The following is a 286,416-nucleotide window of genomic DNA, read 5'->3' on the forward strand; positions in this document are numbered from 1 at the left end:
GCAAGGAGAGGATGCACTCAGACATACCATTTGAAGCAGTCCCAAGACAATGCTGTTTTCTGCCACATAATTAAGATGCAACGGCAAAACTCTGCTGCCTTTCAGGTAAAACATGGCCCAAGATCAAAGCGTGGCCCATGGCCAGGGCGGATCTCCGTCTTGCGATGCCAGGGGCTATGCCACACCCTGCCAGGCAAAGCGAGAGAGCTTTCCCAGGGACCTGACACCCTGGCAAGCAATACCTGACATTTTTCTGTCCTAGAACAATCCCAGCATGGCGGTCTTTTCCAATGACCTGCAGAGTCAACCGTGTCTTGGGCTGCACAGATTAATCTGAACTATCCAGGGAAAATGTGCCAGTACAGACATTTATTGTGATAGTGTTTACACGCCTGAGTTAATTTTTCCTTTTTCTTTTTTTAAAATATATTTATTGATTTTAGAGAGGAAGGGAAGAGGAGAGAGAGAGAGAGAGAGAGAATAGAAACATCAGTGATGAGAATCATTGATCAGCTGCCTCCTGCACGTCGCTTACTGGGGATCGAGCCTGCAACCTGGGCATGTACCCTGACAGGCAATCAGACCTTGACCTCCTGGTTCATAGGTCAACAATCAACCACTGAGCCACACCTGCTGGGCATAGCAGTTAATTTTTTTGTCATTAGTTAGACTCACTGGTGCTCAGCTTCCAGCCCCTTTCCTGATTTTTATCAGCGGCACGTATAGTAAATTTGGGTCCATCACAAAAGATGGGTGAGGCCCCAGCAGAGTGATGACTCACAAACACATGAAGCATTCCATATGTTTAAGATATTTTGTAAACTCTAGGCAAGCACCAAAACATTTTTAAAAGAGGCATCACTCATAAACCAATAATGGAGGTATAATTGAATCATACAAAAATATTCAATCCAGCCCTGGCCGGGTGACTCAGTTAGCTGGAGCGTCATCCCATACAAAAAAAGTTTGCAGGTTTGATCCCTAGTCAGGATGTGTATGGGAGGCAACCCATTGATATTTCTCTCACGCATTAATGTTTCTTTCTTTAAAAAAATAAAAATCAGCTCGTGTACAGGAGGCAGCCGATCAATGATTCTCTCTTATCATTAATGTTTCTATCTCTTCCTCTCTCTTCCTCCCTGAAACCAAGATCACTCTACCAACTCAAGGAGATATAGCAGTTCTAACCCAATACATAGAAACAAACACAGGGGAGCAACCAAAATGCAGAGATAAAGAAACATGTCACTAATCAAAGAAATGGAAGAAAGCAAACTACTGGATAGAGTTCAAAACCACGGTTATAAGGTTTTTCCAGGATCTTCTAGAAACCTCCAAAAACGAAAGGGGGTGGGGGGTTATTGAAAATTCCTCAGAAATAGAACACTTCTTAAACATATGCTTCTTTTAAAAAAATAAGAATCAGGCTTTAGGTCAAGACGATGGTGTAGATCAGGGGTAGGCAAACGGCGGCTCGCGAGCCGCATGCGGCTCTTTGGCCCCTTGAGTGTGGCTCTTCCACAAAATACCACGGCCTGGGCAAGTCTATTTTGAAGAAGTGGCAGTAGAAGTTTAAGTTTAAAAAGTTTGGCTCTCAAAAGAAATTTCAATCGTTGTACTGTTGATATTTGGCTCCGTTGACTAATGAGTTTGCCGACCACTGGTGTAGGTAAATGTGATACTCTGAACTTCTCACATCAAAAATTACAACTAAGCTACAGAGCAGTAATCATTCAAAACACCTGAAATCTAACTGAACCAAGTCCTACAACAAGGATATAAAGAAGCCACATCTAGACTGGTAGGAGAGACAAAGACGTGGAATGGCTGCTCCCACACCCACGAATGGTGGATAAAAATTGGGATATCTCTGTTGCAGAGATCCCCCCCCCCCCCAGGAGCAAGGTCCCCCAACCCAGGGTTCCAGCGGAGATGTGGCTGAGTGAGAGGGAGGGCTGCTGGGGTCCCAGGGCCCACACACAGACTTACTCGGACTCTCTGGCTCTGAGCTCCAGCGGTGAGGAAGCAGCTAGAAAGACACCAGGGATATATGGGGAGGGAGTGTCTGGCACCAGGATGAGAGCTAGAGGGGCAGCTTTCTCCCAGAAATGCTGCCGGAGGCCAGCGTTCCTTTTCCGGGACACCTCCCCCAGGCACGCACAGAGCCAGCAGGCAGGTGCCATAAATTAGTCGCCATCAACCCCGCCCTGGTGATTCCGAGACCCCGCCCCACCCAACTTTCAGGCTCATCCAAGCTATTTCCAGTGGCTTTTCCATACAAACAGTCTGTCTTGGCTCATACTTCAGACTTTCCTAAAATCTCTCGAACAAACTGCACCTGGCCTCAGCATGCCCCGTGCCTCTGGCTAAGTGGCCCTAGGCCCACACTGGCAGCAGCCAGCCTTGGTTCACAGCTTGGCCTCTCCTGGGCACCTCCAAGCCCAGCACAAGTAGGAGCATCTGCAGATCACTTTGTAGCTCATGCTGGGTGGCCCCAGGCAGGGCACAGTGGTGGCTGACCTTGGCACACCTCCCAGAAGGCCCCAGAGCCAGTGGATAAAATAAGCATGTGAAAATTTGCCTCTTGTAAAAGGCCAAATTTTGCCATCAGTAATTTAAACAAAAATTTACAATATAATCTAGCATTCAATTTAATCAATTGATTTCTAATAATTGATAGACTGAAAACAAACATGGGGAGCAAACATTTTTAGTCTGCTTTAAAAAATAAATTCAAGCAATTTGAATTAGCCTTGCCACGAGTCTGCAGAATCAGTCTTTTTAGTAAGTGGTGTATGACAACAAATAATAAGATGACATTACAATACAACTTGGTAAACAGGCAATACCTATTTAATAAGTACAATATATACATAGAATTCTCTTGAAAAGCTTAATTTTATACATATTTACAAAATGAACAGTGTAATCAAATTAGAGATTATCTGTACAATACACACACATATATATAGCTATATCTATATATATATATGAACTTTGGAAGATAAGCAAGTTTCATCATCGTAGTCTAAATGGACAGCCATATTGCATTTTAAAAAAGGATTCCATTCCAGAAGAAAAATACAACTTTAATATACAATTATATTTTTCATGTATTGTCCTGAAAATTCTTGATGTTTGAATACATTTTTTCAATTATTTTCTCTTCTTCAGCCTTGAAAAGTTTTTAGGTTTCTAGTGCCACCAACTGGTGTTAAAAATTAATAATCTTAGTGTCAAAAAAAGAATTGTTTTAAAATAAAAAAGTTATTGAAAAATAAGCTACTGGAGTCAACATTCATAAGGCAAATTAACCACACTGAATAACAACATGATTGATAAAAATATTTTCACCATGGTAGTATATATAACATTCACAACATTAATGGTTTCTAATTTTATTTTCCCCTACTGGTAAATATTAGTCTAAATTTACATGTAAAAATCTTTAGAAAATAATACAGTGCAAAACAAAGTTTGGAAACACACATGACTGCATGATTAGATAATCCTTATAAGCATCAAGTAGGCATTAAAAATTTACTAAAATGGCAAAAACCGAATGCCACTTTATGGTCTTTGGATTTTTTTTTTTCCTTTTTCTTACGGAATAATTAATCATCAAACTGTGATAAAAGTGTGGAAATGTATATAACTACCAAGGGAACAGCAACCTGCTGTCGCGTACCTCAGTAAGGATTCATTTCCCAAAGAGGAGCGTCAGAGTGAGATTTCTGGGTCACCTACTTACACAGTGGACTGACCCTCTTCCCACGGGGCTGGTGGGAGTGGCAGAGGCTCAGAGCTGCCGTTTCCTCCCGGGTGTGTTCTAGGACCATACCTCCGGGAGGAGGGGAACTACTTTCTCTGGCCTGTTCACCAATATCATCACGGTACCTAGTATGGTGCCAGGCAACAGGTTTTCAATAAACATGTTTATTAAATGAATAAATAACATGGTAGCTTGATAAAATTTAATTTCAAGATAAGTCTATTTAAATGGTGATGAAGAAAGTTAAAAAGGAAACAACAAAGTTCAAGCTCGTTATTCTGCTCAAACACACTATTTGCAATCCTTGAAACTTAACACACTGAAGTTTGGAGGGGTATGGGGAAAAGGGGAGTCACAGTAAACATTCACTTTAAAATTGAAACCTGGTGAAGTGTATACACACACACACACACACACACACACACAATCATTTCCTGCTTAAAGAAACCAAACAGCCTTGGATGTGTACAATTCATAATAAACATACAAAAAAAATTCCCCCCCAGATCTGAGGTTTATCCAGACTATTTCCTTGTCTGGGTACCCCATTCTTTTCTCCATATATTCAACACAATAAGGGAAGCACACCCTCTAAGTCAGAAGCTACGTGTGAATCCGTGTAGAGATAGAGATCTGACATATGCACATTTTTGTACATTTTGCTCAGTTCTGACCCATATAAAAAGGATGCAGTAAAAACTAAAGAACAAAAGGAAAGTATTTTCTTCAAAAGTTTTCCATAGTTTCTTATATTTTAGGGGGAAAAGTAACAATAAGTCAAAATATGGTTTACAATAGCTTTCTTCTATTATTGTTTCAAATTTAAATTTCTCCAAATGAATGGTGACATAAATGTCAATATTGGAATGTTTCAATTTTGTATGTAATAAATGTATATATATATGTATTTTTTATTTTTATTTTTTAAGAGTGTATAGACATAGGATCACTATTTGGTCTCCATTAATACATTTTGTGTCTTAGAAGAAAATAAACATTGTAGTGTTTGAATCTGTATCACATAAGAAGCCGTAAAAATTTAGTTACCTTGGCTACTCTAAGTAGTCTTTGGGAGTATCAACTATATATCTAGAAGCAAATGGGAAAATAATTCCGATTTGATTGCACTTACCCTCTTATTCTGATAAATTACTATTGGTAAAAAGAACAAGACACATTATTGTAAGACTAATACTTTTTAAGAGCTATTTTAAAAATAAAATGTTTTAAAACTTGTATTTCCATTTTGAAGTAAAAATATTTTGTTTTGGGATGACAATACATAACTCAATATACAGAAAAAATAATATAATGAATCATTTAACCCTTAGTAAATCATCTCTTTAAACAATGACTAAATGAATTTATAATGAATAAATTTATAATTTATTCATTATAAATAATATAATGAATCATTTAACCCTTAGTAAATCATCTCTTTAAACAATGACTAAAAAAATGTTAAAACCCATGGAAGGGATATTGCCACCACAAGCCCAACTTTGAGAGCAATACAGTTCTTGAAAGGCTTTTAATCTATCATCCCAAAGCTTACTTAAGGGGAGAAAAAAAGAATGCAAAAATCCAAAACAAAAATGAGGCTTTCTGCAAGACAAAAATATAAACCACACACAGAAATTATAACAGATGAGAAATTGTAAGAAGCAAGAAAAATTCAATGACATAGAAATACTGACACTACAACTGGCAACATTCAAGTTGCCACATTGCAAATAAATATTGTAAAAATCCAATAGGATACATAAATTTGGCTCTAAAATTCCTTTGGTTACAGAGAAGTAATTATTTTGTGTTTTAAATAAATACACTGAAACGCCTCATCAGTGGGGATTGTAGGATCACTCCACTATAACATGTAAGTATATCAATAGTGAAGAATGGGAGCTCAAACAGTATAGAATGGGTGCATTCCCTTGGGAACAGAATCTTCATAAATATTTTAAACGTTTATCTTTGCACTTGATATTAGTAAAACTCAAGTATTTCAGTTCCAAAGAATTCACTATTCATCTCTGTTTTAATAACTAGTCAATTTCACATTTTAAAATATAATTGAAGTCCACAGGAATTTTCTAAATGAGCATGTTATTTTAAATCATATTTTATGTAACTGAAGACTTAAAAACCTCAACTATGAATTCAAACAATTTGAATCTGAAAAAATGTACCTAGCCCAGATAAGGTACATGCCTGATCATGGGCCAATTACCACAAGCTAACTTTCCTATTAGCTTCCATTAAAATTAAAAGATTTAAGAATCACTGGTACCTAAAACACAACCAAATGTCATATTGGAATGTCAAGACAAAAATTTTTATTTTTTAGTTTTCTTTAAGTTAGGAAAATAGCATATTACTGGTCCTTTCATGCATAATTTTAAAAAGCTGGATCATTTTTGACATTGTGTGTTTTAAAGGGGAAAAAAAAGGAGAAGGGGTTTTCAAAAGCCCTTATAATGCTGATCATTTCAATGATTCTTAGCAAATTAAATTAGGTTGTTTTGGTTCTATGGCGGGCTATAACCATAAGAAAACAAATTTCATCAAGTCTACACTCTTACAGGATACACCGCAATGCATTCCTAAGGTAAAGGATACTGTTCTATACAGGTGAAACAATCATTCTTTACTGGTGGACACAGCAGGGGAAGGTTCCAACAAGACGGGGCAGTGACCCTGCTCCTCGTGTGATGGTTGTCTCTTCACTGAGCAGCAGCTTCGGGTTAGGTTTTCTTCGTCCTCTGTTCTAGTTCATGCTGGTGTTTAATAAGACGTTCTATTTCTGTTCCAAGTGTTTGTAGATTTTCCTTTAATCATTTGAAAAAAGAGCAAAATAAGAACAGAACTACTAAGTATAATAAGTAAAAAGGGTTCCACTTGAACTACCTTTGCCTAAATTTTGAAGAGTGATGATTAGTCTTATAGGTTATGTGATATAAACTAGACACAGCTATTTTCAGTAAAGTAGTCCTATATAGTACAAAGTCATACTTGTTTTTTTACTGAAGCTACAGCAAATTTTACTACATAAAATTATTACCAAAGTTAAAAAATAATTTTTAAAATCCACTACTAACTATCCAATAGTTAAACTGGCTCATCAATAGACAAGTGAATAAAAAAGCTGTGGTACATAAATACAATGGGATATTACTCAGCCATAAAAAAGAATGAAATCTTAGCATTGGGAACAGCATGGATGACCTAGAGCAGCAGTAGCCAACCGGCGGTCCGCGGACCACTGGTGGTCCGTGAAGTCCGAAAGGTTGGCGACCACTGACCTAGAGGGTATTATGCTAAGTGAAATAAGTCAGACAGAGAAAGACAAATACCATACGAATTCACTTATATGTGGACTCTCAAGAAAAAAATAAACCAACAAACAAAATTGAAGCAGACTCATAGATACAGAGAACAGACTGACTGATGGTTGCAGAAAGGTGGGGGTTTGGGGGGGGCTAGGTGAAAAAGGGAAAGGGATTAAGAGTCCAAGTTGGTAGTTTTAAAACAGTCATGGGGATGTAAAGTACAGTACAGGGAATATAGTCAATAATATTGCAATACCTATGTATGGTGCCAGGTGGGTGTTGGAAATATCGGGGGGAAGACTTTATAAAGTATATAACTGTCTAACCACTATGCTGTACACTGAAACTAATACAAAATAATACTGAATGTAAACTATAATTGAAAAATAAAAATATAGCTAAACTGATTTTTTAACTCTCTTTCATTGCTATGTTAAAAAATGCTACTTTTCAGAAAGAGAACAACACACTCATTTTATCTCTGGGTAAAATGCTATCTTGCATTACAGAAATAGTCCACTATGTACTGGATCAAACTATGAAACAGGCACCATTCCGCCATGTTTACTGATGGGTAAGTGAACGAGAAATGTAAATACCTTCAAAGTAATATTTTTTAGTAACGTATCTTCCAAAACAGCCTGCAATTTTCGGTTGATCTCCAGAGAGAGTTCCAATGTCAGTCCACTGTCAGCCGGATGGGATGTGTACAGAGACGCCATGATGCCACCCCGTCTACTTAAGTGGACTTTGTTAAAATCAGATGCCTCTGACGAAAGGGTGCCTGCCTCTTCCCGTAAAATGTAACTCTGAATGATTCTGCGAAATAAAACCACACTATCAGTTATGTACCTGCAGAATTAAAAACGCTGGAATTTGCAAGAGTCAACTAATCATAAGTATCAAGATGACTAGCATAAATACCTACAAGATTAATAACAGAACTTTATCAGGAAAGAAAGGAATTTTCCTTATTCAGATGCTTTCCTAAAGACATGTAAACAATGCTTTTCCATTTCTTTCCTAATTACTTAAATAAAAGTATTTGAGCAGTTTTTTGTTCCTATTTCAGTTCATATTTTCAACTTTCCTGTTAAGTTTAGAACTGTATTTTACTCTTTTTCTTTTCAAAGTTATGGGCAAGCTTTTCTCTAAGTCTAAAATTATTTCAAAATAAACATGAGAAAATCATGGGTAAAGACTGCACTATCAAAGCCCTTAAATGAGCATGGTATTTGTGAGGGGTCTGGCGCAGCACCGTCCTGGAGTGTCAGCACGGGATGTGGCTCTCCGCTCTTGGTCCGTCACTTACAGGATGAGTGCTGAATCTGGAACAGTTAGTAATTTGACCTGAGCCCCAGTGACTTATCTGCCAAATTAGAGAACTCGTTCTCTCCGAGTAGATGTAAGAAATCAATGAGCTATCAAGTCAACAGGCATCGTGCCTTGTACTTAGTAGTTGCCCAATAAATTACCCCACTATGTTCTACCCAGCAGGAAAGATAATTCACAACACTATAAAGCTCTTAGAATCAGTCATAAAAATAAAAACCTAAGTAGAGCATTTTAAGTCCAAAGTTATTTTAATATATCAAAAAAATTAATGTCAATTGGTCACCATCATGAACAACACAGTAATTATCCGGACCAGGAAGTTCATAACCAACAGATGACTTCAGTGGAAACAAATGGTCACTGACATCCTTCACGCTGGGAAGGCAACAGTACCTTAGGCAGAAATTCGGGAAAAACTAGCCAGATTGTATAAGACCACAGCGGATGTCACCTTTGTGTTGGGATTCAGAACCCTTTCTGGTGGTGCCAAGACAACTAGCGATGGCATAATTTATGATTCCTTGGATTACCCAAAGAAAAACGAACCCAAACACAGACTTTCAAGACATGGCCTATCTGAGAAGACCTTAAGAAAACAGAGGAAGACACAAGAACAGGCTGAAGAACATCCCGGGGACTCAAAGGCCAACAGTGGTGCTGCAGAAAGTGAGAGGAGGTGGGACAACAGGAGTGAAGATTCTTGAGTGACTTTATTTGTGGCGACTGCAGATTTTTCACGAGAGGGTTAATACACTAAGAACTTTAAAAAACATTTATGTCTACTGAAATCTATTATCCCCTTAAAGGAAAGTTCTGTGTTTTCCTTAATCTCTGTATTCCTAAACCTAGAACACAATAAGTGATTAACAAAAGATTGGAAAGTGAATGACGATAATTATTTTTTGAAAGATAGGATCTTGGTGTGATTAATTCAAAAACAGTAAGTTAATCATCTGAATAATGGTATTTTAAACACAAAATATGTGACCATAATAATACATACTTTGTTTTTTTCCTAATTTCTTCCACCAATTGCTTGATGTGATCCTCCATAAATTCTATCTTTTCATGCTTCCGGGCATGTGCTTTCTGCAGCCTTACTATCCTCTCAATCAACATGGCCTTGTCTACTTCTGGGAAGTTATCCACAGTTACCGACGACCCGGTATTTTCCGGAGATCGATCTTCTGCACTGCTTCGAGCATTAATGGACCCTGAAGAGAAAAATAGTTTAGGTATTGTACCTGGTTTAGAGTCATCTCTAATCTCATACTGTTTCTTCTAGTATGACTTTCAAATATCAAATCTAACAGAGTTGGGCACAGGACCCAACACAAGTCATACCTGGTTTGAGTTCTTATTTCTGAACATACTGATGATAGAAGTACAAAAAGATCTACTATGTCTTTCAGGAATCGGAAGAGGAAAAGTCAGAAATAACAAGTCTGAAGTAAGACCAAAACCAAACCAAGAAAAAGAGACAGACAGGTAGAGTAGAATTCAGCCACGTGGGCTAAGCTCAGTCAGCTCAGCTCAAGAGCCTGGCCTCCCTAGGTTCAATCCCACGCTCTAGCTGTGAGACTTCGGACGAGTCAATTCAACTTTCTGTGCCGTGGTCACTTCATCTTAAAATGAGAACAACACTATTCACCTCACAGGATTATTATCCTCATTTAAGTGAGTTAATACACGTGAAGTGCTTGCAACAACGCATATACGTAGTGAGCTCTAAGTGAATGCTAGGTATTATTTTTATCAACATCAGTTGTAAAGAATTTTTGACCCTTTTACCTACAAAGTTAAGCTTTTTTTTTTTTTTTTTTTACCCCATTCAATAGATTTTAGACAATGTATCTTATCCAACATCATACACTAACAAATGGCAGAGCTGGGACCTAAATACCTATGTGTAATTTCCAATCCACGTTTCTTCTGCTACACCGATTCCCACTATCGTACCTGTTGATGGCATTTTCTCCCCTAATATGCAACTCCTGGAGCAGTGCAGCCTAGTGGCATGCGAGGGCTTTAGAATCTGAGCGCTCAGTCACTGAGGATTTTGGGTGAGTCATGGAAACACGCTTTAAAGTGGGAATTGTAACATGACTTTTGCAGAGTAAATGATATACTTAAAGCACTGAGCATGGTTCCTGGCATTCCAAAATTGATAAACACACTGATATTTTGCTAATTACCATTTTCACAATGTTACCAATTATAATTTCATAGACTCTATTCATTTCTGCTGTACCATAAGCATATTTACCATAAGAAATGCTAATATTTTAAAAACACATGTGTGTAAATACATTTAAAAACCTGATATATAACAATGGTCACTTCAGTAGTTCTCAGGTGTTAAAAGTAATATAAAAGTAAAAAGAGAGACCACACTACAGCAAATCTCTCTGTAGGGATGGATACAAATTGAATTTAAGAATGGAAGAGGAAGTTGTTATACAGAATAGAGACAAAGCAGGTAAGAAAAAAGGAGGTAGAGGAATAGGTGATAGAGAACCACGTGACATATACCTGAAACTAATATAATATTGTATGTCATCTATACTTTTAACTAAAAAGAGCTTTACATTCCAGAACTGGGAGTAGGAGGTGGGGTGGGGGGGGGGGGTGGGGGGAAGAACCACATGGCAGACTTGAAACCCTGGATAATGAAAATATTTCTTATAATATGTACAACTACTACTTTTTAAAATTCAAAATGAAAGAAAAACGTTTCAATACCATTTAAAACAAAATATGCTATTCCTTTTTATAATAAATCACAAAATAACTAAAACCATTAGTTTTTTTTACCTGATGAACTAGAACGACTTCCCATGCTGCTGACTTCTTTATCATAGCCTCCATTCTCGACCTGATCTAATTTTCTTCGTGCTAGAGAAGAAAGAAATGGGTTACTTGTGACAATTATCATGATCATTTATTTGCTCCTACTACCTCTGATTTTTATTGCTAAAATCACTTAGGCCAGGAGGGCTATAGGTGTCATTTATACAAAATGACATCCAGAAATGCACAGGTCAAATACAACATATATAGAAACATTATGACAACAACTGATACTGGCTGGCATCACTTAGGTACACTGAGCATAACTTCTGGAGTCCTGAAAGATGTAGAAGGATACCAGAAATTTTCCCCAAATTTCACTTCAATTATATCTATAAAAACAAACTGACTTCTCATGGCAAATAGCTGAATACATTTATATTAAGTAAATGCTAAATCTCTTTTATTACTATGTTTAATCCTGTTTTGACACAAATAAAGCCGAGGGAAATAGAAGAGAATAGGAAGTCAGAATGCATATCTTATTCGTCTTTGTACCCAAGCACAGGGCACACACTCCCAATAATTGTATGAATTTTTAAATGAAAGAAATCTGGATTCCAGCTCTGGCTATCAATCACTGTGTTTGGTTAATCTATAATCTTTCTGGGTCTCAATTTCCTGTACAATGAAAGGTTAGGTCTCACCGATCTCTAAGTTAGAGGTCTACTATATAGGATGCAAGTTCGAAAGATGCTGCACAAAGCAATTCATACACAAGTGTAGGGAGAAAATTTTAGAACTACTATTAATACTTATATTTAATCTGACCGTTTAAAATTTCTATTTTTCTTGTTGTCTAATATGCATTGGTAACATTCCAATATACATCAAATAGAATATCACGTTTAAAATTTATAAATATATATAAATTAGAGAAAAAGTGCTGAAGTAATTTTAGGAGTATGTGATCAAAAATATTTCGACACTACTGCCTTAAGTTCCATGAACAAATGTCCTTTAGCATAGAAGATGCTACAGACTATTCATGTAACTGCAAGAAGTTTAGCAATTTGGTTTATGAACAATAGTCCATTGAAAAGAACACAAGGCTCTAATCAGTGTGGTAGACCCTGATGTGAGAAGTATTTTTTCTGTAAACCCTAAAGATTAGAAGAAACAGAACCATCCAGGTCTAAGTGTGGAAGCATTGCCCACCTTGCTGAAGTTGTTTGGTAAGGTCCTTGACACTAGAGGCATGCTTACGTCTTTGAGTTACTAAATCGTCTTTCAATTCTTCAACTTGGGTACTCAATGCTTTAACTTCTGTTTGTTTACAAGTGAGTTCAGCTTGCAGAGTCTGGACTTCCTCTTTTCGCAATTCTTCCTCTTTCAACAATCTACTTTCCTAAATATTAAATTAAGATAAAACAAAAAAACACCAATTTTAATAGGTGACTTGTATGTTTCCATTATTTCTCACAGTTTAAAACATTAAAAATACAAAGTCTTTGATAGTAGATTCTTCTATCATCACTCCTTACCAGGTTTTGTTTACTGAGCGCCTCAAATTCTTCACATAGCAACCCAGGGGGTACATTACTACATTTACTAGTTTACACATGCAAAAAAAACACAAGTAGTACAGGTCTCTGTATTTTTTTAACTGAAATCTCAAATTTTTATAAAAAACTTGAAGGCACTCTCATAACTCGGAAATATTAAACCATTTTTAAAGTACAAAAATGTAAAGTACTTTTAAAAAGATATAGTAATTCCAGCCCTAGCCGGTTTGGCTCAGTGGATAGAGTGGCCTGCGGACTGAAGGGTCCCAGGTTCAATATATCTCTCCCACATCGATGTCTATGTTTCTCTCTCTCTCTCTCTCTCTCTCTCTCTCTCTCTCTCTTCCTCTCTCTCCATTCCATTTTCTCTAAAAATCAATGGAAAAATATCCTTGGGTGAGGATTAAAATAAATAAATAAAAAGAGATAGTAATTCTAGTTAGAAATGTCAAAAACCCTGATTTTCTTATTTTCAAAAGTGAAATACTTCATAACGATTTTAGGGAAATTTTTTATTATAAGCTACCTAAGTTGAAAGGAAAACTGACATTCCTCACAGCATTTGAAAAATTTGTAAGAAAGTCAGTGCCAATAAAAAAGAGCTTAGATCAACTACACCAGGTTTATGCTACTAGGAAATCGACTGGTGCGTCTTGCTATGTTGCTTTAAATGGTGAATGTACAATTATACTTACCAAGTTGGTATTTGCCTGTTTCATTTGCTCACACTGGCTTTGTAACTGACTTTCACTACAGGAAAGCTTGTCACACTGGGACTGTAAAGAATTGCATTCAGACTGAAGTTGTGCGTTTTTACTAGTAAGCTTTTCTGTAAATAGCAGTAGCTCAGATTCTCTTTTCCTACTGCCTTCGATGTCTTTTTGTAGGTCATTAATCAAAGAATTAAGACTTTCCACTTCTTCTTTCAAATTCTCAATTTCTTGTTTACCTCTAAAAAACAAAGTTTATATTTAAGAAAAAAAATTAAACCATTGAAAAACATTAAACTAATGGTTTGGGAATTTTCATGGAAGAAAATGCTTTATAAAGGTACTTTTACTTGTGAATGACTAACATATACTATGAACTAAGAGCTAGGAATACAAGGGAGCATGACAGACATGACCCCTGCTTTCAAAGTTTTTGTCAGGTAGAAAAATTATCTAAGTGGGGTAAACATTTTTGATGATGAAAGCACCAAGCGGGTCACCCAACCTAGTGTTAAGTGATGCTTGAATTAATCCTTAAAGTAGGGGTTAGCAAACTTTTCTTGTAAAAGGCCCCAACAGTATCCAATTTCACTTCTGGGGCATTTGGCCTTTGTTGCAACTGTTAGATGCTGCCAATGTCGTGTCAAAGCAGCCACAGACTACACATAAAGGAATGAGCTCAGCTACGTTCCAAAATGTAATATAAAAGACAGTGCTGGGCTGGGTTTCGCTTGCCAGCCACAGTTTGCTAATTCCTGACCTAAAGGAAGAACAGGAATGAATGTGAGAACCAAATACTATGTTCCAGGAAGGGAAGCTGGGAGAGGAAGAAGAGAGTGAATTCTTGTGGGTCCTAACAAACAAATGTTCAACAATGATGAGGATAAGGACTGCACTATATCCCTGCCACTTAATACAGGGCTTGGCACATAGAAAATAATCAATCAACATTTGTTAACCAACTATTCCTGGGATGAAAGCGTGAAAGAGGAGAAGGCACAGAGGGAGAAGCAAGGAACAGGTCACTGATGACCCTCCAAGCCATGTTAAGGCATCTGAACTCATGAGGCAATCACTGGAATGTTTTGAGAAAATTTCCTTTTTAAAAAGATGTTAACTGCAGTGTGGGAAATGGATTAAAAGGAAGAAAAAATATTTAGAAACTGCGGCAGTTTTCCAGATGAGAGCTGAAAATGCCTTGGACAATGGTAGTAGCAACAGGAATATGAAAGTAAACAGACTGAAAGACATTAAAGAGACATCACTAATAATAGTTTTGTCTAGTTAGATATGTGAGGGGAAGGACAGAGGGCCAAGGTGTCCCATGTGGATACTATCATCACTTATCTCAGGAACATCATAGAAACATAGCTGTGGGTGGGAAAGATTAAGCTTTGGACATATTAAAGTCTGAGGTGTCTTTGATACTTTTGTGTTTAGAACTCAGCAAAATGGGCTGAAAATGACGTGACGGTCCTGCAGCATACTTTAAGAATAGTTAGGATCATCCAGGGTAATGCACTGAGAGATTGCTGGTTCGATTCCTAGTCAGGGCACATGCCTGGGTTGTAGGCTCGATCCCCAAGAGGGAGGGAGGGGGGGGGAGGGAGGGAGGGAGGGAAGGAAGGAAGGAAGGAAGGAAGGAAGGAAGGAAGGAAGGAAGGAAGGAAGGAAGGAAGTTAGTTAGTTTAGTGGTATTAATACTGAAAACTCAAGCCAGGCTTAGTCTGAGGAAATGTCTACTAGATTTAAGGAGGCATAGCAGTTTTTAATGGAATGTTGGGGTAGAAGCTTGGATGAGTGGAGAGGGTTAGAAGAACAAAGAAGTAAATGAAGGACAGGTGGAGATGACCCTATAAAGATGTGTGGCTGTGAAGGAAAGGAGAAAGGTAGGAGAAGGTCACTGGAGCTTGATGTTTGTAAGATATAATAATATTTACATGTAGAAAGAAAACACAGTCAGTAGAAAGAGAGTGGTAAGAGAAAAGGATAAAGAAAGAATAATCAATAAAGACCCTGAGAAGGCAGGAGCGCATGGGACCCACGGATGAAGTAGAGAACAATTCCATTCAGAGGAACAGGACAATTTCTTCCGTAACAGAAGGAAAAGAAGGAAGAATGGTTGTAGATGCAGGCAAGTTCAGAGGACGAATAGCAAGAGGTTTTGAACTTGTCAACTGATAGCTCCCATTTCTTCTGTGCAGTCAGAGTAAACAGTAAGGTGAGGAGGAGATGAGCATGTGAAGAAAGCCGTAAGGTTTAGAAGAGATGCTAAGAAGATGGGGAGAAGGCTCTAAGGACACATGATAGGATTTGAGGTGCATTAATATTCCCAGGTGAGGCTGCTAATCATGAGTTTATAGCAGTGTCACTCTGGAGGACGGTGAGGATTTCTTTAGCAACACTCAGCAGCCTGGGTATGAGAAGTATCTGGATTCAACCTGAATCCATGCTCTGCCAGGTAACTTCATGAGTAGTTTAGCTAAAGGGTTTTATAAGAACCCAAGGAATAACTTCAGATCCTGACCTCAAGCTACATGCATACAAAGATATAGATATAGATGTATATCTACCTTGTAGGAGAAAAAGTTAACTATTGTGTGTAAGTAACAGAATTTGAAAGCTAAGTAATGAATAAAGAAACCCAAACCCATTCTGTCTTATAAACTGCTACTGACAATGTTCAGGAAATATAAACTTTGATTTTTTAGAAGCCATGTTGGGAACTTCAAAGATAATCCAAAAAAATTCAAAGAAAGACCAAAATTTAAAAATTTTTTAGCCAGTAAAATTTTTAAATTATTCTTGTTTGATGCAATAATTGCATTTAAAACTAGAAACTTGGGATAGAATTTAAAAGCCTGTTGATTAGCACAAACAGAAATTGCTCATTTTATACCTTTGATGTTGCTCCTGTATCTGATCTGCAATTTTCATTTTGTCCAAGAAGTTCTGAATTTCAGCTTTTTGGCGATTAATAATTTCCTTGTATTTCGATAATTCATCTTCTGTTCTTAATCGTTCATCTTCTAGACATTTCACCTACCACAAATCATAACCAAGTTTAACTACTAATATTTTCTTGTTCCTTATTAGCTATTTCAGGTAGTGAGTAGATATGAACAATCTAAGCTGAATTCTGAAGCTGTGTTAATTAATGTGAAGAAAACATAATGGGAAGTTAACAGTCCTGGGTTTCATCTCAGATTTCCTCTGATTTAGCCATGGGAATTTCAGTATGTCACTTTATTTTTGCTGAATCGCCATTTATTCACCTGAAAAGAGGACATACCTTCCCTACTTACCTCAAGGAACTGGCGTGAGAACAAATAGAAGTGTACAGGGAAAACACTTTGAAAATTACTGTGCTTGCAAACTCAAAGTGGTTACTTAAAAGCCTATTTCTAAATAAATGAATGATATGCAATGGTACTGTTTCACAATTACATTAAAAGGGATACTAGTCTTACAATAAAGACAATAAACACCTGAAAAGAACTTAACAGATTGTTAGAAATTAAAACTGTAATAGTCTTGTAAGACTATTAAATATACCCAGGAGAAATATAAAGAAACTCTATTATTTTCTCATACTCACAGTTCTAAAATCCAATTATCTTTCCAATTAATTTGCTGATAAGACTGCCTTTGGATCAGAGGCCCAAGGAAAAGTTATAGATCTAGCAAATGTGTTAAAAAACAGGAATGTTGGGAACACTTGGAAGAAGCTGAAGTAGAAGACATTTTCATTTCAATAAGAGAGTCCATTTTATTGCTAGGGAATTGATATTCTACTCCTATGAGTTCTTTCATTTTGGAAAACTTCTAAATAAATACCCTTTCCCCAACAGTTTAAAAATCAGAATGAGTCCAAAATTAAAAATGTTTACCCTTTGTCTGAGTCACGACCAAAGATCTAATTACCTTTGTTCTCAGTGTTCGTAGCTCATCCATGCCCTCCTTAAATGTCCTCTTCAGATCCTCCAGTTCCTTGATTTTGGCATGATGCATCTTTCAGAAAGTTTAAAAGAAACCACAGATCATTATGTACTAAACTAGATCCTGCTCCTCCCAAAGGCTTTAGAAGTAGATGACAATAAGTACTCGTTATTCCTCTCCTGTATTTATTACACAATCTAGGGTATACAAAGAACTACTCACCTCTAGCTGGTCAGATTTTTCCTGCATTTGTTTTTCAAGCTCTCCTTTTGTGACTCTGAGCTTGGCATCAAGCTCATTTGATTTAATTTCTTCTGACTCCTAATGGAAAATAAATTTTAAAGGTATAACTTAATTTTTAAAGTTTTATACTTTGAAAAGTGAAGAAGGCTTTTGCAATTCAGTGTGTTAATTAAGAAATACATAGTATATGTATCTACAAATGATGACTTCATTGAAAGATTTTAAATATGTTGATTTTGCAAGAACAAGAATTGCATACCTAAGATATGTAACATAATACAGTGGGTTTTTTTTAACTTATACATTTACAAACATGTACTCTTTATTCTTCTGACGTTTTCTAGTGTTTTTATTTAATTAATGAGATCTCTATATAAGCTACAAGTACTTTGACATCAGAAATAACCTGTATTTTATTTAATTGACCTACCAATACACTCCACACTTCAAATATTACAGATACAAGCTTTAATGAAACAATATTAATATTGGCATAATTTGTTACTAATCTATTAGAAAAGTTAGCATACCTGGTATGTTTTTATCATATCCTGACAATTTTTTCGTATCTGATCTGCTTCTTCCTTTGCTTGGGTTAACTTTGTTGTTGTCTCTTTGAGTTTATCTTTGGTTTCCTGCATTGATAAAGGACAGTGACAAACGTGGGCACAATGATGTGATGAATGGTAGGAACAATGACCAGGGCAGAGAAAGTTTTTGTCTCAGCACTGCCACTGAGGGGCCGAATAATTAAAAGCCATTAAATAAAGTTAAATTTTATAAGGTTCTCAGCAAATCACTAGAATTTACTAACTAACCTGGTAAGACAACAAGAGCAAATATTAAACAGTTCTTTGCACACACACACAGAAGACAATTCTTTGGTTTATGGCCGTGGTATGTATTAAAAACTGCTTTTTTATAGATTCATGCTGCAGTTTGGTTTCTATTCCTAACCACTCTCCTGAAACCAGCAATTCTGAAGGTTTGCAGGGACTACTCTCTCGTTAAATTCAATTACTTCCTTTTTCTTGTTTCTTCTTCTTCTTGACTTTGCTCCAGTTCTGACCACTCCCTACTCTTTGAACATCCTTCCTGTTTCCATTACAAGACAGTATGCTGTTTTGTCCCTCTTCATTGTTGCCTTCTTTAGCTCCTCAACTGCCTTTCTATTTCCTGTGGCAATTTCCCAAGATATATCCCTGCCCTCAGCTCTTTCTCCATACTTTTGCAGAGTACCCATCCAGTCCCAGGGGTTTGGCTATCATGTGGATTTCAAATTAAAACATCTCCTCCTAGTAGCTTCCCTTCAGAAAGGGGCAAATGCTGCTATTCCGCCTTCCCATCGATAGAATCCAGGGCATCCCTAGATTCTAACAACTGATACAGTGGACCATAGCTTATGTGTTTTCCCCACTGGGAAGCAGCTTCTGGGCAGCACCTAGCTCAGAACTTGCCCCTTATTAATGGTGCAAGTAATATTTGTTGAATTAATAAGGGAAACATAATACATAAACCTTCTGTTCTAGTTAGGGTGGTCTTCCCAAATACCAATAGTTTTTTCCCTTTTTTCTTATTGTTCCTCCACTTGTAATACCTTTCCCTTAATCTCTTGAACCATCTCTACTTCATTTATCCTTCACATACTGCTTCTTATATGTCATTTGTTTTTGTGTAAGTCTATCATACAATTAAGTATTTACTTATATACTTTTAGTTGATGTTTATAATAATTTGAATTGTATTAAAATTCAGTATCACTTTTAAAATATAAATATTTGGAGACTTTTTCTAATATATATACTCTTTAAGTGCTAGAATATTATTTCAACAAGAGGACACAGAGAGAGAAACTTGACCTGGTTTCCCCACCCCCCAATTTCTATATGATCAATAACTAAAACAGAGTTTGACACACAGGAGGTACTCACTTCATTCACTCAAAAAATAGCAATTGAGAGATTTCTATATGCCAAATAAATACTTACTAAATAAATAAATGAATAAAAGAAAAGTGAGAATCACATTAAATGTATGTTTGTTAAGGTATTTAACTACGTTTCATTCGCTGATTCATTCATTCAGTATTCATTGAGCACCTACCATGTTCCAGACACTGTACTATGCTCTGGGGAAACAGTGGTGTTTAAAAAAAAAAGACAAAATCTCTACTCTCACAAGCTGATATTCTAGATGAAGGTACATAATAAATAAAATACAAAAGTGAAAATGTTGTATTAGATGGTGACAAGTGCTAAGGAGTAAAAATAAAGACATGAGAAAGTCTGGGGGCAGGGAAACTTTCACGGGGAACGTTGGGTCAAGACTTGAGAGCAGTCAGCAGGATTTGCTAAGGGGCTAGATATGGTGACTGAGAACTCAAGGCTAAATCTAAGGCTCACAATCACCAAATATGCAGGCCCGAGCTATCCTACAGGAGTCACTACATTAAACTTCATGCCTCATTAACTATTACTGCATTTGCTCTTAAAACAGTTCTAATGATTTTCCACTGCATCACAGTACTCACCTTGTGCGAATCCATTTCCACTTTTAATTTGTTTTGTGCCCATTTTACTTTAATGATGTGAGAGTTGATATCTTCTTTTAGTTTTTCTATTTCTCTGATGAGTCTAGTAGCTTCACCTTCCTAAAATAATATCACTAGGTCATATTTTTTATTTTACAATCAACCAATTATTTGTGTATGTTTATCCCGCCTCAAAATAATCAATACAATAACACAATAATTCAGAAGATGGCACATTATTATGGCCTATAAGCCATAAAACTGATTTAAAGCGCAAATCATAAGAGAGCAGTAAAATCCTAAATCCTATTAACAGACATAATTAACATATAATTTAACCAACTAGATATGTTGCAAGTACAAGCATACCTTTATTCTTCTCAACCACTTGGCTTTAAGGTAAAATAAGAATTAAATTGGTTTTGCCAAGATTTCTGAGACAATGACAACTTTCCTGAACTAAAAGTTAATAAAAAAATAACATTAGCCCTAACCGGTTTGGCTCAGTGGATAAAGTGTCGGCCTGCGGACTGAAGGGTCCCAGGTTTGATTGTGGTCAAGGGCATGTACCTTGGTTTCGGGCACATCCCCAGTAAGGAGTGTGCAGGAGGCAGCTGATCGATGTTTCTAACTCTCTATCCCTCTCCCTTCCTCTCTGTAAAAAAATCAATAAAATATATTTTAAAAATAAATAAATAACATTAGCTTGGCCAGCATGGCTCAGTGGTTGAGCATCAACCTATGACCCAGAAGATCACAATTCGATTCCCGGTCAGGGCACATGCCTAGATTGCGGGCTCGATCCCCAGTGTGGGCACGCAGAAAGCAGTGATCAATGAATCTCTCTCATCACTGATGTTTCTATCTCTCTCTCCCTCTCCCTTCCTCTCTGAGATCAATAAAAATATATTCTAAAAAAATAATAACATTCATCATCAAGAAGATCAAGAAGTGATAATCCACTGGAAATGAGATCATGCAATGAGGCTGCTAGTTAACACAAGGGCTCTGAATAGCTAAGTAATTAAATCTCCTTAGTCAGCATCTAAGAACAATGTTTGTTTGTTTATTTTGTTAATCCTCACCCAAGGACTTTTTTCCATTGATTTTTAGAGAGAGTGGAAGGGATGGGTAGAGACAGAGAGAAACATTGATTGGTTGCCTCCTGCACACACCCCAATAGGGGCGGGGGATCCTGCAACTGAGGTATGTGCCCTTGACAAGAATCCAACCCTCGACCCTCAGTCCATGGGCCAATGCTCTAACCACTGAGCAAAATTGGCTAGGGCTAAGAACCCCCAAAAATGCAAATTCTATTCTATAATGAATAAGTGTTACATTAGGATTCTGGTCAAATGATACTTATTAAACCATTCACACTTTGACACTACTATGTATATATCTTGCCAAAATCTTCCTTTGAGGCACAAACTAATTTCTTCAACATATAGATTTGATGAAAAAGTTGTTTAAAAGATCTTTCAAGAAAATTTTATCTAATAAACAACATATGTCAATTTCTCATCTTTTTCCAGTAACATTTTCTGCACACAGGTAACAACTGGAATTACTAAAGCATTCACATACTTAGAAGGTAAACAACTTGATGTTTAATAGTGGTTTAACCATGGTAAGTTATGATTATCTGATTAAGAAAAAGCAAACAGAATACATTTCAAATAAGGTACAATAGCGCAAGTTATACCTTTGTTTCATACAGCTGGTGCAAACGTCCTTTCTCTTGAGAAAGCAGCTTAATTTTGTTAGTGTTTTTCTCAGTTTCTTTATTTGCATCTCTAAGTTTTCTCTCAAGTATCTCTTTTTCCTTTCGGAGGTCTAAAGATTCTTTCTCACCTCTTACATACTTCATTATCATTGCTTCTTTTTCCTGGCGAGCCTCTTCACATTTCTTATTGGCCTTTGAAAAAAAGTATCTAGCATTAAATTTTTTAAATAAAAGTAAATTTTAAAATATTATTTTTCTATAATATTACCAATGTATTTTTTGGTTTTGGAACAACATTCCCAGGATCTGTGAAATTTTAAAAAGGAAAGGAAAAATTCAAAACTATAGATAAACAATAAACAGATTAATGTCACTAATATTTATTTTAGCCTTTCCTATTCCTTTTACTTTGGCTGATATGGCTGCTGTTTTCTGTTTACTCCTCTGGGTCCACTTTCCCTCTCTTTCCCATCCACCCTGTGCTTCAGCAAGATGACCTCAGACACTACAGCAACAAGTTTCCTTGCCTCATACTTCCAGTTGGTTCAGCCAACAGGAGTCACTAGACAGAAGATCAGGAGGGTAGGCAGAGCGGGAGATCTGGCTCCTCCAGGGTCACCTCAGGTTGGTCAAAGGAGACTGCTCTGGTCAGGTGCTCTCTCTATACCACCACTGTCTCTCTGAGTTGCATGATCTGTGCCCTCTCCTATTCCTTTAGCCCAGGGGTGGGGAATGTCCGGCTCTCAAGCCATATAAGGCCTGCAAAATCATTCAGTCTGGCCCTGCCCAGGCATGAGGGGTGAGTTAATTAAATATTTGATCAAATTTAGCAGGCTCTAATTTTCCAGTTGATAATTTTGTATGGCCTGTGAATGATGTTATAAATATCCAAACAGCCCTTGGCAGAAAAAAGGTTGCCCACCCCTGCTTCAGCCCAAAGAGCAATAATGGCTCCACCAGCAGCCCCAGAACCCTCCATTTCCCCTCGTTGGGCAACCTAAGTCCTGCCCATACCTTTGTAAAAGTCCTTTTATTAAATTCTCCTCAATCACTGATTTCTGTTTTCTGCCAGGATGCTTACTGCATGGCTAACAATTTTCTAAAAGCTATAAACTTAGCTCCCTCGCCAAAAAAAAAAAAAAAAAAGTAACAATATACTAATTAATGATCATCTGATTTCCTATATATGAAAGCTTTCTAAAGTATTTCACATTTAATAAGAAATACCCAATTGAATTGTTACATCTATATATGCATTTCAAATTCCCTATTATTGTAAGCTTTTACTCCAAATTCTAAAATTTTATACAAAAACTACAGATAGCCCTTCACTTAAGTAATTCATAGTTTGCAAATATGACGAAACACATATTTACCTAAGCTTTAGAGATTTTCAATGGCAGAGAGTGGTAAGCACCCACTGATACTGTAACTAAGTTGATGATGCTATAGTGTCAGGATATTGTAGGAAAAGCTCCTATGCTCTTATGAAACGTGTCTGAAAAACATGTTTCCTGAAGTTCTGGTACAGCAGATAATCACATCTAATAAATACTCAAAATATTATACAGACACATTTCCAGGTCCCACCCTAAATAATGGCAGCACCCACTTCACAGAGCTGTTGGGAGTATTATGTCAGTCCATTTATGGGCACAGATAAAGGAAGAGGAAGCAGTAAAAGTCTTTGGATTTGACCAGTTTAAGATGTTTACCACTGACTTCAATGAAGATAAAGCATAAACAAACAAGATAATCAATAGGATTCAATAGGCAACTAAAATTATTAGATATTTTAAACAGGGGAGAAAACAGTTATAAAAAAAAGATATACAATAAGATCTCCATCAAGTAGGGAAAAAAGTGTATAAATATGTGTAACTTCTACATACATACATAATGAAATATATAACAAAATATCAATTATTAGCTATGGACCAAGGACTGGGATTTAAAGGGATTGGAGCAGGAAGGGAGAAGTACAAATGAAGAAGGATTTTCATTTTTCATTCTACACTTTTCCTAATTTATTAAACTATTTGTTGTAAGTAGCACATTATTTTTATATTGCTTTAGCATTTTTAAAAAGTTAATTTTTATAGAGATAAAATTATCCATTCCTAAAATAACATTGATGTCCAAAATCAGCTAACAGGATTAGTTTACTTTCATAAACAAGAGAGAATCACCAGAAAGTTAATAATGATAATGACTTGAAAAATACCTGTTCCATCCGATGAGCCATCTCTTTGTGTAACTGCTGAACTGCATTTTTAGTTGCATTATCTTGAGCTATCAGTTTATCTTTGGAAGCTTTAACTTCTTTATTAAGTTCCTCTATTTTTGATTCTAACTGTAAAGAAAATTATTTCCATATTATTTTTATAGCTGTATCAAAACAGACCATCACTACCTCAAATAAATATAAACAATATAAATAAACACAAAGAAAGCAACAAATATATTTCAAAGAGTAAATGTTAGCAATGTTTCTGTATCTCATTAGAATTAAGTTAGTATAAATCTGGAGCAGATTCTGATAAGATGGACGGTAAGCTCTAGAGCAAGCATGTCAAACTGGCAGCCTATAACGAATATTTTGCGGCCCATCCAATATAACGGTATGTAAGAACCTTTTTTGTGACTTAATTTTTACAATATCCTACTATACATAATCTATAATAATAAAAGCATAATATGCTAACTAGACCAGACAGCCGGATGTCCTGCCAGATGACCTTCCGGACAAAGCCCCTTGCACGAATTTCATGCATCTGGCCTCTAGTTATTAATAACGAACAACAACGTTCGCTAATGACTGATTACTATAATCGTGTTGCATTCATTTCCCTTACGTGCCTTACGTGCAGGCACACCATTTCTCTCCACTAATACTAGCAGCAAATATTTTAGCAGCCGATTGCCACGTCATTAGTCTTGGACTGACTTGTTTTGTGTGTGCAATGGGAAATATTTCGTTTTCTGAGAACAACAAATATAGGTTTATTTGTGTTACACTTACTAATTTGTGCAGTTATTCAGTATCTGGTAAGTTAATGTTAAAGAAAAAAATATTAATTTTCATTAAAATGTTCTATTATTTTATGTTAACAGTTTCTCATTTATTTCAGCCCTTTGCATGTCTCTATCAAAATAAACCTATGTTTCTATGAAAATTGAAGCTTTTATTTTTTTGCAACCCACATAAACTTAAACCTTGTTTATTTGGCCCGTGTTAGCCTTTGAGTTCGACATGCTTGCTCTAGAGTAATTACTATGGAAATAACTAAAAAAACAGTGAAAATATCACAAAGGAAATTTAAATATTACATGCAAAAGAAAGTAGTAGTAAACAGGGAAACAAAAAGACATGAGACATAAAAAAGTAAAACTGGAAGATATAAATCCAACTGTTAATAATATTTAAAAAATAATAATAATAATAATATTAAGTGACAGCAAATTAAATAATAACATCAAAAGGCAGAGACTGTCAGATTGGAATAAAAAAACAAGATCCCAAATATGTTGTCTATAAGAGATGCTTCAGATTCGAAGATATAAATTCAAACTAAAAGGATAAAAAAAGTTGCTCTTTGCATATATCATGCAAACAGCAACTATAAGAAAGTAAAAGTACTACACTAAATATCAGACAGGCCGGCTGGGGGGAGGGGTCGTGAGCAGCTGGCAGGCCAGCCTCACCCCCAATCGAGGTGGGGGCAATCAGGGGTGAGGCCGGCCTGGGGAGGGGCCGCGGGCGTTGGGCCAGTTGGCCCTGCCCCCTGGTCAAACTCCTGATCAAACTCCCAGTCAAAGGGACAATTTGCATATTAGCCTTTTATTACATAGGATTATCTATTATCTACTGTTATTTTCATTATATAACTTTCTGTGAAAGATGACACAAAAGACTCTTTTTAAAAAAAATACATTTTATTGATTTTTTACAGAGAGGAAGAGAGAGGGATAGAGAGTTAGAAACATCGATGAGAGAGAAACACTGATCAGCTGCCTCTTGCACACCCCCTACTGGGGATGTACCCGCAACCAATGTACATGCCCTTGACCGGAATCAAACCTGGGACCCTTGAGTCCGAAGGCCGACGCTCTATCCACTGAGCCAAACCGGTTTCGGCGACACAAAAGACTCTTAAGGCTAGAATGCTTCTAATCCTGTCCCCAGAAGAAAAAGTAGCTCAGAAAAATAAAGAGCAGCTCAATTTTGCTACCAGTCTAAATATTCACTTTACTGATTCATGAAGAAAGGAAGGAAGGAAGAAGGGGAGGGAAGAAGAGGGGAGGGGTGGAGAGAGAAGTGAGGGGAGAGGAAGGAGGGATGGGAGAGGGGTGAAGGAAGGAGAAAGGGGGGAGGGGAAGGGGAGGAAGGAAAAGGAGAGGTGAGGAAGGATAAGGCTGGAGAAGCCAGCTAGCCAGATAAAATCTGAAGTAGGAGAGCCAAAGTTCACAGTATAGTTAATATTAAACTAGAAGCTTAAAAATATTCTAATGCCATATATGAATTTTTATATATTGTTTTTCCTTTAATTGGTAAAAAGTCTATCTGCCAAATCAAGTCGCCTTCTCAGATTTCTACCATATATAGAATACAATCACAAATATATAGAATATAATCACACATATCATATAAAAATATTGATTCCCAATTTATAAAAGAGAATGCTTTACACACCAAGCAACTCTCTAACTTAAAAGACAAAACTTTTGTTTATACACAAATTTCCAGAAATGCACTTATCTATATATATAAAAGCCTAACGAAATGGATGACCAAACAGGCTGCATGGGGTAACCAGGCCGGCAGGAGGGTTAGTGAGGGGTGACCAAACAACCGAGCAGCAGGCTGCGTGGGGCGACCAGGCCCACGGGGGGGAGGGGGAGCAATTGGGGGCAACCAGGCCGGCAGGGCGTGGGCAGTGAGGGGCGACCTGGCTGGCGGGAGGGGGAGCAGTTGGGGCTGACCAGGCCAGCAGGGGTGGCAGTTAGGGGCCATCAGGCAGGCAGGCAGGTGAACAGTTAGTAGCCAGTGGACCCGGATTGTGAGAGAGATATCCCTCAGGATTGGGCCTAAACCAGCAGTCAGACATCCCTCAAGGGGTCCTGGATTGGAGAGGGTGCAGGCTGGGCTGAGGGGACCCCTGCCTCCCCATGCACGAATTTCATGCACTGGGTGCACCGGGCCTCTAGTTTATTTTATAAATTGAAACGCAGTCTTTAAAGATTTGTCTTCTTACCTGTTTAATTGTGTTCATATGCTGCTTCTCTGTTTCTGTTCTTTTTTTTAGTTCGTCTCTTAAATTGTCTTTTTCTGAACATATATCTAAAATGAGCTCCTGATGCTTCTTATTTTCTTTAATTAACCTAAATGTGAAAAGGACAGTGTAAGTAAAACATAATTTAAAAAGGAGAGATGGAATATAATCTGTATGCAGATTAAGGTGTAGATTCTTATGACAAATAAATCAATATTCCTAAGAAATCCTTTTGTAATGACACATTACACTTTGGAAAAAAAATTCTCTGGCCAATCAGGCTATTAACATTTTTCTAGAAACCTGTATATTCCAAATCAAGTGAATATACTCAGAAAAAAACACCACACTCTTTTAAGTTTATGTCTTTGGGCATCACAATTATGAAATTCATCCCTTCAGATGAGCAATCCTCAAAGAGAGGTAATTTTGCCCCTCCATGCGTTTGTCTGGAGACATTTTGGTTGCCACAATAGGGATTGCAATTGCTACTGGCTTCTTGTGAGTGGAGGCCTGGGACACTAAACATCTTACAAACAAAGAATGACTTACCCCAAATATCAATGGTGCTGAGGTTGAGAAATCTTGCTTTAGATTTTAAAAATACTTTAATGCTATTTTAATAGTTATAGAAGAGTAGTCAATATAAAATAACAAAAGCTTAAGCAGACGTTTAATTTTGAATCCCCTAGAAAAGTATAAATAAAACCTTAAAAATTACCTGCAATAAGGTCAGTTATCTAAGAAGGTTAACAGCTAATATTTTAGGATTATTAATAGCAACAGCTAGTACTTAAAATTTATTGCACAATTACTACTTACTAAGTTTAGCTTTAATTGCATTTCATTTAACTCAAGCTTATGAAATTAAAGTTTATGAAATAATAATTATCTTTTTAATGAATTTTTTAAAAACCTGAAGCCTAGAACGTGTTCCAGTTCATTAGGCTAGTAAGTGGTTGAACTGAGATTTGAACCCAGCTGTAATTCTTTAGCCCAGGTCTTTACATCTACTTTGAAGATCTCTCATTTCACTCAACAAATGCTTATAGGGGCACTTACTATGTACCTATATTATTCTGCATGTTAGAAGTCCATTAGCAAACCATCCCTGCCCACAGGGAGCTTACATTCTAAGGGAGAATATTAAAATAAACAGCCAATAGATGTATAATAAAATCCCTGGTAGTGATTAAGTCCTATTAACAAAACTAAAGGAAGGCAGGCTCTAGGACAGACAGTCACTTGAGCTGTGATTTTCAGATAAGGTGGTCAGGGTAGGCCTTTCTAAGGACCACAGGACTATAGTGAGGAAGTAAATCATGCAAATATTCGGAAAAAAGAAAAATGTATCATTCATGAAAATTTAAGCCAAAGGAACTGAAAGGCAATTTTAGAACTAACCTGAGTCATGAAGCATTTAATTGAGTTAAAAACATTGTGTAACAAAAGGTTAATCTAGATTTAAAATGACAATATCTGACATTTTTATAATGCCTACTATACACAAAACAATCTCATCAGGTAAGTATCACCCCCCTCATACAGAAGAACAATCTTTGACTCAGAGGTTGATTTGGCTGGAAAAAGGGCTCTCAAATGGCGGTGGGCATCTTCCAACTCTGGGACTCTGACCAGAACTGTGCTTACTCGTCTATCACGCTGCCACTGTCCAGACAGGAGAGACTAATAGAGAGGAATTAAATTTATCTAGAAAATTAGGAATATAGTAGAAAATTAATAACCTTTAACTAATTCATTTCAGATACATTAAAAATCCTCTAAATCAGACTAACTAGGCTTATATTTTAACTTTGCTATTTACTAGCATGTGACCTTGAACAAATATTTAATCTATTTGTGCTTCAGTCACTTCATCTGGAAAATATAACAGTTCATACCAAATACGGTTGTTGTAAGGATTCTATGAGTTAAAATATGTAAAGTGCCAGGCATGATTAACAGCATGTTAAGTGTTTGCTGCTATTATTATTAAATGTATATCTTATAATTTACAAGAGAGGCATGAAAGTGATTAAGAGTCCAGATCTAAGGAAAGTGGAAGAGGCATCAGGGATAATTTCAAAGGGAAGGTCTAAAAAAATAAGTAGAGCTAGCAGGGAAATGAGGAAGTTGCCCTAAAAAGCAAGAATGGCAGCAACACTGATAGTTTCAAGTACAAAGTCATATAGTTTATTCAAAATAGCAGCATTCCAGAAGAATATGAGTGGGACTAGCAGCAATTAGTTTTGGGGTAGTATTAAAAAGGTCTTGGAGTCTCAAAACAGATTTGTGCACTCATATTCACAGCAGCATTATTCACAATAGCCAAAAGCTGGAAGCAACCCAAATGTTCCACTGATAGATGAGTGGATAAACGAAACGTGGTATATACATACAAAGGAATATTATTCAGCCTTAAAAAGGAAGAAAATTCTGATACATGCTACAGTATGGATAAACCCTGAAGACAGGTGCTAAGTGAAATAAGCTGGTCACTAATGGCAAATTACTACATACGATTTCATTTATATGAAACATCAAGAGTAGTCAAACTCTTAGAAACAAAGTTCAGTTGATCCTTGAAAAACATGGGGTTTGGGGCACAGACCCTTTGGCAATTAAAAATCCATGTATAACTTTTGATTCTCCCAAAAACTTAACTACTAGTAGCCTACTGTCAACCAGAAGCCTTACTGACAATATAAGCAGTCAATTAACAGATATTTTGTGTCATATGTATTATATACTGTATGCTTACAATAAAGCTAGCAGAAAGAAAATCATAGGAAAATACATTCACAGTACTATCCATATTTTTAAAAAATCCATGTAAAAATGGACCCACATAGTTCAAACTAGTGCTATTCAAAGGTCAACTGTAGAATGGTGGTTGCTAAGGACTGGAAGCAGGGGGGAATAAAAAGTTGTTTAATTCATATAGAGTTTCAGATTTGCAAGAATAAAAAGCTATGGAAATTTTTAACAATGTGAATATAATATAATTAACACTAGCCAACTGTATACACTTATAAAAATGTTTAAGATGGTAAATTTTATGTTGTCTATTTTATCATAGTTGAAAATAAAAATGAAAAAATAGAAAAAAAGCCCTGGCCAGTGTTGCCCAGTAGTTGGAGTGTCAGCCCTCACATTGAAGGATCAAAGAGCACATGTCTGGGTTGTAGGTTCACTCCCTGACCCCTTCTCGGGAGACAACCAGTCAAAGTGTTTCTCTCACATCGATGTTTCTCTCTCCTCTCCCCTCCCCGCTCCCTCCTTCCTTTCCACTCTGAAAAAGCAATGGAAAAAATATCCTCTGGTGAGGATTAACAAACAAAAGAAAAAAAAGAGGGGCTCTGGATGCTAGGAGGTTAAAGTTCAATGGATAAACCAATGAAGGATAAGCTAGTTTGGGGAATACTGATCCACTGAGCAAGATAATCTGAAATAGTAAAGACTGGAAGCAAGTTATCATTAAAGGGCAATTACATATCCTGCAATATTTGAATTATGCTTTATTCTGTCATCCTCCTCTGGTATGTAAACTTCCTCCTCCCCTTTACTACACACACACCTCCCATTCATGTATCATTTTTTTAAAGAGAATCAGTCTGTATTTCAGTGAAGGCTAGCATGTTTTATTTTCCTTTCTTAAAGGTTATAAATGAGTACCTAACCATAAGCACCACTTACATATGTAAATCTAGAATAAAAATACAAAAAAAAAAAAATACAGGGTGATATACTACTATTAGAAAAAGATAAAGTGAAATTAAAACTTGTTAAAATAGAAATTAACTCCACAAATACAAGAAGTCTAAAAATAACCATGTTCTTATTTACTGAATGATAACCAATTCTTCTGTTCTCTACATTTTAATCTTTTTAAATCAATAAGTTTACAATGAAGATTTTAAGAAAATTTTTAATTTTATGACTTCTCATTTCATTTTGAACTACTATTCATTTTGACATTATGCTTTACCTTCTTTCAAACCTGAAAAATTTTAGTTGTCTTTATAAATATTTCTAGATCTTTAATATACTTACACCTTTTAATAAAAAATTCCTTTAGACTTACATATTAAGACATGTAAAACAGAAATTTTAAATCATATTCAAAATATTGACTTTATACATATCTGTTTATATATGCTTATATCTGACAGATATATAGTACTAAAGGCACGGTGCACAAATTCGTGCACCAGTGAGGTCCCTCGGCCTGGCCTGTGGGATCGGGCCAAAACCAGCTCTCTGACATCCCCCGAGGGGTCCCAGATTGCGAGAAGGTGCAGGCCAGGCTGAGGGACCCCACCAGTGCACCATCGCTGCCACGGAGGAACGTGGGAGGTTGGCCAGCAGAGGAGGGACCTTGGGAGGGCTCCAGGGTATGTCCCATTCGTCTCTCTCAGTCCCGATCAGCCAGACCCCAGCAGCAAGCTAACCTACTGGTCAGAGTGTCTGCCCCCTGGTGGTCGGTGCACATCATAGTGAGCGGTTGAGCAGCATTAGCATATTACGCTTTGATTGCTTGAACTGCTGACTGGATGACCGGACACTTAGCATATTGGGCTTTTATTATATAGGATAGAGGTGGGCAAAAGTAGGTTTATAGTTGTAAATAAGCGAAACAGTCTATTCTTATATTATTATTAATTATCGTGTTATTTATAACTATAAACCTATTTTTGCCCACCCCATATAAAAACACTGATGCATACCTATTATTTCTAAAATAATACAAATAAAAATACCACATTCTAAAAAAATAGACAAATTGAATAACCAACATTTGCTTAATTATTCAGTAAATACATATTTGTGGATCAACTACAATGTGTGTGGCTCTATTGTGGAATTAAAAGTGGACAAGATAATGCCTTCCTTTAAAGAATGCCATCTTTAATTCCTGTGGAAAAAAATAACCTGAAAAAAATTAAAAACTTACTTCTTTATGGTGTGCTCCTGCTGCAAATACTTATCTTGCACACATTTTTCAGACATAATTAATGCATGTTCTCCCTTATTCATTCCATTTGGTACTCGGTGTTCTGAAAAATCCGTAGATAAGAGCTCAGATTCTATTTCTTCTAACAAATCCTCTGATGTTGAAACATTCTTTATCTTTGAAATAAGTTTCTTGGTGCAGTCTGTATCATAGGGACTTTCTGAGTAAGTCTTTTGACTAGCTGCTTCTGTAAATGTGGAGGACCTTAATTCTGCCAATATTTGACTTACTGTCTGTTCAGTTTCATTTGTTTTTGAAACTTGTTTTGTAAAATCTCCACCAGGAAAATTAGTTATTTGTTCAGAATTTTCTGGGCATACGTCTGTTTTAGAATCTTTACTTCCACCATGATCTGGAATACAGTTCTCCTGTGCTTCAATTTGATTACTGTTTTCATTAGGCTGACATGAAGTTTTATCAAAGTTTAATGACAATAGTTGGGACTCATTTTCTAAGCTGCTGCTTTCATCACCAGAAAACGAGTTGCTTGAGTCTTCCTTTAGTTCAGATGTTTTCCCAATATTTTTACCAGAGGAAATGGAGGCTGTGTGCTCTGTCTCTGACATGCTGACTGGCACCAACTCACTCTGCATTTCTTCAAATCTGTTCCTGATCTTCGTTTTACATCTAAGAAAATCAAAACATCAAAGTTTAAAAAAACCAAAACTTTTAAAAACCAAGACGCCCTATATACACAGAGTGGCCAGATTATTATGATCTCTGAACGCTGAACACATAATAATCTGGCCACTCAGAGTGTGTGTGTGTGTGTGTGTGTGTGTGTGTGTGTATGTGTGTATTAGAGGCCCGGTGCATGTCTTCGTGCATGGGTGGGGTCTGGCCAGTCTGGCCAGGGGGAAGGGACATGGGCAGTTGGCTGGCCTGCCTGCTGGTCGAACTCCTGGTTGAGGGGACAATTTGCATATTAGCCTTTTATTATATAGGATATACACTGAGTGGCCAGATTATTATGTGTTCAGAGATCATAATAATCTGGCCACTCAGTGTATTTGCACATATTCCATGATGTGGAATAACTAAGACCACAAATTTTTACTACTAAAAACTCTTTTAAAAGTCATTCCTGGAGAGAGAGAAAAAAAGAAAGACTAGGACAGCCTGTGCCACAACCAACAGGACAGTACAAAGTTTCATACTCTTTCCTCCTTCAATTCAGTCATACAACTCACTTCAGGTGCAGTTTGGCACTCCTCAATCACCCCCATAAGATGCTGGATATGGAATAAGACTAGTAACTGGGAGATTAGTGCCAAAGATGGTTTAAAATTCCTTCAGCTCCACAAGAGAAAAATGAGTACCTCAATAATCTATAGGAAAATAAGATAGCAATGACAACATCAGAAGAGAAATTACAAACCAAGATAATAAAACAAGACACATGAACAATGACAAAAACTCAGAAGGAAAACTAAACAATAACAAAACAGTTACTATAGCCCAAACACCTAGAGCTGAGTTGAAAAAAATTATGGTAAAGATCCCTGGCAGGGATTCCTTTTTCATCCAGGCTGGCATCCAGGAAGTACCATGGTGAATTCCAAACATGTTCATCAAGAATAAACCATACTTGGCTCTCCCTCCCGAGAGCATGCCCACGCCTTTCCTTCCCCCTCCTCTTACTCAACAGGTGTACATCTCCTTAACTCTAGGGACCCCATGAGACTTGCAACCAGGAGAGTAATGGGCAGAGGCAGCTCATCCCAGGCTCACCCCCAGAACCTGCCTGTCTCCAAGGCCCCCTTTTCTCTGACTTTCCAGCGAGGTGATAAAGAAATAAGCCTAGGCAGGGTACTTTGGCTCACTTCTTCCACTTAGCAGGAAAAAGTGACTTTTATTTCTCAGTGAGCCAAAGCAGCCCCGCCTAGGCTCACGCCTGCTGTTTCTCCTGTCCTAAGCCCTCCCTGTTTCACTTTCCCCAGCTTTAATAAGAAAAAGAAAAAGAAAGAGAAGAAACAATATTCAGTGTAACTCGAGTGGAGGCACTGAAAAGCCATATTTACAAAACTAACTCGATATTGTTAGAATCCATTTTTTTGTTATTTATGAGGGTTTACTATTCTAGCTATTTCCAGAAAATAATTCAACTTCAATCTTGGATGATTTTGTCAGATATCAACAAAGCATATACATGGTAGATGAATTACTGGAGTCATATAAAGTTGGGTAAAATGTGGGCAAGTCATAGTTTTGACAGCAACTAGGAAAGAAATAATTCCAGATGCAAGGTGAACTTCTAAAAAAGAAAAATTAAATTATTAAGTAACAGAAAGGTTATGTTCATTTTGGTCTATGATGGAGGTGGTGGTCAGAGGATGGTGAAAAAGGGTAAGAGAAGATAGCTAGGTACAATGCTCATCAGAATGATATACAGGAGTGAATTTTGTTAAGGACAATAAATCATGATCGACTTGGGACATACTTCATTAATCTATAGAGCTTTAGCATACAGTAGGTTCTCAAATATTTGTTGAATTAAAACACAGAAGTGACATTTGAGGAGCATTATTCTAGGAATGCAGAAAACAGGAAGAATAAGTCTAAGAAAGGAAGAGAAGACCAGCTTGTTTGTCAAATACCCTGCCTTTGAGTATAGACTGTCCTTTGGGGTATCAACTAATATTGACATTCGTCTTAATACTCTGAATTATAACATATTTCCAAACAGTCTAATAGAAATTACCATTATCTTGCTGCATATATGTTATAACTAAGACATAGCCTACACTAGTATTAAAGCTTGGTTTACTAGTAGACCATACAAATAAGTACAGTAAGTTGATAATTAAGACCTCACGAGTATGTTGTATTCCAAAAATCTAGGACAAAGTAAAATCATTCTCACACAGGGGCACTACGTTCCCCAAAGTAACTCACTTTAACTTGTGAATGTGTTGCTGCTGAATTTGAACTTTTAATTTAGAAATCAATCTAAAAGCTAAGGAAGGAAGTGGTTCTAAGCAACGTAACTAGTCCATGTTGTATCAACTGAAGTAGAACTCAGAGCTGACCAAAATGTAATGGACAGCAGATGAAGAATCTATTTAAAAGACAGTAAGTCTATAAAGACATTGCAACTCTCCAGAACAGAGAGAGCAAGTGAGAAGAAACTCAATCATTTGAGCACTTCATGAATTTTTACTGTCATGCTATGTCAAAAAAAAGCACTAAACAAATATTGGCTCTTATCCCCTCATCCAGCTTTCATATTCTCCAGGGTTTCAGTCCTCAACTTTATTTTCCCTCCCACAATTCACCCACTTCCATGTCTTGAGCCGACAACTCCTAGTTGATGCCCACATTATTTTCAGTCCTGTTCTTAAGTTACAGACAACAAATTATCTATACCTTCATTTTCACTCTATCTCTGTATCTATATTAAAATCTCCACCTGAATATAGGCAATTCCACTGAATGTTCCACCATAACCTCATACTCAAAATGGCTAAATCTAAAATCCAATGAATAGCTCCAATGATTGAGTACCCCTATTAATCTTTTTTGTCAATAGTATCATTTTTCTTAGTCATGACTCCTACTTTTCCTTTGCCTTCTTACTCTTTTACCAATTTCATGTCTCCTACAATTATACCCTCCTTTCTACTGTCACTGTTCCCACATGCAACCCAATCTAGGCCTGACCACTTCATATAAGGAACACTTGAATTGTTGGTTTCTCAATCTCAGTCCATTCGTCCCTCCTGTTTTCCTTCCTGCAACTCCAAGTAGAGAAGCAAGGATGATTAAAGGGCAAGTGACTTGAGACAACACTAGGACAAGTGTCACTCAATCCAGAGAAGGGGTGGAAATTTGTAATATTGGCTCTGCAAAAAAAAAAAGGGGAACAGAAGGGCCCTATGAATTGGGTCCTCAATGGCAGAAGGGGCCATGAAGCTACAACATCGCCCCTAAAAATCCCACACACATCACCTCCACAGAGCCCACCATCAAATGCAACCAGATGAATTACAGTAAGGTCAGGGCTATCTCTTCCCTCTTTAGAGGTTTGGGTAATGAAAACTCTGCCCCCACTGACTGGTCTTCTCTCTACTCCAAAAGGGCTAGGTAGAGAAAGGAAAGGGAACATATTTTAGAGCCAGATTATACCTCCTCCTCAATCCAAGCCGCTGGAAACCTTTCTTCAGGAAGAAAATGTGATTTTTTGAAAATTATTGAAACCTGTCTTGATTTCTGGAATGAGTTTTCTCTAGTAACCAAAAGTTGCAGAAAAGTTATGACATCAAACCAAGATATCATTAAGGAACAGCACTTCAGAGGGAAGTGAAGGGAGATGGGGGCATTTTACACAGTATGACTGGAGACCCATTGAGGAAAAAACACACAAAACCATTTCATGTTCATATTTCAGAGTTGTGATTCCTCCAGAAAACCAGTTGTACGACTTTTCCCATCTTATCTCTCAACACATTCCTAAAAGCCTAGTACTTCACTGTCCTCTACTAGTCCCTGACTAGTCTACTCACGATTCCAACTGCACACTAACCTTCCCCTGGCTGCTCCCATCCCGAATATCCTTTCCTTTCTTCTCTCCAGAGCCTAATTAGATTTAAAAAACTGATTCTAATGCCACATCTTCCTCCACAGTTTCCCTCATCACAAGTACAAAATTCTCTCTCAGGAAAATGAAAACATACTGCATTTATACTCATCAAGCAGAGTCACAGCCTTCCTTGTGACATTCCTGCACTTTCAAGGAGGAGGAACTGAATCACTCACTCTGAACTGAATGAATCTTAAATCTCAAACAACAGTAATAATAAGTAGGTAAATAAATCTAACAAATGTACTGTCTACTGCATTTACACTCATTCTTACAAATGCTATTCCGTGGTTCTCGATGAGAGTGGCACCCTCTGGGTTTACACAATAATCTGAGGAACTGAACAGCATTTAGTGGATGGGAACCAGGTTGTAAGGAAACTCATGATGTGCAAGATAGCACAGAACAACAAAAATTTGTCTCATTCTGCTGGATATTCATCTAGGTAAACAAACAAACAAAGTCCCTGATTTTATAATTTTCTCAGCTTAGACTGTTTTACTATTATACTCCTGTAAATTACAAACTGCTTAGTTTAACCTCAAAAGACAAGTACTTTCTATAGTGTTGCTCAGTGATATGCCCATGATCTTTGAAAAAGTCATCATATAACATGGCATCTGATAACCACTAAGCTTTCAAACTTAGTTTCCTGATGCTTAAATGGAGGCAAAAGGAAAAGGAGGTGTTAATGAAGATCCATGTGTGTATATATGTAACAACGCTATCACCAAGGATTAAATAACTATACAAGAATGGTGAGGGGAGTGGGACCACGATGAGTTTGATTATGTCCATGATTAACCAGGGGAAAAACATCTGAGTCTTCTTGTGGGCCTCCAGTTGGCAATGCTGATGTAGACCAATTGGGTTGCTGTCCAAGTTTCTTCGGGAGTTGGGGGAGGAAGTATGGCCATCAAAGCTACTGAGGATGGAATAATGTAGAAGTAGATTAAGGGGGAGGAGGGAATATAAAACTAGACACTTGTTTACAAGATTGGTTTAATAAGTGCTTGTATAAATTAACACTCATTTAGATATAGTGATTACAATTAAAGTTACAATATCTTTTGCTTTTTTGAAGTAAAAAGTAACAGTTATCTGACTTTTAGCAACTATAGCTCATTAGGGGAAAATACTGTAGTATTTAAATCTTAGCACAGTCAGAAAATCCTCTTAATTCAGCACTTTTTCCCCCCAGAGCTGTTTGTTTCCGACACAGTACTACAGGACCAATTCACACTTCTAAATTGTTCCAGTGAAGTGAGAACTGGTTTCGCTCTTACTGGAGCTCATCAGCTGTAGGCAACTGGTCAAGAAACATTTTTTATTTGCCTCAAGACAACCATTACCCACCTTGGATTTTATTTCTTCATGAAAGAACTCACATTTGTACAAAATTATTCCCATGTAAGAGCCATATAAATGAAAACACTGTCTCTAACAGGTTTGTTTTCCTGGTAAATTAGCAGTATAAACAACAAAAAACCTAAGCTTATTCAATAAATTGCAAATACAAATGAATCCAATCCACAGATTTTGGTAAAAGGCCTCATACAAAAGTATCATCAGAAATCCATTCCAAACTAGAAGGTAATTCATTCACCAAATATGAACTCAGTGTGTATTATGTGCAGGGACTGTTCTATATTTTAGGAGCATAGCAATAAATAAAAATCTCTTATAGAGATTACATTCTGATATAGTGGAGCAATATATAGAAGCGCTATGTTAAATTTTTTACTCTTTGTGTTTACAGTATTTTAATTTGAAGATCTATCAATGCTATCTATCTGCATAAGTGTTTTTTAACACATTGTGGACGGATCATGAGAACTCTCGCTTCATATTACAGTGCTTTACAAAGTATCATACTTTAAAAAGATATTAGCTTGTAAGAATCTGTAATAAATAACTTCAAAATGCAATGGGTATTTAATTTTAAAGCGTGCCGTCTTTAACATTTATGTAAACTTTTTTTGTCTTTAACATTTATGTAAATGTTTTTTGTACTCGTTCAATAGAAACTTATCTGGCCATGAGTAAAGCTAGCAATAAAACTACTGGTCCACAATGTGTTAAGTCCAACAGAAAAATCTGACTCAGTTCAGCATATTATTTACAACTAAATTTTTAAATTACAAACTATACCATTTGAGTCTCAAATAATACCAGCTGTATATTTTTCAAATAATGTCCATTAAGATAAGCAAGTAAAGCCTATGAGAGGATTCTGTTCTTCAATATAATGATTTACCATCATTTTACGGACAAGTAGATTAAAAAGGCTTTTACATAGTCCCCAAATAAACTTTGAAAGCAGCATAATCAAATAACTTATCTTTCTCACCAGTTCTAACAAGGTTCTGATATCACAATTAAAGTCAGAGGCAAAAATCACATTAAAAGACATCTGTAGCCCAACATAATCGGATCCCAACCGCTAAGTAAATGATTTTTAATAGTATTCACTTTAAAATACAAACACTTTCCTGGATAAAGTTTTTAAAAATAGAATAAAATAATAGGACCGAAAAGAACCTGTATAAGAAACATAAAGACCTTGCTTCACATGAAAATATTTGACAATGAAGTTCACAGAATGTGAATTTATGCAAATCAAATTCTACTTTTAAAAGAGCTGGCTACTACAAAGAATTCCAGATTAGTATGATCAAAAGGAAGAATTATTTTATAAAGTAGTCACATTCTAATTAAGCTTTTGGGTGAAATTTAATATATTGGATTTCCTTTACATGAAATATAATCACTAGATTTTTAAAGTTGCCTTTAGTCCACCAGTTTAAAATGTATGTTATATTGAGGCCAAGGTCAATTATCCCTGTAAGGGTTTGTTAATCTTTGCACCCAACACTCAGGGCAGGGTGCATTTTTTGATATATGCATTATATCATAAATAGATGTTAAAAAGACAGACTCAGGGCAATCGATGCAGCAGGATCCCTCACACCATACCTGTAGTACCAAATCCTTCGACAAAACAACTGGAGAAATTATGGTCCATCAAGATTCCAGGAAAAAGAGGGTAAGTGGCCACATCATATATTACATTATCAAGTTATATGTCATATTATCAGCTTGGTATCTTAGATTAATGCAATTTTATATACTTCTAATAACTTTTAAAGCAGAAAGTTATTAATATAGAAATCTTATTTTGAAGCTGCTTGTATAGAGCTCACAATCTGAATTTTAATAAGTCAAAGAAAACATTAAGTATTTTCCACTAATTATTTTCCCCAAAAATCTGAAAACTAAAAGGAGGAAAAAAATTGACGACAGTTCTTTTCAAAAAGAAAGGCTAATAACCTAAAAAAATAAAAAAAAAATAAGTGTGCCTTACATTATGGAGTTCTGATTGTTTAAATTTTGAAACCACCTTTGGCCTGGGCTTGGTTAATTTGATATGATGTAGTTTACCAAAAAATCAAATTATTCATTAGCACTTTCTACATAATCATCCCTATAGTAGACTATCAGTCCATGTCTCTTGATGTCAGACAAATCTATTCACAATCCAATCAATACTTCCCTTTTCTGGGTTTGATTTCCACTTCATATCTATTGCTCTTTCACCCCAATATTTTTCCTTTTGTTTTTTCTTAGCCCAAATATTTAAAATCTCAGTAACTGAGATATAAAGTTCAAAGGACAAATTTGAAATAATGATAAGATTAGAGGGTTATTTGTAAATTTCAATTATCTCTGTTCCCACTGTTGCCCTGAAACAAATATTAAATAAAACATTCACAACATTAGAAACTGTGTCTTATTTATGAAAAACTTGAGAATTGATTTTAGTTATTTAAAGCTAGAGATAAGAGATAAAAGGAAAATCTAAACTTTATTCAAATAAAAATAACAGAATTTAAGGATTCTTTTTTTGTTTTGTTAATCCTCACCTTAGTCTATTTTTTCCATCGAATTTTAAAGAGAGTGGGAGGGAGGGGAGAGGGAGAGAGACACATTGATTGGTTGCCTCCCCCCACACCAACCTGGACCAGCAGGGGCTGGAACCTGCAACTCAGGTACACACCCTTGACCTTGCCAGGAATTGAACCTATCACCCTTCCGTGGGCAGGCCACCACTAGAACCACTGAGAAACGCAGGCCAGATTAAGGATTCTTTAACATGCAACTGTTCCATGAATTAGTGCAGATTACTAGTCATTTTGCAAAGGCAAAGATGATTTTTCTAAGTCTGTAAATAAGGCTGCTTTGTCCTATCATTTCTCCCTAAAGAATGAGAATACTGCTACACTGTTCTACCTTCACTCCACGATGTCAGCATGTAGCTGTAAGATGTTTTTAAATTAAATATACTAAGCAATCATCATCAGCTGTGCTGTCATTGTATAGCATCAAAGAGCAACTCTTGAGTTTATGGGTAAAGGAATAAAAGGTTATAGTGTGGTTACTGTGCTATACCACCCCTTTTGCGTTAGCAATAAATAAGACTCTGAAATACCCATGACACTGCTTAAAGAAATCTTCAAGTTTACATGCAGGTATTCTGAATTAGACATGGTCCTATAAGTAAAATCAATCTAAAGACAATCCATGCATTTCTGGGGAATAAAAGCAATATGAACACACGTAGGGCATTTCCAGGTAGATTTCTCAGTAATTCTACATGCTTGCCTGTTATAATGTAAAAAGGGAGTTTTCATTCTTTAAATTCTGCAAGGCTTGTGAATTACTCAATACCATTACTGAGTTTTAAATAACATGAAAAGACCATAAAGGAAGGGATAAAAGAACCAGGCCAATCATCTCTGTTTCCTATTTGAGGTAACGATGAATAAAGAATTGAAAAGTAGCTGTACAGAGAGAGCAAACTTGATACACAAGCAGATAGTTCAGTTTCACTATCAATGTCTTCAGAACCTCAATCTTTCCCACAAGATCAACACTGCACATATCAAGGTGTAGTTAGTAGTTGGGAAGGCTACACCCACTAGCATACCTAAACATTTAATAGACCTTTTTTTTTTTTTTGAATGACTAACCAGCACACCTCTTGAAACCCTGTTCCAATGATTTACTGCACATTTCCCTTAGAAAAACTCCCAGCCTATCTATCATTTTGGAAGAAATAAAAAAAAAAAGCTGGGCATCAAGGGAACATGACACAGGTACCGAGAAAACGACCAAAACGCCTGGGGCGGGATGGCGTATTTTTACTATTCTGTCGGATTCCCATAGGTAGGAAGACTGTCAGCTGAAAGAGGCAGTTTCTAATACAAATGTTTTTTTGACTCCAAAAGGCAGGTCTCTTTCCTCTAAACAAAATAAAGACATGAAATTAGCTGCACTGCGTAAACTGTTAACAGCTGAGCCACCACCACACCTGCACGGTTCCCCGGGATCGCTACTCCGGGACCTGGAAGAAGGTGCTTTTTTCCCCCATTTTTTACACGTTAGGCAGAGACACAAATGTGAACTACCACCCTTACCAGCCAAGGTTCATCACATGCCGTGATGTCTTTGGAAGAAAGGCAACATAAAAACAAAAAGACCAGGTCTCTCATAGTCACAATCCCAAAGAATCGTCTCTTCGTTAAAAATCACAATAGTGGCAGTGTTTAGGATAAAAAGTAGCCACAACAGTCAACACAACACACACACACACACACTCCACTTGGACAGACAAAAAGAGAAAACAGGCGACTGAGTCTAAGAAAGATCGCAAGCAGGTGGGGCCGAGCCGCAGTTCGCATCGGGAGGCCGGGCCATCGGCCCAAATCCCGCCGCTCCCCAGGCACCGCTCGGGAGGCGCGGCGCCCCCGGCCCCCCGTCCACCCCCTCCGGCCGCGTCCTCCCCGGGGCAGCCCGGGACCGAGGGACGGAGGGAGGGCAAAGAGACCACGAACTCCGTCCCTAGCGCCTGCCTCCTCCGGTCCGACCGGAGCCACCCCAAGGGCTCGCGGGACAGCGAAAAGTGGGCGGCCTCGCCGCGCAGCCACCGCGACTCCCCGGTCCGCCCGGGGCGCCCGTCGGGCACTCACCCCACTTCTCCGAGCCTCAGTCTGCACCCCTAGCGAGGCCGCGGGAGCTCCGCCCTAGGGACCCACTCCTCCATGGCGGGGGGCGGCAGACCAGGAGATGCGAGGCGCAGCGGTGGAAGACGGGGCCGACACCGCGCTCTCTCGGCCGCGGCTTTTCCCTCCCCACAGACCCCCGCGGAGCTGACACATCAACAAAGATGGCGGCGGTGCCGGAGCCGGCTTGGATACAGCTGAGGGGGCGGGGCTCCCTGGGAGAGCCAATCAGCGCGGTGCGTCTGGTGTGACGCGCCTCGCCTTGGGCCAATGTAACCCGCCTGCAGTGGGCGGGGCCGGCGCCGCGCCGCGCTGCCTCCCGTCCCGGAGCAGCCAGCCCGGCTCTCCCGGCACCCACGCCCCTAGGTAGCTAGTCCTGTCCTACCTCCGACGCCTCTCCGGACCCCAGCGAGTGACTTCTTTCTGTGGGACGCGCTCATTGGATACCACCCTCCTCATCCTTTGGCCCTTCCTCTATTAGTCAGGAGGATCAAGCAATAAAAGAGCTTTCGAAATGAGGACTCCCCAGCTCGGAGGCGCTAACCTTGCACCTGACGTGGGCGGAGCCAGCAGGAGTAGCCTGCCTGCCCTTCAGACAATTCGTCCCTGGAAGACCATCTGGGGTTTCCATAACGCCGCGTTCCTGTCCGCGGCGTGGCACCCTCTGCCATTGTTGGATAATAGGCTGTCGGTGCGTTCGTGTCCAGCACCCGACCGTGAGCTGCTGGAGCGCGGGGCGTGCCCTCCTCCCCGGCCTCGGTGTCCCATGGGTTTTGAGACGCAGAAGCTGCTCAATCATTAGCAAGAGAACGTGTATGGGGGAGGTGGGGTTGGGATGGGAGGTAGGATTATTGAATGCAGCGGCCTAATGGGGTCTGAAGAAAGTCAAGTGAGCAGTTCCAGTCTGTGGAAAATTTTGCAAGCCTTATTCTGTCCAGGGAAGTAAGGTTATTTTTGGTTTGGAGCTTCTTAACACACAACTCGTGAAGGAGCAACCGTTCATTGTGACAGTGGTCAAGGCAAGGGTTTGTGAAGCAAAACTGTGAGATAGGACAAAGGTCTCAAGGTCTGGGCAGTTCTAGGTGTGATTTCTTACTACATGTTAAAACGTAGTACAGTATCTTGTAGTTGCTGCTGTAAACAGGATGAGCTGACAGGAGCTCAATTGGATGAAAGTAGCTAACTGCAAAGAAGTCAATATGTAGTTGCCGAAATCCTGTATATAAGCAATGGCTAAGCCTCCCTGTGGGGAGGCAGGGTTTTGGATGGGAATCCCCTGTCTCCTTACTTGCTGTAAGTAAATAAAACTGCCTTGTGACGGTTGTCTTATTTTTTTTAGATAGATTAGCCCACGAGGTGAACCCCTTGAGTTCAGTATCAAAAGTTGCTATTGTTCTATTAAGCTTTGTTACTAAATGCTGGGAGGGAGCTGGGGGGGTGAAAATAAAGAAAAAAAAAGTTGTGTAACTCTTTTTCATTTTAAAACAGGAAATGTTATCTCTACTTAAAGGAAGATACAGCATTAAAACACTTCTGTAGTTGTAGTGTCCGTGACAGTAAAGAAATGATTTGACTTTAAAACAATAAATTGGCCAAATATTCCTAGTGAGATATATTAGCCCAAGGGGAAGAAACTGAGGAAACTTTCATCTTTTTATGGTATTCATATTGTCAGTAATAACATTCACATTTTTATTTCTGAAGTATATCTATATATATAAAAGCCTAAGCAATCATTATGACGGAATGACTGGAACTACCATTCGACCAGTTGCTATGACACGCACTGACCACCAGGGGGGCAGATGCTCAATGCAGAAGCTGCCCCCTGGTGGTCAGTGTGCTCCCACAGCCAACCTCTCACGGCCCCTCCCCCATGTTGGCTGCCCCCTCCCCTCCATAGGCCTTGATCACCAGCCAGGCTGAGGGACCCCCACCCATGCATGAATTCATGCACCAGGCCTCTAGTATTTGTATAAAGCATGTAAGTAAGTATGTCTTCCAAAAACCAAGATTTTCAGCATTGGAGAAACAAAATACAAATATAAAATCAAATTAAATAAAAACTCCACAATTCTAAATTTGAATTTAGAAATATCCATATGAAGTCATGGGGCACTTTTTCTTTTTTTTTTGGTCATTAAAAAAAAAAGTCTGTACACTGAAAAGGCCAAGAACAATGGTCAATCCAATGCACATTCCTATTCTCCAGACTATGAAGTTTTCTATCAGCTTTTCTTCTAGTGATTCTAGACTTGCTGCTGATCATTACCTAGATCCATTATTTCATCAGGATTTGCAAAATGATAGTCTATTTTCTGCATTTATTACCTGAAAATCTATAAAGAAGAACGTTCTCACATCAACTATTTGATTAAGACTCAGTTTGTAACAGGGAAGGTAGGATGCTGGATTCTTTTGTTTTCAGAATGTGAGATTCCTTGGGGTCCTCCAAAAGTGACCAATGATTTTTGAAAATCAGCATACTCATTTAAAAAAAAATACATTTTATTGATTTTTTACAGAGAGGAAGGGAGAGAGATAGAGAGAAACATCAATGAGAGGGAAACATTGATCAGCTGCCTCCTGCACACCCCCCACTGGGGATGTGCCTGCAACCAAGGTACATGCCCTTGATCAGAATCGAACCTGGGACCCTTCAGTCCACAGGCCGACGCTCTATCCACTGAAGCAAACTGGTTAGGACTCATTTTTTTTTTAATTGATTGGAGAGAGAGAGAGAGAGAGAGAGAGAGAGAGAGAGAGAGATAGAGAGAGAGTTGTTGTTCCACACTTATTTATGCATTCCTTGGTTGATCGTGTATTTGCCCTGACCAGGATCCAAAACAAAACCTTGGTGTATCCAGATGATGCTCTAACAAACTGAGCTACCCAGATGTGTTTTAATCAATTGCGGTTATTACTTTAAGTGCTAAAAGTGTTCGATCTTTGACATGCAGAAAAACCTTTAAATCGCCTCAGGAGTGTTTTTGACTCAACTCCTATTACCTTTACTTTCTTTTTTGTTTTCTGGTGCAACCAACACAATCTAGGCTTTCTTGTAGATTTCCTGCCCTAGACTTAGAATCAGCCCTTGATCTCCAATTGGAGCCCAAGTGACTTTTCATGGGAAATTATATTCAGAGATGACAGTCTAGACCTGTTTTAATATCCCCCAAAGAGAACAACTAGATAGTGTGTCTTCTGATGTGAAGCAATAGAGCAGTGATTTTTCAATGGGTGTGCTGCAAGTATTTTTTTTAAAATATATTTTATTGATTTTTTTACAGAGAGGAAGAGAGAGGGATAGAGAGTTAGAAACATCCATCAGCTGCCTCTTGCACACCCCCCACTGGGGATGTGCCCGCAACCAAGGTACATGCCCTTGACCGGAATCGAACCTGGGACCTTTCAGTCCGCAGGCCGACGCTCTATCCACTGAGCCAAACTGGTTTTGGCTGCAAGTATTTTTAAAGCATGCAATACCTGACTATTTAGTCATGGCACTGACCTCTTTTCCTTTAGATTGTCAAATTTAAAAAAATGACAACAGCCCACACAATAGCCATCCAGTGTGAATGAATCAAAATTATACCTACTTTTCTGTTAGATCAGCAAAAATATTTTTTTTTGGTATGCTGCCAAATTTTAGTAATTGGTATGTGTACCATGAAATGGAAAAAGTTGAAAATCGCTGCATCAGAGTATCACAACACAACCTGTGAAGTATTCTTGTCAGAGGTGATGCAATCAACAAAATCTAATGTGAGAAAAACTGTAGTTACATATATACACAGGTAATTTGCAAGAAAATAAAAAGGTTAAAAGATAAATCTCTTTTTAAAATACATAACACAAATATAGGATCTTGTTTGGAGCCTGCTTTTAACATACCAACTATTAAAAATAATTTGAGACTATCTAAAAATTTTAAGTAACATTTAAGTATGATATTTAAGAAATTATTTTTAAAGGTGAGGTAAATTTTGGTGTTTTATAAAAGTCATAATCTTTTAAGTATACATATTTAAATACATATGCATGAGAACATACATATGTTTCATGTACTTTCTGTCTCAGAAAGTAAGAAAGTGCTCAAAAAATAAAATAAAATAAAATAGAATTAAACAACCCACATTGATGAGAGTATGTCAAAGGAGAGAAAGAGCCAACTGAAAGAGCTCCCAGGGGTGAAAGTTGGAAAAAAATTAAGCAAGGAAATAGCGTACTGTTGGATTATAACCCAAAGTGTAAAGTAAATGTCATACTAGTATATGGAGAGATTGATGATTTGAGTATGTTAATAAATACAGAAGAGACAAATCTCTGTGAAAAAGATTTCCAATAAATTTCTGTAGGAACTCTGCCCTTGAGAAGTGGAAATACAATTCCTCTCCCTTAGCTGTAGACTGCACATAATGACTTCCTCCTAAAGTGTGAGGTATGGAAAAAGAGGGGAAAGGAGAAACTGTATACCGTATTTTCTGGCGTATAAGATGACTTTTTAACCCAGGAAAATCTTCTATACGCCCAGTCGTCTTATACGCCGGAAAATACGGTACTAGAGAAACCTGACAAACTCTTGCTAGGTGTTTGTGGGAAACATCATTGCCATAAATCATGTTCATAGGACACACACTTGATATGATGCAATACAAATAACATGTTAGCCGAAACCGGTTTGGCTCAGTGGATAGAGCGTCGGCCTGCGGACTGAAAGGTCCCAGGTTCGATTCCGGCCAAGGGCATGTACATTGGTTGCGGGCACGACCCCGGTAGGGGGTGTGCAGGAGGCAGCTGATCAATGTTTCTCTCTCATCGATGTTTCTAGCTCTCTATCCCTCTCCCTTCCTCTCTGTAAAAAATCAATAAAATATATTTAAAAAAAACAAACAAACAAACAAACAAATAACATGTTACCTCTGTAGTCTTCCTTCCAATAGCCCATAACACCAGTCTTATGAGAAATACATCAGACAAATTCCAACAATACAGCATCCTACAAAGTGTCTGGCCAGTAATCCTGGAAGCTGTCAATGTCATCCAAACAGGGAAAGTCTGAATAACTGTCATAAGCAAGAGCCTAAGTTAAGTAGCCATGACAACTAAATGTAATGTGGTATCCTTGACTGGGACCCTGCTCAGAAAAAGGGAAATAGGTAAAAACAAAGGGAATTTACATAAACTATGGACTTTACTAATAATGTTCACTATTGGTTTCTTAATTGTAACAATGTATCCTATTTAAGTAACGATAGTAATATGGGAAACCTGGTGTGGCTTTTGTAGTAACTCTGTGCTATCCTCTCAATTTATTTTGTAAATTTAAAACTGTTCCAAAATTTAAATAAATTCAAAAGGAAAGAAGTAGTAAAAATTTGTTTCAAAACAAATTGGGAGGAGTGTTGGGGGTGGGGGTGGGGGCGGTTAGAAACCAACAAAATTGTGAATTTATAATGTTGAAACTGGTGATGGATAGCATGGGGGTACCACTTTTCTTCTGGACTTGTTTGAAAGGGCCGTAGTTGTTTTAAAAATATTTTATTTGGGCCCAGCTGGTGTGGCTCAGGGGTTGAGATGGACCTATGAACCTGGAGGTCAGGGTTGGATTGCCCACTGGATCCCCAGTGTGGAGCGCGCAGGAGGCAGCCGATTAATGATTCTCTCTCATCACTGATGTTTGTATCTCTCTCTTCCTCTCTCTCCCTCTGCCTTCCTCTCTGAAATCAATACAAATATATTTATACAAAATTAGTTGGGCAACACCAGCATATAATGACTTCTCCCAGTAAGGAGAAAAAAAAGTGACCACGTGTGTTTCCTTTCCAAGACCGGGCAGAGGCAGGGGTTAAATTTGAAAAATCTTGTAAGATTTCCAGTGGTCAATGTCCCCCAAGTGACTTTGGCGGAGACAAGGTCTGGGTCTTTGAGCTCCAAGTTTGCCCTCCACGTGCCCAGGGATGCCCTTCTAGAAAAAGCAAGAAGCGTAGTTGCATTACGTTCCCGCAGAGGAACTTTCTGGGGCCGCAGCTTCCGCCACCACCTGGAGCACAGCCGCACCAACCCAGGCCCCAAACGCGGCATCTACTTCCGCTTCCGTTTCCGGGGCAGCGGAGGGAGCGTGTGGGGGGCACGTGGGCGCAGACTGCGCAGGCGCGGCCCGCTGGGCATTGGAGGTGAGCTGAGGGCCAGGAGCACGGCCGGGCTGGGCCGTGGGACTCCGGGCACAGGCGGACGCCACCACGGCCAGACGTCAGAGAAGGGTCGGGGTCAGCGGCCCTTTTGCCTCTTTCCAGGTCAGGGTCCCCAGGCGCAGGGGGCCGTGCGAGGGGCTGCGTGTGGGCGGCGGGGTTTTGGTCCCTGGGGGGCCGGACGTTGGGCCCTGGACGTTGAGGTCGGGCGGGCGTTGAGCAGCTACAAGGGGCCGGGGCGTGGAGAGAGGAGGGAAGGGTGCCGGAGGCCTTCGTGCCTCGGCCGGGCAAAGGGCAGGCCTAGGGCTGGAGGTTTTAGTGTGGGTGGGATCCGTACTGAGGGGAGGAGCGAGAGATGGCTGGGATTGAAGCCCCGGGCAAGCGAGGGCCCTGCAGCCGATGTGGAAAAATAGCGCTTCCAGGCGTGACTCTCTCCAAAACAGGACTGTCTGCCTGCATTCCATCAGGGGACCTTTCCCCGTCTCTCTGAAAGGAACTGGTGTGTGGATTCATTGCCTTTGATGAACTCAAAGCCACAGTGCAAACAGTAAAAATACACCCCCACCTCCTTATAGGGAAGGAAGCTGCAGCGCAGCATTGAACTTCGGTATGGTGAGACTAGGCCTGGGTTAGCCAGCAGTGTTGATAGCACGTCTGGGCCTTATAGCATGATGTAATTCTCCATTTAAGACTGCTTTTCGGCAGTCGGCGCCTGCTGTACCTAGGCTTGCCCTGTTGGCCTCTGCAGCAAGGAAGAAGCTCTGGTTCCCGTATTGAGCCACCAGGGCACTGAGGGCGAAATGGCACGGCCTAGGGATCTGACCTGGATGTTTAAAACATCTCAGCTGCGCAAGGTGGGGGGCTAGGGCGGAGGGAGGACAAGCCGCTTCATGTTTTCACTTTCTCAGGCCTCCCTCGCCTGTAGGAATAAAGGAATAGGAATATTTTAATCTTCACATTATTTCCATCTGAAAACGAGCCAACTGGTGCCATGTGAGTGGAGGGGATTCTGTGTATGTGGGAGTGGCATACAAGTCAAGGCCTAGAAGTCATACCTGCCTTTAAAGGACTAAGTCAGCGCCAGCCACTGTGCTGAATCGGTTACATACAGTCTTGTGTTCAGTCCTGTGATTCAGCAGGTGAAGGTCGGGAAGGAAAGGGGACGTGAGGGCTCACACAGGAGGGGTGTGGTCCCAGGGCAGCAAGAGGAGCCAGTCAGTGGGAAAGAGCCATCTTTTAAAGAGGAATGCCATACAGTTGGGTGTCCTAGAAATGAAAGACCGTAAGAAGCTTCCAGTTCTAGAACAGGTCTAGGTGTCTGTGTGCCTTGGGCATGGTAACGAAAATTCCTGGATAGGGAGAGGCAAGTGAGGTGTCCTTCTACCTAAATTTTCCACAGCAAGTGGAGCTTTTAAGCCTAAGGCCTTATTTGCTGCTGAAACTCTTTTCAGTGGGTCGAACACCGATTCTGTTGTCGTTATTGTTCCTAAAGTCAAGTATATGAACTAATTTCTGGACTTTGAAGAATGAATGTAAAACATGAATGTTGGGGATCAATTCTGAAGAACTGACATGTAGCCTTACTCAGATCCAAAGAGCCTTTCGAGGAGAAACTTAACATACCCGGGCAAAGCAGCTGCTGCCAGTGCCGGCCGTGGGAAAAGAATCCACACCCCTCCCAGGCCAGGGTCTCTCTTCTGTAGGAGGTGACTAGTAAAAGCACAGGGTGGGTAGTCACGTAGATCACCAGAAAGAACAATGCATTCCTAAGTTAACAGATAAGGTCAGGCAGTTACCTCCTTGCTGGGGGCATGACAGTCCAGCTTTTCTGGGTAGTCAGCCACGCCTGAGGCTGTAGAGAATTAAACAGCCAGAGGGTTAAACAGATAGTCCAACATTTCCCAGCCACCTTTGCTGCTGGAGCCATATTGCATCTCTGTGAGTTCCCCTACAATGAAGTTTTGCTATTAAATTTCAGTGGACCTTATAGCATGATATAATTCTCCATTTAAGACTGCCAGATGTAGTTTAAAACAGTGAATTTCATTTCCCCCATTCAAGTTGGCATGGAAAGCAGTGCAATAGTGCATTTTAAATATATATTTTATTGATTTTTTTACAGAGAGGAAGGGAGAGGGATAGAGAGTTAGAAACATCGATGAGAGAGAAACATCGATCAGCTGCCTCCTGCACACCCCCTACTGGGGATGTGCCCGCAACCACGGTACATGCCCTTGACCGGAATCGAACCTGGGACCTTTCAGTCTGCAGGCCGACACTCTATCCACTGAGCCAAACCAGTTTCGGTGCAATAGTGCATTTTAAATGGTTGTGCCACACGAATATCTTTTGAATACCTCATTGTATTACAGCACCTACCAAGTACCATGGTAGGTGCTGTGAGTAATCAGAGGGTTTTTTGTTTGGTAATTAAAAAAAAAAAATAATAAGGCTTGGTTCCTGCACACAAGCTACTTGAATCTAGAAGACAGACTTAACTGTTTATAGGTAACTGTAATACAAAGTGGTAAGATGCTGATTGACTGTGGATTGACTGTCAGCCTCACCAAATAAAGGCAGTCTGGAGTTGTAGGCTGCATTTTGAGGGTCCTGCTTGAGAAGATGACTATTCTCTAGTTTTGTGGTTTAAATGTTACTGTGATCTTTACTTGGTTTAGAATTAAGTAACCACATGTTAGGAAAAAAGGTTTAATTAATATGCATTGATATTTTAATCTGTACAGTGTTTTTTTCTACAAAAGTAATTTAACCTTAAATATAGTCTATATATATATAAAAGGCTAATATGCTAAGTGTCCAACCTTTCGACCAGTACTTATGATGCGCACTGACCACCAGGGGGCAGACGCTCAACACACAGGCATGAAAACATGGAACAGACTGATGAATCTCAGAGGGAAGAGGGGAGGGGGGAGGGTGGGAAGAGATTAACCGAAGATCTTATATGCATACTAGAGGCTCAGTGCACAGATTCGTGCACCTGTGGGGTTCCTCAGCTGGCAGAAACCGGCTCTCTGACATCCCCTGAGGGGTCCCAGATTGCGAGAGGGTGCAGACCAGGCTGAGGGAACCCACCAGTGCACGAATCCATGCACCGGGCATATAGTTGGAATATAAAAAAGACAGTGAAAAGATTCCCTCATCAACCCAGGCCAGAATACACTATCATTTAAAATTTAATGTATCTCATTCATTTATTTTTAAATATTTTTGTAAATATATTTTTTATTCCAGAGAGGAAGGGAGAGAGAGAGGGAGAGAGACAGAAACATCAATGATTAGAGAGAATCATTGATCAGTCAGCTGCCTTCTGCACACTCCCTACTGGGGATCAAGCCCACAACTCAGGCTTGTGCCCTGACCAGGAATCGAATAGTGACCTCCTGGTTCATAGTTGATGCTCAACCACTGGACCACCCTAGCCAGGCTCATTCATCTTTTTAAATGGAGTTTTATTCTTTGCTTTGAAGTTATAATTATTGAATATACAGGTTTTTTTTCCTGATTTTTCATTTGCCATTCTAGCAGACATTTTATAATGTTTTAAAAACTAGTGTTTTAAATGGTAATGTAATATTCTATCTAGTAGAAGCATCACAGTTAACTTTTTTTTTCTGTATTTTTGGGCCATTTTAAATGGACATTTGTACATGCAGGATTTTTTTGATGTCTGGATTATTTTAATGGGATGATTTCTAAAACTAGAGTTACCAGGTGAGTGGCTAGGGGTGTTTTTTAAGACTCTTTAGGTATATTGCCAAATTGTTTCCCAGAAGGGGCATATTCTTAAAGACTCCTTAGATATATTGCCAAGTTGTTTTTCAGAAAGGGCTTATTAATTTTATATTCCCTTCAGTAGTGAGTGTTCTTTTTTATTGCATCCATGCTAGACAGAAAGTAATACATAGTTATTTCACTTTGACATTTTTTAAGTTACAAATGAGATTGAATGTTTTTCAAAACCCTTTTGTTTGTCAATCTTCATCCTCTATGCATTCTATTCATGCCTTTGCTTACTTATTTTATTGGTATCTTTATCTACTGGGCTGCAAATAACAAACTTGCCGTAGTAAGTTTATGCATACATACATAGACAGAGCTGTTGTGACCGCTCAAGGGTACCACCAGGGATATCAGATTCTTGGCGTTTTCTGCTCCACCACGGTGACCTCTTGGTTCATGGGTCGATGCTCAACCACTGAGCTGGCCGGGCTCCTCCTTCATTATTGTGAGTCCAAGGTTTCTTTGAACCCTTCAGTTCTGTTTCATTAATATTAGCATTCCACCTGTATTTTGGTTATTTGTGTAGCCCATGTTTTAGTCCTTTTATTTTCAACCTTACCTTGCAATTTTGTTTTCAACCTTAACATTATTAATTTTGTTTTATGTGTGCCTTTGATACATAACATCAAGTTGAATGTTTTTCTTCCTGGGCCTTCCCCCCCCCCCCCCCGCTATGTTAATTGATACTAAATCATTGATATTTAGATTACTTGGGCTGGGTTCTGTCATCTCATTTGATGTTTCGCTTTACCATGCTTGAATTTTTTTTCCTATTGGATTGAGAGTTTTCCCCTCTAGTTTTAAAGTTATGCATTCTATTTTTATTCTTCTGGTAGCTACCCTGGTATTTTAATGCACGTTCTTTATATTTCTTGTACAGAGTCTAGAGTTACCCAGCATTTGAGTCCCCACACAGTTTCCCCTGGAGGTTATTTTCCTTTTGTAATTTCACAATATTTCTCTCTTTTCTTACTGCATCCAACATTGAAGTTCTCAGTCTGATCCTCCAATGTAGATGTGCTTATTACTGCAGGTACATTCTCCTGGCAGCTGCAGGGTCTCTCACTGGAGCTGCCCATCTGCAGGCCTTCTATTAGGGATCCTCCCAGGGTCTGGTCCACTGAGAGTTCCCCACTGAGTGTGCCTGTGTATCTCTTTTATTATTATTATTATTATTATTATTATTATTTCATTATTTTCTGGATTGTTATTGGAATAAGCTACATCTGATTTCAAGCAAGAAAGAAGATGAAAGTTTTAGGACACCAAGAGGAAGGATTTTTCTGCTATTTCTTTTTTTTTATAATATATTTTTATTGATTTTTTTACAGAGAGGAAGGGAGAGGGATAAAGGGTTAGAAACATTGATGAGAGAGAAACATCGATCAGCTGCCTCATGCACACACCCACTGGGGTTGTGCCCGAAAACAAGGTACATGCCCTTGACTGGAATTGAACCTGGGACCCTTCGGTCCTCAGGCCGACGCTCTATCCACTGAGCCAAACCGGTTAGGGCTCTGCTATTTCTTTATATCTTCTATTCACAGCAATGTTAAACAACATTGAGGTGTTACTCATGCTAGTTTCACCTCTCTGTGTTTTTTGTTTGTTTGTTTTTTGTTTTCCTGAGCAGTTTGGGAAGATGGGCAAAAATTTTGCCTGTGCTCTTCAGACAAAGCTGTAGTTCACTATTTCAAAAAGAGTTGTTTGTCCACTTTTATTATGTCCCCTTGGCAGGACACTGAGTATTTTTAAGATTAAGAGAATAATAAAATACCAGCATAATTTCTGGATAGAGGTTTCTCAGCTGCACTTTGCAACAATATGTGTACCTTATATTCAGAGACAGGTGCACACAGATAAGTGCTTAAAAGCAGTAGATGGGAATTGAAATTTATGGAAGCTTAGTTGGAGATTATCAAACGAGAGGATTTGGGGAAAATGCAAAAAAATAGGGTCAACTGAGGAAAATTGTGAAGGATGGCTAGGAAGGACAGCATTTGCCAGGCAGATGAGAGCAAGGTATTCTGGATAGTAGGTTCAGCGTATTCAAGGACATAGCGTAGCATCAAGTATGCGAGGGTAGGGGGATTCTGAGAGGCTAGAAAGGTAGGTGATGACCTGATTTAAACAATAGCCTCTATTGTATTTCCCCATTAAGTCATAAGGTTTGTTTCCAATAGCGCTTTTTTTTTGCACTATGAGTTTTAATGAAAAATATTAAAACAGCTTAACTAATAATGTATTATAAAACTTTGATAGCTCGTTATACTACCATTTGTAAGGCATATATTTATTATTTTGATAGAGCTGAAAGAAACTTTATATACTTGTATTTGCTGTTCTCCATTTCAGAGAAAAATTATGCAGAGGTCTAAAATATGTATAAATCAAAGCCCAACTGAGAAGTGAAATACAGACAACAAAATCTATGCACAGATGTGCCCTAAGAGCATAGGTGGTTTTTAGCTCATGTTTTGGGTGAGAAAATTTAGCTTATTTCACACGGTACAAAAGCAGGTGCAGTAGTAAAGCTCAATCATGAAACCCCTCAATCAATTATTTTTAGCATGCCTCTCAATTTTTCTTTCCCCTCCTTTCCTGTCTTCCATGCCTGAGTCTTGAACTGGTAACCAGTTGAGAGGTTGGGGGGCATAAATGGGCCTTGGAGGAGGTGTCACCGAAGGCGAAAAAGTAGATCTGGCCATAACTATATAGACATTCCACCCATAGATAAGTCCAGTTATTGCTAAAAAAAAAAAAAAAAAGAATACTTCCCTGAAACGTCTGTTTGGTCTTTGGCCCTTACAATCCTGTGTTGTGGGCAGCAAGCTCAGATGCTCCAGCAGAACTGTGGGAGGAGGCAGGCAGCATAGGGCGGAGACTGGGGGACCAGAAGGGCCAGGGGTTGGGGATTGGGACTAGAGGCCCAGCGGAGGCTTTGCGCCCCTTGCAGGCTTCCTGTCCTGCTGTTGGGCGCTGGGAGCCTCCTGGCCCCCCACACTGTCATGGACCGCAAACCCCCCTGCCCCCCAAGGCTCAAGGCTGCATGGTTCCGAAGCTTTTTAAAGTAAGGGCTGTGTGGAACTCCGAGAGGACTCTTTCCATGTCTTGAGTTAGTCCTCGGTCCTCTTGCAGTTTGTCCTCACTGATGGAGCCGTTCTTTTCTTATACCTGTAACAAGCCAGGCCAATATCGTGGTGACGTCTGCTTTGGAATTATTCATGAGAATTGTCTGTTACATAAAAAATCACCCGAGGCTTTGTAATTAAAGTTGCCTTTTAACTACATTTCTTCCCTTAGACTTATGTGAATGTTAACTTACCGCTTAATGGGATGTCAAGAAATAATTTGGAGGCATCTACTTATAAAATGACAGAGCCGTTTAATTTTGAGAAAAATGAAAGCAAGCTTCCATCACATGGTGCTTTAAGAAGTCCTGGAGGACAGCCTAATCACCCAAATTTCAGGTTGAAAAGCCCAGAGAATAGAAATAAAAATAACAATTTTTTGCTTTGTGAGCAAACCAAACAGTATTTGGCTAGTCAGGAAGACAATTCAGCGTCTTCAAACCCTAATGGCGTCAATGGAGATGTGGTTGGATCCAAAGGAGGCAGGAAGACATTGCCAACGGGTGAGTGACAATTACAGGTTAATACTGCTTATTTTGATGGTTTCTTTGACTTTTCACAAGTGTGTGTCTGTTAACACAATAGCCAAATGGCTGCCATACAGTATTTGCATTTAAATATTAATTTAGAAGGGAAAACAAGATGAATCACACAAAGGATTCCTGGGGAGAGAATGAATACAGATGAGCTTTTCCCCCAAAGAGAGCTATACATACTAGGAATGTAGAAAGGAAGGAAACCCTATGACTTTTTATAGGAGTTCTAAAGATGGACCATATTTTACATGCATAAAGTACTGTGCCGACATTATGCATATAAGAGCTCACAAAGATATATTTAAGACATTAAATTGTTTCACTTAAAAAAAAAAATCATTCCTTTAGTCTTCATTCTAAAAATCGGCTGTTTAAGGAGGTTGGACCCTGCTGGAATTTAGCCTCTTTGAACCTGAGATGTGACCTTCTAACATTATGGTGATGTAATTCTCAGTGGCCCTTGGGCCGCTGGGGTTCCCCAACAGGTCAGAACTATTTCTCTAATAATGTTAAACATTATCTGCCTTTTTAGTTGTGCCAATTTTACACTGATGTACAAAAACAAGGTGGGTAAACTATTGGCATTTTATTAGCTCAATATTAGGCAGGGCACCAACCTGGGCTAGTGGTCATTGAGTTTTTCATTGCCATCCACTTTGGAGTTAAGGCCAAAAAAAGACATAAATGACATTTCTTAAGAAACAGGATGAATTATTAATAAATTTTAACCCTTGTTTACAGATGTTTTATTATTTTGTGTGTTGAAGTGGGAATTATCCCCCTAACTTCTATAGCATATTGAATATGAAATTTCAGAGAAGTAGGATGTTGCTTATTTATAGTGTAGCTTTAAGACTGTCATGGTATATCTTTATTATTTGAACATTACTTAATTAATTTTACATCCTCAGCAACAAATTAATATTTAGCTTTTATTAGGCTTTATGTTTTCCTCCCCAGGAAACTCAGTGTCTCCATTAAATGTTGGAAATAATTCACCACCCAAAGAAGCAAATAGTGTAAGTTCTGGATTGTTTTCCTTTTTGGTGTTTTTGTTTGGGTAAAAGATTCTAAACGTGTTTTTGTATTGCAATAATAAATAATTATTCAGTATTCGGGTATTTTTTAAGGTCAAGCTTCCTTTTCTTTAATGTAATGCTTTTTTTTAAAAAATGCAACTTTTTCTTTTTAGGTAATTGTAGATTGAATACAATTGTCAGAAACAATGGAAATCCTGTGTAGCCTTTACCCAGTTTCTCCCTATGGGGACAGGCTACAGAGCTGTAGTGTAATATCACAGCCAGGATATTGACCTTCATATTCAAGATACAGAATACTTCCGTCAGTACAGGAGCCCTTATGTGCTTTTTTATGGCCATACCCACTTCCCTCCTGCCCCTATCCCTTCCTTAACCCAGATAGCCAGTAATTTAACCATTCCTTTAGGATAGGTCTGCTGGTGACAAATTCTCTTAGTTTTATTTGAGATTTCCTCTTCATTTTTTGAAAGAAATTTTTCTTGAATAAGTTTCTTAGTTAACAGTTCTTTTCTTTCAGCACTTAAAAAATATCATGCCACTTCGTTCTGCCTCCATGAAAAATCTGTTCTCTTTTGAATTGTTTTTCTCCTCTGTATGAAATATCATTTCTCTTTCCCTGCTATTAAGTGTTTTTGTTATCTTTAGCTTTAAGAAATTTGACTAAAGTGTGTCTTGGTGTGTAGTTCTTTGAGTTTATTCTCTTTGAGGTTTGCTCAGCTTCTTAAATTTGTAGTCCTATCTCTTTTGACAAATTTTGGTCATTATTTACTTGAGTACTTCTTTAGCCCTGCCTTCTTTCTCCTTTCCTTCTGAGACTCTTCAAATACATGAGTGTTATATCTCTTGTTGTAGTCCCAGAGGTCCCTGAGGCTGTGCTTATTTATATTTTCTGCTCACTCTGTCTCTCTCTCTTGTTCAGATTAGGTAAGTTCTATAGTTTTGATCTTCATGTTCACTGTCTCTTTCCTCTGTCCCCTCCTTTCTGCTGTTGAGCCACCCATTGTGTTTTTAATTTTTGTTATTGTACTTTCCAGTTCCAAAACTTTCATTTGGTTCTTATTTCTTTTCTAAGACTCTCTTTTCCTTCATTTCAAGCATGTTCATAATTGCTTGTTGAAGTATTGATGGCTGCTTTAAATTCTTTGTCAGATAAACTTAACATCTGTCCTCTTGAGTTTACATCTTTTCATTTTTCCTTGTAATTTTCCTGGTTTTTAGTATGACAGTTTGCTTCTGTTGAAACAGACATTTTGGGTACTATGTTATGAAACTCTATGTTATTTAAATTTTCTGTTTTAGCCAACTTCCTCTGACACTGCTCCATCAGGAGAAGGGGGGTGTTGCCAGGTGGAAGTAGTTGTTCAGGCTCCCCGCTCAGTCTCTGTTGACACCAAGGGGGTGTTCTTCCTTGCTGCTGGGTGAGGGTGGGGTAAGGTGGGCAGAGAATGGACAAGCCAGAGGGAGATTTGGAGGTGGGAAGATTTGGAGACATTCATTATTGTTGAATGTTGGCAAAAAGGTCCTGACTGTCCACTAAGTCTCCTCTAACACCACCCCAATGGTGGTGAGTTGGGAGGTGAGGGGTTTGGGTGACACTTGTTTTTTTTAATTTAATTTTTTATTTTTATTGATTTTGGAGAGGAAGGGAGAGGGAGGGAGAGATAGAAACATCAATGATGAGAGAGAATCATTGACCGGCTGCCTCCTGCACGCCCCACACTGAGGATCAAGTCTGCAACCTGGGCATGTGCCCTTGATGGGAATCGAACCTGGGACCCTTCAGTCTGCAGGCCGATGCTCTATCCACTGAGCCAAACCAGCTATGGCTGGGGTGACATTTCTTACTGCCAGATGGAAGTCCAGGCTCCCATGTGGTCTCCACAGGGAACCCCTGCAGGGATGAAGTGTTGGCTTCCTACTTTGTTGGCCTCTGATGCCACTTGGTGGGAGGGCTGCTACCTCATTATAGCCTGGTGAAAGTGGAAGTCTCGGCTCCCCACTCTACTCTTGCTGGTGGAAGTGGGGGCCACAGTTTTACCTGCAGTGTTTGTCTAGAGGAGAGTAGTTATTGATAAAAGTTTTTTGTCTCGCTGGGCTGCCCCTTTCCTAGAGAGAGCAAGCTTTTGGTTGGGGCTTTTATTGTCTGCATCTTTTGATGTTTTTAGATTGCTGGCTTCTCCAGCACCCCATCTGGGATAGATAGATGAGGAAAAAGAGAACTCAGAGAACCCATCGCCATTCCTTCTGTGAGTCCCAGGGTTCCTAGTTTGCTGCCTTCTTTCAGAGTAGGCTTATGTTTGTTTTACATATAAGTCCAGGATTTTTAGTTTTACTTAGTGGGAAGAATAGGGAAATGTCAGTCTTTATCTTCCCAGAAGAGGGAATTCCAAAGCTAGTAGTTTTTAAATGTTATTACCAAGTTTTAATATTGCTATTCTCTTTTTTTAATAGAAGCCTAACAATAATGTGTCTCCTGCAAAGTCAAAAAATATACACAAGTTGGTTGAGAATTCCTTGTCCATAAATAATCCAGCACTCTTCAAATCCTTAGGACCTCCTCTTCGATCAACTACTTGCCATCGCTGTGGCCTCTTTGGTAAGCATGTTGCTCTCAGTTGTGTTAGATTATTCCTTTACATGTTTGAAAAATATCTTGATTACAGAAAATTTAAAATATATTAAATGTAAATGGAATAATATATGCAACATATACCCATCTTTCAGCTTCACCAGCCATCAACATACAATCATTTGTTCATCCATACTTTCCCACTCTTATTGCTTCTTGTTTTTTTTATAGTTGTTTTTTTTTAAAAAATAAAACTTTCATGCATTGAAACACACAAACTCGCACCCCATCAAGATAGAGAATATTTTCTTCTTCTCAGAAAGTTTTCTCATGCCACTTCTCAGGCACTGTACTTCCTAGAGGCAACCACTGTTTTTTTCAATAAATTAATTTTGCCAGAATTTCATATAAATGAAATCTACAGAATTTCATATAAATGGAACCATACAGTATGGGCTCTTTTGTATAAAACTTTTTTCACTTAGAATTATATTTTTGAGATTCATCCATGTTGTTGCATATACGTTAATTATTTTTGTTTGTTGCTGAGTAGTATTTCATTGTATGATTATACCAGTTTGTTTATCTGTTCTTTTGTTGAAACATTTTTCTTTGTCCAGTTTTTGTTATGTATAAAGCTCTCTGCATATTTTTGCACATGTCTTTGTGTGGACATATGTTTCATTTCTCTTGATTACATACCTAGGAGGAGAATTGCTTAGTCAAAAGGGTAGGCATATGTTTAACTTTATAGGAAACAGCCAAAGTAGCTGTCTCATTTTACATTTCCATTGGTAACAAGTTCTGATTCCTTTAGCTTTGTTTACATTAGGGATTTTCAATCTTTTTAATTTTAGCCTTTCTTGTGGGTGTGTAGTGATATCTCATTGTGGTTTTAATTTGCATTTCCCTCCTAATCAGTGGTCTTGAGCCGTTTTTCTTTTATTTTATTGATTTCAGTGGGAGAGAGATATAGAAACAGCAATGATGAAAGAGAATCATTGATTGGCTGCCTCCTACATGCCCCACACTGGGGATCGAGCCTACAACTCGGGCATGTTCCCTGACCAGGAATCAAACCGTGACCTCCTGGTTCATAGGTCGATGTTTCAACCACTGAACCATACCAATCAGGCCTCTCTTTCTTTTAGAGTGGAGGCATTTGAGACCAGCTTGGGTTTGTTGTTTTTCGGTAACATGTTTTTTTTTCTGCCTGGATACTGATAGGATTTCTTTTTTAATCCTCATCCAAGGACATGCTTTTTTATTTTAGAGAGAGGGGAAGAGGGAAGGAGGACAGGAGGGAGGGAGGAAATAACTTAATCAGTTGCCTCTTGTAAGACCCCTACTGGGGATTGAACCTGCAACCTTGGTGTATTGGGATGATGCTCTAACTGAGCTATCTAGCCAGGGCTGTTTTATATTTTTGTTGTTGTTAATCCTCACCAGAGGATATTTTTTTTCATTGATATTTAGAGAGAGTAGAAGGGAGAGAGAGAGGTGAGAGAGACACATCAATTGCCTCCTGCACATGCCCTGACCCGGCCCGGAGATTGAGCCTGCAGCTCAGGTACTTGCCCTTGACCAGGACCCTTCAGTGTGCGGCTGACATTCTAACCACTGAACAACACCATATTTTTAATGGCACAGAGTAAGCCATGTCAGAGTCTGCTTGCACAAGTTACTTTAATTGCCACAGTTTTTCTGTTTCCTTTGGTTTCTTTTATAATGTGTTCTGGGCTCTACTTTAGAGAAGTCAGTTATGTTTCCGGTCTGTCCTCTCCTTTCTCTGCATTTTGAGAGAGCTTGAAAAGTTTAATCTTGACACCGAATTATAAACATCATAAGCCTCTTCAAATAATCTTGATATGATTAATAGAATGGTGTTTGATTTGTCTGGTCTTTGAAATTGTCTTGCTCTGGACAACACGTATTTGGAATGAAATGTTGTGGCTGTTTTCTGTAGGGTCACAGAGGTGTTCACAGTGCAAGCAGACATACTATTGCTCCATAGCATGCCAGAGAAGAGACTGGTCAGCACACAGCATCGTGTGCAAGCCTGTGCAGCAAAAGTAAGTGTGTGTTTCTATTCATTAGAGAATATTTCACCATTTTTTCCTGATATAACAAGGATCAAATCAGGTAGGCAGCCCATAATTGTAGATGCTGTTACTTTATTCTTATTTATTGAGGTGTAACATAAAGTGTGCACATCTGAAGTGAACAACTTTACAAACTTACAAGTTTTCATGAATATATTTTTATTAGGTTGGACACATTAAGATTTAAAACCTTAAGTGGCTTTTTTTTTTTTTAATGATTAGAGCTTAGAAAGCTCTTTTAATTATGTGTCCTTTACTAAATTCTAATGAGGTGGAACTCTCACAGTGCTTCTTGGATTGCAGTTTTGAAATACACAAATGCTGTGTGCTATTTAATGAGTTTACAAAGCAGTTTCACATATATAACCTGATTTCATCCTCAGAACTGTTTGATGTAGGGATGCTCTCCACTTCACAGATAAGAAAACTGAGGTTTGTAGACTGTGGCTATCTTCCTTTAACCAGGCGGCCGTGGGAAGACGCACTCCTGTGCACAGAGCGGACCATTGCTTAGGCAGTTGTTACTGTACTGTGATTCTGTCTGGAAGAAACTGTTTGCTCTTTTTGGATTTTGTTGATTGAGAATTTAACATAATTGTGGTCCTTACTCTTAATTAGCTCTGTATTATAAGTATTAACATTAATTGTTTTATTTTAGTTTCCACAAACCTGAAGACAATAAATCATCTTATGAAATAAAGAACATGGAAGTGAAAAATGAGGTATGATGTAGACTCATTTCTGCATTTCACTAGTGTTTGTTTAAGAACAGAAGCCTCCTGCTGAATAAATCTGCACACCCTAGGGATTAATGTGGTGACTGTTGGGGCTCACTGATTATTGTTGATACCCAGCCTTTTCCAGAAAAGGGCTTTCAATGCCTGTGTCTGTGTCAAACCACTTGGACTAGTGAGGGAGTCCCTTCTTTGCAGTCCCTGCACTCAGACCTTCTCTAGCCTCGTCAGCTATTTTGACCTTGATTCCAGCAAATAATAGCCACACTATCATTGAAATATGTTCTTGTATGTAACCCACTTATGTGTTTTTTTTCAATCCAGAGTGACTGTCCATTTGGAGTTACTAAAGAAATACCCATTTGTGCTGATAAAATAATGTTTTCTGATTTGAGAAGTCTACAACTTAGGAAAACCATGGAAATTAAGGTATTTGTTGTTTAATCTTTGTGGACAGAAATCCAAAGAACTATGGATTTTATTTTCTTGTTTTCTATTTTGAATTCATGGTAGCTACAAAATTTAATCTGATGAAATTGATAGATTGAAAGAACTATCTGCGACGCTTATTGTATCTTAGTAAAAGCTTTAAGAAATGCACATTTGCTTGTGTTCCAGTGAATTTTTTCTATCTTTGGAAGGGTACAGTTACTGAATTCAAAGACCCAAGTGACTTTTATGTGCAGTTATATTCTGCAGAAGTTTTAGAATACATGAACCAACTTTCTGCGAGCCTAAAGGAAATATATGCAAATACAGTGCATGAGGAGGATTATATTCCTGTTAAAGGGGAAGTTTGTGTTGCCAAGTACACTGTTGACCAGGTAACCTCTCTTGAAATGAATTATTTAATAAAATGTTTTAATTTACTTTGGTTGTATCAACTTGACACCAGAGCTTTTAATGATGCATTAGGTGGCTTAAAAGCGAGACTGGTCCGACTTCTGTTTTTCTTCCTCCGTCAGTCTTCCAGGCTCTGTTCGGTTACTTGCTCCCTGCGCTAGGCCGGTTCAGCTCTGTTTATGGGCTCCTCGGGTGCTGCTTCCAGGCTGATTGCTAGTCTTAGAGCTGGTGTTTATTTGTGTAGCTGAGGCACCAGGGTGTCATAGAGTCGACTGGGCTAGAATAGCTTGACAATATTTGTACATAGCACAGTGGCCTAATTAAACAATTTTGGGCAAGATTACTAGAAAATTATGTTAACTTGTTAATTGAGTGCCTTGAAATAGAACGGTTAGCCTTTCCTTTGCATGTTCTATAGAGTGAGAATTTTTCAACCTAAGATTGTGAAATGCTACTAGACACTTTTCCAAAGAGGACATACAGATGGCCAGTAGACATATGGACATATGTTCAATGTCACTATTCATCAGAGAGATGCAAATTAAAACTATAATAAGGTGTTACCTCATACCTGCCATACTGTTACCATCAATATATTAACAAACAAATGCTGGTGAGGATGTGGAGAAAAGGGAACCCTGGTATACTGCTGATAGGAATGAAGACTGGTGCAGCCATTATGGAAAATTGTATGGAGTTTCCTCAAAAAGTTAAATATGGAACTGCCATATGACCCAGCAATCCCACTTCTGGAAATATATCCTAAGAACCCCAAAACACCATTCAGAAAGAGTATATGCACCCCTATTTCATAGCAGCATTATTTACAACTTGAGGCCCAGTGCACTTGTGCATGGGTAGGGTCCCTAGGCCTGGCCGGTGATCAGGGCCGATCTGTGGGGCGACTGGCGGGGCAATTGCGGAGCCCCCGCTGGCACCTGCCTTGGCTGGCCTGGGGCTGCCTGTTCACCAGCCCCGCTGCCAGGTCCTGCGAGCTGGGGGAAGCTCCTGCATTGAGTGTCTGTCCCCTTGTGATCAGTGTGCATCATAGTGACCAGTCTTTCCACTGGTCATTCTGCCGTTCAGTCGATTTGCATATTAGGCTTTTATTATATAGGATAGGATAGCTAAGATCTGGAAGTAGCCCAGGTGCCCATCAGTAGATGAGTGCATAAAAAGCCGTGGCACATTTACACCATGGAATACTATATGGCTGTAAAAAAAAAGTTTCTATTCTTTATGATAGCCTGGATGGACCTCGAGATTTTTTATGCCAAGTGAAATAAGCCAACTAGGGAAAGACAAAATATCACATGATCTCACTTATATGTAGAATCTAATGAACAAAATAAACTGATGAACAAAATAGGTCCAGAGACATTGATGCATGAAACAGACTGACAGATCTCATAGGGGAAGGAGATGGAGGAGACAGAAAGAGGTTAACCAAAGAACATCCTATCTAATAAAAGAGTAATATGCAAATTGACCACTACTCCAAGACACAAGATGGCCACCCCCATGTGGTCAAAGATGGCTGCCCCCATGTGGACATAAGATGGCCACCACAAGATGGCCTGCAGGGGAGGGCACTTGTGGGCAATTAGGGGTGACCAGGCCAGCAGAGGAGGGCAGTTGGGGGTGACCAGGCCGGCAGATGAGGGCAGTTGGAGGAGACCAGGCCAGCAGAGGAGGGCAGTTGGGGGTGACCAGGCTGGCAGATGAGGGCAGTTGGGGGTGACCAGGCCAGCAAGGGAGGACAGTTGGGGAGGGACCCAGGCCTGCAGGGGAGGGCTGTTGGAGAGGACCAGGCCTGCAGGGGAGGGCAGTTGGGGGGAACCAGGCCAGCAGGGGAGGGCAGTTGTGAGCGATCAGGCAAGCAGGGAGGCAGTTATGGGTGACTGGACCGGCAGAGGAGGGCAGTTGGGGGAGACCAGGTCAGCAGGGGAGGGCAGTTTGGGAGGGACTAGGACTGCAGGGAGGGCAGTTGGGGGGGACCAGGCCTGTAGTGGAGGGCAGTTGAGGGGGGACCAGGCCTGCAGTGGAGGGTAGTTGGGGGGGGAACAGGCCTGCAGTGGAGGACAGTTGGGCGGGACCCAGGCCTGCAAGGGAGGGCAGTTGGGGGCAATTGGGCTGGCCAGGGAGCAGTTAAGGTGTCGATCAGGCTGGCAGGGGAGTGGTTAGGGGGTGATCAGGCTGGCAGGCAGAAGCGGTTAGGGGCAATCAGGCAGAAGCAGGTAAGCGGTTGGGAGCCAGCAGTCCTGGATTGTGAGAGGGATGTCCAACCGCCCATTTAGGCCTGATCCCACCAGGGGGTCCCTCAAGGAGTCCCAGATTGGAGAGTGTGAAGGCTGGGCTGAGGGACACCCCACCACCCTGTGCACGAATTTCATGCACCGGGCCTCTAGTTTATATATATAAAAGGCTGATATGCAAAGTGTCCCCTCTGGAGTTCGACTGGGAGACCAGGAGTTCGATTGCTTGCTATAACATGCACTGACCACCAGGGGACAGTGCGGAACTAAGGAAGGTCCCGCCTGGCAGCTGGCAGCCTGGGAAGGAAGGCCCCAGCTGGCAGCCGGAAGGCCCTGATCGGCCCTGATTGCTGGCCGGCCTAGGGACCCTACCTGTGCACGAATTCCATGCACCGGGCCTCTAGTATATGTATATAGGAATAGCCCATGGACACAGACAATAGTATGGGGAAGATCTGGGTGGGACCTGGGTGGAGGAGGGGGAAAGGAGGGGGAAAAATGGAGGACTTCTGTAATACTGTCAACAATACATTAAAAAAAAAATCATGAAATGCTTTTTTGAAGTAGAGTACCATTTTATTTCATTTTAGACCTGGAATAGAGTAATAATACGAGACGTTGATATGCTACAGAAGAAGGCACAAGTCTTATATATTGATTATGGAAATGAAGAAATAATTCCAGTAAACAGAATTCAGCAACTAAACAGAAACATTGACTTGTTTCCTCCTTGTGTGAGTCTCTTTTGCTTTCTAAATTCCTAATAGTGGCCCAAAGGAGCTGTTTTTAATGTTTTGATAGACACACTATTTGCTTGTTCTGTTCTGCCGTGAGTACCTGCTGGCACATCTTTTTCTACCCAGGTAAACATTCATTGGTTTTCTTGGCTAAGTACTATCTTGGGTGAAAAACTGTTAGCATTTTTAAGCATTTCTTATCAATCTGCTCTTTAAAAATAATCATTTTTATATTTATTACACTATTTGAAAGTGACTTGAATTGATATGTAACTGAGGGATAATTATCTTTTCCTCAACTTCTCAAGCTTCAAGTCCCAAAAGTTAAAGCACTGTGAATAGGGTACTCAGAGAAAAATAATTACACATAAAATTGTTTATATGGTTAGTACTCAAAGATTTTTGAAAAATTTTATGCATGAAAGCACATCTTTTTAAACCTTCACATAATTAACTAGAGAAAGTCATTTTCAAATACTGATTTTTTTTTTAGTAACTTGCACAAAATCTTTCAGGCCATAAAGTGCTTTGTGGCTGATGTTATCCCAGCAGAGGGGAATTGGAGCAATGATTGTATCAAAACTATTAAATCACTGTTAATGGAGCAGTTCTGCTCTGTAAAGATTATCAACATCTTGGAAGAGGAAGTGGTTACCTTTGCTGTGGATGTTATGCTACTAAGTTCAGGTAAGACCCGAATCTTTCTTTGTAAATGAGGTGTTTAATACGTTGTTTAGTCTCCACCTAATACTCAGAGAAGAAAGAAACACGAAGTGAGGCCAAGTACGCTCTGCTCTGGGGGCATTCAGACTGTGAGTGAAGACGTGGCCTTGGCCCTGCTCTTGCAGTTGGCTGTGTGTCAGAGACATGGCACGAATCCGTAGAACTGAGTGGATTAAAGGCTAAAGGTAGACGGTCTGGGGGTGACGATATTGTCCTTTCAATATAGCCATGATAATACCTACTTCTGAGTTCTCCTTTATTGAGAAATTCAGAAATTTCTCTTACGAATGCATTCATTTTTATCATTGTTGCTTTTTCTTTGAACAACCTCCACAAAACTGTATTTTGTTAGTATTGAGACTGTAAGTACATACTGCTCAGGTTGTAGAAATGAAAAAATCACTTTGGAATCCTGTTCTTTTTTTAAAAATATATTTTATTTATTTTTTACAGAGAGGAAGGGAGAAAAATAGAGAGCTAGAAACATCGATCAGCTGCCTCCTGCACACCCCCCATGGGGATGTGCCTGCAACCAAGGCACATGCCCGCAACCAAGGCACATGCCCCCGACAACCAAGGCACATGCCCCCAACCGGAATCGAACCTGGGACCCTTCAGTCCGCAGGCCGATACTCTATCCACTGAGCCAAACCGGTTTTGGCGGAATCCTGTTCTTTTATGAACAGGCTTTCTATCTGTTTGAAAAGTGACTTCCTGCACTGTGCTTACAATTGCCTCTCAGTTTCCACGGTGTTACGCCTCTACTTATAGAGGCTCAGCATCCGTTGGTAACTTGGTAGAAAATGCAGTTAATCCTGTTGTGAAATTAACTATAAAATCTATGTTTTGTTTCATTGGTATGTATGTTTCATATTATGATTTCAGATTTTGGATATTATTTCAGAGAACTTGAAGTGCTGGCTAAGCCTTGTTTCAGTCATACTTTGTGTCTGAGAAGAAGTCTTGTGTCTTGAATTCATTTTCCCCCATAAAAAGTGGTCTTTCTAAGCATGCCAGTAAGGTGGTACTACAATGTTAATCAGAATTTTGAAGTGAAATTTTCATTAAATTTTCTGTCAAGTGATGAATGGAATTTTGCCTCAATTTTTAAAGCTGAGCATTACTAAAACATACTTTGCACAAAGGAACTGAACTAGTAAGGAATTTGCCAATGTGTATTAATAGCTATAATCTCTAAATCATGTAATTGTGACTCATTTGTTTTCTATTTATGCTTTGCCTTAATATTTAGTATATAGCTCACTGTAGATCTGTTTTCTTAATCACTTAGGAAAACTCTTAGACGATGTGCTTGTAGAAATGGGATATGGCTTGTTACCTAAGGGACAAAATTTTAAGAAGCAAAGTGCGGTTCAAAGTGAGTATACACATTAATAGTGAACAGTATAGTGACTTCTACTAAACATAAAAGCACAAATGTCACAGTGTCAGGTTCATGGAAATGCTAGCCCTTCTATAAACTTTATACATGAAAGATGATAGTTTTTATTTAGTGATACATTATTTCTCATCTCAGTGTCCCCTGCCTAGTTTTCTTCCCTGTCTTTCAGATTAATCCTTGACATGATAATTATCAGAGATTACAAAGTACTAAATATCATAACACTTTGGGTTGAGGTATTTTAGCTAACATTTCCTTAGTTCAGTTTGCTTTTCTTCCTTATTTGGGTATTCCAGCAATAATAAACAGTGCTAAAACATTCTGTTCTAGTAGGATGGTGTTTCTCTTTACATTTTTACTTTTTGTTTACGTGTGTGTAGTTTTCATGTAGTCTACAAGAAGTTTTGCTATGCGCATTTTATTTTCTCATTGCCTAGTCTTATGTATTTCTTGTATTGTGCTTTTTACTGTACTTTTTCTTTACCAGTTCAGCCATGTACCACATAACAACAGGGCTATGTTCTGAGAAATGTGTCATTAGGTGATTTGGTCATTGTGCAAACATCATGCAGTATACTTACACAAGCCTAGGTGGTGTAGCCTGCTGCTGTAATAACATGTGCTCTAATGCAACTCAATAGTTTGTTTCCAGTAGCAGCACCATAAACTCATGAGTAATGCATTACGCTAGGTTACAACATAGCTAGGTGATAGGAATTTTTCAACTTCCTATTGTAATCTTACGTCGGGACCTCTGTTATATATGCGGTCTGTAGTTGACTGAAGTGTCGGTAAGAAGTATATGACCGTACTGTAGATGAAGACACACTTCCTGTCTCTGCTCATTCATCTAGAGGCGATCTCCAGATTAATGGTGCCATGATTAGATGCATCTTGTCACATAAACAAATTTAACTCATCCTTAAGTCGACCTTCTCCTTCACCTCCCATCTTTTGCTCTGATTGGTTGCCGAGTCTTTATTGATTCTTCTTCCTAAGTGTTCTTTGTATGTTTTTTTTCTTCCTTTTTCTATTACCACTTTTTTTTTAGTTTAGGAATTCTTAACATTCAAGATGATTTCAAAAACTTTTTAATTTTATCTTTTTGTTTCTGGTCTGTATTCTTACACTACTGCCTGTATGATATCCCTAAAACACAAATCTTGGTGTGATAACTCTGCCGAAAAGCTTTCAGTATTTCTTTGCCATCTAGAGGAGAAAAACCAAACACTTCCTGGTCTAATAGTAGTCATGGTTGAAACCAGAAGGGTTGGTGGTGTCTTAGGGATAGTGTGGAGTGAGGAAAAATAGGGAAGGGCCTACAACATAAGTGAGCAGCTATGCTGGGACGGTGGGAAGAGCATGGGAAAATGTTGCCAGAGCAGCAGGGGGATAACGGTTTCTAGGAGGCAGTTATCAGTCATAGCAGATGCTGCAGAGGTGTCAGGTGGAAGGACCAGGGACCCTTGGAGCAATGTCAGCTTTACTCTGGCACTGTGGAGGTGTGCAGAAGAGACACAGGAGATTACACAACAGTGCGAATGTGGAAGTGCAGGTTGCAGAGGGAGCACCTGGGAGAGGCACCTGGTCCAGACTTGGCAGGAAATTATCGGGCTGCTGGGGGGTTGGGGGTACTTTGAGGGGTGGGTCTGTGAACAGCATGTATTAAGGTCTAGAGGTATGGAAAGCATGATTGGGCCTGAAAAACTGAAAATTTTGATTAGTGAAACCAGAAAGACTTACTTTTCTGTTTTCTGATCAGGTGAGCCTGAAGATGTTGGGAAAATGACAGCTGAAAACAAAATTGTTGTAGACAGAAGAGACTTAATCCCAAAAGTGTTAACTTTGAATGTAGGTGATGAGTTCTGTGGTGTGGTTTCCCACATTCAGACTCCAGAAGACTTTTTTTGTCAAAAACTACAAAGTGGACGTAAGTCACCTTTCTCAATCTGGCTCTCAAGATAACATACATCAAAAGATTCAGCAGGCAAAAAATGAAGATAATGTGTAGAGTTGTATTTCTTTTGCTTAAGATGTGATTTATATTTACAGATAAGCTCGCTGAACTGCAGGCATCCCTTAATGAGTACTGTGGTCAAGTGTCTCCACGCTCAGATTTTTATCCAACCATTGGTGACATCTGCTGTGCTCAGTTCTCGGGTAAGGAAAGAGAGTGTTGTTGAATTTTTTACTTATAGTTAAGTAAATGCAGGTGAGATAGAATCTTCAGTTTGCACTGGATGGCTCTCTTTGAAATTTGAGTATTAAAGTACACCAAATATGTCCAGTTAAACTAAATCAAAGTGCGTAAAGGAAGAGGGCCGGGAATGTGGGAGTGGGGTGGGTAAAGGAGGTTTTGATTGTTTTATCAGCTCTGCAGTTTTGGGAGACTGGTGCAGATCGTTCTGTTTACATCAGAATGCCAATGTGGAACCTCCCAGGGTCATGAATTCTCCAGTTTTCTTTGGAAAAGCAAGAGGGCCTGGGAGTGCAGAGCTATAGCACAGCCTCTCTAGCTACACAGGTCTGGTCTTTGATAAGTGCATCTCATTATTCTTGGGTGAAGGGAGAGCCAGTGACCTCACAGAGCAGGAGGTCCAAGTAGGCCTCCAGGAAAATGATTGCTCGGTTGGTGGAGTCGGGTTGACTCATACTGCCAGGTATTCTAAAATTAGCCCTGCTTGATGCCTTAGCCAATGGCCCATGTATTGGTCAAGACCTTGTGGATCCACATGACCAACATGTTCTTTGTCCTAATGAGCTAACTGTCTGCTGGGGAGACAAGGCATGGAAGGACATAAGTCATGACAGCAAACTGCATGAGTAGTCTAGTAAGGTAAGGAAAAAGGTGATATTGAGGAGTCGAAGGCTTCTGTTAAGCAAAGATAGCAATATTGAATAAGCATTCATTGTTCAATAAAGTTTGATGTTAAAATTTACAAATGACAGTTTATAAATTTGGGAGGAAAAGTTTTTCTTTACGTCTACGTTGGAAAATCACTTGAGACTGAGTCTCCTTTTTGCAGAGGATGATCAGTGGTACCGTGCCTCCGTCTTGGCTTACGCCTCTGAAGACTCTGTGCTGGTCGGATATGTAGATTACGGAAACTTTGAAATCCTGAGTTTGAAAAGACTGTGCCCCATAACTCTGAAGTTGTTGGAATTGCCAATGCAAGCAATAAAGTGTGTGCTGGCAGGTATGAAATTTTTATGTTCCCCATATTTTTAAAGATTGAAATTTCAAGTAGGAGTATTAGAATTGATAAGATAAAGGAACTACTTTATTTTACTACTGATAAGATAAAGGAACATGTTTAGACTTAACTTAGTGGGAAAATAATCCTTAATAGAACACTTAGAAACACTATCTGTAATAAAACAAAACTTAATGTACCTGTGGTTATGAAATTGAGTGTTCTTTGCTATTTATGGAGCCTGCATTATTAATATCATAGAAGTGTATTAACTACATGAAGTAGGGAGAAACCCACTTGTAAAAGCAATAAGAACATTACAGGTATGTGCTTAGAAATTGCTATATATGTAATCTGTCCCAGAGGGCTTCTTTTCATGTCAACAATTGGCTTTTACACCTTCATGTGTATGTACCCTAATTTAACTAGTAATCCATTATAAGAATGCTACTTAACTATATTTTACAACCTGTCCGAGATCATTTACTTAAGATGGGTTGCAAGGTGTAGGTATATTGCTAACAGGTCCTTAGGAGGTGTTGGTGGGTATGCTTCTTTTCCTGTTTGTGGTGGTTCTCCAGAAGGCGTTAAACTAGTGTACCCATCTGTCTGATATGCAGAGGTAGTCAGTGCCTTCATATATGGGTGCACCAAATAGCTATTTCTGTGTTAGTTCATCATGGCCAATTTTGGTGAGCTAAATTCATTACCAGTGAGGCTATTTTTTTGTATGTTACATGGCTCTTATATTTTATTAGAGGCCCGGTGCACAAATTTGTGCACAGGTGGGGTCCCTTGGGGTGGCCTGCGGGGATTAGGCCCAAACCAGCAGTCCAACACTGCCTGGTGCTCCTGCTCATCCCAGCCCCGTTGTGCCCAGTCAGTCCCCATTGGGAGAGGCTTGTGCTGCCGCAGCGATGCTCGCCAGCCGTGAGCCCTGTGTCTGGCTCCTGTCCCAAGGGGGGTCCAGGTGGGGGTCTGGGACAAGATTGGCCCTCCGAGCAGCTGGTGGGATGCCCTTGCTGGCCCGGGATCCGGATCCGTCCCGCTGACATTTGCGCTGGTTGTCAGGAGCCACCTGGTGGCCGCTTTTATATAGTTTCTTCCTTGCTGAGCATCTAGGGAGGGGAAGTGGCTGCAGTGCCCGAGGCCAACTTCCAGGACACCGGTGGTGGCACTGTCAGGAACGTGCTGGCAGCACAGGTCCATTGGTGCCTGGCCTGTTCCCTGGAGATTGGACCTGCAGGACTACTGAGGGAGGGAGTGGCTGACACCTGGCTGGTGGGCCACCGGGACCTGACAGTGAGCTGTGGGAGCGCACTGACCACCAGGAGTCAGCTCCTGCATTGAGCATCTGCCCCCTGGTGGTCAGTGCATGTCATAGCAACCGGTTGACTGGTCATTCGGTTGCTTAGGCTTTTATATATATAAATGAACTTAGCATTATCTTGGGGTTGCCACAAATGCTTCATATCATGTAAGGGACCAGTGTTTCTTCCTGGATTGCTTATACTTTTGTTTATGATTTCATAGCAACCTTATCAAGACATAATTTACATATACCACAAAATCCACTGTCTTAGGTATACAACTCAGTGATTTTTAGTAAATTTATCAAGTTGTATAATTGTCACTGTAACCCTGCTTCAAAACATTTCCATCACCCAAATAAGATCTCTTGTGCCTGTTTACAGATAGTCCTCGGGTTACGTCAGACTAGACATACGTCGTTTCGTGGTTATGTCGCCATCTCCCATTTATTTATTAAAAAAAAAAAAAGTTCTGTCATTTCGACATATGTACATATGTGCTTTATGTTTTTTATTATTTATTTACCACAAGTAAAGGTCAGGAATTGTTATCTTCCTTTTAAATTTTTTTACTGTTTCACTTCATTACTGCTGTGTATGTGCTCCATGTGAGTGACGTAGGTGCTTATGTGGGTGGATTCCGACTTACGGCGAAAATCGCGTTACGTGGTGCCGTAGGAACGGATCTCTGATGTAACCCGAGGACCTACTGTATAGTTAATCCTTGCTCCCCAGGCAACCAGGAATCTGCTTTCTGTCTTTACAGATTTGCTTTTCTGGACATTTCATATCAGTGGAATTATGTGGGGTTTTTTTTTTACATAGAACTGTAGAAGGTTTTTACAGGCTTTTTCTTTGTAATTTTGCCTTCGTTTTCATGTTTAGAGAATCTTTCTGCTTAGATGGAACTTTTTGGTTCCAGTGTTTGTCACCGATTACTTAAGTTTACCTTTGTGGAAATTTGAAGCTGAATTTCTAAGTGCTTGCTGTAAGAAATATTTTAACATCCTTTAAAAAAATTCTTTGTTAGGGGTAAAGCCATCATTAGGAATTTGGACTCCAGAAGCTATATGTCTAATGAAAAAAACTGTACAGAACACAATGATCACGGTGAAAGTGGTGGACAAGTTGGAGAACAGTTCCGTGGTGGAGCTTATAGATAAATCCATGACACCTCCTATCAGTGTTACTGAAGTTCTCACAGATGCAGGCTTTACTGTCCGGGAAAAGGGGATAGTGAAAGAGAAGCTCAGTGACATGAAAGAAGCCAGTGGTAAGTAAAATGTCAATCAGACAATGTTCAGGCTGGAGTTCAGAAGGTTTTGTGAATATGTAGGTTTTCATATGTTCAAAAAGAATTATGTTACCCGGCTGGTGTGGATCAGTGGTAGAGCGTGTAACCATGAACTAAGACGTCACCAGTTTGATTCCTGGTCAGGGCACATACCTGGGTTGTAGGCTCGATCCCCAGTAGGGGTTGTGCAGGGAGGCAGCCAATTGTTGTTTCTCATCGATGTTTCTATCTCTCTATCCCTCTTCCTTTCTCTCTAAAATCAATACAGTAAAATACTAAAGAATTATGTTGAGTACTTGTTGTCTTTTTAAATCAAGCATTGGTTTAAATACATGTAAGAGTTGTTTGGGAACTGAATATTTGTTGAAAGTTTTATGAGTCACTGGCCACTGAAGGTCAGTCAGAAATGTGAATGAATTTGAAATGTGAAATGTACTGAGGGTAGTAATGGTTGATTGTAATACTCAACTTTCCTATGAATTCACTAAGAGAATCATTGAAAATTCAGTTCTTCCAAAGTAGATTTCTCAGACCATTTGGTTTTACAAAATGTTCATTTATTTTCACAGCTCCCTTGGGTGTAGAAGCAAAACTAAATCCATTGGCATGGACATGGGTTGCCCTTACTGTTGACCAAACAGTAGATGTTGTGGTCTGTTTGATACATAGTCCTGGAGAATTTTATTGTCACATGCTTAAAGAGGATGGTAAGTTGACTCATATTTTTTCACAGATACATTGGTGTAGATAATAACTCAAGATGAGTTTACTGAGTGATAAAAATACTCTTTCCAAGAAGGGCCAAGTGGGCATTTGTACCTCCAAGAAAGATGTGGTTAAACTTAGTTGTTGCCTTTTTTTTTCCAGTTTAAGCCCTTGTTTCTATTTCCAACATCTCTCCTTATATTTAAACCAGTTTAGATTTCACAAAATGTCTCCTAGATTCAGTTTTGAAATTTAAATTTAATTGTTGGTTTCATTGAAAAACAATATATATATATATAAGTGCACAAATAAGAGTGTGACATAAATTACCCCAAAGTCAAAACACTTGTATAACCAACATCTAGGCCAAGTAATAAAGTATTGCCAGTGACCCAGAAGTTTCCTTCATGTCTTCCTATCACTATCCCTTCTCTCTTTCAACAGCAAATACTAGCCTGCCTTCTACTAGCATAGGTTGGTTTTTTTCTGGCTTTGAACTTCATATAAATGGAACAATACAATATGCACTCTTTAGTGCTGGTTTTCTTTACATTGTTTTTTAAAGCTGGCCATCATTTTTACATGTAACTGTGGCTTGTTGTTTTGTTGCTGCATAGTGTTCTGCTGTATGAATATACTGCAGTTTATTATTTCTACTGTTGGATGTTGGGCTGTTTCTAGTTTTGAGCTATAAATAATGTTGATATGAATATTCTCAAATTTAGTGCACATGTGCATGTGTTTCCATTGGTTATATTCCTAGGAATGAACTTACTAGCTACACTGAGTGGCCAGATTATTATGATCTCTAAACGCATAATAATCTGGCCACTCAGTGTATATCCTATATAATAAAAGGCTAATATGCAAATTGTCCTCTCGACCAGGAGTTCAATCAACAGGCAGGCTGGCCAGCCGCCCATGTCCCTACCCCTGGCCAGGCTGGCCGGACCCCACCCATGCACGAATTCATGCACCGGGCCTCTAACATATATATATATATGTGTACACACACACACACACACACACACACACACACACACTGAGTGGCCAGATTATTATGCGTTCAGAGATCATAATAATCTAGCCACTCAGTGTATATCTTAAAGCAGCAGTCGCCAACCTTTCGGACCTCACGGACCACCAGTGGTCCATGGACCACCGGTTGGTGACGCTGTCTTAAAGGGTATGTATATTTTCAGCTTGGGTCAATGAAGGCTGAAAGTGAACATGACAGTTGTCAATTTAAGTGTTCTAGCTCAGCAGTTGCCAAAAGTTACAAGAGTATTTAGCGGAGCCCTGGCCAGGTAGCTCAGTTGGTTAGAGCATTGAACCAATGAATGCATAAATAAGTGGAACAACAAAATCAGTGTTTTTCTCTCTCCCTCCCTCTCTCCCTTTCTCTCTCTAAAATCATTTTTTTAAAATATCTAGTGGAAAGTAAGTTTTCTGTTTCCTCTTCTGAATTTTTTGTTGTTGTTAATCCGGGCCCGAGGATATTTTTCCATTGATTTTTAGGGAGAGTGGAGAGAGAAGGAAAGACTGAGAGAAACATCGATGTGAGAGAAGCACACCTACCTATTGGTTGCCTCCTGCACGAGCTCCTGGGCCAGGAGGTGCCTGCCTTTGACCGGAATCAAACCCGGGACCCTTTGGTCCGGAGGCCGACACCCTGTCTACTGAGCCAAACTGGCTAGGGCTCAATTTTCTAAATACCTTTTCAGAAGTACATACTCTATACATTTGCTTATATAAGTGTACATATTTCTTTTATGTAGGCATAAATGATAAAGTACTGTCTGTATATTATTTTTGCAGTTTGCTTTCTTCTCTCATTCTATCTTGGATATCAGTTCACATAGTGTTTTCTCTCTTCTTTTTCTAATACACTTTCTATTGTGGAACAATTGAGATTTACAGAAAAGCTGCAAAGATGGTACAGAGAGTTCCCGAGCACCCCTCGCTGAGCTTCCTTTGTAGTGAACATCTTGCTGCTGTATACTGATGACAATGCCCTAGTCTTGTCACTGTGTTCAGTGAATCATTGGCGTAGGGTTTACTGGGAAGATTAACTAAATAATGACTTAAAATTTGCCCAGTTTTTATTTATTTATTTTTAAATATATATATATATATATATATATATATATATATATATATATACACATAATATATATATATATATATTTATTGATTTCAGAGAGGAAGAGAGAGGGAGAGAGAGATAGAAACATCAATGATGAGAGAGAATCATTGATAGGCAAATTTGCCCAGTTTTTAATGAAAAGGGAAAAGCATTTGGTGTACTTAATAGTTGTTTGGGGATATACCTGAGATTGTATGATTTAAACATTTTTTAGCTTTAAAGAAAAATCTATATTCTGCATTTTAAAAAAGTATTAAATGCTGCATGTGTATTATATTTTCAGCTTTAAAGAAACTCAATGATTTGAACAAATCACTAGCAGAACTTTGCCAGCAGAAGTTGTCTAATGACTTTAAGGCAGAAATAGGGCAACCTTGTTGTGCTTTTTTTTCAGGTAAGTTGCAGTTGGTGCAATCTTGACTTTACCAGAACCTTTTGTTTCTTGACATTCAATCCCTTTTTTTTTAATTTAAATTTTTATTGAATGTATTGGGGTGACATTGCTTAATAAAACTATATGGGTTTCATCAACCCTTATTTTTAATGTCTATTTTCTTTCTGATGTTTAAGCAAATATTTTTCACACTTGACATTAAGTGAATGCTTAAGATGTTTTTTCTTCTCTCTTTGATCAGGAACTTCCAAATGATAGTTTCATACTTAAACTTGGTTAAATGCTTTTCTTTCCAAAATTTCTGATAATACTAAAATAAATTAGATAATTGAAAACCTGTCCACTGTAGATTTATTGTTTTTTCTGGTCACCCTGTGCTTATTTATTTTGAAGATAAATTTAATGAGATGTCTTAATTTCATTGCAAGACTTTTTCTATTTACTTTTTATATTGCTTTACCAATAACAATTAAAATAATCTGTCAGTAGTAGTGAGAGTATTTTAAGTCTTCCAGATTGACAGACATGCTTACATTTACCTTTACATTCTGATAATTTAAGGATAGGTGATGAATGAAATCTTTATATCAGATGGAAAAGTGTGGTGCTGTAAAAATTTTGGAGGTATTCTAAAAATTGATTTTGGGTATTCTTGTAGAGATTTGTGAATGAAAGCTAAAGGCATCATCTGTGGAAGAGAGCAGGTTTATTAGCTGCTAGACAAATGATGTCTTTTTCAAGATACAACTTCCATGTTATAAACTTTGTGTTAAACCTAGGTGATGGCCGTTGGTATCGTGCTTTAGTCAAGGAAATTGTACCAAATGGAAACATTAAAGTACATTTTGTGGATTATGGAAACATTGAAGAAGTTACTGCAGATGAACTCCAAATGATCCCCTCTGAATTTTTAACGCTTCCATTTCAAGGGATACAGTGTTGGTTAGTAGGTATGATGTAGAATAAGAAATTTACTGTCTCCTAATACTTAGAGTGCATAAACATCTAAGTATTAATATCTATAATTTTAATATTTTGTGTAAGTTAGAAGATCTTTATAATATAAAATTTCAAAATGTATTTTTAAAGATACTGGCCAGACTGCCTATCGATGTCAGAGTAGGGAAGCAGCTGCTTTTCTGTACTGTGATGGGTGGGAAAATGGATAGCTTCTCATGAACGTATTTTAATTCTTGCTTCCAATAATTTATCCCAAAGAACTAATCCTGGAATTTTACAAAGTTCACCTACAAGGAAACCCATTCTACTGCTGTTAATAAAAGCAAATCAACCTAAATAATAAGAGAAGATGGGTTAAATGATGCTCCATACAATGGGTAATGGTAGTGTCTGGTTCATGGGGTTGTTGTGAGGATTAAATGAATGTTCAGAACAGGGTCTCGCACTCAGAAGGTCCTATTTTACTGTTTGTTATTACATAGTCATTAAAAGGAGGTTAAATGTGTGTCATTGATATAAGAATTGTTCATGATTTAAGTGAAGAAAGCAGTTATAAGGAGATGCAGCATAGCATTGTAACTAGGAGGACTCTGGGACCAGCTCTACTCCCTCCCAGTCATGAGACCTCAACCAAACTGTTTAAACTCTGTGCTCTCATTTCCTCCCCTGCACAGAAACAGTACCTTCCTCAAAGAGATTCTATATAATAAAGAGCTAATATGCAAATGGTCCTCCTGCCCTCGAGCTGGGGCTGGGGGACCTGAGGCTGCACCCCTCCCCCAGTCTTAGCAGGGCTTGACTGGGTACCTGAGGCTGCACCCCCAGCCCGGCACCGGGCCTGGGGACCTGAGGCTGTGCCTTCCCCTCACACCCCTTGCGGGGCTTGATGGGGGTGGGGCCAGCCGGGTCTGGGTCTCGTGCGATTTTGAGGCACGGGTGGGTGGGGCCTTGACCCTGGGTCCCGCGGTGTGCCCCAGACTCACAGGAGGGAGATTTTCATATACATTTTACTAATTTTCTCTCACCTCTGACACTTCTATTATAGAGAAAGGGCAAATAGCAATATTAAAATATTTATTCTAGTTAATTATCTTTTAATGTGCATGGATTTCATGCACCAGGCCACTAGTAAAAGTATAAAAAGCACTTTACAGTGCCTGGGCACTGTTATACCCATAGTAGTTATTATTGTTATAAATATTTATTTAAAAATAAATATGAGTATATATGTTCATGTGTGTATTTCCCTTAAAACTGTGGAAGGTTGGATACCAAAATGCTAACAGTGGTCTGTCTGGAAGCATAGATGCTTTTCATTTGTTCTTTTGCTTACCTGTTTTCTTTCTACTTATTCTACACTAAGTATGTTTCAGGTTATTATTTTTAATTACCACATTTTATGTTAGTGTTTCTTAATATGTGGCCCCTGAACCAGATGCAGCAACATGAGAACTTAAAAATGCAGATTCTCATTCCCCACTCAAGACCTGCAACTAAATTGGAAACTCTTGGGTGGGGTCCCTAAATCTGTCTTAACAAGCCCTCTAGGTTATCCAGATGCACATGGAAGTTTGAGAGTCACTGTTAAAAATAGGGTATAAGCCAAAATTAGCTAAGAAAAAGAATTTTTTGCTAAGTAGTTTAAAATGACATTTTGAAATTACTGGAAAACTGTTCACAAAGGTGAATTATGTGGTTGACATATTTTTTTTAACAGTATAATTGGTCACTCATCATTGTTTGTAACAGAACATAAAAATGGCTTCTAAAAGAAATAATAGCCCTAGCTGGTTTGGCTCAGTGGATAGAGCGTCGGCCTGAGGACTGAAGGGTCCCAGGTTCAATTCTGGTCAAGGGCATATGCCTGGGTTGTGGGCTTGATCCCCAGTGTGGGGTGTGCCAGAGGCAGCCGATCAATGATTCTCTCTCATCATGGATGTTTCTAGCTCTCTTTCCCTCTTCCTTCCTCTCTGAAATCAATAAAAAAAATTTTTTAAAAAGTTAATAAATAATAATTCTATTTTTGCCTATTGGGAAATGCCAGGTAAAGACACATTAGTAGGAAAGTAAGGAAAGATCCTGAGCGGTAAATTTGCAAATGCATTATTGGTAAGTCAGACATACAGGGTGTGTAGGGTGTGTAGATACAGAATTGAGTATTGGAAAAAGATATTCAACATTGCTGACCTGAAGCAAAAATACAGCATGGCATATACTAGTAAGCCTAACCAATGGACAAAGACACCAGGGCTGTGAGGGCATGAGTGGGGGCTGAGGGAGCAATGGGGGATAAGGACACATATGTAATACCTTAATCAATAAAGAAAAAAATACAGCGTGGGCACAGAATTCTTTTTAATGCTGTTGTGTATGTATTTGCCAGATATACAGCCTAGAAACAAACACTGGACTAAGGAAGCCATAGCAAAATTTCAGATGTGCGTTGCAGGGATAAAACTACAAGCCCGAGTGGTTGAAATCTCTGAAAATGGAGTGGGACTTGAGCTCACCGATCTCTCCACTTGTTATCCCAGAATAATTAGTGATATTCTCATTGAGGAACATCTGGTTGTAAAAGCCAGTTCACCACAAAAAGACTGTGCAACAAACAGACCTGTCAATAAACATGATCTTCAGATTGAAACCCCAGGGCATCAAGGTAACATTTTTAAGCCATTTATTTGTTATTTAAATTTGTGTTATCCTTTGTTTTCATAGGCTATGAAAATTTTTCTATTCTGAAGGATACAATTTTCCTGTAGAAATATGCTTTGTGGAGATAGATTAATATAGATTTATAATAGGCTATCTATAATAATAAAATAATAATATGCTAATAATAATATGCTAATCCTTCTGGACCAAGCCGGGGCTGCAAGGGAAGCTGTGCAGGCAGCCAGGGAAAGGAAGGCCTACTCTGATGAATTTCATGCATCGGGCCTCTAGTTGAAGTTATTTTAATATTAATTTATTGAAACATGATCGTTTTATTCAGCAAACACTGTATTCATTTTTAATGTAGTTACTTATTAGGTAAACTTGCATCATACAGTTGTGTATCCCTTAATGTTTGAAGACATTTTAAGAATGATACTAAATATACTACAGAAGTGGAAATATATTACAGAAACAAAATACTATAGGAGTGCAGTGGTTCAAGGGTTCTCATTACAGATTGGATTTTTTATTTTTTTTTGTAACACCCACAAAATCCCTCAAATTGAATAGATTGTTTTGTGAAAATACAGTTATTTATTTTGGGAATTTGAGAATGTTGATGAAAAAAACTGAGTGAATAAAGACATTACTGGGAAAGAATACTGAATTGGACCTGTTTCATGGAGACTTGTTTGGTATGTTTTCAGCTGTCTCTTTAGCTCAGCAGTGGAGGACAATAGAATTGCCAGTTGATAAAACTGTACAAGCCAGCATATTAGAAATCATAAACCCAAACCTATTTTATGCTCTGCCAAATGACATGCCAGGTAAGAAATTAAAATTTGAGACCCATTTATGCTAACCTTTTTAACTGTAACATGAAAGTGCTTATCTGAACTCATTAGGAAATGGGGAGAAGGAGGAGGGTAACGATTTTGTCTCACTCAAGGTTTTAAGGAAGAATTGATCTTATTAGCACTTCATGCAGATTTACGAATAAAAACACAAGTGTGAACATAAATAGAATGCCCTGCAGTCAGCACCTGTTCAACCTAGGCTTGATAATCTACAGTTTTTTTATAACGAAACAATGTCTTGATTACTGTATAACTTCTTGTTTAAATGCATTGTGTTTACCAAGTTAATGTTCAACAGCCATCTAAGAGAATTTTTTTTACTCCTCACCCGAGGATATTTTTTCCATTGATTGTTTTAGAGTGGAAGAGAGGGAGAGGTGAGGAGGTGGGGCTGGAGGGGAGGGGGGGAAGAGAGAGAGAGAGAGAGAGAGAGAGAGAGAGAGAGAGAGAGAGAGAGAGAGAGAGGAAGCTAGAGAGAGAGAGAGGAAGGAAGAGAGAGAAACAGAAACATGGATATGAGAGAGACAATCGATTGGTTGCCTCCTGCTTGTGTCCCAACTGGGGCCCAGGATTAAACCTGCAACCCAGGTAATCAAACCCGTGACCCTTTGGTCAGTAGGCTGACATTCTAACCAATGAACCACACCTGCCAGGGCCATTTAAGAATTTGAAACAAAATGTTTTTATATTCAAAGAGTACTTTGTATTCTGTCTGTAATCATAGTGTTACTATATCTTTAGAAACTTAGAGAGCGGTTTAAACTGGACCTAATTGTGAAGAAGAGTAGCGTATAAGTATTTTTAATTTTCCTTTTTTGTTTCATGGAAGTTTACAATTAAGGCTTCTTATCAGAGTTGTTTGATGTATCCTTGTAGTGTAGAAGGTGAGTTAGTGCAAGTTGGGTGGTGGCTATTCAAAATAGTTTGCAGGTATTTAAAGGCTGAAGAAAATAAACCTTTGTTTCAAATTGTCAGACCTAGAATTGTGATACCAATAACTACTTAAATTTATCTCTAATATTACAAATAATTATCTTTAATCTGTAGAGTAGAAAGCAAGGGTTTAAGATTATTCAATCCTGATAACATATATTAGTAGTATGACAAATTGGAAGTATTTCTTTTATTAACTGGAGGCATACCTCAGAGATAATGCAGTTCAACTCCAGACCACTGCAATAAAGCGAATAGAGCCCTAAAGCAAGTCGCACTAATTTTGCTTCCCAATGCACCTAAAAATATTGTTTATACTATACTGTAGTCTATTAAGTATTCAATAGCTTTATTTCTAAAAAGATAATGTATAGATCTTAATTGAAAAATACTTTATTGCTAAAAAAAATGCTGTCATCTGAGCCTTTAACAAGTTGTAAGCTTTTTGCTGGTGGAGGGTCTTACCTTCAGTTTGTAAGAAACACAATATCTGAAGCACTATAGAACCAGGTATGCCTGTATAACACACTCACTGCATAGCACACCAAACAATTGTAAAAACACAGCTGAATAGTTTTTCATAAGTGTGAACACCCTAGTATAGCAACCCCAAGCAAGACATTAGTCTCCACAGGCTTCCTTCTTGCCCGCTCCCAGTATTGCATCCCTTCGGCACAAGAAGACCAATAGGGTTTTATTTATTTTTAAAAAATAAGTGTATATTTTAATACACACAGAGGGGTTTTTTGTGATTAGATTTAACATTGTTTTGCATACTATAATAATAGTATTGAAAATTTTTTCACAAAATATTTTTTTAATGTATTTTAGAAGATCAGGAAAAACTGTACATATTGACAACTGAATTGTTAGTATATTGCAATGCTCAGACGAGGCGATCATCCTATAGACCAAGAGCTGGAGATGCGTGCTGCGCCCAATACACAAGTAAGATTCTTCTAGAGACAGTACTTTTCTGTTCTCTTTCACATGAGATGATATGGATCTTGTTATTTAAGATGCACATTCAATTTGGTTTGATAGAGAAATTAAAGAAAAGGTCATGGGTTCAATTCAAATATTGGGGTTGTTCAGCTTTTCTGTTCCATAACCACAGTTATACTTAGGCAAGGGTGTATCTGTCAGTACTTCTAGATAACCAGCTCTAGATAATAATACTCTGTATGGTGGATCAGTAGGTGTCTATCAGTTAAACAGTACATTAGACATGTATTGTATATCAGAAAAGTTAAAACAGGGAATCATTTGGGGGTCTGGAATAGATTAATTCAATTTACATTATTTCTAATGGGGGAAAAATGATTTGGTTTTCCAACAAATAGCTTCTCGAATAGCCTTCTGGAATGAATTAGGTTTGAGAAACTGTAAGTGATAATTTTTGGTTAGGTTAAGTATTCTTTTTTGTTTTTTAAATATATTTTATTGATTTTTTTTACAGAGAGGAAAGGAGAGGGATAGAGTGAGAAACATTGATCAGCTGCCTCCTGCACACCCCCTAATGGGGATGTGCCCGCAACCAAGGTACATGCCCTTGACCAGAATCGAACCTGGAACCCTTGAGTCCGCAGGCTGACGCTCTATCCACTGAGCCAAACCAGTTAGGGCTAGGTTAAGTATTCTTTATTACTCTAGTAGTGTTGTATAAACACTATTCATGACTAGCCATGTGGTGTACTCTAATCAGATTTCTATTTTGTAGTGTTGTTTGTTGTTACTAGTGTTCTGTATATTTTCACTAATTACCTCCAGTTCTCTGCATTAGTGTAAATTCAGTGAACACTTAATGTACTTTTATCAACTTTTATTGTATTCGAGGCGTCTTTAACCTTCTGAACTACTCCTTTCTAGACGGCTTTCCCTCCAGACCTGAGCCATCATCCTGGAATTTTCCCTTCACCATCATGCTGGGAGTTGTTTCAACACCACCCACCTTGGTTTCTTGGACTTCTCCCCCACCCCACCTTGTTGGCTAGATCTCCCCCTCGGTCATCGGGATCCCTTGTTTTTGGAATCTCTTACTTTTGATTTACTCTAATATTTGGGTATATTCCATCCTCCAGAAGCTGATAAAAGGTACATGTAAGATGAATTTTTGGTTATCTCTCATGTTTGAAAAATTCCATTATGTTTTCAGGTGATGATCTCTGGTACCGCGCTATTGTTCTGGGGGCGTCAGAGGCCGAGGTAAAAGTGATCTATGCGGACTATGGAAACGTGGAAACTCTGCCTCTTTGCAGAGTGCTGCCAATCTCTGCCAGCCACCTGGAACTTCCTTTCCAAATTATTAAATGTTCGTTCGAAGGTAGACAAGTCTCTTTCCAATTTGGGTGTCTCTGGGTTGTTGCTTTTTCCTATTAGTTCTATAGCTCTACTAGTAAGTCTGAATCAAATGGGTATTTCAAGTAACTGCCAAGATTTCTAAATATCAAGCAGAGTTTACAAAGAAATCTATCTTTTATTTTTTCTTTCATTCTCACAAAAACTATATTGAGTTGGTCCATCTTTGTTTTACAGATGGCTTCATAGTGTCCAGGTTCAGAGGTGGTTTTGCTCCAGGTTGCAAAACTAGGAAGTCGCAGGGCCAGGATGATTGGGGGTCGCCTGACCGCTCTTGTCGAAGGTCTTCCTGTTGTGTCACCGCTCTGTCTTTAGAGACATTCAGATGACACTACCCATAGTATTATCTGCATATTTTCAGCTCTTCTCTTGGACTTCGTATAAAGTGTGCTGAAGTGTTACAGTAGATTTTTACTTCCGATTTCTTTACCTGGAGGTCCCCACAGATAAGAACACACTGATTGCCTCAGAGTCTACTTTGGTTTTGACTCAGAGAGTTGGGAAACTATTCCTGTTTTCTTCTCCCACAATATATATATCCTCAGAGGCAACCATTTGCCGGTTTGGGCCCTCCAGACCTAGATTACTGCTTGACACAACAGGGATCAATGAGTACTTAAGTTTTATTTTTTTAATGCAGCAAATAGCAGTAGTACATCAAAGCATACATAAACCTAGCTAAAAATCAGTGAGCCTTTTTCTTATTATCCTTAGATAATTTATCTAAATACTACCTTTTTAAAGGGACTTGAAGATTAACTCCAATATGTAATTTTTTCCCAGGACTAATGGAATTGAATGGAAGCTGTTCTCAACTAGTAATAGAGCTACTAAAAAACTTCATGTTGAATCAGAATGTAATGCTGTCTGTCAAAGGAATCACTAAGAATGTTCATACCGTGTCGGTTGAGAAAAGCTCTGAGAACGGTGCTGTCAGTCTAACTGATAAGCTGGTGATGTATGGTCTGGCAAGAAACATCACATCTAAACAGCAAAATGCTCTAAATAAAGGTATTTTTTCCAAGTGTAATAACAAATGTAAGTGTAATTAAGAATTGCTGTCAATTTAGTTGAACTCATCTTTCCGTACTCCCCGTGGCCACATTCCCCTCCTCCTCTGTGAGCCTAGTGGTAGGGCTCCAGGTCGTGACGCCACCTCGAGGACCCCCCTGGATGGAAGCAGACCGCCCAGTCCAGACTGTCCTTAGATCAGGCTCAGCAGCATGGAATTGATGCCAAGAACGTTAGAAATGTCAAAACAATGCAAAACAATGTTTAATCACAGAAAAACAACAACAACAACAAAAACACACCCCTCTGTGTGTATTAAGATATATATTTATTTTTAAAAAATAAATAAAACCCTATTGGTCATCTTGTGCCTAAGGGCTGCAATACTGGGAGGGGGCATTCAAAGTTACTTCCAGTTTATTTTTGATCCTTGTGAAAGTGAAAAACACCCACGTTTTTTAGATTGGATCTTATGATATTTCATAAGATGATGATTTGGCAGGCCTGCCCTCAGCCAAAAAGAGATATCCCATATATGAGAGGCAGAAGACCTAAAACCTTGGAGACGTGGGCATTAATTTGGTAAAGTCCCTGGACACAATTGAGATAGCGTGGAAGCCCAAACAAAAAATTTATTGATCAGCCCTAGCCAGTTTGGCTCAGTGGATAGAGCATAGACCTGCGGACTGAAGGGTCCCAGGTTTGATTCTGACCAAGGGCGCATGCCCGGGTTTCGGGCTCGATCCCCAGTCAGGGGCATGCGGGAGACAGCCGATCAATGATTCTCTCTCATCATTGATGTTTCTCTCTCTACCTCTTCCTTCCTCTCTGAAATCAATAAAGAAATATTTTTTTTAAAAGTTAATTGATCAAGTCTTCTGTGGTTGGAACCCATGGCTGGGGAGGGGCAGATCTGCATATGTTCAGACTTGAGGATTTTTGTTATTTATATTGCATGTATGTGACCTAATGACTTTCTGCATTTGCTTTTAGAAAAGATGAACAGGATGAATTGCTGCTGCTCAGAATTACAGAAACAAGTGGGTAAAGTTTTCTTTAAGTGAAATTACCCTTTTAACATTTTGAGAAATTAAACGCTACTGTTTTTTTCACCCATAGGTTGAAAAACATGAACAGATTCTTCTCTTCCTCTTAAACAATCCAACCAATCAAAATAAATTTATTGAAATGAAAAAGTTGTTAAGAAGTTAAGTAAGTAAAATTTGCTGTTTTTGCCACCTCTGTAACCAGCAGTCGGACACCTGCAGTCCTGTTCTCAGGGCAGAGCTGCTGGAGTGAAAGCTCTCTGCGAGGCTGTACTTTATTTTGTGAGCTAATGATCCGAGGCCTGGTTGTAATGTTTTGGCTGTTTTCCTAAGTTTTATTGGGTAATCTTCCTTTGACACTGCCAGTGGAACTGAGCCCCAGGGGTATGTGTTCAGGTTGCAGCAAACTTTCCTACTGTTGTTTGATTTTTGGGAGTGCTCATGTTGATATGTGGAGGGACTTGTAATAATTGCTGTGATGTAAAGCATAGCCCGAAATGCTTTGTTTCTAGATGTGAGATAAGCTCTCACTTGTGTGCATTGCTATAACAGTGTTTAGCCTTTTTTTTTTTTTAAGTTTTTACTGATTTTTAGAGATAGAAAAAGGGAGAGGGATAGAGAGATGCAAACATTGATGAGAGAGAAATATCATTGATCTGCTGCCTCCTGTACATTCCCCACAGGGGATTGAGCCCTCACCCAGGCATATGTTTTGACCAGGAATCAAACCGGTGACTTCTTGGTTCCTAGGTCGATGCTCAACCACTGAGCTACACCGGCCGGGATGTTTAGCACTTTTTGTGAGGAGGTCCCAAGGGTTCAAGAATGGAAAATGGGCTGCACTGATGGTATATTGCATTTCAAAACAAAACATACTCTTTTCTTTTGGCTGTGGCGATTCTAGTGGTTAAAAGACAAAATTGGTGAGTTTTAAACGATAGTTCCCCTGCTGTTATCCCCTGTTACTATCTGGGATCCTTTGTTCTAAAATAGTCCTCAGAAATTATTTGTGATCAGTAAACAGCCAGTTGGAAGTTGTCCTTATCACTTAATTCAAAGAGATATAATTCCAGCCAAAAGCAAAGGATCTTTGAGTATTTTAATGTGTGCACTCTTGTTGGGTGAAGTGTAGTTTATATGAGACCTTTTGCAAACAGCTTGGTCTTTGTGGGTCTCTGTGGGGGTGACAGTCCTCAAGTAGGTAACTGCTGGGCTCAAACGTTCTGCATACTGTTGTTTTGTTTCTGTTTCTAAGAAAGTATAGCCAAGTTCTAGGGTAAATGTCATTAGTGCAAGATCAACAGTTTTGATTCTCATGATTTATTTCCTTTACAAGTTTTGGTTTGTTTTTAACAAATGCTGACTTACAATTGCAATGACAACTTTCAGTGCTTTTTCATGTATTGAGTTGTAATACTGACTGGTTTTTTTTTTGGTTGGGTTTAAAATCATTAATGATACTTTTAATTTCATAGATTAAGGGACGTGCAAAGACATGAACGTCTGGAATTTAGTGCTAGTGCCAGTCAAGTTGATGAACGTGCATGCTCTGTTACTTTTCACTTGTGTAATAGGCTTTTTTCTAAAGATTGCGGAGAGTGCTTACACACACAACTTCAGATGAAACCTGTATTTTCTGTTGTTTCTGAATAGGTTGAAGACATCACTTTAAGAAAAACCCACTTGATTTAAAGCACAGTAGTTGAATTGACTTTTCTTCTACTGTGGGAATAAATACACATTCTATCTACATTTGAATACACTGTAATACCATATATTTGGGCGGTGCTTTATTTAAAAGGGACTTTTACATCTAATCCCATAGTTCATCTTCACAGCACCCTTGAAAAGAAAGTATGACCCCATTTTATAGGTGAGGAGGCTGAGGCTCAGAGAGATTAAATGGTTGCCCAAAATCACACAGCCTGGAAAGTAGGTCTTCTGACTCAAAGCTGACTTCTCTCTACTGCCCCCTGCTTCTTACCTGTCTGCTGTGCTACAATATCTTTTTAGGTTCCATCAATCTGAAGTGCATGAAACTACGGTTATATTATTAGAAGAAATTACATACATGGTTACTTAAGTATATTTCCTGTGAAAATGTAGTTGAATATTTAGTACTTTAAGTCATTCCTCCTAGACAGTGGTCGGCAAACTCATTAGTCAACAGAGCCAAATATCAACAGTATGATTGAAATTTCTTTTGAGAGCCAAATTTTTTAAACTTAAACTTCTTCTAACGCCACTTCTTCAAAATAGACTCAGCCAGGCCGTGGTATTTTGTGGAAGAGCCACACTCAAGGGGCCAAAGAGCCGCATGTGGCTCGAGAGCCGCAGTTTGCTGACCACTGCTCCTAGAGATAATGTGTTTTAATTTTGTTTCATCATCTCTGGAGAAATTTGTTTTAATTTGTTAGTAATTGTAGAAGTGATGTGGTGCTGAGAACATAAAACTAACCTTTTGCTCAAAAGTGATAAATACGTACTTCAGCATACAAGTTAATATATTTTTATAGTTGAAGGAGAGTGTAAACAGCTATATTTTATGTTTGTGAAGCGGGAGTACAAACAGCTATAATTAACACATTACACTGTTATGGTACTGGTTAATTTTTTTAACTGGAAGTTCTGATTTAATATATAATTTCAGTTAAAAGTGAATATTTGTTTTGCTTATACTTAAGATAGAAATTAAGAACCACGGTGACCAAGTTTTTATATACGGCATAATGATAGTTGATTTTTCTCTTTCAGAAACAGTCTGTTGGAAATAAACACTTATGAGAGAGGAAACAGTGAAGGCTAGACTAGGAGAGAAAGGACAGCATCTTGTGTGTTTGTTTATCGGAACCTTTTCTCTTTGATGTTTTCTTTAATGAGCTTTGATGCCTCCACTTTTGTTTGCTTACTGCTCTTCTATTAGGTAGAGTAGTTTTATTTTCCCAAGTTCTTCCTTCCAGATATATAAGCCTGGCATAGAAGATCTGTACCAAATTCACAGAAATATCAGGAAGGGATACATGGGGGCTTCCTACTGTACATATAACTTTTTATTACATAAAGGTCCTGAAGAAAAGATGGCTCCCTATTAATACTGGATAAGTCTAGTTGGTGGATACATGAGCTTTATTACTTTTTGGGCTTATATGTATGTTTGAAGTATTTTATAATAAAATATCCCTGTCACCATCTGTCTCTTGCACATAATAAATGTTCTTTGGTTTGTTGTGCTCCATTCTCTGCTCCTCTTTTCTTGTGCTTGCTGAGGTCATCCGCTGCTCTCCATCGCGGCGTGGCTCACTCGTCCTGTGGCCTTTGGGCACAGTCTGTCCTCGGGCTCTGGACCACTCCAGCTGCGGAAGGAAGGTTCTCTTTCTGCTCTCGCCAGCCATTATGTAGCCACTTAGATTGTTATTACAGATAGAATTTGCTGTTCTATTTGCCATTTTCTGAAGCACAAATGCAGGTGACAATTTAAGCTAAATTAGAAGCACATGGTATTAAATTCTCCTAAATTCACATGTGCAGAATTATGGCCAACTGACTTTTCTGCCAGCCCTAAGTTTCTGTCAGAATTTTTGTGATTTTAAGTAGCAGCCTATGACAACCTCAGGAGATGTTTTCACCAACTCAAAGAGAAACTTACCAGACTTTTTTGTTGTTGTTTTTACTGATAATGTGTGTCAGCTAATCTGTTAGATTCAGTGGAATTTCCCTCATGTAAAGAGTTGTTCAAACATTGATGTGCTCCCATTATATAAAAATTTATGCTGCTTTGCCCAATAAAATCTTTTCATTTTGCCAGATTCCTCGTGTTCTTATTGCCAGCATTTTGCTAACTTTCTTTTCTTATTTGCACATAGTAGGCGCACTAGGCGCTTAGTTTGTTCAGTGTGCTCAGTTCCAGCCACAGTGAAAGTGCAAATGAAAATCATAGAATCACAGAATTTGCCTTTTTATTCTGGAAAGTCAGGGAAGCAAGTCAAAGACCACATGAAAACCTACCTCAGAATTCATCAGGTTCCAAGGTGTCATATGCTCCTGAAACTGCAATCCAAACAGTTTTAACTGAATGGAGCTCACTCTCATTCGGTGGTTCAGCTGTGTGCCTTGTTCCCCAGAAGGAACGGATGTAATCTGTAGCACTGGGCTCACAAAGAAACGTGTGCTAGTTTAATCCACACATTAACATACCAGACCACCAGGTCTTATTTCTGAGTCAGCTTAAGACTTTCCTATTTTAGTTAACATTAATTCAACAAGTATTTCCTGAGCCCTAGCTATGTGTCTGACAAGGTGGTCGGTGCTGTATTTATTGTTCATTAGGACCAGGTATGGCCCCTCACACCTGCCCGTCCCTCGTAATACCTACCTAGTTCAGTCAGAGAGAAGTAGACGAGAGCTGAGACCATGTAACTATTGAGACAACTCGGATTCGTTTTGCCAGGGGAGAGATTTCTACCAAGGATTAAACAGGGAACAGAATGGCTTTTCCCTGTTTAATCCTTGAGGAAAGCCTTCGCTGTGCCTTTTCTTTTGGTAGAATTCTTTTGCTGGGGCAGCAAGGAATGTAAAAGGCTCAACATTGTGAATGAGGGTGACTTACATTTGAAATCGAGCTCTCTTGCTACCTAATGCGAACTCCAGAAAACCAGTCACGTGAGGATCCTTACCAGCAGGGCCCTACGCTGCCAAAGTCCAGGAGAGGCCGAGTCCTGCTGAGGTTGGCAATGAACCATGAACCCTTCGTGCGACTAGTGCGCTCATCACCAACACAACTGCCTGGCCTTGGCAAATGGAGCTCTTCCGGGAGTAGCCAGAGCGTGACAGCTGGGCTGCTCTGTGCAGGTGCTTCTGCAGGCAGACTGGCCCCCAGCAGTGCTTGCTTGAGAAACAAAGGCTGCTTAAGGGTGGTTTTTGTTTTGTTTTTCCAGATAAAAGGAGTTGGAGGGTAGCCTGGGGTTCCAAACATGAGTTAAGAAGGAGCAGCAGGAGGACTTTGCTTCCGCTCCAGGCTGCCCATCTGCCCAGGTGGGGCTGTGGGAGGCTCACACAACAAACTCGCACTTTTTCCATTGCCCTGAACATGGTGCAAGTTCCGGTCTAACTTCCCTAGGAAGGTTCTTGAATCTAGCCATTAGCTTTCCGATAACCTACTAACCTAGGTTTCATCTAAGGCTTTAGCTGCCCAGCCTCATGCATTTTCCTGTGCTTTCCTTTTTCCTCGAGACCCTGAGCTGATAACCTTTTGAGGAGGAGGTGCCCACCTCTTGTGATGTGAGACTCCAGGAAGTGAGAGGGACTGGGAGTTGTATCACTGTAAGAAGCCTGCTCTGCCTCCAAGGGTGCAGCAGGATTCCTCTCAAAATACATTCAGCGAGGGCTTTTGCTCAGGCACACATCTGTGCATGGAAACTAGGTAACAAAACTTGGAAGCATGAGCAGTTTGAAGGAGAGTGCTTATGCAGTGTGGGGTGTTGACTGGATGACTGACTAACGTCACCCAAGCCTTTGCCTCCCTCGCAGACATTCCATGTGTACTTGATTCGGCCAGAAAGCATCACATTTCCCAAAAGCATATCCAGTAAGGTCTTGTGCACAGTTCTCACTGTAAAGGATTGGTATGTAGGCTTGAAGCCTTGGAACAATTGGTACCTACCCCAAACCTAAGGGGCTTCAACTCTGAGATGGCATGTTTCTGTGCCTTGGGCCTGTACCCCGCTCTGCCCCCAGGCGTTCCCCTTCAAGTCCCCTCTCCCCCCTTCCTAATTCTGGCTCTGGCTTAATTTGCTACCTTGTGGGGCACTTTGGAATAAGGCCCTTTGTGTTCTCCGGGATGGTTTCTTTGCCATTTAAGGCTCATTATTTCCTGTTCTTCCATTTCTCAAGAGGATTCTGGAAATTCACCATTTTTTGCCTCTGTGTTGTACCCCGCTTTGGGCCTTTTCATATATGCCCCTCCTTGCCTTCATCATGTGGAGGACTGGATGCAAACAGTTTGAATTGGGCTTTCCTAGATGGGAACCCATCGGTCTTTAATTTTAAAGGCCTGAGCAGTCGAAAAGTAAGCATCTTTTCTCTGCCACAAAGCCAGCAGCAACCCAGACCTCCTTGTCTCCTAAGCAGTGGCCCTTCCACTGCACTGCTGTCTCCACTGACCTCTGCATGGAATTCAGGGTCATCTGCACGCCTTGTGGTTTACTATGGAGACATGCCATACAGGACCAATTCATGAATGAATTAACTCTGTGTGTGTGTGTGTGTGTGTGTGTGTGTGTGTGTTTTGTTAATCCTCACCCGAGGATATTTTTTTCCATTGATTTTTAGGGAGTGGGAGAGAGAAGGAAATACAGAGAGAAACACATCAGTTGGTTGCCTCCTGCATGAGTCCTGACCAGGGCCCTGGCTGGGGAGGAGCCTGCAACCAAGATATGTGCCCTTGACCAGAATGGAACTGGGAACCCTTTGGTCCGCAGGCCGACGCTCTATCCACTGAGCCAAACCGGCTAGGACTGAATTCACATTTTAAAAGGGCACTTACTGACTTACTGTATAGAGTTACCGGACACTGGGACCATGAAGCTGAAGAAGGCAAGAACTTGGAAGCAAGGGGCTTACAACACACGCCTTTTGGAATGATGGTCCTTCGTGGTGACTTTATTTTTTTAAATTTCCACAAGTCTTCACAAAAGAGGGGTTGTGAAAGAGGACAATAGTAGCCACCCATCTTCTCTCTGTATTAAGAGCCTCCAGCCTTGCTAGTCTCCTCCCACTCATCTGCCTTTCCCTCGTCCCCACAGGCACCTGGGACAGAGGGATTCTTCTTGGATGTGAAGGAGTTTGAAGCAACTGGTATCTCCACCACTATTTATAGTTTAACCTGTTACTTCTTAACCATGGAATAAAAATTTAGTTTGCCACCAATTAAAGATGTTAAGCTCTCAGAAACGTCTAGAATTGAAATTTGACTTTTCTAAGGTAAACCTGATTAGGCAAAACTGTGCAGATAAACGTTAATAACCAATCACAAGGCGGGGGAGAAGGCTGTCAGCTGTGGCATTTCTGCTTTTACCCGTCTCGAACCCGCTCTGTCCAGAGCAGCAGAGGCCACTCACCACATGGGGCTACTGAGCACTTAAAATGTGGCGAATCTAAACTGAGATGTGCAGTAAATGTAAATGACTGAATTTTAAAGACTATAAAATCTATAAGGTGTCCCACAAATGTATACACACACTTTGAATAATTATAAAGGCAATGTTTATTAAAATACATTTCCTTTCCAAGACCGAGCCATCAGCTGTTAAAGTGTGTATACTTTTTTGGGCGGACACCCTGTATCTTGTTTACATGTCGGGATACTAGGGCTCAACTGGGTTAATATTATTAAAATTAAATCCACCTGTTTCTTTTCACTTCTTTTCAAATGTGGCTACTAGAACGTTTAAAACCACCCAGGTGGCTTGCATTACATTCCTATGGGACCTGTCCATCTGAGGCAGTGGCCTCCCCTCCCCCAGCACTGAGCCCTGCAGGCAGACTCCTCTGCACGGGTGCACATGCGCACGCATTACGCTGCTCTGGCAATGTTGGGAGGGTTGTACACCGAGAACCACAGAAACGAAACGTTTTTAGAAAAAAAAAATTTTTAAGTAAAGGTGTAAAACAAGACAAAGTACTAGTCTATCCGATTGGCATTTACAAGAATAATGGGAAGGGCATGGGAAAAAGGAAACAGGTCCATCTCCTTGGAGGGTATTTAACGATACACATCAAAAACCTTAAATTGCACATACCCAATAGCCTACAAATTTACCTTCTTGCCTTTTGAGTAACTGAGTAAGCACAAATATCCAGTTGCATGATTAAAATTAAAAGTTAATGTCCAACAATAGCAGATAGGTTAAGTACATTAGGACATTAAATAGTCTCTACAAAACAGAAAGTTGTTCAAGATGTTATATAAGAAGAAAGACACTGGAAGAATATACACCACAGTATTAACAGTGATCATCGCTGATGTGGAATAGGTGTGGTTTTTCAGCTTGCTTGCTCGCATTTTCTTCCGTGCAATGAACACACATTACGCAACGAGGCTTTTTGTGTGAGTATGAAATCTACAGACCACACAATGGTAGCCACCGTCTATGGAGTGAGCGCTTACTATTGAGCCATTGTGCCAGGCACCGTGCGATTTTGCTTTGTGGCGTTTAGACTTTAAAAATCAGGCACTTTCTAGACTTAAACAGGGATATTGACTAAAAGGTCCACTTATTACCGCGCACTGCCAATGATTGGACAGCCAGGTAAACAAACGGCCATCGCCATGGCAAACAGAAACGATGCCAAAGTCAACATTCTCGTCCGAGTCGGAGCAATAAATCCTGCAGAGACCGCAGCGCGCGCACGGCACAGGTCTTGCTGATGCCCGGCTCAGAGGCTGGGGCCCCGCACAGAGGCTGGGACCCCGCACAGAGGCTGGGGCCCCGCACAGAGGCTGGGGCCCCGCTCAGAGGCTGGGGCCCCGCGCAGAGGCTGGGGCCCCGCACAGAGGCTGGGGCCCCGCGCAGAGGCTGGGGCCCCGCACAGAGGCTGGGGCCCCGCTCAGAGGCTGGGACCCCGCACAGAGGCTGGGACCCCGCTCAGAATCTGGGGCCCCGCACAGGAGGAAGCACCTTCCTTGATTGCCCACCTGGGCCGACATCTCCTTGTTAAACCCGCGGGAGGCGATGCGGGCGGGGCTCCCAGAAGCGCCCGGTGCGCCGCCCGCGCCGTGTTCTCCGCCTTCCCTCGCTCGGAGCTACAGGTGCTCCACGTGGCTCCCACCGGGCGCTCTCCGCGGGCCTGCAGCGCCCCCTGGCCCACGCCGCACCGGCCCGGACCAGCAGGCCGCCTCGGCGTCCGGTCCCGCCGTGCGCTCCTCGCCGCGCTGGTCCTGGGGAGTCGGAGCCCAGAGCTGTCTCCGCGCCGCTGGAGCCCTGGTGGCCGGGCCCCGCTCGCGTCCCCCGAAAGGGCGCCGGTGACTTATTCGCGCTCCCCGGAGACGGGCCGGCTCGGCCTCCAGTCGCCCCACCTGGAGCGCGGAGACCGTGCGTGGCGGGCTTTGTTCGGCTTTGTCTGCGCTCACCCGGCGCGGCCGCGGGGCCCGCGCGCCTCTCCGGGCCGGCGGCGTCCCGGGAAGAGCGCACCTGGCGCCCGCTGCCCCGGGCGAACCGGCCGGGGTCTTGGGACCGTGCGCGCAGCGGGCCCCACAGCGACCCCTCCCTTGGTCCTGGGCACCGGAGCGTCGAGCCCAAGGGCGAGAACCGCAGGTAAGGGTCCAGGGCTTGGGTGGCTGCGGGTGGAGGAGGGAACCACGTACTAAACCCCAGCTGCTTGGCACAGTCACAGAAGGAGCTTGTCTTCTGAATCAAGGCTTTGGGGACATGCCTAAGCGCCTCCCGTTCCACCGCCACCCATTACAGGGCATCTGCACGTGTTCTGGTTACTCAGGTGCAGTTTTTCCAGACAGCTGAGTGCCCTCTCCGCGTCCCCCCTTCCCCCGCCCCCGCCCCCAGAAAAGGCTCTGCAAGCCGAGCCAGAGAGGGGCCCGCTGCCCCCAGAGACTCGCCCTTGGGCGATGGGAAGTCCAGGGGGGCTGTCCTCCATGGTGATTTCGCACCACCATCATCACCTGACCCAGGCTTGCTCACCTGCTGGGACCGTAGGGGGAGTATCAGAGTTGCATCTTTGAAACTTGCCGGAGAGCGTCGGTTTAAAAAGATGGTGGGCACCCAGAAGGGAGGAGGGCACCTTTCATTGTGAAGCCAGTAGCTGTCCCGCTGAGGGGCCTTGCAGCGCCGATACCAGGCGGTGTGTTTGCTGTCTTGGAACTGAACTGGAACTTTACAGTTTTCAGATTATGAGGTCTTTTAATTAAAAAACAACGAAAACCCTAGCACCTGTAAGTGTTTTATAAATTGAGGTCTAAAAATCTAAGCTCAGTGTGACATTGCATTAAGAAATGTGCATGTATCGAGAAAAGAGAAGGAGCAAGCCAGAGACGTGAGAGCGGTAGCACTGCAGTTGGCAATGGCCAGGGGAGCCTGCAGCCACTCTTACTGGCTGAGGGGGCACAAAGCCCACGGAGCCCTCTTCCAGGTGGGCTGTGGCCAGTTCTCTTCCTTTGTAGACATCCAGCCAGATCCAAACCCTTGACTGTGTAAGAATTTCCCGGACTAGGTCCCCAGGCAAATCCCAGGGAGAGGGGAGGGACTTCCTCCTGTCTGACTGAAGACCATCAATAACTTTTTTTCTTCAAATCTGGTTTTTGGTTTGCCATCCAGAGCTTGAAGTAGCTCCCCCGACTCTCCCCCCATAGACTCGGAAACTCGGGTCCCCTGGAATGAATTATAGTCAGATGCCCATGTGTTTACAGATGACGAAACAGAACCAGAGAGGATGAAGACTGCCCAAGGGCAAATGGGAAATCCTTGGAGGACCCAGACTCCTGGGTTTGTAATGAGCTTCATAAGTGGCGCAGTCATTAAGTGGCAAGTGATGCCATTGGGGATAAGCCTTTTTGTTAAGATTGTCCCCACCAGATTATATAAATGAAATTTCTTATAATTATACCAATGGAGGGGTCAGCAATACTGTGAGGTGTTTTAGAACAGTGGTCCTCAAACTTTTTTGTTGTTGTTAATCCTCCCAAGGATATTTTTCCATTGAATTTTAGAGAGAGTGGAAGGGAGAGGGAGAGAAGAGAGAGAAACATCGATGTGAGAGAGACACATCAATTGGTTGCCTCCCTCATGCACCCCGACCAGGGCCAGGGATTGAGCCTGCAACCGAGGTACATGCCTTTGACCGGAATTGAACCCGGGACCCTTTGGTCCACAGGCCAGCGCTTTATCCACTGAACAAAACTGGCTAGGGCAGTCGTCCAACTTTTGTACTTGACATATCAGTGAAAAAGTTGTTTTAATTGGGAGGACTATAACAGGTAGCTAATTTTTTTTTTCAATTAGTTTACATTCAGTATTATTCTGTGTTAGTTTCAAGTGGCTAACATTTTATTTTATCTCACAAGGGTATAAAAAAATTCCTTCCGTCATCTACAAGGCTGTGGGGGTCTCTTGGGGACCCTCACAAGGAAGAGTATCCAGGCAACACCCCCATTTCAGCATCATCCCCAGCCAGCCCCGTGGGACAGCTGAATACACTTGAAGTTCTCCCTTTAGTTTACCCTGTTATCTTCTGAACAGCTCTAGGTTGCTTGCTTTCCACCTGCAAAGTTACCTGCAGGGCTTCCCTGGTCTGATTCCTGTCTTGGAGCCCTCACTTCCTTTCCTGATCCCGAGCCCCTGATCTCCTTGAGGAAAATGCCCTGGCCCAGGGCACTTTTGCAATGTGGTCTCGTGTGATCCTGCCAGCAGCCTTCCCAGGCAAACAGGAAACTCGGAGACAGAAGTGAAGTAAGTGACCTGGGAGGCTCGCGCTCAGGGCTCCTGATGTCCTATTAGGGCTCCTTGGTTGTCAGCTCTGCACTTGCACGCTTCTTGTCAGGAGACCGCAGTCAGGAGACCTGGACTTGACGTCAAGCTTGCGGTTCACTAGCTCTGGGACCTCGGGCCACAACTTCTCCCAAGACCCGCATTTTCATGTCCAATGGAAATGGTCATGCCTACCCCAGGGGGGCATGCGTGGTGTTTCATGAAGTTAATGTATGTAATGATCATCTTTTGCCCTCGTACATTTAGAAAGTGTTTTACCAAACAGATGTTCACACACTATTTCATAGGATCTTCACACCACAGTGTGCCTTTGTGAAACAGATCCTCTCCATTTGACAGCTGCATGAACCGAGTCAGGAGACGTGGTTTGCAGAGTCTCCCAGCTGGTTACAAGCAGAGCTAGGCTGGAATTCGATCTCTGGGCTTCCCATCCTGTGTGTGTGCCTCCCAGAGTCCCAAGGCAGTGAATTTGGGATTTTCAAAGATCATCAAAAACAATCATTAAAATCTCTTGGCTAAAAGTATCTCTTATCAGGTGGGGTGAGTGTGGGCGGCTCTGCGATTTATGCCCACCTGCCCAGCTCTCTCCCCAACCATCCAGGGGATCCAAACAGCACATTGTCCCTGATTGCTGACTTATGGGTGTCAGACTGTTGGGTTCTGAAAAGTTGCGATTCTTTTAGGGGGAGCATTACTTTCCCCGAGCAGCTTTTAAAATGCTTTCCCTGCCTCATCAAACTAAAACTGTGCTGTCCACTTCCCTAGACATGGAGCCAGGTGTTTGGCCAAATAAATGGGCAAGAAAGATCATTGTTACAGCCAAAGACACCAATGGCTTCCTGGCCGGAGACTCCTACCTCTGATTGTAGTCTTCCTGTTCAGGCTTTGACTGTTCTTACAAAGGGCTCAGGTTTCCATCCCGGCCCATTCAGAGGAGGCTGCTAAGGGCTAATCTAATATTCGGGTTTGGAATTGCGTTTTGTAAGGAGGTGGAAGTGGTTTCCCGTTTCACCCTGCAGTCATTTATTTCAGATCTTAGAGGAGAAGGCGGCATTGTCCTGCAAAACTGCCTGTAGCTACCCCCAGTCCTCCCTGGTTTTTCAAAAGGATCCTTGTTTGGCCTTGGTTTCTTTCCTGTGTCGTGGAAAATGTAACCTCAGAGTGCAGGGTTTTGTGTGCCCTGCAGCAAACCCACTCACTCGCTGTCCCCAAATGCCGCGGGTGCTGTGTGGAATCAGGATTTGCAGACAACAGTCAGACAAAAAGATTGGGGGTTGGGGGGCATCTAAGTCCATGGGTGAGTCCCAGACGCCAGGAATGATGCGCGGGATTGGCATGAGTCATGGAACAGAAAGGAACAAAGGCTTTGACGGAGGCTAATGTAATGGAGAAAGCTTGACAGGGTTCACCTGGGAGCCAGTGGTCTGTTTCTGCCCTGGGTGGCAGGCTACCCCTGAGTACTTTGTAAAAGAATGCGGAGAGCTCTGGGTATCTCTCATGTGCTCCACTGTGAGAGTTGCTGGAAGGGTATGAGCTGGGTGGGAAACTGCCAATGGGCAGGACGCAGGCCCGGCCCTCGCCTGGCTCCCAGGTGGCAGGTGGGGACTTGTCCTGCATCTGTGTGGAGTGAGAGGAGAGAAAAGGTGTCCTTGGGGAAAAGGGAGTGCCCCGCTGGCATGCGCCGGGCTGGAAGCCAGCAGGAAGCGTGTGGGCCCTCAGCCGCCCAGATCCCCTCCGGCCACCGTTCTCCCTGGATGGTGTCTGGGGAGCTCCTGGCTCCCCCACTCTCGCAATTCCGAATCTCCTCTTTTCACCCAGATTAGGTGAAGAGGAACCTCAGGGGAAGATCAGGCTGGTTGGAATATTTGATCTTGTTTTTTTCAGAAGTGTTTTGAAATTCAATAAGCTGAATATACAGTTGAGTAAGGTCTGACCATCATAGGTTCAGGATGGAGGGGAGATCAAAGGGGATTTAAAATATATATATATGGTTTTGCCCTAGCTCAGTGGTCGGCAAACTGCGGCTCGCGAGCCACATGCGGCTTTTGGCCCCTTGAGTTTTTAGCAAAGGCCAGCTTAGGAGTACCCTAATTAAGTTAATAACAATGTACCTACCTATATAGTTTAAGTTTAAAAAATTTGGCTCTCAAAAGAAATTTCAATCGTACTGTTGATATTTGGTTCTGTTGACTAATGAGTTTGCCGACCACTGCCCTAGCTGGTTTGGCTCAGTGGATAGAACATCGGCCTGTGGACTGAAGGGTCCCCGGGTTTGATTCCATTCAAGGGCATATGCCTGGGTTTCGGACTCAATGATTCTCTCTCATCGTTGATGTTTCTATTTCTCTCTCCCTCTCCCTTCCTCTCTGAAATCAATAAAAATATATTAAAAAAAATAAATATACATGTTTTTATTGATTTCAGAGAGGAAAGGAGAAAGAAAGAAAATTATTGATGGGCTACCTCCTGCATGCCCCACACTGGGGATTGAGCCCCCAACCCGGGCATATGCCCTGACCTGGAATTGAACCATGACCTCCCAGACCAAATGGGATTTTTAGCAGCGTCTGGTACAACCTCCTGGTGTTGGAAGTGAGGAACCAGGGTCCCTCGCGGGGTCACACCACATCCGATGAGAAGCAGGTGCTTCTGGATTCAGGGTGCAGGTTCTCTGCCCCCACGGGCCAGGTGCGGTGCCTGCCTGTCAGGTTGTCACTTAGAGGGGTGCCATCTCAGTGTGGAAGGCGTTCTGAGCAGTGGCTCAGGGTCCCTGCGCTGACCTGGGCTGCAAGGTCAGGGGAAAGTGCATTGGTTTAGAAGCGGGAGATGCCATCTGTGGGACTGTCCAGGCCCCTCCCTCTCCTGAGCCTCAGTGACCTCTTCTGTTCCTCTCTGAGGGGTGTATGTCTCACTCACCCCCAGTCTCCTCTTTCACACTGTACTGTGACCCTCTCACTCCCCCGTTCCTGCTCCCTGCGGGTGAGAATGCAAGCCGGGGTAAGCACTGACCCCACAGCACGCGCCGTCAGTCTGTTCGCCTTTCCTGTAACCTCAAGTAAGGTCTGGCCATCGCAGCTTTCTGGACGTGCGTTGGGTCGTCTTCAACCCTTCTGCAGAAGGCTCTGCGTCTCCGGGGTGGCCGACTTCCCAGGCAGCCATGGCTCCGCCTGTCAGCACATCCTCGGAATTCCCAGTTGTTTTGCCCTCGCAGCTGGGAGGTGGGGGAGTGCGAGTTTGTCGGAGAATGCATTTCGGTGCAGGTTAGGTTGGAGGTGGGCTGGTCAGCTGCTGGGGACGATCGGGCATGTGTTTGGAGAAGGAGCGAGGAAGGAAAAGGGAGAGAGATAGAAACATCATGAGAGAATCATTGATGTGGGGGTGGGGAGGTCAGGAGGCCCGAGGTCCATCAACGTACCTCTGCTTGTCACCCATGGTCTCACTTGCAGGAGAGGGGCGCTTGTTTAAGACGTTGAAGGGCCTTTCCGAGTGGGCTGCATCAGGTGAAGGAGTTCCCCCTGCACCCTTGGGTGCCACACGCAGTGACTGACCTCTCTCGGCCCTCGTTTCTAGAACCTGGGGTTCCCTTAGACCCCTGAGTGCTCCCTTTCCATATCTCTGCCTGGGGTTTTCTTTGGTGGAGATTTCTCTTACGTCAACGTCAATGCTGTGAGTTCAATGGAAGGAAACTGAGTGAGACCTACATGTGACAATGCCTCGCTTGCCCAAGTCTTTCCTTACGGGGTGAGGTTAATGGAGGGTGAGATCTTGAATGGACTGGATCCCACAGGGCAAAAATTCGGATTTCTCGATCCTGTTGTCAATCAAGATAGTTTTCGATATTTCTCTGGAGTCTAAGTGTCTTTCTGTACGACCCCTTTCGGCTCTTATACGGTATGCGCACTTGCTAGAACCTCAGATGGTCTGAATTATGCGTCAGATCTTCGTACCTGACAAGGTAGTGATGCATTTCCTCGGCCTGGCAGCTGAAGTCAGAAGTGCACCTCACGCCCTCGCCGGTTTGGCTCAGTGGATAGAGCGTCAGTCTGTGGACAGAAGGGTCCAGGGGTTCAATTCTGGTCAAGGGCACATGCCCGGGTTGCGGACTCAGTCCCCAGTAGGGGGCGTGCAGGAGGCAGCCGACCCATGATTCTCTCTCATGATGTTTCTATCTCTCTCTCCCTCTTCCTTCCTCTCTGAAATCAATAAAAACATATTTAAAAAAAAAAAAGTGCATCTCAAGTGCGTGATTCCTTATGGAATCAAAGTTACAATCAGTTTCTTATTGAAAGCTCTCACCTTTCATGATAGTGCTTCCCTCAAAAATCGATAAATAATCAAGCTCTGTGGAACTGAAGGAAGCATTATCAGGCTGTAACAAAACGTTAACAATGTGTTTCTCCCTCCGCCGCATTGCTGTTTGTAAATCATATGGACAGGGCAGGCTTGTTCAAATCTCAGCCGGGACCCCGTCTCTTTATTCTGGACATAGGGCTCGCTCGTTGCCCAAGTCCGCGAACGAGCTGGCGGCAGGGAGCGGGGGGGGGCGGGGGGGGAGGGTTGCAGGGGGGGTGTCTTGGGAATATGTTAGACTCTGTCCTTTAAAATCAGAGTCATCGGAGTAAAGTGTCCCATGGCTTTGGGGAATTGGGTCTCCTCCAGGCGACGGGAATTACTGTGTGAGGGGCCTCTAGGGTCCTACTGGTGCCCTGGGGGAGGCCGGCACTTGTCATCTTGTTTGGGTGTGTGATGGGAGCTCACAGAGATCATGGCTGTTGCTTTTCTTGCCCTGGCCCTGTAGTCACATCAACATGCCCTCCGGCCTGCTGCTGGAAGCCGTCTGCATTTGCCTGTTGGCGGGAGGTAAGTTTTGGTTGCGGGGAAGAGGGTGAAGGCATTGAGGGCTTTGATTTGTGTCACATCCTGTCGATGTTAACGTGGAAAGCTCTGTGTGTCTCCACTTCACGGCCACCTGCCTGGCCTAAGCCCCATCCCCTCAGGCCTGGATCACTGCAGAGGCCTCCTGACGGGCTCCGGGTCTCTTCCAGCCCATTCTCCGCACAGCGACCATTTAAAAATGCAAATCTTGGCACATCTGGATCCCTCTCCACTTCTGCCCCCGGCCTGAAACCTTTCAGTGATGTCCCACTGCTCTTAGCGGCCTGGTCAGACCCCCTCCCCACCCTTTGTGCTGCAATCCCTACCCCTTCCTGCCCAGCACCCTGCTCCCTCCTGCCGTAGGCCTTACCCCCACACTGCTACCCTGGTAAACTCCTGCTCATCCTGCAGCACCCAGCACAGTTCCTCCTGGACCCCAGATCGGGTCAGATCCTCTGTTAAAACCCCCTGTAGCCGTGGTTCCTCTGAGATGTAGCCCTTAACACAGAGGTGAGTTGGTTTCTGTGTGAATCTTCTGAAGTCAGTGTCCATCTTCTCCACCAGATATAAGCTCCATGAGAAGGAGACCCCCCTGCATAGTCTTCATTCACGACTGTGGAATGGCTCTGCCTTGAGTGACTGCTTCTGGTGTCTTCTCTCTTAGCGCCCCCTTCCCTCCCGCTTCAGGAAGTCCAAGTGAGCAGGGAGATCCTGGGGAAGATTTCAGCCGCCAGCAAAAGTAAGCCCATTTTGTGTTTTTTAAATTTAAAAAAAATATATATTTTATTGCTTTTTTACAGAGAGGAAGGGAGAGGGATAGAGAGTTAGAAACATCGATGAGAGAGAAACATCGGTCAGCTGCCTCCTGCACACCCCCTACAGGGGATGTGCCCACAACCAAGGTACATGCCCTTAACCGGAATCAAACCTGGGACCTTTCAGTCCGCAGGCCGACGCTCTATCCACTGAGCCAAACCGTTTAGGGCAAAGTAAGCCCACGTGTTATTCAGCCCTCTAAGCGCCCACTGCAGCCTCTTGGTGACGGACTCAGGGGGAACCACGTCACTGCAGACAGTGTCCTCCCCACTCCCGTCTTCCTTTCATGCTGTGGCCAATCATTTTCCCCAAACGGGGGCCCGACCAAGTCCCTCTCCTGGGTAAAAACCCTTGGCAAATTCCTGTTGCCAAATTTCTTTAAAAATTTTTTTTAAATTTATTTTTTAATTACAGTTTACTTTCAGTATTAGTTTGTATTGCTTTCAGGTGCACAGCATAATAGTTAGACAATCATATACTTTACAAAGTGTTCCCCCTGATATTTCCAGTGCCCACCTGGCCCCTACATAGTTAGCATAACATTGTTGACTATATTCCCTATGCTGTACTTTACAGCCCCATGACTATTTTGTAACTACCAATTTATTAACTTTTTAAAATAAATATATTTTATTGATTTCAGAGAGGAAGGGAGAGGGAGAAAAAGATAGAACAATGCTGAGAGAGAATCATTGATGGGCTGCCTTCTGCACGCCCCCTACTCGGGATCAAGCCCGCAACCTGGGCTTGTGCCCTTGGCCGGAATCGAACCTGGGACCCTTCAGTCTGCAGGCTGATGCTCTATCCACTGAGCCAAACTGACTAGAGCTGATCTGGACTTCTTAATCCCTTCACTTTTTCACCCAGTCCCCCCACCTCCCCTTCCCTCTGGACCAGTCCGTTCTCTGTGTCCATATGTCTGTTTCTGTTCTGTTTGTCATTTATTCTGTTCTCTAGATTTCATATAAGTGAAATCATGCAGTATTTTTCTTTCTCCGACTGACTTATTTCATCTGTTGCCAAATTTCTTGGCCTACACTTCAAGATCTTCTGTTGGTGACCACTGTCGACCCAACCATCCTCATCCACCACCATATTCCTTCCTCTTCCGCCATCACTTCCATGTGCTCAAGCCACAGCAGCCCATACCCAGGGCCCTGCACATCCCTCCTCCCTGTCGGGTGAAATCCCTGCATTTGCTGCCTTCCGGTGGCGCCCTATCACCGGGGCCTCCCTATCACGGTGCCTCTCTGACTACCGCGGTCTTGGATCTTCACGGTGAGGTGGGCCTTGAACTCTAGAGCCACACAACCTGGACGTGATTTCTGGCTCCACCACTTCCCCGGGCTTTGTCCTAGGGCCGTGGTCGGCAAACTGTGGCTCGTGAGCCACATGCGGCTCTTTGGCCCCTTGAGTGTGGCTCTTCCACAAAAGACCATGGCCTGGGCGAGTCTATTTTGAAGAAGTGGCATTAGAAGAAGTTTAAGTTTAAAAAATTTGGCTCTCAAAAGAAATTTCAATCATTGTACTGTTGATATTTGGCTCTGTTGACTAATGAGTTTGCCGACCACTGTCCTAGGGGATGTTAAGTGCTCTGCTTTCCTCATCTCTCCAGTGGGAATAAGCATCGTAAAAACTTAGGGGTGGAGGCGAGAGGCTAGAGAGCTGATAGCTAAAGGGTATTGGGTTTCTTTATGAGGGGACGGAAAATGTTCCAGAATTGACTGAGGTGACGATGGAATGCATCTGTGAATATACTGAAAACGTTGAATTATATGCTTTAAGTAGGTGAATTATATGATGTGTGAAGGATAGCTCAACAAAACTGTTTAAAAATTTAAAAAATAGTCGCCCAGCCAGCATGGCTCAGTGGTTGAGCATCAACTTATGAACCAGAGGTCCTAGTTCAATTCCTGACCAGGGCACATGCCCGGGTTGCAGGCTCCATCCCCAGTAGGAGGTGGCCAATCAATGATTCTCTCTCATCATTGATGTTTCTATCTCTCTCTCCCTCTCCCTTCCTCTCTGAAATCAATAAAAATATATTTTAGCCCTAACCAGTTTGGCTCAGTAGATAGAGTGTTGGCCTGCAGACTGAAAGGTCCCAGGTTCGATTCCGGTCAAGGGCATGTACCTTGGTTGCGGGCACATTCCCGGTGGGAGGTGTGCAGGAGGCAGCTGATGGATGTTTCTCTCTCATCGATGTTTCTAGCTCTCTGTCCCTCTCCCTTCCTCTCTGTGAAAAATCAATAAAATATATGAAAAAATAATATATATATTTTAAAAGATAGTCATCTAGGGGTGGATGTAAGGATGAAGTGAACAGTCCATATAAAGTGTTTAAAGCAGCGCCCGGCGTGTGGGAAAGATGCGGTCAGTGCTGCTGGTATTGAACTCCTGGGTAACGTGACCTCATGTGCCAGGGTGCCTGGCTGTGTCCCAGACCAGATTGTGGGCCCCGAGGGCTGGGACCAGGGCTCTTCAGGATCCCGCACTGGCCCAGCAGCCCCTGCGGCCATACGACTCAAGTCAGTGCTGTCGGATTAGACTCTCCTGTTATCCCAGACCTTCCCGGGAGGGTCTTGTTCTGAGCATCATGCCCGTGTGGGCAGTACTTCCCCTGCAGAGGGGGCTGCCGCTGGCCCGGACCTTTTCCAGCATTCCTTCCTTCACTGGCCTAAGAGGAGCAGCAGCTGGCCGACCCCGGGTCCTTTCTGCCTCCTCTCTGCTTTGGGAGCGAGACCCTCTTGGGACCGGACTGCAAGGAAGCGGATGGTCACCCATCTGTCCGCCTCTCCCCAGCTGCGTGGTGCTCCGCGGCGGTGGACGTCCTGTTCCTGATGGATGGCTCTCACAGCATCGGGAAAGGGAGCTTTGAGAGGGCCAAGCACTTCGCCGTCACGGTCTGCGACGCCCTGGACATCAACCCCGAGAGGGTGAGTGCACGTCTTGCTGCCTCTGTATTTAGGATGTCTTTGGTTGCAAGTGACAGAAATCCAATCTTAAGCAGAAGAGGGCACTGCTGGCTTGTGGAAGTGGAAAGACCAAGGGGGGTGAATCGTGGTTCCAGGCCCGGTGGGATCCAAGGGCTCAGTCCCCCTTTTGCTTCGTTCAGTTTTGCTTGCAACAGCTGGCTTCCTTCCCACCCATAGCAAAGCTGCCCTGCTTTGTCCTGGAAGCTACTGACACCAGTAAAAAGAACGAAGTCCCAGGGAGGGCTCTGATTGGGCAGGTGTAGGTCACATGACAATCCCTCAACCAATCACAGTAGTTCAAGGGACTCCTGTGGCCAGACCTGAGGCACCTGCTCATCCACATTCATGGGGTGGTGGTGAACACATGGATTTGGTTTCCCACTAGAAAGATGTTGTATTTGCACAGCAGTGGGAAAGGTAAAGCATGTAACTACCTCGTACGACTAGAATCTCAGTACAGAGCACAGCTCCTCCTACCCTCTCTGTTCACTTGAAAGGAACTACCCCTGCCTGAGTGATCCAGCCAGTCTGTTCACTTCTTGTTCTTCCTGGCTCCGCATAGGAGGCTTTAAGTGCCCGCAGAGTGTGCTATCTGCGGCTCTGATGGCTAAAAGGGGCATTTTGGAATGACTCAATAGAAAAATGGGTGATGAACATTACAGACAATTCCCAGAAAATGAAACACAGATTGCCCTTGGACATATGAAACAGCAGTGGAATAGCAGTCAGTGGAATAGCAAACCTCCGACGAGTATACCGGTTTTCACTTACTGTGTTAGTAACCATCCAAAGTGTGGTGACATCCTGCACCGGCAGGTTCCCAGGAAACTGCCGTTCTCACACACGGCTGGCGGGAGTGTGCCGCCCCGACAGCATCCATCAGAGTTACAAAGGCTTGTTCCCTTTCACCCAGAACATTGTTCTGAATATACTCCCACAGATGGTTTTCCAAGATGACATTCCTGGGTTAATCCTACAAAAATCCCTAGGATTTAGGAGCAAAAGTGGCCTTTTATGGGGGCCAGATTTTCTCCAGAATGGCATGTCATGTTGGGAGAGTGAGCACATTCCCGGGACCTCGGGCAGCCTTGCATAGCTATTTGAAGACACCGTAGCAGAGCAGCCCGGAAGTTCCAACTGTACAGTCAGCTCATCACAGACCCTAAAAGGGCCAAGGCCAAGGCCTGCGCCTGCTCAGTCTCCACCCTCTTCCACACAGGGCTCTGCTTTTCAAAGGAAAGGATTCCCTATAGAATTCCACTAGTTATTCATGGAGGGAGAGCCATAAAGACCCAACACTGTTGACCGTGGCATTGATGTTGTATGTCCTGAAGGGGGTGGCCGAGAGATCTCAGCAGATGGCACGTTGGGAGAGAAGAACTGTATGGGTGATTAGAGGATGTTTACGGATGAGGAAACCGGCTCAGAGAGTCTAAGTGACTGCCTAGGGTCACACAGCAATCTTGAAAGCTCAATGTGGAAGAACTGGGCTCTTGACTCTCAGCTCGGGACTTGTTTCACGGGTCATTTGTCCCTACCCATTGGGTAGGATGAGGTGATGAGGCTCAGCCTTCACATCCTGCTGTCATATTGGAAGTGACAACATGGCATTGTGTGTCTGAGTGTGTGTGTGTGTGTGTCTTGAGTGTGTGTGTGTGTGTGTGTGTGTGTTTGGGTTGTGTTTGTATGTGGAAGTGGGGGGTGCTGATGGAATTCAAGATTCTCAAAGAGAAACAGAAAACGTCATGGCTGGTGCTGTTGGGAGTACCTGTCCCAACCCACAGGGCCCCAGAGTTCAGGAAACTTCCATCTCAGCGTTGCCAGGCCACATCTAGAACGTGGTGTTCGTAGGTTAGACATTGGCAAACCAGACAGTGCCCACAAGAAGGAGTGGAACAGTGAGAGGCCTGGAAATTTCCAAATAGGAGGGAACCTGGTTCTCATTTTTAAATGAAAGAGGGTACAGAGTGGCTCCATTGTCTTAGGAGGGCAGCAGCTGGTGTGCAGGGAGATACGTGTGGGCTTGGCCCCAGAGAAACTTCCTCACAGCCAGACTGGGTGCGCAGAGGAGTCGGGGTCTGTCTCAGGGCGTGTGTGGGCACTGTGACCTCCCCGAGCTCCGGCCCGCTTGCTGGGATGCCAGTGAAGGGTTTTTTTTTGTTGTTGTTTTTTTGCGTCCGGGCGGTTTCAGATGGTCCCATCTGTTTTGTGGCTCCGGGTTTTATGTTCTTGCTGCTGCATTTTTTTTTTTTTGTCTTCTGTTATCTCCATGTACAAGAGATCTGATGTGTCGTTGTCTTATCTCCATTGTACGAGATTTTACTTTCAGTAACTTCAGTTTTCAGGAAGACATTTTCAAGTCGCTATAATTAAGGCTTTTATGGATGCTTGTTGGTGGGGTAGGTTTAAGGTGTTTGAAGTCTTCCGCTCAATACTTAAAAGCTGAAGAAGTTAAAAAAAAAAAAAAGCGCAAGCTGTGAAGTTCACTTCCTGGCTGTAATATAATGATTACAGCAGGGAGGTGAGAAGTCTGGGCGGGCTGGCTTCTGAGCATACAGTAAACTGAAGATAAAAGGCAACTCTTTTTTGCTCCCAAACCACCAATTAAATGAAATGCCTTAGCTACTGACTCACGCTGTTTGCATCTTGTTTTGAAGTTGCATCCTTCCTGTTTAAAGGCACCCAAGTAAATGCACCCAGCTGTTGGCCTCCAGGGAGTTTTTCTTTGAAACCAAGTAATTCATTCTCATGCTCTAATAAAGAAGATGTCTAGTGGAAAGTTTCCATTCTTTTCCCATTTGCTCTGTCCCCCTACCTGCTTTCTTTAGCATCCCTGCAGAATCACACCATGCAAACATAAGCAATGTGTGTATATGTTCTTATTCTCCCTCCCCCTTTTTATACAAAGAGTAGCAGGTGATACACACTGTTCTGTTCCTTATTCTCTTCACATGTCTTAGAAAATTTTCCATATCTAGGTAATATAGGTATTAATGTAGGTATATATTATCTTTTATAGCTGATTAATGTTCCAGTGTAAGGATTTACCAATGTTTAATTAACCAACCCCCTATTGATGGACAGTTGCAATTACAGATATACTGTGAGCTTGTAAATATGTCATTTACACGTGTATATCTGTAGGACCAATTTCCAATAGCGTTACACACTTGTACTTTTCAATAAATATTGATAGATTGCTCCCACGGATGCTGTAAGGTTTATGTTCTTACCATAGAGTTTGAGAATGCTGGTTACCCCCTGCAAACATTGTATCTGGCTTTTTGCTACATCTGAGCGTGGTGCCCTCAAATACATGTTTGTATACTAAAGAGCCGTTTGTATTTCCTGTTCTGTGATCTCTGTTCCTATCCTTTGCCCATTTTTTTTCTGTTGGATTGTTAGTCTTTTACATATCAATTCCTAGACACTCTGTGTATATTGGGGAAACTAACCCTTTGTCTCAGGACATGAGTTGCAACTAATGTTTCCATTTTGTCTTCATGTTTGTGGTTGAATCGTGGCATGTGTTGCCCTGCGGAAGTTTTCTTCCTGTAGTGGGATTTATCAGTCTTTCCTTGATGACGTCCGATTTTTAGTCGTAGAAAGGTCTTTTCTGCTTTGAGGTTTTAAAGGAACTCTCCCAGGTTTTTTTCTAGAACTTTTACGGTTACATTTTTCACATTTAAATATTGAATCCACTTGCAGTTTATCCTTGACTAGAAGCCCGATGCACGAAGATTCGTGCTAGAATGGGCTTTCCTTTCCCTGGCTGCCGGCACCGCCTTTCCACTCCGGCCCAGCCCCTTTCCGCTCAGGCCCCAGAGCTGCCTCTTTCTGCTCAGGCTCTGCCTTCCCATGCTGCCCAGAGGCCCTGAGAGACAGGGGGTGGGGCAGAACGCCTGGGTCCCACCCCGTCACTTGGTGCCTGTGTATGCAAATTAACCGCCAACTTTGTTGGGTTAATTTGCATATCACTCCTGATTGGCTGGTGGCGTAGCAGAGGTACGGTCAATTTACATGTTTGTCTATTATTAGATAAGATTCTTTGGCAGGTTTATCCAGTTGTCCCCAAATCACTTAGTAACTAGACCATGTTTCCCCACCACTGGTTAGAGATGCCCCCTTCCTTTATCACCGGCCAAATTCCAGGGAGATTTCAAAAGTGTCACGTCTCAGAAACTTTTTTGTGAGCTTCTCTCTTGCTCTGCTTTCCAGTGTCCATTTCCCCCACATGCCCACCCAAGACTTCTTCCTCCCTAAGATGCCAGTGCCTCCTACTCAGAACTTCCTATGGGCAGTGCTCTCTGAGGGCAGGTGAGCCCGCCTGCTGTGGCGAGGGCTTTGATCATCTCCCAGGCAACCAGGCTTGTTAAGGCATCAGCCGTGAAGGAATTCAAGTTTGCAAGCAAAAGGCAGCATCATTGCTTAAATATGAATCACTTGGCTCGTTTGCAAAAAGCATGGCCAGAATTAGGGTTCCTTATAACACTGGTACTGGAGAACAGTTCCTCCAGGGGTTTTGGAGAGCCAGGAATTAGGTTCAGGGATTGGACCCTGGAGAGGAAACCTACATGTTTATAGCCCTCTCTGCTGGAGACACGCTGGTGTTTTAAGGGTCCAGAGAATGGCTTGACTCGGCTCTCCTTCCCCAGTCCTGCAAGGCATGGGGCTTCCTCATGTGACCTCCTCACTTCGGATGCAAAATCTGGAATCGCCAGCGGCTCTCCTCCCTCCATGCACGGGAACTTCAGCTCCAGGATTGCTTGCCTCAGGTTGGGGTGCTGATTGTCCCCCAATCTGACCCTGGTCTGGAGAGTTGGCCTCTCCCTCACAGGGCAGGGGCAGGCTTGGAAGGGCTGAACCCCCTCTGCAACCAAGGATGGGTGTGTGGTAGCTGTGGGCAGTGATGAGCCAGCAGGTATGGTGGCTGTGGGCAGTGATGAGCCAGCAGGGATGGTGGCTGTGGGCAGTGATGGCCCAGCAGGGATGGTGGCTGTGGGCAGTGATGGGCCAGCAGGGATGGTGGCTGTGGGCAGTGATGAGCCAGCAGGGATGGTGGCTGTGGGCAGTGATGAACCAGCAGGGATGGTGGCTGTGGTCAGTGATGAGCCAGCAGGGATGGTGGCTGTGGTCATTGATGAGCCAGCAGGGATGGTGGCTGTGGGCAGTGATGAACCAGCAGGGATGGTGGCTGTGGGCAGTGATGAGCCAGCAGGGATGGTGGCTGTGGGCAGTGATGAGCCAGCAGGGATGGTGGCTGTGGGCAGTGATGAGCCAGCAGGGATGGTGGCTGTGGTCAGCGCCTGCGACACCCTGGTCGGGTCCGCGAGCATTTTGCTGAAGGCTGTGCTGGCGGCTGAGAAGGCGAGCCGTAGAGCTGAGCCTCGTGAAGATCATAAGCACCGAGTTCAAAGGCCTGGCTTCCTCCTCACTCTCCCTGGGCCAGGTCTGTGTCCTCTCTACACTTCAGTCTCTCCATCCGCGATGTGGGTAGGAATCGTGCTTCTGCGGATGAAATGAAGTAGCATGAGGTTGCTCCTGGCAGGCATTCGGTGCATGTGAGCAAAGACCCTGCCCAATAAAGACGTTCGCAGCTCAGCCGAGCGAATTGCCAGCACGGGGGTCGAGGGAATGGAGGTGGAGTGGTGGTTGTCAGTGCAGACGCGGGCAGATTGGACTGTTTCCTTCCAGATTCTTCTCCTGGTCTTGGGAACCTTTTCTTGGGGAGACCAGAGGAAACTCTGGCTCTGGGGACTGTTGAACTGGCAGGAGACGGGGTCGGGGCGTTAGCCTTTCTCATCCTATCTTTCCTCTGAGGAATGTGTGCGACTTAACCCCGCTTTCAACCCCTGGGCCCTCTGTCTCCTCCTGCAGGTCAGGGTGGGAGCGGTCCAGTTCAGTTCCGCTCCTTGGCTGGAATTCCCCTTGGACTCCTTGTCAACCCAACAGGAAGTGAAGACAAAACTCAAGAGGATGGTTTTCAAGTATGTACGCTCAGGCTCTGCCCTGGTGAGGACGCGGCTGGCTGCTCTGAAAATCGCTCTCGAAGGGTCTGGCCCTGCCCTTGGCCTCCCAGAGAGGGCTGGGGTGTCCAGAACCCCAGCTGTGCTTGCTGGGTAATGAGAATGCCCCTCTCAGGGCTGCCCCTATTATCAGCTGGTGCCCCCGGTGGGAACTTAGATGCAAGTTCAAAGAAAGTATTTGCTGCTATTTTGTGCAGTTGCCAGTCACCTGGGAGAAAGGGCCAGTGAAGGTCAAGGCCGGCATGAAGAGCAAGTGTTGGAACACTGGCTCTTTCTCCCAGTCTGTCCTCGGGGACCGCGACAGCTCGGAGAGCCGCACGCTTCTCGAAGCCTCGTTCTGCGGTCTGTCTAAAGAGGAAGCGCTGCTCGAACATGGCGGGCAGTTGTTCGTGTGCTCATACACACGCACACCCTGTAAACGGATGGATGGAGTGGGGCCATAACTTTACTGACAAGTGTGTGTATGTGATGTGTATATATGCACACATGTCCTAGTACCGTGGTCGGCAAACTGCGGCTCGCGAGCCACATGCGGCTCTTTGGCCCCTTGAGTGTGGCTCTTCCACAAAATACCACGGCCTGGGTGAGTCTATTTTGAAGAAGTGGCGTTAGAAGAAGTTTAAGTTTAAAAAATGTGGCTCTCAAAAGACATTTCAGTCGTTGTGCTGTTGGTATTTGGCTCTGTTGACGAATGAGTTTGCCGACCACTGTCCTAGTATATACATATATTTCTTGTGTAAATATTTCATGTGTATGTTGCATATGCACGTAAACATATACATGTCTGCATTTGAATGTGTTATACACACACATACTAGGTACACACATACATACATACACACACATGCATAAGCGCTCACAGAAGTCTGTCTTTAACTTGCCCCTGGTCACCCTGGTCTCTGCGGCCCCTTGCACTAGTGTCCACTGACGTCCGTGCTCCCATTTCTGGGTGTCGCCTCCAGGTGCAGAGGCCCTGAGCACGGAGGCCCCTTTCCCGGCACAGGCTCCTGTAGGGGCACCAGTGCTCTCCCCAAGCCCTGATCCCCACACTGGGCACAGCAGCAACTGCCCGGGGACCCCCAGGGACTCCATCGCAGGCCGTTGGGCCCTGCCCTTTCCTCTGTCCATGGGCGCCCTGAGCAAATGAGGGGCAAGTCCAGTACCAGAAAGTACAAGGGGGAAAGCCCCTTGGTATCAGTTTGTAAAAACGACACTGGCCTTTCCTTGTTCCCTTAGGGCCCTCTATGCTGAGGCCCCCAAGAATGGTTTCCTGTAAAATAAGTCATCGCCTCACCCCCGTAACTTGGGCCCAGACCCCGGAGCAGTGCTTTCCATAGTGAGCTCATAGAGCTCCCTGGGTCAGTACTGCTGAGGAAGTCTGTTAAAATGCAGGTGCCTGCCCCCCTCCCAGACCTACTGAACCTCTCTCTGGGAAGGGATGTTTAGTATTGCACTTTAAAGAGTTTTCTCCCTACTACCTCTACCCTAGGACTGTAATACACACTGACGTTTTAAAAACAGCTTTATGGAGATATACTTTAAATAATATTATAAAGTTCACACATTTAATGTGGACAAGTCAGTGGTTCTGAGTGTATTTTCAGAGTTCTGTAACTACTAGAGGCCCAGAGCTATAGGGACAGGGCATGGGAAGTGACTGCTAACGGCTATAGAGCTGTTTGGGGTAATAAAAAATGTTTTTATTTAGATAATGGTAATTAATGGTTGAATAAGCCTGTGAATATACTAAAAACTACTGAATTTTATACGTTAATAGGGTGAATTTTATGGTTTATTAATTACATTATTGATATATTTAATTATCATAAAAACCTTATATTCGTTATATGTACACTAACATTTGCAGGGGAAAAAATAGCTTGTTGGATTAAGTTTAGGACTGAAAGTGACTAACTCAAAGGATTTGGCCCTGTTCTCTTCTAAAAAATGAAGCAAATTGCAGCAAGTTGGTTCCAAAAGTCACTTTTAGAGATCATCTTGTATCTGTTCCAACTCTTTACTTTAGAAGGAAGAATGCTGAGGTTGAGAAGGAGCAGGCGACTTGGCCAGAACCAGAGTCCAATAGGCCCCACCCAGCTGCCCTCCCCACCTCTCCCTCCTCCCACCCCAACCCCCACAATAGTAGGGACCCCCCTCTGAGCTGTGGTGAAAGTCATTGCTAAGGGCGGGAGAGTATTCTTCATGACGTAAGAAGTACAGAGCTGCGTTAGGAACGCGCCACGTGAGGACACGGGAGGTGGAGAAGGAAGCCTCTGTGTGTGTGCACACGGTCGGCTTCTGTTTTGGGAGGATGATGGTTAGCAGTGTGCCTCCTAGGATGACCGTCAGAAACAGCAAACAGGGCAAGGGCGGTAAGGAACTTTGTGGCCACAGTTGCCGGGTCACTGAGGACACTAAGCGTGAAGACACTAGGATTCATCAGGACAGAGGGATGTTGGCTGAAGGGGAAGGATGACCTCCTGGGCTCTTCCCCTTTTCCTTTCTTTTCTTTTTTAAAAATATTTTTTTATTGATTTCAGAGAGGAAGGGAGAGGGAGAGAGAGAAACATCAACGATGAGAGAGAATCATTGATTGGCTGCTTCCTGCACGTCCCCTACTGGGGATGGAGCCCGCAACCAGGGTATGTGCCCTTGACCGGAAGCGAACCCGGGACCCTTCAGTCTGCAGGCTGATGCTCTGTCCACTGAGCCAGACCAGCTCGGGCCCTTCCCCCTTTTTCTACAGTGAAGTTTTCAAGGCTGGCCTGACTGGAAGAGCTTTACCTAAAACCCAGAACACTTGCCTTTCTAGACCAAGGCGATTCCCTGAAGGTGTGTGTTGAGGTGGCTGAGAAACCACCCTGACACATGGCAGCAAGAAGCTAAAAAAATATCACAGCCAAGCCTTTCTATATTGTACCCGGTGATAACATAAAATCAGATAAACCATGGCCAGCGATGGGCCCTGAATGTCCAGAACGCTGGCCGGCTGGCTGGGCAAGCTCACGCAGTCATTTCATTAATCTCCCAGGAACACCACTCGCAGTTCCCTGTGATTGGCCTAACAATCCATTGTAGCGAGTCCTTCTTTTCTGCCCGGTTGACACAGAGAGCCAGCAGGCCTCCCTCTGAGGGCTGGGACGAGCCTCCTTTTGTGAGGTTTTAGTAGAGATTCTGCACTGGGATTCCAAGCTCGTGGACAGTGCCTGAATCTGGCCTGTTAAGGTTACAGACTCTTAGCATCCCAATGAGCGGGGAGCATTGTAACCTGCCCTGATCTGGAAGCAAACTGCAGCCTTCCACCACCTGACCTTGGCCTTGGAAGTCGGCCAGGAAGGTCCGGTCATGGCAAGGACCCCCATCGGGCCCTTGCAGCAAAGCCCTGTCCTTCACTCTCGAGGATTCTTACTGAGCTCTGTTATCAGCTCGCCCACCCCAGGCAGATGTTGAGCCAGAACTACAAGGGGATGACACAGGGGTGGGGCGATGGGAGGAGGGTGGTAGACAGACGATGGGCGTTGTCAGCCCACAGCCATCCGCGGGGCAGACCCAGAGAGGGACATCATTACCTAAACCACAGAGCGGTGCGGGGTGCATCTTAAGGTCCCAGGAAAAGTTCGTGTCTGTTCATCATTGTTGTGGTTTAGAGGGCGAGCATCTCTCATGGTAGGAATTGCCGCTTGGAGCTTCTGCCGGGGGAACGTGGCTGTCACCAGTAATGGAGGAGCCACTGTCTGCCAACGTCACCTCTCTGGATCACTCATTCACATTTTGTTTTTTCCTCCCGGGTGAGCTCAGAGGAGGGCGCACCGAGACCGGCCTCGCTCTGAAACATCTTCTGCAAAGAGGGTTCCCCGGGGGCAGAAACGCCTCTGTGCCCCAGGTCCTCATCATCATCACGGACGGCAGGTCCCAAGGTCACGTGGCACTGCCGGCCAAGCAGCTGCAGGAAAGAGGGGTCACTGTGTTTGCCGTGGGGGTGCGCTTTCCCAGGTAAGAGCCTCGAGCACCTGGGTCAGCCCTGTGGGTCGGCCGGGGGACCGTGGTGGGGCGGGGGGCGCTCACAGCCGCGGGAGAGGGGGCGGTGCTGGTTCAGGCAGGATCTGTCCTTTCTTCCCTGGTCTTGTTGTTGCCGGAGCACAGGGAGCTCCGAGTCTGCAAGTCCCAGCTCTGCATTGTCTTTCGTCTAAACACTTGGTTTTAAGTGCCCGAAACTTGACTTGAATTGATTCGGGCAGAAGCGGAAAGTCATGGAGTCATCTGACTGCACCGGCTGGGTCAGGGGTCTCTCGGTGTGAGCAGGAGGGGCCAGGGACTTGAATGTCATTGAGGTTCTGCCCTCCCACCCCACCCCCGAGCGTCTCCGCTGCCCCTCAGCCTGGCGCTCTCAGGAGCTGGAGCTGTGGCTGCAGGCAGCGGCCGGCTCACATCCTTGAGTATTGATGGAGCCCCCTGGCTGATGGTTCTCATCTCTGGCTGAGCGTCTGTTTTGCCAGGGAGCTTTTAAGAAAGTCTGTGGCTGGGTGGGGTCGGGCACAGCTGCCCCCCTGAGCGTGAAGGTGAGCCCAGAGCTGAGAAGCCCCCCTCTGTGTGCCAGGCCCTGCCCTGGGCCCTGGGAGAAATGTCCAGTTTCTATGGCTTCAGGAGAGAAGAGGGAATTTTTACGTAAGTGAATTTTAGACATCAATGTATTGTTGCCAGATTGCCAAACCTTGGCTTACTTTGGTGGGCAGGGTTCTAAATGCACTGCTGGCTGCCCTGTCTTCTTAGCCTTTTCGTCACGCCCCCACGTCCTTGTGCTGCTCAGGTTTTTTTTGTCCTGGGCCCTGAGGGGTGCCCTCTGGCTGCTGTGTGCTGGCTCCCTCCTAGATGGACTTCCGGTGCTGGTCTTAGAATCCTTACGTTCACTGTTTATAGTTCTTCTGTATTTTTTTTCCTTTCTTTTTAGTATGTTTTTATTAGTTTTTATCAGGTTTGGCTCAGTGGATAGAGCGTAGGCCTGCAGACTGAAGGGTCCCCAGTTCGAGAGAAAGAGAAACATCAGTGATGAGAGAGAATCATCGATCGGCTGCCTCCTGCACCCCCGACAGTGGGGATCGAGCTCACCACCCGGGCATGTGCCCTGACCAGGAACCAAACCTTTGACCTCTTGGTTCCTGGGGTCGATGGCCAACCACTGGGCCACACCAGTCAGGGCACGTCTGTGTGTTTTTCTGTCGCTAGCTGTCCTGCTTTGCTCTCTTCTTGCCTAGAACCAGTCTCTTTCCTTTCTTGCTGTTCGGTTTTTCTCATCAGCTCTGGTCACAGAACCAGACGGTGAAATCTGTCAGGACCGTGTCTCACCCAGGAGGCCACGGTTGGCGTGTGAGGCTCTCCCCCGGCCCCGGGGAGGTCGGTGGACGGTAGCACGCACACATTATGACCCATGGCCCAGTGTCCTCGAGGTCATTCTGAGGTTCACTTCTGGACGTTTCCTGCATCCTGGAGGGATGAGGTTGCAGCGAAGTGGCTTCCGTGGCCATCAGGGGGTTGGGAGGGGTGGGGGTTGCCCATGGGCTAGAAGCCGGGAGGGCAGGGGGCGGGTGGGTTGGGAGTGACAAGGCATGTTGTAACCTCTGGGGGCTGGGCCCAGGTGGGAGGAGCTGCACACGCTGGCCAGCGAGCCCAGGGAGCAGCACGTGCTGATGGCCGAGCAGGTGGAGGACGCCACCAACGGCCTGTTCAGCGCCCTCAGCAGCTCCGACGTCTGCACCTTCGCCTCTCCAGGTACGGCCTTCCAGGCTGGCCCACGTACACGTGGGGTGTCTGTGGGATACAAGTGGGGTGTGGGATAGGGAGGGTTCCCCTAGCATGAGGTAAGCACTCAGGGGCCTCCCCAAGGAGGGAGGGGGAGAGGAACAGGGTCCCACAGTCTCGGCCCCAGGGCTCTCTGCTGTGTCCTGTCTCCACGTGGGATTCTCAGCTGGAACCTGGAGCTTGTCTCCATGGGGTCAAGGGGCCCAGGGCTGGGGAGCACGTGGGGCCCCTATACCTGTCCCCTGCTCGGGGGGAGGAGCCAAGTCGGCGCCCCCCGCTGTGGTCAGCCAATGGACTCTGCAGCCTGGGGCCAGCTGCCTGCATGCATAGTCGCCTCCATCAGGGTCCCCCAGGAGCTAGAGTGAAGCGTGTTACAGAAAACACGCATGTGTGCCTGAGATGTGGAAGCTGGGCAGGGCAGGGCCTGTGCAGAGGAGGTGCCCGGAGACTGGCGCCCAGCAAGGGGCAGCGCGGAGCCCCTCCCCAGTGTGCTCTGCCCCGGGAGGCGGAAGGTGGCGGGGGGGCAGGGGGGGGCGCTGCGCGTGGTGGACCCCAGTGGGGGAGCAGGCGTAACCCTGTCTTCTCCGTCGGGTGTGTGCTGTGGACACAGACTGCAGGGTCCAGCCTCACCCCTGTGAGCGCAAGACGCTGGAGACGGTCAGGGAGCTTGTCGGCAGCGGCCTGTGCTGGAGAGGATCGCGGGGCACCGAGGGTGTGCTGGCGGCACCCTGCCCCTTCTTCAGGTCTGTCCTGTGGTCTGGGGTCCGAGCTCAAGGGCAGGCCTGGGTGTGAGGGAGGTCCCCAAGGCCAAGTGCGCAGGAGCTGCGGGATTTGGAGGAGTGCAGGGCTGGGGGGAGCCAGGACAGAGCATCGGGGTGTAGGGAGGGTCATTGACACATACCACCTGGGTGTCCAGGGTGAGCGAGGGTGGCAGGGTCACGGCCATTCTGGAGGCTGGTAAGGGGACCATAAGCTGGTCCTTCAGGGCCATGCTCTGCACCTGGGATGGTGATCTGGTGACTTGGTTCCTCTGAGCACCCGTCTCCATGCGTATGGGGGCCGGAGTGAGGCGAAAGGCCTAGGTCCTGGGTGATTCGTGTGGTGGCCCGGGGGGATGCTGGGATCCTCAGGGCCAGAGCTCAGGCATTCTAGAGCAGCGGTCGCCAACCTTTCGGGCCTCACGGACCACCAGTGGTGCCTAGACCACCGGTTGGCGACCGCTGCTCTAGAGCACCTGCGGCCCGGCCAGCAGCCTGTCCCTCACAACCCCTGGCCTGTCCTTCGGCACAGTCCACACCACCCAGTACAGCCCTGGGCCGCTCAGTCTCCTTCCCTCTCCAGTGAGGCTCCAAGGGTCACAGTTGAAATCTATAGCTAGAGTTACTATCTAGAAGGAGGAACTGAAGACCAGAGAAGGAAAGTAACTTGCCTGGGGTCACACAGCCAGCCGGCCCCAGAAAGGAACTTGTAATAGAAAGCTGTTCTCACTGCTGAGTTTGGAACACAGATATCTCTAACTTCTGACATGATAGCCAATGTACATTATCTTTTTTTTTTTTTTTAATTGTCTCCGGGTTGCTTGAACCATCCCCTTCTCTGTGTGCAGATAGAAGCTGGGGTAGACAGAAAACAAGGAAGTCTCCCTTGACTGGCGTCTGCATTGGAATTTTATACCAGCTTCGTGGGCTTTTTTAAAAAATATATTTTTATTGATTTCAGAGAGGAAGGGAGAGGGAGAGAGAGATAGAAACATCAATGATGAGAGAGAATTATTGATCGGCTGCCTCCTGCCCCCTACTGGGGATGGAGTCTGCAACCCGGGCATGCGCCCTTGATGGGAATTGAACCTGGGACCTTTCAGTCCACAGGCTGATGCTCTATCCACTGAGCCAAACCAGCTAGGGCAGCTTTGTGTTTTAAGTAACCTTCTCCGGTGTCTGCCCTCCTGTTAACCCTGTGATCTCTACTGTCCGTGTCCTTGGATTGCAGCTGGAAGAGAGTGTTCTTAACCCACCCCGCCACCTGCTACAGGACCACCTGCCCAGGTACCGTCCGCCTCTTGGATTCTCCTGCTCGGCCTGGGCCCCGGGACGAGGCTGGTGTCTTACCTGTTGTGGGCTGTTGGCTTCGTGTCAGGCTCTGTCCTAAGATTTCCCATGGATGAGTTCATGCAATCCCCACCGGGCCAGTTCCGGCGTCACCTTTTCCGATGAGGATACTGGAGCTTAGAGGGGCTGTGAAGGTGCCTGAATGAGCGGAGGAGGCACTTTCCTTAACTCCAGGGTCCAAAGGCTCACTGTGTGGCTGTGCAGCCTGCAGAGGCTGCTAACAACCCATGTCGAACGTAAGAAACAGCACCATCCCCCCTGCAGCGTTCCCCATCTTGAAACACCCACGCTGCCGGCTTCATGGTGCCGAGACCTTCGCCCCCATCAAGCTCAGGTCTACCACCAGTTCATCACCGAGACCCCCGGAGCTCCCCTGGCCCCCTCGCAGCTGGGGGTTGTTCTGGCCTCTTGTGTTAGTTCTCTGCGGCTTAAACAACAGAAATGCATTTTCTCACAGTTCTGGAGGCTGCGAGTCCAAGGTCAAGGTGTCAGCCAGTTCGGTTTCTTCTCCGCCCTCTCTGCTTGGCTTCTATAGATGGTCCTTTTCTCACTGTGGCCTCACACGGCCTTTGCTTCATGCACGGCCCTTCCTAGTGTCTCTTCCTCTAAGGACACCATTCGTATTGGCTTAGGACCCACCCTATGACCTCATTTAGTCTTAATTTCCTCTTTAAAAGGCCTATCTCCAAATACAGTCACATGCAGAGGTATTGAGGGTTGGGACTTCTACATATGAATGGGGGGGAGGGGGTGTTCATTTAATTCCAGCTGAGTTCCATTGTCATGACCCCATGTGAGCATGTAATTCACACAGGGCCTCACCAAGCTCACCATCACACCCAGCCCCTCCTCTGCGCACCCCACTTTCTTTCCCCTCTTTGCTGTAGGTGATGCAGCTAGTTTCCTGGTGGTTCCCAGGGAGGTGGGGCAGGGTGGCCTGTGGGCCGATGTGCTAGGCCGTTCATGGGCATCTCTCCGACAGGCCCCTGTGACTCGCAGCCTTGCCAGAATGGGGGCACGTGTGTTCCAGAAGGACTGGACAGGTACCACTGCCTGTGCCCGCCGACCTTCAGAGAGGAGGCTAACTGTGGTACGTACGCACGGGACCTTCAACATGGACCGTTGGGGAGGGGTGCCGCCCCGGGTCCCCTGGCTCACCCCTCACCCCTCAGCCCTGGAGCTACTAGGAGGAAACTGGCCCTTGAGTTTAGAGCCACCCACTTACCAAGGGCCCCGTGCTGCGGGGTCTCACGGGATGCGGCCCCTGAGTCTCCGTGAATGAAGCTCTGGGTGGGACAGGGCTCCTGGCTTGTTAGCTTCCGAATGGTCACTCACTGCTGGACATCTGAGCGTCGCTGAGCCCAGCTGCAGGCGGGAGCCAGGCCAGCTCGGACCCGGTGCTGGGCGGAGCCTCTTCTTTAGGAAGAGGAGCCTCAACCCTCTTTGTGTGTGTGTGTGTGTGTGTGTGTGTCTGTGTGTCTGTGTATGTCTGTGTGTGTGTGTCTGTGTGTCTGTGTGTCTGTGTGTGTGTCTGTGTGTGTGTGTATCTGTGTGTGTCTGTGTGTGTGTGTGTGTCTCTGTGTGTGTGTGTGTGTGTGTGTCTGTGTGTGTGTGTGTGTGTCTCTGTGTGTGTCTCTGTGTGTTTGTGTGTGTCTCTGTGTGTGTGTCTCTGTGTGTCTCTGTGTGTGTGTCTCTGTGTGTGTCTGTATGTATGTCTGTGTGTGTGTGTGTGTGTGTGTGTGTGTGTGTCTCTGTGTGTGTCTCTGTGTGTCTGTGTGTCTATGTGTGTGTGTCTGTGTGTATCTGTGTGTCTCTGTGTGTGTGTGTGTGTGTGTCTGTGTGTATCTGTGTGTGTGTGTCTGTGTATATCTGTGTGTGTGTGTGTGTCTATGTGTATCTGTGTGTGTGTCTCTGTGTGTGTCTCTGTGTGTGTCTGTGTGTGTTGTGTGTCTATGTGTGTGTGTGTCTGTGTGTATCTGTGTCTGTGTGTGTGTGTCTGTGTGTGTGTGTGTGTCTGTGTGTGTGTCTCTGTGTGTCTGTCTGTCTGTGTGTGTCTGTGTGTGTGTGTCTGTGTGTGTGTCTGTGTGTGTCTGTGTGTGTCTGTGTGTGTGTCTGTGTGTGTGTCTCTGTGTGTGTGTGTATGTGTGTGTGTATGTGTGTCTGTGTGTGTTTGTGTGTGTGTGTGTCTGTGTCTGTGTGTGTGTGTGTGTCTGTGTGTGTGTGTGTGTGTGTGTCTGTGTGTGTGTATGTGTGTGTGTCTGTGTGTGTGTGTTTCCTTTGTGGTTTTAAAGGTATGAAATAGAGACTCTAATAGGCTGCACCTCCTAGGGCTGTTGGGAGCTTGGAATCAGATTATGTACAGGATGGAGCAGAAGTAGGTTTATAGTTGTTCGTGTGGAAAAGTAATGCAATAATTAGTACATCACCGTGTAAGAATGAATGTGTGTTTTGTGCACTCACCACTTTTGCCCCTCCCTGTATGTTAAGTGCTGAGCACTAGTAGGGGCTTATTTAATGACTTTTACAAAAATGTCGTGCTGGGTCCATTGGAGATTTACATGGAAGACCCTCTACCTCACAAGCCCCACAAAAGGCAGTTCCAGAAGGACCGTAGATCTGAGTGTCAAAGGCCAAGCCGAGAGCCGTCTGTTTTCACAGAGGAAGGAGCGTAGCTGCAGGATTTCTCAAACAGGACACAAGAGGCACTGTGTGTGTGTCTGTGTGTGTGTCTCTGGGGGTGGGGGCTGGGAGAGGGGAGGGTTATAGACTAGGTTGCATGTCAATTTTTAACAATATATATTCTTATTGATTTTGGAGAGGGAGGGAGAGGGAGAGAGCAACACCAATGATGAGAATCATTCATCAGCTGCCTCCTGCATGCCCCCTACTGGGGATCGAGCCCACAACCTGGGCATGTGCCCTGACTGGGAATCGAACCGTGACCTCTTAGTTCATGGGTCGATGCTCAACCACTGAGCCACTCCGGTTGGGCTACGTGTTGAATTTTAAGTAGTGGTTAGGGGTGGAGACCCTTAGCAAGAGCCAGGAGGGAGAGCTCTGTGATGTGCAGTGGTCTCAGCCCCTGCAGCCTCAGTTTCTCCACCCTGTCTCCCTCCACTTGTCCCCCGCCCCCCGGGAGAGAGGTTTCGGCTGTCTGGTGTGGTGCTTGGGCATCTCGGGTGGGACGGTGACCCCCACACGGCCTGACGGCTGCTGTGATGTTGGCAGCCCCGACGCTGAGCCTGGCGTGCAGAATCGACGTCCTCTTCCTGCTGGCCAGCTCGGCGGGCACCACGCTGGAGGGCTTCCTGCGGGCCAAGGCCTTTGTGCAGCGGTTTGCCCAGGCGTCCCTGAACGAGGACTCTCGGGCCCGCGTGGGTGTGGCCCGGTACAGCAGGGAGCTGGAGGTGGCAGTGCCCGTGGGCGAGTACCTGGACGTGCCCGACCTGGTCCGGAGCCTCGATGCCATCCCCTTCGGCGGAGGCGCCACGCTGACGGGCAGGGCCCTGCGGCAGGCGGCGGAGCGCGGCTTTGGGAGCGCCAGGACCGGCCTGGACCGGCCCCGCAGGGTGGTGGTGCTGCTCACCGAGTCGCGCTCCGAGGACGAGGTGGCCGGCCCCGCGCGCCACGCGAGGGCCCGGGAGCTGCTCCTGCTGGGCCTGGGCCGCGAGGCCGTGCGGGCAGAGCTGGAGGAGATCACGGGCAGCCCGGAGCACGTCATGGTCTACGCCGACCGGCAGGACCTGTTCAACCAAATCCCGGCGCTGCAGGGGAAGCTGTGCAGCCGGCCGCGGCCAGGTGAGATCCAGGGGCCTGTGCCCGGAGCAGCCTCGGCCGGACCCAGGGCCGGTGGCCAGTGGCGGCCCTTCCTTCTGTTGCTCCCACTGAACCAAGGCCTGTGTGTAGGGGCTGGGACCACTTTCAATAACGTGGGACCAATAATAGCACCTCCTGGTGGGCTTTTGTGAGGTTTAAGTAAGACAAGCATGTGCACAGAGTACGCACGCAGAGCATCGCGGGTGTTGCTATTTATTAATACTCATTTATTACTGTTGTTAACGTGGAGCTCCGATCTCCTGAGATGCTGTGGAGGGGCAGCTCTCCAGCTTCCTTGATGAGAGCCCACAGTACATTCCCACTACGTACAAGCACGCACGTGCGCACGCATGCACAACTGGAACAGGCATTTTATGGAGCGACGCTTGCCCTAGCTACCTGAAGAATGTTCTAGTATTTCCTGTCGAGTTGCATAACCCACTCAGTGGATTTTGTGACCCACCAGTGGGTGTGCTCTGGAGCAGCGGTCGCCAACCAGTGGACCACCGGTGGTCCGTGAGGTCCTAAAGGTTGGTGACCGCTGCTCTGGAGAACACTGCCCCCCGCTGGAGTAGACATTCCCATCGGAGGACAGGGCCTTGGCCCGTGGGGAGGTGCAGTAGCTGAAACACATCCTTGATGTCCCCCTCCCCCCGCCCCAGTTGCTGCCCAGGGGTGGGGTGTGGGAAGCTGCATGTTCAGCTCTCAGCCCAGATGCCACGCACCAGAGGTGAGCCTTCCTTCTCGCCCACTCCCACCGTGCCCTTCCCGTCTAGTCTCCCACGGCAGCCAGAGTGGGTTTTTAGAAGATGGTTTGAGATTTACAGAAGACCTGTGACCGCGGTAGAGTTCTCACATACTGCACGCCCCGTGTCCGTCTGTACGGTGCTAACGAGGTGCATTGGTCACAGGCCATGAGCCAGTGTTGCTTACGAGAGCCTACACATGGTTCAGATTCCCTAGTTTTAACCCGGTCTCTTTTCCTGTCCCAAGGATTCTGCCCAGGGCACCACGTTACACTCAGCCATCGCCTTCCTACGCTCCTCTTGGCCGGGACCTTGGTTTCTCAGACCTTCCTTGAGCCACAGTGGTTTTTCAAACCCAGTACATCAACGCCTCTCACTCTGTACTTAAACCTTTCCAGGGGTTTCCCTCTGCATTTGGAATGAAACCCAAATGCTTGCTGGTTCCCGAGAGCTCCCTGTGGTCCGGTCCCGATGGACCTCTCTGCAGCTCCTGCATGGGGTGGGGAGCCCCTTAGAAACACCCCCTCCACCCCTCCAGCTGGGACTGACTCCTGCAGTTCTTAGCTAACTCCTCAGAGAAGACCTGGCCACTTCTCTCAGTTTACTAATGTTGCTCCTGCTTTTCCCTCACGGCTGCCCCTAGAACTTGTAATTCATACTGAATTCACGTCTGTCTCCCCATAGACTGTCAGCCCATCAGTGGCAGGCATCGGCCCATTTTACCCACCGGTACAATCAGAACCTTGTATACACTGAGTGGCCAGATTATTATGATCTGTGAACACATAATAATCTGGCCACTCAGTGTATATCCTATATAATAAAAGGCTAATATGCAAATTGTCCCCTCAACCAGGAGTTCGACCAGCAGGCAGGCCGACCAACTGTCCATGTCCCCTCCCTGGCCAGGGTGGCCGGACCCCACCCATGCACGAATTCATGCACCGGGCTTCTAATATACACACACACACACACATGTATATGTATATGAATATGTATATGTATATGTATGCACGTGTGTGTGTGTATGTATATATATATATATATATATATATATATATATATATATACTGAGTGGCCAGGTTATTATGCATTCAGAGATCATAATAATCTGGCCACTCAGTGTATAGTGCGTGGCTCATGGAGGGTGCTCGGTAACGGGATGGATGAGGGTGCAGTGAAGTTGCTGCCACAAAGGGTCCCCAGAGCTCAGTGGCGTACACAGGAGAGATGTTTATTTCTCTCGTAACCATTCCAGGGTGAGCAGCCTGAGCCAGCAAGGTGGCTTGGCAGCCTTGTGGTTCTGCCTCCAGGCCCCAGGTCACTGTTTCTCGGCATGAAGAGGGGAGGGGAAGGCGAGCAGCTTCCTTCTGAGGGTATCACTTGGAAATGGCACAGTGACTTCCAACCATATCCCATCAGCTAGCACTTAGACACCACCACACGGAGCTGCCAGGGATGGGTCTAGCCAGGCGCTCCTATGAGCTGCTGCTATTCTAACAGAGGGTGGGGGTGGGGGGCGGCGCCTGCCGTGGACAGACGGCAGACTGGCTGTCCCCACCGAGTTGGCCCGGTCCCGCCCGAGGGGGGCCCCGCCTGGCACAGCCTGCCCCCTGAGGCCCACGCTGCTTCCTCCGCAGGCTGCCGGGCACAGTCGCTGGACCTGGTCTTCATGCTGGACGCCTCGGCCTCCGTGGGGCCCGAGAATTTCGCCCGGATGCAGAGCTTCGTGAGGAGCTGCACCCTCCAGTTCAACGTGAACCCCGACGTGACACAGATCGGCCTGGTGGTGTACGGCAGCCGGGTCCAGACGGCCTTCGGGCTGGACAGCCACGTCGCCCGCCCCGCGGTGCTGCGGGCCACCAGCCAGGCCCCCTACCTGGGCGGGGCGGGCTCCGCCGGCACAGCCTTGCTGCACATCCACGACAGGGTGATGACGGTCCAGACGGGCGCCCGGCCTGGGGTCCCCAAGGCGGTGGTGGTGCTCACCGGGGGCCGAGGGGTGGAGGACGCCGCCGTCCCCGCCCAGAAGCTGAGGGACAACGGCGTCTCGGTCTTGGTGGTGGGCGTGGGGCCCGTGCTGAGCGAGGCCCTGCGGAGGCTGGCGGGCCCCCGGGACGCCCTGATCCACGTGGCGGCCTACACTGACCTGAGGTTCCACCGGGACGCGCTCATCCAGTGGCTCTGTGAAGGTGAGGGGGCGAATCCGCGCCGTGCAGCGCTGCCTCCAAGGGGTGGCACCTCGGCCTGACCCTCCAGGCGCATCTTCCAAGGATCGCGGCTCCCCCTGGCCTCTGGGCGCTTCCCACGTGCCGGGTTCCGTGCTAAGTCCCGTGGTAGGCACACCTTCCTCTTTTGATATTCAGGGTACAGAAAGTTTAACAGATACCCCACCCCAAACCTGAGAGTATATACATGCCATTTTTAAAAATATATTTTTTTGATTTTTTTTTTTTTTACAGAGAGGAAGGGAGAGGGGTAGAGAGTTAGAAATATCGATGAGAGAGAAATATCGATCAGCTGCCTCTTGCACACCCCCTACTGGGGATTGCCCGCAACCAAGGTACATGCCCCCGACGGGAATCAAACCTGGGACCTGTCAGTCCGCAGGCCGACGCTCTATCCACTGAGCCAGACCGGTCAGGGCTATACATGCCATTTAAACAGAAGACGTCGCTAGACCCACAGATCCCCCAAGGTTGGCACTGACCTGGGTTGTGAATGCTATAGCGAGGGGCCAACCCAGCCAGGCCAGCCTGACTCAAAGGCTTCCTTTTGCCAGTGACATCCTTCCCGCCTTTTTTTAAATTTACTGATTGATTTTTAGAGAGAGAGAGGAAGGGAGAGGGACAGAGAGAAACATCATTGATTGGCTGCCTCCTGCATGCCCCATACTGGGGATAGAGCCCGCAACCCGGGCATGTGCCCTGCGCAGGAATCGAACCAGTGACCTCTGGGTTCATGGGTTGACGCTTAACCACTGAGCCACCCTGACCAGGCCATCCCTCCCGCGTTTTTAAAAGTATGTGGCCGTTGTAAGAATAGTAAGCGGTGCTAGGAGCCTCGCACATCCTAGAAAAAGTCTCCCTACGCATGTGGGAGGGCTGGGTGGAGGTTGGTCTCTGGCCTAGCCAAGCAGGGGGAGCACCCACCATGTGCTACCCTGTGGCTTCAAGGCCCGCATCAGCGCCAAGGCCTGTGAGACACGACCCGAGTGGCCTCGCAGCAGTTCTGGGGTTCCTCAGCGGAGGGGGTCTTCGGGGCTGACCCGGGCTGGGCCTCCTGGCCACATTCTTTCTTGTAGAAGCCAGTCGGCCCGTCGACCTCTGCAAACCCAGCCCGTGCATGCACGAGGGCACCTGCGTCCTGCGGAACGGGAGTTACCTCTGCGCGTGCCGAGACGGCTGGGAGGGCCCCCACTGTGAGAGCCGTGAGTGGCCCGTGCTCCGCGTGGGTGAGCTGGGGGTGGTATTCTGAGACCGGCCGAGCCCTGGGAGCTCTGTTGAAGGCAGGCTCAAGGGCGTTGGCTCCGAGGAAGGAATCCTAGCGTCGTTGGTTCATTCGTGCAAGAAGCAAGTAGCCGGGGCCTCCTGCGTCCCCGGCATCGTTCTGGGTGGGGGAACGTGGACAGTGAGAATGTCTGCCCTTGTGGGAGCGTCCATGCGCGGGGGGAGACAGACAGGAAATAAGCACAGCATCTCGTATCCCAGCTGGTGCTCAGCACACTGGAGCAAAGTCATGGGCCTGGGAGGGAGGCCTCGGTCAGGAGCCCCGTGGATCCGGAGTGACTGGGAGACGAGGACGTGGGCCCCGATGCAGGAAGGTGGGTGGATGCGGTGGAAGCTGGTGGGAGTTCCTTTTTTTTTTTTTTTAAATATATTTTTATTTTTACAGAGAGGAAGAGAGAGGGATAGAGAGTTAGAAACATCGATGAGAGAGAAACATCAATCAGCTGCCTCCTGCACACCCCCTACTGGGGATGTGCCCACAACCAAGGTACATGCCCTTGACTGGAATCGAACCTGGGACCCTTCAGTCCGTAGGCCGACACGCTATCCACTGAGCCAAACCGGTTAGGGCTGGGAGTTCTTTTTTGAGCGTTTCTATTTGCTCAGTGACGTGGGAGGAATCAGCTGAGCGTGAGGATGGAGAGGAGGAGGTGCAGGAGGTTGGCGGAGAGAGAAGTAACCATCTAAGAGAGAGGGGACCAGACTAAGGTCCTAGAGGAGGGCCCACCTGGGGCTCCTGTTATGATTTTAGTTAGAACCAGAGGCGGTTCCCCTTGGAGCCTGGGGGGTCTCGGCCACGGGCAGAGGTGGGCTTCCCAAGGCGGGCAGTGAATCTGAAGGGCCCGCAGATAAGGCCTTTGGTCTGGCATCTTCTGCTTGTTCTTAACCCACCACCAAGACATGCAGGGGGCCCACACGGCTGCTGGCAGGGTGAGGACGGACACTCACGTCCTCACGGTTCGCTTCTTCCCAGGGGCCTTGCGAGGAGATGCCCTCAAGGCAGGAGGGCAGCCGCCCAGCCCGTCCCAGCAACTCCGGAGGCCTGGGCACCCTGGACGCTGAAAGGGCGCCTGCCCTCGGCGGAGCATCCTCTCGGGAGTCCTCTGAGCGCCTGCCTCCAGCTCTGTCCGGAGCCCGCCTGCCCGCTTTCCTCGCCCCGGGAGCAGAGATGTCCCAGCTGCAGACAGTGCTGTTTAGGGACGCGGTCGCAGCTGATTTCACTCGCTAATGATGGTGTTGGAAACTCTTGACGTGTAAGTAAATATTTCCTTTCTAGTTGTGCCCTGTTAGCTTGTCATCTGTCCCTTCCCCCCGAGGGGGAACAAAGGGGCCTGGAGACTTCCGATGGCCCGTGGGCAGCTCACGTGGCCCCCAGCCAATGTTGGGACAGCGATGCCCCAAAGGAGGCAGAGACTAGCGTGTCCTTGGGACCACCGAAGCGATGGCATTTCGAGATGGAGAAAGTGCAGGACTTCTTCTTTCCCTAAAGACGTCCTAGATGCGTTGATGGTTTTTGCTTGAAAAGGGGCTTGCGCGGCGTTTGTGACCTCTGGAGACTGGCTCTGTGTGGGGGGAGAGACGGGGAAAAGGCCCAGATTGGACCGTGACGGACTAACCAGCTTGTTTGGCTCCGGGGGGCGGGGCTGAGTGTGCAAACAGCCCTGGTTCTGGGGGGGCCACATTCTCCTTTAGAGTTTATTTAGGGGGGGGTGTTAATTGTGGGGTGTTTACTGAGTGCTTTTCTTACTGTCCTTTTAGAGGGGGTGCCAAGAGCAATGGAATTCTGAAACTCCACAAATAGAGAATAAAGAAACTTAGAACGGTTTTGCTTTGCCCTGTGTAGTTTTTAAAGGATTTCAAGAAATGAGGTGGGTTCTTCACAGGAGTGTTTGCATCGTTATGGCACAGAGGCGTGCGCTGGGGCATTTTCCGGTAAACCCGGCACTTCCTCACCCCGGCCTGTTTAGTCACCAGTTCCTCCCGTCGGTTGTGGTTGTGTTGTTTCGAGTTCAGTTTTCAGGGGAAACTGTTGCCGAGCCCTCGCCTCCGTCCAGACTCTTGATGGGAGCTTTTCTCTTTACTGTGGATAAAGCAATGCCTTCTATGCAAAGGGCCACAGCTACCTCGACTTAAACACCACTGAGCTTCCTGGTTACCGCCACGGCGCTGTCAGACGATAGAAATAAAAAGCCTGGGGTGCTGAGGCTATCGTGACAGTCGTTTGTGTTCAAGGATATTTTCATCCCAGTCATTACGCTGGCCTTGGCGGAAGGTGACAATCAGAGCAAGGCCACAGGTCTACCGAGCAGGGGCCGATGCTGGAGAACTTACAAGAATCTGTTGTCTTGAAAATTCACAGCAGTTTCGTCACTTTACAGCAGGGGTCCTCAAACTTTTTAAACAGGGGGCCAGTTCACTGTCCCTCAGACCGTTGGAGGGCCGGACTATAGTTTAAAAAAAACTATGAACAAATTCCTATGCACACTGCACATATCTTATTTTGAAGTAAAAAAACAAAACGGCAAAAACACCCGCATGTGGCCCGCGGGCCATAGTTTGAGGACGCCTGCTTTAGAGTATGGGTTCTTTGTCTGGTTCAAGGCTATTGGGATGTCCCATTTGAGTTGCTTAGACTCTAAAAAAGCCCCATAAAATTGTGGGTTACATATTAAAGGCGTCACTGCTTCTAGTTTTAGGTCCCAGCAGCAATGGAGGGCATGCCTTTCTTACTGCCTGACCGGCCAAGCCTTTTATGTTCTTGTAAAAATCGAAGCATTGCAGTAAGCCATAAATCTTCCATGTTCTCTGAATGATCCTCATTCCGGCCAACTTACCCAAACACATTTGTTCTAGTAGTTAGTTCACGGATGCTCTTTGCTTTTCTAGAAAAATGTCATTTACAAAATAATGACAGTTTTGTCTCTTCCTTTGGGAGTTTTATATTGATTTTTCTTGTCATTTTGCATTATCTGGAACCTGCAGAAGCATGTTTTTAAAAGGTAGTGGCCACGGCACGTATCTGCTTCTTTTTCACCATTAGATACTATTTTTGTGGGTAGGAATGCTTTTATTCCTAGATTACAGAGAACTGTTTAGGAGTGTTGAGATTTGTGATATGCTTTTCTGCTTCCTTCGAGATGTTTTTTTCCCCCCATATTTCATCTGTACATACAATAACTTACCTATCAGTGTATTTTCAGTGGTTCTGAATCAACGCTATCTGGTCATTGATGTGCTTATTTTAAAGATGACAAAGCCAAACCCTGGCAACCTGAGGCAATATTAAAGGCAGAACTAGAAGGAGAACCTGAAGTACACATACTGCAAGGTTTTCTTGAATCACAAGAAAATGCTATGAATGGAGGAGTATTTTCCATTGTATACCGTTAGCATAGCTCTGAAACCAAAAAATCCAACACATCCCGGCAAAAGAAAAACCAAATCTTATTTTTGGACACACATGAAAAAGGTCCTGCATAAAAAGACTGGCAAATTTTGTTATTTGTAAAATAAGCACATTTATGCTAGGAACTTCCTTCATTTACTCCTTAGGCAACTCTCTAAGTACCGGTTTCTTTCCCCGAAGAATGATTTAGGAATGTGTTTAACTTCCAGAAGTAGTCAGTTCCTGCAGATGTTTCTAGTGAATTTGGCACGTGGTTAATCATACTCTGAAAACCCTTTCCGTTTTACATCTGTGCTCCTTGAGTCAAGGAGGCATAACATCACCTGCTAAGATGGCACCTTGTAAAGCTCTCGGTTTTACTCGCATAGTTTTGAAGTTCAGTGTGTAAATCACCCCCGTGAGGTACAAGTCCAACAGGCCCTGCCAAGTCATTCCATGAAATACAAGAAACCTCCAAAAATACAATTAACATTTTATTATTTTTTTAGAAAAATCTAACTCACCACTTGGCAAAGGGCCGCCAAGTGTTTATGACAAAGGAAATAAATGCCCTGGGGTTAGAAAGAACTTCAGTTCTGAGAACCCCCGGAAGTGAGGCGGAGATGACGGATGAAATGTTTCAACCTGCGTTAGCTAACAATGCCATCGGAGGAAAAGACGGGGGCCCACCCCAAACTCACCCCTTTCACCTTGGAAGGGGCCCGGACATTAAGCACAATTTAAAAAACCGGGACTACGGAGCATTATATTAAATAACTCTTAACAATGGCCACAGGACGGACTCTGTAAACACAAAGGAATCTCTCTTTTCTACGGTAATGTCGAAAATCAGTTAAATCTCAAAAGACACTTCACTGTTCTAAATTACAGGATTTGAAACATTTTTTAAAAAATATCATACAGCGTCACTTTAAAAAAAGTCCTTAATTGAGTGGGGACAGTGCCTCCGCTTGGTCCCAAATATTTCCTGCCCCGTTACCGTGTCGTCGATGGTATCGGCTGCTGCTGAAGTCACAGCGCTCTCTCTGGTCCTGCTAGTTCCTGCCTCTGCAGAGGGCCCGCGCCTCCTCTCGGCCGGAGCTCCCCGTTCGCGGCGCCCCGTCCTTGTTTCTCCTCTTAAACAGACTCACCCGCTCACAGAGTCGCTGCTTTAAGGACGGCCTGGACGAAGCGGGGTTGTCGCCAGGGTCCACGTGCACAGGAGAGGCTTGCCACGACGCTTGTGTCCTAACTGGTCCCTTTCTTCTCCCATTCCTAGGGCGCCATTCAAATACCAGCACCCCCAAAACAGAGGCAAGTTAGCTGTGCTCTGTGGCCACCCCACCCCCCGCCCCTGTGCACAGACACAGTTAGGAATAGAGGCAGCAGCTGCGTTTCAAACCCGGTGCGTGCGTCCCTCACTGTGCGGGCACCTCCTTAAGGGATGTTTGAGGCTGTGGCATGGTAAGGGGTCTGTGGTGTCTGTATGCATGCAGTAGTCATGGGTGCAGGTGCCGCGGAGTTTGCCGAATGCACGGGCAACTCTGGGCACGTCTGCCCTGGACACGAGGGAAGGACTAACACACTTGTGTCTGGCCATCAGGGGAAAGCCCAGGATGAGCCGACACCCACCCGAGCCTTTGACACCTGGTGGCTGGAGTCGTTAGCCCAGTGGTCGGCAAACTCATTAGTCAACAGAGCCAGATATCAACAGCACAACGATTGAAATTTCTTCTGAGAGCCAAATTTTTTAAACTTAAACTTCTTCTAACGCCACTTCTTCAAAATAGACTCAGCCAGGCCGTGGTATTTTGTGGAAGAGCCACACTCAAGGGGCCAAAGAGCCGCATGTGGCTCGAGAGCCGCAGTTTGCCGACCACGGCTTTAGGCAAATCACATCACCCGTCTGAATCTGCTGCTTAAGCTGCCACGGCCGCGGTCCTTTAGAATCCCTGGCTTTTTGATTTGAAAACTGTCCACTTGCGGTCTGTCTCCCTAGACTCTATGGCTAATCGGGGGGTTCCAGGCTCTGACTGTCCTCGCGCTGATGGATAAGGCCCGTCCTGGGAGGTCAGTGCCCCAGGCTGAGCCCAGGTCTAGCGAAGCCCCCGGGGCCCTGGAGGGGGCCGGGAGTGACCGCTTACCTTGGCTTTCTGGAGGACGGTGCCTTTGCCTGTGACCATGACGGAAAGAGGTCTATTCTTGAGCGCCGTGGCAGAGTTGACTGGGGTACAGTCTGGGGCAGGGGTGGGGGCGGCGGCTTTGGGCTGTGGTGACAAAAGAGTGACGCCTGAGCCGGGGGAAGGGGGGGGGATGGAGACCTGAGCCCCCCACCGCTCATCCCCACCCCAGTCCAGGAGGCCCTGCCAGCAGCTCCTGCCACTCACTCGGGGGCTCACGGTCTCCAGGTGGGAGGTGTCCACGGTGGTGCCCAGCGTCACGGGCCCGGCCTCGGCCTTCTTCAGGTTGTCCTTCACCTCCACGATGTTGAGCTCGAGGTCCACGCGCCTCCTCTCCTCCACCCTGCACTCCTCGTCGATCTCCTTCAGCTTCTGCTCCAGGCTGGCCAGCGCCCCCTTGTCTGGAATGGGAATGAGGCCGGGTGCAGGGAGCAGCGTTTCAGCCAGGACCGGGGCAGGTCCTTTAAAGGGCAGGTTGCTAGGAAACGGGTGAGATGAGGATGATCTGGAAAAGAATCTAGAGCAGTGGTTCTCAACCTTTCTAATGCCGCGACCCTTAAATACAGTTCCTCATGTTGTGGTGACCCCCTACCATAAAATTATTTTCGTTGCTACTTCATAACTAATTTTGCTACTGTTAATGAATCGTAATGTCACAATTCACAGGTTGAGAACCGCTAGCAGGGTCGCCTAAGACCATCGGAAAACAGATATTTACATTACGATTCATAACAGTAGCAAAATTACAGTTATGAAGTAGCAACGAAAATAATTTTATGGTTGGGGGTCACCACAACATGAGGAACTGTATTAAAGGGTCTCGGCATTAGAAAGGTTGAGAACCACTGATCTAGAGGGATGCAGATTTCTTTGCAAGTGTCCTAAGTCTTTGAAGACTGGAAATTAAGGATGATGCAGGATGCGTATGGTTAGTGCAAGAACGATGACATGGGATCTCTGGAAAAGGCAATGCATGGAAAGATGGACCTGGGTGTATACATTTGATTTAAGTGAAAAAAAAAATGTTTAAGGATGTCTTCTTTGAGCTAGCTTTTAGAACTGCCTCCTGGTCCTATTGACAATGGGTCAGAGGTCTCTCTGCACAGGACAGTGACCTTTCAGGTAGGATGGTGGGGGGGTTAACATGCCCCTGTGGCAGGGCTGTAGGCCAGGTGCCCAGGTCCAGGCTCGCCCCGCGGGAAGCCCCAGCCTCCACGCGCCCTGCCAGGCCCCTCACCTGTGCATTTCGACAGGGTCTCCCTCAGCTCCCGTTTCTCCTTCCGGAGCTGAGCCAGGTGCCCCCGGATTTCTTCCTTCTTCTTCTCCAGCCTCTCCTTCTCCTCCGTGTACCGCTTCACCTCAGCTTCTGTCCTGTTCTTGCCAAGTTTGATCTCTACAAACCCAGAGAGGGAGCCCCGAGGTCAGCCAGGCTGGACCAGGAGGGCTATGGCCAACCCATCACACAGGCTCAGGGGAAACTGAGGCTTTGACAGGAGATCAGAGCTGGACGCCAGGCCGGCCTAGCAGGGCCGGGAAAGGAACTGGGCACCACACCTTCTCCACTGCATGGCCTGGGGCAAGTCCCTCCTCCTCGCTGACCCTCTGTGTCCTCATAGCAAAGGGAAGGGAGGGGGCTGACTCCTCTGAGCCGTTTCCAAGACACGCAACGCGTATCCAGCTCAGGTACCTGCAGAGGTCACCCTCAGCCTGTCCTTTGCAGGCGTGCTGGTCCCGGCCGGGGTGACAGCCACAGCGTCGGGGCAGCTCGATGGGAAGGAGAGTTTTTGCTGTTCGGTCTGGATTCTGACCGTCGAGATTCTGGGGGACAGCTCCCCCGGCTCCGGACTCTCCTGCTGCCCCTGCTTTTGGAGAAAGCGAGCACAACTCAGCCGGCTGAGGGGCCTGGGAAGGGAGGGCCAGCCCACCAGCTGGGGGGCAACCTGTACCTGCAACTCGGGGGTCTCTGCAGATGTAACGACGGGGGGCTCAGCTGGGGCGGGGCCCGGGTCGGCAGGGAGGGCGTCGGCTGGAGGGTCCAGGCAGGGCGGTGTGGGGGAGCATCCTCGGGCCTGGGTGCCGCCCGGACTGTGCAGGAAGGACTTGACCGGCGTGAGGTCCAGGTACATGCGGTCAGGGTCGAGCTCGCTCGGAGCATCTGTGGCCGGGGCGGCTTCCTCGGGGTCCACCTGCAGGGGAGAGGCGGGTGGCTTTCACCATCGCTTCCGCAGCCTGGGCTGGAGAGGTGGCGCCCACCCTGTCTCAGAGCTCCTGTCCCCTCCCTGTGTGGGGTGCGCAGGGACCTTCCCCCAGGGAAGCCTCTATTGAGCTGGAGTTAGAAGGTCAGGGTTCAAGCCCTGGATCAGCCACTCAAGAGGTGGGAGACCTAGAACATAGTAGGAGCTTTCCTGACCTTCTTTCCTCAGCTGTAAGCGGAGAGAGTAATGGTACCTGCCTAGCAGGTGGTTTGGGTGAAATGAGGTCAGCCTAAGGTCTGACCAGTGGAACCTCCTGCCCATGCGATGATTCCACCTTCACTGTCATCTGGACCCCAAAGGCCGATGGTGACACGGCTCCCAATCCCAGCAGCACAGCCCGTCCTAGCACTGACCAGGATGGTCCACCAGACCAGTCCCCATGCCAGGCGGACTCCCCGCCCCAGGACAAGAGACGACCTGGTTGCGCCTAGATTTCTGCCCCGGTGGCCCTGCAGGGGACTTGGAATCCACTCCTCCTATGGCCAGTGGGATTGAGGTTTGGCGGCAGGAGGACTGGACTGCCCCCCACCCCCACCCCCGGGGCCACCCCGTGTCCTTACCGTGGCCGTCAGCTCGGACATCTCCACGTCGTCATACAGCAGCTCCGGGCGATCCTGGCTGGGCAGGCCGTCGATGTAAGTGTTGGGCTCTGAGAACTTCCTCTGCATCAATCTGGAAGACACACGGCAAGACTCAGAGAGGAGGATTCAAGATGGGGGAGGAGGGTGTAAAAGCCACCAGCCTCAAAAGAATTCATAACGAGACCAGCTCCGGTCTCATGTAACACTCATTCCCTCAAGGGTAGCCCCTCCCTCTCTCTTGGGCCTTCCTATAGAACTCTGGGTCCCAGCTTCTCTTCCAGAAAAGCATCCCTTTCCTCCACTCCCTCCTCTTGACATCCTTCTGCCATCTTCTGACCCCATTTTAGGATCTCCAATAACAACAGAACCCCTTCTCATTTCACCATTTCGGAGACTTTCCCCATTTTGTACGTAAGAAAGGGGTTCCGTGTCCTGGCGGCTCCTCAGCCACCCGGCCCAGGAGCCCATGTGCTCATCTGGAAAGCAGACGCACCACCTCCGCCCTGCTCGTTCCAGGGGGCGCTGGGGACCCAGAGAGGGGTCCTCGGGAAAGCACCGAGCCAACAGCGAGGGAAGTGGAGGGAGGGTCAGGGAACATGCCGACTCGGCTGTAAGGACCTGGATGGTCTTCCCCCCAGCCAAGGTGCTGCGGCTCCTGGGGTCCGGCCCACGCCCTGACCCTCCTGCCCCTGGGTGGAACGGGGCCCACCCCAAGTTCTCGGCCACCCCCTGGTGTGACCGGCCACCAGAGGCCAATCTGGGCCTGGAGTTGGAAGCATGACTCCGAATGAAAGGGCAAAAGCAGAAGACCCGTAACACTCACAGCAGGGAGTTCCTGGCCGCACTCACAATACAGGAAACCCTGTCCGCATCCACGTAGTCGTAGGTGAACTCCTCTGGGTCCGTCTTGGAGCCCGATTCGGAGAGCAGGAGGCCGAGCCAGTGGCCCATTTCCTCGGAAGACTTGGCCTGAGGAATCAACTGGGTAATTAACTGCAGAACATCCCGTAACAGAATGTACGTTCCGTGAGCACCGGGAGCATGTCAGTCTTGGTCACATGTTACCATACTTGTTGACCGGATTGATCAGTGGTCGGCAAACTGCAGCTCTGTTGACTAATAAGTTTGCCGACCACTGGGATAGATGTATAAACTTGTCCCTGAGAAGCAACTGAGATGTGGATCTTTTAGCCACAAGAGGGCAGTATTGAAGCAAAATTTCGGATGAAGCCAGGCTAAGGGACTAGGTGAACAGAGGCGAACCGGGCAGAGTGTGCTGCTGTGTGTGTGAAGAAAGAACTCTGGCTGGGAGTTCAATGCAAGGCATTATGTCACCTTTTATTTCTGTCAGTGTGACATCACTTCAACAGGGTGGCGAGTGGGAGAAATGCCATTGTATCACCAGCCTGATGCTTGCCCACAGATAAGCCCTAACAGTCGTCATGTTTATGGACCGGGCTGCATCTGGTGCTACACAAACTACACCAAACCCACTGCGTAATCCCCAGAAGGTTCCCCCTGCGGCTCCGGGAGTTATCAATTCCCCTCCGGCCCCAAGTGCAGGAAGCAGCTCATTGTCCGCTCCTATAACACAGCCACCCTGAGGTCAGAAAGGGAATGGAAATTTTTGAAAAATGCAAACAATCTCACGCAAAGGAAACCAAAACCACCCAGGACGACACGGAGTCTCCATGGCCTGCAGCACAGAGCCGCCCCCGGGCCAGCAGTACCTCGAGCTTGGCCAGCTCCTCGCCGTTGTGGAGGATGCGGAAGGAGTACAGGTGGTCCGGGCTCGGGTCTGGGACCACCTCACAGCCCACGAGGCTCAGGGGCTGCTGGGCCACCTTGCTGCGGTTCCGGTCCTGGTAGAAGTGCAGGTGGCTGTCCCTGACGGAGCACCAGCGTGACTTCCACTGGCTGTTCACCAGCACGTTCAGGTAATCTGCGGGAGAGGCGGCGGCTGCAGGACGCTGGGGGTGGCTGCCCCCACCTCCGGGCCTCCCAGGGTCCCCACCACCCCGAGTCTCAGCTCCAAGACTCGTCAGGCAATGCCTGAGCGGCTTTCGTAACTCACAGAGGCTGTGAATCTCTGCAGTATGTTCTCCTTCCCTCCTGCATGCTAGCAGCGAGACCCTTGCAGGTCAAGCAGCACAGCTCTGCTGGCTTTTGAAAAAGGTGTGTCCAGAGGGAAGGGAGCTGCACCTGGGACTACACGAGGTGAGTATGTAGGTGTCCGGGACAGACCCCCCCCGCCCCAGCCCTCATCGCCACGGCTCTACGCGTCCAGCCTGCAGCAGCCCACCTCTGCCCCTCCGCACTCAGGCCACACGCAGGAAGCTCGCCCCCGGTGGGTCTCCTCATTGCCGTGCAAGCCCTTTGCCGCTCCAGCCTTAGCTTCCCAGCTGCCCTGCCAGCCTCGCCCTCCCTGGGTCACTCAGTCTCAGCCTGCAGAGTCCTCCTCATCCTCCCAGGTGCCCTTGGCCTCGGCCCTCCCCTCCCTGGGCCCTGCGCTCCCTGCTGTCTGCCTTCTGAACAGCTGGGTCTGGAACAGCGGTGCGCTCTGCTTCCGTGTCAGCCCCTCCAACCGGACTCCCAGCTTCTCCAGGCCAGGGACTTGCGCGTTCATCTCCAGCAGCCGGGTCTGTGCCCTGCAGCCTCCGCCAGGGAGCCCCCTTGCAGACAGCACCCAGAGGCTGCCAGGGTACACTCACGAGGCAGGCCTTGCCGATCTCAAATGGTCCCATGTGCTGGGTTCAACTTCCCAAGGAGAGGACAAGCCTTCCCCCACTCAGATTAACATGTGGGGAGCTGACACCCCGTGCCAAGCATGGCCTTGTCCCTGGGCTGCAGAGACGAGGGACTCCAGTCTGCAGACCCTTTGCACACCCCTGTGCAGGGGATTGACATCCCTCCGTGCCTCTGGCTTACGGAGTGGGTTCCTTTTCCACCCTAAGAGCTGTTCAGAACTGCAGCCAGATGAACTAGGCTTCCGCAGCAAGGTCCAAGTGCACAGCCACCTTCCCACCCACCCGGTGCCGGCCCCACCGTGGGGATCGTGAGTTTCTCAGAGCCACGTGAACACCACAACACGGTAACAAAGTGGGAGGATTTGTGCCCAGGCCCTAGGCCCCTCTGGCTCCTCTGGGCAGGCACCCCACTGGCCCCTCACAGTTCTCTGCACCGAAGCGAACTCCGGGTCAGGGGAGGCTCGAGCGCGGAAGCCAAGCGCTGGGGAGGAGGGCCCTTCCCCAGCCACAGGGGACAGGAGCAGGCTTTGCCGCTGAACAACTTCCAGCAGTAACCCCGCCACATCTCCCAAAACGACTCATGGGGACCAGGCTCCCGTGCCCAACACCGTGCCCTGAGGCCTCGGGGTGCCCTGGCAGGAGCAGCGGCAGGCTCCAAAGGTGAGGCCCCTCTGCTGCCTTCCCATGCCACCCCGGCCACCCGGCCAGCCTCAGACAGGACACAGTGGGGCTGGGACAGGGGTCCCATGAGTAAGAGGAAAGGGCCCGAAGATGGACAGGGATGGCCTTCAGGTCCCGGGAGACCTACAGCAATGAGCCCGGGTGGAACACCAGGACGCGGCTCACTCAAGATATATTCTGGGAAAGGTCTCTCTCTCTCTCTCTCCTGACCTCAGTTTCCTCAGCTGAGAAAGGGCAGGGGAGGTGACCTCTAAGAGTCTACTAGCACCCATGCACGCCCTCTGTCCCAGCGACATGGGCTTTTGCCGGCCCGGCCCCTGAATGCGTCTCACCAGGCTGCGTCTCCGTCTTGGCTCCCACCCCGGGTACCTCCGAGCCTACGTAGCTCCTGCCTGTGCGTCAGGACTCCGGTTGAGGAATCCATCTCTGTCCAGGGCGGGAAAGGTTCCTTCTGTCCCTGAGTCCTGATAGCTGCTCAGCCAGCAGGTGTGTGGTGATGGGGGCAAAGCTGTCATCTCCCTTGAGCTATAAGCTCTCAGGACTGTGTCCTCCATCCGCTTGGTTCCCTTCCCATAACACTGTGCCTGCCAAGCTCCTTAAGTATTGATCGAACGGACATGTTTTTTCAGTCCATTAGGAGGACAGCAATCCATTACCCTTCACTTCCGCAAAAGACCCAGCACGGCAGCGAGTCTTGGCGAGACATAGGCTAGACATAAAGAACTACCTGCAGTGCAGACAGACAGGAACTGGGCCACGGCTCCACCTCCCTAAGACACGTTTAAAGCGAGACCTACAACCCCAGCCTCCGCTGAGCTGCCTTCCTGGAGACGGGCTGCAGCCCAGGGGGCAAGCCCTGTGGCCCGGGAGGTGGCTGCGCTCCTTACTGGCTGTCTCCAGGGACCGCTCTGCCGGCTCCAGCGAGGTGGACTTCTTCCTGCCCAGGTTCATCAGGTGGCTCAGTCTGAGGCCCGCAGAGCACTTCTTCTTCACTGTCAAGGTGAGAGGAAAAGCCGTCAGCATCGCACACGGCTGAGCCCCGGGCCCTAGAGTAGGTGGGAGAAACAGAAGACCCTCCCCACCGATCTGCCCCTCCCTGCACACGTGTGTGCGCACATACAGACCCCTGCTCCCCAAACCAAGATCCACAGCCCAGAGCCCGGTGGCTGGAGATTCGCACACTCAAGAGGGGCACCCCAGCTTCTCTCATGGAATGCGTCAGCACCTGGGAATCTACAGACGCCATGGGCTCAAAGACCCTTAAAACAGGGTGAGCCCACAAGAGGATGAGAGAACATTCTACCCCCAGCAGGTCATGAAACGTCAATTTGGTCATCTCTCCCTTTTCCCTGGATCTGTTAGCTGCAGTACTTCCAAGCAGTTTATAAAGGGGAGGCGTGTTGGAAGCAGCTGTTAAAGCGCATTGGGGTTGAGCCACACAGCCTGGGGACCACCCCCTCCCCACCCTGGGCTGAAAGCCGTAAGCATGGGTACCATCTTTGGTCTCGGGGACCTCAGGGTGGCCATCCACAGAGCTCCCATACTCCGAGGCTGACAGGTACTTCTCAGATATATCTGCCTGGGGAAGGAAGAGAGACACGTGGGGACCCTACCTGAGAGTGGTTACCTCAGAGACCACAGTTTAAGAGAAAACAATGCTCTGAGATGTCGGCTAGGGGTCACCCTGGAGTCCAGGCCTCTGGTGAGGCATTGGCTGGGCTGCCCTCTGGGGACCTGCCCTCACCCTCCCTCCCTGCGGTCCCCTCCCCCGCCCCAGAGCACCTGTCCCTTGTTCACATGACAGTGGCCCTGGAGCCAGGGGGAGGGGGCATTACAGTGGGTGTCCCCAGCTGAAGCTGATGTCAAGCTGGGAACCACCCAGGCCAGGAGCGTGAGAAAGTGGAGAACTGACTGCTACCAACACATCGGGCTTCGGAGGAGGGCCGGCATGTCTGCACGGGCCAGAGCATGATCTGAATCCCGCTGGCGCATTCTCCAGCTGGGGGGGGGTGCTCCGGGAGCCCACTATGCACGCGTGTAAAACAGAGATGGCACCCCCCACTAGGCATTCCGGGGCTGCTGTTAGAACGGGAAGCATCTTGCTTGGTCGGTGTGGGTCAGTGGTTGAGCGGTCGACCTATGAACCAGGAGGTCACAGTTCGATTCCCGGTCAGGGCACATGCCTGGGTTGTGGGCTCAATCCCCAGTGGGGTGTGTGTGTGCGTGTGTGCAGGAGGCAGCAGCTAATCAATGATTCTCGTCATTGATGCTTCTATCTCTCCTCCTCCCTTCCTCTCTGAAATCAATAAAATATACTTTTTAAAAGGGAAATAGCATTAGATCATTCCAATCAAGCTTCTTCTGGAACTGCTTACTCCAGACTCTGCAAAATAAGCCCTGGGTCTCCCAGCCACAGGGCAGGACCAGGGCGGATGCGCCCGCCAGGGAACTCTGCCTGCCGGGTCTTTAGGGACTGAGCTCACGTCTCACCCCAACGCGAAGAGCACCCACGCCTACTCTGGCTTTGTTTATGGTCCATGACCGAGAGAGAGAGACAACGGACAGCCCTTCTTCAGTCCCCCCGGAACGGCCTGTGCCTCCTCCCTGCTCCAGGCCTCGACTTCCCTCCCGTTCAGGGGTGGGGTCCCCACGATGAGACGCAGTGACCCTCTGCCTGCGCTGTGCATGCCCAGGCTGCGGGGCGCCGACCTGCACATACTCAGGGCCATGAAATGTCACCCCTGGGGGGAGGCCTCCCCGTTGGTCAGCAACCAGCGCAACTTCCTCGACTCTGACCCTCCGGCGGGGGCTCCGCAGCTCCATGCACATGAGCACCAGGGCCCTTTGGCTCAGTGCCCCGGCCCCCGGACCTCTGCTGGGGGGTCAGCGGGAAGAAAGAGCTTCGCGAAACAAGCCTCGCTGCTGGGGATTGGAGGGCAGAGAGCCTCTGTCCCAGCAGAGCCTCCCCCCCCCCCCCCCCACACACACACACCCGCTGCCCAGCGAAGCAAGAAAGTAGTTCAGGGCCGTCCGCATCGCCAGTTTCCCTGCCACGCTGAAGCCACAGCCCGTAGCCAGGCCTTGCCGGTTTCTTGTTCCTTGGGCTGAATGTGGAAACAAAGCTTCCCGTTTTATACTTTTAATTTTTACGGAGATAAATGGAACTGAATTCTCACCTTCTGACAGCTCAGGCGCTGGGCCTCCGGGGAGTACTGGTTTCCCTCGGCCGCACCGTCTGAAGGCAGGCCGCTCACCTCCTGGATGACCTGAGGGGGAGGGAGCCATCAGCCGAGGCCCAGGCCCCCAAGTCCTTCTGGCCCACCCTGAACTCACAGATGGAAGCTGGAGCCCCTCGAGGTCAGGAGAGAGTGGGTACAGGTGAGGGAGAAGATGCACGATTTCCCCAGGACACAGAACCACCCCACTCCCAACACCTGGCCCACATGTGGCCTGGGGACCACGCCGGGCAGGCTGCGATGGGGGGTGAGGGTGGGCGGGTTGCTCAGGCCCTCTCTCCTGCAGGCCCCCACGTGTTTGGGGGATGGACAAGGCTGGGGGCGGGGTTTTACAATCAAGCCCACAGATGGCCATGGCAGACAGCCCTCCGCCCTGTGGGCCTGGGCTGGGGCCACGCAGGTCAACACGAAGCAGCACCCCGTGCCCACAGCCGGGGCCAGTAGGAGGTTCCCACAGGGTGACCGCCAGGGTAGCCACAAACATCACAAACATGCTGCCCAGCCAGAGCCCTTGGGAGCCGTGGACTTAGCAAGAGTGATTTCAAAGACCCTCCTCTTCCAGTCTCTGCCTGGAGCAGTTTACGAAAAGGGGTTAAAATCAGAAAAGCCAAAGAACAAAAGGAGAAATAGCTCTGGGATGGAGAAACCCAAGGCCTTTCTCGTTCCTGACATTGACCTGGGGTCTGAGCCTCAGTCACCACATCTGTAAGATGGGACAATACCTATGCCACGGGCAGCTGTGGGGTCTGGTGTGTCATGTACCCAGGATAGGAGAGGCACGTTCCTTGCCACCGTGTTAGCGGGGTTTGGGGGGGTGGGGTGGGGGCTGCCCAGGGGAAGCATGCTAAGCCGGATGTCCAGGCCCCGGGGCGTGCGGGTTCCACTGCTCTGGGACAGTTGTGCTCTGTGCCTTCCTTTTCTGGAACTCTGTCCCATATCAACATCCCCCATTTACTGTCATATCCCTGTCCCAGCCGGCGGGCACAGGTGTCATGCAGAGCTGAGACAGAGGCCGGGGCAGGCAGGTAGATTTGACAGAACAGATGTGTCTGGTCCAGGGCCCCTTGGACAGGCTGACCAGCCCCGCCTGCCCAACTGCAGGTGTGCACAGCTTCTCAAGAGCCAGGCCCCCACGGCCAAGTCCACTTCTGCGCTCGTCTGACCAGGGAGGACAGGGCCTGTCGGTGAAGGCCGACAGAGCGGCTGTGTCTTCTCAGTGTTCTTGTCTTTAAACCACCAAGAGGGGGCGGGGGGCGGGCAGGGGTCTCAGGAAGAGGGTGCGAGTGGGGAGGGAGGCTGGAGTCAGGGGAAGGACAAAGGGGGTTAAGGTGGCAGAGGAACAGCGCCCGGCAACTGGAGCAAGAGCGGTGTGTGCGTGCAGGTGTGTGTCCTTGTAAATGTGTGTGTGTGTGTGCATGTGTACAGATGGGGGTGCAGGGCTGACAGGAGGCTCCTGCTTTGGAAATGCATCCACGTGGCTGTAATGGAGGAGGGGGTGTGGGTAGGGGTAAGGAGGGTGAGGGCCTCTCTGGCCTCACCATGGGACCTGCTGGGTTTGGAGCGTCCTCTGCAACTGTGGCCCCTTCTCGGCACAAACCTCACACCTTCCGGGATGGTCCCGCTCATCTGTAATACGGGGCGGGCAGGCCCCTCCCAGGGGCTGCGTTTCGTGGCCGCGTCACGGTAAGTGTAGGCAGAACGCAGGGCCGCGGTCAGGCGGTTCTAGGTTTGAAACCAGATGCTGCCCCTCCCCGGCCCGGTGACCTCCCTCAGCCCTAACCTCCGTTCCAAAATGGGGACGTTCGCAAGGCCCCGCTCCCTGCCGTGTGGTTAAACCTGTTACGAGTGCACGGCCCCTGGCAAGTGCTTACAAATGGCAGCTGTGTGGGTTCTTCCCTAAGGAGGCTGGTGATGCCTCCCTGGGGGCCAGAAAACAAGAGGATTTCGACCCGAGCCCAGTCCAGGCGCCCGAGAAGGGTGTCAGCCTCGCAGCCGAGTCTGCGACCCACGTCCCTTAGACCGATGGCGGCCGCTCAGCACGCAGGGGCCCTGGGAGCTGGATCACAGACCCTCTACCCTGGACAGCACCCTCCTTGTGGGGGAAGCCGGGGAGCCCGGACGGCAGGGCCCCTCACCCGGAGCCACTGCTCCGCCTGGTCCTTGCTCTGCAGGCCCAGGACGATGACGTCGGCGTTCATCGGCGTGATCTTCAGCTTGTGCTCCTTCTTCCGCACTTGCTTCTCCTTGTGGACCACGCTGCTGCCCAGCAAGTTCACGTCCAGCTGCGGGCTGTGGTCCTTGGAGGATCTGTAACACTGGGAGGAAAGAGACGAGACGCTGCTGGGCAGGGGTGCCAGGCCTCGCCGGAGTCTGCAGAGAAGGGGCCGCCGGGCACGGCAGGACCCACGGAGACCTGGGTTCTGCCCAATAAAACCGGAGGACCAGGGACCCTAGCGCAGCTGCAGAGCCGGAACCGCAAACAGCGGCAACTCGGTCTGAGCATCAGACCAGCCGGCTGCCTCGCTGCCTGCCGCCGCCTCCTCCTCTCTGGCCTCAGCCAGGGGTGCCCCGGGACCCTGCTTGTCCCGGCGGCTCTAATCGCTGCAGGCCTGCGCTGGCTCCTAAAACACAACCTCCGAGGGCGACTCTCACTCAGGGTGGAACCCGCTTGTCCCACTTCTCCACCGCTGCATTGCCGGCTCAGCTCCCCCAGTCAGGGGTCCGTAGGGAATGAAGACTAAATTGTTCCTCCCCTTGGTTAGGAAGGTGACGTCATTAGCAAGGGAAAAAAGGGGCTTTCGCCCAGCCGGCGTGGCTCAGTGGTTGAGCATCGACCTATGAACCAGGAGGTCACAGTTCGATTCCTGGTCAGGTTGTGGGTTCGGTCCCCAGTGTGGAGCGTGCAGGGGACAGCAATGAATGATTCTCCCTCATCATTGATGTTCCTATCTCTCCTTCTCCCTTCCTCTCTAAAATCAATAAAAATATATTAAAAAGAAAAAAAGAAAGGCACTTTCTCCTCCTGCCAGAGAAAATACTGGGCCCCTCAGTTTCTCATGTGTACAAGGGGGGTCCTCCCAGGATCACCCGATGGACCAGCTGCACAGAGCAGGGCACGCTGTAACCAGCGAAGAAAGGGTGCTTATAACGATGCCCTGGAACTTCAAATCAGGACCAAGAAATGAAATTTAAATAACAGGAAACCGGGCTGTGTTCAGGATAATATCTTTTGATTCCTTTATGGGTCTTGTCTTATGATCACGAATTCAAAACACTATGACTTCTGAGAAGACACCTAACCTGTGATTTTCATGCTGCACACGCACAAACGCAGCAGCCAGGACTGGGGGCGCCCTGACAGGGCAGCAGGCCCCACCCACAACCCCCAGTGGCCAGGATGGGAGGAAGAATGGGCCCTCAGGCCAGGGAACAGAAAGGTCCCTGGAAAAAAATGGGGAGGGGAAGGGATGGGATGGAATGGGATGGGGGTGGTCATCTTAGTCCCCTGTGAGAGTTTGATGAAAACCATTAGACTTTCTAGTTCAGAAAAAGTGCATTCTTAGAAGCTTGATCAGATTCAGGTGTAATTATTTTGGGGGCAGTAATAAACCATAAAAACCAAATTTGAAAAAAGAGCATTCAGCCCAGCTGGAGTGGCTCAGTGGTTCAACTTCAACCTATGAACCAGGTCACGGTTTGATTCCCCGTCAAGGCACATGCCTGGGTTGTGGGCTCGATCCCCAGTGTGGGGCGTTGCAGGAGGCAGCCGATCGATGATCCTCTCTCATCATTGATGTTTCTCTCCCTCTCTGATAACAATAAAAGTATATTTTAAAAACAAACATTCATGCATGCATGCAACGTTCTACATACAGTTTCAGGTTAGGGAGAGGTAAAAATCTGGCAGAAAGGGCTCTGACCACCTGGTATTAGGGACCACCCCCTCCCCCTAAAAAGAGAGAGACCAGAATGCGACCGGAGACCACTGACCAGGAGTCTGGTGTCCCGGATGACGCACAGCTGCTTGGCCCACTGCCCCAGCCACTTCTTGCGCCACAGGAAGGCGCAGATGCGGGCGTCGCGCATCAGCTCGATGCTGGCCTCCGGGGAGGGCCACTGGTAGGGGGCCGACTTGCCCTTGCTGCCTTCATCCTCGTCGTAGGACTCGTAGGAGCTGCTCACGGCCTCTCCGTCCTCTGCAAGGCACACCCACTAGGTCACATCCCCGAGTCCCCGCCGGACAGGGCAGGGGATGCTCCAAACATGCTGGTTTGTTCAGGAGGGAGGGAAGCAGGCAGCAGGTGGGAGCAGCCACTGGCCCCGGGCCCCAACCCTCCCGCCTCTCCTTTGCCCTCGAACCAGCCCCCCTCGGCTGCCAACCACAGACCAGGCAGTTTCCGGTCCCAATCCCGCTGAGCAAAGCGGCTTGGGTGCTGCCCCTGGCCACATAGACAAATGACTTAAAGCCAGAAGCCCTTCCTTCTTCCTCCTCACATCCTGCCATCTCGGGCTCCAGAGAAACCTGATGGGACGCTGTCCCCGGACGGGCCTCTGGCTGTGGAGACGGCCAGCGCCCCACTCGGGACCTCTGTCTCTTCATCTGTGGGGTGGGGGCCTTCCTGACCCGCTCTCTGTCATCTAAGTGGCCGGGAGGGAGGGGTCGCCATCGGAGCCCAGAGCCGGGCACATGGCAAGCCTCTGACAGCTGCCTGCCCCGTCCCTGGTTCTATCCCAGGGGCAGGGAGGCGATGTGGCTTCTGGGAAAGAAAAGGCAGAATAAACCGTGGCAGGAAATGCTTTCTGGGGAAGGGGCCATCTTGCCATTCCTCAGTGCCCTCTCCTAGTCATAACCTTTAAAAAAAAAAAAAACCATCCTCATCCTCCATGGACCGCATTCCGTTCCCTGCCACTGAACATGGCCCAGCACAAGCCTAGCTCCTTCTACTTACCCCCAGCCCATACACGTCCGCCCCTCTGTCAATGAGCCAACCTCACATTTTCCTTCCATTCAAAATGATCCGCAAACTCCTCAAGCGCAAACTGGACCCAAATCTATGCACACTCCACACACCTCACTTTCTGCCCCCACACTCTGCAAAATTTGCTCTATTCTCCCAGCCTCGCTGTGCTATTCGAGGCCAACAAAAACTAGGTGAAGAAAAATAAATAAATCAGTAACATCCAAAAAACAACAACAACAACAAAACACGGAATCCTATTGTAACCTTGACGCTGCTCCAGCCTCTGCTTGAATTCCCCAATGGACAGGGAGCTCACTACCTCACAACTGCTTCCATTGCTGAGCAGCTCTAACAGAAGTGGGCCCCTCATCGCCTTTCCTTCCTTGTGACGGCGACAGACACGCTCTGTGTCCCTGAGTCAGGATGGGGGAAGCCCCCTTCCCATGAGAGACACCTCATGGGCCCCTTGTCTTCCCCCAGGAGCCCCCCGATGATCTGCACAGCCAGGCTCCTGCACACGAAGAACACAGACCACATTTGAATTTTATTATGGGAAATGAAAGAGCCCACCGCCAGCGTTATTCTGGCCACAACACCAATGAAAATGCGCTTTCGGTTCTTTTACTCTTTCTAAAAATAACACTCTAAGTATCTTCCTATCAGTTTTCTTTGAAAGCAGTGTGGTACTGCTCCCCTTCGTGGCCTAACACAGATGCTGCACAGTTCGTGGTTTTACACCTGTTACGTGAGCAAGGATTGAAAACAGCGGCGCTCCCCCGCAGGGGACCCGGAGCTCGCCTATGGCTGGTGGCAACGTCCATCAACCCAAGCCTCTCAGAGAACAGTCTGTCAGCCTGCTGTTTCAAGAGCCATAAAAACACCCACACCCTTTGACCCAGAAATCCCGGTCCTGGGAGCTTATCCTAGGAAACTAGTTTTTTTTTTTAAAGGAAGGAAGGGGGAAGGTTACATGCATTAAGATATTAATTCAAGCCATTTCACAGTCAGCAGGAGGAGAAGGGGGAAGTATGATTTCATCCACTTAGGAGCATGCATGCAAGTGCAGTCGATGAAAACTACAGACTATTCTGCAACTCGATAAACTCGGTGAATACGACAGCAGGAGAAAGCATGCTTACAATTTACGGGCAAACAGATCAGCACTGATGGCAACGGGGGGGGTTCACAATAGTTGGCTGGATCTGCTGGGAGGATGAGGGTGATTGTAGTTTGAAAAAGTCCTCACTGTCAGCATTGCCATAAGTGAGATAAGAATCGGGCAAGGTCACTGGGACACTCCAGAAGCAACAAAAATTCAGGCGGGAGGCTGCAGAGTTCAGGGTGAAGAAACTGGCCAAGTCCCCCAGCTGTTTTGTGTTTTGGGGTCTGCCCCACGTGTTCCAGGGAGAAATCTAACACCTGTCCGTCCACCTCCAGGGATGGGGGGGAGACAGACAGGGAAGCTAATTGAGAAAAAAGCATATCATAGTATCTCAAGCTACCCGGAGCAGCTTGGAGGAAGTTTAGAGCGAATGTATTCATTTTATTTCCCCCTAACCTAGGCCAGTGGTCGGCAAACCGCGGCTCAAGAGCCACCTGCGGCTCTTTGGCCCCTTCAGTGTGGCTCTTCCACAAAATACCACGTGTGGGCGCGCACGTACAGTGCGATCGATTGAAACTTCGTGGCCCATGCGCGGAAGTCGGTTTTCGGCCTGGGCGAGTCTATTTTGAAGACGTGGTTCTAACGCCGAGCCACACTCAAGGGGCCAGAGAGCCGCATGTGGCTCGTGAGCCGCGGTTTGCCGACCACTGCCCTAAAGGGCCATCACAGCACCACCATAAACACTGGATGTTCTTAAAACAGACACTTAGCTTCCAGGGCCCCCGGTGACCAGGCGGCAGGCAGGATGGTCAGATAATCCCATCCCCGTGCTGGCTGCGCCCTCTGTCCCTGTAACCTGTCCGTGGGAGAGGGCAGAACAACCAAGAAGCACCGAGTCCTCCGGCCACACGGACGGATGCCACAGGCAGGGGTCTATGGAAGGACGGCACCCGGCATGCGGGACCCAGGCGGGAGGACAGGGACAGAGCGGTGGCCACGCCAGGGGCATGCACCCCGCCTCTGAGAGCCAGGCAGCAGGCACGGGATCACTGGCATCCCAGCTCTGGGGACAAGCAGTACCCAAGGTGATGGTGGCGTAAATGACTCCTTCGGGCACCTGCGCCCATCTGGGGACTCCGGTGGAGGGGACTCTGCCGGAATGACCTGTGTGATGGCCAGAAGCACAGACAAGGGCAAGATGGAGAGAGACAAGGTGAAGAGAGAGGGGGACAGACCACGCGCAGACACCGAGAGAGACCCGGATGAGGCGGAGCGGCTGCCTGCCGCCAGGACTTCGTGCTTTCTCAGTGCAGGCGTGGGCTTGTCAGGAGAGGCCCCGGCCCGCCACGGACTTCATTTCCCAGCCCCCTCACATCCACAGCCGGCTCGTCACCAGTGTGGCGCGTGGGTAGCAGCAGTGCGTGTCACTTCCAGCTGGCGCTTCTCGGAAGCACACTGGGGTTTTCCCACGCTCTCTTTGCAGAGGACTCTGCGGCCTCAGAGGCGGCCGAGCCCGCCCTGGAAGGAGCTGGGGAGCCCGCACTACCTGCCGACCAGCGATGCCACACTGACCCGTCCGTGGGCGAGAGCAGATCGGTGTGGTGTTACCAGGAACTGAAAGGGGGGCACCGTGTTACAGCAGCTGTCATTACCCCAACAGGAGGCATCGTCAGTGAAGGGGCGGATGTCTTGGGCAAGCAGGACAGACCCGACTGTCCCCTGCCCGGGCCACCGGCACATAAGGAAGTGATGCTGGGAGAGAGGAACCTGACTCTGGTTCAGAGGAACCTGACTCTGGCACAGCCAGGTGGGCAGTGTGGGGACAGTGCTGAGAGAGCCGGACCAGAAACCGAGACGCTGGTCTTGGCAGGAAGTCAGCGACATCGCTTGCTGTTGGCCAATGCCCCGGCCCTTCCTCCTGCTGTGACCTGCGTGTCCACCACTCACACGGGTGTGGGGACCACGGCCAGGAACCGAGAGCGGGCCGGGTACGTCCCAGGTGGCGCCCCCTCTGCAGGGCAAGTGTGGCCAGTTCTGCCCATGTCGCCCTCGGCCCTTGTCCTGGCAGGAGGGGAAGGCAAGCTGGCCTCTTCCCAACCCTCCCGCTGCCCGTGGGATGACTACCCCCTCCCCTCAGCCCCCCGCATCTTGGCTAAAACCAATATGAACTCATAGCCCAGAGACAGACACCAAGAAACTCGGGTCCTTCTGACCACTTGTTTGTGTCGAGATGTAGTGTCTGCCCCGCAGACAGGACCCTGCGAGCGTCGGGGAGGCAGGCCCCGGCCGGCACGGGCCACACCCAGGAGAGCACCCCAGGCTTCAGATACCACGGAGGTGAGGTGCCCACCGCGGTGAGTCACTTCTTCCTCCTCCTCCCAGACGCAGCCAGACGGGAGCGACACGCCCGCAGCGTCGGTCTGAAATCACGGCTCGGCCGGTGGCTGCAAAACATCTCCCACGCTCACAGGGTTCAAGCTACGGGACGTCTGCCCACCACGCCGGCCTCTCCGAGGAAGAGAACCTCAGCCCGAACGGGCCCCCGCCTCCCACACACAGTTCCTGGGCCGAGGGCAGCGGGGGAGCGTGAAGACATGGCCTCCGACCCAGCTCCGAGGGCCTGCCCGGCTCATCCCCGGGCCCTTCTCTGTGGAACCAGCAACGCCCCCTGCAGTTCATTCCCACGACCAGGGGCCTCCTCTCTTACGTCTGCAAAGTGCTTTATGCTCTCCAAGACCTTTCGCTTACAGGGAAGGGGGTACAAAGGAGGCAGTGAGAGGACCGGAGTCCAGCTGCCGGGAAGAGAAGGCCACAACCATCTCTTCCTTCCAGAACCTGGGAGCCTGTGTTAAAGAATTCCTACACGGCCCGGCCAGTGTGGCTCAGTGGTTGAGTGTCGACCTATGAACCAGGAGGGCACGGTTCGATTCCTGGTCAGGGCACATGCCCGGGTTGCAGGCTCGATCCCCAGTGGGGGGCAGGCAGGAGGCAGCCGATTGACGATCCTCTCTCATCACTGATGTTTCTGTCTCTCCCCCTCCCTTCCTTTCTGAAATCAATAAAAATATATCTTTGTAAAAAAGAATTCCTACACCAAGAGATGGAGAACCTACAGGGTGTGACTTCCTGACTCCCAACACACCTCTCTTCCGACACATTTCTGTGCTGAATCCAGGCACAGCCAGGTGGGAACACCCAAAACATTGGGCCTCTAAACCAGCTCGCTGTGGGCCGTCCCAACCCCTCCTTGCAGGCGGCGGGGTCTGCTGCAGGTCTCAGCTCCCCACTGAGCAGAGGCTCAATGCTCTGTGGCCAGTTCTCAGCTTCAGCCACGCCCTCTGGTAAGAGCAGCCCAGGCTGTCCTTGCTGCCAGCACCCATCTGTGCAGGAAGCGGTTTACCCCCACCCCCACCCCCACCCGAGTCCCAGCCCCGGCCCCGGGATGTACCATGGAGGGACATGTCATATGGCTCAGCCTCTTCATAGTAACCCTCTGGAGACTCGATCTTTGGGATGGAGAGCTGTTTCCGTTCTGGAATCTGTGGTATGAACGAATAAAACATTTTTCAGATACGATACACCGGCAACAGCATGGAATTAACCCTCTGGGTGGAAAGAGGGGGAGCCCAGGAGAGAAAATGCTCGGTTGGACGTCAAGCAAGTTGGGAGGGAGGACTCGGACCACCGGGACCCCATCCGCTGTGTCTGCACTGCATCCGGTGAGGGCTGTGGGCACACTGCTCAACCCCGCCGAGACCAGCTTTCTCCTCCTCAAGGTGAGGCTCACTCCCCCACCGCACACACCAACTATCCTTACACACGTGACACCCAATTCACAAAGGCCAGAAGGTGTCAGGCTGTTGTGGTGGCTAAATAGAATATACTTTCTAAAAAGACAAGGACTGCCAGGCCAGTGTTGCTCATGGTTGAGCGTTGACCTATGAACCAGGAGGTCGCCAGTTCGATTCCCGGTCAGGGCATGTGTCTGGGTTGCAGGCTCCATCCCCAGTGTGGGGGCTGTGCAGGAGGCAGCCTGTCCATGATTCTCTCTCATCATGATGTTTCTCTCTCTCTCTCTCTCTCTCTCCAAAGTCAATAAAAACATTAAAAACCAACAATAAGACAACACTAATCACAGGTCCATGGAGGAAAATGACCAGGTTCCTAAGGATTCAGAAACTTTTACCATAATACGTTCAATCATTCATTCAACAAATACTAGATGGCTCCCGCATATTAGCTGCGCGGGACACACTCCTGTGGTCAAGAAAGACCTAACTAGATAGGGAGCGTTCACAGTTCCGGATCAAGTGCATCGTGAACGGTGCTGTAATAGACAAGGTCAAGTTCGGTGGGAACCAGGAGGGTGTGAGGAACATTTAGGACCAAGGAAGAAGGATGCCCAGAGGATGGGACCTTGGAGCTGCGGCTCAAAGACAACCACAAGGTTCGTATGTGGCATTGGGGTGGAGTGCGCACAACTGGAATAGAGCCACCTCATTACACTGACACCATGGCCCCATCAGAGGTCAAAGGAGCAAGGGAGCCTAATGTCCCGGGGTTAGGGATAAAGAACTATTCTTTCTTCTTCTTCTTCATCATCATCATCATCATCATGAAGATTATGAACATGAAGTGAAGATGCAGAAGAGATGTGACTTCAGAAACCTGTCTGCAGGGTCGCAGGAAGAAGGCCACCTGGCTCCGCAGGATTTGCCAGAGGTTGGCTGACTTTTTCGGTAAAGAGCCAAACAGAAAGCACTTCCGGGGTTTGCAGGGTCTCTGATCTCAGCCCGTCAAGCCAGCTGGTGCAGTGCCAGAGCATCCATAGAGGATGCCAAGCTCAGTAAGTGTGGCTGCGCTCCGGTAAAACGCCTTACGGAAAAGCGGGCGGCTGTGGATTTGGCAGATTCTGATAGAGATCATGGCTGAAGCTGATGGCCTGGGGTGGCCCGGATGGCCTGGGGTGGCCCTGCACTTCTGAGCTACCTGCCCCAGAGAGCACGGTGGGAGGTTCCCGGGGGCGCTGGTGCATCGGCCAGGCCCAGCTCTGCAGACTGGCGGTGGTGATGTCCGTTATGCAGTTGCCGCCCACCCAGAGCTTGTGTGTTCGGGCCTCTGAAGGGAGGTGGGGTGGAGGTGGCGGTGCTGGCCAGGGCACCAAGAGTGTCAGCGCACATCTGTTTCTCCCGCAGTGACCACAGCCCCTGGCGGTGCAGCCAGTGGCCTGAAGTGCCACAGCGGCCTGAGTCACCGGCCACACCCACGAGGTTGCTCTAGACCCCTGGCTGACCCTTCCATCGCTGGTCGGGTCTGCTGTGCGCTGACTCTGAGGGGGCGGAAGGGGATGGAGGGGGACCCAGCCGCCAGAGAGAGAATCAGGACATCCTGAGCCCGGGACAGAGGCCATCCTCCTGGCCGGCCACAGGCACAGGGGACCCCAAAGCCCAGGCAGACTCCAGCTTCTACCACAGCCACTCGCAAGCCTGGGGCCGGACAAGCCACCACGGCACCCTGAAGCTCTGGGGTCAGGGTGGGAAGGGCGAGGCTTTCTCTGTCTGAACAAGAGGGGTCACAGGGTCACTCCAAGCTCATGTTCCCAAACTGCTGCTGCTGCTCAGGTCCTCCCCTCCTCCTTCTTCCTCCTCCTCCCCCTCCTCCTCCCCCCTCCTTCACCTCTAACCCCTTCCTTCTTCTATTTGTCCTCCTCTTCCTCCTCCTCCTCCTCTTCCCTCAGAGCCACAGCTGCTCCCCACTCTGCCCTGACGCCATTCCTCTGGGGGCCTTGGACTAAGAGTTATGGCTCCCTGAGCCAGACTTGACCAGAGAGGCAGCCTGAGGGAGAGCAGGCGTGTGCGTGCGCGTGTGTGCAGGGAGGGGTAAGAGCCCCGACTACGCCAGCCACCCCCTTTCTCACCGCACACCCAGCAGCTCCCTGGGGTGGGGGTGGGTGCCCAGGACAGAACTGGGGGAGACCTGGGAAAGGGAGTTGCAGCCAGCACCCCTTTCCTTCTCAGCAGAGAAATTCCACGAGGAGGGAGGACCACAGGCCAGCTGCTCGCTGGAAGTCCCCCAGGGCCTGGAGCGTGTCCACTGGAACCGTTCCCACCGTCCGAGGGCCACCCGACTGTGTTATTCTTGGGTGGTGATATCTCCCCGGCTCCGAAGCCACGTTTCTTCCACACTGACAGAGCCTCCCCTGGCCCCGGCGGCCCTGCCTGGCTCTTGGGCCCTGCTTCTCACACCCCAGAGCCCGGGGCCTCGGGACCCACGCCCCAGGCGACGGGAAGGAAGAGCTAAAGCCCGTGCCAGAGCCTCCGGGCCAGGGTCCGACTGGTTTAGAACTGCAGCCGGGGCCCCAGCCCCTCTGCCCACCACGTTTGTAAAGCACCGCGACCCGGAGCAGGTCAGCCCCACCCAGCACTCCTGCCTGTGGGACTCCGCCTGGTGACCCCCCACACACACACAACCAGGTGACCCACAAGCAGCCGCCCAGGGCGGGGCCGGTGGTGGCAGAATCAGGTGCTGAATTCCGGACAGGACATCCCAGCCAGCTGTCCTCCTCCACCACCAGCAAGCGGGACGTGGGACACACCAGAAACCACAGCATCGCCCGCGGGGCTACGGCCAGCAGCAGCTGGATGGCCGCAGAGAAGACATGCCGTCTCCCCCATGCACTGGGCAGGAAGCGAAGGGGAGCTTTCGGATGGAATGGACCTAATGCCTTTGCTCCGCTAAAACGACCGGCTTAGTTCCGGGAGGCCGCAGAGTGGCTGACACCAAGGCCCTGCGTCCGATTCCCAGCCCTGCCACCTCCCGGGGGAGGGATCGCGCCCAGGTGTTTTAACTCCCTGAGCCTGTTTGTCCAGATGAAGAACTGGCAGAGATAGGCAGGCGGGTGGCGAGGAGGACCCGGCTGTGTGCGCGAGGGTGTGGCCGTCACCAGAGTCGCCAGTGCCATGGGGACACCCAGGGACTCCGATTCTGAGATGCAGAGCCTCTGCCAGCTGTCACCCAAGTCAAAAAGCCTCGTGCGGTGGGACAGGGTCCCAGGCCCTCCAGCCCCACCAGTGTGGCCACAGGAGAGGAGCCTGCAGAAGCCGGCCACCGCAGAAGGCACGAAGGCAGGGGGCCTGGGTTCGAGATCCCCTCAGCGGTGACCTCAGCTCTCAGTGATGGGTGGTCCGGAGGGAGCTTCCTGCTGATGCTGATCTCCCGGAACCCCTGCTCCGTGGACATCGTCTCACCTCATCCCTCTCGGGGAAGCCTCCCAGCCAGACCGATGGAGGAAAGAACTCGGGTTCTTTCAAGTTCTGGCTCTGCCACGTGGAGGCCGTGTGACACCCAGGCCATAGAAACCTGCTGACTCCACGCTCCTCAGCCATAAAGTATCAACACCACTACTTACCTCGCCAGATACTACCACAGGATGCCACGCACAACCTCAGGCCGCTGAGTAAGACAACCTCGTGGAGAGAGGTGTCCCCTTTCTGTTCATTCCCACACCAGGAAACAAGCGCCAGAGACCTTCTAACTTGCTCAAGGTCAAAGCGCTCGTCCCTGGCTGAGCTGGGGCCTGAACCCAGGCCTATGATTCCATAAATCCATCATCCATCCATCATCCATCCTTCCTTCCTTCCATCCACCCATCCGCGTGTGTGTGGCTCACTGTATGCAGACACGGGACATTAACCTTTTGCACTCGGATGTCGAGTGTGACTCGACACGGTTAGCATCGAGATTAAAATCACTCTTTGAACGTATCAATAATTTGAAATATAAAAAAAAAACCAAATAAATAAGTTTGTATGAAAAGAAACTCCAGTTTTTTATTCTACTGCCGCGCTTTGTAAAATCTGGGGTATTTAAAAAAATTACATCCCGAGTAGAATAAAGGAATCGAGAAAAAAGCAAGCGAGTGCAAAGGGTTAAACACTAAACAGGACGCAGTCCCTGTCCCAGGGAGCTCGTATCTGGCCTGAGAGGCACATTTCAAAGGTGGCAGTGCCGAGGAGGTGGTAAGTGGACAGTGGGACGGACGGTAACTGGGGCGGGATGGAGGTGGGATGCCCGGCGTCGGCAGGCCAGGGAAAGTCGGTGTGAGAGTGTCTAAGAGATGAGGAGGCAGCCGCCATCGAAGAGCCGGGCGAGGAGGTGCAACGTCCCCGAGGCAGGACCGGCCACGTGGCTCAGTCCCAGTGACGGGCGCATGCGCAGCGGCGGGGGATGCGGCTGGGCCACACTGGGCAGGCCCTGGGGCCGTGCTAGGAGACGTGGATGTTTTTTCCTAAGCTCAACGAGAGCTACGGGCTGATTCCAAGCAGGACGCGCAGTGTGACGTGACGTACAATTCTGAAAGTCCCCGGTGGCCTGAGTGGGCAGCCACAGCCGGACGTGGCCCCACGTGGCGCTGGGGACAGAGCCTTGTCGTGGCCTCGGACACACTGTGGCGCTTGCTAAAGGGGCTCTCCCTCATCTCCCCCTTCCATCACCCTTAGCATCCCAGGACTGTGGTCCTGAGCAAATGACGTCACCTGCAGACAGGCCTACTCTGGCCCTGCCTCTCCCAGTGCCCGACACACAGTAGGTACGCAGAAAAGGCCAGACCTTTGGACGGGTGGATACCTGTGAAAACAAGTGGAAGTTCACGGGGCCCGAGGCAGGGCAATCGGGGGTCTTGGGCCCACACTTACGGTCTTGGGGGGCGGGAGGTCCGGGAGACTCTTCTGAGGGGCCGTGGCGTGCTGGCGGGGCTCCCCGTTGGCCTGGGGGCCCTGCTCCTCAGGCGCTGTGGGCAGCAAGCAGAAGCTCCGGTGAGGGGTGCCAGCCTCCAGCCTCGCCGCAGGCCCTCATCACCCAGGAATGCCTGCTCACGTGTGCCCGCGAGTGCTATTTGGGCAGGTGTGAATTACCCAGGGGCTGGAGCCAAGGTTGTTTTCCCTCCCAGAATAGGGCACAGCGGTGCCCCCGCCACAGATTCCTCAGGAGGAGCGGGTTTGGGGTCTGGCAGGCTCCGCAAGCTCGCCTCCACCTGCCCCGTGTCAAAAATGGCCTCGCCACCGAGCCCTAGCGCCGGGGGCGCTGCCCTGTGGTCACTATATTAAGCCACGCTCGGCTCCGACCCTGTGATTAGGGCTCTGTCCTTCCCCCCCGGTTTAGCAGGAAGGCCAGCGGCCCCGGCGCAGGCGCTGCTTCCGTGCCGGCGGGTGCCGCTGAACCCAGGCCTCGCCACGGGGCAGGAGGTGGAAACGCCACACTGAAGGACTTGACCACCCACACCCCCTGACCCCCGTGTGCTTTTTGAGGGAAAGGCACCCAAGGAAGGCCCTTCGGTGTCTGACCATTTGGGCCGGCAGCCCCGGCCGCCCAGGACAGACAGGCGCAGGCAGACCTGACGTCGGGGCTTGGGTGGCTGATGTTTGGGAGCCAAGATCTGAATAGGACGGAGGGCTTTGGGGCGCTGTGTTTCTGCCTCTCTCTCTGAGCCTCTGCTTTTGGGAAATGGGCTTCTAACCCCCCCCCCCTCACCTACAAAGCCCCGGATCTCCCTGGGGTCTGCCAGCTCTCCTCCTGAGGTTTCCAAAGGAAAGTCGGGAGGAGACCTGAGCAGAGACTAAGACAGCCCAGAAGACATCCCATGTCCTTCCTGCCCAAGAGAACACCTGGGAAGAAGCCTTTACTACTAAGGCAGTTGCTGACCTCACCATTTCCTCCCCCCGCCCCGACACACACATACAATCCAGACTTCTATCGAAGGTCATAAAGCCGGAACCGTGGGGTCGGCACCATCCACAGCTGCCTTCTGAAAGCGTCTGAATTATAACTTCCTATTCCTGGGACAGTGCCGGGAAAAGCTGAGAGGCTTTGGGAACGGGCTCCTTAACCACGAGGGGGACGCGAGACCTTTAAGAGGCAAGGAGGCGGCCCGATGCAACGTCCCAAAATACATCCACCCAAAATACACCAACCAAAATGGGACTCTCCAAAATATCTCCCCCGGGGCCCGTCTGTGGGTGCTGGCTGGGAGGACGGAGAGCTGGGACGGGACCAAGGCTCACACCTTCCCCTCTCCCGGGAGCGGGCCAGGCCGTCGGGCAGCCCCAGCCCCGTACCTTTGTCTTGGGACTCGGCATTCTGTGGCTTGCTGACCGTCACTTTGTTCATGTAAATGTACTCCTCATCAGAACCTGCAGGGGGAGGATGGAAGTTCGTGTGATTCCGTGAAGGGAAAGGGCTTCCAGAGAGAAACGGTGTCCCTTAGTGACACTGTCATCTGCTTGGATTCCAGGAAAGACTCACAATATTTTGAGCTGACCAAAAGAGTCCAACATAAACAAAGAAATGCCAGGTTGCCGACTGTTAGTTAACAGTCAGGGTACAGACATCTTAAGGGGAAAGGCACCCACAGCTCAACGATTTGCACCTCATATTCCACTCACCAGAGATTGCTCTGGGTTTCCTAGCATTTCATTTACATTGTAGAATGCTTCCTATCAGTCACTCTCACTCTAGTCTGAATTACTTGCCTGGGCTAACCAGAACAAGGTCTACGTTTAAGACAGGTCACATTGAGGATCTGAAAGTTTAGCTCCCAGGCCTCTAGGTGGGGTGCCAATGTGGGGGGGCCTGAGAAATCCAAAACATGAGCTCTGGGTTTAGAGGGGTACATGTGCAGGGAATTGGCAATGGAGCACTTCCAGCCACTGCTCTACCCTGGAGATGGTACCTTGCAGCAGCATATCCCCTCTCCTCCTTTAGAGTAATTTCTGTGCAGGCTGTCACTTTCCCAGTGCCTGCCTGGGCCGAGAAAGGCTAGTCTCCTAGCACTTGCTCAGCTGCTAACACCCAAGGACTCTTCTCCAGGTGCTCGCCGAGGAAGCTCATCCTAGTGTTTCTCCTCTTACAAACCCTCTTACATGTCTTTCGAGGCCCTTAATTTGCATTTCCTAGAGACTTGTGGCTGATAGATTCCAGTGGTTGGAGACGCTGTTACCGAGCCAAGGAACCCAATTCAAACCCCTGGCAAAGGAGGCAGTTCCGTGCCAGTCAGTTCCTCACCACAGACCGCGTAGACTCGAGCCAGCAGGCCTGCGAAAACAGTCCTGAGAACTCACAGGAGCAGGAGGAGGATGCATCCGGATGCGTCCTCCACCGTCGGTCCGTGGATCGCCAGCTCGGTGCCCAGCCCCGCCAGGACCAGCCAGCCACACCACCCCTGTCCCAAGGGCTGCAGGAGCTCACGGAGGGAACTAGGAGGCCCCAACACAGGGAGCTACAACCGGCCTGTCTCCACCTTCCGAGCTCCAGAGGGGCTGAGCCAGTACCTTCTGCAGAGCGTGCGCAGGGGGAAAGGGCTCTGCAGGAGGAGGCCGGAGAGGCTTTGCCATGAATAGCGTTAATTCTGGGCAAAACACCTCACCAGTGTGGCCTTGGTTTTCTTGTCCGCATCGTATGGAAAACAATCATGATGAAATATGGCCTCTTTCTACTTAACTGTGAAGTTCAAGAGTACAAAACCCAAATATTGGGAAATTTGAAAAAGGAAGGTAGTCTCGTAACTGACGAAGATTAAAAATGGCAGCCTAGCCCGGCTGGCGTGGCTCAGTGGTTGAGTGTTGACCTATGAACCAGGAGGTCACGGTTCGATTCCTGGTCAGGGCACAGGCCCAGGTTGTGGGCTTGATCTCCAGTGTGGGGTGTGCAGAAGGCAGCCGACCAATGATTCTCTCTCATCACTGATGTTTCTCTCTCTCTCTCCCTCTCACTTCCTCTCTGAAAAAAATTAAAAAAAATATTTTTAAAAAAATGGCAGCCCAAAATATGGGCACTAACTCACAGTCTCAATAATGGGAAAATGGTGAAACAAACCATGACACATCAACATACACAACAGCATTGTATGCCTGTAACCACAAACGAATTACTGAATAGCGTGGGGATCGGCACAGCCACTGGGAAGTGATTTTGGAGGATGGTTTAATTGTACGTCTTCCTATTCTTGGACCCAGCATTTCCAACGCCAGGCATTTCTCCTGGAGACCAACTCCAGCATGTAAACATACTCTTACTTGAGGATGTTCATTGCAATACTGTATGAGGTTTCTTAAAAAAAAAAAAAAAAGAACAAAACTTAAGTGCTCACTAACAGGAGACCATTTGAACAATACTGTTCATCCATGATGCTACCCAACAGTGGAAAAGGAAGTAGGTCTATGTCTGCTGTTTACAGAGACAGCCGAGATGGAAGTTAAAGGGCCCCATTTCAGAAGAGAAAAACCATGTGGACTGCAAGCACGTGGAAATGCGCACTGACAGCGATTATAAACGCAAAAACACTGTCAAGCCAAAGACAGAGGCAGGTCCCCACCACAGGATACCCAGGGGACCCTGATAAAGATCGCAACAGGAATCGAGGGACATAAATCATGCCTAATGTTCATTTTGCATTTCTTTCTTTTTTTTTTTTTATCTTGCTGACTACGCCCACACTGCCACACGAAGAAATAAAAGGCCAAATACTGTTATTGTTTTAACTGTCGGCATTCTGAGCAGGTGCTTCCTCCAAGAGGGAGGCTCGTAAGCCCCAGAGAAAACTTGCAAAGGCCGCCCCCAGGGCTACGCGTCTCCCACCTCGGGCACCTGCGGGCCGTGGTCCACCAGGTCCTTAGTCTCAGAGGGTTGTGAATCCGGGACCATCCAGGTTGGCAAGGAGGAGGCTCCCAGGACCGCCTGCAATCCTGGGGAGAGCCCAGTGAACGGGACCCTCCCAGGGGAGGCTGCTGAGCTGTCCTGTGGCCGGGGAGCAGCCGCCTGGGGAGGGGGGACGCTCTCCTTCATTCCCAGACGTGCACCCAACACCAGCGCTAATCTAAGTGCGGGGACCCTGGACCCTGTCTCTGCCTCCAGGAACCCAACAGTCTGTGGGCGGAGGGCGGAGACCCCAGTGGAGGAGTTACACCGGAGTACGGAGATAACAAGAGCCGACGGTGTGGCTGGAAGGAGCGCCCTCCTGCCCTGAGCCCGCTGTGCTTCCTGGGGGAGGGAGCGTGCCTGTAGGGGGTGGGGGTCCTTCCCCGGGAACGGGGGGCGGGGGACGGGTGGGGAGGAGAGACATGGACCCTCTTTGCTGCAGTTGGACAGACAGAACATCTGAAGCTCTTCCTAGCGGAGGGGCAGCCCTGAAACTTCCCTCTAGTGCCTGAGCGGGATGCTGGGGGAGGCCTGGGCCCGCACTGGCGAAGGCAGGAACAAACAGCAGGCCCCCAAACACAGACCTCGCCGTGCAGACCAAAAGCAAAGTTAGTAGAGAATTGGTGTGGCAATAAGAGAGCAAAAGACGAAAAAAACCCGAATGGAAAATTCCACCTGAAAAGTGTCAAACCCACGAGAAACAACAAACAGCTCAGCCAGCGTCGGCCCCAGGCTGGCTCGGCGATCAGCCGCCTCTACCTCCACGCTCCATCGGCCCGAGCTCATTTTCTGGAGGAAGCACGGTGAGGCTGAGAGCGAGACGGGTGCTGTAGTTCCGGGGGCCTCTGGATTCTGTCCTGTGCGGTCCAGGTTAGTCTGACACCCTGGGGCTGGAGGAGAGCACCGTGGTGGGCGCACCTGCCCAGGCCCTGCTCGGGCACCGGGGCCACGGGGCTCAGCAAGTGACTTCCCAGGCCTCGGTTCCCTTGTTGGTAAGATGGGGACAACGACAACTCCCTCACTGACTTGGGAAGGGAACTGGATGACAGAGACCATGTCATTTTATATGCTGAGCCCAGTGCTGGGACCCGGTCAACGCACAACAAACGTTAGCTGCCGTGACAGCCACTCTGTGGTCAAAAGGATGCGCCAAGGGGACCAGAGGGAAGTTCTCAGGGGCGATGAGGAGTGACTGTCACAACCTTAAGACTAGAAGTGGCCGCCACGGGCCTCGGTGGGGCGGTGCGCGTGTACTGTTAGCAGCCGGGGCGGCACTCTGGGGGTGCGTCGCACGGGGAGGCCGTGACCAGGTCTCAGCAGCCTCCTGCAGGCCTGCGAGCTGCAGGGACCAAGTGAGAACACGCAAAGGTCAAGTGTGAAACCAAGGCCACCCTACTGCAAGGGCCACAGCATGCTACACCAACACTCCCCCCCCCCCCCAGGGGCTCTGCGAGAGTGGTTAGAGCCAAGCACCAGGGTTCGGACCCCATCACAGAGGTGCTTTCCAGTTCCCGCCAGAGATTCTTCATCCCTGCACATTCTCAGGTCAGAGCACACGGCGATGGGCTGGGGAGTGTGCTGTTTCAAGGATCTGCTGAGGGCCCCAGCCAGGTAGCTCAGTGGATGGAGCACCGGCCTTCGGACTGAAGGGTCCAGGGTTCGATTCCAGTCAAGGGCATATGCCCGGGTTGTGGGTTCTATCCCCAGGAGGGAGCGTGCAGGAGGCAGCCGATCAGTGATTCCCTCTCATCATTGATGTTTCTCTCTCTCCCTTTCTCTTCCTTTCTGAAATCAATAAAAAATCCTATATAATAAAAGGCTAATATGCAAATCAACTGAACCGTGGAATGACTGGTTGCTATGACACGCACTGACCACCAGCCTGCGGGGAGCAGGCCTAAGCCGGCAGTCATCCCCCAAGGGCTCCCGCACTGTGAGAGGGAGCAGGCCGGGCTGAGGGACTCCCCCCCTCCCGCCCCAGTGCACAAATTTCATGCACTGGGCCTCTAGTAATAGTAATAAAGGATCCACTGATGCCCAGCCGACATGGCTCAGTGATTGAGCATCAACTTATGGACCAGAAGGTCACAGTTTGATTCCCAGTCAGGACACATGCCAAGTTTGCGGGCTCGATCCCCAGTGTGGGGCATGCAGGAGGCAGCCGATCAGTGATTCTCTCTCATCACTGATGTTCCATCTCTCTCTTCCTCTGCCTTCCTCTCTGAAATCAATAAAAAATAAAAAAATAAAAATTTAAAAAAATAAAAGATTCCGCTGATGAATCCTCTTGCAGATGATTCATGCCTCTCTACCTCACCTGCTCTGTGATGTGGCTTCCCCATCTGCCGTTCCCACCTTTGATGTGCGGCTGACCAGCACGCGGGCAGGCCGGCAGACGCTCACTACAAAGCCAGGAGCCTGGGAACCAGGGGCTGGCCTGGAGCCCAAAGACCGAGCGGCTCAAGGAGAACGCCTCTGATGACAGGCGGAGGGAGCCAGGATTGTTTCACCAGGAGAGAAGGCTGCCGGGCAGGTAGCAACATGTCCAGCTTTACGACGACTCTGTTATTCAGAGAACAGAAACTAGTTCCACCGGGAACAAAGAGGAGGAAAAGGGACCTTGGCGTGTGGCCGGGCAGGTTCAGGTTGGCCGCAGGGAGAACTTCCTGACTCTGACGGCCAGAGCAGGTGCACGCCCCCTGCCCGGCACGGATGAAGGCTGCTCCTGCCGAGAGGCAGATGGAGGACATGCCCTCTGATGGTCCCTTACTGTCCCCGAACATCACTTCCGATCCTCAAGCAACCGAGGTAAAAATAAACTCAGCCCAACTGTTATGACTTCACACGAAGGCTTTTCTATTAGAAAAAAAAATAATCGGAATGTGCTAGAAACAAAACCATGTGTCCCTAAGAAAACGCGTCCAAGAATGTTCAGAGCGGCCTTATTCATAATGGTCCCAATGTGTGAAACCGGAATGCCCACCACCGAGTGAATGGAGCAGCAGATGGTGGCATCGTCGCAGAAGGAAACACTCCTCAGCAATAAAAGGAAGAAACCACTGCCCCGCCCCACCGCGTGGATGAACCTTCTGAGCGAAAGAGGCCAGACATGACGTGCACGCTCTACCATGCCGTCCACGTGAAGCTCAAGGGCGGGCAACGCCTATCTATGGTGGGAGAAATCCAGACCGTGGTTGCCATGGGCGGGGGGGAGGGATTCCCTGGGAAGGGGCAAGAAAGAAATACTCTGTGCCTCGTTTTGGGTGGTAGGGACACAGACAGTAGACAACTGTCAAAACTCAACCAATTGCGTACTCATGATCTGCGTACGTGGTTGTGTGTGAACACGGACCTCAGTAAAAAAGAAAAACAAACAAACAACTAAGAACTCAGCATTCTGTGATTTACAAATTCTTAAAACTGTGTTTTCCCATTTTCTCTTGGGCTGTATGGCACGTGGCAAGTTATTTAAAGTCTCCTGGCCTCGCCCTTACCGGTTTGGTTCAGTGGATAGAGCGTCGGCCTGCGGACTGAAGGGTCCCAGGTTCGATTCCGGTCAAGGGCATGTACCTTGGTTGGGGGCACATCCCCAGTAGGGGGTGTGCAGGAGGCAGCGGATTGATGTTTCTAACTCTCTATCCCTCTCCCTTCTTCTCTGCAAAAAATCAATAAAATATATTTTTTAAAAAAGTCTCCTGGCCTCAGTTTCCTCCTCTGTCACCACAGCCAACCTCAGAGGGCTGTCTTGAAGATGAAACAAGTTAATAATGTGCCCTCAATGAAGCCTCAGCTGTTATTACAAGAGTTTATTATCCCTTCTCTACTTTCAACCAGTAAGGAAAAGTGCTTCGGAAACACTCTGTTGAAAACCTCACTCGTGGCTGATGTGTTGAGTGGTTGGAGATTTCTGGGCTCCCATTCAAGTCACATCCCTCCTACACTATTGTTAGGGGCTGGACCGTGTTTCCTCCAAATGCATATGTTCAATCCTCGCCTTCAGGAGCTCAGAGGAGGACTGTACTTGGAGAAGGGGTCTTTAAAGAGGTGGTTAACATTAAAGGAGGCCACTGGCGTGGGCCCTAATCTAGTGTGACCTCATAAGAAGGGAGATTTGGACACAGACCAGCACAGAGGGAAGACGGTATAAAGACCCAGGGAGTAGATAGCCATCCACAAGCCAAGGAGCGAGGCCTCCTAAGGAACCAAATCTGGAGACACGTCGATCTCGGGGTGCTGGTCTCCAGGACTGTAAGGAAATACATGTCTGCGGTGTAAGCCACCCAGCCTGTGAAACTTCACTACAGTAGCCCTCGTCAATACAACCACCATCGGTCCCTTCCCAGGGGGCCTCTCCCAGGCCCGGGCCTCACTTACTGCTGCTTTTGATGTACAGGCGGAGGCGCTCGGCCAGACCACTCTTCCTCTCCACGGCCGTGCTGCTCAGGCTCTCCTGGTCCAGGATCTTGAGGAAGTCCTCCAGCTCCGTCAGCAGCTGCTCCAGGGCTAGAGCAGAGAAGAGAAGAGAAGAAGCCTTTACAGTGGCAGCCTTCTTAAAGGCCTAGCTCTGACATACACCACCACCCCCGGGCCCTGTAGCATCTCACCATGAACTCTCTGGTCCCGAGGGGAGGGGTGTGGGGTAAGGCCTGGCAGCACATGGGATGCCCAGTGCCAGGGTCTTGGGGAAAGGAAAATAGGCCCTCAGCCAACGATACAGGTCTACCATTTGCTGGTGTGACGGTGGCCGAGATGGCCCAAGCAAGCCCCTAAGGCCGTGAGAATTTGGAGACAGAATTTTCTTCCTTGATAAAGGCCAATTAAAATAGCTCAGCATCTGGAGAATTGGAACACAGATCAAACCCACAACCATCAAAAGAGGTGCTATGTTAGGCAAAAGAGCTACTTTTATTGTCAGGGTATTTTCTAATTCCAGTTGAAGGAATATTTTTAAAGTTTAGCCTTGTTTGGAATTCACTGCCTACAAGAGAGGGTACTTCTCTCAGGCTAGGTTGGCTACTGAAGCAGTTCTGCTGCAAACGTCCATTCCCTTTCATACCACCACTTCCATCCCCATTTCTTCCCCTCTCCAATCCTTTGCAACTTGTGATCTGGGGCATATTTGTTTTTGATTCTCTTGTGTGCTGTGGGCTCTGGAGTAGAGATTTTTTTTTGGGGGGGGGGGGAGGAACAGTCTATTTTACCCCATCTTGCCTTTTGTGTTTATTTTTAATATTTTCTTGTAAATATTTTGTAATATTGTAGTGAAATGGATCACAACGTCATTTCCTAATACAAAGCAAGACATGTGGGAAGAAAAATGTACAATTCTTTAATTAAAATTATTTCCCACTGACCTAAAAGAAAAAGAAAGTGCTATGGTTGACCAGTTGTTCGTTCTTTCCCCAAGGATGGGGAAACACAGAATCACTCCAAGGAGATGACACAGTGGTCACGCTGTCCTTGCAGAAATATGGATGACCCATCCAACGCCACGCTTGAGCAAATAAAACCTTCCCCTGAGTTTCTTCAGTGACTGGGCCACCTCAGTCATCACCAAGTCCAGCATCGCCCCCAGGGAGGGCCCTGGTCCCGCGGATCCCGTTATCAGTACGTCTCCCTCAAGGACCACCGCCATCGAAGCACTCGTCATCTCGCAGCTGGAAGCACCTTGCAGAAGTGCTAGTACAGAGGGCGACAGTCCAGGAGCAGGGCATTCACCAATGTTGTTGTCGTCATTATTAGTAGCAACCTAAATCTCCACTAAGAACAGGGCGGCCTGTCCGGTGGGGCTCAGTGGTTGAGCTTCGACCTATGAACCAGGAGGTCATGGTTCAATTCCCAGCCAGGGCACATGCCTGGGTGTGGGCTCGATCCCCGGTAGGGGGAGTGCAGGAGGCAGCCCATCAATGATTCTCACTCATTCATCACTGATGCTTCTCTCTCTCCCTCTTTCTCTCTGAAATCAATAAAAAAATGTATTTTAAAAAAAGAACAAGGCATTGCATTTGTTGACGGGTTCATCCTCTTTTGCATTTGCTGACGGGTTCATCATCTTGGCTCTCCCTGCCTGCCTGGCTCTCCAGAACATGCTCATTAATGGACGCCAGCTCCTTGAGGGCCTACAAGTGCTTTCCAACCACTGGAATGACCTGGAGAGCTTTTACAAATCCGGATGTCCCCCCCGCCGGCGTGGCTCAGTGGTTGAGCGTCGACCTATGAACCAGGAGGTCACGGTTCGATTCCTGGTCAGGGCACAGGCCCAGGTTGTAGGCTCGATCCCCAGTGTGGGGCGTGCAGAAAGCAGCCGATCAATGATTCTCGCTCATCTTTGATTTTTTTTCTCTCTCTCCCCCTCTCTGAAATCAATAAAAATATATTTTTTAAAAAATCCAGAGGCCCAAGCCCACCCCAGATTGATGAGCAGAATCTCTGGGAGTGGAACTCAGGGGTCAGCAGTTCTTCAACCTCCACACATAACTGCAATGTTGCAGCCAGCGGAGAACCACAGGTCTAAACCCGGTCCCGGGGACCACAGCTGAGGACCCTGCTCCCCATGACAGCAGCATCGTCAGTTATTTTTTTTCCACCGCCAGCAGTCATCTCTAAGCTCCCCTTCAGAAAACAAAACAAAACACCAGGATCTTGCAATGTAGCATTTCCTGCTGGATGTGCCTCCGAAGGGAAGGAGAGGAGGGGAAGAAAGTCACCTCTTCAAAGAAGCCCTCCCGGACCACCCCGTCCAAAGTAGGTATTTCTTGTTGTCTTTTGTTTTTGAATTTTTATTTTTTTAACTTAGCAGCTACCTCTTGCCTTCATAGCCCTAATCACAACTTGTTAACAATATGAACATAAACGATTTTAAGTAAAAGTTTAAAGTGAGGAAAATGAACAATGAATAAAATAACAGTTTTCTTTACTTTGCTCATTTTTAAATTGTATTTTTCTTCCCCACCCGAGTCTGGTCTGTTAGCTCAGTGGAGTTGGGACCACATTTGTCTTGCATCTTTGCCACCACACTGCTGTACGTGTGGAATGAATGAATGAATGAATGAATGAATGAATTTATAGGTACCTGCTAGCTGACAACTCTAAGAGGTAGTAAGCATCAGTCCATTTTGCAGACATGAACCGAGTAGTCCAGAGAAGGCCCGCAGGGCCCATGGCAGAAAAGGTACCAGCAGAGCTTCCCGAGTCCACTAATGAGTAAAATCAGGTGAGACCCCACAGCGTGCCCGGCACGTGGCTGGGCCCTCGGCCTAAACTTACTGGGAAATTAAAAAAGCAGAGCCAGGGGAGCGTGGTCCCGGCCTTTTGCAAACTCAGTAGCAGGACAAGACCAGCAGCCGTGGAGAAATGTACAGACCAAGGCACACCACCAAAAAGTCGAGAGTCAAGTGGGGGACACCAGCTTCAAGTGTGATCGGAGATCAGACAAGACCACGGCCCTCAGCCTGGAAGGCTTCTGGGAAGAGGCGGCGGTAGGGTCAGGCCTTGGGTTATTTTTTGGTTTGGTTTTGCACAGCTATTCATGTGTTTCCTGTTGAGCTTAAAGAAGTCAAACCAGGACAAACAAAGGATGAATGTGAGGACTCTGACCCTGAGCCTTGAACTCAACTACAGTGGAGAAGAAAAAGTGAAAGGGCCTGGCAAAGCCGCTGGGGTCTCGGCTGCATTTTTCCTGACCCCCTGAACTTCTTGAAGCTGTTCTGCTGTTGAAAAGAAAAAAAAAAAAAAAAGGGCGCCCAAACGGAAAGTGTCTCTTCTCTTCCACATCCTCAACTATTCCCCAAAGCTGCCCGATTCCTGGAAAACAGCCTTTGTTTATCTTCACATCAGCAAATGTGGACGAAGGCAAAGGGAAGCGAGCTGTGCCCTGGGGAGACAGATGTGACCCAGATGGGGTGCCCAGGCCTTCCAGGGGGCCCCCTCTCTGGAGAGAGGGCAGTGAACAAGCAGGGAGAGAACAGAAGCAACTCAGGGATGTCCCAAGGATCAGGAATGTACCACGGGAGGAGAGACACACGGGGGGGTTACCGGGGACAGGGGTTCCTAAGCTGGCCATGGAGGCGTGAGGAGGAGCTCACCAGCAAGAGGCAGAGGCGCTGCAGGAAAAGAGGGCGAGGTGCTCAGAAGAGCGTTTGGGAAACCACACACGGCTCTGTGTCTCGGGGCCCAAGGAGCATGGGGCAGGGTGGGGGCGGGCCTCCAAGGGGAGAAGGTGGTCTCTGAGGCCACAAATACAGAGCACAGGGGCTGGATCTGTTCTGCTAGCGGGTGAGGATCGAGTGCTGCAGGGCCTGCTGGGCAATGCCGTGGGGGAAGGCCGGGGAACACGGCCCTTCAGGCGGGCGAGGGACAGACTAACTCTGCGAATAGGGAGGACAGGGGGAGGGGACCAGGGAGCCAGGAGCGGAGGCAGGGAGGCCAGCGAGATGACCGCACCAGTGCAGCTGGAAACGGCGAGGCCGTGTACGACCCTGCGCCCCCACCCCCTCCCATTCCACCAACCACTGCGCGTGCACATTGTGGCGACGGGCTCCCGAGGCTGACCTGTGACCTAGCTCGGTCACATCCGCAGTTAGGAGCGGCACCGGGGCTCACGTGCAAGTACGCTCAGGTCCAAGGCACGTGCTGCCTGCCACCTGTTGAAGGTCTGTCTGGGTCACGGCGTCGGGGTCCCCCGTTCCACCACAGTCCACGAGGCAGGGGAGGTGGCGGAGGGGCCGGACTCGAGATAGGACGGGCAGAGCCATGGGACCTGGTGATTATTCCACCAGACGGAGGGACTGTGAGAGAAGACGCCCCTGGGTGACGGAGAGACGCCGAACACCATCAGACACACAGGCTGGGGACACAGCCATGGCCTCGCAGCTGCGGTCCCCCGCCATCGGGGAACGGAGGCGCCAGGCAGGTAGGCGGGGGGAGCAGGCACCCTCCTTTTCCTCTAAAGCGGCGGTGCTAGGTGAACGGTAAGCAACAGCATTACAGAAACTCAGGACCAGGAGACAGAGTCCCCAAGCCCAGGGTGTCATTTCCCTCCTCTCTGGCTCTGCACCCAGGTCCCTTCTGCACAGCGTCACCCGGGACCAGGGGACACTCAGCTCTCTTGCCATCTTTGCCTCCGTGGATTCCTCCCTGTCAAAGCCAGCTGTCCACGGTCATGTCTGTGTCTCTGTGTCTCAGGCCAGGCAGCAGCCCTCTGGTCAAGGGTCGGCCACGGTAGGTTTGGGCCTGTGACAAGGTGCTGAGCACGACAGGGGCCCGCGATCCTGCTGCCATCACACCCCCTGGGGCCCAGCGACAGGCTCTTGGAAACAACAATCAACAAAAGCGAGGCCCCAGCGGGCACCAACCCGTTGACATTTTTCCACCCTCGGAGCTGAGGGGCGGGCAATCCCTCCGAGGAATGTGGCTGTTTCATTGAGGCTGCGGAATGCTCAGCCCGCTCCCCACCCCCACCCTTCTCGTTCTGGGCTCTTCCTCATCTTCCAGCGGAGGGAGGGGGAAAATAAGGGTGTTGTTCACGCTGGACACTGGAGGCCCTTGTGCGGGCTTTGCATCCCGGCTCTGTTCAAGTTCAGAGCTGTCTGCTCCGGGTCTCACAAATCGTCAATAAGATGGTTGTTCCGGGCTTCCAAGGCCCACGCAGGGCCGGGAGGTTCAACTGCTCATTCCCTGCCCTTGGCCCCGGCCGAGCTCTGCCTGCAGCTGACCTCCGCCCCCGGCTTTCCTCGTCTTGAGGCTGTCTTGCTTCTGGGTCCCTGGGATCCCAACAAGCCCTCTGCAGCTCCCCTGCTGCGTTTTCTGCACACATTTTCATGTCCTCGCCTGCCTTTGCTGAAGACCCACGGCTGAGCCTGACTCTCCTTCCAGGAAATGAAGCCGATCTAGGCGCTATGCATAAAGACACACAACCCTCTCTTCACCCCAACAGCCCCCAAGTTCAACCGTCTGGGCGGATGATCCCTATGAACCCGACCGCTGGGGACCAACCGCAGTTAGGAACCTGGTGAAAGCTCCCGTGAGGAGCAAAAGCATGGAGGGCGGAGCCTGCCACGCAGATTCCTCCTGATCACAGCGACTCCAAACCCGGAGCCAGCCTTTACCACGTGCCTGCATGTGCTTGGCGTGTTCATAGGAAGGGGGTCTCTTCTACCTCTTTCTGTTATGGTCGTTCACACTCACATAGCACCGAATTTACCACTTAACCACGCTCACGTTTCCAGGTCAGTGCCATCGAGTATATTTGCATTGTTATGCAACCACTGTCACTGCTGTTTAGTTCCAGAACGTGTTTATCACCCGAAACAGACAGTTGCTCCCCATTCCCTCTTCCCCCGGATTTGTGGCAACCACAGTCTGCTTTCTTCACGATGGATTTGCCAGTTGTGGATACTCCATGTACATGGAATCACACAATACGGCCTTTTTGTGACTGGCTTCTTTCACGTAGCATGTTATTGAGGTTCATCTGTGTTGCAGCATGTACTAGGTACTTTGTTCCTGCTTATGGCTGCATAATGTTCCATTGTATGGGTATACCACATTCTACTTATCCATTCATCATTAATTAGGAAGTGAGGTGTGTGTTTTTTGAAACAAAAATGTTTAGTAGAGGGATAATTTCTTTACAGCAACATCCTCGGTTTACACTGTACAGTTCTATCTAGTGTTTCGGCAAACACACATGTGATAACTACCACCACAATCAAGACACTGAACATTTCTATCACCCCCAAAGCTCCTCTGTGCCCTTTCCAGGTGACCCCTTCCAGACTGCCAGGCCCTGGCAAGCTGCATGCCCTTTGGAGTCTGACTCCTTTTACTTAACACAAGGCCTTTGAGATTTACCCACGTTGCTGCATGTATAAGACGTTTCCTTTAGCCCGGCCGGCGAGTCTCAGTGGTTGAGCATCGAATTATAAACCAGGAGACCACGGTTTGATTCCCAGTCAGGGCACATGCCTGGGTTGCAGGCTCGATCCCCAGTGTGGGGCGTGCAAGAGACAGCCCGTTAATGATTCTCTCTCATCATCGATGTTTCTCTCTCTCTCTCCCCTTTCCCTTCCTCTCTGAAATCAATAAAATTTATTTTTACACGTTTCCTTTTAACGGCTCTATCGTATTCCATCGTGTGGCTGTAGGAAGCCTACGTGTCTCCACACATCCACAGACTTCCTCCGCCAGGTGCTTCTGCAGAGCAGGTTCCCGGGCCCTGGCACGGTGGGTCACGCTCTTGAGCGGACCCACTGCTGACTCAGAGGGCATGCCTGCGTCAGACACTTCGTGGGTGACCAGTCAGGTCACGCAAACAAAGGGAAAGCGGTGCCTCTCCACGGCGGCTGCACCCCGGAATCAACAGGGAGCTCAAATAACTCCCCCTGCCTCGGTGCACTCCCGACACGCTGGGTCATTGTTCTGGGCGTGGTCTGGGCCTCAGAGTGTTCAGAGCTTCCAGGTGATCCTAACGTGCAGTCCAATTATGAACCACTGAGACCAACAAAGGTGCGATTGTTGCTTCATCAACAGTCCTCTTACTTGATAAAACTTGTAAGATTCCTTAAAAAACAAATTTCTGTAGTGCTTTCAGACCCAATTCTGGTTTTCCATGTACAACTGCCTAGGTTCACGCCTGTCTAAAATAAAGTCAGATGCACGTGAGTATATGTCCCCCCCCCCACCCCCCAACGTCCTTTCCCTTCTGGACAGTAAGGATGTAGACGGCAAGGACCACGATGTCTGTATGTCCACACATCCCTGAACTCAGGTCCCGGTCCTCCCTGAACCAGGGGGAGCTCTCATCACTGACAACCGGCACCCAGAAGGTTCGCAGGCCGCCCCTGCATCTGTCCCCGAGCCTGCCTGTCAGAAATGTAAATAACTTTCTTCCGGATAAACGCTCCAGGAGTTTTTCTTTATCTCCAACTCCACGAAAAGGCGAGGGGGAGAGGGCTCTGCTTCATTTACCAGCACTGCGACTGCACCGCTCCCTGCCGAGCCTGACCTGGGGGTCAGCCTGTCACCATTCCTGCCAGCTCTGCTTTTTCTCACCCATCCCGGAGTCTCGGCACTTAGACCTTCCCCGACAGGAGGCCGCCCTCTGCATTCCCAGATTGGCTGGGCGGGCGGAGATGGGACAGGCGCCTTGCTGCTGCTCGCCCTACCGGAAAAACAATTCGAGTTGCTCGGTGCTGACCTCTCCGATGGAACAAACCTCCCCAAGAGCAGAATTCCAACCACCCCAGCTCCGGAGCCAGCTGGAACCAGAGCTACTTCAGAAGGGCCCCCCGGAAACTCACCCAGGAACAGCCGAAGACTCAAACCAAGCGCAGTGCGGCAGAGGGGCCGAGGCCTGCCCAGGGCCGCCTGCACTCGGCCTGGGCCTGCTCCGATGCACCACCTGTCCATTCAGCCCTACAGCACGTGGGCTATCTTTTGGAAATTCTCCCATTTTACTGATTTCTGTTTGACCCATGAATGCAAATCCTCTGTCTGCAATGAAATGGAAAGCTCTTCTGATTTGCTTCCCCGCACTGTGGAAATTCTCTGCTGTACATAAGGCTTAGACACACACACACACACACACACACACACACACACACACACTCTTCCTCCTCCTCCTCCTCCTCCTCTTCCTCCTCCTCCTAATGAAAAACCCCCTACTAAAAGGGTCTCGGCTGCTCTCTCCAGCAGGCCTGGGCAAAGGGCTCACCAGTCCCTGGTCACAATCCCAGTCCCTATGGGGGCCCGTTGACATCTCTAGGACGAGGAGTTCTTGGCAGCGGATGGGGCTGGGAGCATGGAGGCATGTCCCACCTGGATGATGCTCTGGTGGAATCTTCTCAAGGATGCAGGTGGGAAGGGCCTGGAGGCCGCTGCTCCTCTCTGGGCCTGGAACCCAGAGCCAGAGAGGTTCAATCCCCAAGGCACCCCAGCAGGGGCAAGACACCCCAGCTTCTAGCCGTCACCAAGGTCCAGGCCAGACAGAGAGGCTGTGGGGCCCAGGAGGCCTTTGTTCCCGGGCCCAGGGAGGACATTCCTTAAGTGAAATCTGCCGGAAGAGTGGCTTCATTGAGACTCAGGGGGAGGCCAGTGACGCGGGTGGGAAGCGCCGAAGTTCAGCCCAGTGGCTCCCTGCGTGGCGAGTCACACCGTGGGCACGGACCATTCATAGTCTCTGAACAGGAGGCTGTCAGGGGTCACTCAAGTTCACTTTGGGAGTTTGGGAAATACTGTGGGAGATAGAAAAGAAAAGCGAGGCTGGGGACATCACAGTGGTTAGCTCTCGTTGGGGGGGTTCCGGAAAAGGCTTCATCCCTTCGTTACACCTCAACAGAGGAGGCGTGAGCTCTTACACCGAGAAGAGACACTGGTGCGGCGGCTGCTACGCTCTCCGTTTTGGCTGCAAATGTAGGTGTGTCCCTTGCCATTTGCATTAGAGAAGCAGGACACCGATTCAGGATGTACAGAAAGAACAAAAATTACCGTACCGTGCAGATCTCTCGTTTCTTTCCAACATTTGGCAAAGATAATGAAGCACCCTTGCACTGATGGGCTGGTGGGGGCTTTTTCATCCTGTGGAGGCCTCTGGCCCCCGGAGGGTCAGCCCCAGCAATCCAAAGCCACCATCACCTTGGCTTTGGAGCCAGCTGTCAGGAGGCTGACCCTCAGCCTGATTCAGAGCCCTTCCTCGGGGCTCGGGGGATGCTGGGCTGGAGAACAAAGGTCTCCCAGCCTCCCAGGCCTCTTTGTCTGTCTGGCCTGGATCCTGGCAGCTGCTGGAACCTGGTGTCTTGCCCTTGGAGTCACACTTCCCTGAACTGCTGGAGGGTCCCTGGCAGTGGGGGTCACACATCTCTTGTCCTGAGGCCCCTGGGTTCCTGGTCCAGGGGGCAATGCCCTCCCCACCTGTCCCAGGTTCCAGATCAAACTGCCTGAATCTTAGTTCCAAAGCTTGGTTCACTCTTGCCTTTCACCACATACTGGCTGTGTGGCTTTGGGGAGCTTCGTCAACTTCTCTGTGCCTTAGTTTCCTCATTTGTAAAATGGTTAATACCAGGATCTACTACTTCATAGGATGGTGTAGCTACCAGGTCCTCTTACTTCTTTTCCACCCTCTGCCCATCTAACCCCCTGTGCCCACAGCACCACAGTCTACCGGCCTTGACAGCCGACCCATGCAATGCTCCTTTGGGCAAAGAGTACAACGGTACGGCCCTAGCCAGTTTGGCTCAGTGGATAGAGCGCCGGCCTGGGGACTGTAGGGTCCCTGGTTGGATTCCAGTCAAGGGCACATGCCTGGGATGCAGGCTCAGTCCCCAGTGTGGGGTGTGAAGGAGGCAGCCGATCGATGATTTTCTCTCATCACTGATGTTTCTATCTCTCTCTCCCTCTCCCGTCCTCTCTGAAATCAATAAAAAAATATATTTAAAAAAGTGTACAATGTTATTAAAAAGGTGGTCTCCGAAGGGATAACCCATGAGTGTGTGCAGTGGGTATCTGCTGCTTTGCCCCCTTCCCCATGATTCACCTGCCTTTTTTATTTTTCTCCGGGAATACCCTTTCCCCTACATGTATCTGTGGTTTGGGTGGGACCAGAGTCCCACTCCCGACCAGATAGGCGGCCCCATGACCTTGGACCTAGCCTGTCACCGTGCTTCATTCCCCAGCCACAGCGACTGGCGTAGGGATGGCCTCGTGAGCAGAGCCAAGCCAGTGAGCATCAGCCCTGGGACTCTTCCTGGAACTCCCAGGAAGTCTCCCTCCCCAGGGTCTCTGAGCTGCTAGAATGTCAGCCTGTTGTGGCCGTCATCCCCGGGAAGAGGGAAGACAGAGACTCCGGACAACATTTCAGCCCCAACTCCAACTAGCTTCACCCTCCTCCCCTTTGCCACCTGTGCCCAAGACATCCCAATCTGTGGTTAAGGCAGACCGAGCTGGGTCTCCTTTGCTTACACACAGAGCGTGAACGCCGCGGCGCACAGTTTGACCCCGGAATCTGGGTCGGGCCTTCTGCATATCCAATTTCAGTTCATCTCCGGAGGCGGGCGTTGTCCTCCTACCATCCCCATTTCACAGAGGGCAGAGCTGGGGCCAAAGGAGGCTCACGCTGCTCAGAATCCACAGGCCCTTCTGGCCCAAGTCTAGACTCATTACTCCGTTCATGAGTCTACTTTAGATCAGTAAATTGCTTATTAAAACAGACTGGCCAGAGACAGGCATTCAAAAACAATCTAATGAAAGCAAGGTGCGGGGAGAGATCCAAGGGGGGAAAGGCACCCTGAGAAGCTTGGGATCAAATGTCACCGAGGCCGCCCTAACTGGTTTGGCTCTGGATAGAGCAGTGATGGCGAACCTATGACACGCGTGTCAGCACTGACACGCGTAGCCATTTCTGATGACACGTGGCCGCATGCCGAGGATGAAACATTTGCTGCTCCTGAGGATGAAACATTTGCGACTAGAGTCTTGGAGTTAGTTTTTTCCTCAAAGTGACACACTACCCGAGTTATGCTCAGTTTTTTGGTGAAGTTTGACACACCAAGCTCAAAAGGTTGCCCATCACTGGGATAGAGCGTCGGCCTGCGGACTCAAGGGTCCCAGGTTCGATTCTGGTCAAGGGCATGTACCTTGGTTGCAGGCACATCCCCAGTAGCGAGTGTGCAGGAGGCAGCTGATCGATGTTTCTAACGCTCTATCCCTCTCCCTTCCTCTCTGTAAAAAAATCAATAAAATATATATTTAAAAAAAATGTCACTGAGGCCGAGGGTGAGGGCAGAGGACAAGCGGGCAGAGGGCAGGGGAGACCAAGTTCTGCCAGCCTCAGGAATAAGACAGGACTGGAAACCGGACGGGGGAATTCCAAGGCTCCCAGAGGAGATGTGGAGCAGGGCACGACTACCGGGGGAATGGAAGGATTGAGCAAAGACCTTCACTTACCCAGGCCCTGCAGGTGGCTTTCAGGACAGTCAAGCCCTCCAGGGCAGCCTGGGGGGCAAACAAGGGCAAAGCTGCAGCTCCTGGCTCAGGATGCAGAACAGGTGCGGAGAGAATGCCAGACCCGAAGGACAAAACAGCTGGTGCGATGGGTAGGGCGATGGTGAAGGGTCTGCCTAACTAAAATGGCCCTTAATATTAGGAAGAGTGGAGAAGCAGAAGTCCCCACACCAAGGAGCAGTTTTAAGAAAGTGGCAGTTCTCTCAACAATAAGGAATTGTTTACAAAATAAAATAAAAAAGAAAGAAAGCGGCAGTTCTCGGTGGCTGTTTAGCTGGACTAACCCTGCTTCTGCTGATCTTCTTGTCTCTACTGGACGGAAACTGACAACCAGGCCAAGAGCCGTATAGAATCCCTTGACGTGTGCCCGGCCAGCGTGGCTCAGTGGTTGAGCGCCGACCTATGAACCAAGAGGCCATGGTTAGATTCCCTATCAGGACACAAGCCGGGTTTGCAGGCTCGATCCCCAGTAGGGGGCGTGCAGGAGGCAGCCGATCAATGATTCTCTCTCATTGATGTTTCTCTCTCTCTCCCTCTCCCTTCTTCTAAAAAAAAAAAAAAATCCCTTGATGTGAACTCCATCATCTTGGAATCAGTTCGTTTATTGGCCTTGCAGGAGTTAGAGTCAATAACGAATGGAAGTCAATTGGTCTACTTAGTATTCTTCCTCCTTTCTCTGGGTAATGGGAAGACCCATTCCATATGGTTCAGGTTTAGCTGACCCCACCTTAGCCAGGGGAGGTGGGGATGGAGCTGAGGACTGGCCATCCTTCAGGCCCCAGGGATGAGTTCGAGCAAGGCCACAATTTGCCCCAGGATTTGCTCTCTGGGCTTTGGGAGGAAGAGGCCTCTCTTCTCTTTGGATTGCAAGCCATGAGGATTACACTGGAGCTGCAGTACAGCCCTCCCTTTCCAGTCTGAGAAGGAAGCCTGTGATCAGAGGGGAGCCAAGCTAATACCTAGAGAGAGAGACAGCCCACATTGCTAGAGTCCCTAGACCCAGCCATGCCTGAAGCTAGCTTCGCACTTGACAACTACATACACCCATAAACTCCCCTTTTCACATTAGCTGGGTTTTAGTCACTCCTGCCAATAAGTCTTTATCAATAGGGAAGTGAAAGTGGGGTACTCCAACCACCTGGCCAGGACCACTCTGAGGCTTTTAATGAATTCATGCAAAACCGCAAGAAATTCATAGGGCTGTGTGGGCAGGTGGGCCTTTTAAAGACCCTCCTCAAGCCCTTGCTGGTTTGGCTCAGTGGATAGAGCATCAGCCTGCAGACTGAAGGGTCCCAGGTTTGATTCTGGCCAAGGGCACATGCCTGGGTTGCAGGCTTGATCCCCAGGATGGGGCGTGCAGGAGGCAGCTGATCAATGATTCTCATCATTGATGTTTCTCTCTCTCCCCCCCTCTCCCTTCCTCTCTAAAATCAATAAAAATATATTTTAAAAAATAATAAAACATTTAAAAAAAAATAAAGACCCTCCTCAAATTGACCTGGCCTCTGAGAGGGGCTCACTTGGTGACTGATGGTCTACAATGGTACTAACTCCTTGGCCACTGGCCACAGGTGGCTACTGAGCACGTGAAAGTGGCTGCTGTGCATGCAAAGATGGAATCTCAAAGAACGTAAAACACCTCAACCGTTTTAACATACTGATTACACACTGAGATGATGGGGCGTTGGGTGTATGAGTTAAATAAAACATCGTCTTAAAATTAATTTGGACGGCGCTGGTCTGAAACAGCTCGCATAGACCCGGAGCCTTATCAAAGCATGAGAAAAGTCATCCATCGGCTAACACCAAACAGTGTTCAGAGAGAGAAAGGGACTGCAGCCCTAACCGGTTTGGCTCAGTGGATAGAGCGTCGGCCTACGGACTGAAAGGTCTCAGGTTCGATTCCGGTCAAGGGCATGTACCGTGGCTGCGGGCACATCCCCAGTGGGGGGTGTGCAGGAGGCGGCAGATCGATGTTTCTCTCTCATCGATGTTTCTAACTCTCTGTCCCTCTCCCTTCCTCTCTGTAAAAAAATCAATAAAATATATTTGAAAGAAAGAAAGAAAGAAAGAAAGAAAGAAAGAAAGAAAGAAAGAAAGAAAGGGACTTTAATTTCTTAGATCTGCCCGGGGCTTATGAAACTGAAATCCACGTTGTTTTGTATTCTAGAGAACAGGAAAAGAACAAGGGTCGTTCCTTCATGAGAGCAGGGGACAAGGGCCCGGAAAAGGTAGCGCCTTCTAAATGTGCTGGTGGTGGCTCGCCAAGGTGAAGAGGGGCAGCAGAGGGAAGTCTCTCCCCAGGAACCCGCCGTGACCGGGGTGAGGAAGATGCGGCTGCTCGGTGCGGGCTGTACTCTGTCCACATGAACAGAGCCAGGTACACGTCACCGAAATATTCTCAGTTCAACCCCGGAAGCCCCATTGTGTCAACAATATAAAGGTATCACAGAGTTTTGAGTTGGATCATTGTTTCTGTTTAATGTTTCAGCCAAAATTTGTCCAGGGAAATCGCTGATGTACGATTTCCGACTCTTCCAGTGCGTTTCGGTTTTGGGAGAAACATTTTTGAGTTTGCATTTGGCTCTTTTTTAACATTTAAAAAAATCCTCATCCAAGGGTATTTTTCCATTGCCTTTCTTTCTTTCTTTCTTTCTTTCTTTCTTTCTTTCTTTCTTTCTTTCTTTCTTTCTTTCTCTCTTTTTTCAGACAGTGGAAGGAAGGGATGGTGAGGGAGGGAGGGAGGGGAGAAAGAAAGAGAGCGAAACATCAATGTGAGGGAGAGACATATCGATTGGTTGCCTCCCACACACGCACCCTGACCAAGGCTGGAGATGGAACCTGCAACGGAGTACGTGCCCTTGACTAGGAATCGAACCCAAGACCCTTCCGTGCGTGGGCTGACACTCTAACCACTGAGAAACACAAGCCAGGGCTGGCTCTTTTTTCCAATCTCCTTTCCCTCCTTGGCCCATCTCAAAGGCACTCCTTCCTTCTCTTATCTCCCATCTCTGCCTCCTCTCTCTCTGCTTCAATTTCTCCAACACCACGGCCTCAGCCTCCAACACCCTGGAATTGTCTTTAGCCCCTTTTCCTCAGGCATCATCACGTTCTCTAATGCAACACCCACACACACCACACTCCCTCTGAACTATTACCCCCTTGACCCTCAAACCAGGTTTTAAGAACACCCCAAGGCTCGGCCATCATTTGAACCCCACTGTCACCCTGGCCCTGTCTCACCACACCAACTGGTCAGCAAGTATTTCTCAGGGGCCGGCTGCACATCAGTCGCCTCTTGGAAGGTGTCCTGAGCACCTTCTCTCTGCCAGGACCAAGCCAAGCAATGCAATGGGAAAGGCAAAGAGGCAAACCCCAGTTTCTCATTTGCATGCATCCCTTGAAATCATAAAGTGAGAATGCATGTTGCAAGTCTATTTGCATGAAATGTAGTCCTGTTCCTTTCATTCCCTCCCCTCCACGGCGGAGCTACTAAGCCGAGGATGCATCTTATCATCGGTGACATCTCAGAATCAATCCTTCCTCCATCAGCTCCTCTCCTCCAGTCGCGGGGATTTTCCACGCTGTCCTAGCGAGGGGGCTAGCTGCACTGTATCCCGTCTCTTTGGACAACAGATGACTTTCTAATGTTTTCAAGTCACGGAAATGCTCCAAGAGTGTTTGTCTCAAACCCCACACCAGGTTCCCACAGTGCAAGTGGCGTTCCCTTTAGGCTTCCCCTCCTGCACCTGGTTAGGCACCCAGCCCTGAGCAGGAGTTCACAGGTTTAGCCAAAGGAGGCAGCAGTGCCGGGCCTGGGTGAAGTATCCCTGCTTTCAGCCCAGAGCTCAGAATATCCATCCTTTCCATCAAAACTGGGCTTGGGGACCCCACCCAGCAACTCCAGGACAATCCCAGCTCTGAACTACATGCTTGGTTCAGGAGCTGCTTACTCAGAAGTGAGGATTAATTAGAAAAACCTGGGAATAGAGGCGCCTCCGTGGGCCTTACCATTGGACTGAATTTCACTTGGCAGCAAAGAAAAACAAAAATACAATGAACTCTAAATCAGCAACAAGGACTAACAGATTTTATGATGGGCCAGTTTCTTCCGAATAAACCATGAAGCTAGAATTACAGTTCAATGAATAACTAATTATTAACAAAATATTATTAATAACAAAAGATAATACAAATAAAAAGGAGATGCTTTTATTAAGAATAAAGTCAGCCAAGTGACTGACAAAGCTTATCACACGGAGCTCTTATAACAAACCTATATGGCAGATGTCAACAGACCTTAGATGAAGAAACAGACTCAGGGAGGTTAAGTAAGTTGCCCGAAGTCACACAGCTAGTAAATCCAGATCGGAATTCAAACCACTCTGACTCCTCCCACCATCAGCTTCACTGGCCTCCCTTGCAATTTCTTCTTTCAGGTTCAGATAGTAAGATAACACACAAATAGAGCTTAGAAGATAAGTCATGTCTAAGGGAATTTTGTTTGCCTAGATCTATATGTAAATATGGAAGAACCTGCTAGTCTATTTTAACCCTGCTTATTAATACGAGTTGCCAGTGATTAAATCATATCCCATGAGAACAGTAACACAGTAAAAAAAAAAAAAAAAAAAGACTTGGGAAATACAACAAGCGCTGAGACCACTGTTGCATTAGTTTCTGGTGTGTGATATCAAGTTGTATAAACATTTGACAAATTTACCAGTACATCCAGCACTACTTGCTAGTGCAATATTTGTTAGGCATGAGTGCCAAAGTGCAGGATGTATCAACTTTATTACCGGGTTTAAGATGACTTTTGGTTTTAAAAAGACTAAATGCCTTCTAGTGAAGCTGGCTAATAAAGAATAATCCACAAATGTAATAAAGAATAATCCACAAATAATACGCAAATGTATTTTGTGAGCCCCATGTATAAACATGCCTTGGACTTATCATCACAGCAACTGGGAAATGAAAAGGGCTGGGAAGGAGGGTGACTGAGCATCCATGGACCGATACTACAGAAGGGATTCAGCCAAGTCCTCGGGATGTGAAGCAACTGTCCTTACACCTTGCACAGCAGGTCTGCTCAAGCAGAGAGGGGTCATGGGGCGAGTTATATCTGCTAACGGAAGTGGCTGGCACACGATGTTTTCAGCGAAGCCTTCCTCTGGCTCTTAGAAACAGGTTCCAAACAAGTGACCGGTGGCTAAGGGTTGACCTGGTCCAAGAAACCCAGACAGCTCTCCCTGCACTATAATAACCTATCTTATTCATCTTTCCTTTCATTCATTTAAAGCGAAGAGGGACAGGCATGGTCAGGGCAAGAGGCAAAGGAGGCCAATGGAAATTTAGAAGAGTAAGAAAACATCACTTCTCACTAGCCTCCGTTTTGGATTTTGGCCTTGGCCTCTATACTCCTTTTTCAACGGAGTGTACCTCTGCCAAGGACACCACCAAGGGTCATATATAGGACACTGCCACCTTAAAAGCTAGATAAATGCATGGATGGATGGATGGACGAACGGGTAGACAGACAGACAACCAGACATCCTACTGGTTTTGTTTCTCTGGAGAACCCTGACTAATACACAGAGCTTTTGCAAACCAAGGAGGTATCCTGCTCAAATGGAAAGACATTTGGAAAAAGGCAAGAGAAACTTCGTGGGTTGGGAATTGAAACATTCACTACTATTGTCCTGAAACCTCAGACCTCCTATGTACTATTCTGCCCCAAATTTATTCAAACAACCATGGTTCAAAATCCCACGGATCTGGACAGTCTCTTGGGTGTTGAGGCTCAGAAGTTTGGACATGCATTTTCTTTTCCGAGCAAGATTTCTCCATCAGTTCAACAATTTCTTCCATCTACACATATTCTATTCCTGTGAAATCATGGGACCGAGTGTTAAGAAAAGAACCCAGGCAGAAAATGGTGGGCGAGTTTCTGTCTGGAAAGGTGTGGAATTCTGTAGCATTACTGTGATGTCTCCACTGATCCCAGTCCAGAAATATCCATGAGACGATCGAGATTATTCCCCAAATCCTGGCACCTGACGTTTAATACAGCCGCCTACCCTCGAGGGATCCCACATTAAAATGAAAGTGCGGGATAGTCTTCAATGGAGAAAATCACTCCCACATGACATGTGACCTCTGAACAGAGAAGCTAGGACAACTCTGGTGCGAAGAGTCTGCAAAGTGATGGGACCATCTTGACTTCTCTTTGGCCACTTGAGGAGGTGGTATCTTACAGTGTTGCCTCCCACCAGCCCTGCCACTGTGCTTCCACAGCTTCATGTCTTCAAGCATTCATTTCTTCACCAAACATTTAATGGACCACCTACTATGTGTTATTAGACCCTGAGATCCAACCACTAAATAAACTGGGTATGGCCCTTCTGTGTATACGCCCACATGCCTCATCACAAGTTCTCTTGCTATTTTATATGAACATCAATTCAAAAATCCTGGTATTTCTGATGTCCCCATACTCTGCGATTCTCCATGCATGAATGGGTGACAGAAAGAACTCTACATGTTTCTTCTATAGATATTTTATGACGGCAGCTTTTCCATTCTTCCCTTCTCCGGATGAAGGGTGACCCCAGGGCAGTGGGAAGAGTTCACAATCCAGAAGGTGAGACAAAACCAGCCAACTCACCACGCCATAACTCAGGTACGAATGTGTTAAGTCTGCAGGGTTGCTATCCTACCGGGGCGGAAAGGAAAGTGACAGGTGACTGGGGTGGTCAGAGAGGCAAAATGGTGTCTGGGCTTGGCTTGAGAGGATTTGAAATAATAGAGATGGAACTAGGACAGCGTTTGAGGCGGTGATGAGCGTGGTAAGAAAAGAGCTTTGGGGCCCGCTGAGAGGAAAGCGTGGCTGGAGCACATCTTCAGACATCAGACAGTGAGAAGCCACACCTCCGGGGTGAGCCAGGCAGGTCTGGGAGAGCCTGGCCAACCAGGTGAAGCCATCTAGTTGGTGACGGGAAGTCACAGGTGGCTTGGAGCAGAAGAATGATGATGATGAAAACAGAATTATGGCTGCGGTGTGTGGGAGACCAGCAGTCTGAAGCTCACCTCTGCTCCAGCCCAGCCACAAACTCAAGTTCATCGCTCAGAAGCTGAGCACTGGGGGCTAGCTGGTAAACCCCTGTGTACTATCCAGAAACTCCCACCAAGATATATTTTACAATGAGCTGAAATCAGGACTTCAACGCGGAGGGTTTTCCATAGGAAGGAATTCCCTCCCCTCTTCCTTAGTATACACAATTATTAAATCATTGTGATCACTTGGCAAAGAAAGCTACTAACGTCTCCAAGCCTTGCGTGACTCTCAGGAACATAGCAATGCCGTGCTAAACAAGTGAAATGTGCAGAAGTGTCTAGGCGTGTGCATTGTTCTCTTCCATTCCCAAGCTAACACATAATCCAGGAACCCCCAAGCACACCCGCGGGGAGCCCCCCAGGGAGTCCAGTTACTAGTGGTATTTCTGGTGATCCCTGGCCACCAACCTGAGAGTAAATGTAAAGAAGGCGTGATTGAAACTCTGAGTCCAGATGACCCTGAATAGGCTTCACATTTTTTTAAATAATTACCAAAAATGAAAATACAAAGATTAAAATCGTCATGGAGAACTCACAGAGAAACAAACAATATCTAGGGCCCAGTTTGAGAAATAGAATCTCCGTGCAAAATAGAAAACCATCTACCATCGCTTCTAAGGAACTAGTCCCCACCCCCACTGCAGTCCCCACGCAGCGCCAAGTCCAGTTGCCACACTCGGTTTAAGGGGTGGCCTTTCTTTAAGCATCCTTGACTTTTCTAGATGCCCATCATGCATTTGTGACTATATCTTTGGGGGCGGAGATTGATGCCAGAGGTTAAGTGTGTTTGTTCCCAGCAGGAATGTTTAGCGAGCAGACTCATTAATTACAGTAAAAGAGCCGTAGGTCTCCCTCCCTGGTAACAAGATGCTAACTTTGAGCAAAAAGGGGAAATTCTCAGATACAGGCATACCTCGGAGATATTATGGGCTCGGTGGCAGACCACCACAATAAAGTGAGTTCAGTCACACGCCGAATAATGACAGACCGCATAGACCATGGTGGTCCTGTAAGACCATACTGGAGCTGAAACATTCCCATCACCTAACGACATCAGAGCCGTAGCAACATCAAAGCACAACTCGTTGCTCAGGTGGTTGTGGTGAGGCTGGTGTAAACAAAACTACTAGCTACCAGTCGTGTAAAAGCACAGCACATACAATTATGACTTGATACGTAAGACTTGAGAATGATAATGAGCGACTCTGTTACTGGTTTATGTCGTTACTATATTTTTTATTGTTATTTTGCAGTGTACTCTTACTACTTATAAAGTTTGCTGTGAGCCCGACTGGCATGGCTCAGTGGTTGAGCGTCAACCTATGAACCAGGAGGTCACAGTTCAGTTCCCGGTCAGGTCACATGCCCAGGTTGGGGACTCGATCCCCAAAGTGGGGCGTGCAGGAGTCAGCCGATCAATGATTCTCTCTCATCATTCATGTTTCTATCTCTCTCTCCCTTCCCTTTCCTCTCTGAAATCAATAAAAACATTTTTTTTTTTAAAGAAAGAAGGAGCACATGGCCTTCTGGCAGAGAGGGCTGTGTAGGGCCCCCAAAACCAAGTGACAAAGGGATGATCGACGGGAGGGGATCACTGCCCAGCACTGTTTTTTAAAAGCGTTTCTGAAAATGGAAACAGAAAACCAACACCTGAGCAGAAAGGAAGAGAAAGAAAACATACCCCAACCCTGGAGGTGTAAAGAGTATGAAATATGCGCTCTCCCTTTCAAGGGAGTCAAAAAAACAGCGGGGGGGGGGGGGGGGAGGGGGGGAGGAGGAGAGCAACGAGTCTTATCTGATCAAAGGCACCCTACCAGTTCTGCAGGAGGGACAAGCCCTTCCCTGAGGCTGAGCTGAGAGCAACGCCTCCCATTTGCAGAGCTCGGCTCCTCCAGCGCAGGCCCCGCTGGTCACTAAGATGGCCGGGCCACGCCACACCCATGCACCAGGCCTGGGATGCATGGGAGGCCATAGCCCACACATCCCTTTCCAGCTGAGCCTGAAGGAAAACAGAGCTTTGGGCGAGTGCCCATCTCCTCTGTGTAACAGGAGTCTTCTGGACAAAAGGCGAGAAGACAAACGGCCTTCTGGAAACAGCCTCTCTGTGCCAAGGGCAAAACCCCGTCAGCCGTTTGCACATGGACACTCGGGGATTCAGACTCCGATCAGGCCAACCTCAGGCTCCCTGAGGACATGTTCCGGAGAGCAGATCCAGGGGTGCAGCCCACCTCCAAAATGCCAGGGGGGAAATCACTCAGTGAACGGGTTCAGTCCCCCTTTCTACTGTCCCATCGCACACCCGCCCCACGCCAGCACAGGCAGCCCCACACCAGACAGGATGTGGCTGTGGGCAAGAGCTAAATGTGAAAAGGGTTGTTTGCAGAGCAGCAAAAAAACTGACCAGTAATGAGCCCGGGTCCCCCAAGCAGCTGATAACACAAGGCCAGAGGCCAGGCTAGCGTGTAGCCTCCAGTGAATCACGGCGGATCGGCAGGGAGGCAGGAATGGAGGCTCTGCTTGGACTTGCAAGTTTATTTCAGGTTACTCCAAAGCTTTCTTGGCTCCACGGCCAGGAGGCAGAGGCGGGCCGAGGGGGCGGAGGAAAGACGGCTCTCCACCCTTCTCTAACTGTGGGATCATGTTTTGCAACATCGCCAGCAGCAGCTGATGGCTCTGCGAATGCACACACACTGAATACACACAGAAAGCTGACTGATTCTTCCCACCCTCGCAGGCCAGGCTGCAGCGTGGCATCTGGGATAATTAACTACAGGGACTCACTCATTCACTACTCAGCTGCTCCCTTCACCACTCAACTACTCCCTTCACCACTCAGCTGCTCCCTTCACTACTCAGCTGCTCCCTTTACTACTCAGCTGCTCCCTTCACCACTCAACTGCTCCGACAGGAGCAGAGATAAGATGCAGGCGATTCCACTGATGGGCCACCGAGAGGGAGTCATGTTTAGAGGAGAGACTGCACTTGCTCTCCAGGAGGTGACGGCTCAGTAACGGATGGTAATAACCCAGAACTCCAGCCCAGGTGGGACGTTCTGCCTTTCAGGAAAACTGATGTCGGCGGACAACTACAGGTGGTCCTCCTGACAGTGGTTTCCTTGGCTGGGTGTGAAAAAAAACATCCCTGCTGATTTTTTAAAAAACTTGTAGTGAAAATCTTTAAGTGAAAAGACTGCAAACATACCAAGTAGAGACTAGGGAAATGAACCCCATCAGTGCTGAACTTGGCCATTCTTATTTCATCTCTGCCCCCGGTGTTGGCTGAAGTATTCAACACACGTCCATTCAAATATGTGTAAGTACTGCACCAGGCATAGATACCTCAATGTGTCTATCCGGTTAAACCTTTTTGCATTCATTCAAAACCAATAATCACACCCAACACAACGAGCATGCCCATGCCGCCCTCTGCAGCCGTCGGGGCACCTCCTGCCCGGAGGCAGAGGGTAGTAATGGGGGGAGGGGTTGACATGCTGCCACCAGGCAGGGTGACCCCTTAGTTTCCTCACCACTAATAGAAAAGCAGAAGGGTTAGTCGCTGTTTTATCCAAACTCCAAATACTGCCATTCTCAGGCCTTCGAGGGTCCTCAAAGGTCAGCAGTAATACTGGCTATGATTTACTTTAATACTCTTCTTTGAATCGTGCAACCTGTAGGTTAATTTAAAGCCACACGCCCCCAGAGTGGGAGCTAATATGTCAAGTGTCCTCATCAGATGACACGCACCAGTGGCTGGTTAGTGGAAAGTCTCCAATCAGAAGTCCACACCCCACAGGCGGCTACTACCGGGCTTCCGGGTATTTTTTATGGGAGCTAATAACACGGTTTTACTGCCGAAATGAGCAGCTGGAAATCCTGTTCTGGCACCTCCACCCTCAAAACGAACAGACGTAAGCATCGAGGTAAGCCCAGCAGCCTGTACCATTCAGAGTCACATCCTAGGCCTGCAGGGCATGTTACCGGAAGATTCTGTTGCCTGATCCACTGGGGTAGCTAAGTCCTGTCACTAGAATTTTCTTGCACCTGCCTTCAGTGAGGGGCCTGTCAGGCAGAACACCGGAGCGCCATGGAGCTGGGGCACCACCAGGCCTGCAGAACAGGCGAAGACTCTTCTTGGCTCTGCTTGCTCACAGGTGTTCGGGGTGCTGCTGAATTCGGCCTGAGACTTGCTTTCACTTAACAAATCGATGTGGAGTAAAATTGTGGGGGAGGGGACCTATGGCTCCCTTCTAAATCTGACCATCGGAAGTCTCGCAGTTGCCAAAAGCACCTACAGTGTGGCTATCTCCCTACTTCTAAGCTTTTACTGGACATAGTTCCCTCCACCTGGAATTCTCTTTTGTCCCCTTTTCTAGGGCTGTTTTCCGTGGTAAAGCCCAGTTCAAGTCCCGCTTCCTCCTAACAGCCTTCCGCAGCCATGAGGACTGGGGCGCAGCAAGGCAATCTGGACTGATTTTCACTTCCCGGGACCGTGACATAGATCTGGGACTGCAGGACGACTGGGGGGGGGGGGGGGTACTCACAGTGACAGCTGGGTGTCTGTGGGGTCTCCGGCAGCGCCCCACAGGGAAGGGGAGGGCATTCCCTAAGGTCTGGCCATCCCTGGGTGGGGCCGCACTGGCCCCCCTCTCCTATCTCTCCCCACTTGCTACTGGGCAGAGCAGCTAAATAATGTCCAAAAACTCAGGGCTCGAAGGGGAAAGCAGGCTGGGTTTGTGCCGGAGAAGAAAAGCTGGAAGGGAGGGGCGGGACCTTGGCCCCCCCGAGTTGGAAAGAAGAAATTCAGCTCAGCGGGGAACAGGCAGATCACAGAGGAAAAGACTTCTGGTGTGGGTCACTGTCAAGGCTGGGTCTGAAGAAGGTAGACCAGCAGGCCAAGAGCCCTCAGCAAAGGGGCTTTCGGGAGGAGGGGGCGGGGGGATGACTTACCAAGGTCAGAATTTGGGCCACAGAAAATTCTCTGTTTCTTTTCCTTCCTAACAGCACAAGAGCTGAGGGAAGATTATTTGGGGGGATGGGAGGGGAGGGTGTACTGGGGAGGCCCCGTTATAGCTCATAAACCGAGTGAATTAAATAGGATTCCAGTGTGTGGGTGATGCGGGTGAGTTCTACTGTATTTTATCAGGGGGAAAAAACAAGAATGAAATGTCTCTTCCCACGAGAATCGCTGCATTAACTTCCCCCCGCCCAGTCACATCTTTTTAATTTTTTCTTTCTTTTTTAAATCCTCAACCAAGGATATTTTTCCCATTGCTACCTAGAGAGAGTGGGAGGGAGGGAGGAAGGGGGGTGAGAGAGAGAGAAAGACACATCGATTGGCCATCTCCCAGGGGCTGGGGAACTTGCAACCCAGGTATGTGCCCTTGACTGGGAATCGAAGCCGGGACCCTTCGGTCTGCAAGCCGACACTCTAACTGCTGAGCACACGGACCAGGGCCAGTCACATCTTGTAGCGACAGCAACAACCAAGGGTTCCCCCTTAACTTGGATGGACAGCCCAATTCTTGACCAATTGGTCCCAAACGGACGTTTCTCCTTGGGCTTGGGGAGCGGCGCTATGGAGACTCTCAGGATGGCGAAGGCGTTTAACGCCCAGGGTGACCACTGGCCTTGTCCTTTGGTCCCTGGACAGTCACCTGGGCAGGCACAGGGCTGCCCTGGGAGCCCTCCCTCCCAGCCCTCAAGTATGGGGAGCCTTTCTCCATTCCAGAGGGACCCCAGGTTTTCCCTCCGTACACACCAAGCCCAGCCCGGACCTGACTTGCCATTGTTTGTCCCAGGACTTGTGGCTCCGAGAAGGGAGGTGGCATCAGGCTGGCTGGGGTGCGAGGGCAGGGTGGGCACCAGTGAAATAACCAGTATTTCCTCTCGTTTTTTTCTCTGTTTCTCCAGGTCCAGAGCAGGCGGGGGGTGACCAGCTCTGGAAGCTCTCACGATGCCAAATGCCTTCTCAAGGATGACTCTTTTGTGTACTTTCTTTTGTTTTTATGAATTTAAACTTCTACTGGAAAAATGGAATGTCACACACACACACACACACAAGGACTATCTATCACCCAGCAGTACAAACGTAGGCAATGAAGAGCTTGCCTCCCATCTCAGAACCTCCAGCATCAGCCCCCTCTATGGCAACTACTGTCAAGGGACTGTGTATCCTACCGGGAATTTCCAAACGCATAATATTCTATATAAAAACATATAGAGAAAAATGCAGGCATAGCTCTTTTATTCTCGTAAGCTCACACTGTATGTAGGTAGCATCAAGAACCTTGCTGTTTTCATTTGCCAGTGTCCTTGGAGATCCATTTTGGGCCACATAAGCCTTGTTTTAACAGCTGCATAGTACTCCATTGAATGGATGTGATCTATGTATAAAAATAAATCTTTTTGTTTCTAAAATACAACATGGTTATTATTTTGCAAATCCTGCATTACAAAAAAAAAAAATGCATAGCAACAAGGAAAATCTCATTAACCCCTCCTCCCCCTATTTTTTTTTTTTTAAACTTTCAATCCTCTCCACCTGATCTCCCTCAAGACTTCTCCAGGCCTTTGTCACTATGGTTACCTGCCAACCCCTTCCCCTCCTCTGCTGGCAACGTCTGTGAGACCCGGACAGAGATGCCTGGGACCCCAAGACACACTGCCTCGGGTTTGTAGAAGACACAAAGGCAGGAGTCCCCTCCCTCATGGAGCTTCCGAGTTGTGACAAAGAGTAACACGACACAGTCCCACTGATTAAACGTCACACCCACGCCTGAGCCATCCCCTCTGGCTCCTCTCCCTGTTGCTTCAGCCTGCTGGGCTCGGAGGACATGTGGCAGGTTACTTCACCGACCTTTGCGTGCTCAGCCCTTAAATCTCCTAGGCAACGTGACCCTAAACACCCCAGTGAAAGTCAGGGAGTTGAACCGCCTCCGCGGTATCACTGATTTTCCTGAAACTCGTTCATTCAAGCAGAAAGGGAAAGAGCGGGGCTGGAAACTCTGTGAGACAAACAGCTGGCTGGACCTCTGGCACGGAACCACGATGCCAGGGGCAACGGGCCTGCCGATCGGGATGCTGGTCTCATTTAAGGAGAGGCAGATGTGCCTTCTTCCCTGGGGCGTCCTCACAGACACCCCGCCCAGCGGGGCCCAATCCCTGTGGGTCTCTGAGCTCCCTCCACCAGGCTCCCCTGCCCCAGCCCTGGCCTCAACATAAAGGCAGATGCTGGGAGGCCTGGCTTCGGGGAGTCTGTTCTCACTTGGGGTCTGTTCCAGATTTGTCCTTAGCTGCTCAGCATTTACACAGGAGCTGCCAGAGTCCTGAACTCACCCCTGGCTGGATGGTTCTAGAAGGAAGGAAAAAAAAAACCAAAAACCAAACCCATGCAGCTGTTTCAGCTTCTCCATCCTTGGAAAGACCTTCCGACAAGGAGCTGGAAGGGGCCCAGGGCTGACGTTGTGTCCCGAAGAAACTCTTTCCTAGACAGATTTTGGAGAACTAGGTCTGTGGGGTAGAGGGCGCTGGGGGAGGAGGAGGGCCAAGGGATGTGAACCCCTGAGAGCCAGGGAGGGGATGTGGGAATGGGAACACGTGGCTGTGGAGAGAAGGGCCTTTGTCACGGGGCCAGACATTACCGGGCCTCGTGTTACTTTCAGGCTCACGAGGGCGTCTGAGCCAACCTGGTCATGTCAGGCATCCCTGGGGGCTCCTGCCTCATCCTCCAGGACAGGGGGCGGCACCTATGGCCCAGGGGCTAAATCAAATGCACCAGCTGTTTTTGTATGTCCCTCGAGCTAAGAATGGCTTCTACATCTTTATTTTATTTGTTTATTTTTATTGATTTCGGGGAGAGATCGATTTGTTGTTCCACTGACTTATGCATTCATTGGTTGATTCTTGTATGTGCCCTGACCAGGGATGGAACCCGAAACCTTGGCGTATCAGGACAGTGCTCTAACCAACTGAGCTACCCAGCCAGGGCCACCTTCTATATTTTTAAATAGCTGAAAGAAAATCTAAAGAGTAGCACTTCATGGCACATGAAAATGACATGAAATGCAAATTCCATGGTGTCCATGAATAGTCTTTTTGGCACACGGCCACTCCTGTTTGTTTACATACCGTCCATGGTCCAGTCATTGCCACACAGGTCATATGGCCACAAATGCCGAAACATTGGCTAGCTGCCCTTTACAGAAGCTTGCTGGCCCCTATTCTAGAGCAGGCCAACAGGCAGGGTCGAGGATATTATGCAGGTCCTACTATGACAACAGAAAACACACATGTCCACAAATTTCCTATTGACAACATTAAAAATATAATAATGATAACAACAGAGTACAATGTTTTATAATACAGATCTACTGATGAAATGGAAATCTATTTTTGAGGGGAAAACGTTTTGCTTAATTGGAGCTCAAACTTACTATTCCTTATCATCAAATCGGTTGCGAATGTTCATTTGTCAAAACCATCCTTAGCCCTGGCCGGGTGGCTCAGTTGGTTGGACCATCGCTCCAGGCACCAAAAAGGTTGCGGGTTTGATTCCAGGTCAGGGCACATACCTAGGTTGCGAGTTTGATCCCCAAGGCACATATGGGAGGCAACTGATCTGTTTCTCTCTTACATTGATGTTTCTCTCTCTCTCCTCCTTCCTCCCTCTCTCTAAAAAAATCAATGAGAAACATACCCTCAGGTGAGGATTAAAACAATAACAACAAAACACATCTGTAGCTTGGAGGCCATTGGCCAGTACAAAAAAAAAAAAAAAAAAAAGATGACTTAAATTTTTTTATTTCATATTGCAGTCACATAAGAGCATAATTGGGAACAAATATTTAAAAATTTAATTGGATTTGGGCCAACAAAGTTTGCCAGGGCCAGTTGTATTGTTCCTCTCTATACACCTCCCCCCCTCCCACACACACTCCCTCCAAAGTCACCTTCTTAAAGAAACCACACACAATAAACTTTACTCGAGAGATCTCCCTGAGCGAGGATCATGTGTACTCACTGGTGCATAAGCACTCTGACCTGTGAAATAAACCAGCATACATGGAGCACCAACTATATACCTGGCCTTGTGCTCGGACCTGGTGGAGGTGAGGGAGGGGTAGGAATAGTGAGTGTAATAGAAAAAAAAAAAGAAATATTATCTACACTTAAGGACTTTCAACTTGGAGTAGAGAAGGCATACATGCCAGTTAAATAATAGAACTAAACTCTGATACCGATGCCGTTGCTATGGTAGCAACTGACTTGCCTATAAGCCACCTTCACCGGATCCTATATACAGTGTGTGACTTTCTTTAGACCCAGGGTAGAGAGTAGTCAGTTTCCCCCTCCTCAGAGCCGAAGAACCTCTACAATCATAGCGCCCCTCTGAAGAGGATTCCAGCTATTATCTAGCTCAAAGCCACAAGGAAGAGCATTTGAGACAATTACATGGGCTGAAACGACACTGCAAACTCAGACCCTGATAATGCAGTTGCTGAACTTGTTATAGCCAGATCTGTCGACACTCAATTAAAACAACTTCGGCTCTGTCCAAGGGGTAGACGAACTGAAGGCTCAAGAATAGGGAAACGTGGAAAGAATAAAAGACCACCCAGGCAGAATCAGCCCAGGACTGAGAAACCATTGGGGCTTTCTGGCCTCCCTCGAAGCCACCACCCACAGAGCCAATGGGAAGGAGATGGTGGAGAGACCCAGGGGGCGGGGCTCGGCACATCCTTCACCTGCCTTCCCAACGCTGGGAAGGCCAAGGGCGCTCACTCCGTGTTTCCAACTATCACTAGGGCATGATACAAGTCAAGGTCATAATACACAGGTAAAGCATCTCCTTTGGCCCTCAGTTGACTAATGCACACTTCTAGTCTTTCCTCTTACCCACCTCCCCTCCCTCCGCCCCCCCTCCCCGACTTCCCAAGTCAAAGAACACCTCTCAACAACCAGATGTGAGACACTGGGAACGTCACCTTAACCAGCACATGAAGAGTCATCACAAGTTTAGCAGATGGAATACTTTACAGATTATCTGGAACACCTGGCAGAAACCATCCTTTTTCTAAGACTCTCCCGAAAGCCAATCTCAAGGCAAGGATCAAGTGTGTCCCAAACCACAATGTGTCAACTAGATGATGCCCAACCGAGGACAGTGACATGCTTCCTGGAAAAAGCCAGCCCCGTGCCCATACAGCCATGGTGGAGTGGTAGGCAGGAAGGGAACACACATCTATGGACCGCTGGCTGTACCACAGACTCTGTACCAGGTGTCATCACCCAGGGAGTTTCACTTGGACACAGCGGTCAAGGCTATCTACAGAACCAAGGTCTTGGCAAAACAGCAGTGCGTAGAGGGCATGGCTTTTGGGTTTCCCATGCTCTCCTAGATACAAATGGATAAGATGCATTTCTGCCCTCAAAGAAATGCCTTCCTTTCAATTCAGCAAAAGCGCGGTGACCCCAGGGCTGGGGAAGCACAGAGAAAGGAGTACCTACTTGGCCTGAGAGGCTTGGGGGGCGGAGGGGAGGGAGGTCACACAGGTGGCTCCATTTCAAAGGGACACAGAGTCTGCCCACGTCTGAGGCGTCTGCAGAGGGCTCCCATGTGTTTTCTGCAACATTTCTCAGCAGCTGCTTCCCAAGAAACTGAATCGTGATTGTTCCGGGACCTTCGCTGGTGCCACACACCTCTGATGTGCTATCTCAGGCAAAGGGGGCTCCCATAGCACAGAGCCCACGGCGAGAGAAAGGGCCGGCAGAACGAGGGTCCCCATCCCCAGGCGGTCCCTCACCTGCGAGTGGATTCCCTCTGCCTGCAAAGCACGAGCAGAAGCATTCCCCTGCACCTCATCCAGGCAACTCACAGGACAGCCGCTTCCGAGTCTTCCTTGTTCTGATGCTAAACATGTTTCTAAAGCGAGCATTAGCTTTGTGCTGCTACGGGACACTGACTGGGATTTTCAGTCAATTTCTGCCTCACACTGCCGAACCTTATATCTATTGTTTATCAACCCTCACCCCTGGATAACCTTGGAGACACCAGGACGGAATACAGGCCAGGCCCGAACACACACACTCCCATCAGAGCCTTTCCCAGGACAAGCTGAGAAGCGTTCTATGAACAGATGTTAAGAGCATTGCCATGGTCTTCATGATATCCCCAAGAGGCCAGGAGACTTAGCATGTAAGTGAGTTTTCTGATCGGCTGGACCATGATTTCTACATGAGAAATGGTCTCTCTTCAGACAGCAATGCTGGTTTGCTGTTCCTGCAAATGTACCATCTGAAAGACATCTGCTTCCAAGATGCTGCTGAAATGAAATTAGCTCCAAAAGCACCAAAGGGCAGGAGGGGCCTGGAGGAAGAGAAGCAATGGCTCCACGTCCCAGTTTCCTAAGACCCTGCCCTCTGAGAAGCCCCCAAAGGGGACCCATGGCGGAAGAAGCCCAGTCTCCAGGCCTGCGTGGATGTTCTGGCCGCCAGCGAAAGGCCAAGAATGTATCATCGCCATCACTAAGGGGATCTGAGCCAGAGAGCCCCAGACCCCCCAACCATGAGGAAGCATCTGGCCCTAGCCCATCCCCAGTCGGAGAAGGGACTAGACCAACTATGCCAGCTGATAGGGTATACATCACCCGTAACCGCTCCTCCACGGTGGTGCTGAGACAGAGTCAGCAAAACCAGGGTCTTCAAAGGCAGGCCACACGGACCCAGCCTAAATGTCCGAACTATTTTCCCACAGTAAAAAATCAAGAACAGTCACCAATCACCCAGTGGAATTGTTAAAATATTGGAAAAAATTTCCCATAAAACAAATGTCTTTGCAAGGGGGGGTGGGGGGGTGGGGCGGCAGCGGCGGGGGGAGGGGTGACAGGAAGAAAAAGGAAGAGACAGATATTTTCTCCTTTCGTGGAAGTCTTAAAATACTGAAGCAACTTGGATCGCACTCTCATTGCTATTTCTAGGCACAAGCATTTTGAGATTTCTTGTTCCGCATGGGTTTATTCCCACATTCCTACAAGTGAACGCGTCCAGGACAGTCACGTGATGCTCTCTTAATCCCATAACCCCCGGACCCCAAGAGTTTGATGAAGTCTGAGGAAGTGAACGTTAAGCAGGTCTCGTCCTGAGTCGATCCGTTCCCTTGCCTCACGGCTCCCCGGAGAGGGGAGACAGCCAGGGTCAGGGGCGGGAGTCTGCTTGGGAAGAGATGATGATTTCACTGGTGGGGACTTTATGGGGCTTTGTATGTTTTTATGTGGCAAATACTTTTGCTATCCTTTTGCAAAGGGGGGAAAAAAACAAACAAAGCAAAACAAAACTGGGTTCCTGGCAGGGATGTGACTTACACAATCTGGGAAGAGAATGTAGCCAAAGGACTCCGCTTCCCCACTGTCTGGGCTCTCACTGTCAACTTGGCCTGAATTTATGGCCCAGAGGCTTCCATTCCAAGGTGTGGGGCTGTCACTCCACTGCGGGGAGCAGACCCTGGCTCCAGGGAAGACCCAAGTGGAGTCTCCCGCCACAGTGCCCGGGCATTTCCCCCACAAGGCCCCCAGGAAAACCTGACTCAAACTTGTTTGAAAGACCACCTGTCTGTCTTCTGTCTCAAAGCCTTGGTTTCCTCATGACTACAATGGAAACGAAAAGCTCAACCTACCCTGACAGAACTGTAAGGTTAAATAAGATAATGTAAGAAGAGTGGTTTTTAGAGGGTGTGGCAATCAGAATTTTATTTACACCCTGGCCAGTGTGGCTCAGTTGGTTGAGTGTTGTCCCTTGCACCCAAGGGTTGTGGATTCGATTCTCAGTCAGGGCGCATACCCAGGTTGCACGTTCGATCCCCGGTCGGGGTGCATATAGGAGGCAACAGAGTGATGTTTCTCTCTCACATCTTTGTTTTCTTTCTTTCTTTCTTTCTTTCTTTCTTTCTTTCTTTCTTTCTCTCTCTCTCTCTCTCTCTAAGAAAAAAGCAATTAAAAATACTCTTTTAAAAAAGAGTTGTATTTACTAGGTTTCTAGATGGTAGGAACAAGGTTGCATTTGACTGCACACTCTCTAACCCTGCACCATATACAGATAAGTCTAATGATGCTAGTGATGAGCACTTTTTTTTTTTTCCAAATTAAGAGTGAGGGAACATGTCACAAAGTTACAAAAATTAAAGCAGCATTGTAATGGCATCTGATTGAACCAACAAATCAAGGAAAAACACTAGAATGTACAGAAGAGGCCCTAGTTTATACAGTGATTTCATTTATGATACAGACATGGAGAAAGACAGATTATTGAAAAACACTGTGGGTACGATGACGAAACCATATGGAAAAAATACACATATAGACCCCTATGTCATACCTTATGAAGAATTTCCGACTGTTCAAAAACTCAAAACATGAAAAAAAAAAAAAAAAAGATCACAAACGTACTAGAAGAAAACAGCCGGGGGGAATGTAACATGCCACAGTCACTTTGGAACACGGTTTGGCAGTTCTTCAAATGATGAAACACAGTTACCACATGACCCAGAAATTCCACTCCTAGGTGTATAACCAAGAGAAACAAAAACATAGGACGACCCCCAAACTTGTTTGCAAATGTTCATATCATTATTCATAAGAGCCAAAAAGTGGAAACAACAACAGCTGGATGGATAAACAAGGTGTATTATGTCTGTGTTTATACATACCATGGAATATTATTTGGCCATAAAAAGAAATGAAGTACTGGTAACTTGCTACAGCTGGGACTCAAAAACATGCCAATAAAGAAGCCAATCACAAGAGTCTATATATTATGTGATTCCGTTCGGATGAAAGTCCAGAGAGGGAAATCCAGAGAGACGGGAAATTAGTCGTTGCTTAGGCCTGGGGGGCAGGGTGAAAAGGGAGGGTAAGGAATGATAGCTAGAGCATACGGGGTTTCTTTCTGAGGTGATGAAACCTAAAATGGACGTGGTCATGGGTGCATATATCCGTGACTATACTAAAAACTGAGCTGTACACTTTGAATGGTGAACTCTGTGATATGTGAATGATAGCTTGATGAAGCTGTTTTTAAGAAAAGGAAAAAAATATTTTTTTAAAGTGTAGTTTTAGGGAAAGACTTTCTAAGTATCAGCAAAACCTAGAGCCATAACAGGAGATAGATTTGATAGCGTGCGCGCACAACACACACACACACACACACACACACACACATCCTACTTTGGAAAAATAAACATAAAATCAAGAAAAGATAAGACACTGGGGGGGGGGGGAGGATTTGCAACTCATATCCAGAGGGTTAATTTCCTTTACAGATAATAAGCGCCTACAAAATTACTTTTAAAAGACCAACATTCCAATAGAAAAAATGGATAATGCATATGAACGCTAGATGGTGTCCCCAAAAAATGCATACACACACTTTTAATAATTATAAAGGCAGTGTTTATTCAAATACAATCCGTTTTCAAAACTGAGTTATCAGCTATTAAAGGGTTATAGCTGTTACGTTTTTCTGGGACACATTTTTTGAGACACGCATATGTATACACACACGCGCGCACACACAATGCCTTTCATAGGTATGAAAAGGTGTCCAACTGCACTTACAATCAGAGAGACACCGAAAGAGCTGCCTTTGCCACTTTCGATGAGCAGAGATGAGAAAATGGAGTGATCTGTTGTGTTGACGAGTGTGCAGGGAAACAGACACTCTTGACATTTTGCTGACGAGAGTAAAAAGGACACAACCTCCCAGAAGGGCATTTCGGCACTAACTAATCAAACTGTGCGTGTCCATATCCTCAACCCCAGCAATCCCACTCCGGAGAGCGTCTGCTACAGCCAGCCTTCATGTGTCTGAAATGAGTCTCTACCTAAAGGGGACTGAGCCCCATCACAAAGAGTGCAGCAGGTCTCTTAGGAATGAGCTCGAAGAAACAGCCTTAACGTCAACAGCAAGGTGACCAGGGAGCATGCTCATTTGAAGGGAGGAGGGGAAGTGACACACACAGGGCTGCTGACGCACAGATTACTCTTTTGAAGGCTACAGAATAAGCTGGGGCAAGGGACAGAGAGTGAGCAGGGTCTGGGGGGCTTACGTTTTACTGTACCCTTTTGGTTTTTAAAACTGTGGGGGTTGGAAAGAAGGGGGGAAAGGATCAGAGGGGGTCAGAGAGAAGAGGAAGGATGAAGGGAAGAAAAGGCAGGGAGGGAGGAAGGCAGAGAAGGAAGCAGTGAGGGCGGGAGGAAGGGAGGAGAGGAGAGAAAAGAGGGCGGAAAGGGAGTTGGGAGCATTGCGGAGAGGCGGGAAAATATTTAGACGAATATATCCTTGACAGATATTATCATGATAGAGGGTGGAATTCGAAGGATTTTGACATTCCCATGTTAGAAATGTTTGCTACGTGTGCATATTTTATAATAAGCATGTACGACTTCTGCTATAAAAATAGATGTGAAATTGCTGCACTGGATTCTTTACGGAGTGAAATAGCAATTTGAAATGTGTAGCTGTTGCTTATGCTATTTTAAATTATTTAAAATAACTCTATTGAGGGGGACAAACATAAAGGGAGAATGGAAAACTGAATTTGCCAGGTTGGGCCCCATCAGCCTAGCAACCTGACCTTGGATCTTTGTCCTGGGAAGTCAAAGGAGACACAGCCAGCGAGGAGGATGTCAGCAGAACCGGCTGGAAGCCAGGCTTGACCGCCTGGCCTGGGGCTGAGGGCGCGGAGACACCTACTCCCACTGCAGCATAGCTCTGAGGACAGAAGCCCACCCCCTCCACCCCCCTGCCATGAGGAAGGATGAAGCAGACAGATTCAGGCCAGGAGGTCAGGGCCAAGTTCAGGTCCTAGGTGTCTAGCCTTCATCTCTCTTAGGCTCAACAGTTCCATCCATTCAACAACACTGGATGTGGCATCCCGCTCTGCCCCAGGAGGGCCAGGCCCTCCAAAACCCAGTAACCCCAGGATGACGGCAGAGGGTTTTGCAAATATGCCAAGAGGAGGGGCCATCGTCCCGTGCGTCGGCTTCCAGAAGACAGCACTGAGAGGCGGAATCGTTCACTGGGGTAGTTCGGGGCCTTTCCCAGAAGCCCATCCTTTTCTCCGCTTCTGGCTACCTTCAGCCTGTCTCCGCGGCTGTGCGGGGCCTTCCTTGCCGAATCAATGGCACCTTGTCCCTGGTCTTGACCCAGCTCCAAGCGATGAGCCAACTTCACCGGGGGCGTCCGCTGAGAGCTCTCTGAGAAGAGCCATTGTTCCCCCCACACTTGTCCAAAGCCTCCATTTAGGGACGGCTGTGAGCGTGGACGGGGGACATTCATCACCGGGAACATTTGCCAACAAATGAGAGACAGCTGTTGGGCTCAAATGGCGTGTGGCTGAATCTGCCTGCGGTGAGATTTATTTTCCAAGTGAGAACATCCTCACTTATCTATTCCAAATTGCGAGGCATGGGGGACATGTTCACCTTCCCGCTGCCAAGCCAGTCTTTGATCATCTCACTAATCACACAGCCCACAAAGCATCATGGGTGCCCGGCAGCAAACAAGGCCTTCTGCAGGCACGCTGGTTAGACACCCACCGCCAGGCCCACTGGGAGAAGGGCCCACGTCATGGGAGCCATGCCCACACCGCCAGGGGCCGTCCGTGCCTGCCTCCCGAATGCCACGTGCACACAGCAGCCCCAGGTCCACACTCAGCAGGACCTTGGGAAGGCTCGAGGTCTGGCTGAAAGAGGCAGATGGGAAACGGGACAGAAACTCGTGGGAATTACCAGGAACAAAGCAAATGCCCACCTGGGTACCCAACACTCTGCTGTGGATTTTGGGGGCCATAAAGCTAGCCATGGGGACAAGAATGGATACAAGGAACAGATAGAGGTGGGCTGACTGGGACATGAGGTATGAGCAGCGAGGGCCTCGTGTGATCAATGAAAGCTGGCCTCCCGGAGGAGGGGGCAGTGGATGAAGGTGGGTGTGACGGGGAGGGTGAAGGGGTGGGAACATGTTGCCGGTCATAAACAACAACAGGAGCAAAGGCCTGGCTGGGCCAGGTGGGGACAAAACGGGGAGCAGGGACACCCGGAGCCCAGGCACACAGAGAAGGTTATATCATCCGGCCAAGGCTCTCCTCAGAGACAGCTGAGCCTCAGCTGTTAGCAATGTTGGGGAATCCTCCTCCCATCCCAAGGGGATGCACCAAGATGGCGGGACTGCAGCCAATGGACTCACCGTCCTCCTTAACCTCCGATTCAAATGTGGCTGCAGGTCGAATGTGAAGCCATCTGAGGGTGGAGATCAGGTCTCGCTCGATCAGGCTAGACCAGGCAGCAGAATGAGCTCCAGAGCCCTATGAAGCTGGTTCTGAATCCTCCTGGATTGGCTGTGAGCTTTCGCTCGGGCTGCCTCTCGCCTCAATTTTCTCCGTTCACAGAATAAGGAGAACAATACTGATGGCTGATTCCTGCCTCCCCTCCCCCGTGCCCGGTCCTGATTCTGCTGGCCTGGGAGAAACTGACCGGGGCTGTTCGGACAGCTTTGGGAACCCTTTCAGTAACATTCGGAGCGCGGACAAGCTCAGGGGAGCACGTCCCTGCATTCCAGGGGACTTCTCCAAGGAAGCCACGCCAAGAATGTCACTGAGAGATCCTAAGATGCTTTTCCTAGCAGAACCCTCCCGAGGAGAGGACTCCGCTCCCCCGGGGAGGCCGCAGGGACCTGGTGGGCGGTGCGAGTTCCCACCACCACCTCTCCGGGTCTCTCAGGATCCAACGAGATGGTGCACAGAAAACACCCAGGAGAGGGCCGCTGCTGCCGCACCTGCGAACAGGGTCACTACCAGGTGTGAGCAACAAGGCAGACTCGGCGGGGAGCCTGACTCCCGGACACCCGCCTCCGGATAGAAGCGGCTTCCGGGTCAGCAGCTAAGGAGCACCTGCAGAAGCCTGGGCTCCTTCAGTCATCAGAGGCAAGCCAGCCAGAGCCACCGGCCAGTGGGCTGCGAGAGCGACAGGCTGCAGGCTGCCCAAGGGCCCGCATGGGTCCGCACGGGGTGGGGTCGAGCATAACCCCTGCAGCACTGTCTGCTGGTGCAGGGGGGAGGGGAGGGGGGGACAGTCCAGTGTCACCTGGGGGAGTGACCCGGCGAACTGTGGCGGCAGATGCACATCCTGGCGAATTAGGCACCAGTAAGAAGCAATGGATCACATGTCAGCCCACCACAGAGATGGCTCTTTAAGACACAGTGGAGACGGAAAGGCAAGAACAGGCCACTGACAACAGCATTTACCGTATAGCCATTAAAAATTCACAAAGCAGGACGCGTGAAGCAGAAACACTTACAAACGAAAAGGTACATGTTAGAAAGGTCCTCTCCCACTCCTATCCTGTATTCATCTTCTTTTCTATCGAGATGTCTGTCTTTTTCTGGCTGGTTCCCTGGATATTCTGTGTTGACCCCTTGAAGGTTTTAGACATTGCACACCTCTCTCTCCTTTCTGACAGCCGTCGAGTAACTTGGTCAGGGTGTCCACTGGTGGACAGAAGCCCTTAACTTTGCTGTCATCAAACACTAAGAGAACCTGCGGACAGCAACCATTTCTCCGTCCCGCGAGTCCACGGAGTCCGGTGCTGTGGGCGCAAAGAATGATGGCTTTTGACCCTTAAGGAGCTCACAGCCTCCTGGGAACATAGACTTTCCATCAACGATAACATGGACACTATGATCGTGACCATGGAGGGCTGTGCCAGGTGCAGTGAAGGGTTAAAAGTTCAGGGGGGCCAAGTCAAGGCTGAGTGAGACTTGGCAGATACGCTTGGCAGGCAGCCCTGAGGGGAGAACATTCTAGACCAGTGGTCGGCAAACTCATTAGCCAACAGAGCCAAATATCAACAGGACAACGATTGAAATTTCTTTTGAGAGCCAAATTTTTTAAACTTAAACTTCTTCTAACGCCACTTCTTCAAAATAGACTCGCCCAGGCCGTGGTATGTTGTGGAAGAGCCACCCTCAAGGGGCCAAAGAGCCGCATGTGGCTCGCGAGCCGCAGTTTGCCGACCACGGTTCTAGACCCATGGAGCAGTACACGCAACAGTCCACAAGGAACCCAATATGGCCGGGGCACAGATGGAAGTGAGGGATGGCCACAGACACTGGACAGCTAGGCCCGGGCCGTGTGCAGAAGGAGCTCACATTTTCTCCAGTACAGGGGGCAGGCATGGTTCCTTGCTCTGCCCACGGCCACTGGCGAGTTGGCCTGGACACCACTGACATTCAAGGAAGAGGGCCTCGCTCAGGGGCCTTCAGAGATCTGGGCTCCCCTTAGCTACAGTAGCAAGGGGTTGCAGTCTTAGAGAAGCCCACAGACAGACTATTCTAGAAAAGAAAGGGTTCGTGAGCATCCAAGTTGAGCTACCAAGGTGGATGAGAGACATCCTTGGACAGGTCTGCACTGTCCTGAAGGAATTGAAGACCTCCCTTCCCGGCCTGGGCTGGAGGCTGGGCCTGCGCTCGCCTTGATGGACGTTCTCAGCCACAAAACTTCCCAACTGCCCCGTGGCCTGTGCCGGAAATGTACCCAGTACAGGCATCAGTGACTCAGCGGAATCTTACCCAAGACCCCACCAGGAGCTCCGCCAGGCAGCTGTTTCCTCCTAACTAACCCACGTTCACACTCCATATGGGCATTTTCTTAAAGGGAAGGAAAGCCATTTGTAGAAAATAATTGGCTCCAAGCTAGGTGTTTGCCCTTATACACTCTGAGTGGCCAGATTATTATAATCTCTGAACGCATAATAATCTGGCCACTCAGTGTGTGTGTGTGTGTGTGTGTGTGTGTGGGTGGGTGTGTGTGTGTATTAGAGGCCTGGTGCATGAATTCATGCATGGGTGGGGTCTGGCCAGGGGGAGGGAACATGGGCAGTTGGCCGGCCTGCCTGCTGGTCGAACTCCTGGTCGAGGGGACAATTTGCATATTAGCCTTTTATTACATAGGATATACACTGAGTGGCCAGATTATTAAGCGTTCAGAGATCATAATAATCTGGCCACTCAGTGTATTTTCTGTACCGAGAAGAAATCTATACTCACAGACACAAGGCAGCCAAGTAGGAAGGCAACTGGGGGGGGGGGGGGAGTGGGGGGGAGGAGGGAGGGCTGTGCAAGATGCAATGAGGAGTTGGACTTCAGGGGGTCAAGGTGTCACGGCAGAGAGAGACGCAAGCGATAAGCTAGGAATCTGGAAGTCACTCCCTAACAATCACAGGGCCTGGGCACTTTCACTTCCTCCAAGCGGCCTCAGCCTCCCGGGGCAGAAAAATAAATCTTGTTGTAGCACAATTTTATCCTTTAAGGGCACTAGGTAAAGAGCTTTGGAATATTTTAAGAAAACAGGCCAACACCTTCTCTCCTCCAACACACACACACACACACACACACACACGCACACACACACACACACTTCCCAGTCATGCCCAGTATCTGTGAAGTGAATGCATTTATTTGTTAGCTTCCTCCCCCTTCACCGTGGCCCCATGGGCTATGTATGTGTAGGGCTGCAAGGACGCAAAGAGGAGAGGAAGCCAGACCCCAAAAATCTATGCCCCCCACATCTCTCCAAACTACTGAAGGCATTTCCCAACGCAATCCCAGTGACCAATTTGGGGTGATGACTCCCGACCCTACTGCCAGGGGAAGAGAGGTCACTGCCCAAAGCCGCCTCCGTGCCCTAGAGGCCTCTGGCCGAGGACAAGCGGCTCGTGGCTGGAGCCCGGCTGTCCTGGAGAAACGAGGCTGGCACGGACCGAGCCCACCCTCCTGCCCTGAGCAATGGGTCCCACGTTCTCACAGGGAGAATGCGGGCTGCTGGGCTGCCCTTAGCATGAACATCACCATCCTGCACACGTGAGAGCCCGGGGCCCTGACCTCGGGGGTCAGAAGCAGCCCGCCCCCCACATACACACACACTGAGAATTCACTAATGAATTGGAGCTCTGGTCTCCCTCAGTCCTGAGCGGAGACCTGGGGGGTGAGGGCGTGGGAGGGAGTCACGCTTCAGAAGGATTTGATCTCAACAGCAACAGCCTGGCTTCTCCCTGAGAACAGAGCGGTTCCCACTCTGGGGGGAGCAGCGCATGGCGTGGGGCGCGCCACCTGGATCCCATAACTCAGGGAGCGGATCTGCTCGCAGCCCGAACTGTTTACAGCTCCCCGCACCCGGCCCACATCAGAGGGGCGGGGGATGGACGCTGGCCCGCTGCGAGGCCAGGAGGTCAATGGGAAAAAATTATTTTAGTCTACGCGGAGCCTTCGTGCTTGGAACTTCGGTCCAAACTGGGGCGCGTTCTCATGCTCCCCCTGTGCGGGCGCCAGGCCCCTCGGAGGCGCGTTTCCAGGGATCGGGGGCCGGGCCGGCCGGGGGGAGGCACCCCACGCCGGGCCCAGACCGCTGCTTCCACACCTCAGGCTCCAGGGCACAGGGCTGAGGACTGCAAGGATGCAAAGAGGGGAGGAAGCCAGACCCCCAAAGATCTGTGCCCCCCCATATCAGAGAGAGGAGAAGAACTCCTTCCCGGGAATCCTAGTCACTGCGACGACACGAGGCTGCTCCAGGCCGGTGAGGATGGCTGGCCAGGTCCCAGGGTGAGCAAGTGGCTCGGGCCATGCGGGCTGGGGCAGGTGGCCTTCTGTTCACCCAGCCAGGTGCAGTGGCACTTGCTCGGGGCTGACGAAGCAGCAGGCCCACGCCAAACAGTGTCACTCAGGCCTCCTCCTCCAGAGGGAAGGCGAGGCTCCTCGTCTGGCTGAGCGCAAACCCCCGTTTCCCCACCCGGACTCTGAGGTCATCGGCTCCTCCTGGGGGAGCCCGGGACTCCAGCCTCGGCTCCTAGAAGTGAGAGCCTGGGGCCACCGGGGACTTGGGGTCACGGGGAGGCTTTCTCTTTCTGGCCTCAGGTTCTCAGGGCGCCCTTTCCTAGATTCAAGACCCAGGAGACCTGACCGGAATTGCCAGAAAAACAGAGAGAGAGAGAGAGAGAGAGAGAGAGAGAGAGAGAGAGATCAGGAGAAAGCAAGGGGTGGGGGGCAGGAGGAGGAGGAGAGAGAAACTGCCCGGGGAGGCTGCGTGCACCCCAGTGCACGCCCACTGGGTGAGCGCTTGTCATGCACCGGCCCGCTTTCCCACAGGCTCACTTCCCGGGCATCTGGGACGTGACCGACTTGAGCCAGAGACAGGCTTCCGCCCTCTGCAGCGGCACGAGCCTCTCCCAGCTCCAGCGCCTGCAGACTCTCAGGAGATGCCCGGGGCCCCAGTCACCTGAGCTGTCCCACAGCCACTGTGTGGCGGCCATCCGGATACTGCACTCGCCCATCACACACACACCATGATCCTCAGCCACGCCTGCAGCACCGCCGGCCGCAGGGAGCCCATCCCTAAACACACTAAATACATGTATGTCCCCAACTCCTCCGTGCCTATTGCGGGCCGGCCACGCCGCATCCCTCGAGTCCTAGGTGTGAGGCTGACACCTGCTGCTTCTGCCCAAGATCTGCCATGTCACCCCTCTATCTCCTTCTATTCGTGCCTCGCAGAAGCCACAGGGCCCTCTGTGAACTGGGGCACCAAATGGGGTGTCCATCTTTATTTATTCAAAGAATGTGCTAGAAGGGAATTCCACAAAAGGCCTGACTGCCAAGGGCAAGAGGGTGGGGACCATCTCTAGCTCGTAAGGAGTCTGGGATTGTAACTGAGAACATCGCCCCTATAAAAATGGAGACGGGGCGCCCCGAGCAAACTCGCCACCCGTTAGGTCCCAGCCCCGACGTCAGGGGTGCCGGGCACCCAGGCAGAGTTCCTTCCAAAAGGCCCCTCTTGGAATCTCAGTGAATCAGCTCAATATGTTCCAGGGCGGCGGGTGGTCAATAAAAGAAGTCAGTGAAATCTCCAACAATAAGCTCATTCAACACCATCTCGTCTTCTGCCCCCATCTGCGGACTAGCCTCTCGTTCGCATGAATCAATCCTGTTGTGTGAAAACTGGGGGAGCGAGGACGGGGGTGGAGGATGGAAGGAAATGGCCGGAGTCCACTTGTTGGTCTCACAGGAAGGCGAGGACAGTCCCCAGGCCCAAGAAGAGGCCAACGTGCCAGGGTGGTCCTGGGAGATGGTGGCGGCCCAGGTAGAAGATGGACGTGTCTGGAATGTCCCCGCCTAAGCACTCCCAGTGTCTCCTCCGCCGCCCTCCCAGCCTTGCCCTCCAGTGAGGAGTGCGCCCTCGGGATGGCACTGCCAAGGTGGACCCTCCACAAGCCAGGCCCTGGCTGTGTCCCGGGGAAGTTCCACTTCAAACAGGCACAACGAATACTTCTTGCCTCCCCTCGCACCTCCATGTTCCCCCACGAAGTTGAGACCATTTAGAACTAAGGGCTACTACTCTGCACATCTTCCTGGATCCCCAAGGATGGAATGGACCTGCCTTTATGAGTGACGGCGAGTGACTTGTTTGCAGTGAAGAAGACTTGCACGTGTGAAATTCTGTGCACTTCGTGGCTGAAAGCGATCAAAGGTCTACAGCCTTCTAACGAGCTGCACTTGAGGAAGATGGGGAGACAAATCCAGCTCTCTGGGTCATAGTTCACCCAGGTCACCGGAAAAGCCAATTCCACCTGGGGGGGGTTCCCTTTTTAAAACGGAAACCACCAAGATCTTCAGATTCCACTAGGACCACCCTTCACTGTCCTCGGACCCCACGGCCCATCTCCTGGACAGGTGCAGCAGGGCTGGTGACTCTGCCTGGCAACAGGAGGGCGGATGCCTTATGCCACGTGGTCTGAAGCGCGTTATTTTGCAAAATCATGGGTTCTTCCCTCTCAAAACCAATCCTAGCTAGCTAGCTGAGTCAGACTGCCAGACACAAAAAGTCAGCCAGGCAGCATCAAGGTGCAGACGTGGGTTCTCAATTTCAATTCAATAATTTATTGCTGGGGGGGGGTGAGGGGGGGGGAGATGATCAGAAAGGCTGCCACAGTCAATACATGAGAGTCCTGTGGGTGCAGAAGCAGCGTGCCCGGGGCGGGAGCTGGAGCTAAGGCCGCCCTGTGCACGGCTCTCCTGGCTCGCGGCTGCCTGGGTTGTAAGAGAACCGTCCATTCCTCTAAGTGGACCGAGAGCCTCCAACATCACACCGTGTGCGCCTAACGGACAAGTGCCCTGCACGGAAGATGCCATCCAGCAGTCAGTACGTTTGCTTTGTGCCAAAACGCCTCCCCCTCTCTGCTGCACCCCCAGATCGCTGCCGGCATGAGCAACACCAAGGCCTCAGGTTCCGTTGACAGTGCGATGGCCAGCAGGTGCTGCATGGAGTCCTCGCCTTCTACCCCAGCATCACCAGCTACTGGGGTTTGTTTGAAACCCAGATTTCTGGGGGTATAATTTGCACGGTTCTGAGTTTTCCTAAGTACCCAGGGCTCTGTGACCGCCACCGCCTTAGAGATTCGAAAACTACAGGTTTCTGTCATTCCACAGGTCTCCCTCGAGCCCCTTCCCCCACCCTCAGCCTCAGCAACGACGGGCCTGTGTTCTTTCCCTACGGTTTGGCTTTTCCCAAAAAGCTGCATACGTGGCATCGTGCAGTGTGCAGGCTTTTGAGTCTGGCTGTTCTCACTTAACATCCTGGTGCAGTGGTCGGCAAACTCATTAGTCAACAGAGCCAAATATCAACAGGACAACGATTGACATTTCCTTTGAGAGCCAAATTTTTTTAAACTTAAAGTTCTTCTAACGCCACTTCTTCAAAACAGACTCGCCCAGGCCGTGGCATGTTGTGGAAGAGCCACACTCAAGGGGCCGAAGAGCCGCATGTGGCTCGTGAGCCGCAGTTTGCTGACCACGGCCCTGGTGTGTATCACCCGTGGTTAGTTACGCACTGTTAGTCTCTACGTCCTGGACTTCTGCTTTCGTGTCAAAGAGACCAGCTGACGGGCTCCAGGTCATCGCGGCGATGGAGAAAACAAAGTCTTGATCTGGGGCCTTTTCATAAAGCGGAGGCCTGGGAAGAGGGCGGCCGTCCATCTCTGTCTGCCTGGGACTAAGGGGGTTCCGGGGATGCTGGACTGTCAGTGGGAAAACCAGGCAACTCCCGGGCAAACCGCGACGGCCCGGCCACCCTCCCTGGACAAGCTGCCTCTAAGAAGCCTCCTGGCCAGCAGCAGGTGGCTCTGCCTGAGCGGACGGACAGCTGAGGCTCCTTTCTCGGTTTAGTCCCCGGGCTGATCTGCGAGCTGCCGGTGGAGAGCTCACCCCACCCCACCAGGCCGGCAGCTGTCTCTGAAGCCCCTGGGAGGGGCTCACGGAAGTGAGGGGAGAACTAGGGGGTCTGTTTAGTAACAGCAGAGCCTCTGCTGGTGTCGGTGCCACTCCCCACTCCTCCCTAATGTCTGACACCCTGGGCTCATTCTGTTTTGTACACCCGCCGGATGCCGTGTATGCAGGGCAATGCCGGCTCCTACGTTTTCTATACGTCCCTCCTACTCTTCCCTCTCAATGGGGTTTCTGGTCCATTTGTTTTGAGACTCACTCGGGAGAAGGTGAGAGCCAAGGGATACAAAATTAGTAAAGAGCTTGAAGTTCTTGTGAGAATGTCAGGGTCTCTCCTATATAAACTTCCTAAGACATCAAAGAAAAGTTGGGCAGGGCCAGGATGTGGCTCCACGCAGAAGGCTTAGGAGCGAGCACTTCCTCACCCATCTCCTTTTCCACTGACATCCGCGGGAAGCCCCGAGGATAATATATGGATTCTCTCTCTCTCTCTCTCTCTCTCTCTCTCTGGAGCAAGGCTTCCTGAGAACAAGTGGAGCATCCTCAACTCAGAGCTCCCAGTAGCTTCGAAAAGCACGTGATGGCCACAGCTGGTGCCCAAATGAACTGTGAGGACCCCCCTCCCTCCCCCCAAGAAGGCAGAAACTGGTGGGGTCAGAACCATGCCACAGACGTTTCAGAGCATCTGCCTCCCTGAGTTAACAGAACATGGTCTCTCCTCACCAGTGATACCAGTAGCTCTGACGAGGTACTCCACCAGGCAGCCAGTGCAGCAGGTTAGTCGTCATTATCCTCATGGGCACAGATGAGGAAACCGAGCCCGGAGAGATTAATTGACTTGCCCAAGGTCGCACAGCGCGTTAGTGGCAAAGGCTAGATTAGCCCCCCGAGCCCCGGAGTGCCCAGGCCGGCGCCTGGCTCCATGAGACCCCTCAGCCTTCCATCCAGAGCGTGGGCACAGCCAGGTCTGTGCCCTCGGGAGCCCTGGAGGCCCGATGAGCTGCTGCAGAGGGCACAGGCAGGCTCATACTCACAAGCAGAAACCTGCAGGATCCTTCTCTGTACCAGCAGACAGCAACACCCCTGAGCTGGAACAGACAGAAAGAAGGCTCAAGTCGGGAAAGCTCGGGCGGCCACTGCAAGCTTGCGTCTCCGCTTCGGGAAGGTGGCTTTGAGACTGGGCTTCATTTCCCTTTGCGACCCAGGTCTGCTCTCGAGGGCCAGAGCTTGGGAGGATACGTAGTGCCACTCCCTGTAATTCATTCATTCATTCATTCATTCCCCAATCGTGTCCCAGGGGCTGGGGGGAAGGACCCTTGGAGGAGAAAGACAAGACCCCCATCTTGAAGGAGCTCAATCTAACATGGGAAGCTTACATATATATATGACAACATGACATTAATTCAGCAAATACTTGCTAAGTACCTACAGTGAGACAGGCACTGAGGAAGCTATACCTAACGTAGTGGGTGAAGACAGAGAAACACAGAGGGCTTCCTGGAAGAGGAGGCATGAAGGCTCAGTTCTGAAGACTGAGGCGCTAAGACATGAGTCTGAAATGGCTTTGAGTGTTAATTGGAATTCTACCCTTTAAAGAAACTCCATTTTCAGAATTCTTCTATCCTCTTTCTGACTTTCTGAGTTCTCAATCTCCTTAGGCCTCAGTTGATCTGTCTCTCAAATGGGAGCCTTCCAGAGGGTGGCTCTTTGGAGATATGTTCCTACAAAAGTCCTTGAGAAACAACTTCCTAACATGGCCGATGGCACTCGCTTTCCCCTTATGGCTGCTGCTCTCTGCTCTCAACAGGAAATTGGTTTTATTTATAAGAATCACAATTCTAAACTGACCTTTGTTGGGCTACCCACATTCCCTCCCTCGCTTCCCTCCCCGGCTCAAGACCGCCTCCTCCCTGCCAAGCGTCCGCAGTGACCACAGAGCACCCAGCGCTGACCAGTGCTCAGGAAAGCAAGCAGACAAACACTGAGGCTGGTTTCTAGATGGGGAAACGGAGGCCCGGAGAGCTCAGTGACTGGCCCAAGGAAACAGAGCATGGAGGTCTCCTGGTTCCGAAGCCACTGTTTTCTTCGTTGCACCGTGACTGCTCCCCCCATGTCTCCGTCTGGGCTCCGGGCAGACGCGCCCTCCTCCTTGGTTTGGGGCAAGCCTCCCTTCTCTGAATGACAGAAGTCTTTAGAGACACATTTCCCATCACGAAAGGGGCTGGGAAGAAAGCTGGCACCGCTTCCTCAGCTTTGAAGCTCATTGGCCCCTCCTGGCCCTTTGTGCTGGGAGCCAGCCCAGTTCCCAGAGCTCCTACCCCTTCAGAAGAGGGGAAGGGCCCGAAGAACGCCCCCGCCCTGCCTGGCCAGGCGGCACCAAAGGTGACCCCTCCGTATTTCTGCCTCAGACTATTTCACTGCCAAAGCATCAAGGGCTCCCACACACACAGCTTCAAAGTCAGAGAGGCTCAAGGTCAAGTGCAATCATGAGCGAGCCCTGAGCCTAGGATTCTGAAGCGTCGCATTGGAGACCGTTTTAAAGCAGGGTTCCCACAGCCTTGTAAAGCCGGTAACAGCTTAAGGTGCATAACATTCGATCTCTGCGGGGATCACAAGCTCTGGTTGAAGCACACACCGTGTGAGCATGCGGTTGCGGGGGGAGGGGGGTCCATGTCACTCCCCACTTGCTTTTAATTTTCCAGGTGAGGAATGTGTGTATGTAATTACTTATCTTTTTTTTCCCCAATGGTTCTCAACTGTGGCTACACATTAGAATCACCTGGGGACTTTTACAAACTAGAATGCCTAAGCCGCACACCCTAAGACCAGTGAACTCGGAATGTCTACATCCATGTTGTTTAAGCATCCCTGAGGAGTCCCGGGTGTGGCTAAGTTTAAGAACCTCTAGAACTTCAACAGGGGAAACCTGGGCTCCTTAAGTGTGGAGACACCACCGAACATACAAGTCCCCTGCAGGGAACATGCATATTAGCAACCAGCCTATTATCTGTTCACCCGTTTTTCTTCGTCAGGCCTTCCTGGCCACAGATACCATCCCAGATACGCTCTCAAGTATAACCACTGGCTTGCCGCTTCTCCGCTCCAAGCTCCCCTGCAGCACCCTGAGGCTGCGTGCCCTCTCCTGGGAGCCAGGCGACTCAACTCGGAAACAGAAACACGGGGGGATGCAAATTCGAGGGACTCTCTCAACCCCGTGTGTTCGGATCCAAGAGTGATGCAACCTCGGAGAGCTTTGGCGCGGACGTGCCCGGTGCAATCCACAGTAGGTCAGTCACTTCTGGCCCCGGACACACGCACCAGCTGGAAGAGCAGCAGGAACCAGAATCCTTGACCACATGGCGAGTTCAGCCAATGGGCTCACGCAGCCATGCAAGGATGCCCTTAGGAGAGTCGCAAATATGTAAACATCCGAGGAAAGGAATCTTCTCGAGGCACCCGGTAGAACTTACACCACGCCCGAAGAGATTCACAAACAAGAGGCAGCTACTCTGCCATCACAAAGTCGTGATGACGACTCTCAGGAAAGCTCCGTCTCCCTGGGAAGACACTCCCATCCCGGCTTTTGCTGGAGAAGCCACGGCTGCCTAGCAGAACGGCTTCGAAAGAGTGGGGACAAAGGCTGGACCTATTCCTGCAGTAGACACGGGGTGATATCCCCACCATCCTTTAGCTCCAGGCATCTCTTCAGGTGCTACAGAACCATGGGAATCAAGCCAGCACCCACAAATAACAGGCTAGTGGTGAGTATGGAACGTGCAGGCTGGGGAACATGGGGAATAATTTCTCCTACATCAACTGCTTGGTAATATGTACAAATTAAGAGCAAACATTTTGAGAATCTGGAGACAGTGGTGAGGCATTCGACTTGGGAAGGGGGGGAGCTCCAAGTTGGGAATTGAGACACAGAGAATGAGGCGTTTCAGTAGCCAATTTTACAACTATCACCAGTAAGAATTCTTTAGCATACGTCTGAGAGCCCTCGTTGATCTTGCTTTTGCTTTTGAACTTTGTTGGTAAGCCACTAGACCTAGTCATTCCGTAATTGCCCAAGCTCACCTTTAAAAGGGGGGGCCTCAACCTCTGAGAGGCAGGAGGACAGGAAGATTCCAGTCAGAGCTGTGCTGATGAGTTGAAGATTGGGCCCAACATGCTTTCTTTTGCCCAGACCAACATTGTCATTCAGTGAGTGTTCAAAGCACAGCTCATCTACTTCTCACGAGAACGAGAACGGGGAATTTGACAAGGACGGGGAACCCCCACATTCCTCAGCTGACAGGTACAGTAAACACACTGGTAGCATTCACCCGGGGGGACTTGAAGTGGAGATTTTTCTCGAAATCAAACACCAAAAGATGAGCTAGATTAGCCTCTGCAATTCAGATAATTCTCAGATGCAGCTACTTAGCACTCTGCGTCTGATTTATTGCAAAGCAATGAGGCAGATACATGTGTTACCCAAAACATCAGCACTCTGAACTGGAAGCGAAGTCTCCCTCCGTCGGCAAAGTGCCCCGAACTTCCAGGGCGGGAGGGTTTTAAGCTCTCAAGAGGAAAAGATAAGGATGAAGCCTTTCTCAGGTCAAGGGCCGAGTCCAAAGCTGGAAATACAACAACCTTCTGGTAATAACTGGGCATTTGGAAAGAAGACCCCGAATGTACCCTAACTTAGAGGGACGAATAAGCTGATTTGAGAGAGTAGCTTGCAACCTGGGCCTAACGCCATTCAGGAATGGCAGGCCCTGAGCTGGAGGGGACCCCAGGGGCTAACACTTCCCAGTTCCCTGGGAGGGTCCCTCCCAAAGGGCAGAGGAGGCGGAATGGGGAGGGAGCAGCAAGCTGCCCTTCTATAAGGAGAGGGACTGGGGCTTCCTCCAGGGTTCTGAGAGGACTACGTGAGGGCGCCATCCGTCACTGGGGCCCAAAACTGCCGTGGTCCCGGCAGAATTTCACACACACACACACACACACACACACACACCACCGGGTTAGAAACCTGTGAGAGGCTCCAGGGAAGTTCACAGAAAGAATTTGCCAACTCATTTCGCCCTGCAACCGGCAGCTGACCCCCCTGCTCTTGGCCCAGACCTTTAAGCCTTGACACGTGAAGCCCTGTCTACCATTTAGGTCTTTCGCCCTCACCTGTAACTCAGGTGACTCAGATGAAGAAAAAATCAATGGGAACATCAAAAGCCACAAGACAGGGCTAGCCTCTTAGGGAACTAAAGCCGGCCCCTAACGTTCCCTTAATGTCAGTGTCTGAAAACAGAAACGACTGGGAGTGAGATTCCTTGGGAATCTGAGCATTCGCCTTTCTTGCTCTCTCCCAGGGGAAAATAAACTTAGTAACAGTTATTTCCTCTGTCAGGTTTGGCAGAGGCAGAAAGTGCAAGAGGCTTTTCCCAAAAGAAAGGGGGGCAGAAGGCGCCCGCTGCGTCCCGTTGAGGAGCTGCCCTTTCAAGTGCTTTTCAAAAGGTCTGCAATCCGAGGCTTCTCGACTCCAGCCCGGGGCTGGCTCCGGGCACGGGTGCGAGCTGGGCACCGGGCACCTCCCCGGCCGGCCCGCCCACCAGGAATTGGCCAAGATCCCCGGCCTGGGCCAAACCCAAAACTTGCCCAGCTGCGCACTGGGCTAAGCCCGCGGGCAGAGGCGCCTCCACGCTCCACCTGCCGGGCTCGCCATTCGGCCCCCGATCCCTGCACCCCTCCCCTGCTTGGACGGGGTGGGGCGGGGTGAGGGGGAGAAGGGCTGGAAGGAAGGCGGTTACCCGAGCTGCGGGGCGGGTGGGGCGGCCTAAGGTGCGAGTGGGGCTGCGCGCCCGCCCACCTCCCAAGTGCATCTGCGCGCAGGCTTTCCCGGGGTCCCCAGGAGCCCTTCCACGCCCGCGGGCGCCCGGGCCAGAAGATCCAACAACTCGCCCCTCGGCCCCGAAGCCGCCCCGGACGGTTCCGACCTCATTCGGACCTCCTCGGGCCCCAGCACCGTTCTGGGGCGGCCGGGACTTGGGGGCCAGTCGTAAAGCGCACCCTCTCTCCTCCAACAGGTGAGAAGCTCCGCCACGCCGACCCCAGCCCTCCGCCCCTTGGGGGGATCAAAGGGCCCGGGCCACAGCGGCCACCTAGGAGTCCGCCCGCCCCGCCCGCAGCGCAGCGGGGGTCCCGGGCTGGGCTCAGCGAGGCAGACGGCTCTCACCTGAGTCCCGGCGGGACGTGGGGTGCAGCGGGGCCGCCCGCGCCCTCCCTAGTCTCCTCCTCGCGTGGTGCGGGGCGGGAAGGAAGTGGGTGCACGCGGTGGGGGCCCCGCGCCCTTACCTTTGTACCGCTCCATGGGGCCTCGGCGTGCGCTCCCCGCCGCTCGGCTCCGGCGCTGCGCTCTCCGCGCTCCGCGCTCCGCTCCCCGCCGGGGGCGCCGCGCTGGCCCCTCCCCGTGATGTCACGCTCGCGGCCGAACCTCCCGGCGCGGCTGCCGCTCCCGGGGCCCTCGGACCTCGTCCCCGCCCGGCCTGCCGCCCCCGCCGGGGAACTCCGCGGCCGCCCCGGGCGGACCTTCCGCGCGCAAGTCCGTGCGCCCCGGGCTCACTCCCCGCCCGCCGGCCGGCAGCGCCTTCCCGTCCGGGCCCCGGGGGCGGTGGGTGGGAACTAGACCGAGACGCGTCCCCACCCTGGGGGAGGCTCCGGGGAGGGGCCGGCTCCGGCGGGCCTACGGGAGCGGTTCTTCCCAGTGCGGGGACGCCGACCCACTGCCCGGAGGCGGAGACTGAGGCCTGCGCGGGAGGCAGAGAAGGGCCGAGAGCGCCTCCCGCTTGACCTCCGGGCCGGCGCGCTTTGGCCCTTGGCCTTCTCGGAGGGGCAGCTGGGGGGAAGTGGCCACAGCTGAGCCCTGTCCCCAGCCTACCCAGTTCTCTGGGAATCGTCCCCACCCTGTTGCAACCTCGCAGGGCACCCGCCGCCTCGCACACAGGAGGGCTTGTGAAGCGTCCATTTGCTGCCTTCTCTCGGAGCCCAGGATCCCCGGTGCCGTCGGCCCAGGCTCCCCTGATTAGGGCTGGGATTTCGGGAGCCGCCTTGGCAAGTCGGGCGCTGCAGTTCCTGGGCCGCTGTACCAACCACCCCGCGGGTGGCATCCACCGGGAGCTCAGCCAGGCCCCTGACTCCCCGCGCTCCCTCCCTCCCCCCTCCCCACCGCCGCTGCCACCAGGCGCCACATTCTCTCCATCTTTGCCACCTGTCCCTCCAGGGTCTCCACAGGCCCAAGCCCTCCCCATCTGTTCCCAAAGGAAATCCACGCTTTCCTTTCACCGTTTCCATTTTCACTTCCAAATCTCAATCATGGTTTGTTCAGGACTCCTGGGCACTCAGCAAGTCTCCCCCAACTTCCTTGAAGGAGGACTTGGTCAGGGAGATGTGTTGTTGTTCTTACTGCTGTTTTCCAAGACTTCTCGATTCTTCTTGGAACAGCAGTCGGCCCTGATGTTTGGAGACCTTTGCCCTAGCACAGTGGTCGGCAAACTGCGGTTCTCAAGCCACATGCGGCTCTTCGGCCTCTTGAGTGTGGCTCTTCCACAAAGTACCACGGCCTGGGCGAGTCTATTTTGAAGAAGTGGCCTTAGAAGAAGTTTAAGTTTAAAAAATTTGGCTCTCAAAAGAAATTTCAATCATTGCACTGTTGATATTTGGCTCTGTTGACTAATGAGTTTGCCGACCACTGGCCTAGCAGTCCTGCGAGTCTTTTTCTTCGTTATATGAGCAGCTAACACCCAGGGAGCCGTCCCACCAACCGGGCCTGGTGCGAAGGGCTGTCCATGCGGAGCCTTTAATGTCCCAATGACCCTGTGAGGTGGAGATGGTGATCATGTCTATCACGTGGTTGGAGAACCTGAGGTTAAACCACTTGCCCAGAGTCACAGCTGGAAAAGAACGGAGCAGGCATCAGACCAGGTCCACAGCTCCCAAAACTTTCCTGCCGTTCATAGCAGTGCCAGGCCGTCCGTTACCGCCTCGGGGAGCAGCGGGCAAGTGAACCATGACCACCGTTACCGCTCCAGGTGGCACTCTGATAGGACCGAAGCGCAGGGACTCTGCAAACACAGAGGGCCCCGGCCAGCCTGCAGGCGCCCCACGCGTCTGTGAGAAGAGGTGACCGATGAGCTGTTTCTTAAAAACTAAGGGAGAGCTAGTGAGGTGGCAGGGGGGTAGCCTTCCAGGCAGAAAGGACAGCGGGGGTCAAAGGCAGGGAGGGGAACCATTTCAAGGTCAAACAGTTCCTTGTTGCTGAAGCCAAAAGGGAGAACCCAGCCCTGGCCGGTCTTGCTCAATGGTTAGAGCGTCGGCCCACATACAGAAGGGTCGTGGGTTCGATTGTCAGTCAAGGGCACGTACCGGGGTCAGGGCACACTTGGGAGGCAACCAATCGATGTCTCTTTCACATCCATGTTTCTTTCTCTCTCTCTCTCTCTCCCTCTCTTCCCTCCTCTTCCACTCTCTCTAAAAATCAGTGGAAAAAATATTAAGAAAACAAACAAACAAAACAAAAGGAGAAGCCAGGAGTGGAGGAGGTGGGGCTGGAGGGGTGGGGCCCAGAACACCGAGGGATTTGAAAGCCACGGGGATTGGGCAGCTTTGAAAAGGGCGGGGCCCCACAGCTCCCTCCAGGCAGAGTGGAGGGCGGAGTGCAGGAGGCAGTGGCCCCAGCCAGGAGGAAGTCTCTGGGGTGGTGGAAACCCAGGTGGGGAGGAGAGGACTGAGGGCAGAAACATGCGGGAAGTTCAATGCCAAGGCTCTGTGCCTGGGCACAGGGTGACGGACGAGGAAGCCCTGAGGTTGACCCTGCAGTTTCCAGCAACATGGGTGACTAAGTGGAGAGCGTCGCCGCCCTTATGCTCAGTCAGTCCTCCAATGGGACCTGGGCCGGGTAGGCGCCAGGTGTTGCCAGGCAGGGCTCACCGAGCATGAACATGGTGGACAAGGCCCTGCTCTCAAGGGAAGGCTGATGGGGTGGGGATGGGGCGGTGGGGACACAAACAGGAAAAGAGGGGAACATCTCTGAGTTGAACACAGAAGTGGCAGCAGGTTGGGATGCTGGGGGCGGCGGGGGGGGGGTGGTCCGGGTTGAGAAGTGGGGGGCCGGTAGAGAAAGAGAAGGGTTCATGGGCCCAGCCGGCATGGCTCAGTGGTTGAGCCTCTACCTATGAACCAGGAGGTCACGGTTCTATTCCCGGTCAGGGCACATGCCTGGGTTGTGGGCTGGACCCCAGTAGGGGGCATGCAGGAGGCAGCCGACCAATGATTCTCTCTCATCATTGATGTTTCTCTCTCTCTCTCTTCTCTCTCTCTTTCTCTTTCCCCCTTCCTCTCTGAAATCAATAAAAATATATTTAAAAAACAACAACAAGAAAAGAAGGGCCCACGGCGCCTCCAGGGGAGTTAGAGCCCAGGAGTGAGCCCTCAAACTCATCCACGCACATATTTCATTGAATTCTCTCCGCCACTCTTCCTGGGGCGGGGCTGGTGAGGGCTCAAGAAGTAGAAGTGGAGGCTGTGGCTCGAGGGCTTTCCTGGCGGGAGCAGGGGACAGGAGGCAGTGTGCAGGGGCCTCGTGCAAGGGGACTGTGGAACCTGCCAGGACGAGGGTGCTCTCGCCTTTTCACGATTCCTTTTCCTCTCTCTCCTCCTCCCTCCCTCTCTTCCTCTTGCAAGTGGCCCTGCATGGTGCCCAGGCTCCCATCTCGTGTCCCCAAGGTCACTATCACTGATCTCCAGTTTCCTTGCAAGTTCTCAGAATCTGATTGTGCAGCTTGCCATTTCAGAAGCAGCCTCAAGTCTGGTGACTGGGCACTCTTGGCCGGATTCCAGCCCCGGCAGCCGGCAGGGGCCAGCGGGTGAGGTTCCTCGGCAGGTCCAGCCCCCCTCAGCTGGGCCTTTGTCTGAGCTGGCCCTTCCAGAGGGGGTGAGGGCAGGGCCGGCTCGGACTGAGGTCTGAGGTTGCTAAGAGCAAAAGGTAGGCATTAACCACCTCCATCCAAGTAATCTCTCTTCCCACACTGGGACTCAGCACTCGGGTTTCCTGGTTCCAAACCCCGTGCCTTGTCACACCCCACGCTTCCTGCCGTCACTGGACTGGGCTGAGCCCCAGCAAGTTCTCTGGTGGCCATCTCTGTGAGCACCCCCTCTAACTGCACCCCCTCTCTGCAGGCTGGGGCAGCTCCTATCCCTCGCCTGTCCCTCACCCATTCCCCCCACTGGCTCCAGCCCTTTCATTACCTCTTCCTCAATCCTCTCCAGCTTATTGATGGAGACTTGGCAAGTCCCAGAGGCTCACAAACAAAAATCAATCAGAAATGGATGCAGCGTGCATTTAAAATGGGATTTCGACACCCCGTCCAAGAATTCAACTGAAGTGCCCGACTTAAAACCATCAAGAGAAACCCTAGATGGTTTGGCTCAGGGGATAGAGCATCGGCTGCGAACTGAAAGGTCCCAGGTTCAATTCCGGTCAAGGGCACATGCCCGGGTTGTGGGCTCGATCCCCAGTGGGGGGACTTGCGGGAGGCAGCCAATCAATGATTCTCTCTCATCGTGGATGTTTCTATCTCTCTCTCCCTCTTCCTTCCTCTCTGAAATCAATAGAAATATATTTAAAAAAAAAAAAAAATCAAGAGGAATCTTCGGCCTCTGAAAAGCTCAGCACTGCTCCCCACACCCCCTTTCCCAAACCCGGGCGCTGTCAGATCCTGGGTCTTTACTGCTTTGCAACTTCCACAAAAGGGCCACTGGCACTCACATTCTAATTCACGGAGCGGCTGGCCCCTGGGATGAGATGACCTGGTTTTTAGCTCCTTCTCAACCCTCTTAGGGTGACAGCTGACCCCAGCCCAGGCCCGCAGGGCCCGGAAGTGGGCTGCTCTGCTGCAGACAGGCCTGAACCCAAATCGAGCGCCCCCACCCTGTGGTCTCGGTGGTGGGTTCACACCAAGCTCAGCGGGTGCATTGGGCCCTCTGGGTGCAGGGGAGAAGGTGCCAGGGACGCGGAACCGTGGGTTTGTTCCCCAGTAATTTGAAACCACTTCTCAGCACCAGAGGTTTCTTCAACCACAAGGAGGCCTCTCCAGCTGGCGCAGTGAGGAGGGGCGCCCAGTGAAAGGCAGCTGCTGCACAAACTTCATCCTGCTTCATTCTCACAGTGACCCAAGCAGCAGATGCTGGGGAGAAGCCTGCAACTTGAGAGACGTGCCCTTGACCGGAATCAAACCCAGGACCCTTCGGTCCACAGGCCGACGCTCTATCCACTGAGCCAAAGCGGCGAGGGCTAATTCTTTTTATTGTGATAAAACTTAGAGAACCTGCAGCCGCTGCTGGGTCACTGCGTCTCCTCCTCAGCTTGGATTAATTCGCTAGAGTAGCTCACAGAACTCGGGAAACATTTCACTTACCAGATTGTAAGTTTATCAGGAAGGGATAGAAGTCAGGAACAGCCGGATGCAAGAGATGCCCAGGACCAGTTGCGGAGTTTCCATGCCTCCTCTGAGCACAGCCCTCTCCCCGAACCCCCAGGTGTTCACCAACCCAGAAGCTCTCCAAACCTCTCCTTTTGGGTGTTGATGGAGGCTTTAGTACATGGGCATGATTGATTATATCAGTGGTCGGCAAACTCATTAGTCAACAGAGCCAAATATCAGCAGTACAATGATTGAAATTTCTTTTGACAGCCAAATTTTTTAAACTTAAATGTCTTCTAACGCCACTTCTTCAAAATAGACTCGCCCAGGCCGTGGTATTTTGTGGAAGAGCCACACTCAAGGGGCCAAAGAGCCGCATGTGGCTTGAGAGCCGCGGTTTGCCGACCACTGGATTACATCATTGCCCACTGGTGACTGATCCAACCTCCAGCCTCTTTCCTCCCGGAGGTCAGGGGGTGGGACTGAAAGTTCCAACCCTCCAAACACAGGGTTGCTTCCCTTGGCAATCAGCCCCCAAAGTGTGGTGTTTCTGAAAGTCACCTCATTAACATAATCTCAGGTGTGATTGAAAGGGGTTTCTTATAAATATCAAAACATCTCTATTGCTCTCATCATTTAGGAAATTCCCAGGGTTTTAGGAGCTCTGTGCCAGAAATGGGATGAAGACCAAATATCTATAAATTATAAATCACCATGTCCCGGGACAAAAATGTGTCCGAAGGCTGCCGGACTCTAGACTCTAGACCACTTAGCGCAGGTCTGCACTCAGGACCTGGAGGCAGGTGATAATGAAAAAGTTAAGAAACACTGGAATGTAGGTTCTGGTTAGAGTCTCCCCTCCAGCTCTCTCTAGCTGGGTCACCCCCTCGGTCAAATGGGAATAAAAGTGATACCTCATGGGTTGTTGTGAGGATTGCATGAGGTACATGACGAACATGGCCCAGTGTCTAGTGCATGCGTTCACAACATTGTTGGATGCAGTAATTGTCAAGATGGCTGAAGGCGAAGAAGACCTGCCCTCAATGTGATGAAACTCGCCCATGCCCCCCATGGCACAGGAAACAGCTCCCGGTTAGTCCTTCTAGCCATTACTACATGCAGTAGGGTTCTACTTGGTGCCAAGGACTGGAGTTGGTGCTAGGATTTCAACCACCCACCCACTCAGGTCTCCACCCTCCACCTCTCTGTGTCTGATGCTAAGCACGGTGCCAGGTGCTTTGTTGGATAATAAATTGCACAAAGCCATTAAAAAATGTACAGCCTCAAAGGGGAAATGAGAAACTCCATTGCCATTGGCAAAAGAGCCCAGTCTGCTGAGCCGGTGCTTCAGAAATAATAACGTGCATGGGACTCACCCAGGGATCTTGTTAACATGCAGATTCTGAGTCAGAAGGTCTTGGGTGGGACCAGAGACTCTGCATTTCTGACAAGCTCCCAGGCAATGCTGATGGCGCTGGTCCAGGACCACAAAAGGAGAAGCCAAGTATTAAAGAAGCTGCTCTTGACCTAGCTGGTTTGGCTCAGTGGATAGAGCATCGGCCTGCGGACTGAAGGGTCCCAGGTTCGATTCCAGTCAAGGGCATATGCTCGAGTTGCAGGCTCCATCCCCAGTGGTGGGTGTGCAGGAGGCAGCCAATCAGTTCTCTCTCATCATTGATGTTTGTCTCTCCCTCCCTCTCCCTTCCTCTCTGAAATCAATTATATATATATATTGTCAGAAATGCAGAATCTCTGGTCCCACCCAAGACCTTCTGATCCAGAATCTGCATGTTAACAAGATCTGGACACACAAAAAGAAGCTGCCTTCCCCCAGTTAGCCAACCTGAGAAAATGGTGTTTCCCTTCTCTGCTGATGGCCACGCATCCTTTTGACATCCGATTGGGTCCACAACGAAATGTCTAGAAAATTGCTCGCTGGTAAATTCGGGAACAAAATCTTCCAGGTGAGACCCTCTGGGGTCATGATGGGGCTGCGTATCCTAAACACGGTTACAGTGAGCGCTCAGCGCTCCTGCTGGCTCCCAGGGCTGTGCTTGTTTTTCTTTCAAGATCAAACTACTCAAGGGGGAGGGAGGGCAAAGGACAACGATGGGAGGAGAGAGAGAGGGTCATTGCCATGCAGCCTCCTGACTTCCGTTTGGACCAGCCTCCGGGAGCCACAATTTTCTCTGGCAGACACAACTGAGGGAATGCAATGGGAATGGTTCCTAGAGGAACCTCTAGCAGGGCAGGGCGCTTGAAACGGGGCCACTACAATCCTACACTGCTTGGGGATCTCATTCTGCTATTTGATGAGAATTTTTAGTGTAATTCAAGCAATGCTTACAGATGGTCCCAGAGCAGGAGGGAGTGGGGTGTAGGGTTTGGAGCCAAGGACCGGCAGGTCCTAGATGGCAAGGAACAAGAATCTTTTTGAAGTGAATGCATTTGAGGAGCGGTTTCCTCTTTCCTCGGAAAAACAGTAACCTGTTCACGCAGACAGATGTGGCAACGTGGACTGTTCAGAGAATGACCTTGCAGGTGTGTTTGATTTGTGGACCTGTTCTTTGATCTGCCCATCGACCTGAGGGCTTGGGTAGGGCTCTTCGCCTACCTCACACAACTGTCGCTTGATTCAGACCACAGCTGGGAAGGCCAAAGTGGCGTCCCAGAATCCATCCATGGCCTAGCCAACAGGGGGGCCTCCTCCAGGGGGCCGTACACGTGGGACAGCTTGGGAAGCTGTGAGGAAGATTGCCCCCAGCAGGTCATGTCTTGCTTCGAGGTGTCCTTCAGACGGAAGAGTGGGAGAGTCTGGTTAGAAGCCCCGCTCCATCCTTTATAATCTGTGTGACATTGGCGTGACTCTTCATCTGAAAAATGGGATGATAACACCAAATTCTCAAGCATGTTGTAAGGAGGCCGAAAAATGAAACACACAAAAATCTTAGCATACTATCTGGCATTGAGTGAGTGCTCCACGACGTGGGGATGAGAGGAACAGGTGGAGTACAATGTAATGATTTTAATATGGTAACAGAGTTGTGCAACCATCACCACAATTTGTTTTAGAACATCTTCCTCACCCTAAAAGGGAACCTCATACCCACTAGTAGTTACCCCATTCTCCCATGCCCCCAGCCTTAGGTAGCCACTAATTTATTTTCTGACTATATAGATGTGCCTATTCTAGAAATGTCATAGAAATTGAATCTATAATAATAAAAGCATAATATGCTAATTAGACCGGACAGCCAAACAACCTTCCAGACTTCCTTCTGGACAACCTCCCGGACGAAGCCACAGTGGTGGGCTGAGGCAGAGGTGGTTAGGTGATCAGGCAGGCAGGTGAGCAGTTAGGGGTGATCAGGCAGGCAGGAAGAGTGGTTAGGAGCTATCAGGCTGGCAGGCAGAGGTGGTTAGGGGTGATCAGGCAGGCAGGCAGGTGAGCAGTTAGGAGCCAGCAGTCCCGGATTGCAAGAGGGATGTCCTACTGCCAGTTTAGGTGCAATCCCACAGGGATCCAGTTGAACATTTCAGATTGCAGACTGTGAGAGGGTGCAGGCCAGGCTGAGGGACCGCACCTCCCCGCCATGCACGAATTTTGTGCACTGGGCCTCTAGTTATATAATATTCCCCCAAACCATCCTATTCAAATGGTCTTTGTGTGCCTGGCTTCTTTCACGGAGCGTGATGTTTTCAAGGTCCGTCGTGTTGTAGCATGTGTCAGTACTTCATTACTTTCTGTTGCCAACTACTATTCCATTGTATGGGTATGTCACGTTTTATGTATCCATTCAACCGATGGATGTTTGAGCTGTTTCCGTGTTTGGTCTGTTATGAATAATGCTGCTCTGAACACTCACAAGCTTTTGTGTGGCTGCACGTGTCCATTCCCGTTGAAGCCCCTGCACAGTGATGCCCTCAATCAGGTGCTGCTCCCTCTGGTTTAACCCTTGTTGTCATGTTGACCTCCTGACCTCTCTGCCCTAATCTGCTCTTCCTTCGAAGAACACGGCAGGTCCTACCACCTATCCTATTGCACAACCCAGAGACTCACCAGTGATCCTTGGCACCGCCCTCCACGCCTCCATCCTCCACCCACTGCAGCCCACGTCCCGTCCAGCGGCAGCCCAAGGAGAAGCGTTCCCCAGAGGGGCTTTGCTGAAATTCCAGAATCAATCAGGCCAGTAATTGTTTACTCCTCTGTTTTCCTTCAAGCAACTGTGCTCCTCTCATCTGCTTCTGTCTTTAAATGGAGACAGTCTCCCTCATCTCCTTGCAAATGAGGTGACATCTGAGCAAATTCTGATGGAGTCTGCTCAGAGGGCTGTACGCCCTGCTGTGCTGAGCGAAGATGCCAGTGATCCCCTAGGGAGGCCTCTGAAGGCTGGAGGCCTCTGTCAGGGCAGACGTCCTGGGCCTTGTCTGCTTTCTGGTCCCATGAATTAGGGCAACAATGAGTGTAAAGCCTGGTAGTGGACGCTTGGTTAGTCACGGACCAACTCCACTCCTGACCCGTGACCATGCAGCGTGGGGCACCGGTTCCCAAGCCTGGCTGATCATCAGAATCCCCTGGAAGCTTTTAAATGTTAAGAGGCAGCTTCCCAGGTCCCGCCCCAGACCTAGCAAACCAGAATCTCCTCATGGACAGAAGTACCAGCTTAGCCCTCCCACCTGGGGCCGCATCTGGGCTCCTTCCCAACTCCCCAGGCCTGGACCAGTCAGACCACCTCCCATCTGTGTACCGAGGACAACACTTAACCGGCTGCTGGTGGGGACCCAGGCGGTGCTTGTGAAAGTGTCACCTTCACTGGCAGCCGTCTGATGAAAACAATGATGAATAAATACTAGCCATTGACTCTGAATTGTCTGAAATGCCTGGTGTTTTTGTGGAGGACAGGGGTACTGGTTCTATTTTTAAAAAAACACACAAAACACAGGGTACATCGTCTAACGCAGTGGTTCTCAACCTTTCTAATGCCGTGACCCTTTAATACAGTTCCTCATGTTGTGGCGACCCCCAACCATAAAATTATTTTCGTTGCTACTTCATAACTGTAATTTTGCTACTGTTATGTATCGTAATGTAAATATCTGTGTTTTCCAATGGTCTTAGGCTCTACAGCAGCGGGTCGCGACCCACAGGTTGAGAACCGCTAGCAGGGTCGCCTAAGACCATCGGAAAACACAGATATTGACATTACGATTCATAACAGTAGCAAAATTACAGTTAGGAAGTAGCAACGAAAATAATTGTATGGCTGGGGGTCACCACAACATGAGGAACTGTATTAAAGGGTCGCGGCATTAGAAAGGTTGAGAACCACTGGTCTAAGGTTTCCCTAAGGAGCATACCGTGGAGACTGTGCAGGAATGAAGGTACCCGCCTCCTGGACCAGCATCGGTCCAGTTTAGAACGAAATGCCACCCACGGCCAGGCTCCGCTTTGCTGAGAAAGGCTGGTATTTATCTTTGAAAAGGTGAATCTTTTGGCAAATCGATAGAAAAACAGGTTTTAACATGGAGACTCCAGAGAGCTGTGACATTAACAGGAATGTGGCTTTGGGACTTGGTGGGAGGGGCTAGAATTCTGCTTGTCTTTAAAATATAATATATATATTTGAGAGAGGGAGAGGGAGAGAGAGATAGAAACATCAGTGATGAAAGAGACACATCAATTGGTTGCCTCCTGCATGCCCTGCCCAGGGCCGGGGATTGAGCCTGCAATCAAGGTACATGGCCTTGACTGGAATTGAACCCGGGACCCTTCAGTCTGCAAGCTGATGCTCTATCCACTGAGCCAAACCCGCTAGAGCCCACTTGCTTTTCAGTGGGCCTCTCCTAGTCCTGGGCTTGCCCTTCGCAGAGTCGATGAAATAATCTGCACGAAGTCTTCGCCCAGCGCCGGGCGCCCCTGAGGTGCTCAGACAATGTGAGCTGCGGCCATCACCACCGCCATCCACTCTCTTAGCATCTGGACTCCTGGACCCTGGACCCGGGGCTGGATTCCCAGGCTCTGGGGCCCCAAGCAGAGAGGCTCTGCCCGCCTCCAGGCCCTTCGGGATGTGCTGGGAGGGCTAAGTAAGTTAGGCGAAGGGAAGGTGGAAGCAGCCTCTGCTTCGGAGGGAGGGTTTCCCAGCCAACTTCTCTTTGTATCTGCCGGGAAGGGCCGAGTTAGAGGCAGCAGCAGGGGGACAGCGCAAATAAATACAGAGAAACCTCTCCCGGGGCCGCTATTGTGCTGGGCACAATGGCCGGCCCTGGAGAGCATTTTCATCCAGTTGAGATTGGAAAGTAAAATAAACTGCTCACATTACACCCCGGCCCAGAGCCCTGACCTGCTCCAGCCCTCTCCCTGGGACAGCCCAGCTCCGTGGGAGCGAAGGGGCAGGTTTGATCAGAGTCCTGGCCTGATGTGGGGAGAAGGGAATTTGGGGGGTGGGGAAAACAGGTCCTCCAGGTGGGGGTTGGGTCGCCCAGAAGCTGCGGGCACTAGGCTTTGGACCACCCTGGCCTTTCTCCAAAGCTGCCAGCACCAAGTCCCCACCCTTCCCAGGGCTTTCCGGCCAACAATGGGCCCCGTCCAGCAGGGCCGGGCAGCGCTGGGGACACACCCGGGCGGGTGGGTGGGGGGAGGCTGTTTGGCTCTGTGGGGAGGAGGGGCCCCCTGCCAGCCCTGGGCAGGAGGGACTGGGTAGGACTGGTGGCTTTGTGGAGCCTCCGGCATGTCCCCCAATACTATAGGGACTGGCAGCTCAGCTCTGCTGCCTTTGAGTCAGACAACTGTTAAGATCTTTCTGGAAGCAGAGACAACTTTCATGGGAAGGAGCCTCAGCTCTTCTTTGGCTGCTGTTTCTAAGCATCCCTGTAGGCCAGGGCAATCCTCCCCCCGCCTCCCCACCAAGGAAACACCGGCCCAACAGCTCTGAACCCCCACCCCCCCCGGAAGGGCCGAGCCCCAGGCACGCACCTTGATGTTCCCCGTTACAGCAGCCTGCCACCTGGCTGGCCACGGCGCCTCATGCCACCTGCCCACGTGCTGGGCCTGGAACTGGGAGATGAGGGTGGGGGGGCGAGGGGAGGGGTGGTAAGGAGCTGTGTGACATCAACCATGTGATATACCGAGCTCAGGACTGGGCAGATAGTAAATCCTTATTAAATGGTAGCAACTTTTTCTATAAGAGTGATGTTTGAGGGCTTGTTTTGTATCGTGCTGTGGGTCCTGTGCTACAGGAGTCTCACAGTGGCCCGCGGAGGTAGGTGTTCTTATTTTACAGGAGTGGAAATTCAGACTTCGAGAAGTTGAGTCGATTGTCCCTCGTTCCCCAGCTACTTACTGGTGGGGCTGGACTCAAACCCCGGCAGTCTGACGGTATAGCCTGCACTCAACAGCCACGTGATTTCTGTTATCATTACTCCCTATCTCAATCTCAGACTACTATTGGGCAAAGAGAGGGCTATTCTTGAAGCGTATAAAAGGAGCTGTGAGCTTGTTTTGTGTTGGAGTATTCTTGTAAAGACTGGGGGTTGGGGGGGGGGGAGCCCTGCACAGAAAGCAAAGTTAACAAATGATTAAACTTCAAAAAATAATACCAAGAAAGCCTCCTGACCCCACACCACCTGTTAGTGTAACACTCACCTGTGTCTGAGCGCTCTGACTTCCTGTGGCCTCGCCACCCAATGAGATGGCCGGAGCAGGCTTCCCCGCCCAGCTTACCGATGAGGAAACCGAGGCCCCCAGACCTGGTGGGGTTCTTCAGGTCTAAGTGGCTGCTTACGCTGAATAAAAATCACTAAAGTTTCTTGAGCGATTGCTTTGTACTGTTCGTGTTATAATAATTAAGCAACAATGGACATTTTGATGGACATTTTGATTTTTTCCATTTTTCAGTTGAACAAACTGAGGCCTAGAGTGGCTAAATAATGGGCCTTAAGACACACAGCTAGGGAGTACCCCCAGCTGTTGTTCATCACCAGCTGATGGGGCTCAGAGCCAGGCTGGAGGGAACCAGCCAGCCAGTCTCCCCCAGAGAACCCACTTTGTGCAGTGCCCCTGGGAGGTTTAGCATGTGGGAGCCACAGACAGCCCCGGCCTTTGGAAGGTCACGGGCAATGGGACGCAGAGGAAAAGGGCGTGGGATTGGAAGTGGCATTGACCTGGGTGAGCCCAGCCCTGGGGCTCACTGGCTGAGTGATCAGGCATGTTTTTCGAGCCCCGAGCTTTGGTCTCCTCCCCTGTATAGTGGAGCTACCATGACCTATCATGTGGGATACGGTTAGCACAAAGCCTGGCACCCCACACTGAGATCTCACTAAGGGGAGCAGAAACACATGGAAAGCTAGCAGTACTGGGCAACACTTGCAAGTGTCTAAGGTGATGTTCAACTTCAGGCATGCAAAGAATTCACTGGGCAGGCCGGGATGGGCCCATCAAGACAGGCTCATAGGGAGGGTGTGTCTCAGGCGTGCCTTTGATTTAGGGCAAGGGGGCCCATGGGAAATACACATGGGAACTCCAAGGAGCTGTGGACCACTGATTTCCAACAGTGATGTTACCACTGCCTGTTCCCCGGGGCCGGGTCCTCGCTGCGCTCTACCGCCTTGAAGCCTTGGACACTGTACAGAAGAAACGCCGTGGGCCAGGCTGCAGCGGGGAGAGGGCATGGTGCATTCGGGGCACGCTCAGTGGGTTGGAGGTGCTGGAGAGCAGGATTCGAAGGCGGGGCGTTCTGGGGGGGGACGCTGAGCAGTGGGCGAGCAAAGGTCAGTCTCGAAGGAAGGGCCATGGACTCCCAACACAGTCTTGGGAGCGTTGCTGAGAGTGTGTGAGGGCTAACCACCGAGGGAGGCAGGGAGTCGAGTTTCAGTGCGATGGTGACCAATCGTGGCAAATGCCACGGAGAGCGCAAGCAAAGGACGGAGGATAAACCATGGCTGTGGTCACTGCGGACCCAAGTGGTGACGCTGGTGTGGCTGGAGGCGGAAGTTAGTGGGACACGGGCCTCCAGGAGGGGTTTCCTGACCTGAGTTCTACAACAGTGAACTAACTGTGCAACTGTCTGGATAATAACCTGCTTCCAGCTGTGGGTGAGGGTCTACCGGTTGCTAGTGCAACTGGTCCTGGACGGGGGTTCTGGATTGCGTGTTTGTGTGCCCCCAATTCATGTTAAAGCTCGAACCCCCAACAGGAAGGTACTGGGAGGCAGGGCCTACGGAAGGCGGTTAGATCATGAGAGATAGAGCCCGGAGGATGGAATTGGTACCCTTAGCAGGGGTTGGGAGCGTCCAGCCCGTGGGCTGTATAAGGCCTGCGAAATCATTTGCTCTGGCTCTGCCAAGGCATTAGGGGTGAGTTAATTCAATGTTTGACTAAAGCCCAGCTGGTGAGGCTCAATGGTTGAGCGCAGACCTATGAACCAGGAGGTCACGGTTCGATTCCCAGTCAGGGCACATGCCCGGGTTACAGGCTCCATCCCCAGTGTGGGGCGTGCAGGAGGCAACCGATCATTAATTCTCTCTCATCGTTCATGTTTCTATCTCTCCCTCTCTGAAATCAATAAAAATATTTAAGAACAAGTTTGACCAATTTAAGCTGATGAGTTTGTATGGCCTGCGAATGATGTTACAGATATCCAAGTGGCCCTGGGCAGAAAAAAGGACCCCACGCCCCAGCATTATAGGAAGAGACGTGGGAGACCTTACTTCCTCGCAGCTGCCCGTGTGAGGACAGATAAGGCGGCACCTACAACCAGCAGGCCCTCCCCAGGCACCTGGCCTGCCGCACCTTGGCCGTGGCCTTCCCAGCCTCCGGAACTGCAAGGAACACAGGTGTGCTGTTCAGGCCACCCTTCCAGGGGCTTCCGCACCAGCAGCCCAAAGGGACCAGGACAGCCACGAGCAGGGGCCACGGCCAGTCTAAACAGACCCCGGTATTCTCTGGCAAGCCCCGAGTCTTGGCGGTGAAGATCAAATACATCAAAATGAAGGTTTCCTTCACCTCAAATTTGATAATGCAGGGGAGGTCCGCGAGCTGAAGGATCTTTTCCTCCCACTGCCTGCTGGTTTCTTAGTAAAACGGCCTGCACTCCGGGCGCCCTTGTCCCCAGACCTCCCCAAGCCCCCAGCCTTGTCCAAAAGACGAGACTGTCACCAAGGCAAACACCCGCCAGGCCAGTAGCTCGATGAAAACTTGTTTTTCCTCCAGTCGACTTCGTCGCGATGGTCTGGATAACTGGACACACAGCGCTGGGCTATCCCGTGGAATCGAACCCACCACCCCTCCCTGCACCAGCGGACGCTCTAGCCATTGAGCACCACCGGCCAGCCTTCCAGGGCTATTTTGTTGCCCTTCCCACCCCAACCCGCCTTCCTGCGCAATATCAACGCGTGCCTAAGGCCTGGGTTTGATTCTGACCTCATTCTGGTGATTGGAAGTCGGGCTGGTGCTTCTACGAATGGGACCGATCCTTAGGGGGAGCAGGGGAACAGGAAGGCACACACGCGTGGAGGCGTGTACGAACGAAGCACGCACTTTATTCACCGAGTCGTGAGTACAACAGAGACGCGGGGACAGCGCGGAGGGGCGAGTGCTGCTGCAACGGGAGCGAGGAGAAGGTCGGAGCCGTGGGCACAGCCCCGGGGGCCGCCGGCCACCTCTGCGGACCAGCACGCGGCACTCGGGGTGCAGACGGACACCCACTCACTTTCACGGGGGACACGACACATCTGGTACACAGCACGTCTTCCACATGGTTGCTTCCACAGCTCAGAAAAGGGGAGGGAGGGCGGGGAGAACGGCAGACCTTCCGACACGTGAAAAAAAAAATCCCATCAACCCCACCGACCCGGAAAGGATTGGGAGAACTTGGATGCAGGACTGCCAGCAACTCACAGAAAACACACACACACGTTACATAAACCCCCACAGAACATCGGTTTTGCGGCGTCGATCTCTTCCGCAGGTGGAGACACAGGCCGGAGCAGAGACGAAGCGCTCAGCGCCTTCTGGATGTTGGCATCTGAGGGTCAGCGCCTCCCCCCTCCGGCGGGCAGGCTCCGAAAGGGGCTCGGAGAGACACTCTGGGGGAGAAGGTTACTTGACGATGACAAACCTCCGCCCAGTGACGCTGAGCATCAGAGAATGCTGGGTTTCTTTCCTTTTGCTGTGCCCACAGATACTGCTGAACAAGCTCCTGGCAGCTCCAGCTACTCACCTCCCCCGTTTTTCTGAGCTTGCCAGGAATGAAACTTGCCCAATAAAAACACAAACATCCATATGCAAAGCGGATCAGTCACCATCTCCCCATACCCTTCCCCCCCCCGCCCCCCTCCCCCGTTTCCTGGGCAGCAAATGGAAGGACAGTGATTTCCCTCTTCAGTGCCAAAGTGGAAGTTTCTCCTTCTTTTCACTGCAACGCCGTCCGGTAGATCCCTTAATGCACATCATCACTGAGCCGTGGCCACGTCCCTGCAAACCTCAAGTGCAAAGGTATCCCTCCCTCTGGGCAGAAGGTTCTTCGCAAGGAGCACGAAGGGGTGAGTTTGAGGGCATTCTGGCCAACACTTGGTGTGTCAAAGGAACATAATTTTAAAAAGCAGCTGAAATCCAGGCTGGCTTAGGAGGTACTGATCCAACAGCGGCCAGGAATACAAAAGAGTGATTTGTAAAAACGGGGCCTGCCTCAGAGGACAGAGGGCTGGGGACACAGAGGTCAGGTCCTCCCACCCTCGCTCATGACGTCAGGGAGAAAGCCCTGTGGGCCCACAGCCGGGGGGGGGGGAGGGGGTCCCTGCCCCTTCCACACACAGGAGGGCTGCTAACACCAAGTTTGCGTAAAAGAGTTTTTAGAAAGACCTACTTAGTCCAAAGTGGTTAATTCGAATTTTGTAAACTAGCAAAAAGCATGTATAGTTTATACAATCATCTGAGAAGCAATTCTTTAGAAAAAGGTGTTTGCTTCCACGTGTAAAGAAATTAGGTGACGGTTTTATAAACATTTCCAGCCAAGAAGGTCTCCGAGGAGAGTGGATGGACACGCCCTGACTGCGAGGGGGACGGCTGCAAAGCGCTGCTGCGGCCTCCCCTCCCCTCCCCTGGGAAGGGGAGGCGCAGCTGGGAACCCACAGGACGGAGCGGGCAGAGCGAGCGGAGGGCAGAGCAGAGAAACAGGGCGTTTCTCTTGTTTTTGCACCTTATTGGCCGCAGCGCCCTCCTCCGTCCCAGGCGGCAGAGAAGGCAGTTTCTTCTCGGTTATGGAAGGAGCTGCATCCTGAACATCCCATCCCTTAACCCACCCGCAAAGCTAGCGGTGCAAGGGTATCCCAGCCCTTTATGCCTCATCGTACATCACGCGGGGGCCTGCATGGCAGCCTGGCTTTTCTGGAAGAATCTTTAAAGGAAGCACTGCTGTTCCCGGAGCCACCGAGGCCTCTCCCCCCCCACCTTACACCCCCCCCCCCCCCCCGTCATGCTCAGCGCGCTGAAAGAATCGTAAGGAAGCCCAAGGCGCAGACATAGCCCTTGTGTCAGCGCCAGGGGGTCTCGCCAGGTGTGTGATCCACCCCGAAGCGAGCAATCCCTGCTCGTGTGACGGGTAACCGGGGATGTGTATGTGCAGTGCGGGGCGGGGTTCAGGCAGAGAAGACGGGTCCGCGGGGCCGTGGCCTGGACATTCTGCGAACAAGCGTGCGGGGCCCGTTTCACACCGCGGAGGGTGTGTGGGAGCCGCTCACGGGGCTGGGCAGTCAGGAGAAGCAGGCTGCTCCGGCCGGAGCCTTCTGCCGGGGAGGGGAGCTGGGGAGCCCGCTCCGCGTTAGGGTTCGATGCCCGCTCTCTCCAGAGCACGGCACGGCTCTGCTTGCAAACAGGAGGCTCCTGGCATGTGGGGGCGACGCCTGTCTGCCTGGCGTGGGTTACATTTGCTCACACGCTTGACATGGAAAGAAGCGTTGCTGTCTTCCAAGGCGGACACAGAACCGACTCCCAAAGAGACGAGGAAAGCCGCGCTGAGTGAGTGGGAACGGGTTCTGGGCTCAGCGCGTTACCTACCACTGCAGCTGCTCCCCCGGGGCCGTTTGGTCTGCAGGTGCCCGGGGCAAACCCCTCAACCCAGTGGTCGGCAAACTGCGGCTCGCGAGCCACATGCGGCTCTTTGGCCCCTTGAGTTCTTAGCAAAGGCCAGCTGAGGAGTACCCTAATTAAGTTAATAACCATGTACCCACCTATATAGTTTAAGTTAAAAAAATGTGGCTCTCAAAAGAAATTTCAGTCGTTGTCCTGTTGATATTTGGCTCTGTTGACTCATGAGTTTGCCGACCACTGTCCTCAACCAGTGAAAGCGCGGAGGGCCCTCTGTCCACCCCACAATGACAAGCTCTCTCCACCCGCCCGGCGCCGGGAGCCTGGTTATTGACGGTGGCCGGGGAATGCTGGGAATACGCCGTGGTCCCCGCGCCCACACTTTGCCAGAGCAAAGCCAAGACTAGGGCACACAGGCTGCCAATCGCAGGCGAGGGCGGAGGGGAGGGGGCAGCACCGCACACTGCAGTCCGGCGCCAGCCCACGGAGCAGACCTGCTCTGGTCCACCCTGGCCGAGCCGCGCGTAAAATAAGTTAGAAGGTGCAGTGCGTGTGGGTGCACACACACACACACACACACACACACACACACACACACGGGGTCAACAGTGCCGAGCGAGGAGAGCTAAAAGGCCACAGGAAATCGGTGTCAGGCCATCTACCTTGGAGTTGCAGAGCCTTCAAACAGAAAACCATGCCTTTCCTTAGCCGACTACTGGAAAGACCTAGAAAAAAACCAGAACCAGCGTGGGCGAGATTCAATGCAGCGGATGCCAGGTGCAGAGCGGAGGGTGGGAACTGGCCTCGGGAGGGCACAGGAGAGTGCCATGGCCGCTGGGCAAGAATCACCGAACAGCATGCACCTGTGCCAATCTAGAGGCGATCTCCCCTTCCCTTTCTTTGCCAACAGGGGGCGCGCATGAGTCACACTATCCGAAGCGGGAAAACGAGTGATGGAGCTTTCCCTTTCGTTCCTTCCCCCTTAAAATGAAGAAAAAGAAAAGTAATTTGCAAACCAGGGCCTGGATGACAGTGGAGAATAAGGGGCTTGTTAAAAATGGCTCCGGCTGCCACTCAGCCCACTCAAGTAGCCACTGGGTTCCCTCTCGGGGCTCCCCCCACAGGAGCAGAGCTGCCTGAGGCCGGGGCGCAGGGGGGTGCACACGGCTGCTCCCACGTGGACACGCCCCCAGGCTCTTGCTCCTTAGCCACATGCTACATCACAAACAGACGCAGACGGGGGATGACGACAGCTGCTTGCTCCATGCGGCATCCTAAGGGCACTTGCTGGCTCTTACCCAGACAGTGAGCACGATGGTTGGGCAAAGGTGAAAGGGAGACCAGGGAAGGGGCCCCTGTCGTGTGCACAAGGTGGTGTGAAAGGTCACATGTGTGGGAACATAGACATCTCTACCCCATGGCTTCTTGGCAAGTGTTGCCGTTGGTCGGCCCCGTGTTTGGCTCGTGGGTGTTTTCATGAGGTTTCCCCCTTCTGGTGGTTGCCGAGGGGCAGTAGTTTGCAAATTCTCCAGTCCAGTTCAAAGCTTAATACAACATCCTACGCGTCACCGCCATCGGCAGGCCGCCTTCTAATTGCTTGTCTACATGTGGGACTCAGAAGAGTCTTGCGTGGGACTCAGAAGAGTTTTGCTCTTTTCTTCATGTCGTTGCGTCTCCAAAGAGGTAACTTGTCAAACTCCTGTATGGACATGCCGAAGATTTCCCGAAACACTTCCGGGGCGAGGTGGCGCTGGGGAGGGAGAACAGACCGTGGTCAGTCCTGACGCCCACACGGGCGGCCGTGGGGGCGGCTCTCCAGTTTACAAGGAATCGTCCCGAAGAGCAAGGCAGAACGATGCGAGAGGAGCACACCTCTGCGGCTTGTGAGCAGGCACCGCACCTCCTTCCTCCTTGCCTGGTTGGCCAGGTGAGGCACCCTCCCCTCCAGGCAAAAGGGCTGGCGCCGCACTAACTATTATTCTAACAGCACTGAGCGGGGATGGGCAGAGGAAGGTGATTTATCATGCTGGAGGGGACTCTGCTCCAGGTCCTCGGGATGCTGAGAAGATGCGGAGGAAATGGACCACAGCAATAAGAAAGCCGGGCAGAGACTCGCAAAGGGGGCCGTGGGGAGCCCCGGCTTCCCCCTGGCTCAGCCACAGCGTTGAGGTGGATGGATGCCTGGCCCACGACAGAGAACTTCCACCTGTTGTCCCTCCTAGACGGGCTCTTAGGGCACAAGCGCCTTGAGTCTCAGTGCCAGGCTGACCTTGTGTACAAAGGTACAGCCTTTTGTCGGGGAAAAGGAGCCCTTCTCTAGGAGGCTGGCAGCCAGGGCCTTTCTTAATTAAAATCATTCAGATGGAAAAATACAAAGATCAGGCTCCGTGTCTAAGGAGGTCTTGGGTATGTGTACCCGGATAACCCTCAGCAAGGAATGCGGAAGCAGCCGGGGGAAACCTGCTCATACAAACCTCTTTGTTGAGCGTTCCCTCCCCTCTCCATGAACTCAACCGAGGCCGGGGAAGGAGGGAGCTGGGGCCATCGGAAGAGGGATGGAGAGTCCACTCTACGCCACCAGCCGTAATTATGGCAACACCAAGTTTCCAAAGAAAAGGACGAAAATCATACTGGGTTTTCCTGGGGACGGGGCGGGGGGGAGGGGGGTATTTAATACTGATCTTTTAAATATAAATGTGGGTTTTTCTCCAAAGGTATTACTAAATTCTACCTACATTATGAGGTTGCTCTTTTAATTTTTTTTTTTTTTTGCCTTCATAGCAACATTTCCCAATTAGGGGAAAGTTGGAGGGAATGCCCAGGGAGCTGCAACTGGGACTAGGTTTTTATTTATTTACCTCCAGCCGCGTTCTGTCCACGTCTCTCAGGATTTTGTTGCGCCCTCTGTTGGTCACCATGAGCATTTCATATGGGAATATCTGAGAAGTGAAGAAAAAAAACATCTCTTCTAGAACACTGTGGATCATTTTATTAGCAAACAGAATCTACCGAAGCTCTAGGACTCCCCAGACAGAGCTCCTAAGATTATAATGACGGACATGGGAGGTTCCAGGTTCTTACATGTGCCCCACAGCGTCCCCCCCTCCCCCCGGTGCCCCATGGAGCCTGTGCCTTTGCGGGGTTCTGTTGCCATGTCCTGGGGATGAAGGTAAACATCAGAAGAGAACTGGAGACCTTTATATATTCTTTAACAATCTTCTTCTAAAACTGGCTTGTGAATCTACGGAGCCAGGCTGACCCAGAGCAGCGTTCTGGTGGATGACATCCTGAGCCAAGTCCCAGTTAGGGTCCCCAGGGAGTATGGCCCTTGGACACCTCTGGATCTAGGGCAACCGACCTGTCCCAGTTTGCCCGGGACCGAGGAGGGTCCTGGGAGGCAAGATTTTCAATGCAAAAACTGGGAAAGTCCCGGGCAAACCGGGACATACTGGCCATCCCATCTGGAGCAGCCTGCCGAGGCTCCCCTCAGCACTGGGCGTGCCTCGTAGGTTCATGGCGGGGCCACAGGAGTACCGAGGTCCCAGGAGACCCGCTGGCACTTCCTGTGAGCGCGCGGCAGCACACGCCGTGAGGCTGCTGACTCGGGGTGACGAAACGAGCCGGGTGGCAAGGTGCTTTGGGACATGGCTGGCCTAGGGCGCCAGGCTAGAGCCCAGCGGGCCTCGACTCTGAGGATGGTGAGAAGACAGAAAAGCTAGTGTCTTCTAGGATTACCTCCCGATTACCTCCCGCACTTGCCTTTGGCTCCAACATGTTGGGCATAGACACGCCGCGGTCCATTCTCATGCCAGGCATGTGGCCATCCGGGAGGGTCTGCAACAGAGAAGGTGGGTCAAGGGGGAGCCCTTGGCTGTGTGGGGAGCCGAGGCCTCTGCGGGCTCCCGAACCCTCCTGATTGGATCTCAAATCCTCTTCACCGTTTGAGAGATGCCATCTTCCTCACCACGGGCTTTCCAAAATGAGATCCTTGCTGCTCAAGAGCAGGACTGCTGCTATTTTCCAATCAAGCTGGGGAAACAGCCTGGCTGACCGGTAGTGACTCGTCCCTGAATTCAGGCTCCAAGCACGAAAGTATATGGGATATAAGAAAGATTTACAAAGCTTGTGATGGTTCATGCCTTATTTTTATCTCATGTTTCTTTGCATATTTTTCCTTTTCTCATTCTCTGTCATAATTTTTAAGGTTTAGGTGGTAGGAAAAAAGGAATGGCACCAAAGCATCTCTTTCCTTTTGGCCACATACCAAAAAGGTCGTAGATTTGATTCCCAGTCAGGGCACCTACTAGATGGGGGTTCGATCCTCGGTCAGGAGGCAATTGATGGATGTTTCTCTCACACATTGATGTTTCTCTCTCTCTCTTTCTCCCCGCCTCTCCCTTTCCTTCCCTCTCCTCTCCCGTCTTACTAAAATCAATGGAAAATATCCACGATGCCCTGACCGGTTTGGCTCAGTGGACAGAGCGTCGGCCTGCGGACTGAAGGGTCCCAGGTTTGATTCCGGTCAAGGGCATGTGCCTGGGTTGTGGGCACATCCCCGGTGTGGGGCGTGCAGGAGGCAGCTGATTGATGTTTCTCTCTCATCGGTGTTTCTAACTCTCTATCCCTCTCCCTTCCTCTCTGTAAAAAAATCAATAAAATATATTTTAAAAAAACAAAGAAAAGAAAAAAAAAAGAAAATGTCCACGATGAAGGTTTTTTAAAAAAGGAAAATACACTGTACATGGGCGGACCTCCGAGAGAGGATGCTTCAAGGCCATAGCAAGGCAGGGCTCCGACCCTGGCCTGGCTCCTGGCACGGCCCCGCCTGCGGGGACAGCGGACTGTGCACAGGCATGCCCGCTCCCCTGGCTTCCCACAGCTGTGGACTAACGATTCCACAGATCAACCCAAATCAGCATCTTCTCAACAGAAACCCTTCCCTGGAGCAGCAGCACCCATCTGGATTGACACATGGCTGTTCTGCTGGCGTGGCCAACTCAAGAGGGGCAGTGTTCCGTACCTGGTAGTCTGCAAAGAGAAGAAAAAGAAACGGTCAGCAGGGAAACGCGGGAACATTAATACCGAGACTGTGTCCTGTTGCAACTGCCCCAACTTCCCCCAATGACCACGTCCGCTCCCTGCTCTGGCGCTCGGTATGGTACACAGTGCCCGCCTGTCTGCCTCCCTGAAGCCAGGAAATGCCGGCTCGGGTTCCAGTTATCAGTTACACACCCTTTTCTTGCAGAAGTTTTCCCTGACACCGCGAAGGCGTTTCTGCCTTCTCTCTGCATCTCCGATCACAGCATTTATCACATAGAGCTTCTCTCTTATTCTCACTTAGCTGTAAGCATTTATTAAAAACAAATGTTTTCATTGATTTTTTTTAGAGAGAGAAGAAGGGAGAGGGAGAGAGATAGAAACATCGATGAGAGTGAAACATTAATCGGCTGCCTCCTGCACACCCCCTACTGGGGATTGAACCCGCAACCTGGGCATGTGCCCTGAACGGAAATTGAACCCGTGACCTCTTGGTGCATGGGACGACGCTCAACCCACTGAGCCACACCAGCCGGGCTCAGCTGTCTGCATGTGGAAGGTAGGCCCACCCATCACTGTATCTCCAAGGGTCTGAGTGCTCAGCACGCAGCAGAAGCGATTACAAACTCGCTTCTTACAAACTCGCTTCTCCTGGCCTCATGTCACTGAGATCCTTCAAGATGTTAACAAATGCTCTGTTAGCTCGCAGAGGGCGGGTGGGATCCCACTTCGGAATGTAAGGCAGCAAGAACCCAGCTAATGTGCTTGTCACTGCACAGTCTGTGCTCGACCTCAGCCATGGCCAGTCCAGTGCGGCCGCAGCGCCCTCACCTCGCGCTCCCCCACTGACGTCCCCGTAGCTGTTGTACTGAGCGAAGTCTGTAGAGACGGGCTGAAATGAGAAGAAACACAGCATTAGAAAACCGACTCCACAGTGATCGCTTGGGAGTCAGGTGAAAAGGAAGGAAGGATTTGCAAAACCTAAGAGTTCTTCCCAAACTGAATTCCTAGGCCCTCACAATTTCCCTCCTACTTCTTTGACTTGTGTGAAATCTCTTTACTTTTGGTAGTACAATCAATGCCGCTGCTCAGCAGGTCCTTGGTAAGCAAGTACCTCTTGCTAATACATAATAAAACGTCTCTCCACGCAGTTACACAATAACATTTATTCCATGTGTTGTGGGGAAGGAGGTAGTAAAAAACTTTCCTATATATATATTTTTAAATATTTTTTATTGATTTCAGAGAGGGGAAGGGAGAGGAATAGAGAGGTATAGAGATTGATGAGAGAGAATCATCAATGGGCTGCCTCCTGCATGCCCCCTACTGGGGATTGAGCCCACAACCTGGGCATGTGCCCTGACCAGGAATCAAACTGTTGACTTCCTGAGCCGCCCCAGCTGGGCTTTCATATATATATTTACAGCAGAGATAAAGGCTCAAATAAGTGTGTTTTGCTTGATTGCGGAAATATTTGCCACTCTTACTTAACCCAGTCTTCCCATAAACTTACACAAGCTATTCTGTTATCCAAAGTCCATTTCCCTTTCTTTCAATAGAAATATTTTGCCCGTAATTCCAAGTGATTTACTAGGAGATCAGGGAGATTACAGTTTTCATTATGTGCTGAGACAGACCACCACGTCAGCTGTGTTCCGGCGACACGTCAGCACTTCGACCACGACTGACTCAGAAATGATGGATGGGGAAACCTTACCCGGTGAAGCCCGTTTCTTCCATAGCCTGGGAGAGACGAGGTTTTAGATGACAGGACATGCGAAGCTAAGCGAGAAAAAAGGTAAAAAAGCAACTGTTAGGAAACAGGAAGTCCCATTCTTCAATGAAATTGGCAGCGTATCTTCTACCTTGCAGAATAGAAGATTTAGAAAAAAATAATCCAAATAATATTGGGCTGAAATGTTCACAACACACCAGCCTATTAGGTGATGCAGGGAATGGGTGGGGGGGTGATATTACGGAGGAGGGGTGAGGATTCTTTATCTCTGAGTCCTTGATACAAGCCTAACAACGCTGTTGTTATCTTTCCATTTTGCAGGAGAAGAAATAGGGGCCAAGGAAAGTTAAGTATCTTGCCCAAGGTCACTCAACTTGTAAATAGCCCAGCAACGATTTGAACCCAGGGCTCTTTGGATGCACAAGCCCACGCCTCAGGTGATATGGCGGCAAACACTGACCCAAAAGTCAGCCATGTAAGGTATCAGTCGGATTGGACTCCTGGGAGGCTTGGGGTGGATGCCTCAGGAACGGCTGGGCTTTGGGGAAGGCAGACCTGGGCCTGAATCTGGGTCTGCAACTTAATGCCTCTGTATCTCTGGGCAAGCACTTCATCTTTTTAAGTCTTCATTTCCTGACCCACGTGGGTCTAGTGCTACATATTCTTACAGAACATAATCTTGGAGTTGATTTGGACTCTGAGGATTAGTAACCACCCAACCCAAAGTCAATGCCAGGCGGGCATCTGAGAGGTGGCAGGGCACCATGTGGAGGCCGTGGGCTCTGGGGTCATGATACTTGGACTCCTAAATCTGGGTTCTGCTAGTTATTAGTGACGTGACCTTGGGCAAGTTACTCAAACTTCCTATACCTGAGCTACAAAATTGGGATAATAATAATAATACCTACTTCACTGGCTCGTCATGAAGATGAAGTGAGATCATGTTTAGCAAAAATGCCTGCGGACAGTAAACACTAAACGCATTTCTAAAGGAGCCAGAAGGGGAGAAAAGCAGGCACTAGTTCAGAACATGGGAGGAACAACCTTGTGGGTTAGGAGAGAACTGGCTTTTGACAAATATAAGCAGGGGAAACTATCCTGATATATCCAATATATAAGTAACGTCTTTCAAAAGTGTCAACCATAACACCATGAGCCTTCAGCTTTGTGTTGAGCACGTTAATGTAAAGTTACAATACTTAGAAAGTCTGGTTTGTGCTCTCTATGGATTCCCATTATGCTGTCTCCCTCTTCCTGACGATTATAACCTGAACCCTCGTGTCCTTGAGGTCCTTCCTCTCAGGGCTCCCCACTTGCAGCAGAAAGGAAACGCACATTTAAGGAAGCGCCATGGCATGCCTATAAGCTATGTTGGCATGGAGTGGGTTTGCCACACTTCCTTCCCTGGAGAACACCGTGCGGGGTCCACCAGAAAGGGGACAGCCAAGGCCGGCCCCTTGCAGGCAGGTGGCCTGCTGTCGGCTCGGAGGAGGTGGTGGGTCTACTCTCACCTGAGTTGATGGGAGAGTCATAGCGACTGGCTGCCAGGGATGCCCTCTCCCGGCTCTCCCTCTCCCTCTCCATCTCTTCCTTCAGGATCAGCTGCCCCAGGCCCGAGTTGAGCTATTCACAAGGAAAAGAAAAACGGAAGGGAAGCCCGCAATTACTTCCATGAAAAATTTCTTTTTAGAAGGTCCTGTGAGAAGTACCGACTCCAGGCAAAGCCTGGATGGATAGTCTCAGAGGCTGGTGGTGCCTCTGGAGCTCGGACAGGTTTTGGACCTTGAATCCTCAGCCTCTTCAATGTCAAGGCTGACATTTCCCTGTCAGGCTCCACGTCAGAAGGATGTTCTCCCTCCCTCGCTCTCCCCCAAAGCGCCAGCAGGTGACCTCAGGAGGCATGTGTGAGTGTGTGTGGATTTTTGATGTAGGAAGGGGACATTGGGAATAGTAGTCTTTAAAAAGAAACTACACTGATTTGTTTAAAAACAAGAAAAAAAAATAGTAAGACTTGCTCATTGTATAGATTTTAGAAAACCCAGAGAAGAGTAACCCATAACCCACCACTCAGAGATACCCATTTACATTTTTATTTATATCCATCCAATACATTTTAGGCACATATTATACAAAACTAGGATCATACTATAAATGCAACTCTGCATCCTATCTTTTCATATAACTCGTATCATGTGCATTTCCCATGTGATTAAGCATCTTTGGAAAATGTCATTGGAAGGGATTCATCAAACCCTTATTGGAGGGAGAGGTTATAATGCCCTGGCCCCTCTACCCCAGGCTATAGCTGCCTTTCTATTGGTCTTATGGATGCTGTAGGCCCATGTGAGAGAGAAGCCCATGAGGGCGTATTAGAGGCAGTCTATTTCATCCCCTCTCTCCTGGCCCAGATGTACACACAAGGTCCCATGCGTCCTGAGGAAAGACTTGGAGAAAGACTCCATTCCAAGGGAATTCCTTCAGGAGAGCCTGCATGAGGGCAGGACGGTGTTGAACAACCTGGGTGTACACCTTGGCTCTACTGGGCCCTTCATCATCCTCTCGACACAGGTACCACACTCACATGCCCGCACAGGGTCGCGCTCTCCTTGCAAAAGCCCACACCGTCACACGGCCCTCTGACCTCCAGCCTTCAGGTCACCTCTTCCAGAACCCACTCAGTACTCTGTTGTATTACAATCACTAGAAGCAAACCCTTGAGGGCTTTGATGACCACTTCTTGCTCATCTTGGTGGCTTGCCCATTAGTAGTCACTCCAGAAATATGGACGGGAGAGAACTGACTTGAAGACTGCAGCAAAGTAGTTTAAGGACCAACCTTCATTAGTTGCTCTTCCTGAAGCTGCCGGCGTCTCAGGAGTTCCTCATCGTCTTCCTCTCTGCCACTAGATCTGCGTCTCATGTCAGCTCCTAATTCCACAGCAAAGACAACTTCTCACATTAGCCGCACGGCAGGGGCATCGACGGGCCTAGTCCACCTGGGCTCAACTGGCCAGGCCGCCAAGGTCGGCAGTGGTCTTGGCCATGGGTGAACAGCACCAGGAGAAAAAGGAGCCTACCGCCAAGACAGTGGGTCTGTTTGACAAGCGGGTGGAATGTGGGATCCGGTGAAGCCTGGATTTGGGCCTCCCCATAACTGGTCTGCTCAATTAAAGCTCGGGTTTGCCACTGCGATGGGGTCTAAGTCCTCCCTGGTTAGAGCTCTCGGTAGTAAGAGGGAGGAGCATCTACACTTATTTTGATGTCCCTGAGGTCAATTTCAAATAGAGAGACATCTAAATTCATCCACATGCTTTTAAATAGTCACTCTTTTATGACAAGGTTTAAAATCTTATCGTTCCCTCTTCTGCTGACTAGATAGGTTGCCATAATAACATCACCCTGTCTTCTACCCTTAATAAACTCCATAACAAGTATGCTTTTTATTTAGGGATGGGTCTCTAATGCTTCCTTTTTCTCAGACCTTTGAAAAATGATTATAAAAAAGCTTTCTGCTGATCAAAACTCAATAAAAACTCTCACTACAGCAATAGAGCTAAAAAGTGACTTCCTTTGGTACAGTATAGCAAGTCATGTGCAATTTTTAAGCTTCCTGGTAAAGGGAGACAGAGGGTGGAAAGGAAGAATCTGTCTAAATGGTTGGAAAATTAAGATAATGAGTGTTTTTCCTTGGATTAATCTGACTGTGGGAGGAAACAGGAAAGCTTGCTAATCTAATCAAAACAGACCTTAATCGGCTCAGTTTTTCTTATTTTGATTAATGGGCCAGAAATTGCCTTCATTTTGGAACCCCAAAGAGCTTTAAACTATTTAGGGGTGTCAGTTTCAACAGCAAAATGTTAATTCTCCTGGCCCCTTTGGGTCTGGCTGCGGTAAAGACCCCACTAAGCAACGTGACTGAACTGGGAACCTCAAGGGCCCCACGAACTGCCTGGCAGAGAAAAGCTGATATGATTGGCTCTTAGTTCCTAAAATCATAAAAGTCAAGGTGAGTATTCTCTCTTTATATTGATAAAAAAATGAATAAACACAAGTTTGCAAGAATCAGATATATCTCAAGGCAACATCATGTGGAGAATACTTGTGAGTGATGAACCCAAGAGGATTTCCTTGGACTATTTCTATACATATAAATTGCTTTAAAATCTACAGCTAGGGCTCGTAAAAGTTATTCCCAAACTAAACTGATACAAAAATAGCCTGAGGAAAACAATTTGGAAATTTTGGAAAATTGAAGGCCTTTTAGGTTGTCAACAGAAATGTGATATGATAGTCACATTTGTAAGTCCAACTGACTCAACTTTTAGTATTAGCGTCTGAGTTTGCTTAATATCACTTTTTTAGGCCAAGTGATTTCACTACTGACAAAACAGTAAAGAAAGACACAGACACAATTCTAAAGCATTCATTTGAGGTTCAAAGCAACGAATGAAATAGCTGGAATGTGACATCGGAGCACAGGATCATGGAGATGATGGATGCACAATCACGTAACTTTACACGCGCAATTTCAGAACGCGTGACCCTGTAGTAGCCCTCCTTAGAAATGGAGAACGTGATCTCGTAAGAAAAGTGGAAGTGCTTCAGGGTTAAGATTAGCTGTTAAGAGAACTGCAATTACGAGCAGAAATCGTCTGAAACAAATCTGAAAGAAGCCATGCTTCTGTGGACCCTCGGTTAACTGGGTTAACTCGCCAGCTAACTTCTAATTATATAGAACAATGTTCTTGCCAAAGAGCTTTGAGTCAATGGCATTCAAAAGTTACCGACTCAGCAGTAATGACTCCGAGGGTCCGTGTGCATCATCCGTTTTAGACCAGTTCTGCATCTTGGTGATTTGGTTAGAGCAAGGCTCTGGTGATGGGTGTTGGTAGCTTGGAAGCATTTTGCACACACATTAATACCGCATTAGTTCTTCCCACTATTCTACCTCCTCTTGGTCGTTCTTCTCTTAAAAACCTTGCATATTCTTAAGCATTGCACTTTGAGATCTCCTAGCAACCTGTCCATTTGGCTTAGCTGTAACAGTCGCATACCTACGGCGGCAAGTGAGGGGGGACCAGGCCAATGGTCCGTCTCAATCTTTGGGATCTCGCTGGGGTCTGGCGCCTGCGCTGCTGGGAACTTGGAAAACTTGATGATGTCGTCTGCAGACTTGCTCTGGGCTGCCAAGGCAGCTGCATCTAGGCGGAATCAGGGGGAGCTTAGCTACCGGTCTGCAAGGCCGTGGTGGTCAACCCACTCACAGGGTCTTGTTCTCTGGCAAAGGTTTCCACTCCAGACAGCTCTGCTTATTGCCATGATCAATCCATCACCCGGTCAGTGGTGCCCAGTGACAGCTCGGCTCATCGGATGCTCCCAGAAACAAAGCTTCATTTTACACCTGTTCTACATCTGCTCTGGAGCCTGCTATCCAATACTAGCAACACGTGGCAATTTACATTAAATTAATAAACTTAGCCCTAGCTGGTTTGGCTCAGTGGATAGAGCATCGGCCTGTGGACCAAAGGGTCCTGGCTTCGATTCCAGTCAAGGGCACGTACCTCAGCTGCAGGCTCCTCCCCGGCCTGGGCCCTGGTCGGGGCTCGTGCAGGAGGCAACCAATCGATGTGCTTCTCTCACATCAATATTTCTCTCTGTCTTTCCCTGACTCTTCCACTCTCCCTAAAAGTCAATGGGAAAATATCCTCGGGTGAGGATTAAAAATAAATTAAATGGGGAACAAAATGATTAAACTAAAATTCAGGTCCTCAGTTGCAAATGTTAAGTGCTCAATAGCCACATGTGATTAGTGTCTATTGTATTGGACAACAGTTATAGAACATTCCCATCATCCTAGAAATTTCTATTGGGACAATCTCCTAGAGCAATTAGACATCTGGATTAGTCACTTGAAATTAAAGAGCTGAGTTAAAAGCACGATACTGTCATCTGACTGTAGTTGTTAATCACAAGCGGGCTGGCTGGCTTTGTCTTTTGGCTTCTTAGCCACAAATATACTGCTCCAGTTCATTGTAATACTTCTATACTATATCCGGTGTCACCCCCTAAATGTATACATGCACTTCGAATAATGATAAAGGCAGTTATAATTTTCAAAATTGAGCTATCAGCTGTGAAAGTGCATATACATTGTTTTGGGGCACCCTGCACATGGGTCCTTGAGTCCCAGGAGAAACGGACGTGGGAAAACCCACTTTCAGCTTGCAGGAACTAGCGCAGTGACTATGTCTGCTGTACTCCCACTGTTTTGTCCGAGGGTCTGCACACACAAGTGAATCACCCCACTTTAAAACACAGGGGCCAGACTGGCAGCAGCCGGCCTGCACAGGGCTCTTAATGGCTCTGCTTAGAGGAAGCGTCGTCGGCTTAGAGCCTCAAATCTGATCAGAGATGGAGCCCAGCAAGCTGGGAGAAATGCTCAGGTCCTACTTCCGCCAAGGGACCTGGGATGTTACTAAACATTTAAAAATATTTATGTTGCTTTAAATAAAACTTCCTCTCTCCCAGGGCTCACAGCTTTTTGAATCTGGATATGATTCTTTGAGTCTTCAGCTCCCCGTCCTCATTCTTATTGAAAACTTCTAGGTCTCAATTTGCTTAAGTGACTTGACCGAGGTCGTCCTTTGCAATAATAAGGAACAAGGCCTTGGCCAGGCTTGGAACAGTGTTTCTCTGAATCATTAACCTCATGAGAGAGAGAAAAAAAAAATCAGGTTGGAAAGCACTGCATAAATATCCTCTTCTTAAAGAAGAACAAAACGTGTTAGCACAGTAAAGGCTGAGTTCTGTATTACAAAAAAAAAAAAAAAAAAAAAAGCGTGCCTTCCTCTAAACCTAGCATTTTCCAAATGCCCCGGGGCAGACACCAGGTGTCGGTAGGACCCCTGTGTCTATTGCATGGCCTGCCTGTTCTGCAGAAGGTCCTTTGGGACGTGCTGCTTTGGGTGTGCTACTCTAATTAATTAATTAATTAATTACAACGGCCTGAAAGACAAGAGGAAAGTCAAAGTAAATTTCAAGAAAAGAAGCCAATTAATCCCTTCCAAATAAATCATCTAACACTATTCCATCTTTAGTCTTAATCATTTGATTATTTTTGTTTAGAGAGGCAGGGCCTAAAGATTCCAGTATTTCAAAAGACTCTAAATTGATAAATCTAACTGAGGATCTTATTCTTAAATTTGGAGAGAGAAAAAAAAAAAGCAGGACTTCAAACAGTACTTACTCATTAGAATTGGTGAAGTCAGTAAACATTCACATGTTAATGAGTGGGTGACAAGACATTAAACCATAAAAAAAAACAAAAACAAAAACAATGTTAAGAAACTTAAAAAAGCAAGCACGGGGTGTAAAATCTTAAATAAAAAAACAGAATGAAGAAGAAAGTCAGAATTCCACAAATGTTACAATACATACATTCTCTTTCCCCCCGAGAATGTAGGCCTAAATATGTCCCCCTGTGCTTTTTTGACTTTGTTTTTCGTGTCATCCTAATCCTTAAGGACTCATTAATGTCAACTACCTTTTAAAGGCAGCCTTCAAATTTCCAGGCACAATTTGTGTCTAATTTTCTGAAATCACTTAAAGACTGATCTTGGCTTTAGAGGAATCCATTCACAAAGATTTGTGGCAGATAACTCTTGAGAGACCTAATCAGGGTGGGGGAAATGTGATTTACACAGAGCGAGGTGATTTCCTGGGCTTCAAAATTCCATATTCCCGGACAAGGAAAGCACCAGTCTAAACCCACAGCAGTGATTCTTGGTTTGCAGGCATTTCACAGACAAACTAGCCTAACTCACAGATTTGAGAAAACGGAGGGACAGAGGAATGGTGTCCATGACATCCTAAATCACAGAGCCATTGAGGGGAGGAGCTGGGACGAGGGCCAGGACTCTGAGTCAGCGTGTGTCCCATCCGCTCCATCACCGGGCACAGATGTCTTCATGCTACAGAAGAAACTGGGGGACTGGACGGCCACGCTGATATGGGCTTCGTCCAGTTCATTTTTCAGGAAAGCTAGCTTGCACTAGTTTTAAGTAGTTAAATTGTAAGCTGATCAAAGTAGTTATAGAGGCTGGTTAAATTATTAAATGGCAGAGAAAAGACAAACATGTCTTGTTAGGGTGTTTGTGAGTTATTGTGTGGCTAGTCCTACCCCTTCTCAACGAACGGCACGATACATGGTTAGATGGGCTCAGAAATGAGCTAGGCCAGTGGTCGGCAAACTCATTAGTCAACAGAGCCAAATATCAACAGTACAACGATTGAAGTTTCTTTTGAGAGCCAAATTTTTTAAACTTAAACTTCTTCTAACGCCACTTCTTCAAAATAGACTCGCCTAGGCCGTGGTATTTTGTGGAAGAGCCACACTCAAGGGGCCAAAGAGCTGCATGTAGCTCGCGAGCTGCAGTTTGCCGACCACGGAGCTAGGAGTTTCCTGACCACGCTAAGCCTCCTCCCTCTGGAAACCCCAACTTCACAATGTTTGCATCTCAGGAGGACATCAAGGCGCAATTCGCTGGGCACCCGGGTTTGATTCTCAAAAGCAGCAGCTGATAAGCCTTTCAGAGGACAGCAAAGAGGAGGTCAGCGGATGCTGCTACTTAAAAGCTAACGCGGAGGAAAGCGGGTTTTACCATGCTGTTTGTAGATGGGTGGTTTTCGGTAAATGTTGATTCCTTGATCTGTGGAAATGAAAAGCAAAGGTGTGTGATTATGGGAACCAGTTCTGCGATGGGAAAAACAGAACAACCAAGAGGCAAACCAAACTGAAGACTCTTGAACAAATATAACCCAGACGGTCAACTTTTGTATTACAAAGAGTGGTGTTACTGGAAGCAGAAATTACAGGAATGAGCGAATTGCTACAACAAGTGATATGAAATCCTTTGTAATACATCTTAGCATATATAGACATGTCATTAATTCATGAGCCATTTATTTCCAATACACATTTCACTAAAAGTAGGACTAAAACAGGAAGAAATGCAAGCAGTGGAGTACTCTACGGTGAGGAAGACATAACCAGTTTGGGGGAAATCCCCAAAATGCTACTGTCTAGAAATTGAGCTCCCAGTAGATACCAGTGGCTCAATTTACTTCTCAACTAATGAATGGGACAGTGGAAAGCAATGTAGAAAAATCAAGAGTCATTTCTTTAAACACAGAAACACTTTTTAGGGGCAAAACTAGTCGGATGTACTACCAGGATGTTTGCCTAACTCCTAACTTTGGTAGGCCAATTTTTTTTTTTTAAAAGACTGAGATGCCAAATATTATTCACATATTTACACAGGACCCCATTTGATTATGCTGCCATTTCACTTTGAGCACAAATACTCAGGAAATGTCAAAAGCTTTGTTTCTCCAGAACCCTGGGCACTGTATCTTGGTGGGGCATTCTTCATGAAAAAAAAAAAAAAAAAAAAGGGTGGGGTGGGGGAGCACTCAACTGCGTAACTGAAACTTTTAAAAAAGGCAATCCCGCCGAAACCGGTTTGGCTCAGTGGACAGAGCGTTGGCCTGCGGACTCAAGGGTCCCAGGTTCGATTCCGTTCAAGGGCATGTACCTTGGTTGCGGGCACATCCCCAGTAGGGGGTGTGCAAGAGGCAGCTCATCGATGTTTCTCTCTCATCGATGTTTCTAACTCTCTGTCCCTCTCTCTTCCTCTCTGTAAAAAATCAATAAAATATATTAAAAAAAAACAAAAAAGGCAATTTTAGCTTAGTGGAATGAATCTCAATGAAGTTTCCTCTATTTTATTAGGTCAGTCTGGAATGCAAAAGGAAAAAACCGATTTCAGATCCCAAACATGTATACTAGCATGAACATCGTGGATCATGTATTAAACCACTTTCCGGAACTAAAAGAAGCAAAACAACGTGCTTCCCATGGAAAAAGGATGCCGTGACTTCGGATGGCCAATCTTGCCTTTCCCAACGGAGCTGAGCCTAAACATGACGATGCTGGCGGGTTCTGATTTTCCCGGTTCCGGGTGGCAGGTGACTATTCGTGCTGGGACAGCAGGTGCTGCGACTGCAGAGCGAAGCTGCCAGCACCACGCCTGAATTGCCAGATACCTTTGCGGGCTCCGGGGGTGGTTGGTGAGGGATGTGCTGCAGAGAGACCATTTCACTCCGCTCAGAAAAGGCCATGGGAAGGGTCTCCACGTGGGAGACACAGGAAAAACAAAGGCTCTGAGTGTCGCTGTGATCCCATCTTTAGAATGAGAGGTCACTGCATCGCCATTGCGCTAATTAGTCAACGACACCAAGCCATAGCGTGATAGCTAAGGAGCCGCTGATATCCAGGTGAAATTAAAGTTTTAGTAAAAACAACACAACTCAAACCCTCATCCCTTCACTCTCCGCCGCCCACACCCCTTCAAAAATGACGTGGGAAAAGTTAACCCTTCGATACCATCCTGGCGTTTCACATGTAACATGTTTGAAAGGCCTCCTAGGTCAGATCCTGCAATTTAGGGTTTGTCAACTGTACATCCCGATGTAAAGAGCATGAGCAATGGAGACGAGACAGAGGTGACAAGGCTACATTCTACACTGCGACAGGACACCATGACATAGACCGTGTCAGCTCCTACCTGGAACATGGAAATGTTTAGGGGCCTGAGCGTAAGTTGGAGTGAGAGGGCGGCTGTCTGGCCGGTGGGGGAGAGGGGAGTTCCGGCCGCTGGACGGCTCATTGCCTCCAATGAGAAGAATGGAGAAAACAAAATGAGAGAAGGGACAGCAATAAAGGAAACCGAGCGAGCGTAATAAAACTTCAAAACCACCAGTGGGGAGGAGCAGCATCAAAAAAAGGAGGAATGGAAGAAACAAACTCAACGCAGCAACGTGGCTGGCAAAGGGGGGATAAGGTTTAGTTTCCCGGAAGAGAGGCTTGAGTTCCGGTAACGGTGGTGAAGCAGCTAGCAGCGAGGCGCGTCCTCCAAGGCGTGTGGCTGAGGCTGTGAGCAGGCAGGGCGCGGCTCGGACGGGGCGTTCGGTACGAGGAATGGAAAGGCACTGGCTAATGCCTTTCCCTTCAGGACCAGTTGCTAGATGGTTAGATCCCATGCGTGTGAAGGAGTGGGATAGGCAACCCAAGCACAAGCCTTCCAGGCGTGATGACGGAGGCTGGTGGCTGGACGGCATTTCTCTGAGCGAAGGCTACGTCTGGGAGCCTGTGTGGTCACCCAGCCCTTCCCCTGAGCAACCCAAATGCCTTCATTGCAGCGTGTGCTTCTGTTTCCTCTTTGAAATACACCAGATGAGTCAGGCCCCTTTCTTCCAGGCACTGTGGGACCATGCGTACCCCTCTCCATCTTTCTCTACAAAGATGAGGCACCGCCCACTCCAATGACTGCACCCCTGAAATACTGACTGAACACCTGGGATGGCTGGGCCCTGAGCTGTGAGCGAGGATAAGTAGATGAAGGAGATTTAGTCCCTGCCCTCCAGGGGCCCAGAGTCCACCTAAGGAGTCAGACTTAAGACACATAAATATAATACCTTGCCATAGTATTCAGAGGCATATGAAAAATTATAACACAAAGGGGCGCACCGTCAATTCCTCAGGAAAGCGACAGAAAGATAGGAGAAGTGCGCGGGACCCGGCAGAGTACGCTCGCCAGGTGGGTGGTGGGCAGAGGGTGGGGACGCTCAGATTTCAGAAGGCTGGAGCAGCCTAAGGAAGGAGGCATGGAAGGGCACAGTGGGCGGGAGCAACAGGACTGGCCACTGGCTGGAAAGCCTGGTGGTTCTGGAGGAGAACGGGGAGGGGTGTGGAGAGGACGCTGGGCGAGGCTGCAGTAGCCCTGAGTGCCCTCCCTGCTGACCACGCGAACTGCAGGGGTGAACGGAGGCCTGTCTCCCATTCTGTGGGTTGCCTTTTACTTTCTTGACAGTGCCCTTTAAAGCAAAAGTTTTAAATTTTGATGAAGATCAATTTATCTAATGATGACAACTTAAAATAAATAATAGATTTAAAAAAATATATATAGCAAAAGCTGATTTTTTCCTACCACCTTATTAATTTTTTTTTTTTTAAAAAGGAGATATAGTTGACATATAACAGGGTACTAATTTTAGATGTACAAGAGCCAGTTTCCTCAGGTAGGCCAAACTGTTGTAAATCTGGCCAGCAGAAAATGAAAGATGTCAACTGCTGGAGTTTCAAAACACACTTCATCGTTTTAAATCTCTCAATATGTATAATTTTAGGTCACCAGAGTACAGGTCTGTACCAAATGGGCAGCACGATATTTCAGGTATGAAACCGGAATTTAACTGGCTCAGATCAATATTCTAAGTTTTTGGTTATTATATTCTGAAACTTTTGTCTTCCTCGCCCCCCCCCCTCAAGTTACTTAAGCATCTAGCTCCCAATATATTATAATTAGACTTTACTACTTAAGTCAGATGTTAGCTTCTAAAAATTATGATGCTTCGCTCTAAACTGCGATCTATTCAAAAACTCATTTCAAAAAATGCTATCTCATTGACTATCACTCTCCTAAAAAGAAGTAACCGGCTCATGTCTGAAAAAAAAAAAAAAAGAGTATAATTAACACAGGTAGAAGCAAGCAGGGAGGGAGACTATGCTTTATGTTTAGAAGAAAATCCCAGTTTAAATCTAAGGAAGAATGAGAACTCGGTCTCATTCATCTGTGTGCTCAGCACAGCGCCTGGCCAGAGTGCGTGCCCAGGAAAGGTCCGTGAGTGAATGATTGAAGGCCAACAAACTAACCCGACAGCTCTTCATGGCCTCATGCGGTAAGCACCACTGCACCCTCTTTCTCTCCATTAAAGGCAGCGATGGGATCACCATCGCACCCCGTTTTTATAACGTTCCCATTAGAGCCGATCCTCAACAACCCCACCTTAATCGTTTCGTTTCAGGGGAATTCTTGACTCCTCTAAACATTAGGGATTATTCAGAAGAGGGACCCCATCACTGAAAAACAGAATACTTCTTATGGGCTCTTCTCCAAAGAAGTTCTAGAGACACTCAACTTTCTCGCTTTCTTTGAGGCTGGTGTTTTGAAGACTCATTCTGCAGACCCTATGCACAGGGTGTTATTGCTTCTGAACCCCACTGCTCCTGCACCATCCTCCTCTGGCCTCCCTGTACTTACAACATCAGCCATTTCAGGGAAATGTTTGCGCAGGTGTGGGCTATCATGCCCAATCAGAAGAAACACCATTACATTTGTTTTGATAATTATTAGCGGGAGTCATGTGCACCCACAAATATCTGCATGTACAGGGCACAGGGTTTAAGGTTTTTGGAACTGGCATTTGCCCGACTATTAAACATCTTTCCTTCATGAGGGTGCTCTGCTGGCAAGTGGCCGGAGAAGCCCATCTGTTCTCGGATGCGGCCCACGACTCTCTGAACTCCCAGGGGTGCATTCCAGCCAAACGCTGGCACCGGTTGGGCACAGTTCTTTATTTGGCTGCATATCTTCAGCAACCATTGACCTTTCTAGTTCCTAGAAAAAGCCCTCATGTGTTCAAGTCTTTGTAAGTAGATTTAACTCTATATATAATCACTTAACACCTCCCACAGCCCTAGCTGGTTTGGCTCAGTGGATAGAGCATTGGCCTGCAGACGGAAGGGTCCCAGGTTCGATTCTGGTCAAGGGCACATGCCCGGTTGTGGGCTCGATCCCCAGTAGGGGGCGTGTAGGAGGCAGCCGATCAATGATTCTCTCTCATCATGGACGTTTCTATCTCTCTCTCCCTCTCCCTTCCTCTCTGACATCAATAAAAATATATAAATAAAATAGAACTCCCACAAAAGTTTAAAGCAAGGTAAAGAGAGACTCAGCAGCATGCCCATCTGAGCGATTCTGTACAATATGATTTCCTCACGTTATGAGGGCTCATTGGAATAAGGGCTCAGCATACATAACACTGCTAGGTACCACATGCTTCGCCCTTGGAATACCAAAGGCATGACAAACTTTTGTCATTTTCAAAGAAAAAGAAATATTCTCAGGATGAGGTCTGTCTCCAGCTTTGCTAGGTTAAAGACCCTGCCTTTAAGTGATAAGACTTTTAACTCTATCCTGGGAGGAAATTACTGATGAGGCCCTAAAAGGTTATTTTTTGTGCTTAGTTTATCACGTAAGTAATGTATGAGGCAGCAGATAAAATAGCGTATATGAAGGTATCATCATCATCATCATCATCATCATCATCATCACCTATCAGCCCAGAGTGAAGGCATTGTTGACAAATAATGTAATAATGTATTTATCACATAATATTGTACACAGCACACTCCCAGCCATTTTGTTCCTTCACACGAATCCTTGTGTTGGCTCAGTCTAAGTTCTTAGTGATCTTAGCCACTGTGAGGAGACGCTACCGTGGGAACACAGATACATTTCTTGGCCTTCAGTTTTAGCTCCTTCCATGTCAACCAAGGAAGCCAATTTTTTAGGCCTTGGAAGATCATTCAGTTGCAGAATTCTCACTCTACTCATTTAACAAACTCAAAAGCTCAGTCCTCACTCCCATGCTTTCTGGCAGCCTGTGCGCCTAGTGACAGATTCTAAGACACGTGCTGATTGACGTGGCCGTGCTTGTGTCTGCCGTGGAACCCGTGGGCGCACGCTTAGCTTTCTGGGCTCTAAGGGCTCATATTCCAAAACAGAAATGAGTATTGTGAGGGCACCTGAAAGTTGGCAGCATCTAGAATTTCATGCCAGTTTCAAGATCGCTAGTCCCTGCCTAAAGCTTCAATAGGGTCATGGTCCCCTTCAGCGAGTGTCCAGTACCTATCTGAACCAGAGCCACTCATCCGATTGATATATTTCATGGACACAGAACGTAATGTCTAACAGTATTTCAAAGGGAGGGAAGAGAAACTCAGAAAGCACAGCACAAACAGATCCCAAAACAGTGAAAATTCCAAATCTCCAGGCATGCACTTGCCCAAAGGATCCAGAATGCGGCTGCAAGGAAGGTCAGAAAACAGAAAAAAAGACACACAGGAAAACAAGACAGAGGCTACAGGAAGTGGATGGGGAAGCCAGTGAAACAGAGCCAGCCTGTGATGTGCATCTCAGCTTCACACCCATGCAGGCGTCCTCAGCTCCACAGACCCCGGGGCCCGGGCCGCATGCAGGAGAAATAAGGACCAGGAAGTGGGCTTGGGCAATGGGGGGCTGGGCTTCAGGCTGCCAGAGTGAAGCCCCCCCACCCCCCCTTTCTAGCTGCACGTTCCTCAGATGGCCATCCTACTTCGGGGGCCTCAAGCGCTCCAGCTTCCATTTGTTTTCAAAACTCCCCTGAGACCACAACACAAGCTCGAAGAGGAAAAGTAACCGTTCAAATGAAGGGCCGTGGGAAGCCTGGGGTACTCTGCCCACGTGCTTCTCCAATGGCCCTAAGTTCCCTCCATGTGGGAATTTCCAAAAGCTGGAGAGGCCTTCCATGTGAATGGATAGATGTTTTTCATAACAACCAAGAAGGAATTCTCTGGAGAATCAGCATTTAGGCATGCAACGATACCAGGCTTTTCAAGCAATCTAGTTACTATACAAATTCTCCATGGTTCATTTTGTAGTGCAGCAAAAAGCTCATGTACTTTTAAAACTGAGCATAAACTGTGATGTACATCACATTTTACACTTTCTATATTTTTTAGTTTACTTTCTATAAACTATGTCATATGAACAAGCTACAGGTATATGTGCAGTGAAAAGAAAGTGGGAGATTATTAGATGTTTTTAAGTATAAGTTCAGGGTCATGCTAACCCCTCTTAGCCTCATGTTGTTTATCATTTAAATCCGTAATACTTGTGTCAAAAACTTCAAATTCAGACTGAACACAGAAAAGAAAGCATATCCATATTTTTTAATAAAGCACCACTTAGACACCCAGTGGTGCTGTGATTTTTTTAGAACCAGTTGCTACTTCTTTTAAAAAGTAAAAAATTGCTAATTTTGTAATTTACATGACTGAAGGAGCTGTCTGGCTTGCCCTCATTAAGAATTCAATTTTCTAGTTAAGAAGAGGTGGACAAGAAGAGTTTGCTTTAAAAATTAAACCCCTTGTCTATTTTGTACCGAAATGCACACACCTCATCTGAATGAGGGACGGGAAGGCCTGGGGTCTGGTTCTGGAGCTGCCACTTCCCAGCTGGGAGCCCTAGGCTGGGTCGCCGACCCAGGGCCTCAGCTCTCCATCTCCGTCTGGGCCTACGTCAGACGCGGTGAGGAGCGAAAGGAAGACGGAAAGTGCTTTAAGGGCACCATGTCGAGGGGCACCAAAGACTCCTGTGAGCTCGGTGCTGACACACACCGGGGCACTTGACCTCACAGGCCCTTGTGACCTAGGAGAGGTTTTACAGGTGAGGCAAGTAACGCTCACAAAGTCAAGCCAACACCCGAGGTCCCACACCAGCTAGTGACAGACAGAGTCCTCAACCCAGGACTCCAGTGTCCCTATGGGTGTGCCGTCCGTGTCTCCTGAGGCTGCTCACAGACAGAAGGTATATGATACTTTGTGATGTGCTATCTGTACAAACTTTGTATAACCTTACAGGGCACACGGCCCTTTTCTTTCTACGGAGAGTGTCTCTTCGGAAAGAGGAAACAGAACCAAACAAGGCCGTTTGCATCTCAATGAGTGGAAAATGTATTTTTCCCTTGTGTATTAAAAACCAACAAAATCTTGATTTGGCCAAGGGCTTCTGTATTCAAGTCTCTTTAAAATACATCTTTGAAGTTTCTTCAATAATTTCTTATGGTTTTATAAACTTGTCTAAAGTGTCACCTTACATCTATATAAAAAAGTTTCTTCTCTCTCTCTCTCCAAAACATCAGCAATGCCCACTTTAAATCATCTGCCAAGAATTTTAGAAAGTGCTGCATCTACCAAAAAGGACGGGTCTCTTTGTTAATGGCAAATAGTGTGTGTCTTCGATAAGCATGCCAGCAGTGTTATTTTCACGGCACAGAAAATGCCAGAATAGCACACATAAAGTGACTACATGCTGATCAGCACAGCACATCTGCATTTTAGGACTCAGATGCTCAAAAATCCGAGTGAGCAAAAACGAAACAGCTCGAGTAGACTGCAAGCGATCTTTCCAATACAGTAACGTTTAGGCTACGCAACAGAAGCGTTAGTGACACCAGCGCTTGCAACCAGGGTTAGACTCCTTTAGGACTGGCCCAAACCCCTGACCACATCTGTGCTTGCCTGCTCCTCCCCTTGTAGCTACTTTCATGGGTTTAAATCAGGGCTCTGGAAAGTTAGCATCCTTGTGGGCACTCACACTTGTTTATTTCCTTATTCCTCTGGGGCTCTTGGGTTCCCCAGCAGGAGGAGGGGACCAGAGCCCCGTGGGGGACTGCTACAGAAGCATAAAGGACAATGAAGGAAACAGTGGGAACGCCAGGAAGGGGACGGGCAGGATCGGGGGACAGGAACAGAGTTCAGAAGGCAAAGCCTCTCTCCTCCATCATGCAGAAACCAGGGCAAGCCAGCAGAAGGTGACCCGGTCGGCTCCAACCTAGACATTTAAGCTCCAGTGCCGTCGATCTTTTCTATACGGTCCAAACGTTTTAACATCGGTACGTGGTTTCTTAAGAGGCTCACCACCATTAGGACGGCTTTTGAATTATCTGCTGCTGAATCCCGCTGGGTTTTGCTGAGCCACGTCACATATTAAAACCAGGCCAATACCCCAGCTATATATTATATTTTGCTTTTGACGTACAGAAAAACAAAATATTAATATATATATATGTTATCGATCAATCGTGTGGTCGTAAACAAACTTCCTGTTTCTTCATCGAGGGCCCTTAGAAGTGACAGGCTTCTCTACCGAGAGGGGCCATGCCAGTTCTAAGGCACTGCTGGTGTGGGCGCGCAGGCATGCCGAGGGGAAGCTCGGGCTAAGCCTCGGAGAGGACCTTATTAGCCTTCCCGGGTGCTAATAACTCTCCAGCGGGCGGTGCCGCCTGGAAGCCTGCCTCCTTACCTTTGACCTGGGGGATGAAGTGGTGTCGGAAGGGGGAGTTGGGGCGGGAGTCGCTGTGGGCGGAGCTGAGGCCGCTGGTGCGCAGGTAGGACAACCTCTGCACACCAGGAGGCAGCAGCTCTGTGCGGAGGGAGGCGGGGCGGGCAAGGTGGGAACAGAAGAGAAGAACAGAAATGAACAAGAAATTAGCAGGGACAAGGCATCATTCCAAGGGGGTAGGGGTGGGGGGGTGAGGGGGATAAAGGTCATTAATCAGGAGTCTGGAAAAGGAGGAAGGCAAAAGGGTTAAGAAAGCTCCTGCTCAGGGTTAGGCAAGTGGGGAGAATTTGCAGATACCCAGGGTCAGGTTGTACAGAGGCACTCTCTAGAGGCACTCTCTGAGAATGAATGGCCACCAGGACCCCCCCAGTTAGGATGCCACCAGCTATGGGTCAGCCAGTAAGTACCGGGCACATCATTTAGACCCCCAAACAGCTGTTTTTTAAAAAGCAACGGACAAACCAGAACCTCGGGAGCACATGTCAAAAAAGTGCCAGTCATTTCAGGAACCTTGAAAAGAAGGACTGATGTGTAAAGGGCAGATGCTCATTTTTTAAAGCTGCACATCCCCCCCCCCCCCCCCCCCCCGCCCCCGCTGGAAGTCTAATTTTATTTTGCTTACGTAGGAAAAAGACCCCACGCCTGTCTGTGTTCCCTGGGTGTCCAAGAGCTGCTTAGGATCCCGAGAACCGGGCAGTGGCAGCGCTGTTCTCTCGGAAGAAGGATGGACATTAAAGCTAAGCCCAGGGGCGTGTATCCTCGCCTGGCATCTAGGACCTTCCGAGTGGGAAGGGAACCTTTTTCTGCCAAGGGCCATGTGGATATTTATAACATCCTTCGTGGGCCATACAAAGTTACCAACTTAAAGATTAGCCTGCTGTGTTTGGTCAAACATTTAATTAACTCGCCCCTAAAGCCTTGGCAAGGCCAGACCAAAGGATTTCGGGAACCTTACACGGCCCGCGGGCCGGACGTTCCCCACCCCCATACAGACCCCAGCTACGCTATCAGAACTACACCAGCTTCACTTCCCTAGGGTAGACCTTGAAAAAATGCTTAGAAACCCTGATCATCGGTATCACATATCTGTCACACACTGTGAAGGAGAGGAGGGACACTGAGAAGGGAGAGTTTCTAAAGGCTACTGACGTCGGAACCGTGACCGGGACAGATGAAAACTTTCGAGTGCTCAATCAGGACATGGCCTTGAAGGGAAGCACTGCCCCTGACTGACCCCTCCCCCTCACCCCTCAGAGGGCTCCGGAACCATCTCCCAGCAGCCCCGTGTCATTCTGACAAGGTCCTGGTTGGGGTCTCAGTGACCTCCCTCAGCAACATGCCCACACACAGGGTGGCAGCTGAAAGGATTCCTTGCCACCAGACCCAGATAGACAAAGGCTTACATCCAGACCCAGGTCCAGGGCACATGTGAAATGAATATACTTGTACATGAAAAGAGAAAGGAATTCATTGCCTGAAAATTCTCATTAAATATGACTGTATCTCAACAAAGTACTGAGTCTAGAAAAAAAACAATTGTACATTACTGAAGGATCAAATAATAAAAATTCATTCCTCTAATAGAATTAAATCGATGGCTTTTGAGAAAAGATTGCAATCCTTTTACGTTTTATCCGTTTCCTTTGGTTTTATTTTGTCAAGCAGGTTAGCATATAAGGGGGTTCGTTCTCATCAGCCGTGCAGAAGCAAGAAACTTAGAATGAAGTTTTCATAGATGCATGTCATCACTAACCACGAGTTTGTTCAAAAGGCCCAGGTCTTCCTTTGGGAACCCCTTTCTTGGGGGATTCTGGATCTGTGCTGGGATCCCCCATTCTTCTTTTAGTCCCCATATGAGACTCCCACTAATAGGGGTCAAATTCCGCACAGGTAAAGGTCAACGGCAGTCCGTTACAATTTCATATTCTCTCTCACAATACATCTCGAATGTTTCCCAAGTCTGATTCAAAATCTTAGGGCTGGAGTGGATCATAAAAGTAATATACAACCCTGAGCTTGTATACAATACTTTATTCTAGGAGGTGCTTAACCAAGCATGCTGGGTAACACCACGTGCCTGGAGAAGAGAAAGGTGATAAACCCACCAACAAATGGCTAATACTGGATCTTGGATGAGGCTGACGTGCCTGAAAGGCACATCAAAGTAGTTTCTTTTGGAGATCTTCACTGAAGTCTAAAAGTGGTGAGATCTGCCCTAACCGGTTTGGCTTAGTAGATAGACCGTTGGCCTGCGGACTCAAGGGTCCCAGGTTCGATTCCAGTCAAGGGCATGTACCTTGGTTGCGGGCACATCCCCAGTGGGGGGCATGCAGGAGGCAGCTGATCGATGTTTCTAACTCTCTATCCCTCTCCCTTCCTCTCTGTAAAAATTCAATAAAATATATATTTTTTAAAAAAGTGGTGAGATCTTCTTCAAGACCAAAGAAAAACAAAACAAAACCCAAAACACCCTCCTTTGCTTCCAGCCGTTCCCTGTCCAAATGTAATTATTTAATAAATCATAATAATACAACCACAAATGCAACATAAACTATAGTCGATGGGAGGTTTGTTTGTTTGTCTGTTTCTCTGGAAGAGGGGTCAGTATGCGGCAGCCAGCTCTCAGGGACGGGGAGAAAGCATCACCCAGAAACACGGACTATCATACAGGGTGAACCCTGGGAGCGGCGGCCTTACCGGGTCTGTGGAAGTGCTGGGGAGAGCGGGACGTGGTGGGAGTGTAGCTGTGGCGGCTGTACACGGGGGAGTTGATGGAGCCCTGGCTGGTGGACCGGTGCATCATCCGGTCCCGAGCGTCCTGGTACCCCTGGAAACACAGTGCGAGAAAGCGTGAGCACAAAGCGTGCACTCGGGCCACGGTCACGGTCAAGTGATGTCGAGGCCCACGAGAGCTGTCCAGGGGCCCCGGGGGCCACCTGCTCATGGATACACTTCAGGGCCCTATTCCTTAAACATCATGCAGGCGAGCATCCGTGGATCCTGCCTTCTGTTCAAGACCTATAGCGCCTGCATTTTCCACAATTCGGACAGGTAGGCATGACAGACTCCCGTGCTGACAGAGCTCCGGGATAAGGGAGTAATGCCAATGACTACATGTGTCTTGGGCTTTTTAGGCTTATGAAGTTTGTTCACATACATCGTCTCATCAGACCTGCACAGTAAGGAAGGCGGGACCCATGCTATTGCTTCCCTTGTTTCAGAGGATTCCGAGCAGGTAAGAGAGCCGTGAGTAGGAGTATAGCTCGTACAGGCAGAGCCCGCCTCCCGCTCCCATCTCAGCCCCTGTTCTGACTGCCGGCCCACCATGTCCACAACACTCATCTGGTGACATTTTAGGCCGATTTTCCCGGAGAACAAGCTGGTGGTGGCCTCAGTCATTCTACTTTCCACTTTGGAAAACATATTCCAAGGAAATAATAAAAAAAAAGATCTTTAAATGACCTTTAGAATTTACGCAAAGATATTTAAAATACCACCATTTATAAGGAGAAGACTTTGTATTACATGCTCAGCAAGCTGGGGAGCAATTAAGTAAATCAGGGCACAATAGCCCCATCAGCATGTCACCCATGTCCAAGTCTAGAAAATAATACATTAGGTATAAAGGGCAGAAAGCCCCACGCATCAACGTAATATATCACTGTGTAAAGGATGAGGAGAGTGCTGGCACGCTTGGCGTTTCAGGAATTTGTTGACCCATGAAGTTTCTGCTGACACAATGGAAGGTGGGAAGCGTGTGTGAGCAATGACTGTGTTAAAACCTCAGCACCCAGGGCCGCGCGAAATCTGAAAGCACATGGCAAGAGGCTTTGGCTTGATCCTAACGGGCTGTCACAATAAATCAAATAAAAACAACAACAAAACAAAAAGTCCCCAGATAATGTGCCTGAATCTTGTAACTGGTCAATAAGAGAAGTTAATTCTTCCTAACTTCAGCCGTAATGATCAGAATGCTAATAGAAATTGATTATTCACAGGCCGCAGCCACAGACCATCAGAATACTACAGAGTTTTTCCTATACCAAATTACAGCAATTACTTATAAGATCGGTTCAGTTTTATGTAGACTATCCAGAAAGTTGCTTGGCTTTGAGACAAGACTAGTGATTTTATTTACTGTTATTTTTTACTTTTAGGTGGGGCTAGATCTAACTCCAGAGGAGTTTGCTCATTGGATACATAAGGAAATGCAAAATAATAGAAAGCACAGTAGACACACAGTCCCTTGGTTATTAGCTGTAATGGCTACAATGAAAGAAAGGGCTGGGGCAGACTTGGTGCTGGACCAAGCTCAGGTCTGGGCTGGTCTGAGCTCAGGCCACTAGTCTCAGAGCCACCCCGCGAAGGAGGATTATGCAGGGACGACAGGAAGTACTTCTAAAGCCACTGGTCACCAAGGAGGTAGTGAATGTGGGGGGAGGGTAAACCTAGAAACTCCCGAAACTGGGATGTGGGGTGCAGTGTGAGGGAGCTGTTATAATTTATAGATCGGTACTGCAGCCACTGAAAAGTCTGTTTACCCGGAGAAGGGGAAAAAGATCATCGATTTCAGGCTAAAAGGTGCGGCCTCCTCTGAAGGTGGCTGTTCATAGGACACACGATGACCACCGCGGGCCATTTCAGATAGGCAGTCTGATTTCCCCCCATAGTCTCCATGTAAAGAGAATTTACTGCTGTGTCTTATAGTCATATCTTACCTGCAAGGAGGCCTACATTCATCATAATCTCACGCACAGTTTTTCTGTTCTTTTATTTGATGTCCTGTCCCCCAAATCCTAGCCTAGGACAGGTCCGAGTAACTCCCCTGCTCCACCCACGATAAAGTTCAAGAATGGCACTTACTTCTGCAGACGGAGTAGGAGACAAAGTCCTTGGAGACTAGAAGAATAAGAGAGAATGAAAAGTCACTATGTTTATTAACTTGTCAGTTTTCATCAGTGTTGTTTGTCAGCATCACCTGGAAACGTTATTCCTAATACACGCGCCAGTACCCCTTGCCGGCCCCCATTCCTGATGCAGGGAATCGAGAGTGGGGCTCGGCCGGCACACAGTTCCCGGGTGACTGTGGCGCATGTTTCTGCCTAAGAACCACGGGTTTTGATAAATACATTGTGGTTGAGCCAGACAAATGGGAATTGTTCCCCCTCTATGCTCGACCAGTGCTCTTTACTACTGAGTTACAGTGTCTACAGAATTCAGTGAACATGATTACTAACTGAATGATAAGCACGGCAGTCACATACGATGGTTTGATGACCGAAACAGGCCTGTAAGGACCAGGTCTGCGGCATCCTGCCCCGGTGGCCTTGTCAACCTCACCACCGTTCACCTTCAGGCCCCGCCCTCCCCCTGCTTTCTAAGGCACACAGAATCTCAAGTCTACTCCTCTCGTGTTTCTAGAGTGGCAGCATAAGGGTTCTGTGAAGGAAGTGTTAATCACCGAAGGAATACATCATCAAGTAGCTCGTACAGCTGCATTTGAGTGGCCGCAGAGGCAGCTACAGCGATTCGACCACTAGATGGCACTACGTGAAAACGGATGTCACTTTCCCTGCCCAATGGACCAGTTCAATACAGAGCTGTCCTTTGGAGTAAAACCCAGATCGGAAAATAAACAAAAGAGAACAATATATGATATTTCTAAGTAAATAGAAACAGGACTATAAGGAAATACAGTTACAAAATAAATATTATGTTAAAATTGTGAACAAATTAAACAAAATCCCATTTTCATGCCTTTTCTTCATCTAAGATTGATGTTACAGACAGTTTATGGTCTGTTTTCACCTTGGTTGAACGGCTGATTTCAGATCAGAACTTGAGTAACGTATATCTGAGTGAACTCAAACTAGTGTATACATGATTCCAGTTTAAAAAATAAAAGGGAAACGAATTTAGAGGGAAAAATAATTTAGTCCAGGGGAAATACAGCAGAGCCCAAGAGACCTGGATAGGAGGTGACAGCAGGAAACTCCCAGCCCTGCGGGGGGCAGGGCGGGGTGTGTGTGTGTGTGTGTGTGTGTGTGTGTGTCCGGGCTCAGTGGTGCTGGCCCAGCAGCAGGATGGTCAGCTGGGAGAGCATCAGTAAACTCCTAGGGGACAGGTACAAACCATAGGAACAACCGTCACGGCTGAATATTTACCGCCAGCCTGGCTCTCTGCTAACTGCTACAAAAGGTTAGTTCATATACATGAGCTTTCATAGATAATAAACTGTTTGGATATGATATATATATTAATCTTGAGTTGATAGTTAATTTAATCCTCACTGTTACCCTGAGGGAGACCCTGTTGTACAGGTGAAGAAACTAGTCACAATGGCTGTCACATGGCTAACGTCTTGCAACCAGCATGAGGAGTCCCCAGGTTACCCTGGGTGATTTGGTTCCAGAACCCTGGCGCATACTCCTGTACTATACTGTGGCACCATTCTCTCGAAATTGTTCTATTTTTTGCACATTCTAATTATCTCCCTGTGTTAAAAACTGCAGCTGTCAAAATTGCGGGGTGTACTCTCTCTCCTCATGATCCCCATAAATATAGTTGAGCTTGCCCCAAGACCAGACCTCCCCACCCCTCCACCCCCGCCCAGATGACCCTCCTGCCTTATTCCTTCTGTGCAGCTCAGACTCCCCTGTGAGCCTGGCCTCCTTCTCAGCAGGCCAGCTCCTATATCCTATCACCCCGTATGAACGCTTACTCATCCTTCACCTGGTTTTCGTGCAGTTGGTCTGCTCCCCTGTCTCTCTGTAACCCCCTGAGGCCAAGGCCAGGTTTTTGAGGACCTCAGAGCACCTGGGATGGAAGGCTGCGAATAGTGTCCAATCGAAAGGACCCTCTGACTGGCCTGGATCCCAATCGGTAGTTCTTATACATATGACAAACGAGATGTACGCTGTTGCACGACTCACAACTTGTAGGAACTTCTTACCTCCCCCTGGCTCTGTCTCTCCTGCTTGTCATCATAGCCGGACGTGTAGAAAGGCTCATAGGTAATAAGATCTGGACGTTCGATATCATAAATTGCCTTGACCTTGGGAATAGCTGCTAAGTCCTTGTAATCCAGGATTTCGTTGTCCACTCTTGCCTGGCAAAGAGCAGAGAGAAAGGTTACTCTGCAGTCTCACCTCCGGGGAACTGCTGTTGTACTTTTCATTACGTGCTCAAAAAGCGACAACCTTAAAACATAGACAAAAAACAGAACACCTAGCTTAGCACAGGTGAACTCTAGAAAGCTGCCCCTTATATATTAATCACATTAAAAATATGTCACCAAAAGCTTAGGAAAAAGTCTATATGGAATTCATCAAGTACAGAAGCTTGTATACTGTAAGGATAATTCCCTAGCTTTACTCCAGAGAAGGAAAACTCCCCCCTGGCTAAAATCAATAACTGCATATTTAATCAATAACTGAATACTTAAATACCTTTGTGGCAGAATTTAAGAATACTCAATGTCAGCATTATAAAGTGTATAGTTTACCCTGGCCTGTGTTGCTCAATGGTTAGAGCGTTGGCCTGCACACTGAAGTGTCTCAGATTCGATTCCTGGCCAAGGGCATGTGCCTGGGCTGCAGGTTTGATCCCTGGCCCTGGTCAGGGGGGTGTGGAAGCAACCATATGATGTGTCTCTCTCATATTGATGTTTCTCTCTCTCTCTCTCTCTTTCCCTCCCTCCCTTCCATTCTCTAAAAATCAATGGAAGAAATATCCTCAGGTGAGAATTAACCAAAAAAAAAGTGTATAATTAATTCCCAAATATCAAATATCTAGCTGCAAGCTAGGCACAATCGTTTTTAAGTCCTGCTTCGTATTTCTGTGTGTTATGGACCATCTATTTGATAGCTCAGGATGGTCAGGTTCACAGATAAATTTAAGTTCCTGCAGGAGAACATGATTGAGAAGGCTGATCTACAAAAGTGAAAATGGCCTCAGAACAGAAACATAAGTCATTCTGGATTGTTCCGTTTTGCAGTACCCATCCACTATGACGATGGGCTGCCGCGCCCGTCCCGGAAGCCCCTTCCGGAAGCGGAGACTTACGTAGATGGTGTGGCCCGGGGACCCGGGGATGCTGGAGCCTGGCCTGGAATAGATGCTTTCGGAGGAAGTCCTGGTGGGCTGTGAAACAGACAGTGACGTGTGAGCGTTCAGGCCCTGGCTGCAGATTCAAGACTGGCCTGAGTCCCTAAGCTTTGCTCAAAACCAACTGGTTCAGAAAGGGAATATTTGTAACTTTCCTGAAAAACCTAGAAAGAAAGGTGAATAGCCGGTTGCGCAGTCCGCCGTGAAAATGCAGGGGGTGGGGTGCTTTCCACCTTCTCTCCCTTGTCCCCTACCGGTCCTGGCTCTGCCTGCAAGCACGTTTCTCTCTGTCTGCGTTGCCACTAGCCCTCCCCGGTCCCCCAAACCCCCGTCACCACCTCCGCATCTCGACTGCGACCGTGCCCTCCTCTGTGGGGTTCTACCTTCATTCTTGCTCTTTTTGAATCTACTTGGTACCCAGTGGTCCGAGAGACCTTTAAGAACATAATGTGGATCATCACCATCCTGCTTTGGCTTCAGTGTCCTCTTAGAACAAAATCCCACTCCTGGGCCTCAGGACTTGGTCCCTGCTGTTCTCTCCTACACCGTCGCTCGTAGGACATGGTGCCTGCCCTGCTCAGGGCTCTTACCTTGCTGCTCCCTCTGTCTGAAATGTCCTGATCCCCAATGTTACTTAGTTGATTTTCTCCCCTCCTTCAGTCTTAGCTTAAATATCACCTCCTCAAAGAAGCCCTCCCTGATTTTTCAATCCGGAGTTGATTCCCCTGGTTATTTTCTCACAGTGCCACTCTTGTTTTCTCCTTCATGAGTAAAATGTATAATTCCATGTTTATTGGTTTCCTTGCATCATGCCTATCTCCCTCATTAACTTTAGTTGTGATCTCTGTCCACATAGGGTTTGTTTTTCCACGGTATTTGCACAGGTACAGAGAGGATGCACACATTTGTTGAGGGGATGAGCTAGAATTAATTACTTTTAAACAAACACTCCGTGTGTGGGCACTTGACTTATATTTATGACATAATTTGAGCCCAGTTACACCGGCCAGCCGCTAGGGAAGATGAGAGAAACTCCTCTTTAGAGCAGGTGTTTAGAGAGCCCTGTGCTGACAGGGGCGGGAGGGGAATGCATGAACCGGATTCACTGCCTCCTACCGCAGCTCGGCCCTTTCTGGAAAAGGCCTGGTCTCGGAGGACCTGCTCCCCTGCGCAGCTCTTTCTGGGAGAAGGTAAGTTCCAGATCTACTTTAGGGAAGTTTCTACTGCTGTTTAGCACCTTGAATAGGAATGTCACTGAGTGGAAAGGACTCCTGAAAACTAGGATGTGGCATCACTAAGTAACTCAGCTCTGAAACGGTGAGAGCCACCCCCCTGGCCCACTCGAGGCCGGCAGTGACCGGACTCACTCTGACAGGAAGCACCAGTCATCTCAGCCAGGTCTCTGGTCTCTGAGACACGCGGGCGGGTGGGGGTGGGGACTCACACCGGGCACAGGTGGGCCTGTGCCAGGCTCAGGGCGTCTGCCCCTCCCCCAAGGCCTGCCACGTGTAAGCCCTTTCCTTCTAGTTACAATTTTCCAGCCATAGGCATGTCGCAGTATGAGAAAATGCCCCAACCTGAGCATATTGAGAAAGAAAGGATTCACATAGTAACACTACTCGAAAGTCCGTTTCCTTGATCCATTTCCTAATCAACACACAGAAGTGACACCAAGGCCCGCCCTCCATGAAGAAGCGACGCCGGCCTTGGTAAAGCTGAGCGAATGCGCACTCTGCGGGGCACGGATGAGCCACGGGCTGTCCTCAGCTTCCAGTGACCAGGAGCTACTATTGGCCAAACCCAATGTCAAAGTGAAACCTCTGAAGGAACAACACGAGAGTGCTAACAGCAGCTAATACTTGTTGCCCACTTACTGTGTGGCAGGCCCCTCCCAGGCTGGTCTCATTTAATCCATTCAATAGCCCGTGAGGTCAGTTGCTTACTCTACAGACGAGGAAAAAGGACGCATGCTCCAAGCCACAGGTAGGCAAGTGTCAGGATCTGTACCCGGAAGACAGAGCCCAAGCTCTTCATCCTGCACTAAAATCCCCTCCATAGCGTAAGGTAACTGGGACCATTTATTCCCCATCAACATAGCTATGGGACAGATGAGGTGGAAATAAAGAAAAATATTGAGATCAAGTAGCACAGTGGTCGGCAAACTCATTAGTCAACAGAGCCAAATATCAACAGTACAACGACTGAAATTTCTTTTGAGAGCCAAATTTTTTAAACGTAAACTTCTTCTAATGCCACTTCTTCAAAATAGACTCGCCCAGGGCCGTGGTATTTTGTGGAAGAGCCACACTCAAGGGGCCAAAGAGCCGCACGTGGCTCGCGAGCCGCAGTTTGCCGACCACTGAAGTAGCAGAAAAGAGTACCTGCAAACTGAAAATACTTTTATTGCCACTAGCTCCCCATGCTGGGGTGGGGTGAGAACCCTGCTCTAGCTCTCTGGCTGGCTGTGCTGGGTGGGGTAGGAACCCCACACTGGCTGGCTGCCCTGGGGTGGGGCAGGGGAGGTTGCAGGACAGTCAGATGTCTTCAGTTACTGGCGTTGCTATGACAAAGGCCTGTTTTCATGAACAGCCTCTAGGACACCGTGGGAATAACCACGTGCACACTGAGCCTCGGGTCTCTCCCACGTTACTCATCCTGACTTCTTGCCAAATGTGGGTCAGGGATACTCTCTGCCTTTGCTGTAACGATGCACCTGGGCTGGCCCTGCAGTGTTTTGTTCTCTCCTGCCCTGCGCGTGCTCACAGGAGCACAGCTGGAGAACGAGCGCACGTCGGAGGGTCTCAAATGCTCTCTTCCCTGGAAGGGAAGAGGCCCCGTGGCTGAACTGGCCTGTTTGCGCTCGGTCTCTCCCGGCCTTCCTCCCTCACTGGATAAGATGGTCCACTGAGTGACGTCAGCGTTCTCAGAAGCATCTGCCTGGTTCATTTACCAGTCTATTGTTGGCTTAAAGTGTTTAAGAGTTATCCACCAACCTGAATTTGTATTGTCTCATTTGATTCTTTACTGGTGTTCAGATCAGAATCACTTCCAATCTGTATACCCCTGCCCAAGAGTCTCTGATTCCAAAGTAAATATTTTAGAGTTTTAGAATCAGATAGTTTTCAAGGTCAAGTAAGTGTTCACCACATCCCCCGATGCCCGGGCTCTTGCTGGAGATCACTCGCGCGGCCCTGTGCGTCGTCAGACTCCTTAGCGGTGTTTGAGAAACGCTCAAGTCTCTTGGGGATTCCGCACGGCTGTCTTTCCTGCACTCACCACTGTTCGCTTCTGCTTCATTCCGATCTCCTGACCTCACTGTGGCAGTCACTTCCGCAGGCATCGTGTTTATGGTGGACTACAGTCTCACTTGCCTATTTTTGTACAATAGCCCCTCTCTGTTTTCCCGTCTAAAATGAACTAATGGGATAAAACACAACTTTGTATCCTGTAACATAGCGAGGTGAAAAGGCTGGTTCAAAATCTTGGCTCTACTGGTTGTTTGACATTACATGAAGTTTTCTTTTTCCTCTCTCTCTCTCTCTCTCTCTCTCTCTCTCTCTCTCTCTCTCTCTCCTCTCACTTCCTTGGGCTTCAGCGTCCCCATTTATAGAATGGAGGAGAGGGTACTAACAGCTCCCACTTCACAGGGATGAATGAGACAGTACATCTAAAGCTCAAGCATCTTGCCTGGCACACGGCAAGTGCCCAGCACTTCCCAGACATGTGACGTTAGACTGGATTTCTTAGCCAGTTAATCTGAAACATGAAGGAGGCGCTGACTCTGTTCTGCTCAAGAGAGGACAGTCCTTTAGAATGTGAGCTGCGTAGACTAGACTTCCCTAGAGCTCTCCACAGCTGCCACACGTAGGTGGCTCCATCAGAACTCAGAGATGCTAAGTAACTTATCGCAGGCCATGGCCCAGCGGTCCCACCTGGAGCTGACAAATGTCCTTCCCCTCTTGAGAAGGCCCCTAGGAGGTGGTTCTGTATCCTCCCTAGGTCTCGGTGCCAGTAATTAACGCCCTCCTGTGCATCTGGCGGTGACCGGTGACCTTGCCCCGGCCTGTCTCATCTGCCAGGACAGTCCTCGGCTGGCTGCCCTTTGACCTGCGCTTTGAAACGCACGTGGGATCGCTGCTTTTTTGTCACATTCCCTCGTGGCCCCCAAAGTGTGTTTGCTCAATCAGCAGAGATTAGAGGTCTCTCCCTTAGGACGATAATAAAAGTACTTTGAAGAACGGAACTATTATCTTAAAGTTTCAATCTTCAGTATTTGGAATTTTACATTTTGATTCTAAAGATCTAGAACTTTACCAAGTTGAATTTTAAATAAACATCTTGTTTATTGTTCAAAGAACCCCTTTTCCTCTTCCTGCTGTATTGTTTTTTTTCTTCTAATTAACACAAAACTTGCTGCGTGAGGGTCTCTATCCATCAAACATCACCACAAGGCCCCGAGCTGTCTCCCAACAGAGCCGCTCAAATCCACTCCAACGGAAACGTGTGTCAACCTCAAAAGCACAAGCTACTGACATGCTTTCCGTCTTTAAATCCCTTCTCTACCACTAACTTAACTCTACGTCACCCCATTGGGCTGTGACAAAAGTTTACTGATGATCCGCATTTCTGCAGATGATCCTTGTGCACAATTATTTAACCTGAGTTACTATTTCAACCCACTCAGCTATCCAGGCTAACAAACAACAGAGACCCAGAAGTTACTAAATGCATTCAGCAACCCACTGGGCCAATAGCCTTTGTTTCTGGAACCCTCTGTGAAAGTTATGACGAACAAAATGACTCTCCTGCCTATATTATAAGTGAAGATAATGTCCAATGTTTCTCCCCTATGGCATGCCCACTTCTGTGCTACAGAGACAGGAAACAAGGACCGTGATGGAGCTGTTGAAGGCATAGGCCCTTTACTAGCTTTTCTTTAAGCACCTTTCCTTCAGCTTTGCAGAAAAAAACAACTTGAAAGCACAGCTGGGAAAATTCAGGTCTTTGGCCAAAAGAAGAAAAAAAGAAACAAACAGAAAAGGGGCATGGGGAGGGGGCGATGGGGGGCAAGGGGAGGGTGGAGAAGGCATACAGATATAGAAAAGATTATGAATGGCTGTGACCTCTCAGAGTATTTTTCCAATAAGATTCGCCAAATAACTTCATTGTATTTGGCAACAGAAGATCCTTCTAGTTGTTTGGGCAGTCCTCACGCAATCTCTGGTGAAGAAGGGGCCAATATGACCTACATTTATTTCCTTAGCAAACCGTCAAGCGCTCACTTTTGATTTCAATAAAGACTTTTATTTTCCTCAAAACAAACAAACAAAAAACCCACCAACAAAGAGAGGTCTTACCAGTAGACTAAGTAGTTCATTTCAAGGGGAAAGAGAAAAGGTGGCATTTGATGACTAACAGCAGATGCTTGAAAATGCATGTCTTTCTGTTTTCTGTATGAAATCTTTGTGTAAAAAAAAAAAAAAAAGCCCTCTAACCACCTTTCAGCTGATTGCCCCCTATGCGTTGACATTGTCCATCTGTCCTACCATTCAGGAGGCAGAGTCACAGACTGAAAATTACACTGAAGATATATGTTTTGACTCCAGCTCTTGTCATCCTTCAAATATTGACCATTAAACAAACAAACAAACTTACCAGAGCTCTGCCTGGCGAGTGAGCAGAGAAACGACATTTTCCATTTACTTTCGGTTATGGCCACCACGCACGCCTCGTCCAGTCTTAGAAGGCGAGGGCTGGCAGGCCCCTCCCTGCCCCCTGCCCTCCCCACTCAGCAGGAGCAGGATGCAACAACTACTTCGTCTACTTTGCATTCACCCAAAGCCATGCTCTAAGGAGGGGAGAAACTACAGGCAGCTGGCAACCAGAGGGGACAGACCTTAGGAGCACCTACGGGACAGCTACTGTCAGAAGGGGACCGACACCTCACGCAAAGTGCCGCTGAGGTTGACAGTACCTGCCTGGGGTTTTGGTTGACGTTCACTAGACAAGGCGGTGGTGGCTGCAGAAGAAGGAATACTTTTAAAACCTGCAAACGCTGACTCTCCAGAAAGGGTGAGACCAACTACTTTGGAAACAGGAATTTGTGTCTGAGAGGAAGCAGGAGGGGCCAATGGGCACAACCCCCCTTCTCCGGAGAGTGTCACAGATGCCATCAGCCCTCCCCATGGCCAGGAGCCTCACTGTCTTTCCAGCATCCATCGTGATACCTATACATCCTGATGGATTGTAAAGACCAACAAGAACAAAACATTCGAACAGGGCGAAAGCTGGGAATAACGCAGCATGTATTGTAGCGACCTTAATAAAACAAAAATCCATAATGTGATTGCCTTGTTCTAGACATACATACGGCCCTAATGAGCTCCTTTAAAAAAAACATACACATGAGCCCTGGCCTGCGTGGCTCAGTTGGTTGGAGCATCGTCCCATGCACCGAAGGATTGCTGGTTGGATTCCCAGTCAGGACACATGCCTAGGCTGTGGTTCGATCCGCAGTGGGGGCACATACGGGAGGGGAGGCTACCGATCGATGTTTCTCTCATACATCGATACTTCTTTCTCTCTCTCTCTCTCTCTCTCTCATTTCTCCCTTGCTCTTTCTCTAAAACAATCAGTAAAACATAAACTTGGGTGCGGATTAAATATATATACATAAAAAATATACACATGGTATTTTGTATACAGGGGTGGGCAAATTCAGGTTTACAGTTGTTGGTACGGAAAATAATACAGTAATAAATAATAATTCCAGAATAAACTCTGTTTTGCGTACTCAGAACTGTAACCCTACCTTTGCCCACCCCTGCGTTACAGGTTTGTAAGAGCGTATGTTATAACAGGTGAATGTTAGTTTCAAAAGAAACAAAACTCTCACATCCAGTTTGTAAGGCAGCCCTCTCATGCTCTAGACTCCAAAGCCGCAGCAGAGAAGCCTACTTTTAGAATGAAAGCAAGTGTGCCCCTCGAGTTACTCCAAACGTGGTCCCGGGAACATCATGAGCTTTGTCTACAATGAATGGCAACAGGAACAGCCAGCGCTCAGTACTGAGTGTGGCCTATAGACCCAATTTGCTCTTCGCATACAGCTCTTCAGTGGCACTGGGTGGAGGGGACCTCGGCCTAAGGCCTGTTTTCTCTGCCAGGTCCCAGACTGTCTGCAACTTCCTGTGCAGGAGCCACAGGTGACTTGATATTTACGGCCGGATAACGGGGATCAGATGTCCCCTTTGAATAGCAGGATAGGAAGAGAGAAGTTACTCAAGACAGGTCTCTCTCTCTCTCTCTCTCTCTCTGACCCACCACTTCTCGCGATGCTCTGCATCTCTTAAATGTGAGGGTCTGGTGCAAACCCAAATACTTCACCCTCGATGGTGGGCTTTCCCTCCAAGTCATGAAGAGGCATCACCTTAGGCTGGTAAAATAGAACACTCTTTGAGTTATAAAGTATCCTATTGGGGGAAGACACCCCAAAATGATTGAAAAAGCCACTTCTTGCCGAGTAGAGGCACTAATTCTGAGCAGCTCTCATTCACAGTGGGTTCAATCTTTGGCTCATTAGACTCTAATTCCACTTTATGGGAAAACCCCACCGCTGGAGCTGAAGCGTTAGGACAGAATGGAAGTCACATGACAAGCCCAAGCTGGAGCGGCACCCAGCATCGTGGGCCAACGCAACACCCCGAGGCCTGGAGTCTGCGGGGAGCCCTGCTGATGGCCTGCGCAGCCAGGGGCCGGCTCCATCCTGCCGAGGAAGCAGCTTAGGGGGTTGATGTCTGAAAGACTTCCTTCCCCTTTAGAACGCGATACGTCTAACTGTGTTTCAAATCATTCCAAGGAGAAGTTTAAACCGAAACCCTTCTCCTCCTGAGTGCGGGTCTGGCAGGCCCAGGGCAGAGGCGCCGCGGGCCCGGGCGGGAGCGGCACTGCGATCCGGCGTTGCCGGCAGCCACGGGTCGGCTGCGTCCGCACAAAGGTGGGCTGTGGAAGGCCACTCAGTCGTTCAGCAGGCCAGGGTGTCAACTGATTCTCAGAGACGCGAACGATGGTCGCACCTGTGCTGGGAACACCAGCTCCTGCCTCCCGGCTCACCTGTGGAGCTGGCTGAGCATGCTCCCTGCTTCTGTGGGACCCCGACAGGTCATGCTGCCATCAGACTTGGCCAGCATTTAATGCGCCCCTCTTTGTGTCTTCCCAGCTTTCTCTCTCTCCCCTCTCTGGTGCAATAGTGGAAAGAACATGACTTATGGGTTCCAGTCCCAGCTCTTCCACTTATCGGTGGGGTAACTCTCGGGAAGTTACTTAACTACGAAAGGTCTCAGTCTCTCCACCTGTAAAATGGGAGTAAGGATAGCTCTCCCACAGGAATTCTCTGAAGGAGTGGATGGGAGTGCATGTGAATCGCTTAGCCTTTGAAGAACAGGTGCCTGGTCTCACTTGTTTCTTCTACTTCACTACCTCTTTCTTGAGCCAAACCGCTCCCTACCCACGCCTATTCCCAGCACCATGCTTTTGCTGTTCCCTTCGGGGGACCCCTGCCTCGCCCAGCCTCGAGGAAGTGCCCCCTGGCACCCTTTTGCTCATCTTGACACGCCTTGATCGATGCGATCCACTTCCTGTGATATGTTTCTATAATTATTTACCCACCTGTCAGCTCTTCCCTACTAGTCTACGTCTACAGCATCCAGCGCACACTATGCCCGGGGGCTCGGCAAACGATTTGTTCAAGGAACAAACGTGTGAACCCGGGACCACCAGGGTAGCTTCTAAGGTGTCCGCTTTAATCAAGACAACGCTGCAGCCACTGCTCTACAGGAAAACGCCGGTCAGAGACGAAGACAGCCAGAGTCAGACGTGAGCTGCGCTCCGTGGGGTGAGAGGAAGCGGGGGACCCGGGCGGTGACGCGGGAGAAGCAGCGCGGGGAGGGAGAGCGGCAGAAGCCCGGCCCACACACAGTGCCAACCTGCAGCGACGGGGGCCGTCCTGTGCGTCGGATCAGACTTTTGGGATAAAAGAAATCGGAGGGAGAGTGCCGAGTGTTTGGCGGCTGCCGTGAAACAGGAAACAAAGGAAGCGTGAACAGAGACATAAACTCGATTCAGAAACACGATAAAAAACACCCCGGGGGAAACAGATTTGACAGTAAACGCCAAGGGTCGTCGCTTAGTGGACGTGTGTGAAGGTGTGTGTTTGGGGCCCGGGTTTGAAGCACAGGAACTAGTCTCCAAGATGCAGTAGAGTTGCCTACGTTCCACCCCCATTTATTTTGGCCTACACATCCCATATGAAGTGGAAGAAGCCAGTGAAGCCGTTGAGAGGTGTCCCTTTAAGGATCTGTTGTCACAAACACCCCCTGTGAGTTTTCCAATATCCAGCATGTGGCTCCCTCAGTGGTGCTGCTGAAAGGCTCCTAAAACATTTTCCTTTTGCTATGGTAACCGCGCTCATGTGACACCCGGGGAAAAGGCCTGGAAATCTGGGCTCGAGATGTGTGATCTCAGACACGCCCTTCAGAGAGCACAATGTATTCCCTCATTCAAACACCAGCTCCCCCCCATGCGTCTCGCCACGTCGGCACGTACCCCACTCGGGGCCCCTCGGGACCGCTTCCCCTTGGAGGTACGTCCTTCTCCTCACTGCTGACGTCCCAAAGGTGAGCGAGCCGAGGGGACCTGGCCTCGCAAGTGGTAAATGTTGGCTTTAGGGGAGGAGCTTTGGAATTCTCTGGTAAGCTTCAAGAAATGAAGGAAAAACACGATCCTCCCCCCTCCCCGGGGCTAGAATGGGTGGAAGTAGTCACTAGCTGTTTTCCTAAGCTTATCCAGAGAGTCCCATCAAGACGCAATTAAAAGCTCTGATTTAAAAAAAAAATCATTTTAGTAACCCCAGCTGCAAACTCAAGGGTTCCTTCCTTCAAGAGAAAAGACCCCACTCCATGCAGTCTGGCCTCATTAGCATTCTTGTCTTTGTCTCCCACGGACTTCACAGGGTAAAAGAAAAAGATTACTCAAAAGACAGTGCAAACCACTGGCTACTTGGGTGGTTTCTGGGCAGGATCCCCAAGCTATGTTGTGAATTTTACATTTTTATGATAAAAGTGACAATAAGCACCAACTTTAACATCCTAGTAGTTTATAAAGATATCCCGTTGCCAAAGCATCCGTGGTTCCTCCAAGATCCCGGGATCTGGAGCCCAAACACAGGCCCAGCAGTGAGGGCTATACATGTGCTCAAGTTGACACGATCTGTCAAACCAGAAACCCAAACCGCCCTGATACGGGGGCAAATTATTTTTCAGTTTGTCTTATTTTTACTCAATTATTCTGAGAAAAAGTGGCTTTCTTCCCCCTCCACTTAAAGTGTCCTCCTACTGGGGTCACACACGCAGCTTCTTATGCCTGTTAACGGCAGACTGTGGAGAAAGGAGATCACAATAAATTCAGCCCATTCTGTTCCCGGAGACACCATGTGGATCACAGTCACACGCCAGCTTTTCCACAGGCACCACTCAGTGAGCTAAACGGAGGGACTGGGGTCTGGATCCCATCGGATTATTGCTCAGGTGAAAAACCGGGGCGCCTGAACAGGATACAGATCCCGACAATGACCTTACAGCTGTGTAGACCCTTTGCTTCAGAAACAAATAAAATTGTGTCCCCTGGAGGCGTTCTGAGATGGACTAACACAGGCGGGCTTTGGAAGAGAGAGAGAGAAAGAAGGTCCATCCTTTTGCCCGTGTGCTGGATGGTCTAGGACAGTTACCAGGACACTTTGACACTATGTAAGAGTTAATTTCTGCCCTAGCTGGTTTGGCTCAGTGGATGGAGCATCGGCCTGCAGACTCAAGGGTCCCGGGTTTGATTCCGGTCAAGGGCATGTGCCTTGGTTGCGGGTACATCCTCAGTGGGAGGTGTGCAGGAGGCAGCTGATCGATGTTTCTCTCTCATCGATGTTTCTAGCTTTCTATCCCTCTCCCTTCCTCTCTGTAAAAAAGCAATAAAATACATTTTTTTAAAAAGAGTTAATTTCTAAAGCTACCCAGCACTCATGTCCACACAGACACGCCTAGACTCGCCATTATTTCCCCAAACCATCAGCGTTTAGACATGAAGGCTCCCGGGTGAGTCTGGATGTGAGAGGGTAGTCAGATGTCCTGAGAGCTGAGCACTGGATGCGGCGTCTGGGCTGGAGTGCTGCATTATGGACTAAGTATGAAAATGTCAGGCGAGGAGGTCGCCAGATGTTGGAACTAGGACGTCATGAATCATTTTTCTTCACATCTGCATGGTTTGACGTTTCCCTTGAACACTTTGCTAAGAACCTGACTAGTGAGGCAAGGCTTCCTGGTCCAACACAAGCATTTGGAACAAAACACACACAATCCGTTTAAGGTAGGAGGGAACCTCCTTCCCCGGCCAAAGGCCTTTCAGCCTGGTCTGCTATAGAGGACAAAACTCACGGCCAAGTGACTTCACCCACATTCCAGCCCCAAGAATCAGCCACGAGGGAACACATGGCTTGCCAATGCACCTGCCATCACCCATCTCGAGTGATTTCCTTACCCGCAGCTTTTCCTCCGTCTTGGTAGACTGCTTACAGTCGGGATGCCAAACGGTAGAACCTGGAAAGACACAAGGCACCGCTAAGAGCAGGGGAAATAGAACAGAGGCCGGTTCTGTTAGCTAGAACTTGTACGAAGGGTTCATTCCCCCTCTCCCCAGCACAGGGGAGAGCTGGAGCCCTGTGCCACGGGAACCAGGACCAATCCAAACTCAGGGTGAATTTCCCTCACCTTGTTGGCGCTTGCCCGATAAAGGTCAAGATTCCTTAAAAAAAAAATGTTTTCATTGATTTTAGAGAGAGAGGCAGGGAGAGGGATAGAGAGATAGAAACGTCAATGATAGAGAAATACCAATCAGCTGCCTCCTGCACCCCCCACACTGGGGGTCGAGCCCATAACCTGGGCATGTGCCCTGACCTGGAATTGAACAAATAGTGGCCCTTGGTTCATAGGTCAGTGTTCAACCACTGAGCCACACCGGCTGGCGAGGTCATAATTCTTGACCGCAGAGATGACGAGCTGGGCATAAATGTTTTCATGCAAGAGATATGTAATTCTTGACTGAGTGTTTTTTCCCCCTGATATATTATTATCCTTTAAAAGTATTGCCTGTGTGCTTACTGCAGGCTGCATTTATTTTCAGAAATAGAAGCCATCGGCATGTTTATATAACATCAGAACAACCAGCAGTTTAGCTGAGGGGAATGAAGTGCAACCAGGTCGCCTACATACACGTAGTCATCTACCCAGATACTGGGATATCGGACCAACGAGTAGAAAGGCGGACAATTACATTACAAATCCAAAAGTTTCCTTCATCTTCCAAACTTTTAACTAACTGAAAAAATATACTGACTGTTAAACTAGGGAAGCTATTACTTACGTGTCATTTTCTGTTTCTGGGTCAATGTCTCCCTTTCTTGGGGCACAAATATTGTTAAGGATGGCCCCAGAACTAAGCAAAACACATATATCTCATAGGAAGCTGTTATCTTGTAAAAATCCAAGCCTGCATGTATAATTTTGTATGCCCAGATATATATGTCCTTTATAAATTATGGCCAAGACCTACACATAAGGACATGTTCAAATGTGGGGATGGGTGGGAGAACCAGAAGGAGCACTTAAAAAGATTCAAGCAAATAGAGTTGCTAAGTTGAAGGCAGTGAGTATCTGATATATACCCGTATGTAATAAGAGTCTCTATGAATACAAGGCTATCTACATTTTGCTATGAAAATCTTTATCTCTTTAAACAGCAATCTGTTTGTACTTGAAAAGATAACAAATTAACCTACTTCTTGAATTATTTTATGCCACTGAGCTAAAATAGTGGTCAATGAATGACAAGGGAAATATATTGCACATCAGAATAATACTTTAATCAATATTTAACAATCATTTCTATCTTGCTTAACCCAGGGCCAGGAAAGAAAATGAAGGAGGAGGAGGAGGAGGAGGAGGAGGAGGAGGAGGAGGAGGAGGAGGAGGAGGAGGAAGAAGAAGAAGGAGGAAGAGGAGGAAGAGAAGAAGAGGAAGAAGGAAGAGGAGGAGGGGGAGGAGGAACAGGAGGAGGAGGAGGAGGAGAATAGTAGTAGTAGAAGAAGACAAAACAAACAACAACCAGAGGAGGAGGAGGAGGGAGAAAAGGAGGAGGAGGAGTAGAAGAGGACAAGGAGGAGGAGGAGGAGAAGGAGGAAGAGGAGAAGGAGGAGAAGGAAGAGGAGGAGAGGGAGAAGGAGGAGGAGGAGAGAAAGAGGAGAGGGAGGAGGAGGAGGAGGAAAACAAACTACAACCAGAGGAGAAGGAGGAGGAGGAGGAGGAGGAGAAAGAGGGGGAGAAGAATAGTAGTAGTAGAAGAAGACAAAACAAACAACAACCAGAGGAGGAGGAGGAAGAGGAGGAGGGGGAGGAAGAGGGGGAGGAAGAGGAGGAGGAGGAGGGAGAGGAAAAGGAGGAGGGGGAGGAGGAGGAGGAGTAGGAGGAGGAGGAGGAGGAAGAGGAGGAAGAGGAGGAGGAGGAAGAGGGAGAAAAAGAAGAAGAAAAAGAAGAAATAGTAGTAGTAGTAGAAGAAAAAGAAGATCAAACAAACAACAACCACAGTCCCTTCAGCACCAACATTTACTCCAAGGCTGCCTACAAAGCACAGGAAACGCTCTTAATGTGGAGAGCCAAGGGCCACGGGGTCAGGGCCGGGTCCAGGAGCACACTCGCTGTGAAGGTCTGTTGATCAGGAGTCCTTGGCCAGAACCCCGGGCTTGCACAGTGTCCCATTGTCCCCCAGAGGCCAGGCACACAGGAACGTGACACAGAGAGAACATCAGATGCCCGGGAAGATGAACCTGCTCATTCTTCAGGGATGTGCCGAGAGGCAAGCAAAGAGCACCGCGCCCACGAAGAGATGGACAACAATCCCTGGAATTCCGAACGCAGCCCATCGGGGCAGATAGCTGTGTGCCTGTGGCGTGGATGTGCTGTGCTTGCGCACATCTATTCAGCTCCGTCTACGCCGCTCCCAGGCCCAGAGCTCGAGTCTCCGTTCCCAGCAGACACGGGGGTTACACTCACTCGAGTCTTTGTTTTGAGTGCTGTAATTGACACACTAAAACCCACCACAAAGCCTGGAGACCAAGTGGAAATAAATCTGCTCCATTCTGAAAACGCAGTGACACCTGCAGATGGACAGCGTGTCCCCAGGGAAACGTGTCGAACGAAGCCCGGATGAGTCCGTGGATCTGGGTTCTTGTCACTTGTCTTTATTGGGCCCTTTAATATTCAGTGATTTTTTTTTTTTTTTTTTTTTTTTTAGGCAGAATTTTTCAGAGTAATCATCCTACAGCTAAGAGGATGTTTGGGTTGTTACTATCTCATATAGGCGGCATTTTTAAAGAGAGAGTGGCCTAAGCTTTGCTTTAATATTCCGGAGTAATTTCTGCAGACTTGTCTGGGTGGCATAAGAAAAACTGAGAGCGAAGGAAACCACTCATTAAAATTCACAGTATGATCTCACTCATATGTGGAATCTAATGAGCAAAATAAACTGATGAACAAATAAGTCCGGAGACATGGAAGCATGGAACAGGCTGACCAGCGCAGGGAGGGATTAACCCAAGAACTTATATGCATCACCCATGGACGCAGACACCGGTGCGGTGAAGGCCTGGGGCGGGGCAGGAGCCCGTGGCGGGGGAAGAGAGAGGGAGGGAAAGGGGGAACATCTATAATACCCTCAACAATAAAAATAAAACTTAAAAAAATGCAGAGTTTGGTGCAAAGAGACACGAAAAAATGACATTGAGAAGCAGATGAGACCCAGTAATTACCAACACGGAACGAGCACTAGCTCTTACGGTTCTTGCTAATTTTACTGATAAGCCCTTGTCTAGTTAATGACTCTTTTACAGCTAAAAATAGTGAGCTGCTGTTCGCCTGGCAGAAAACCTTCCCCTGCAGCCCCTCCGCGAAGCTTCAGCATTTTAGATAAAAACCAGTCATAGTGGTACACTGGGATCATCTCGCAAAGTCATTCTTAATTAAAAAAAAAAAAAATCTAATGGCTCCCTGGTAATCCCACCAGCAACGTCTCCATTTCTCTCTCAGGGGCTTTGGGTGTGTTCTCTCTGTTCTCCTTCAATATAAGAGCTTTGTCATCCTAATGGGATGAAATATGTCTGTGACACAATTCACCAAATATGAGCTTTCCTTCTCCCTGAAAGCTGGGATAACAGCCGCCTGGGAGGCCTCAAAAATCCTTCTGGCAGGGCAGTGAGAAGGGAAGGGACAAGGTAGCCATCCCATGAGCAGCATTTCTAGAACTGCTTTCTCTCTCGGGTCTTTTGTTTCCCAAACGTGTTCCTGGAGAGGGCTGGGCGGCGGTGCAGTGATCTTCACTCTTGCCCAACATCCGTGGCACCCAACACCCGGGCCTGCTCATTCACCGCAGCAGCAACACATCCAGTTTGCTAACCGCCCCAGGGGCTGGCTGCCAGCATGTCTGTTGCTTAGCTGGTTAATGCTAAGCAATGAGGTAACTTTTGGCCACATTCCCTTTGGATCTGGGTAACCTTGCAGCTAATGAAATGCCTCCTTCTCTGAAAACAACCAACCAAACACACAGCGCGGTTTTCCTCCCCCGGGTGGGGAGAACTTCCGGGGCTCCTGAGTCCACCTCACCTTGAAGATACATTTCCTCTCCTTCTGTGAACATCTGGTTGCATCTGCTGCATCGTGCACAGCTGGGGTGGTAATGTTTGTCACCTGCCTGTAAGAGAAGAGGTAGAGGGCGTTCAGTCGACTGGTCACTGTCCCCCCAGCCTCTTTCCTGGACTTGGGGGTGTGCGGGGAAAGAGAGGATGTGGAGGCAGGAACAACAATCGTCCAATTGACCAAACCTCCTACACCCACAGCCCTAGAAGCTGAAGCCGACGCCACTGGACCTGGGAGGGGCTCAGAGGCCAGCTTCCTGGGCTTGTCATGATGGGGCCGCCTTGCCTCTTGGGGTTTCTGGCTTCCAGCTCTCTCTCGGCTTGGGCTCTCCTGGACGATGGCCGGTTACATACCACGTGCCCGAGCTGAGGCCGCCCCAATCTCCCCCAAAAAAACCCACCTCAAAAACGTTAAAGCAATAAAAAGAAAGGATCCTCTGAGCAGGTTCTTGCTTTCTTAGCTAACCCGTCTGGAAGTAATGAAACCTACCCAGCTTACATCTGGATGAGGAAAACCACAGTAAAAGACACCGTCTACTGCTTTTAACTCAGAAGGAGCCCACATTCTCGTCTATGCCGCTTACAACAAGCTTTTGCCAAAATCTAATATTGCTTTCCGAAGAAGGCACTCCACTGCGGTGGCTCTGCATTATCCACGGGCATTCCGCCGTCTTCAATGTGACAGATGCCATCACAGCAGGTGCTGACTTCCCCGGAGCAAAATGTCACTGGACACGGCGACAGCTCTCTAGACAGGTGCCAAGTCACATTGGCGTCCCGCTCCAAATGCATGCCTGAAGAAACGAAATCTTTCTGGGGACAGCTTAGCAAACACTGTACCACCTGAAAATCATCCAATGCTCTCTGCATTAAATCATGTTGTCGGCCAACTACGAACGCATTTCTTCTCCAGGAACCATGTGGAAGGCAGTGCTGGGAGCCCAGGG

At 48.1% G+C, this 286,416-nt stretch overlaps 5 protein-coding genes and 1 long non-coding RNA gene across 6 annotated transcripts in view; 3 read left to right on the forward strand and 3 right to left on the reverse strand.

Moving 5' to 3' along the window:
* Positions 1–2,831: 2,831 nt before the first annotated feature.
* On the reverse strand, positions 2,832–43,029 carry CCDC186 (coiled-coil domain containing 186). The gene is made up of 16 exons (XM_008144330.3): positions 42,835–43,029; positions 32,167–32,853; positions 27,195–27,321; positions 24,164–24,292; positions 21,919–22,131; positions 20,214–20,333; positions 18,214–18,318; positions 17,663–17,761; positions 17,426–17,512; positions 16,401–16,543; positions 13,487–13,742; positions 12,445–12,634; positions 11,251–11,331; positions 9,440–9,650; positions 7,701–7,920; positions 2,832–6,600 (listed from the first exon to the last, which is right to left on the reverse strand). The coding sequence occupies exons 2-16, from the start codon at positions 32,817–32,819 to the stop codon at positions 6,517–6,519; spliced, it is 2,718 nt and encodes a 905-aa protein (XP_008142552.2). The 5' UTR covers positions 32,820–32,853; positions 42,835–43,029; the 3' UTR covers positions 2,832–6,516.
* Positions 43,030–56,479: 13,450 nt separating this feature from the next.
* LOC129152011 (uncharacterized) lies at positions 56,480–59,795 on the forward strand. The gene is made up of 3 exons (XR_008558719.1): positions 56,480–56,496; positions 57,490–57,548; positions 59,735–59,795. It is a non-coding gene; the product is annotated as an uncharacterized LOC129152011 (long non-coding RNA).
* Positions 59,796–67,397: 7,602 nt separating this feature from the next.
* TDRD1 (tudor domain containing 1) lies at positions 67,398–89,479 on the forward strand. Its single transcript, XM_008144331.3, has 17 exons — positions 67,398–67,496; positions 68,824–68,910; positions 70,697–70,864; positions 70,987–71,094; positions 71,961–72,131; positions 74,469–74,711; positions 75,302–75,439; positions 77,867–77,977; positions 78,757–78,927; positions 81,321–81,596; positions 82,303–82,422; positions 84,217–84,333; positions 85,541–85,708; positions 86,527–86,754; positions 87,748–87,794; positions 87,874–87,966; positions 89,454–89,479. The coding sequence occupies exons 1-16, from the start codon at positions 67,409–67,411 to the stop codon at positions 87,964–87,966; spliced, it is 2,334 nt and encodes a 777-aa protein (XP_008142553.2). The 5' UTR covers positions 67,398–67,408; the 3' UTR covers positions 89,454–89,479.
* A 7,579-nt stretch (positions 89,480–97,058) lies between these two features.
* On the forward strand, positions 97,059–129,930 carry VWA2 (von Willebrand factor A domain containing 2). The gene is made up of 13 exons (XM_054728806.1): positions 97,059–97,111; positions 104,094–104,155; positions 104,835–104,909; positions 107,789–107,922; positions 113,839–113,948; positions 117,786–117,980; positions 119,620–119,753; positions 120,394–120,526; positions 121,773–121,828; positions 122,874–122,981; positions 125,120–125,689; positions 128,094–128,645; positions 129,758–129,930. Exons 2-13 carry the CDS (start codon positions 104,104–104,106, stop codon positions 129,928–129,930), a joined length of 2,292 nt encoding a protein of 763 aa, XP_054584781.1. The 5' UTR covers positions 97,059–97,111; positions 104,094–104,103.
* Positions 129,931–134,530: 4,600 nt separating this feature from the next.
* On the reverse strand, positions 134,531–218,843 carry AFAP1L2 (actin filament associated protein 1 like 2). The gene is made up of 19 exons (XM_054729137.1): positions 218,540–218,843; positions 168,155–168,283; positions 161,203–161,277; positions 159,784–159,878; positions 154,539–154,629; positions 149,018–149,223; positions 147,163–147,342; positions 144,968–145,057; positions 143,286–143,370; positions 142,679–142,783; positions 140,094–140,305; positions 139,187–139,332; positions 138,343–138,454; positions 137,474–137,713; positions 137,215–137,389; positions 136,765–136,920; positions 135,735–135,928; positions 135,492–135,614; positions 134,531–134,622 (listed from the first exon to the last, which is right to left on the reverse strand). Exons 1-19 carry the CDS (start codon positions 218,553–218,555, stop codon positions 134,596–134,598), a joined length of 2,457 nt encoding a protein of 818 aa, XP_054585112.1. The 5' UTR covers positions 218,556–218,843; the 3' UTR covers positions 134,531–134,595.
* Positions 218,844–236,137: 17,294 nt separating this feature from the next.
* The window catches only part of ABLIM1 (actin binding LIM protein 1), a 185,328-nt gene continuing 135,049 nt past the window's right edge, over positions 236,138–286,416 (reverse strand). The window contains exons 7-23 of the mRNA XM_028149531.2: positions 285,438–285,525; positions 281,266–281,324; positions 278,667–278,750; positions 269,644–269,721; positions 268,532–268,687; positions 266,443–266,478; positions 264,277–264,406; positions 252,175–252,222; positions 248,569–248,715; positions 246,351–246,442; positions 245,027–245,138; positions 243,498–243,562; positions 242,612–242,672; positions 241,764–241,771; positions 240,503–240,577; positions 239,602–239,682; positions 236,138–238,493 (exon numbers count right to left, since the gene is read on the reverse strand). Of these exons, the coding sequence (XP_028005332.2) occupies positions 238,380–238,493; positions 239,602–239,682; positions 240,503–240,577; positions 241,764–241,771; positions 242,612–242,672; positions 243,498–243,562; positions 245,027–245,138; positions 246,351–246,442; positions 248,569–248,715; positions 252,175–252,222; positions 264,277–264,406; positions 266,443–266,478; positions 268,532–268,687; positions 269,644–269,721; positions 278,667–278,750; positions 281,266–281,324; positions 285,438–285,525 (1,434 nt within the window). The 3' untranslated portion in view covers positions 236,138–238,379. The remainder of the gene's footprint in view (positions 238,494–239,601; positions 239,683–240,502; positions 240,578–241,763; positions 241,772–242,611; positions 242,673–243,497; positions 243,563–245,026; positions 245,139–246,350; positions 246,443–248,568; positions 248,716–252,174; positions 252,223–264,276; positions 264,407–266,442; positions 266,479–268,531; positions 268,688–269,643; positions 269,722–278,666; positions 278,751–281,265; positions 281,325–285,437; positions 285,526–286,416) is intronic.

The sequence above is a fragment of the Eptesicus fuscus genome, chromosome 17 (genome assembly GCF_027574615.1).
Source record: "Eptesicus fuscus isolate TK198812 chromosome 17, DD_ASM_mEF_20220401, whole genome shotgun sequence".
Taxonomy (NCBI): Eukaryota; Metazoa; Chordata; class Mammalia; order Chiroptera; family Vespertilionidae; genus Eptesicus; species Eptesicus fuscus.

Excerpts from the sequence above, each read along its gene's own strand:
- CCDC186 (XM_008144330.3), bottom strand. The coding sequence starts at position 32,819 with ATGCAGAGTGAGTTGGTGCCAGTCAGCATGTCAGAGACAGAGCACACA. Across the intron at positions 22,132-24,163 it reads TGGCTCATCGGATGGAACAG|GCCAATAAGAAATGTGAAGA; the intron begins GTATTTTTCAAG and ends TTTTTTTCAAAG. Across the intron at positions 12,635-13,486 it reads AACAGGCAAATACCAACTTG|GAAAGTAGATTGTTGAAAGA; the intron begins GTAAGTATAATT and ends TTTAATATTTAG.
- TDRD1 (XM_008144331.3), top strand. The coding sequence starts at position 67,409 with ATGGAGCAGTTCTGCTCTGTAAAGATTATCAACATCTTGGAAGAGGAA. Across the intron at positions 68,911-70,696 it reads GAAGCAAAGTGCGGTTCAAA|GTGAGCCTGAAGATGTTGGG; the intron begins GTGAGTATACAC and ends TTTTCTGATCAG. Across the intron at positions 71,095-71,960 it reads CTGCTGTGCTCAGTTCTCGG|AGGATGATCAGTGGTACCGT; the intron begins GTAAGGAAAGAG and ends TCCTTTTTGCAG.
- VWA2 (XM_054728806.1), top strand. The coding sequence starts at position 104,104 with ATGCCCTCCGGCCTGCTGCTGGAAGCCGTCTGCATTTGCCTGTTGGCG. Across the intron at positions 104,156-104,834 it reads CATTTGCCTGTTGGCGGGAG|CGCCCCCTTCCCTCCCGCTT; the intron begins GTAAGTTTTGGT and ends CTTCTCTCTTAG. Across the intron at positions 121,829-122,873 it reads CTACAGGACCACCTGCCCAG|GCCCCTGTGACTCGCAGCCT; the intron begins GTACCGTCCGCC and ends TCTCTCCGACAG.
- AFAP1L2 (XM_054729137.1), bottom strand. Across the intron at positions 159,879-161,202 it reads TGCCGAGTCCCAAGACAAAG|CGCCTGAGGAGCAGGGCCCC; the intron begins GTACGGGGCTGG and ends TGCTGCCCACAG. Across the intron at positions 145,058-147,162 it reads AGGCGGAGCAGTGGCTCCGG|GTCATCCAGGAGGTGAGCGG; the intron begins GTGAGGGGCCCT and ends CCTCCCCCTCAG.